Source organism: Microcebus murinus, chromosome 6 (assembly GCF_040939455.1).
Source record: "Microcebus murinus isolate Inina chromosome 6, M.murinus_Inina_mat1.0, whole genome shotgun sequence".
Lineage (NCBI taxonomy): Eukaryota > Metazoa > Chordata > Mammalia > Primates > Cheirogaleidae > Microcebus > Microcebus murinus.
In genome coordinates, this window is record NC_134109.1 from 87,954,042 (window position 1) to 88,241,934 (window position 287,893).

A 287,893-nucleotide genomic window follows, 5' to 3' on the forward strand; every position below is an offset into this window, starting at 1 on the left:
TTCTGAGGGGCAGAAAGTTCAGGGGTGTAAAGTAGCAAGGACAAACCTATAGAAAGAGGAACGTGCAGGGCATTTTTAGGAGTGTGTAGACCAGACAACACACACAAAGGGTTGTGTTTGGGTCCATTTTTAAATAATTAGTGCCTGATGATGTTCTGCTTATAATAGAAACTCAATAAATATTTGCTCATTGAGTGTAGTGAAAGTTTGAGTCAAATTCAGAAGAGTCCAGAAAATAAAGTTTGAATTTTATTTTCTGGACCAGAGAGCTTCTCAACAGATGTGCCAAGAATGAGCAGGCAATGTGTTAAGCTACTGATCACCCTCCAAGGGAGCCAGGCAGGAGCCAGGGCATCTGGTTAGCTCTAGGCCAGGTATATTCTAGTATGCTGTAGGAATATAATAATTGCTTATAGGTGCCATGGGTGTAAGAGGATGAGAAGCAATGGGGAGTCAGTCACTAAAGATAACTGAGCAGTGGAGACACAGATGATGGCAGTATTTCCAGGTAGACTATTGCTACGGTTTGAATGTTCATGTTCTCCTAAAATTCATATGTGGAAATCCTACCCCCCAAGGTGATAGTATTAAGAAGTGGGGGCTTTGAGAACGTGATTAGATCATAGGGCAGAGCCCTCATCAATGGGATTAGTGTCTTTATAAAGTATGCCCCAAGGAGGTCATTTGCCCTTTACACAGAGTAGGATACCATCTATGAAATAGTAGGCCCTCACCAGACACCATGTCTGCCAGCACCTTAATCTTGGACTTCCCAGCCTCCAGAACTGTGAGAAATAAATTTTTGTTGTTTCTAAGCTACCTGGTTCATGGTATTTTGTTATAGCCTTAACAGACTAACAGTACTATTTAACCTGGTGGTAGAGCAAAAGGTGGATCCAAACTCAAAGCTAGAATCATTAGGGCAAAGAGTTCCAAGGTATATATTACAGACATTTGCTAATTTTTTCTTCCCCAAATGTGTTTCTTCTCCCCTGCCCTCTCCCCAAACGCTGCTTTGTAAAAATGCCCTGAAATTTTTCACAAAATGGTCTTCTTTTATTTGCAACTGAAAGATGGCTGATACACAAGGTTAAGGTGATCCTGACAATAAGAGAGATGAAACAGGACCTTGTGGGAACCTCCCACTCTGGACAGAAAGCAGCTCTGTAAGGGGGGAAAAGTAGAGGAGTGTAGGAGGCTACACTGAAGTGACTAGCCGTCCATGGATGAGGGTGGCACTGGGATGGAAAACGAAGGGCTGGCTCTGAGCTTCAACATGAAAGTAATGTACACCAGAGTGGTTTCTGTTGTGCCCCCTACTTTGGTTAACACAGCTGCCTTCTCCTGTTAGGGGATGATGAAGGCCCCTAACCATCCCCAGGGAAATGATGCAACCAGTCACTAGTGGTAGTTGGATCAGCAATGAGAAAGTCAGGAAAAAAGAAAGGGCTGCATGAGCAATTACCAGGGACAAAAAGAGGGGGGCTAATAAAAGGGGTGGGTACCAGCTTCTATGGCAGTGAATAAAATTTAAATAAAAAAGAAGATAAATAATAAAAGTATGAAAAAAATTAAAAATAAATAAATAAAAAATAAAAGGGGTGGGGTCTGAGTTTTTTAAATTGCGGAAGAAAAAAGACACGTACAGAAACCTAGAGAACAGGAGGGCAGCTTAACAGAGTTGCTAAGACAGATGCTAAGAATAAGCTAAGAGTTGGGTCCCTGGGAGCAGACACCAGTTCCAAAACCAAAAGTAAATTCATTACTTACTATTAAGAGCTCTCTCGATTCGCCTCTCTAAGCTTCCCTTTCTTGTCTGTAAATGAGCATGAAAGTGCCACGTTTATAGAACAACTGAGGCCCCCAAAATATAATACAGGGATGCCCCCTGGCAGAGAATGTCTGGAAGGAGTGAGCCTTCATTATCTGTGGTTATAAGAATAAGAAGACGGATGAGCACGGGACAGGAGAGCAGGAAAGTAAAACGCTGCTTTACTGACATCCTGACCCTCCTCGGTGGCAAGCAGTGAGTGTTCACTTTGCACAGAAGGAGCGCTAAGGGAAATTAAAAGAAAGGATTACACTTCCTCTAGGAAAAAAAAAAATAAAATAAAATGGCTTTTGGGAAATGCCATTAACATTTACTTAATTTGCTCTGTGTTGTACCGCTCTCTGACAGGGCCACTTAGTCAATGTGTGCTGAGCTGTGCCCACAATACTAGCGAACTTTCAACACTTAACAGAATATTAAAACAAATCAGAATAACGCCAGAGCCTGATTTCCCGTGGCGATGCGTGGCAGTCCCTCCGGAGAAATCGGGGCTCACCAGGCCAGGCGGGGGCGACTAGACTGCCACCCACCCAGCAAGGGCCGGGACGAGCTGGACGTGACCGTCGCAGGCGCTCTCATTCCACCTTGAATCCTTCGCCACAGGAGACCGCCTGGCAGCCGCGCTGGGGTTGGGAATGGTAGCAAATCTGGGAAACAAAGAGAGACTGGGCGGAAAGCCCTTGGGACCAGAAAGGAGAAGTGGGACTTCTGGTTTGGCAGTGGCACCTGGTGCCCGCTATTAATAAATAAGAGGACTGTCTTAACGTGTGTAAGTCACGCTGTCGATAATAACAATAAGCCATGTCTATGAGCCACCCTGGCAGCGGTAACAACAAATAACAATAGCTCCACGTTGGCATGATCTCCTTTAATCTTCTCGACACCCGCGAAGTGCGTCTTAGCGTCGCCGTTTAAGGAAGCCGTGGCTCCGGGCGGTGAAGACGCCGCGCGCAACGCGGGGGAGTCCAGACGTGGCCCCAGACCTCCAGGCGCGGGCAGCAGGGCGGCGGGAGCCCGGGCGAGCTGCGGAGCCGCCCGCCGCGCGCGGGGGGGGGACGGGGGCGGTTGCAGGGCGGGCTGGGAGCGCAGGTAGCTGTGCCCCACGAGGGGGCGGGCTTAGCCGGCCAGTCCCTCCCAGAGCCTGCGGCAGCCACACGCAACTGCACCTGCCCGAGAGTTCCCTGCCTGAGGCTCCCAGTTGTGCACCGACCTCGCTGCGAACCCGGCGTCCCGCCGCCCTGCGCCCCTGCGCAGCCCGCCAGCCGTCCACGCGGAGCCCGCCCCGCCGCCACGCTGCACGCCCGAAGTGCGCCCTCTGCCCTCGCGGGGACGGAGGGCCCGGCCGCCGTCATGCTGCCCGCCATCTACGCCGCTTTGGCGGGGCTGCTGCTCCTGCCGTTGCTGGTGAACCTCTGCTGCCCCTACTTCTTCCAGGACCTGGGCTTCTTCCTGCAGGTGGCCGGCGTGGCCCGGCGGACGCGCGGACATGGGCATCGGCGGCCGGTGCGCACCATCCTGAGTGTCTTCCTGGAAAAAGCCCGCCAGACTCCACACAAGCCTTTCCTGCTCTTCCGCGACGAGACGCTCACCTACGTGCAGGTGGACCGGCGCAGCAACCAGGTGGCCCGGGCACTGCACGACCACCTCGGCCTGCGCCAGGGAGACTGCGTGGCGATCTTCATGGGTAATGAGCCGGCCTACGTGTGGCTGTGGCTGGGCCTGGCCAAGCTGGGCTGTGCCATGGCGTGCCTCAACTACAACATCCGTGCGAAGTCCCTGTTGCACTGCTTCCAATGCTGCGGAGCGAAGGTGCTGCTGGCCTCGCCAGGTGAGCCCCGGGGACCGCTTCGCCCTGGCACTGGGGCTTCTTCCCGCGTTGGCAAACCAGCAGCAGCGTGGGGGGTCGGGGCTGCAGAGGGAGGTTCGGATCGGAACTGGAGTTGTAGAGGGAGGGCTTGGCAATGTTTCCTTGCAACGCTAAACAACGATCATTTAGAAGCACATGTTGTGGAAGCTGATTACGCGCCAGGCGCTGCGTTAAGCACTATAGATATAGCGGTGTTTTCAGTCCTCACAGTTGGTAGGGTTTACTCTAACACTTGCATAGATGAGACCACTGAGGCCTGGAGAGGTGAAGCCTCATGCCCAGGTCGCAGAGCTGGTGGGTAACCAAGGGCTCTCTACCTCCAGAGCCCCAGCTCTTAACCAATACTTAACAACGTTGGTATGAAAATGCAGAGGGTCTTGAGTGTGAACTCCAATGGATCCAGAGAGACTGTTCCCACTTCTGCTGCCTGATTGGTCTCGTGATTATGGGGAAGTCACTTCCCCTCTCTGTCCCTTGGTTTCCTCCTCCGTAATGAGGCAGTCTTCAATGTTGCTTCCAAATCTCAAGTGCTGTTAGCATCTCTGGCTTCACACTGCAGGGAGAAGGTGACACCCCCCCCCCATCCCCAGAGAGAAGACTTTGGGGATATGCCGCAGGGCTCTGGTGTGCCCCTATTGCATCTATATCAACCGTGACCCCTTCAGTACTGTGGTTACCGCCTGCTACATTTCAACCAGACCTGAAATGCTATGCTAAAGTGGTGACCAGGCCAGGAAGAACCAGAGAATGTGTTACCTACAGGGCTCATGGTTTTCTCTTCCCACAGAGCTTATCTCTGCACTTGAATATGGACCAGCGGTTGCTTTTCTCAATAAGAGGAGGCCTAACCAGGTGTGGGCTGAAAGACCTACGTAACAGGGTAGGGACCTAGGGAGCCAAGAAGGCCCACCTTTCTGGAAGGCCTTTCTGTGCCAAGTCCCATGCTGAATGCTTTTATTGCCTTGAAAGATAACATATTACTCCCCTCCCTCCCCATTACACAGTTGAGAAAACTGAGGCTTAAAGTTCCAACCTAGGTCTGTTCAACTTCAAAGCTCTTTCCAACATCATGCTGTCTTCTCCCCCATGGATGTAAGGTGTTAGAGCTGGAAGAGATCAAGCATCCGTCTGCTCTCCCCCTTCATTTCTGAGCTGGGGAAACTGGGGCAAGCTAAGCTGGTTGCCTAGTGTCACAGAAAGATGAAATGTCGATTCTCTTGTGAGAAACCAGGCAGCTTACACTCCTGTTTTATGTGGCACAAAATAAATAATTCAAAAAATGTCCAAAAAAAAATAGGCTTTGTATAAAAAGTTTAAAAGCAGAAAGGCAAACTTACAGGCAGCTAAACTGTTTGGAGATGATCCTTTCAAGAAAGTTTTTAACAATTTCTAATTGCCTGAGAAAAGAGACAACTCCACTACTTAGTATTAATAACTGGGAGACTCTCTTAAGCCTACTATTTTATCAGTTTACTTAGATGGAAATTATTAACAGGGTAATCTTTGTACCACTTCAGGAAGCATTTAAATTCTGTTTATCTCTTTAGTATCCCAGGCCCCCTGCAAAGGAGGTCACAAGGCTTGCAGTTTTATTCACAAAAAAAGCTCAGGATTCAATTATAATAATAGAGTTTGGTTTTATAATAAAGTCAGAAATACAACCAGTTACTCTCTTCCCCACCTCAGATAACAGTCATCTGCATAAAAATGCAGAAAACATTGTTTTCATAGAAACATAGAAAACTGTGTTTACGTGGAGAACATAATGAAATTCCTGTATTCAAATCAAACTCAAACTAGGCATTCCAATGTACCTATGGCACTCTCTGGTCAGTAAACTGACCTCTGAATGACACCACACGTTTGAAAAACATTCAGTTTTTCTAAATCACTGAGATACAAGGCAGGATTGCACTCTGGTCTGAAATAATTACTACAAAAAAAGAAACACAGAGTCCAAAGTTGAATGTGTGCTAAATACGCTCATGTGGAAATGCGTGGAATGGACTGATTCTTAGAATTCTTTAGAGTTGGAAGGGATTTCAGGGATCCTATAATCCTCTAATTTTAATGAGTGTGTTATACTTTTTTAAAAATATTTCAAAAAGAAGTTTTTAATACGCATAAGAATCACCTGGGAAGCTTATTTTTAAAAATAGACTTCTGAGCTCCATGCCCTCAAACACTGGTTCAGTAGAACTAGTGATGCCTGGGAATGTGTGTTTTCATAAAAAGCCCCACCCCAACCCCAGATGATTTTGAACCAAATGGTCTAAGGATTAGACTTTGAGAAACAATCAGCCTAGTTTCCACTTGTTTTATAACTGAACAAACAAAGGCCCAAGGGAGGGTGATATGAATTGCCCAGGGTCTTATGGGTAGTTAGTAACAGAATGGTAGAGATAGAACCCAGATATTTTTCTCACTTCCAGGACACTTTTTATTCTGTCACACCATATGAACATGGTACATAAAGGTGAGTTTGATTCTGTACTTTTAATTTCAGCTGCAGGGTTTGTGGGCTAGCAAGAGTTCCTGAGCTTTAACTGTCTGTCAAATTCTGGAATATATGTAAAGGACCAGCACGGTGCCATTTATCATGAGGATTGATCCAGTTGTCATCCATTTTGGGGGTTGCTTCATAAGACTTAAGGCTTAATCCTATCAGGAATTTCAGTACCCAATTATTCCTTCTGAATTTACTATACTTGCAGAAAGTCGAGACTCACAACGACTTCCCTGAATCAAACAGAAGCACTGTCTCCCGGAGAATATGATTTTCTCTCTGTTGTACATTTCAGGATCATTGTCCATGACAGGGTATGATCTAAGTAATCCCATGGAAAAAAATGCCTTCAACCATATGAACCTGTATCAGTGCTGTAGTTATTTGAAGCCAAATGGCTGGGTTAGTAGTTTTCCACGCAACTTCCCAAACAAAGAATATGGGTAAAATAGGAAAGCATATTTAATTTCACACAACATGGAAAATATTTTATCCAAAAGAGACCTGAAATAGTAAATTTGCTGTTTTTTCCACTTATACTAGCATACAGATCATCATTAAACTAGCTCTTCTGCTGGAAAGATAACCCAGGTCTTCTGAGGTTTCTTTCATCAGCTCACTGGTCTATACTGCCTGACTCAACGTAACCATGCATGGTGCCCACAGTGTAGCTAATACCCTTGTATAAAGATGTTAATAGCCGTTAAAGATACTCTCTATTACAAGCCTGAGGCCCAGAGAGCATCTGTGTAAAAGGTAAAATATTCTAAATTAACTTTGACCTGGTTTTGCAAGGTTGCAAAAGAATGAAATTGGACCTCCTTTAAACAGTGTGATAAAGAAAAATGCTTTAGGTAGTTTTCAAAGATATTGCATCATTGAAAGCCCTAAAACAGGAGGACTTCACTGTAAAACTAGCGTTGGGACCACGGATAACTCTTGTCGTACAAACTTTTGAGGTTAGGAGTCCCATCAAGGCACAAGTTAGTTGCCATGATGGGATGGAGAGATAAGAAGATGAATTAGTTCAAGGATTTTACAGTCCAGTAAAAGAACCAAACCACACACACAAATGATTATGAAGCCCAGGAGAATGTGCTACGTATGTTTGGAGAGCTACAAATTACTGTGGGTAAAGCAAGCAGAGGGCAAAAGAAGGCTTCCTGGGGGCATTGACAATTGAATTGGACAAGTGTGGTTGGGGAGGGGCTGTTCCGGGCAAAAGGAACACCAGAGGCAGCTTTGATCAGGTTCCATGGCACAGTGAAATGCTTCATGAAAGAATTTTACCATGCAAGAACAACAGCAGGTGAGACTTAAATAAGGGCCATTTTAAAGCTGTTTCCTAGAGGGCCACTGATGTACAGACAGTAGGAAATGAGAGAATCCTAAGAATAGCCAACAGCACTGGCCTCACTTCCACGGAAGGAGATAATTTTCTAATGCCAAGTTGAATCAAGGCAGAGAGATAATCTAATTTCCACTCTTCTCACCTCTCTGGGCTGCCCAAGGAGTAACTTACATGAGTTGCTTCAGTGTACTTTGATTGTTTCAGAGGCTTAGAATTCCCTCATGTGTCTTTGAATAATGCTGTAGTAATACCTCGCAGATAGTAGGCATTCAATACGTATTTGAATTATTGTTGAGTTACATGTTGAATTAATGAATTCCACCATTCTGGTTGGTTGTAACAGGTTTTCTTCCCTGATGCTTAAGAACCACTGGGTTGGGCATGAGGGCCTGAAAAGTAATGTAGCAAAATCAAATATAGCCTGATGCGAGAAATTTTATTTAAACTGAATCTCCCCCAGGCCCAGCCTTACCTTGTCACAGATTTGCTTACCCCCCCAAAGGTCTGCCTACCCAATCTCTGTGTCCAGCCCTCTGGCAGTGGACTGTAGAAGAGACATGCTCTCTTTGGGTCTCAGTGCACAGAAGGAGTGGGTAATGAGCTCAGTATGGGCTGGAAAGGATCTATGGATAGGACAGTGGAGAACTTTCTACAAGGACGAAAACACAGACACTAAATGAGTAATATTTCCCAGGGCTGGGGTTCCTAGCCTAGCACCCCAAGATCCCAGTGGAGAGCTAGCTTAAAGATATTTTCTAAAATTTTTCTTCTTGCCGGCTTACCACTAAAGGTTTCCAGGGGACTGGTTGTGATTTCCATTCAAGAACAGACTGACACTTTGCTAGCATATGTGGAAATACAGTTCATTTTATTTAGAAACAAGAAGGGAACGAAGAGGTAAAAGCAAACCGTGAATCAGCTGTTAATGTCATTGAATCTGGAGGAGAAGTATAGAATTGAGATTATTCTGCATGGAGAGTGTAAGTGGCCAATATTTGGAAAGGATCTCCCCCCAGCCTCTGAGAAATACGGAAGTCGGCGGTTGGTAGACAGGTGACATGGTTGCTTTCGTACATCAAACAATAACAATTACGTAACGCCCTGTGTGACCTGGCAATCCCATAATAAGCGTGAACCTTTGATTCCAGCGCTATTTAGAAAGCAGCAGTTCACATAAGCAAGAACTTTGGCTAAAAGAAATGAAATGAAAAATAATATCAAGTAAACTATTACTTAATTACATATATGTAAGATGACGCTGTGTTTCCCTGTTTGATTTTTACTCATTCTTGGTGGGACTTAACTTTAGTTAAACGGCTTTATGACCTCAGGGTGATTTGTTTTGTGTGGGGAGGAAGGGGCACGTGTGCCTGTCTCTAATACACATCGTGTTGCTGTACAACCATTCCAAACTGCCAGTGACAGAGATGCAAAGTCACAGTAACAAATGGCATTTCAAGAACTATTTTCAGACTGTCCCCAGGGGCTGCGTTAGAACCAGTTTGTGTTTCAGTTGCTTCCCTGAATGAGGAAAAGAGATAAACCTTCAATCCTGACTTGTTCGTTAAGCAACCATTTCACATTCATCCTGAAATTTTGATCAGAGCACCTTTCACTGCCTCCCTTTCAGATCTTCCCTTATTGGAAAACATGTCTGGGATGTTTTGTTTAACTAACTCAGTCAGTTACCCACAGGGTAAGGCAATGTAGTAGCAGAACAAGCTCCTAGACTGAACGTTTTCCCTATTGGAAAGCAGCAGGTTTAGCCAGTAGCACTTCAACAGCTTTGTGATAAAGATTGACTCAGTTCACCACTCAAGCACCCTCTCTCTCTGCTTTCCAGGAATGGGCCTGTTTATTCAGAAATTTCTCTTCTTCCTTTTTTCAAAAAAAAAAAAAAAAAGTGTTGGGGAGGACTTGGTATGCTACCTTGACTTTTTTTTTTTTAATTTTATTTGAACAAGACAGACTTTAAGGTGGTTGTGGCGAGGGTGGTAATGTTGTAATCACTCGATTTTCCATCACCCAAGTGTGCACTGCTTTCTCTGAGGGTTTATTTCAATTCTCAATTTAAAACTAGACAAATGAGAAACTGATCAATCTGCTCTGCACCCTTCAGCCACCTTTACGTGACTACAATTTCTCCTACCCAAACTTTTAGTAAAGCTTCAGGTTATGCTCCTTATTGAGCAAATGAGCAAGAGGTCATCCATACCATTCTTTAAAGGCAGAGGCACATGCTTGAAAACACTGAGCAGAAGGCCAATAGCCAGCCTCTTCCAAAAAGCAAAACGCTTCACCAGAACTGACCCTGCATGGCTACCGTAGTACAGGGATGTGGGAATCGCGGGAGCCCAGTATAATTCTTTCCACGTTGTGTGTGACCTTTCGTACACTGGCTTGCTGAGCCTTTGTTCTCATGTGTAGAAACAGGGTTCCTGGTATCTACATCACAAGTTGCTGTGAAAATTATGTGAACGTAAAGCTACTATACAAACTGTTCTATACAAATGACAATTTTAAATCTTTGTTATTAGTAGGGAGAGAGGTGGGTGGGTGCTGTAATGTGCTGCCCAGATGCCCCACTTTAGGACAGAGGGACTCATCCTGCTCTCAACCAAGACCCTTTCCAGGACGTGACCTTGTTGGAAGACAGCTGCTTTGCCCAAGGTCAAGCACCGCCACCCCAGCCTGGGTCCATTGACTGGTTGAACACCCGGTGTAAAGGCACAGCCCATTTCCTTTAATTTGGATCAATCCTGAGGGCCATCCCAGGACATCCAGCATCCCCCTAGTATCAGAGGATCAGCACAAGGAGGACCCTGTTGTGACTGTATCGCAGTTCAACTTCTCCCCCTCCCAGTCTACTTCCCCTGCAGCCTTGCACGTTCTGTTCCCGAGAGCATCCCTGCCCCCACATCTCAGAGGCTCAGATAACCCAACCTTCTTTGCACTAAAGGGATTATTGGAGCTCTCATGTCCTGGTTGGCTGCCACTCAGGTGAGCAGGCTCTACAATGAGAATTACAAAAAGAAAAAATGATGCATAAAGGAGAAAATATGCAGGCCCATCATATCTATAAAAGACTCAAGAAAAGAAAGACAAGCCATTAAATATCAGCTGGATAATTGACAGGCAGCATTCACACCCAGAATTTCCTTTCAAATTTCAGTTTTTATATCCATTTCTTTTTTTTTTTTTTTTTTTTTTGAGACAGAATCTTGCTTTGTTGCCCAGGCTAGAGTGAGTGCCATGCTGTCAGCCTAGCTCACAGCAACCTCAAACTCCTGGGCTCAAGCAATCCTCCTGCCTCAGCCTCCCAAGTAGCTGGGACTACAGGCATGTGCCACCATGCCCGGCTAACTTTTTCTATATATATTAGTTGGCCAATTAATTTCTTTCTATTTATAGTAGAGACGGGGTCTCGCTGTTGCTCAGGCTGGTTTCGAACTCCTGACCTCGAACGATCCGCCTGCCTTGGCCTCTCAGAGTGCTAAGATTACAGGCGTGAGCCATTGCGCCCGGCCCCATTTCTTTAACTTAAGGGAAGAAAAGTCTGCCATAGTAGGTCCTAATGTGGTTGGCAACCACTGGAACCTCAAGTCTGCCCAAATAACAAATTCTACACCAACAGCCTAGAGGAAATGGAGGGAAACTGTGTTGGGCAGGGGCAATGGCCTTCCCTTCCGATGGGATGACATCTGTAAAAGATCAGGGATCACAAACTAAATGCCTGTAGAGGACCGACTAGAAACATGGACGAAATACACGAGATGCTAAGTTGCTTGAACCGTAATCAAGCATGATTTAATTATGTTTAACTATATTTCCTGTTTAATTGTATTTCCTTTTATTATTACCGTTATTAATTTTAAATACATAACAAATACCTGAGTACATTTTTCCTAAACAAAAAGTTCAGAAAAACTTAAAGTCCCTTTTGACCTACCATTTTCCTTTTGTTAAGAGACTGTTACCTACATGTTACTGCAGGTGAAAAAAAAAAAAAAAAAAAGACCGTTACCAAGTCCTATCTATTCTACCTCCCAAACATCTCTTAAGTGTATCCACTTCTCTCCACCCAGAGCTGCTACCGTAGTGTAGACAAGTATCATCCACCAGCTGGTCTCCCCACCTCTGGCCTTGCCCCCTGCAGTCCACTTGCTTTACTTAAGCCAGGCCCTCAGGGACTTTATCTCTACCTACTCTCCCAACATTATTCCCCTCCCACTCCTCCTTCCAGTCAGCTTGGCCTCTTTCAGTTACGTTGGCACCACACTATGTTGTATCCGGGCCTTTGCGTGAGCCATTCCCACTGCCAGACACAGGTTCAGTCCGTGTCGGTTGAGCTTCCTCTCACACCAAGTGCTGCTCATCTTTCAGGTCTCAGTTTAGACAGCGCTTCCTCTCGGTTGTCTTTGGGTACCCCCCCCAGGTGCTCCCAAAACATCTCCTCCTTCCCCTATTGTGACACTTTCATCACCATGTTTTAATTGATTTTTTGTTTGTTTGTTTGTTTGTTTCCTCCCCTAATAGGCCTAGGCTCTAGGAACATAGGGACAGTATCTGTTTTGCTCACTGTTGTTTCCAGTGTTTGGACCCTGACTGGCACATAGGAGCACTGTTTAAATAGATGTTGAATTAAGGTTGGGAGGGAAGAAGAATGAGTCCAGGTAACTTATGAACAGATTGTTTGACTCTATAGCCTAAGTCTTGGTGGGAGGAAGGAAGAGATTTCTTCATTCTTTAAGTAGCAGTAGTATTTTTTTTTTTTATGAAAACATATCTACTTTTTTTTTTAGCAATAGTTTTTTAATTTACCTCTGTGGGCCCTTAATTGTATGGAAGGCTCACCTGTATCACAGCAATTATTTTACTTTATATTTTTTAAAGGTTTATCAACTCACAGTATTGTAAGATCTGAATCCTTTAAATCAACAGCTTTAGCTTATTCCTCTCCACGCTCATATAATACTTCGTGCAGATTCTTTCAATTATAGGCACTTATTGAGCACTTTAGTATAGTGTTGGGAGTGCAAAGGTGATTCAGTTATGATCCCTTACTCTTGAAGATTCCACTGTCTAATAGAGGAGAAAAAGAACTGAACCATGTCATGCTGTGTACTGAATACCTCGATAGGACTATACAGGCTCCTGTGGGAGCCAGGGAAGGGAGCAGCTAACTTTGCAGAGGGAAGGAAGTTGAAGGAAGTGAAGTGTCCCCTAGGCTGGGTCTTGAAGGATAAGCAGAAGTTTTCCTAGTGACCAGGGGCTGGGAGGCTATTCCAAGCAGATGAGACCACCTGGACAAAGGTGATGAGGTGTGAGCATACAATTACATTCAGAGATTTCACATATTAATAGATCGGTGCGGTTAAAGGAAAAGGGGCAAGAGGTAGATAGTAGTAGGAGGCACATCAGAAAGCCCGGCAGGGGTAAGATGTGAAGACTCAGCACCTCCCAAATGAGGAGAGTGGATTCTATCTCAAGAGAAGAACACAGCCACTGAAGGATTTTAAATGGGGTGGCAACAAGAAGTGAGGCAGCAGCGAGGCTGATAAATTGGAAATGGAAGAGATTAGAGGCAAGGAGGTGGGTCAGGAAGCTAGAGCAATGATCTAGGTAGGAAATCATGAGGACCTGTCCTAAGCCAAAGGGCAAGGGAGTAGATACTATCACCCCAGTTTCTACAACAGTAATGTTTTACTGTTGCTGAAGGACTGGAGAGGGAACAGAAAAAAATAAAACAGTAGAGGAGGAGAATGAAGGTTGCTGGGGCCAAAAAATAAAAATAAAAATTAATCTGATAGGGTTGAAAAAAGAATTGCAGGCCAACAGCACATTAAAGAATAATAGCCAACCAGAAACTCCAAGAGATAACTGTTCAAAAAAGAAAACACAATTATACTGTGTTCCTTGGTTCTGCAGGAAACAGATTTGCAAAGCCTTAATCGTGTCAATTATGGTAATTGGTCTTCCAGAGCCAACCCATAGAGCAAGCTGGGAAGGCAGGATCATGTTCTCGGAATAGATGTAAATGCTATGACATTTACAGACAATATAAAGTGAAGATAAAAACTGTTGGGAGTGGACAGGGTAAAATGGGAATGGGGATTAAAATTCATAGGCCAAGAAGGAACAGGAAATGTACCCTTTTTTGGTGATGGAGAGGTGATTGCCAGAACAAACAGCTAAGACAACTGAAAGTGGCTGCCTGTAGGCAGTAGCTTCAGATGTGAGGAAGACTCTGGTAAGGGCTTGTTGATTTACATTATAAACCCTTTCGTACCATTTGATTTATTTTTACCAGGTGCATGAGTCTTTGGGTTAAAATGTTTTAACATTTTTAATGCATCTACTCCAGTGATATTTCTTATCTTGAAGGAGACATCATACACAAACCACCTGATAAACAAAGCATATGAGATGAATTGGATACAGCCTCCCCAGGGTAATTCCCTGGGATATTGAGTCACCTTCCTAATAAGAATGAGTATATTCACTTATCACACTTCAAGACAAGTAAGCTTAACAGCAGTCTCATTTTACGGCTTACGGGCACAAAAATCCAAGTAGCAAACATCAAATGCAGTTTACCTATTAAATAAAGTGCCTTTAAAATTTTGACCTATTCATCTGACATTTTTAATCTTAAAAAAACAAAATTTGTTTGACCTTATCCCAGTAAGAAATGCATTTGTGTGTGACTCGGTACCCACATAACTGAAACAAAATTTTTGAAAAACAATGCTTACCACTTACTGTGTGTGATCTGCTTGAAAATTTCTATTTCATTCCAGTTTAATTTTTTAAAATATTGCTCACTTTAAATGATTTTAACAGTCCACTACTGTATTGTGACCCACAGGTTAAAAAAAAAACAACACTGCTCTAAGTTAATCTTAATCATTCCTTTTATTCTCAGACCAGAGAATATGCTCATAAAATTTAGCTTATTTCTCAAATCAGCTAAACCTTCCTAGAAAACTACTTGATATTGAAGTTTAAAAAAAAATGTGTTATATAAAATAAAGTTGGATTCTATCATCTTTGTTAGTTAATATGGCTCCCTTCTTTTCATTTCTCTTTTCCTTCTTAAAATTTTCTTTCTTTTTTTTTTATCACTGGTCCTGTGGGGCACATATAAGCAATCCCTAAATTCATTTCTGGAGCATTTTTAGATATCTATCAGTTATACAGTTATATTTCTTTGTTTTTCCCTTATGTCTACCAGTTTGCACTTGCCATATGAAATACAGATTTTAACCAACCATCTCCTGTGCTTGTGAAGTTGGGTTTTGGCTTCATAAAACCCAACTTTCTCTCAAATATTGAAATCTTGTGATTTTTTTTTCAAATGTAGCAAATGTCACATTTAAAAATACATAACTATAAGCATCACTTGTCATGTCTACACATTTTAGCCAAAAAAAAATATGCTGAAAACAAAATTATGAATAAAGTTTATTGAAACACTAATAGAACTTTAATGGACTAATTTAGTTTGTTCAAATTTTTTCTCTTATTAAGAACTACAAGCAGCTATTGAAGAGGTATTGCCAAGCCTGAAAAAAGATGACGTGTCCATCTATTATGTGAGCAGAACTTCTAACACGGATGGGGTTGACTCTTTGCTGGACAAAATAGATGAAGTGTCAACTGAACCTGTCCCAGAGTCATGGAGGTCTGAAGTCACTTTTTCCACTCCTGCCTTATACATTTATACTTCTGGAACCACAGGTAAAACATAAAGAGAGGATCCACAAAGAAATGGACTTATGCTAGAGGAGTTAAATGTTGGCATACTTTTTCAAATCTTCTCTTTCTTTGGCAAAACTTATCAAGTAACTAATACCTCAGAGGATTTAGCTCCTTGCCTGTGGGAACTGATCGAATTTCATAGCATATGATCCCATTGGAGTTTCTCAAAGCTATTCCTATTTTCCCCCAGTTGGTATAGAACAGGTAAAGAGGTTAACCAAAAACTACAAAAATGGTTATGATGATGGCTGAGATTTGACACTAAATGGGTTGTTGGAATTTTTTTTTTAATGTTTGTTGTATTTTGATTATGTTATATACACAGTCCATATACTAACATAATATGTAATCAATTGTAAATGGAACACTGGAGAAGACCAGTGGACAACAATGGGGTTATGTTTATATAAATGTTTTCACTACTATCTTCCCATGCAACAACATGGCCTTGGTGCTGTTTGGTGCTATGGATGTAGGATGGTTCTAGCATAAGGCCTAAAATACTGTATTTCATCACATCTATAGCTTTCACCTGTAAGCTGCACCATTATATTATGAGCCTCTGAAAAAAACACTGTCAATTAACACTGGAACACCGCTAAATGGAACAAGCAATATTAAGGGTAGTACATGCTAGACATTCTTCAAAGAGACTTACACCATTTGTTTACACAATTCTCCCACCCCACCCTCCTTGAGACAGGTACTATTCTTACTCCCATTTTGCAGATTCAGAAAATGACATTTAGAAAGGTTAAGAATTTCCCAAGAGAATAAATAGAAGTGTCAGGTTTCACCTTGTAAGCTCAGATTCCATGGCTCAGATAATTGACAGGTCTGCCCCAATACCTCCTGGTTTATTCATGTAACAGATATTTAGTGTCTGGCTATTGTCGGCCAGAGAAAACCAAAATGTAGTGATATTAATATGCAACTGAGAGATATATTTAAAAAAGGGACAGGAAGTTAGCCCCAGCATGGTGATTATTCTATTTGGGCAATATCTGGCAAAGGGTACCATCAAGTATTGAAAAATGTGAGTCTACAGAGATCTGCCTTCCTCCTCACAAAGCCTACTTACCCACTCCGGTCTTAAACTCTTAGCTCCCCTTAGCGTGAATTCACGCCCTCCCCAACTGAACTGATCTTCCATGGAAAATAATGTAAGTATACACTTTCAGTAGAAAGTCTTATAAAAACTTATGTAAATTCTGGTTAAGAAAATGCAAATGCATAAAACTATACTGAGGTACCACTTTTCACCTTTTAAATTGGCAAAAATCCCAACATCTGAGAGCACATGTTGGCAAGGCTATGAGGAAGCAGGCAAACGTAACTATTGCTGACAGGAAAGTAAATGGAGACAGGTCTTATAACTGGCAATTTGGCAGTTATCCGTCTAAATTACAAAGACATATCTTTTGACCCACAATCTCACTTCAGTGAATTTATGCAAGAGATACAGAGGCATTCCTAGTGTGAACTGCTGTATGAGGTTATTCACCACAACATCATTTGTAATAGCAGATAGTGTAAATAAATTATAATACACTCTTACAAAGGACTCAGGCAGCTGAGAGAGAGAGAATAAATAAATGAGTAAGGGAGGAAAATCTCTATGTACAAACATGGACAGATCCCCAAGAAACATTGTTAAGTGTTAAGAGGAAAAAAACATGCAGAATAGTGTACATATTTTTTAATAGGAAAGGCAAGAGCATATGAGCAAATATTCACATTTGCTTGTATTTGTATAAAGACGCTCTAGAATAGTACATAAGAAATTAATAAAAGTGGTTATGAGGGAAGGTGATTGGATGGGTTTAATCTGTATGAATCTCAGCCTCCTCATCTGTGGATTGGAGAATATAATTATATATTTCATAAATGTATTATGCAAATTAAATGAAATTTTGAAAATGTCTTATAATATGGTAGACACAGAACAGAAATTCAAGTAGACGTTCATTCCTTTCTCTTCCTTTTCTCTTCAGATTACCACTGTAACAATTTCTAACTCACTAGTCAACAGACTAGATAGCCTGTGGGCCAAATACAGTCTCCTACCTGTTTTTATAAATAAAGCACAGCCACACTCCTTCCTTTATGTATATGTATGGCTGCTTTCGGCCACAAAGCAGACTTGAGTCATTGCAACAGAGACTGTAGGAACTACAGAGCCTAAAACATTTACCTTTTGATCTTTTATAGGAAAAACTTGCTGGTCTAACTGGTTAGACCAACTCCTGGTCTAACTGGTCATGGCCCTTCCCTGTGCAATTCTCTAAGCACAGGATGATGAAGCTTCCTGAGCCAGATTGCTCCCCCAAACTGTAAGTGGCCAGTCTTGGTTCACTCATGCCTTCTCTTGTATCTTTGCCCAGGTCTCCCAAAAGCTGCCATGATCAATCATCAGCGCATATGGTATGGAACCGGCATCTGTGCAACAAGCAGGTTGAAGACAGATGATGTCATGTATGTCACTCTGCCCATGTACCACAGTGCTGCACTTTTGCTTGGCTTACATGGATGTATCGTGACTGGTAAGCTTTTTCTCTCACCAAGGCATCAAAGGCTGATACTCATTCACGTCTTCTCACGAGGAAAAGTAATACAAAATTTAGCTACTTTCCTGTCTGCTAGGGGCAGGGTTTAATTTTGCATTAATAACAAAGCTATTTGGCTTACACGTTGCAAGCAAGTATGTAAAATAACTTATATTTTCTCACCCTGCTTATCTAATAATATAATGCCGTAATTGTTCAGTATCTCAAGAATGAAACTCCTTTAAAATATTTTAGGTCTTCATCTAGGTTAAGACACTTGATTCTTAGATTCCATACATAGTTCTCCCAGGTAATTTCCATCTTCAGAAACTTGCACGCCACTCTCCATTAACATCTGACTTAAACTTCTTCGGCTGCCCTCATTCTTCTGTCTTCTTCCCTATTGCCATGGCTCCCAGCTCTAGTCTGGATACTTGGCTTGCCATTGCTTACCTTTCCTTCTCAAACTTTGCTATATTCAAATTGGAGTTGCCATCCCCTCTCCTTCCAGCAGAATTTATGCCACTTTTAGACATTAAGGCAAAGTCCAATATCTACCTCTTCCAGGAAGCTATCTGTAACATCCTGACTGGGCTAAAAAAAACTTACCTTATTCTCCCATGTGGCATTTCATGTTAAATAATCATATATGTTCATATAGTAATATGTACATATACATATGTATGTATGTACATGTGTGTGTGTATGTATGTCATGGGCTGAATGTTTATGTCCTCCCAAATTCATATATTGAAATCCTAAACCCCAGTGTGATGGTATTAGCAGGTGGGGCTTTTGGGAGGTGATTAGGTCATGAGGGTGGAGCTCTTACCAATGGGATTAGTGCCCTTAGAAGAAGAGACGGTAGAGAGCTTCTCTCCCGTCTCTGTTCTCCTTCACGTGAGTACACAGGGAGATGACAGCCATCCCCAAACTGGAGAAAGCAGGCCCTCGCCAGTCACGGGATCTGCCAGCATCTTGCTCTGACACTTCCCAGCCTCCAGGACAGTGGGAAATAAATATTAGTTAAGCCACACAGTCTGTAATATTTTGTTATAGCATCTCAAACTAAGACTATATATATATATATATATATATATATATATATATATATATATACACACACACATATATATAATTATATATATTTTTTCCATATACATATATAATTACCACAAACTTAGTGGCTTAAAACAGCACAGATTTATCCTCTTACTGTTCTAGAGGTCAGAAGTCCTAAAATTAAGGTATCAACAGGGCTACATTCCTTCTGGAGGCCTCAGGGAACTTTTTTATATGTATATTTACATACATATATATACATATATATGCATATCTCCCTCATCTGAAAATTCAAAATCCAAAATGCTCCCAAATCCAAAACTGTTTGAACAACCAATAACGTGACACCACAAGTGGAAAATACCACACGTAAGTACTTAACACAAACTTTGTTTCATGCGCAAAAATATTATATAAAATTACCTTCAGGCCATGTGTATGAGGTGTATATGAAACACAAATGAGTTTCGTCCTTAGTCTTGGGTTCCATCCCCAAACTGTCTTATGTATATGCAGATATTCCAAGATCTGAAAAAAAATTGAAACATCTCTGGTCACAAGCATTTCAAATAGGTGATGCTCAAACTGTATCTGACTGCCTAAGCCTCCACTCCTGCCCCTCATCCACTGACTGATGAGCTATAAAGTACTCGGCCCAGCATCAGTACAGCCCCCATTCAGCAAGGAAAGCAGGGCCTGGGTCACATTGCTGGGCCCTTCTTCAATAGAGTGACTCTGAATCTCCCAAATGGACAGATCAATTGCTTAAGCACCGTAAGTTATGTGCTAAAAAAGAAAAATTAGTATTTAAAAGTTTCTCTGCTTCCAAAACACTGGACTTTGGTGTATTGAGGAGTAAAAACTAAACTAATATCATGGAAAAATATTGGTGAGATTTTTTTTATTTCACTTTTACTGCATTTCATGCCTATAATTAGATTGAATATGATAAATATTTTTACCCATTTTATTAGTTTTATTGCTGCTGTAACAAAACTACCACGAACTTAGTGGCTTAAAACAACACACTGTTACTGTTCTGGAGGTCAGAAGTCCTAAAACCAAGGTGTCAGCAGGGCTTTATTCTTTCTGGAGGCTTTAGGGGAGAACCCATTTTCTTGCCTTTTCTGCCTTCTGGAGGCTGCCTGTATTCCTCGGCTTATGGCCACCTTCCATCTTCAAAGCACATCACTCCAACCTTTCATTTCCTTCATCCCATCTCCTTCTTCTGCCTTTGACCTTGCCTCCCTCTTACAAAGACCTTTGTGATTACCTTGGGTACACCCAGATCGTTCAGGATGGTCTTTCCATCTCAAGATCGTTAACTTAATCACATCTACAAAGTCTCTTTTGCCATGTAAGGTAGCACATTCACAAATTCCAGGGATTGGGATGTGGACAGCTTTATGTATCGTTATTCTGTGTACCTCACCCATCACAGAAGAATATTGCCTCCTGCTTATTCAGGACCTTGACTCTCCATTACCTGCAAAGTAAAGTTTGGCTCCTGCCCTGGCACTTCCAAGCTCTCCATGATTGTATCTCTAGCTGCTTATCCACGTCTGTCCCACCCATCTTTCACCACCCCAGTCACAGGCCAGCTGCATCTTGGCCATCCTCCAACACCTTCTGGGCTGCCTGTCCTTTAGTTCAAGCTTTTTCCTCTAAAATTCTTTTATCTCTCTCCATATCCGTTCCTCAAGGCTGAACTCAAATCCTCCCTCTTCCAAAGTCTGCCTTTCTTAGCCCTTGCCTCCAAGCTGAATTAATCTCTCTCTTTCTCTTGCTCCCTCTCCTCCTCAGCGCCTCATTTGAACCTCTTACTGCAAGCTGACTTTTATTGGAATGACTTTTTTGTGTCTTCTCCATAGGTTGGAAGCCCCTGCAGGGCAAAACCATGCCTTATTCATTTTTTGCATTGAATATAATAGGTATTCAATACTTGGTTTGTGAATATAATTTATTTTTAAATTTGTACCCCTCAAAGATGAGAAATAATAATTGGCGGAATTTTTGTAGCTTTTTAAAAAACAACTTTATTGAGATATAATTCACTTAATTCATTTAGAGTGTACAATTAAATGGCTTTTGGTGTATTCACAGGACTGTGCAACCATCATAGTAATCAAATTTACAACAATTTTCATCAACCCAAAAGGCAACCTCACACTCCTTAAGCCATCACCCGCCAACTTCCCAACTGTTTCATTTCCTTATTGTCACTTTCTGTGCTTTCTCTGTAGGTGCTACTATTGCCTTGCGGGCTAAATTCTCAGCCAGCCAATTTTGGGATGACTGCAGAAAATATAATGCCACTGTCATTCAGTATATTGGTGAAATGCTCCGGTATTTATGCAACTCACCCGAGGTAACACTCTCCATGTTTTAATATCTTTCTGAAATGGATATGATGGAAATTCAAGCCACTTTGGATGATGCCAGCCTTCAGCAGATTCGTGTATATCAGCTCTGAGCTTAGATTACAATTCTTTATCATGATAGATAAAGTGCTTGGCACTACACCTGCTCCATAGGGGGTGCTTACTAGATGGCAGTTATTATTATAATTACTATTGTTATTATTGTTCCCTGCTTTCATACCTGTTTTTACATCTTACCTTCTACATAATATAACTTCCAATTCCCTCTGTTTACTAAAACCTACTGTCAAAGCCCACTATGCAAATGATACTGCATATGTTAAGTTTGTTTGGGTCACTCCAACAAAAGTCATTACCGCTTTCTGCCACATCATTTTATTTCTGCCCTCCTCCGGCCCTTGCCACATTGCAGGTGTTTGTCTTCATGCCTCACATACCCAGGCTGCAGCATCTTCGATGGCAGGGACCGCATCTTCTTGGCCTCTTTTATATTAAAAGCATGCAGGAAACTTACGTTCTTTAATGAATAAGTCCCCATGTGACTTTGAAAGCAACCAACCAAGTCTGTCACCGAGCTGGGAACAGACCCCCCCAAGGTGACTCCAAGGGCCGTGGATCTGCCCTGTTGGCAGATGTCCAGCTATCTTGATAGGGTTCTCAAGAGCTCATCAGAGATGTGGCGGCTGGCTTTGGCACCAGACCGGGATTTCTCAATAGTGGCACTGCTGGCATTTGGGGCTCGTTAATTCTTTGCTGTGTGGACTTATTCTGTGCATTGTAGGATGCTTGGCAGTATCTTTGGCCTTTACCCACAAGATGCCAGTAGTATAACCTTCCCCCTCCCCAGGTCATGATGACCCAAATGTCTCCAGACATTGCCAAAAGTCCCTAGTCAGGCACATTCTACCCTGGTTCAAAACCACTGGACTAGGTAATGTAGGCAACTCACCAGAGTCTAATTCCTTTAATCAATCAACACAAAACAAACTCAAAGGGTCACTAAATTGATCAATTGCTACTGATAAGCACCTGTTTTGTTCAGTTTATGCACTAGCTGCTGTGTGCCGCAGAAAGAAGTGTGAGGCACTTCAGAAAGAAGTGTGAGGACTCTGTCCCCTCATTTGACTCCGACTCTCTCCCCTCATTTCACTCCGTCTTAGCCCAGATGTCTCCTCGTTAGAGGCTCCTCCTGCTAATTATCAAACATGCCACCTGCTCTTTTCCATCCACCTTGTCACTCCTTTTCTTGGAACTTGTCGCTCCTGACACAAAACAGGTATCTGTGATTACGATCTGCCCCACCCCCTTAAACGAAAGTCTCATACAAACAGGGGCTCTGTCCACTGCCAGATCCGCAGCACCAAGACCCGTAACTGGCACCTCATGGGCATCCACAGATTTTGATGAATGAGCCTCTCATTTCTTGCCCCTGAAAAATGTGTAATTGAGTTGAGGGAGGTAATGTATTTCCCCCAAAATGTTCAGGCTTAGCATATATTATTCTGATTTTTTGGCAGATCCAACAGATTCATGAAGGACATAATTTTATGTGAGCTGGGTTAGGACCTTTTCCACAGCGATTTCTATTAATGTCATTATTGAATTTTTTTTTTTTCGTATTAGTATTCCACCTGGTCCTCAAGGTTGCATGCCACTGTATTAAAACCCAGAAATCCACATGGGGCCCTTCTGCTTGGCTTTTCTTCTCGACCTTAAGGGCACTCCCTTGTCAGTTAGAAGTCTCCTCAGGGAGTGCATGTTGTTTCTATTAGGTCTAAAGGGAGCCTCCTTTGGACTAGAGAAAAACAAGCGTGTTTGTGTGTAGCTGTCTTCAGGCTCATACAAACACACACACACGCACTGTCTTCCACCTTTTTTGTAATGTTATCTCAAATGCTGGAAAACAAAGACAGTTTGGGGTTCTACACCTTCAAAATATGTTCTGACTTGGTATACAGTCACAATGACCCCTAATCTAGACACAGATCTGGAGTTCCTGTTTGCCATTGCTTCCCCACCCCTGAGTTCTGTCTGGAAAATACTTATCAGAATTGTAATAAATGATCAAAGTTATCTCCAAAAAGCCTCCAGTTAGAGATTTTTTTTTTTTTAAATCATAGGTCATCGTAGGAAGCCCAGATTCTATGGAGCTTAAATAAAGATTATAGCAAAAGGACTTTTCAAACAAAAGTGGATAAAAACCAGAGTGAAGGGCGGAAGGCTCTGGATCAATGTACTCAGGAGCTTTCTCACCCTTAGAGCTGCCTAGAAGAATGGGCTGTCCCTGGAGGGGCAGACACCACCCACAGCCCCCATGCGCTGGATCTCAGGGAAGCGACTTCTGCCTTAGCCGAGCAGCTGAACCAGCTGTCACCCATCCATAGATGTGGCACAGCTCCTTGGGAGGACCTGGGGCCAGTGTTGGGAGGTGGAGGCCACTGGGCCTCCCTGTTCTCCTCCCTGTTCTCAACCCTGTTCAGCAGCTGCTTTGGTAGGGCAGAGGACAGTGAAGGAATGCTCCCAGCCCATGGTTCAGGTTTGGCTCCAGGTACTTAGAGCAGTGCTTAAGAGCAAGGACTCTGGGGTCAGTAGGCCTGAACCCTAACTCTGCCATCTGAGCAGAAGAGTTAACCTCTCTAAATCTTCTAAATCTCTCTAAATCTCAGCTTCCCATCAGTCAACAGGGGAAATAACAGATCTACCTCACAGGGGGTCTATGAAGACAATATGAGATGTTGTATTGTAAAGTACATAGCAGAATACCTGGCACTTAGTAAATGCTCAACAAATGGTAGCCACTATTATCATTATCGTTATTTTCTATGCCTAATAGTATGTTGCTCATAGTAGGTGCCCCATACATATTTATCAGATGAATCAATGAAAATTCTGCCCCCACCCCCATACACAAAGGAAGAAATAAGAGAAGATATTCAAATTAGGTAATCACTCTCATCTGAGGGTGAGTGGAGATTGGATAGCAAAGCTATTGACTTAGGTGCTTTTTACAGTATTATGGTGAATATTCTTTATCCATTTTGCCTTTGCTTTCAGAGTACCTGTTTATAGTGAAAGACCATTCTGGTTCATTTCTTGCAGTGTGCACTTGTCAGCTCCCATTTTGTCTGTGTAGTTGCCTAAAAAAACAATGTCATTTAGGAAAACTTACTTGTTGGAGCAAGATATTAATAAAGCTAAGTGTTTCTTTCCTATAGCACGGGGACCAAAGGAAGCTTTATGCTGCCTGCTGAGAGTGTGGCCAGAGTGGGAGGAGGAAGAGAAGGGAACTAGAGGAGAGTTCCAGGAGCCACACATAAAAGTCCTAGTATTTGCAAGGGGAAATGAGATAGACCAGAACCCTGCAAGGGCTGAATAGACTCCACTTACCTCCCTAGTGTTACCAATCTTCCCTCTGAAATTCAATAACCTCCATAGTCCCTTCCAGCCTAAAATTTCCATCTCTGCATCACTTTCATGCTGGTAGAAAAGAGAATGATGGGTGTGAAGCAGCATAGAGTAGAGAGTGACGAATTTGACTGGGGCCCGAGACAGGGGACAGGCCAGGAGAAAGAGGGAAGGAGTGTAGGATCAGGTAGGTTTGCCAAAGAAGGTGAGTTTTGAAGACTGCAGAGTTCTCCAGCCAGGCGAGGAAAGAAGGGCTTCTGGCTAGCTGGAACAACATGTGTGCACTGGAGCAAAGTCACCTGGCACACTGGGAGCCACAAACAGTGTGCCAGTAAGGCAAGACTTACTGGCAGGGCCACATGGCAAGGGCTTTATGCTGAGAATTAAGGGCGAACAGGACACATCATGACTAAAGAGCCTGATGGGTGAGAGTGATGTGGGAGATGGCGTTTTTAGACCGTCCTTTTGGCTGCAGTGGGGAACATACACTGGAAGGACAAAGGCCTCTTCTATAAAGCAGACAGGTGGGCCCTCATCCAAGCAGAAGTTATAACATAGCATGTTAGTTATTAATAACATGGACTCTAGAGTTTTTCTAAGGTGGTAAAGACCTCCTGCCCTTTCAGCTCTTGGAAGTCACCGAAAAACAAGGAAGACAAGGAAAGCTCCATCACCTAAGAAACTAAGAGACATTACAACCATGAACCACATAGTAAAGAAAGCTGAACGATGAAGGTGACCTACTGGGGCTAAGGGGAAGGTGAAACTTAAGAAGCAGGGCCAAGAAGAAGGAAGCCAGTTGACTTCCTGAATGCTGAGAAATTGAAGGCACTGAATACAACTAAAGGCAAGATGAGGTGTCAGGCTTGAAAACAGGATTATTTGAAAATCTGTGTAAGGAGTAGCTAGACCTGTTGTTCCTCTCCCCCATCCTGTAGGCAACAGGAGGTTTATTCGCTGGAGAAGATCTAAAGAAGCTTTGACCTCAAGGACCCCCAAGAATGGAGATAGGTGGGGGTAAGACACCAGAAACAGAGATTGAGTAAATATCTACATACTGGCCAGGGAGAACCCCAGCTCCTTTCCCCTGCACAGCTTTTCGGACTCCAGTACTGAGTTTATGCTTGCAGGCAGGAGAATGGAATAGGGTCATTCTTAGGAAGAACTCTTCCAGAAAAGCAATCAGACATTGGCTTCCTGCCTCATCACCCAACAGTCCAGCCCACCTGGCAGCAGCCCCTGCCACACACAGGGCTGCTCAGACACCTTTTTGTGGCCTTACTCTTGAATTGAACAAACATCAAGGATTGAACAAACATCAAGGATCACCAGGCACCTAAGGAAAGCCTCCAACAGGAGGGATCATCAAAAGAAAATAAGAAACATCAATTCAAAGAACAGGAGAAAAGCCTCCAAAAACCTATAATTAATATCCTTGGAAAGATTAAAGAAGATACTGTATTTATAAAATAAGAGAGGTGTTGTACAAAAAATGAAATGGATAAGACCTGAAAATTTTTAAAAATGATTTTTAAAAATCTTTAATTCATAGAAAGATTGAAAGATAAAACTGAGAAAGCTTATGGAAAGTTGAACAAAAAGACAGATTGATGGACATTGGGAGAAGCTAGATAAGAAAATTAGAGATCAATTAAAGAGGTCCAACATATGTTTAATAGGAAAAGAAAATGGAAAGGAGGAAATTATCGAAGAGATAATACAAGAAAACATCCCAGGACTGAAGGACAGATGGAAAGGGCCAATGGAGTTCCCAGTAAAATTAATGGAGGAAAAAAAAATTACTACCATGATGGAATTTAAGACTACCAAAAAAGAGAGAGAGACGATTCTATGAGAATGACATTTGTGTCAACAGCAACACTGCAAGCTGCAAAACACAGTGGTACTTTCAAAATTCTAAGTAAAAATTATTACCCATCTAGAATTATATATGCAACCAAATTATCAATCAGGTGTACAATAAGAATATTTTCAGACATTCAAAGTCTCAAAAATAAAAACTTAACCTTTTGCATATTCCCCTTTGGGAAGTTGCTAGAGAAAATGTTCCATCCAAAAGAGGAGAATGAAAAAAGAAAGGAAGACACAGGATCCAGGAAAGAGAGACAAAGGGAATCTTCAGGCCTAGCAAGCAAGTAGTCCGGGTTGGAGGAGAAAGAAAGAAACATAATGGAGAAAAAAGAATTTATATTATCTGATAGAGTTCACTATGAGGAAGATTTTATTCAGAGGCTGTTGGAGAGGAAGGAAAGACTTAACAAATAGACACAAAGAAAATAAAGCAAATGGTCAGGGAAGCAGTTAATTCCAGGAAAAAAAAAATGTGTTCATAGTATATTAGTTTGTGATACTGGAAAAATGAGAGAGAGCGCCATCCTCACCTAGCACAGTATGAAATCTAAAATTGTTGAATCAAGAGATAGCAGAATAAGCATTTCACTTAGAAACATGGGGATCAGAAGAAACAGCTACTAGAATTAAAAGTGTCTTCCTTTGTGTGGCAAGCCAGGGCAAAGGTGGGGACAGGTAAGTGGAATGAACACAGTATTTAAGAACATTTCAGTACTATTTGACTCTTAATCCTATGTGTGTATGTCAACTCTGCCTTTTTTGCTTTTTTTTTTTTTTAATTAAAAAAAAGAGCTCTGTGAAGTCACATAGATTTGTATTTGAATCTTGAAGCAACTATTATATTTGCTACGTTTGTGATCTTGGGCACATTATTTTAAGCTTCCCAAGGCTGCTCCATTTCCTTGATTGTAATATAAGGCAAATATTTTATTAGCTATCACATTTTGATAGGGTTCTTTAGAAACTTAAGATAGTACAGACCAAATGCCTGATGCATAGAAAAGTCCCCTGTGGAAGCTTTCTGCTTATTCTAACTGCCTGGCACCCCACATTCCTCCCTGGACACCCTGACCTCTCACTCTTCATCAGTCATTTAATCCTAGCGCGGATTTAAGTCCCCCCAGGTGTGTTTGCAGGTCACACCTTAGCTCGAATGTGAAGGAGAAGGTTATATCCTTGTTAAAGAAAATGAGCAGGTGACCCTTGACCTAAAAATCAGTTCCTCTGAGGATCGGCTTTGGTGATGGAGAAACACTGTTTTCCCTGTGGGAAAGGAAAAAGTCCAGTCATATTCTGCTTTCAGCCACGCGTGAACAAAAGCTGAGTTGGGAACCAGACATCTTAGAAGGCTCCAGGGTCTCCCATTTGTGTGCATAAACATTTCCAGCCCAGGGCTCTAATCCCTTTTGCTGGTGTAACAAGATCCCTCAGTGGTATGATGAAAACTGAGCCCACAGTGTTGTGATTAGGAGCCCAGCTACCTGCCACCCACAGGTGACAGCTGCACCTGTGAGGCTGGCCAGCTTCTCACGCACCCAGAGCACCTGAGGCCTCCAGCACCCTAAGCTCTGCCCTTGTGCTAATGTCCCTGCCACGAGCTGTTGAGCAGGAAAATTGAGGGTTTCTTGGTGGAGGTTATTTATTTTTCTGCGGGGGTTGTGCTCCGTGCAAAACATGGACCCAAGCCCTGGAGATGACATAGACATCTATTTGGCCTCAAAGGCCAAAGGTAAACTCCTCAAAGGAATCTACCATCTAATGAGGGGGACAGGTGTGTGAACATTAGGCAAGGAAATAAAGTAAATGGGCAGAAGGAGGGTTGATCGTGGGCTGCACGTGGGGTAAATAAGGTCTTGGGTTTACACATGGGGATGCTGCTTTGAAGCTTCTCGTGCAGGCCTGGGAGCAGGTCAGCACCCAGGTCAGATGATGACTTTTAAGCAAAATTAAGTATTCTTCATATAGTTGTATTATTGTATTATTCTTGGAGGGATGGGGGGGGCAGGGGTGGTCTCTGGAAACTGACAGTCCTTACTGAGGAGAACAGTGCCTCATGGACAGCATAACGCCACAACTCATTATCGAGATGGGGACACCTGAGAGTGAAAGGTAATGCGAGGTGACAAGCAGGCCAGGACAACAGACATAGCCAGGACTCACCCTGGCAAACTAGAATATGGTCTTCCTACTTGCAGGTACTTGGCAGTTCTAAAGGGGAATAGATTTGGTGACCTATGAACCAAGGGAGCTGATGAAGAGGGTAGATTCCTGCCCAGGGGAACTGTCTAGGGCTCATTCAGGTTCAAAAGGCTTCCCGGGTGACTCTTCCAGGCTCCCTGGTGAAGAGCCACTGGCATGGGGCCCCAGTTGCTTTACACGGTTCCTCCTCAGAAAGACTGCTCAAAGGTCCTGTTTGTACCAGTGGCCAGTATCTGCCCTCTGGTTAGGACTCCAAAAAGAGCTTCGTCACCTCGGTTTGGGCCAACAAGCTACTTAAAAATGAAATGTATATTTGCCGCCTCCCTGGCCCCTTATCTGCTCCTGCGTGGAAAGCAATTCAGAGTTTGTTTTGCTGTGGTTTTAAACTGCTATGCAAAGGCCCTCCCCGTTGTAGAGAACTTCCAGCTTCTCGCTTTAAACAGTTCTTTTCCAAGAGGAACTGTTGTTCCAAAATCACTCCACAGTGATTTCACGGTGTAGGAAATAATGTGGAAAATGCTGCTGTTCATCAAAGAAATTAACATGTGACGTGAGAGGAGGCTCGGGTGACCTTAGCACTTTCACCCCATTTCATTCTGTTCTCTGTTAGAATAAAGGCCACAGAGTAACAGGTCAAAGAGAATAAAGGTCACAGAGTAACAGAATTTGCCAGATAAAATTATACTTACTTATTTACCTGTCTCTCCTGCCAGGCTGGGACTTCCTAGGAGGACATAAATTGCCTTATTAATATAAAATATCATTGAAACCACCGTTGGTCTGGACACATCTGTGGGGGCCTTGTAAATGAGTTTGGTTGAATGGAAGGTAGCCTGGTCCAAGCCCCACCTCTCGTGCTGGCCCGCATTGTAACTTCAGATTGGATATCATTGGTTAGATGTTGGCATCACCTGGTTCTGTCAGATTGTCTCACCTTGCTCCTTAAAAATCAAAATGGGGAAATCCAAGTCTTTCGGTGATTAACTCAGAGTTCCAGCTGTCAGACCATACTCCTTGTGTTAGAGGGAGAGGGGACTATGTGTGCGGGTGGCAGGAAAGTCGTGCACTGAGGGGACTTTGTAACCAACATACGTATGTAGTAAAATAAAGGCAATTGTTAATATAAATTAAATATGTAAAAAAAATAAAGGCAAGTATTAATATATAAGTTCAGGCTCCAGAGATGTTTCAGGCTGGTCCCTTCTTCTCTCCCTACCACAGAAACCGAACGATCGTGACCATAAAGTGAGAATGGCGATAGGAAATGGCTTACGAGCAGATGTGTGGAGGGAATTCATCAGGAGGTTTGGGGATGTTCACATTTACGAGTTCTACGCTGCCACTGAAGGCAATGTTGGATTTGTGAATTACACAAGAAAAATAGGTGCTGTTGGAAGAGTAAACTACCTACAGAGCGTAAGTACGTTGAAAAATGAGAGCCTATGTAGCCGGTTTTCAGAATGCAGAGATTTCTCAAAAGGTATGTCATTATCAGAACTCAGGCACCCTCAGAGGTGTGTCCCATCCGTAGCACCAACAGGTTTTGCTCACTCTCTGTGACAGTGACCTCAAAAAATCAGGATCCTCCAATTAAAAACATCTCAGTTTCTACTAATAACAATGCATTGTGCTTTTGCCAGCTGCAATTTATATAAAGTCTTTCTGTTGTCATTTATACTTGTACATGATGAAACACCTGAAGGTTACAATTTCCGTAAGTTCATTGCACACTGCAAAAGCGTATTTCCCTTTAATTATGCCGTGCATCACAATCACTTGGAAAGCTTTTTATATGCACAGATGCAGGGCCCCAGGGGATTCAGTTGTTCTGAGGTTGGGCTCAGGCACCCCAGTTCTAGATCTGCTGAACATTTGTGTTCACCTAATGATTCCACCAGAAAGAGATTTCTTACATTTAAGCCAGCTCACATAGGAGTCTCTTCCCTATCAGTCATTATATTGCTTGACTGAGGTCTCTGGACAATCTTGTATTTTTGTGCTCAGGCAGTCAGTCTTCCAGATAACGAACTATTCTGCAAAATTCCAGGAATATTGTGCAAACGCTGAGCCTCCACTGACTTTGAGAAGTCACTGCGGTCTCTGGGCAGCTCATCGTGCCTGGTCACGGAACAGCCACACTGGAACTCCCCGGGCGACCCATGTCCTCGGGGACAGACCAGCGGAGTACAGGGGACAGAAATCAGTGTGCGCCAGAGCTCTGGCTCTGGAGAGCAAATCTCAGCACCTCCACATACTAGCTGAGTGACCTTGGGCAAATAACTTATGTTCCTTAGGCCTCAATTTCATCATCTGTAAAACAGACACAAAAAGAGAAGATACTGAGCCCAGTGTCTAGTCTGCACTAGATAAGAGAAAGGGATTGTCCAAAGGATTCATTTAAATAACTTTACGAAAAAGCCCATAGAGGATACAGCCCAGTGCCTATCATATAATAGCTTTGGATAATTGTTAGGTGTAATGATAATTGTCATTCTGTTTCTTATATATACTCTGGCCTGATCTCAAGACATTCCTCAGTCTAAGGAATTTCTCTGACAGTGACAGCCAAACCCACGCTACACAAGTCCCTCCGCTGCCCTCCAGACCCGCACTGTCCAAACAGTAGCTACTAGCTACATGTGGCTATTTTAAACTATGTGAATAAAAGCTTAAATTCAGTTCCTTAGTCACACTGGCCACATATGGTTAGTGATTAGCATGTTGAGCAGGGCAGGTGTAGAACATTTCCAGCGTCACAGAAAACTCTACCGGGCAGCAGACAGAATCCATTTCCTACTCCCCGCCAGAACCGCTGAAAGGGTCAGCTGGTGGTGTGTGTTCTCTGCTTTCTTATCCATTGACTGCCATGTTTTATTGTCAGGTTTTTTTTTGTTGTTTTTTTTTTTAAGCTAGTCAAGCGTGGTTGTGGGGGGATATTGTCAGTTTTTATACTTTAAGCAAAACCGCATTGAAAAAAAAAAAAAAAACTGATGTCCATAGAAGCACTAGTTACCGCCCAGAAATTTTTAACATTCTTGCAAATAAAGAAGATCTACATTTGTTGACCATAAATGCCACTTGCTTTTTAATAAGCTGCTGGTACTAAAGCATATGATTGGTTGCTTTATCACATAGACTTAAATATAAACTTACAACGGACACAGTAATCATGGCTAATAATTACATCTAAATACTGTCATGCTTGCATTTTCTGCCAATAGGGATAATAATATGCTTATTGCTCTTACTGAATTATCAGAATTTAAATCTTTACGCCATTGAATTATATTAAATATGACAGAATTTTAATAATTTTATAGTTTTGGGCATGAAATAATTATGCCTTTGATTCTTAAATATATTGGATAACATTTCCCTGGAAATGTGAAACATCTAATAGTGGCAAGGTTATATAAGATTTTAAAAACCCAGTTGTGATATATCCACCAAAAGACATGTACAAAAATGTTTATAACAGCATTATTTATAATAGTCCAAAACTAGAAACAATTCGAATACCCATTAACAGGGGAATAGATCAATAAGTCGTGGTATATTTATACAAGGGAAAACGGCATGGCAATAAAAAATAAACATTAATAGGAATACCCACATGGATGAATGACTATCACAGACATATTGAGTGAAAGAAACAGACACAAAGGCATGCATTTATTTCACATATTTGAGGTTTAAGATTAACCGATGGTGATAAAAGTCAGAATAGTAGTTAACTTCACAGAAAGGAGCAGGGGAAGACTTTAGGTGAAATGAAAATGTTATATATATTTTTTGTTGTTTGTTTTTTTTGAGACAGAGTCTTTCTCTGTTGCCCAGGCTAGAGTGCCGTGGTGTCAGCCTAGCTCACAGCAACCTCAAACTCCTGGGCTCAAGCAATTCTCCACCCCAGCCTCCGGAGTAGCTGGGACTATACAGGCATGCACCACTATACCTGGCTAATTGTTTCTATTTTAGTAGAGATGAGGTCTCGCTCTTGCTCAGGCTGGCCTCAAACTCCTGACCTCAAGCAATCCTCCCACCTCAGCCTCCCAGAGTGCTAGGATTACAGGTGTGAGCCACCACGCCCATGTTTTATATCTTGATCTGGTGGTAGTTACATGAGTGCATACAAATGCAAAATTTCACCAATTTGTACACTTAAGATATGTATTCTTTATGTACTGTATGTATGTTATACCACAATAAAAAATTGTAAAAGATGTGTATTCAAAATGATATATTTTAATTTTGCCAGAAATTCGTATCTTATGACCTGATTAAATATGATGTGGAGAAAGATGAACCTGTTCGTGATGGAAATGGATATTGCATTAGAGTTCCTAAAGGTACAGTGGACTTTTGTTCAGTTAACCTGTGCCCTTTCTTATCTTGACCAAGGGCCATTTGAGGACTAACATTATTGCCATATGGTAAAATTGATCAGAGTGGGGAAAGGGAGGGGCTTAAGTATCCTCAGAAATAACAGAAATTCCAAAAGGTGCTAATTTACCACTACCTGTAATACAATCATAGTTTTAAACCTAGCTTAACAACTTCTTGCTTATATAGCATTTTGTGGGAAGGGATAGATAAGTATGGTTGCAAAACTATACTTAGCTTTAGGTGGTCTTTACCTGTAAGCTTTAACTACTGTGCATTTGTCTACTTGTGTGTAAGTCATTATTTAGTAAAATATTAGCATTAAAAGAATTATAGATGTGTGGCCATATAGAATAATGTGTATAGGTGTGGTGTATATATGTGTGTATATGATGCATATATATTAATATATATAATTCATATGTACACGTGCATGGAAAATGATACTTTCTACAGCCAGCTTATTGCTAATGGGTTGTATGGCATCAGTTTTAAGAATAGGTTGATATCAGCCAGGCACGGTGTCTCACGCCTGTAATCCTAGCACTCTGGGAGGCCAAGGCGGGCCGATTGCTCGAGGTCAGGAGTTCAAAACCAGCCTGAGCAAGAGCGAGACCCTGTCTCTACTATAAATAGAAAGAAATTAATTGGCCAACTAATATATATAGAAAAAATGAGCCGGGCATGGTGGCGCATGCCTGTAGTCCCAGCTACTCGGGAGACTGAGGCAGAAGGATCGCTTGAGTCCAGGAGTTTGAGGTTGCTGTGAGCTAGGCTGACACCACGGCATTCACTCTAGCCTGAGCAACAAAGTGAGACTCTGTCTCAAAAAAAAAAAAAAGAATAGGTTTATATATAAATATGCTTACCTCTAGCTCAGAAAATAATAATTTACTTTCCTCTGTCTTAGGTGAAGTTGGACTCCTGGTTTGCAAAATCACACAACTTACACCATTCAGTGGCTATGCTAGAGAGAAGACTCAGACAGAGAAGAAAAAACTGAGAGATGTCTTTAAGAAAGGAGACCTGTATTTCAACAGTGGAGATCTCTTAATGATTGACCATGAAAATTTCATCTACTTCCATGACAGAGTTGGCGATACATTCCGGTTGGTTTCTCTAAATTATCTAGCCAACAGAAAACACACGTACAGTTCCTCCTAAGTTGGAATCGCATTCCACTTTGGTTATGGTGCTTCATTCCCTTCTGTCTCTTTAGCGTGCCGGCTCATCCTGTGTTCCCAGAGAACAAGGAGTGAGGTGTGTGCAGTGTCGCTCTGCAGTGCACGGTTAGCTCGGTTGAGCAACACCAGATGAGAATGAGGCAGGGAACCTGTGTCGGAATTCTGGAGACTGAAGTCCTTTTAACTCCTCATGTTTGTCCTGTGTTATTACTGGCCACTCTTAGGACAGCCAAGGATTTTCACACTGTTTCCACTCCTGGGGCTTTTCTTCAGATAAAATCCCATGCACCTTGATGTGGAGCTGATCTGGTTGAAGAGGAGGTGAGGGGTTCAGAGTCCCTCCTCTCCCTGCGTCCCCAGCCAGCTACTTTTCCATAGAACCCTCAGTCAGCACTAGGAAGTTTGAAAGTCCTTCTCATAGACCAGAAAATTAATTCTTTTTTTTTTTTTTTTTTTTTTGAGACTGAGTCTCACTCTGTTGCCCGGGCTAGAGTGCAGTGGCGTCAGCCTAGCTCACAGCAACCTCAAACTCCTGGGCTCAAGCGATATCCTCCTGCCTCAGCCTCACCGTAGGTGGGACTGCAGGCATGCGCCACCATGCCCAGCTAATTTTTTCTATGTATTTTTAGTTGGCCAATTAATTTCTTTCTGTTTATAGTAGAGAGGAGGTCTCGCTCTTGCTCAGGCTGGTTTCGAACTCCTGACCTTGAGTGATCCTTCCACCTCGGCCTCCCAGAGTGCTAGGATTGCAGGCGTGAGCCACTGCACCCAACCTAATTCTTAACAATAGCACAGTCCTCCAGCCTCCTGACACAGCTTCTATCATATATAAACCCCCTAAGGGAGCTTTGCCTGTTCACCCCCAGCGCCTAGCACAGTGCCTGACACACATAATTACTTTTTGCATGACTGAATGAGGAAGGGAAGGACAGAAGCTGTCTGACTGCAATAGGTAGATCTCTCGGGGTTGAATGAGGAGAACCAAACTCCCCTGTGGCTCCCCTGGGCCCCTAGCCAGCAAGGCAGGTATCTACTCTGGACCTAGTTCTTTCACCCTTGAAATGAGGGCCCCAGTGATCCTCAGGGTCCCTTCCATCTCTAATACTCCATGACTCAGGCTCCATGTGATTATTTTATGCCACCTTCATGTCATTAAGAAAATACTTCTGGGAGATCTAAAATATTTATGTAAAACAAAATTGAACTATTTATTAAGTGAAAAATAACACCTAGTTGGGCCTTAACAGTATAATCTCCCTGCAACTAATGTATTATTTTTTTTTTCCTTTTTAATCAAAAGCTTTCTTTTTGCCTTGAAACCCTGAAATACACATATGAAATTCTATTACACAGAACTTAACTAATTGAATTAAATAGCAACTTAAGTTAATCAATGAAAAAAGTGAGAGGTCTAAACACAGCAAAAAGTTGAGACTTACTTCTGATTTCCAGTGCCTTTCTTAGCCAAGGCTGTATTGTAACATGAGAACAGCATCCTTCTGTGTGTCGTGTTTCATGTGACAAGACTAAAATTCCACATTTTGGCTGGGTGCAGTAGCTCACACCTATAATCCCAGCACTTCAGGAGGCCAAGGCAGGAGGATCACTTGAGACCAGAAGTTCAAGACCAGCCTGGGCAATATAGCAAGACCCCCATCTCTAAAAAAATAAAATAAAATTTTTTAGTTAGCCTGGTGTGGTTGCGTGCACCTGTGGTCCCAGCTACTCAGGAGGCTGAGGTGGGAGGATCACTTGAGCCCAGGAGTTCACAGCTACAGCGAGCTGTGATCACACCACAGCACTCCAGCCCAGGAGTCAGAGCAAGAACCTATAAAAACAAAAATGTAAAATTCCCTATTTTATTATCTAGGTATATAACTTTGCCTTTTATGTCTCAAGCAGGATACCTCACCCATAACTAAGTTGGGAGTTTCGGGGGCCAAGATGGGGAAGACAAGGTCAGCTACCCTGCAGGGGTCTGAAGGAAACACCTGTTCTTTGTCATTGCCACCTGGGCCAGAAGCCACCAGTGACCTCTGCTTACCTTGCCTTTTCTTCCAGGTGGAAAGGGGAAAATGTGGCCACCACTGAAGTCGCTGACATAGTAGGACTGGTTGATTTTGTCCAAGAGGTGAATGTGTACGGAGTGCCTGTGCCAGGTATACACAAATAGAAATCTCTGCCTAAACCCACAGGGTAACTGAACAGAATTTTAACCCCAGGGCAAAGTTTGTCATTGTTTTCTCCTCCCAGCCAGAGAATTAAACAACTCTTTCAGCCACCAGGGAGTAAGGAGCTTATGCCTGACTTACGTTCCATTACAGTAGCCAACTCAATACGTGTGAATGTGGCTTCCCTCCGTGGTTCAGCTCCCAGCTGTTCTTGGGCTCTCAGGCAAACTAAGTCTCCGAAATACAGGGTCCCATGCTATGTTTGGCACACCTAAGAAAAGTTATGTCTTGCTTGAGAGGTGGGAAATAGTGTCTCGGCCTCTGAATTAGGAGGTATAAATAAGAGCAAGTGCAGTTGCTAGGAGAAAAAACTGGGAAGGGGCTGATTTTGTACAGCCTCTTTTTTTTTGTTTTGAGACAGAGTCTTACTCTGTTTCCCTGGGTAGAGTGCAGTAGTGTCAGCCTAGCTCACAGCAACCTCAAACTCCTGGCCTCAAGCAATCCTGCTTCCTAAGCCTCCTGAATAGCTGGGACTATAGGTGTACACCACCACACCTGGCTAATTTTTCTATTTTTAGTAGAGACAGGGTCTCACTCTTGCTCAGGCTGGTCTTGAACTCCTGAGCTCAAGTGATCCTCCCGCCTCAGCCTCCCAGAGTGCTAGGATTACAGGCATGAGCCACCATGCCCAGCCCAGCCTCTTCTTTTTAAGGTTTCTAACTCCAGTTCACCCCACTATAAGTTTCAAAATCATGACGAAGAGTGTTGTCACCACCATCTCATCTGCAGATGTGCTTCTGCCAGCAGAGTGAGGAGGGCCAAGATCTGACCTTGAGTCCAGGCTGTAACATCTGTAACATCTGCTGGCTATTTGACTACAGGCAAATCACTAAAATGAGAGATGATACTAGACCTGCAGTTAAAGTTGTCAGGAGAACGAATTCATTTTAATTACATCAATACTACACGTATATTTATCAAATATATACATGAAGGTTGCTGTGACAATACATTTTACTAATTATAAATGCCAGGCCAGGCTCAGTGGCTCATGCCTGTAATCCTAGCACCCAGGGAGGCTGAGGTGGGAGGATCCCTTGAGCCCAGGAGTTTGAGGTTGCCATGAGCTAGGCTGACGCCACAGCACTCTAGCCCAGGCAACAAAGCAAGACTCTGTCTAAAAAAAAAAAAAAAAAAAAGATACTGGTGATGATTGTACAACATCATGAGTATACTAAATGCCACTGAACTGTATACTTTAAAATGGGTAAAATGATGAATTTTGTGTTCTTTACCACAATTTAGAAAAACAACAACAACACTAAAGTCTGAGAAGGGCTCCAAAAAATTGGCCAATTAACAGAATCACCTGAGAAACTTTATAAAACCCAGATCTTATGGATCAAGACCCTCTAGGGTTTGATCTGCATGCACTCAGAATCTGCATGTCTTTTTTTAATTCCCAAGACAGTCTAATGACCGGTAAGGTTTGGGAGCCACTGATCTAGAACAAAGAAGAGGAGGCTAATGGTCTTCCAGTGGTTGGCAGACAGTCAGGTGGGATGAGGAGCAGGTGTGTTTTGTGCTGCTCCAGCAATCAGAACTAAAACCAGATTGAAATAACCAGGGAGCAGACTTTTAGTCTGAGAACTCCCCTGAAACCAGAGGGACCACCCATGGAACCGTCTGTCGTCTGGGGTAGGAAATGCCCTACCAACTGGGGTATGTAAAGAGAGGCTGGAAGTCCACCTGGGATCCTGGGAGATTTCTTGCAGCAGTGAAAGATTAGAGAGACATTCTAAACTTTCAGATTCTGTGACTCTCATTGCCACACTCGATGCTGTCTGGCCTCCCATCTCCCAGAGGCCAGCCCCATTCCAGCCTAGAAATGCAGTTGGCCTTTCTAAAATGAGACATCAGCCCACCCTGGGTGATTCTAAGCAAGGCCTTCCCAGCCCTTAGCTTTGGACCAAGAGGGAACTTCTAGGTTTGGACCTAGAGTGGAGCTGACTTTTTCTAAGTGTCCTACCAGAACTGCCCAGCTACTCTCTAAAACTTTTCATTCTCAGTAGAACTTTCTGCAATGATGAAAATGTTCTATATCTGCACTGTCCATTATGGTATCCAATAGCCACCATGTAGCTGTTGAGCACTTGGAATGTGGCTAGAGCAACTAAGGATTTTCATTTTATTATAATTAATTTCAGTTTTAATACCCACAAATAACCAGTGGCTGCCACATTGGACAGTGCAGCTCTAAAGAATCCCAAGCCAGAATGGATCTTTAGATTCAATCCAGAACTGCTGTAGGCTTGACCTTGACCCTTAGCCCGGGAGCTGAACTAGCCCTAAACTAACCTCAGACTCAGGCAGCAGCCAAGAACCAAAAGATCCGTTTGCCCCTAGGTCAGGCATTGCTGATGCCAGAGCAAGAAGCCAGGAGCCAGTCAGTGCGGAGAGATCTATTGCACGAGCCCCTGCCTTCTAAAAGGAGCCCCTTAATTCTAAAAGGAGCTTATTGGAGACATTTGAGATCCTGAGATAGGTGCCAGGGACCCCTGAAGAAAAGGGGCCCAGTGCCCTACCCCTCTCCTTCAGATAAGAGGAAAGCCAAATGAGGGGGCGTTTTTTCCCCCTTTTGTGTTTTGCCTTCCTTAGAGCCATAGATAAACACACAATCACCATGGGAGAGATTTCAAAAGCTGGGGCCCAGGTGACCAAGGGAGGCTCCTTCTCTCTCTCCAATTACAGCTAAGTAGATCAGGGAAGTAGACCTGGACTCCCGCTGGTTCTGCTGGATCAGGTAGAAGATATATTAACACCTAGCTACCCACCTAAGTGGGCATATAGAAGTAACATTTATCGGGTGTCGGGAGGGTGGGAGGGGATGGGCATATACAACCACAACGAGTAAGATGTGCAACGTTTGGGGGATGGACACGCTTGAAGCTCTTACTCGAGGAGGGAGGGGGGGCACGGGCAATATATGTAACCTTAACACTTGTACCCCCATAATACGCCAAAATAAATATACAAAAACAAAAAGAACACCTAGTTACCACTGTCCCCTCTCCGCTCACGGCCCTGCTGTCAGGATGTGTTTTCTTGGTGGAGAGCACATGCTCTCGGGACAGAGGGACATCCAGGGGAGAGCACAGAACAGGTGACCCCTGCACCTCCAGTCCCACAACCTCCCTGAAATGCAGACAGGCAAAGCTATTATGAAGCTTGATGAAATAAGTCAGTCTCAAAGGTGGTGTTTGTCCCTGGAGGCAGAACAGACCTGACATTGCCACCTAAAGAACGCCCTGTTCCATTATTCATGACAGTGAGACAAGGACTTTTCACTGTAGTGTAAAAAAGGAAAAAAAATCTTTAGCCACCAGTTCAACCTGTTTCCCACTCAGATGTTTTCATACAGGCTGCCGAGGAAAAGGATAATGATTGCCAGCACGGGGTCCGGAGCCAGCCTGCCTAGTATTTCTGACCCTGCCTAGTATTTGCCATGTGACCTTGAATAAGCCCCTCAATGTCTTTAAGCCTCAGTTTCTTCGTCTATAAAAGGGAGATAACATTTGTACCTCCTCCTGAGGTAGTTGTGAGGGTTAAATGAGATATGCCATAAAACACACATAGTCTAGAGCCTGGCATGTAATAAAGATTCAATCAGTGTATAGCTATTATTGTTACGATTAGTACATTCACTTTAGAATAACTTTAACATGCATTTGAAATAAAGATTTCAACTATGCTATAATGTCTTGATCCACAGTTCTTTGAACCAACAGAGCATCGTAAATAAATAGCTACAACACATGGAATTTTTGCTCACTTTATTTGTAGGTCATGAGGGCCGAATTGGCATGGCCTCCATCAAGATGAAAGAAAACCATGAATTTGATGGAAAGAAACTCTTCCAACACGTTGCTGATTATCTGCCTACCTACGCAAGGCCACGGTTTCTAAGAATACAGGTGAGATCTCTTGTTATGAAGTTCAATTATCTTCTCTCTTGGAACTCCCTGCCTCTTAGGAAACAACCCCTCTTCTCCCAGAGTGACCACGTTTGCCAAATTTTCACTACCCTTTCCAGGAAGCTCAGAAAGACATGTCGTGGATCAATAAGGAAGCATACATACCAGAAAATATAGCTAGCAGAAATCCAATCCTAATCCCTTTCTCCCTAAAATGACAGGCCAATTCATCCAGCAGCAGTCTTAACAAATAACTCACAATGTCCGTGTTCAATGAGGTGTGACAGATACATCCAACAGAGACGATCTGACCCTCCTATTTGACGTTTCCAGTTTTAAAGAATGGAAAAATCCACTGACATCCTGCACTTTTATATGATGTGAAATTTAATTGGGCATCATTAGCCAAGTGGAAGTACCCAAGGCTTAACTATCACCACTAGAGGGTTATTTTTTGTATCCTCGATTGTTAACCCTTTCATTAGTTTAACACTCTCACTTTTCAACTTTGAGCTCTGTGATTCTTTAGCTGAAGACTTGAGAAAAAAGTCTTAGGATTCTAGATATTGTTGTATGTATAGGGCTATTTCTGTTGATGTTCATAAAGTACTGAATTTGCTTTGCAACCAGATGGTAAAGAGATATGAAAATGAAGTATCCTCAGATATTTCAATTAACATATTCATTGGCTGGGCAAGGTAGCTCACGTCTATAATCCTAGCACTTTGGAGGCCGAGGCAGGAGGATCGCTTGAGGCCAGGAGTTCAAGACTAGCCTGAGCAAGAGTGAGACCCCACCCCCACCCCCGCCACCATCTCTACCCCATTTCTACAAAAAAATAGAAAAATTAGCTGGGTGTGGTGGCACGCCCCTCTAGTCCTAGCTACTTGAGAGGCTGAGGCAAGAAGATCACTTAAGCCTAGAAGCTTGAGGTTGCAGTGACCTATGAGGCCAGTGCCTCTAACCTGGACAATAGTGAGATGTCTCAAAAAATAATAATAATAATTAACACATTGACTGCTACACTAGAAAATAAAAATATTCCTTGGGGTCATGGTGTATTATGATGAAAATAGAATCGAAACTTCAAAAACAAAACAATCCTTTCTAATTTGATGAAAAACTTATTTTTTATTGTTTTCTGTGCATGAGTTATATGCAACTTGAAAAATAGTTCACACAGCTCCCAAGGTAAAGAGTTGCATGAGTTACATATGCTTCACGAGGCCCCAGGCTCAAAGCTAGCATGAGTTAAATACAACTCACAAGGCAGTTAATGCAAAACCTAGGCAAAACCCTGCACTTGGTTCGTGAAAATCTTCCTTGTTGATGTTCTTATTGTTACAATTAATATTGACAATTTAATTCTAAAAACATGGATTAAATGACTAGAAGTCAATAACAGATTTTTCACTATTGGCAGCTCCTCTGTCCCCAAAAAGTGATCCTGAAGCTTTAAGGGAATAAAAAAATACCTTGCAAAGGGCCCCTTAGTGGAGATTCTGAAAACAGTATTCATGGGTATCGTAGAAAATGTTCACTTCGCTGGAAAATGTAAAGAGAGTAGATGTTACGGGCTCCTACTACAAAAATGATAGGTACGTGAGGTAATCCATTTGTTAATTACCTAGATTTAGCCAGTCCACAAGGTATATGTACTTCAAAACATGTTATACACGATAAAAAACTGTTATCTGTCAATTTTAAAATAATTTTTATATCCAACTTATGTATGCAAAAAATTTTTAAATTCTTTACATGGAAAAGACTTTTTTTTAAATTTTTGTTTTTTATAGAGAGATGGAGGTCTTGCTCTTGCTTAGGCTGGTCTCAAGCTCCTGACCTCAAGTGATCCTCCTGCCTCAGCTTCCCAGAGTGCTAGGATTATAGGCCTGAGCCACTGCACCTGGCTGGAAAAAAAAATGTTTAAAAAGCCAACTTTTCACTTCACAATTCTCTCAGGAGCCAGGGACACCAATGAGTGGCCAAATCCCCACACCGAACCCCTGCCCTTTGCCCAGCTCCCTAATCTGTTGCAAAACACAACTGCAATGTGGATTATTTGATGTTTTTCAGGATACCATTGCGATTACTGGAACTTTTAAACACCGCAAAGTGACCCTGGTGGAGGAGGGCTTTAACCCCAATGTCATCAGAGATGCCTTATATTTCTTAGATGAAAGAGCAAAAATGTATGTGCCCATGACTGAGGACATTTATAATGCCATAAGTGCTAACACTTTGAAACTCTGAATATTCCCAGGAGGGTCACTCAATATTCCCAGAAAGAAAATGAATGGATCTAGTATAGCCATTTGATATAACTCAACTTTAATTTGATTGAAGATTGTAAGGTGTAAGTTTTGCTTAAGAAATTATGCACACCAATAAGGGGAGACTTTTTTTTTTAAATTACTCCTGAACCTTTGCACGTGAGAAGACTTAGAGATAATTATTTTTCAATGTGCACCTACTGTTTGCATTTGCAAACGGAGCTTGTTGGAGGGAGGGCATCATTTTTTAAAATACTTAATAAAATAGATGAACACCAACACGAGACGGCACTGTCTCTTGTGTTCTTTCCCGACTTTATTCTAAATGCAAAGCCTGTGTCAGTTACTCCGAAGCCTGGCGGCCTCATCGGTAACTTTTCACAGGGGTCTCATTCATAATGATCATGGCATTCTAGGTAAAAATGGTTGAGGGGGTGAAGGTGGGGTGAGGGGCGAATCAGCAATGGACAACCCAGTGGCAACCCAGCTCCACTGTAAGTCAACCTTCCCACCCACTGCGTACAGACAGCATCATCCGACAGGTGACAACGCCATCTGTAGTCCTCAGAAGCCTAAGTCTATGGCGTCAGAGTTCAATGAATTCTTCAATAAAGAAATTTATTTCAATACATTTTTTTAGCTACATCAAGGGCTGCAGACTCAAGCGTCCTCAGGATTTGCACAGGTATTGTGCCTAAGAGAAGCAGGTCACAAATGAATGTGGCAGCCTTGGGGAGGGACAGCCACCAAGCTTCCATCCGCCGAGTATTGTCATGTGGGAATACAGGTCAGGTACTGCTAGGATCTTCTGATTATTCGGAAAACAGAAACCCAGATATTTATGTCAATCTCCCAATTTTTAAAAATCTGAAGTCCCAACATTTTTGAAACGTCCATGCATCCCAGACAAAATGTTATCTATGGACCAGATAAGTCCCAGCTCTCCAATCGGCACCCCCGGTCCCACGCGGAAAATGCCCCACGCTCCTCAGACGGGAGCCGGGTTCACTCCACACAGCCTGTCCCCTGCCTGCAGAGCCTGGCCAAGGACCGGGGGGGCCTTTGGCATGGCACAGGAGGCTCTGGGAAATGCTGAGGAGCTTTCTCCTTATTTCAGCTGCCTCCCTTCCTGGGTGGAATTCCTTTGCCCCTGTGTGTATGGGCTGCAGCGGGGTTCCAGCAGCGTTTAAGACGACGTCTTCCTCACCTAGAGCTTGTCCTAGACCACGGGAGCATAGTGGTCACTGAGTCCACATCCAGAAAGGGCGACCCAAGTTCTCCACAGCCTCCCTAGAAGTTTCCCTAGTGCAGTGTTCTGCCCTAGGGGACATCCTCAGATAACAGGAGCTGGTAAGGAGCCCCATTTCCCCCCAAAGTAGTCCCCATGAGGCCCCAGGCAAACATCTAGGGAGTTTCAATGCTATACGAGAGGTATCACCACCCCCAGCCCCAAGACATGCTGGAAATTGTTTTTCTTTTATCCCACTGTACATTTGAAGATATAGCAATTTTTTTTAACCCTCTTCACTCTCTTAGGTGACATCTAAAAGGAATCATCGTGGGTAAACTCACACCTAACTGGTGCGGTTCGCGCCGTCTGGGGCCTGGGCACACCTGTAGCTCTGACTCAGGCGGTGCAAAGGCAATTTATGTAACCAGAGTATTTGTACCCTTGTAATATTCTGAAATAAAAAATAAAGGAATCATCACCAGACTCCCTGCCCCACTCATGCCTAACAAACATTTCCTGAGCACTTAATATGTGTAAAGGACTTGAGGACAGCCTAAAGAAAACTGGACATGCTGCGTCTTTGTGAATTTTGCCAATAATTTAGACTCGGTGGCTCACACCAATAATCTCAGCACTTTGGGAGGCCGAGGCAGGAGGATTGCTTGAGACCAGGAGTTCAAGACCAGCCTGGGCAACATAGCAAGACAAAAAAATTAAAAATTAGCTGGGCATGTGGCATGCACCTGTAGTCACAGCTACTCTGGAGGCCGAGGCAGGAGGATCACTTGAGCCCAGGAGTTCAAGGCTGCAGTGAGCTATGATCACACCTCTGCACTCCAGCCTGGGTGACAGAGCAAGACCTTGTCTCTAAAAAACAAACAAATAACAAAAAACAAAAACAAAAGTAATTTGGCCGGGCGCTGTGGCTCACGCCTGTAATCCTAGCTCTTGGGAGGCTGAGGCGGGCGGATTGCTCAAGGTCAGGAGTTCAAAACCAGCCTGAGCAAGAGCGAGACCCCGTCTCTACTATAAATAGAAAGAAATTAATTGGCCAACTGATATATATATAAAAAATTAGCCGGGCATGGTGGCTCATGCCTGTAGTCCCAGCTACTTGGGAGGCTGAGGCAGAAGGATCGCTCGAGCCCAGGAGTTTGAGGTTGCTGTGAGCTAGGCTGACGCCACGGCACCCACTCTAGCCTGGACAACAAAGGGAGACTCTGTCTCAAAAAAAAAAAAAAAAAAAAAAAAAAAGTAATTTATATTGATTATTGCTTGTGCGTCAGTACTGGGGAAATTTTGCAAAATTCTCTCTGCTTTTGCTTTATTGATCTCCCAGCGAGAATTTGAACCCAAGTAATGGGAGATAGCATAGCGTTTGTTTTTGGGTCTCACGTTGTACAATTGTGTTACATGGAATCTCGTCGAAGTAAATCAGGTCGTCAGCAGAGATTATGTTAAAGCAGCGTCATCATTCTGTGTAACATGCGGTATCTTTTTGGGTGAAAAGTCAGCACTTACACGGTCAACCAGAACACTAGTGTTCCATTAACCGGAGCCTGCTTGGCCCTGACAGCCTCTAACCCCTGTTTTCAGACTTTCCAGTTAGAAACCTTTGTCCTCACTCCCCTCCCTCCTTCCCAGCCTGATGGCTTCCTCAGCCCCCCTCTTCCCCACCCCTCCCTGATTCTGGCCAAGTGCTACAGCTCCACCGTGATGGACGGAGGCGGCAACATAGTATCTTCAAGAGGTTTGCATGCACGTAAACAAAATTAAGCCATCACCTGTGAGAGACAATCAACTTTAAAGACTGATTTTTCTCTTATAAAAGGGTAAGAAACTATGCCCATAGAAATATCTGCACATGTAAGTCATCTTCATTTGAAAGTATAAATGGATTAAAAAAACAACAACAACAAATTGATATCCTTGTAAATCATTCAATAGATCAACAGCTCTTTGATTTCAAATGTATTGTTTGGAAATTTGTAATCAGTGCTTAGCTAGGATGCTACAGGCACTCAAATAACTCGGGGACAAAACTAGGAAGTGTCGGCATCTGAAATGGAAGCTAAGGAAAATCAGTATTAAAATGGATAAGATTAGCCTGGCGTGGTGGTGCACACCTCTAGTCCCAGCTACTGGGGAGGCTGAGATGCAGGGGATCGCTTGAGCCCAGGAGTTCAAGTCTAGCTGCAGTGACCCACCCTCAGAGATCATTTGTTAAAAGTGTTGCTCAGGCAGGAGAGGTGGCTCACGCCTGTAATCCTAGCACTCTGGGAGGCTGAGGCGGGAGGATCGCTCAAGGTCAGGAGTTCGAGACCAGCCTGAGCAAGAGCAAGACCCCCGTCTCTACTATAAATAGAAAGAAATTAATTGGCCAAATAATATATATAGAAAAAAATTAGCCGGGCATGGTGGCGCATGCCTGTAGTCCTAGCTACTTGGGAGGCTGAGGCAGCAGGATCGCTTGAGCCCAAGAGTTTGAGGTTGCTGTGAGCTAGGCTCATGCCACAGCACTCACTTTTTTGGGGGCAACAAAGTGAGACTCTGTCTGAAAAAAGAAAAAAAAAGTGTTCCTCATCTATATACCTGATGCAGAAAATGCTGACGCTGAGGATGCGGCCGATTGCTGCCTCCCCATAGTTCCGCATTTCCGGGGGCCAGTGCTGTGCGTGGCCAGTTAGAGGCACGCTGCTGGGGCCGCCACCCCCCCCCCCAATGCCCCAGACCCATGTGCCTCGGCCTGTTTCCGGCCACACTGCTTGTGTGATCCTGATTGGGTAATTTTTGAATCCCACTGTGTTTGGTTGGATGTTAAAGCTTGTTGCTGATTGGATGTTAAAGCTTGTAGTTGATTGGATGCTTCTTGAGCCCTACCAAGGGTATAAAAGCAAGGGCAGAAGGGCGGGAAGGGGGAGAACATCAGAAGATATAAAGAGAGCTATAACATTAGGTATGCTGAGTCTGCTGTAGAAGAATAAAGGCTGTTCTCCGACTCTTCGTGTGCCGCTTGGTTCTTTCCCCGGTCAAATGAATAAGAGCTGTAACGCTTAACTGTACACACTGCCGCAACACACCCACTCTACAAGCATTTAGTGGATGCCTGCTAGGGACCAAGAGATGTGCTCAGCATGTAGTGCTGGGTACCACATCCAGAGTTGGAGCTGGAATTGGAGTTTGCATTTCTGACAAATTGCCAGCTGAGGCTGATGCTGTGGGTCAGGAGGCCACATTTTGGGAACCACTGACATAGGGGGAAAGCATCCTGAGTTACACGTCACGGGTGCTTAGTTAGTGTAACTCAGCTCCTCAGAGCTGGATTCTCTCTTAACTAACTGAGGCTCAGCTCTTAGATGTGGAGTGGTCCAAAGTGCAGTCCCCAGGAAAGGCCCAGCATCAAGAAGCCCTTTGTCATCTTCAGCCTTCCATTGTTCTTGGAAGTTCCCATCAATTAACAGCTTATGTCTATTTACTAGATACACACACGCGTATTGTCATTTGCTGTAGCAGAACTAAAAGCAGTCCTGGAGAGTGTGTAGTCAAACCTCTTTGATAAAAGAAAAAACTGAAGCCTGAGGTTAGGTGGCATGCCTGAGGTCACACAGCTCATTGGCTTCACGAAGCTCTGGCCCAGCACTTACAGGAAGGGAACATGTTCATACACCGGGAAGTTCAAAGTATGGTCCCTGGACCAGCAGCATCTGCCTCACCTGGGAACTTGTTAGACGTGCAAATTCTGGGGCCCCACCCCAGTCCTACTGACTGAGAAACTCTGGGGGTAGATCCAGAAATCTGAGTTTTAACAAGCCTTCCTGGTGATTCTGATGCAGGCTCAGTTTGGGGATCACTGGCTTACAGCAGCGCTTCTTGAGCTTGACTGCACGTGGGAATCACTGGGGGGTACCAGCACTTCTGGCCCCCACACACCTCTTTGAGCAGCAGGTGAATCTAAAACAGTGGTTACCAGACATTGCTGCACCTGGGAGCTGTCAAGAAGCCCACAGTCCAGACCCAACCCACTCCAATTAGAGCCAGATCTCAGGCCCATTACGGCGGCTCATGCCTGTAATCTCAGCACTTTGGGAGGCTGGGACAGGAGGATCACTTGAGGCCAGGAGTTTGAGACTAGCCTGAGCAACAGAGTGAGACCCCCATTTCTACAAAAAAAAAAATTTTTTTTTTGAGACAGAGATTTCATTCATTCTGTTGCCCTGAATAGAGTGCCATGGCATCAGCCTAGCTCACAGCAACCTCAAACTCCTGGGCTCAAGCCATCCTCCTGCCTCAGCCTCCCAAGTAGCTGGGACTACAGGTGCACACCATGATGCCTGGCTAATTTTTTTTATTATTGCTAGAGACAGGGGTCTCACTCTTGCTCAAGCTGGTCTCAAACTCCTGACCTCAAGGAATCCTCCCGCCTCGGCCTCCCAGAGTGCTAGGATTACAGGTGTGAGCCACTGTACCCGGCCTCTACAAAAAATTTTTTAAATTATTGGTATGGTGGTGTGCACCTGTAGTCTCAGCTACTTGGAAGGCTGAGGCAAGAGGATCACTTGAGTCCAGGAGTTTAAGGTTGCTATGAGCTAGGCTAACACCACTGTACTCCAGCCTGGACAACAAAGCAAGACCCTGTCTCAAAAAAAAAAAAGATCTCTGGGAGTGAAGGCCAGGCATCAGTATGTTTTGAAGACTTCCAGGTGATGCAAGTGTGCAGCAAATTCAGGGATCACTGGTAGAGAACAAGGGGAAAGTTTAGAGCTCTTGACAAAGATTCTCTCCTTGACAAAACTCTAACCAGGTTCCTCTGAGCTCTCTTCTCAAGTAGGCCTCAACCCTGGCCAATAAAGACTCGAACAAACACTAACACAGTTTCTAACAGCTCAAGGCCACATCCCTAAGATGACCCCAGCCCTGCTTAAAGTGGGGCCTTGAGAAAACTCAAGGCTGCCGAAAGAATTTACTACTTGTTCCAGCCAGCACTGAAGGTGGGGCCCCTGACTCCAATCTCTGTGGGAGAGCAGGAGGCTCACTTTGATAAGCACCCGTTAACAAACCCAGGGGGGTTCACAGGAACACTTTCTGCTTTTTGTCATTTTTCACATTCCTGACTCTGCCAAGTGCCTGCTGGCCCCCTCCCTATTCCCCCATTCTCCCTTTAAAACACCCGGTCACCTTTGCACAAATCCAAGTGGAGTTCAGTTCACACTGGACCCTTTTCCCTATTGCAATAGCATATCACTGATGAAAATCTATCCTTGCCACTTTAACTAGTGTCCAGCTTCGTTTATTTTTAATACTCGTCCTATCAACCAACTTCAGAGCCATTCCCTATTTTTTTTTTTTTTTTTTGAGACAGAGTCTCACTTTGTTGTCCAGGCTAGAGTGAGTGCCGTGGCGTCAGCCTAGCTCACAGCAACCTCAAACTCCTGGGCTCAAGCAATCCTCCTGCCTCAGCCTCCCGAGTAGCTGGGACTACAGGCATGTGCCACCATGCCCGGCTAATTTTTTATATATATATCAGTTGGCCAATTAATTTCTTTCTATTTATAGTAGAGACGGGGTCTCGCTCTTGCTCAGGCTGGTATTGAACTCCTGACCTTGAGCAATCCACCCGCCTCGGCCTCCCAAGAGCTAGGATTACAGGCGTGAGCCACAGCGCCCGGCCTCCATTCCCTATTTTAAAAGTGCCATCTGAAATGGGAAGAAAATGATTTTTTTTTTTTGGCCTCTGAACTAACCATGGGCAGGCTGCCTACAAGCAAACCTTCTGTTTGACTACAGGGTCCAGAAAAAAGGGGAAATGCACAAGTTCCAAACCTAGAGAGGAAACATTTCAATGTCCTGGAGGACCAGAGGGGCCTGCTGGGCCGTGAGCTCCTAACCAAGTCGTGCCTTGCACAGTGCTGGATGGTGGGAGCAGCGTGGGCGTCACTGGCGGCGGGGAGACCTGGGCCTGCCTGTCACAGCTGTGTGCCCTGGGCCTTGGTTTCCTCGTTTATAAACTGCGAGCCACAGTGCCTGACTCATCTCTGACACTTATAAATACAGGCTGCCTGCCATATCCACTACCAGGGGCACCTCCAAACGCATTTTCTCACAGCGAAGTGCAAATCTTCAGCATCCTGGAAAGCAGCATCTATACGGTGCATGAGCTTAGGCACCTGGATGGGTTAGTGAGTCCATGTCTCAGTGGCCAAGTAAGTGACACAGGACATGATTTGTTTCAGCAAGCACAATTTATTTTTACGTTACATTTCATGTCACAAGCTGAACCACAGAAGCTGCCTGTCAATACACTACCCTCAGCCCTTTCTCTCTGACCTGCCTGCTGGATGGAACCTTCTAGATCATGCAGGCTTCAACTCTCCGAATGTATCCAATTGTGGGTCAAGCCCGACAATGAGGACCTGACAAAAATTATGGACTCGCCCCCAAGAAAAATGCACACACACATAAGCACACAGACTCGGCACTCAATTTTGAGGGGTGCCCAGATTCCCCGGGGAGCACGACCTCGGGCTCTGGCTGAGGACGCCCTGGTCTACACCATGGCCTGCAGGGGGCAGCAGGGCAGCTGGAGCCCACACTGGGAGCTGCATTCAGGAAAGCTGGGGACGCTGTAGAACTTGATTAGTTTTTTGAAGGCACTTTTCTTCAGCAGCATCATCTCTTCTGGAAACCTGGAAAAGATTCTGACCCGGGAGGAGCCCCCACTCTTCCCAGAGCCCTCCGCGGGCAGTGGCTTCTGAGCACTCACAGGCACGCTGGTGCAGCTGAGAGAGCGCACCGTCTTCCTCTTGTTCTGCACAGACACGTAACTGAACAGGAAGGAGGACAGCTTGTGTTTCGTGGTGTCCGGGGCCTCTTCCGCAAAGCAGTCGTCAAGGGGGTCCAGCAGGGTTTCGAGATGGCAGCCGTTTTCCCTTCTCATGGGACCGGCTGCCGCACGCTGAGGCTGCTTGATGATCTTCCTGGCCTGGGCTGGGTCATCCCCTGCCTCGTTGACACACTGGAGGGACGACCCGCTGGCCACGGCTCTGCAGCCCCTGGCTTGGGAGATGAGCTTCCCGACCTGCGGGCTGGGCTGGGATGTGCAGTGCTGGCTCAGGACCAGAGTGGCAGCATCCCGAATGAGATTCCAGTCTCTCAGGATGTCATCCCTGGTGGTAAACTGGGACGTCACAGTGAAACGGATGATCAGCTTGTCCTGGACGGTGGCCGGGATGAGGAAGAGTTGGCCAGCTTTGGCTATTTCCTTTAACACACTTTCTGTGAGACAGTTAGGACCCTGTTTGGAGGATAAAGAGAAGTGAGGCCCACATCACAGCCCCTGTCGGCACCCCTAGAAGCCCCGCCTTTATGGTTCCAAGAGGCTCAACAACCGCCCATTCCGAAACACCAAATAACATCACTCTCAGGGGGCGGTGGAAGATGGCATTACCTTTAGACGAAAAACCACCAGGCCCAGGTGCCTCTTGGCAGGAATTTCAAAGAAAGGGTCATTTCTGACCAGAGATTCAAAATATTTAGCCATTTCAGTGCCCTGGGATTGTAAACAGAGAGAGAACTGAAGTCAATAATCAGGCAAGGGACAAACTATGCATAAACGTTCACACCGCCAAAAGGTTTCAAGCCAGCAACCCCTTTCAGTCCTAGAGACCTGAGTGGCTTCTGCCTCTTCTCCGTTTCATTTTGCCCATGTGTTCCAAGCCGGAAAACCTCCAAAGGCTCCCTGTTTCCTGTCAAATGAGACCGTCCTGGGGAACTTGTCCCAGGGTCTTCTTTCAACTCAGCCCCAGAACCCAGAAGGCATGTGTCTTGCAGTCCAGGAAACTGGGGCTCCCTGCCTGGCTAAGGGAACAAGGGACAGCCAAAACCCAGCCCTGCTCTGCAATCCCGGCCAGTGCCTCATTCAGGCTTCCTCTTCCCAGAGCAACCCTATGGGCCAGCGACAGTCCTGCCCCATCCTAAGAGGCATGTTTCACCTGCCTTTTAATCCACTTCTCACCCTGGACCTCAAATGCCCTTTTGCCCTCTTTTTTTTGGCATTCCACAGAAAACATACATTTACGTATCATCCCCACCCACCATGAGGAAACAGATTTGTACCTGCTTAATTAGTACAGAGTTTCTGCTTGGGATAATGAAAAGGTTTTAGAGATAGTGGCCATCACCATACACACAGCATTGTGAGTATACTTAATGCCACTGAACTGCACACTTGAAAATGATTAGAATGGTACATTTTTGTTATGCATATTTCACATAACATAAATATATGTATAAAACATGTATATTTTTATCATGATAAAAAAATTTTAAGGATTTGTATCATATTAATCTTTCCCTAAAGTTTTATATCATCTTTTAAAATTTCCTATGGTTTTTTGCTTTTTGTTTTTAACCTAGGATTATTAACTAAGCAAGGGCAGGACTTGTCTTTTCTTTCATTTTTTAAAATTTCTCCAAGCATCCAGAAGAATCTCAATAGAATAGTTGCTAAGTAATTCTATCAGCTAGTTCTCGTATTTGCTACTCTACTTCAAGAGAAAGCAAGGGATCTAGCTGACCTCAACTTTTGACCATGATGAAACAGGTTGCTACAAACCTCACTCAGAGCCCCCTTCTCTCTCCACTGCATGGTCAGTTTCAAATGGGCTCCACTCACTGGCCCAGGAAATTTTCATTTGCATGTCCTAAGGCTCTCTCCCAGGAAAAGCATCCTAGTTGTTTTCTAGTTACCTTATACTTTTGTCATTCATTTTCTAATTTTTTCATGATTCTCCCCTATATCTCCTTCCCTCCAGGCCTATTTCTACCACCTGTCCTGCAATCTATGATGTCTTTCTGAGTAGATTTTTCTTAAATCAACATGAGTACCGATTAAGACATCTCAAGTACAGACCTGGAATCGGGCTAGCTAAAGACCATGAAACTAATGCTCTTGGCCAGGTGCAGTGGCTCACACCTGTAATCCTAGCACTCTGGGAGGCCAAGGTGCAGGATCACTTGAGCTCAGGAGTTCGAGACCAGCCTGAGTAAGAACGAGACCATGTCTCTACTAAAAATTGAAAAATTGGCTGTAGTGGTTAATTTGGTGGTGGGTGCCTGTAGTCCCAGCTACTTGGGAGGCTGAGGCAGAGGGATCCTTTGAGCCCAGGAGTTTGAGGTTGCTGTGAGCTATGATGATGCCACTGCACTCTAGCACTGGCAACAGACTAAAACCCTATCTTTAAAAACACAAAAACAACAAAAATAATTTTGCTTCTATCTAAATTTATATAAATTTGTTGCTAGATAATTTAAATGTTTAGCTATCTGTAAATTTCTTTTTCCTGTCGTTATGAGAACTAGACATGATTTATAAGCTTTTTGTTTAAAACATGATTAATTCTTTAAAAGGACAACAAAAAAATTCTGATACAAAAGTCTCTGCATCCTTAGGCTCAAATGGTTATGTTTTAGGCCGGGCGCTGTGGCTCACGCCTGTAATCCTAGCTCTTGGGAGGCCGAGGCGGGCGGATTGCTCAAGGTCAGGAGTTCAAAACCAGCCTGAGCAAGAGCGAGACCCCGTCTCTACTATAAATAGAAAGAAATTAATTGGCCAACTGATATATATATAAAAAAATTAGCCGGGCATGGTGGCGCATGCCTGTAGTCCCAGCTACTCGGGAGGCTGAGGCAGGAGGATCGCTTGAGCCCAGGAGTTTGAGGTTGCTGTGAGCTAGGCTGACGCCACGGCACTCACTCTAGCCTGGACAACAAAGTGAGACTCTGTCTCAAAAAAAAAAAAAAAAAATGGTTATGTTTTATATAACAAAATTCCTACAAGTTTGCAACTAAAACCAAGATTCTCAATGCTTGTAGATAAGTTAATTTTGTAACCTTGCCTTCAGTGTTTTGAGTTTTGCTCTTACGTTGCCTAAAGAGTTTTAAAAAATTGATAGTGACCAAGGTTCTCATTTCACAGGACATGACATTCAAAAATGGACAACAGAATAAAACATAGACTAGAGATTTCACCTGCCATATAATTCAACAGGGGCGGGTCTAATTAAAAATTGGTCTGTTAAAAGGTCAACTCTGTGCACTGTCCAAGGACAGCTCCTTAAGGCCCTAAGGATCTCCGGGGGCTATACAAGTTTTCAGTGGGTCAGCCACTACCACACATGGCACCCCACTTAGAGTTGTTGGCAAGGATTATAAAACAGGCCCCACAAACTCTCCGAGTTATGTCTGAGACAACAAGCCATGCTCCTTAAACAGATGGCCAAGTCATGCTCCTGAGAACACCTCCAATAGACCTGATGAGCGGCAATGGCTACCTGAACCTAAAATTGAGATACAAGGGACCTCCATAATAGATTGGCTTTATGGTGCCTGAGGGTCAAATGACCCCAGCTATGCTCCTTGACAGAAGTCTGAGAGCCTTGTGATACCATCATACAAAGACGCCAATCCCAGCTAGAGCCATCGTAGTAGAAGTGGCATGGATAAGGCCAAAAACTTATCAATTGGCTATTACACCTGTTCCCAGGGAGGGAAGCCATGTGTGATATTGTAGGCCAGGCTCAGACCCTGTAACAGCCAGCCTACTAGGGCCTATAAGAGAAAATACATCAATAATAATGTTACAGGGAACAGATTAGCCCTTGAGAGTTCCTGCTAAACACCTGTGTGTACAACCATAGGCTATTGTTCCTACTCTCCATGGCAAATGACAGTGTCTTTTTAGACTGGGCCACAACAACAACAAAAGTCAACAGCCAGCCTGGCTGTTGGGTTTGCTGACATCTACCCTTCTCCAGTGAGAATGGGATGCCACAGAATGTGCCGCCCTAAATGAAATCAGAGTGACTAGATGAGCTCCCTGGAAAGTGACAACTCTATCCACATGGGTGACATCAACTCCACCAAGTCATCATTGGCAACTACCTACAGCTCAGAATACCTCCCACCTGCCGATTGTCAGAAAAACTAAAAGACATGTGTTTACAATGGTGAGACAACACGTAAACATGACACACAGCCGACACACATCGATTTGGGATGGATTAACATAGACAACGGCTAAACATGGACCGTTATATCAAAAGGCCCCCATATGTAATAAAAAGACATAATCATACTACAAATTACCCCGCACACTCCCAGCTGGTGGGACGGCTGTCCCCTTCCACATATGTCCACATTGTCAGAGTGTACACATCTGACTGGACAGAAAAATGAAACTGCTTCATGAGAGCTAGCGCCACCTTCGGGGACTGGGTGGCTGTGCAGCACACACCTGTGGCAACACCTCCCCACAGTTAGACTGAAAGATATACCACCAGGTGGCCCTCCCTGCCAGGAATTATACATAAAACTCTGCCCACTGTACCTAATAACATAAAGGCCTTAAGAGCTTGTTTCCCCAAGTTGCAAAAACGACCCTTAAATATTCTAGTCCCTGGGGCAGGAACATTAAATGCTCTCACCCAAATTACTGCTCTGGCCCAATTCACAGCTAAAAACACTAAACCACACAAAAGATACCATGTTCCTCTTAAGCCAAGAAATTACTCAACAAACAAACAAAAAAAAATAGTTACACAAAATAGAATGGCCCTAGATATACTCACCACAACACAGGGGGAGATCTGTAACACCTGTTACACATACATTTCAGATTGAAAAAATAATGTTACTGATGCTTTAAATAATTTAGGTGCCCAGATCAATAACATAAAAAGTTATGAGTCTTCGATTCTTTTTCTGAATGTTTGCATTCTTTGCCTACACATTAGAGCTATGTTTTGTTAATTGGCATAATGATTATATTTAACACTTAAACTTTTGTTACTGTTGCCTGTATTATATTTTTTATATATTGTTTTGTTTTGTTTTTGTTTACTCAGTCTGCATAGGGACCACCAAAAATTGCCACTGCTGGCTATATTGCAAGTCGTCATGGCAGGGTATTGGGAAAAGTTTTCAACTGGGAATAATCGTGCCTCGGATGAACCTCATTGGCTATGATACTGCCACTGCACAAAGCTTGCTGCCTATATTATAGATATGAGTTATGGACACAAGTGACTGCCATAAAATATAAGTCAATGTAAAAATCACATATATGGTCAACTACTGACAGAAATATGAGGAGATAAAAAAAAAATTAAAAAAAAAATCACATATATAATGTCTCCTCATTCCCTACTCAAAAAAAACATTGCAAAAGAGTGACCAAAAAGATTGTAGGAGCTATCTGCTGAAAAACTGTTAAAAAAAAAAAAAAAAAAAAAAAAAAAAAGATTGTAGGAGCTAAAAAAAAAAACAGGGTAGATCAAAGAAAAAATGCCAGTTCCCCACCACATAACAAGAACATAGTGCTAGCCTAGAGTGTTCAACATAATTGTAACAGAGCAGACTAGGCAGGTACTAAGATAATTACTGGGCTCGGGAAAAGCACCCAGTACTTTCTTGCCTTAAAATGTCAGGCTCAAAGCTGCCGTGCCTGCTTTAAAACTACTTTGGTTGCCCTTTAGTGCCCTTTAGCTAATTACAATACTAAAATCCCCATCTAATAAAAATTGTACTATCATTAACATAGCATGAGTTGCATGATAACACATGACACTACTTTACCTGCATGATTTGTTTCACTATAAACAAACAGAAATACCTCTCATTGGGAAGGCTCATTAGTCTTATTATGGCTGAGATAAGAGTCACTATTAGAATGGCACCCCTTAGAGAGGTTTTATTTATCATAAAGTCACCATAAGAAATTCGTCTACCCAACTAGAAATTCTGGCCCAGATTATTAGAGATGCTTTCACTAAGTTTAATAACTCCCTAGATTCTGTAGCCAATATAATAATACATAAACAAATAGCCTTAGATTACTTATTGGCTAAACAAGGCAGTGTTTGTACAATAATCAATAAAACTTACTGTATTTATGTCAATGCCAATGGACAAATAGAAAAAGATTTTTAAAATATATAAGCAGGCTAAATGGTTACACAGTTTTAGTCAAGGTACCACCTCGGTGGAAACTATCTGAGACTCAATACAAGGGTTTTTACCATCTGTTACTTAGTTTCTGCCCCTATTGGGGCCTTTAATGACAATTTGATTATTGGTCTTTGCTTGTTTAATCTTCTTATAAAGTTTATGTTTTCCAGGTTGCAACAACTATAATTTTTTTTTTCTTTCTTCTTACACTGTAACCAACAGTGGTAACCAACTACAATTTAGAATAAAGTTGAGAGAGGGCTTCCAACCCATCTCATCAGCTGATCCAGCACATGAAAAGCACCCTGCCTTTGGGTCCCTTGAACCAGACATGCAGAGATTTTTATTCCTCCAGTACGAGTCAGGGCCTATGCCCATAAAATCAATAGGAAATAGTTAGAGAAGACAGACCTCCCTCCTTCTGTAACCCCTTAAGATTAAAGAGGAGTAGATTCTCTGAGTGAGGAAGGAGACAGGGAACCGACAGACCTTGCTGAACATAATCATAAGCCTGAATCAAAGTCTCTGATAAAGCAAGAGATGGCAGAGAAACCGGCCAAAACCAACTGGAACCCAGATGGCCATGATAAACAACCTCCGGCTACCCTCGCTGTTCATGATACCCTGATTATAATGTATTAGCATACTACAGGAAACTCCCACCATCACCGTGGCAGTTTACAAATGCCATGGCAACTCCCAGAAGTTAACCCATATAGTTTAGACAGGGGAGGGACCCTCAGTTCCAGGAACTCCTCACCCCTCTCCCAAACTCTTGAATAATACTCCCTCCGCTTATCATAAAATTAAATAGAAGTTATAAAACAAGATCCCTGAAGCTCACAAGGTGCTCCTCTCTATTGCTCTGAGAGACAGCCACTGCCCTATGGATCAACCATTTCTCTCTCTCTCTCTCTTTTTTTTTTTGTCCCCCTTTCTATCACAGTAAAACTTGTTTTTGCTCTACTCTGTCAGCTGACTCTTAAATTCTTTCTTGTGCAAGGCCAAGAACCGGCATAGCCTTCAACCAGACCCCAGTTTTGGGGTCCACTTTCCTGTATCAATTTGACTCTCAAAAGGGAGCATTCAGAAAGGTTGGCCTGCTGCGTCGGCACACTGCCCATCCGGGCCTCAGTTGTAAGCAACAGGATCTTCCTTATTACTTGTAACCTGCACCACCCATTCCCTACCCACTGCCATGAGGATCTTGAAAGAGCATAAAGTGCCTGAAGTCCCTCACTACACTGGGTGACAGCTGCTTCTCGGGTAAACATCCACTGGTGGTTACAAACATAAAATCACCAACATCAAAATGAGTCATAGTTACTCCTTCAGCCACTTCATTGTCTTGCGTTTGTTTAATGAGGAAGGAATTTCCCTAAAGGGAAGGTGGAAGGGGGGAAAGCGACACACAGGGTAAGAAAGGACAGCCTGGGTTTGCCCTGCTGCTTTTATCAAGGGCTTTGTCTTCCAGGTCGGCTCTTATAGAAATGAGAGAAAACTGCTGCTGCACCAGCTTCTTAAATAAGCCCCACCTCCTCCATGAAGAGCACAGGAGAGGGGCTGTGCCTGTCTCATTTATCTCTGTGTCCCTTTCCACGCACAATACTTCGGTAGATGCTGAATTGAACTGAAAGCAATTGTACCAAATAGGCCTTCCACAAATACCTGTTGACACAATTCAGGGAGGTTTGTTCCAGACTTGGTAGGTCGGCCTGTCCAAGCCAGGGGAGCTATGTTTCAGGCATAACCATAGTCGTGACTCACATGTTCAGCCAGCTGTGACAATTGGGGTGATTCTTTAAAAGATATGATCCTACCCTGGCCACATACACTGCCCTTTTATTTATGTTCCCTTTCTCTCTCTCTGCAAACCAGGCTCTCGGGCCATGAGTCCCCAGTGCTCAATGACAGCCAGCAGAATAGTGAGATGCTCCGCAGAGGACAGACATCAGCCCTCAGGGCCAGACTGTGCTGAACGTCCCACCAGCCAGCGAAGAGGTGGCCACCCTGAATAATCAAGCCCCAGGAGCCCACGCACAGGCCCGGACACCTGAGCCAGACACCACAGGTCTCCTGGGCAGATTTGCAAATCAGGAACCAGCCTTCGTCCCCATGAGAAAACAAAGTAACACAGGTTCGGCTCCATGGTGTGCACCACTACATACATGTCTGACATGCGCTTGAAGATTCTTCACCCCGAAGGACCGAATCACGAACCAGAGTTTAATAGAGCGAAACCGCCGGCTCAGTGGGATCTGCCAGTGCTAGAAACAAACAAAAACAGTACCCACACGGTTAGAGACAAGGCGCCCCACTCCCTGGGCGCTCCTGGTCATTATCGGTCCGTCGCCTGCCCAGCCCTCCAGGGATAAACGGTGTTACCATGACTCCCGCAGCTGTTGCTAAGGAGCAAGCCAAGGCAAGTTACCCAAAGGCTGCCCCGTTGTGTGACCAAATCCCCGATGAAAGTGGCCACTAGTTCTTGGTCCAAAAGCAGGACAAGTGGAAACCAAGTCCGTTACCCTGAACCAATGAGAAGGGCACTTTGCTTTAAAAGCTGCTTTAAAGGTTACATCCCAGATCAGAAATTCAAGATAGGGACAATACATTTTTTTTCTCTAAAAGAACCCAAGTACCTTGAGTAGCAGAAAATAAAGTCCTATTTTGATTCACCCCAAAATGTAAAGTACGGTGGTTAGAGCTCAGGTGCTAGAGCCCCATAGACCTGGGTTTGTCCTCCAGCTCTGCCACTTACTAGCTGTGTGACCTTGGGCAGCGCCACTACACTGGCTCCTCAGTCCCCGAGGTGGAGAAACAGACAGCACCTCCCAAGGAAGTGGTGCAAGGACAATAAGATGAAAAGAGTCTCAGAAGAAGCTGTCAGTAACTGTGGGCTATTTAAATGATTTAAAAAACTACAGATCACAGTAGTATTTCTGTCTAGAACCAAGCTGATCCTTATTTCATTTCCCTGCCTTGTCCTTTTTCCTGTGAGATTCGTGTGACCTCAGAGGCATCAGTCCAGCTTTCAGATTTCAAATAAGCATCCGAATTTCTGCCTCTGTTAGACTAAAACTGACACTTTGTTCCTGGTGACCAAATTCAACAGAGCTTAAAGTTCGAGACTGCAGTCGCACACCATAGATCTGAAAATTTCCAAACCAATTTTAAACTGATTTTTCAGAACTGAAAATAGAGCAAAACATTTGGAAAACATTTGCAGTTATTCTAATGAGTGAGGTGGTTTCTAGTGACCCCTCTCTCAACTGTCAGAAAACTTCTACTGAAATTTCTGTTAACTAAAAATAAATATCTGTCCCATGGAGTACAAATATTTATCTGCCCATCCACAGGGTTGTCAAATCTTCACAAATGTCCTCACCTTAATCCCTCACCTGCCTCCTGAGCCAGGCACAGTTGGGACATTATCCCTTTGTTGATGGACATTCTCCTGCATAAAAGTACTAATAAGCCCTTGATTTCAGAGCAAAACTGCAGAGCCAAAGACCAGCATGAGGGCTTTCGCTCGCCAGCAGAGGGCATCAAAACCTAGAAATGGGGCTTGGTGCAGTGGCTCACACCTGTAATGCCAGCACAAGGCAGAGGAATGGCTTGAGGCCAGGCAACATAGCAAGACCCCATCTCTACAAAAAATTTTAAAAATTATCTGGGCGTGGTGGGGTATGCCTACAGTCCTAGCTACTCAGGAGGCTGAGGCAGGAGGATTGCTTGAGCCCAGGAGTTTGAGGCTACAATGAGCTATGATGACACCACTACATTCCAGCCTGGGTGACAGAACAAGACCCTGTCTCTTAAAAATAAAAATAAAAAACCTGGAAACAGCACAAAATCCCTATAACAGGGAAAGCGTCGACTCTACCTCTTGTCCAGTGGATGATAATGAATGGATGATAAGAGTTGTCTCTAAAAATGTTCCGGTTTTCAGATGGTTGTAGCCAATTGGTGACTTTATTTCACCAACAGATAAACAGGAAGAGGCAGAGATGATTTTATTTTTATTTCTTCACAATCTTATTCTCACTTGCTCCTTTTTCTTGTCACTAGTCCAAAACCAAACCATGCTGACTCAGCAGAGTGGCTCTAGCCAACATTTTCTGTTGGATCAGGAAATCTGGACTTATAGAAGCTGACAGGGGCTCTTTAACTTGAGACATCCTCAGACTCCTCTGTGTCCCCTCAAGGTTTTGCAGGGCTCCCCTGCCAAGGGCAAGGCATGGCCCCAGCCATTGATGCTCTCTGTGCCGGGAGAGGAGAAGGAGGGGAGCTTCTCTAGCGGCCGAGAATCTAGCCCTGACTTTCGGTAATTCCAGGGTCCCAGGGATTAAGCACATCCACCCAGGAGACGCTGCTCAATGTCTGGCTCATCTCAGAGGAGGGCGGAGCTTCTACTTAAAGCTGCAGCCACCTGGGTGAAAAAGAGAATTGGCATATCCCAGAGCAGCCTTGAGAACCCCAGGATCATGACAAAGACAGCAGCTTCAGTTTTCCAGGAGTTTCTTCAAAGACTTGAAAACTAAATGCATAAGATTAGAGATGGAGGAAGGATAAGCCTAAAGTAGCACCTTCTGGATGTAGAAGTAAAAACAGTAGGATTCCCCCAGACCAGTGCTGGGAAAAGTTTAATTTCATATTTTTGTAAGGAAAAGAGAGAGGGCACTATAAAAATCCCCAAACGAATGGGGATGAACCACAGGAAAATCTGATACACCATGATACATGAATAAAAAGGTAACATGAAATTCAAAATGGTCAAGGGTAAATAAAGAGGATGCTCTTAGCTTAAGATGATCCAAATACACTAATAATAGGAGAATGGGCATCACTTCTTGCTCAGGAAAGAAACCTACAGCTATCCCAAAAAATACCTGCCCTTTGGGCTGCTTGTGAAATTTTTTAAATTTTTAATTAAAAAAAAGTTCTGAAAGCCCACCAGAAAGGGCAGTGGAGATTAAAGAACCATTCTTCTTCTATCTTCATTTGCTTCCAGAGGGTCTTCCCCGACCACAGTGAGCCCTGAGGCTTGCTGTCTGCAAAGCCAATCAAAAAGCCTCAAAAATCTGAAGAGAAGGTGAGCTGGTCCAAGGGATAATGACCAACATAATCAAGTGATGATGGAACTATTATTTTAGGACTAAAAGGGCAAGACACTTCAGCTGTCCAAAGAGATAAGATGGAAACCATCTCTTCAAAAAGAACTCTCACAGGGGTCGGGCATTGCTCTCAGCCCTTCGCTATACTAATTTGTTTAATCCTCACAGCAAGCCTCAGAATCGAAAACTGTTGTTATCATCCTCATTTTGCAGATGAGGAAATCTAGACATGGAGTTTAACTTATTTGCCCAAGGCCACACAAGTCAGCAAATGGAGGAGCAAGGATTCAAAACAGGCCATCTGGCTCTAGCACCTACATGCTTAATCATTTTGTATAGCAAATCTCTGCAGCTTAAAATAAGAGCTTTTAGGAAAATATTCTGCCTACCATTTAGGGATCATTGGCCACACAGTTATCATGCCAAGGGATCTACATGTACATTCCCATTTAAGACTCACAATACCCTATGAATTTGTGCCACTATTCCCATTTTACGGATGATGAAACCAAGGCTCCGAGAAGTACAATAAGTTTCCTGAAGGGCTCCTGTTGGTATGGAATCCCAAACCACGCTCAGCTTACTCTGCCCCACTGCCTCCCATGGGCCGTGCTATATGTAATACATGTGTTTGCATCCTGCCTCCCCTGCAATTAAGGGGAGGGCTCGTCTTCAAACTGAGGCATAACTCTGAAGAACATGTTTCCCTGAGACACAGCACAGACTGGGAATGTGGGATCGAGAGAGTCAAGGTGCAGCCAGGTGGGAAGGCCAGCCATGCTTGGAGGTGTCCAGAACCTCCCACAGGGACCGGGGCCCATCACTACCACAGAGCTGCCCACGGTGCCTCTGTCGGGGACAAAAAGGCAGAAGCGATTTAAACAAGGAGCCTCTTTCCCACCCGGGAGATTCTCCACCCTCCCCTGTTGCTGGGTAGTAAGCACAAAAGATCATCCAAGTTGCAGGCAGAGGGAATTGGTCCACCTATGGTAGAGAGAACATTTCTGGGCATAAAAAAAAAAAAAAAAAAGCCACAGAATATTCAGGAAATGTGCACACTGCCTCAAAGGTTGGCCTCATTTTCTAGGGGTTTTATCTGTTTTCTGGGTTTCATTCTATATATTCAGACACAATATGAAATGGGATGTATGGGATGAGCTCAGGGTGTGCTGCCGTCTGAAGAGAGCCAGCAGACAGGAGGTCCCGGGGGCCAGATGCCACCAGGCGTCCTGTCACCCCTGGCCACTCACCATGAAGTCGGTGGCGGCACCCGAGTTGGCGTGCCTGAGGTAGACGGGGTCCACGCTGAAGGTCTGCTGCAGCTTGTACTTGTCCCGGACCCTGGAGGTTTCCAGACAGGCATTAGGGGCTGAGGGCTCTCCAGAGGAAGCAAGGCTTTCCTGCGAGCTCGGAGCGGGGCCGCCACACTCACCAGAACCCGGTGCAGTCAAAGTGCACCATCATCCACTTGGAAGGATTGAAGGTGAAGGAGTCGGCATACTCGATGCCCTTCAGAAAGCCCCGGAACTCGGGGCACAGGAAGGCAGTGCCTGCGTACGCAGCATCGATGTGGAGCCACAGCCCCTCGCGGGCACCTGAGGAGGCAAATGTCACCTGACTGGAAGGGAGGCACAAAGGGGGAAGCTGGGCCAAGCTGGCCAGCTGGCCAAGCTGGGTGGTGGGCTTCCCAAGGAATAGCTGGGGGGAGGACGACGTACTTTGGCTAAGTAGGCGTGGAGGGTGTGGGGACAGAAGAAGGGGCATCAGTGAGGAAGTGGGGCAGAATGAGGCACCCCTACCTGCTGACAGGAAAGCCTACAGGGTCTCCCCTGGCCTTTTCGTTTCCCTGGGCAGAGAGCCAACACCCTCTAGGCCTTAACCTAGAGCATCCTGGCATGGAAACCAACTTCCCACCAGCCCACAGAGCCATGTCAGTGCCTCTAATGCAAAAGGTGGAGGGAAGATGTTTCTCTTTCCCAGTGTTTCTTGCTTGGGGATTAAACAATCCCATTTGGGTTTCTTCTCTGCTTTTACCTTTCCCACAATTTCTCCTTTCCTGCCCTTTTTCCTTTTCTGAAGCTAAACTAGGAAATATTTCACGGTCCCTCATTCGCCCTGTGTTTTGGGAGATAGCCTGCTTTAAGTAGAGTTCAACATACAGGGGAGATGAGAAAGCTGAAGGCTCTCCCACAGTTGCGTCCTATGACAGGAGGCAAGGCAGGATGGCTCTACCCCGTGTGACACCACTGGGGAAAGCAATGTCCTGCAGTGACACCTGGGAATGGCCCCCCTGACCTCAGGTGGTTCTTCCCAGGTCTCCATATTGACCAAAGAGGAGTGAGAATAATTCTACAGGGCTGGTTTCAGGTTCTTGCTCTAGGAAACATTTGAAAATGTATCCGTTGCCTTCCCAGCCAGACAAGGCAGGTACTTACAGATGGGGCCCAGTTCGGACAGGCAGTCGAATGCACAGACCCCAGTGGTCCCTAGTGTTGCACAGACCTAGCGGAAAAGAAAGGCAAGTTAACGTGGGAGGGTGGGTTCATGTGACACATCTGGCCTAAGAAAAGGTCCCACCCATCCCACTAGAACAGTGTGCATTTTACACTGTATTTTACCATGACATGTAAGAAAGACATTTTATATAGCAACCTAGTAAATATACAGATGTATATATTTTTTTTAAAGTTTCATGAAACAATACATACTCTGGCTATATGAATGCACTGATATTTTCTATTCTATTTCTTTTTAATACTGGTTACGACCCATGAAATCTGTTTCATAACATACCAATGCATAGCAGCAACTCACAACTTGTACAACATTGTATCTGGGGAACCTTTCTGCTTTCGTTTGCAACACGTTACTCACCTGGATTCTGCCAAACTTCCTTCCTCACATCCAAGTCCTATCATCCTAAACTCAGGCACACATCCTGACTTACAAAGACAGGCACCAAGCCCTGCCGCTTGTCTTCCTCAATGGCTTTCTGAAGAGCTTCCCCTCGGAGTGAGAAGTCGTCGTCCACAGGCAGAAATCTCATCTTCACAAGGGAAATCAAACCAGCCTTCTCCACCGAGGAGTGGGCCTAGAAAGGTCGCAGACACGCGTTAGCACAGAGCCACCCTGGAAGGAACACTCACCCAGGAACTGCTTGAAGCAGGAGACTGCGGGAATCAAAGGCAAGCGTTGGGAGTTTGTCTTCCCCTGCAGCGCCTGGAGACCTGAAACCCGGCATAGTCGTGCCTGGTAGGACACACTGTTCAAGGACGGAGACTGCAGAAGCCAAGCGCCGACCTGAAGGTCTGCCCCGTGCCGGGCGACTCACCTGGTCAGAGGCGTAGGCGATGAGCCGGGCGTTCAGCGAGGACTCGTCAGCATCGGGCTCAGACCTCTTCATTTCCAGGATTTTGCTCTTCCTCGCTGCCAGCAGGGCAATCAAGGTGGATTCACTCACTGTGCTCTGCAGCGAGAAAGGATTACAAAGGGTTACCAATGGCAGCCTCTCTCTGGGTTCTCTTGCCAAATTTCCCCAGGTTCCATAGTTGTGTGTGTGTGTGTGTGTGTGTGTGTGTGTGTGTGAGAGAGAGAGAGAGAGAGAGAGAGAGAGAGAGCCATCTACCTAAGGCAGTACACAGCTCCTGCCTAAGGGGCCCTCCTTCCTCCCCAACTCGCATACTGCATTCTGAAAGCAAGTTTGCACCTAATACCAACATCTTTATTAGAGAGGCCACAGAAACCAAAAAGAGAATGTCCCTTGTGGATTTGAGTTTGCTCCCCTGTAAGCCTTATTTAAAAGAACTTTCAATTTATTAGGTATGGAAATGGACTTTGATTCCACAGGCATATCCCAGAGAGAAGGTCCTGGCCTATGTGAGAGGTTAGGGCAGGCGTCCTCAGACTACGGCCCTCCGGCCACATGTGGGCTGCCTAACACATTTATCCGGTCCTCTGGGTGTTTTTGCTGTGGCTGTCTGTCCTGCTTAGCAGCAGACTCGTCCCGGGCCCACAGTGCGCATTCTCCAATGGTCTGAGGGACAGTGAACTGGCCCCCTGTTTAAAAAGTTTGAGGACCCCTCGGTTAGGGACTTTGGCCTCCATTTTGCTGTCAATGACTTTTGTGACCTTGAGCTAATATTGCCCCTCGGGAAGGCCCTTTTCCATATAAAAAATAGAGAGAATCTCTTTAACTGCCTCCCGGGATGGGAGTATAGATTGTCCAAACAAGGAACGGATAGGATTTTGCTCTGGCCATGATTGTAGAAATCCTGCAGGCCACCCCAGCAGGTCACAGGAGTCTCCATGGTTTCTCATCATTGATTTACTCAGTCTCGGTGTCTTTGGTTCTTGAAATTTTCAGGTGACCTACAGCTGATAGAATCCTGCTCAAAAGCCTAGCAGACACGGTCATGGAGAGGTGTTTGGACCAGATCCGCAGATAGTCAGTGGCTTGAAATCACTTCATAATAAGGAAGCCAAGATGATAATAATAATAATAATAATACCACCATTCATCTTCATGGCATCATGGTTCACAAAACACTTTCTGTTATCCTGTTTGTTCTTCACGACACCTCTGAGAGTGTTGGGATTCTTGTCACACTAAGATGAAGATAGGGATGCTCAGAGAGGTTATGTGACTAACTCAAGTTCACATGGCTGTTGAATACAGGAGAAAGCATGGTGGTTTGGATTTAGACAGGCCTAGGTTTGAATCCTCATTCTTCCACTCACCTGCTGTGTGACCTCGGACAAGCTAGTTAATCTGTCTGAGCTTCAGTGCTCTTATCTCAAGCACGGGGGATGATACCATTTACCTACAGGGCTCTTCAGATAATCAGCAAGATCGTGCACAGTAGACATTCGAAGTGTTCTTCCTGATACAAGATCTGAACTATTGTAACTATTGTAACTATTTGCCAACAAGCCAGAAGGTCCCCAGCGTGCAGCAATTTGTCTTTCTGGTAAGGTTCAGATTTTAATCTTGCCGCAAGGCTGGAGTGAGAGAGGGAGTCATTCAGCCAGCAAGTGGGCCCAGCCTACTTCCCATTCTCATCTCAGAGCAGTGTGGCTATTTTTATCTAATAGAATAATTCATTGAATCCTCACATCCACTCTTTGAGGGAAATATTATTATTATCTCTATCTTACAGATTATAAAACCAGGAAAATCACATGTTACAGTGAAATTCAAGAATTTGAGGATCCTCAAAGGTCTCAGAACCAAACCCTCATGAATGTCAAGGGTTTATAGAGGCGAGGGCACCTAGAAACACGCATGGTCTTTGGGAGGCACCCAGAAAGCTCCACTCTGAGGCTTTACCCTTGAGAAAATGAAAGATTTTAAGAACCATCATTTGACAGGTATCCAAAAGCGAGGGCCGGAGGATACAATTGTTGGCTTTATCCTGTTAATTGCTCTCACTGCCAACGATCTCCTGGACTGACGGGGAGAGAGAGAGAAGTCCTCCCCTTGCCCCCTCTTTCCCGCTCTTACCATGTGGTATAAAATGGTACATGAGAGCAGTTGTCAGATTTTAAACTAATAAGCCTGAATCAGGTAATACTGGAAATGTGATCACGTGTCGATGCTTTAATCTTCTTTCGAGGAAAAGAGAAGTGGCAGCAGCAAGTGTAAATGAAGCGGAAGCCGAGGTGGGAGTAGTGGAAGCCCTGACGGTGGTGGTGTCAGTGCTGTGGAGTCCATCGTGGTAGTGATGACGGTGGCGTGGCTGCCCGTGGTGCGGGTAACACGGGAAACACCATGGAGAGCAGGAGAATTGCCAGGTTAGGGTTTGGTTTATCTTTCACTACTTAGCCCCGTGCGAGGTGGAGCTTTGCCAGGGGAGGTACCTGCAAGACGCCTCCCCCCTGGCTGCCGGGGTGGTGGTGCAGGAAGTGCTCTGGGAGTCCCAGCATTTTCGCCAGCCAGTCCATGACGTTCATCTCCAGCTCTGTGCACGCGGGGCTGGAAGCCTGAAAGAGGGAATGGAACTTCATCTGCACAGCCCCAGGGCACTGAAATGCCCCCAATCGCCCAAGAAACACACCTGTCTCTGCCCTGGCCCGGACGGTAACAACGGGCACCTCCCCGGGGAAGGGATCGGTGTCAGGCCCTGTGCCCCACGCCCACCTCACCCTCTGCCAAACCAGAAAGAGGAAAGATATGGGGTTTGGATTCATGCTGCCCTCAATGAGGCGAATCCTCCAAGGCTCTAGGGAGAAAGAACCCTGGAAATGAGGGGCTTGGATTTGGCTTCCCAAGTCCCTAAAATACCCATCTGAGAAACACTCTAAAGACCAGGCAGAGGTTTTAGGACTAAGAAAGAAAGTACTCCTTCCTGGAAAAGATAGTGATGCCACCCACACGCCCTCCCCCACCCACCGCCCCAACACACACACCCTGTGAGAGTTCAGGCTTAAAATATAAAGATGTTCTAGAAAGGTTTAGCTCCATTTAAAGCTGAGTGGTGCTTGAGGAGTTATTACGGGAATTCGTAGGACATATCTCTAGCTACTGGAAGACAAGTGCACAGGGGAAACGGTGACCCAACAGGCATCAAAGTGCTTAGTTAGCGTCCTGAACTGTGACGATAACCAGATCTGGGTCCAAATCCCATCTGTGTCTCTACAAGCTGTGTGATATTGGGGAGATAAGTTACTTCAGCCTCAATTTCCTCACCTACAATACGCGTGGTTCCATAATGTTAACGAATTAGATGAGATGACTAATGTAAGGCTTAAGCTTAAAGAACCCTGTTCAGAGACCAGGACAAAATATGTCTGTCCTAGGTTGTCACTTCCCTGCTACGTCCCCCATTGCCCGTAGTTACAGCCGTTGCTACTCACCCAGGTGAACCCCAAGCAGTTGATGGCATCAGCCAGCATGTCTCCCAGCAGGGATGGCCAAGAGGTGAGGGCCGGGTAGTAGGCGTGCATATGGGGGCTCTGCCAGTGTACCACCTGGAGGCAGAGCATGCACACAGCTGGCACCAGGAGGCACTTCCAGGAGGCCTTCCTCCCCCAGACACCCTCTCCGGCAAGGGGAAATGCCACTCTGGAGGTGGGGCGACACTTTTCAGACAGACAAATAAGTGACACAACTCCATGAAAATAAGAACATGTTCATTGGTGTTCTTGCCACCCACCTGCCTCCTATCCTAAGATGGTTCACCAGTGGAGCCTTTCCACGTATGCGAAGTCCAGAAGGAAATATGCAAAAAGACATTGCTGCAGTAATAAGCTCGTGGGATTCTGGGTGGTACTTGCATCAGTCCCCAATGCTTACCCCTCAGGACGCCCCTGCCCAGTAGTAAAAGGAAGGGCAGGAACCTTAATTGCTCCAGAAGAGCAGATTGCTTTTCCTGTCCAGTTTCTTGCAAGAAGCACATTTTGTTCGATGGAGCTCTGTGTTCTCTGGGCATGCAGCTCCTGCAGAAGTTCCATGTGGGCTTGGGCTCAAACTGTCCTCAGCTTCCCCAAGGGATGAATCGAGGAGAGGAGAGGCCAGGAGGAGGGGGCAGCCCACGCATGTGGGAGACCAACCTCTAGGCTAACTTCCGACCTCCAGGCTAACTTCCGACCTCCAGGCTAACTTCCGAGCCCACAATCAAAACCGGAAGTAAAGAGGAGCTGGGCAGACAGGGAGGGTCTGAAGCATCCCCAGTGGCTCATCTGCCTCATTGATTATCTAATCTTATCTCACTGCTCTGCAAGCATGTCCTGCTCATTTCTGCATTCATGTCTTTGAGCACTGCTGTGTCCCCTAACGGGAAGGCACTCCCTATAAAGACATGACCCTCCAAAACCTGTTGATTCTTAGAATGCTACTAAATATTCCTTTTCTCCATGAACCCTTCCCCAGCTCCTGCAGCTCCCTTTGATCCCTCCCTGAACCCATGGAACACTCTAATTCTGGATGTTTCAATAACATCTTTTTTTTTTTTTTTTTTTTTTTTTTTTTTTTTTTGAGACAGAGTCTCGCTTTGTCCAGGCTAGAGTGAGTGCCGTGGCGTCAGCCTAGCTCACAGCAACCTCAAACTCCTGGGCTCAAGCAATCCTGCTGCCTCAGCCTCCCAAGTAGCTGGGACTACAGGCATGTGCCACCATGCCCGGCTAATTTTTTATATATATATATCAGTTGGCCAATTAATTTCTTTCTATTTATAGTAGAGACAGGGTCTTGCTCTTGCTCAGGCTGGTTTTGAACTCCTGACCTTGAGCAATCCGCCCGCCTCGGCCTCCCAAGAGCTAGGATTACAGGCGTGAGCCACCGCGCCCGGCCTCAATAACATCTTAATGCGTCATCCTGTTATTCCGTGTGCACAAATGCACAGTCCTCCAAGAGCAAAGACCACGTCCTGGACAGCATGTATAATGGAAGGAGCATAAGATCTAAGTCCAAGGACACAGGTTCCAGCCCCACCTCTGCCCCCAATCAGCTATGTGACCTTGTAGATTGATTTACCATGAAGCTCATGACCTTAAGCTCTGAGGTGCCATGTTTGCATGGGTCTCTTTTGAGATTTATTCTTTTTTTATTATTATTATTTTTTCTTAAAGGAGGTTTCAAAGTGTGTGTACACTTCAGACCCCATAAAAGCAGGATCATCTCCTGCACCTCTCTCAACCCCAGTTTCTCATCATACAATAAATCCTGCCTCCTGGGGTTGTTGTGTGGGTGGGGTGTATGGGCAAAGAAATTTGCCAAATGTAAAGCACTAATGTTAACGATAAACTAATCACGTGGGGACAGACACATCGAATATCCTGACTTGACTCTGAGAGAATCAAATCTCTTCCTCCGATTTCCACCAAGCAGAAGACGTGGTAAGTAGTAATATCTTCCACTTTCCATGCTTTCTCTTATGTAATTCTCACAGCACCCTGTGAAGTAGGTTCTACTATCATCTCTGTTTTATCTGGGGCCTGGCAGAGCGAGGACTCATCCCTGTGGTCACACACACCTCATGGGGACAGATGACAGTGCCTAGACAGGAACCCAAACGCCCAAGCAGGACGGTGCCCTGCCTCCTCCCATTGGGCTGCTCTGTCTCCCTAAGGAAAAGTAACTGAGGATTATCTAACCAGGGTTGGAATTAAATGGGAAAGAGAAAGTTTTCCTCCTCCTAGTGTCTAGGAAGTAGCAGGAAGGGAAAAATGAATCCAAGTTTTCAATGAGGCACTGAGCAAAAAGGGAAAGCAAAGGACCAGCTGCTCTCAGGCCAGCTCTCAGAGGCTGGTTTGTCCCCTGTGAGATGAGATGGCAGATTGGGTCCTCGCTATCATTGTGTTTAGCGACAGTATTTTGGAAACCCCAGAAAAGGGCTTCCAACTCCTGGCCCTATCAGGAGGCAATTGTCTGTTCATGTAAGATAAATAATGCAAGATAAGCCGCAGGAAGGCCTTATCAAAAACAGACAGACCTCTCTGTCCAGAAACGAGCCTGTTGGACCACACCCCCTGCAACTGCTGGAATTCCACTCGTTCGAATGCATCAGCTCGTTTCCAGCTCTTCTGACAGTTGCTTCAGCCTCACTCCCAGATTACAGTTAGCCCCTCGGCAGATTACGTTTTACAGAATGGAATCCGCCAGATAATCTTATCAGGGATCTATCTAGCCTCCTTGGTAAAGCTTTACTGACATTGACATTTTCGAAAGATGCTTGTGAAACAGGCTGAGCGGTCAAAGAGAGACGAGTATTTGGCTTGGTACAAACTCGCCGCCACTTTCTGAGTTTGGACATTTGCTCACCCCTGCCTCCAGGCATATTTCTGTCACACGTAAGTCCAAAGCTCTTTGGGGATGACGGAGGCAGATCTCGAGTCAGCCTCAGGAAGAGGCCGTATACACACACGTGGTGCAGAACGCGAATGCCCCAGGGGGGAGAGCGAGGAGGCCGGTGTGGCAGGGCCCTGGGTGCAGCCAAGGCACACTTGGGCACTCGCCAGGAGAGGTGACCGAGTGCAGGAGGAACAGCAGAGAGAGCCTCAGGAGTAAGACTGGCCTGGACTGAAATCCTGGAACTGCCAGGTACTAGTTCTGTGACTTTGGACAAGACAACGAACCTCTCTGGGCCTCAGTTTCCCCATCTGTTAAGCACAGCCACTGTGAAGATAACACGAGTGGTGCTGTGGTGCAGCCAGTGCAGTGCCGGGCACACAGCAGGGAGCCCCTCCGTGGGAAGGGAATTGGCGCAAGCTTAGCTGGAGCGCCTTGGCGGAGTGGAGTGCCTCACCCTGGTGGCCAGGGATGTCAGCGCCAGCTAGCGAGGTGGCTTCCAGCTCAAGCCCCCGGCACCAGCCAGCTTGCTGCTGTCTCCTGGCCCCACCAGCTCTGTTCCCAGGCTGCACCCTCTGTCTCTGAGAGTACCCATAATTCAGGAAGAGTTGCTTCCTGCTCCTGAAACGCAGCTCAGTCACCAGACCTGCCGTTGGCAAGGACACCATGGTTCCCACCTCACAGAGGAGAAATGGGGGGGCTGACGAGGCCTAGGCAGCTTCCTGGGCCAACCCAACCTGACACCCAGGGTGCCCTCAAGGCTCGTGTGCGCCACTTCCTTCCTCCCCTTTGGCTCGGTCTGCGACACTGTGTAGGAGGGTCCCTGGCTCTGCCCATCAGGGTTCAGGCGCTATCTCCAGAGCTGCCCTTTCCCCTCAGAGAAAATGTTCATTTCTTGGCCCGTCCCATTAGATTTCCACACTTCTGCCAGAGTACACCCCGGGATGCAGGCGTTCTTCCCCCCAGCTCCCCACCGACCTCTACAGGCCGGCCCTGGCACCAGAGATCTACTTCCGGCCACAGCCCTGCCCTCCACACGCCCAGAACACGGGCTGGGTGTCGGTGGCCAAGTGGCAGAAGGACTCGTCATCACCCCAGCCGACCCAAAGCAGGCCTTCCGTCAGGACACACCCTCCCTTCTGCGCCCGAGATCCCACACCACCCTTGTGGGCCTCTGTGTCTCACCCCAGGCATGATGATCCGCTCAATGTCCCCGAAGATGCTGTCCCAGCTGTCGGGCTCCTCAGGTGCGCTGTCGGGCAGCCAGGCCCGCAAGTAGCCAGGCTGCACATCCGGAGTCACCCGTCGCTCCCGCACGGTGCTCAGGTACTGGCAGATGTAATCCACCATCTCTCGCCCTGGACGGGAGGCAGAGAAACCAGGCTCGTGTTCCCTGGCTGGGCCTGGCCAGTTTGTGCCCGTCCCTCTCAGGTCTAGGCCAAGAGCCTTGGTAAAGAAGGAGATGGATTCGTGGGCCCAGAGAAGATCTACCCTCGCACCACCTTGTCTTCAAAATAGAAAGAAAGAGTGAAGGAGTGAATGAATGGCCGGGGGAGTGTGTGAATGGGCAAATGAACAGGACGGACAATCTCCAAAGCACAAAAATCTAGCACCAAAGTAAAATATTTCTTTTTCTTCCTCCTTCCCTTATTCACATCAATCTCGATTCACATCAATCTCCTGCTTTCTTTTCTTCTCGGAAACAGAACATCTAGTATAGTAACTGGTTAATTTACAGGTTCAGTAGAAACTCCGTAGCCTTTATATCTAAAAATTGTCACATGTACCCTGTATCCATTAGCACAGGTGGCAAATTTCCATGACCACTTCTGATAAAGAACAAAAAATCTATTTGTTCACCATTTCCCTTGGATCAGTAATCCCTCAACTTTGTTGGACTCGTGGACTTCTTCAAGAATCTGATTAGAACCATAGGCTTACACACACACACACACTTTATGTTTAATTTCTGAGGCTCATAGAATCCATAAACACAACCATGGGTCCAGAACAAGCACCCCTGCCCTAGCCTGAAATCTCAGGGAAAGGCAGCATCACATCCTAATAACCTTCTCTCTCTCCCTGCTGCCCTCATCAACACCTCAGTGCTTAGAACAATTTTTAGATGCTCAAAAAATTTGATCAAGTGAATGAGCAAATGAATAAGGAGGGAAAATAGCCAAGTTGAATACCCTGAAGCCACTGCAAATTACTTATTCTTTCAGATCTCAATCTTCAATGCCTGTCTCTTGCTCTGAGTCCCTCTCTCACTGTTTCTCTCCCTTCCTGTGTGTGTGTGTGTGTATCTGTGTGTGTGTGTGTATCTGTGTGTGTGTGTGTATCTGTGTGTGTGTCTGTGTGTCTATGTGTCTCTCTGAATATCCATAATCATTCCTTAGTACTCCCTGGGCTCTTTTTCCCTAAGAGGAGAGGAAACCCAATTTCCTGCCTATGAATTAGTTCATGAATTAGTTCACATAAAGTTCTTACAAACAAGAACCAGCCCCGGACAAAGCTGAGGAGAGGAAGGCAGATTTCCAAACCCTTCTCTCTTCTGTCTGCTCCCCTCCAAACCCCCTCCAGCCCAGCGGCTCTCAGGACCCCAGCAGGGTCCACCAGACCCCTGAGAGCTCTGGACCCACCCCTTCCCTTGTCAGGGGCAGCACTAAACATGTCCGTGTTCCACTCAGAGGATCAATGGCCATGGGAACCTGCTCTCAGCTAACTGTGCCTTTGGAAAGCAATGGAATGAGCTAATGCACCCCAAAGTGTAAAGACTATAACTCACTTAGTGAGCTCTCTCTCCGTGGAGGAGAGAGAGGAAAAGTTGGATTTTAACTTTAGCACGATACCTTGCAGCAAAGGAATTTTAGGCACTGTCATCTACTAGTGGAGATGAAGATATAAAAAATTATAAAGATAAAGACATTCAAGTTTCTCTTTTAAGCAACTACCTAGTAAGGAGAGCAATGCCTAAAAACAAGAAAACCATTCTGGTTTAGCTTGGTACATAGGAGGCACTCACTAAACAGTTATGGAGTGAAAGACTCAGTGAAAGAACACTAGTGATAGATTCACACACAGAGAATGCTGAGAGAGAGAGAGAGAGAGAAGATTTTGCAGTGACGACAAAACACTTAGAACATTTTTTTTTCTATTTCTGAATAATATGAATAATCCCTTTCTTTCCACTTAGGGCTCAGGAATCCAAATCTTCTATTTTGTGGGAAAGTAGAGAGGAAAAGTGAGACGTGGCGGGTATGTGAGAGGGAGAGTGAAAGAAAGGTTGAGAGAAGTTTTACACTCTGATCCCACATTCCTTTCACAGAGAAAACGCTGCCGAAGCCCACTTTCAAAAGACAGTTCTGGCTCTCCAGTCAAATGACAGCCTGAAATCTAAGGGCCACCCACCAGCAGCTGTTCCTGCAGGTGGCAAAAGGGAAAAGGGTCAGGGATGCCCGTCGCTTACCCCTCCGTCTGTACTCCTCAGGCTGCATCATGTCCCCTGGGCTCAGGGTCCTTCTCAATGACAGTCTCGCGCTGCAGAAGGCTCAGAAGGCAGTGGGGCAGGTCCCCGCTTGCCAGTCCCGCTCGCTCCCTGGCAGCCGGTGTGGCCCTTTATTTAAAGGCTTCTTCTCCTCTGTGAACCTCAGCTCCGCCCTTCAGAGTCCCTTCCTCTAGGTTTAATTAATTCCACCCCCTTTTTCCCCCTAGTCATTGCTGAAAACAGTGACCACAACTTTGGCTGGTCAAGACAGCCAGGATAAAAGACGCTTCTGAATTAAATGATGCACTCAGCAACGCAAGCCTGCGGGCGGGCGGCCTCCAGGTAGATGCAGGGGGCAGCCCTCGGTTCTCTCTGCCCCAGGAATTCAGACAACAGAGCCCAGGCCTCGGACACAGCTCCCAGCTCAGGGGCCCAGAGCAAGGCCAAGGGTATGCAGAATAAGTAGCAGAAATTATTAGTGTTCTCCCTGCCACTGCTTCCTTTTCAGCAGCAGAAACAGGGGGGACAGGCACTGACAGTGATGCCCCCTTGCGCAGGAACGGGCAGATGTTATCATGGAACACGATGGATTCTTTTTATTACCACGTACTACCTATTGTTGTAGAGAAGGAGAAGATACAGATCAGCAAGAAAGAATAGAAATTAAAACATCGCCCAGAATTAATCACTTTTAGCACTTAAAGAAGTGGAGTAGGGGGCGTATAAAGGGACAGGCAGAAGCCAGCGCAGGGAGGGGAAGCGCCTCTCTTGGGGCTTCATTTCTCAATAAAAGGGGATCGAACACTTTCAAGCTGCCAAATACAATAGACTTTTTGTTTATTTGTTTCCAGTCACCTCTCTTGTCCGCTTCATGGCATTTGATCAGTTATGACTTCGTCCTTGAGACACAGCTTCTCTGGGCTTTCAGACGCCGCCTCTACCTCTCTGGCCGTTTGTCTCCCCCACCCAGCCCTTCATTGATGGCACTGCCCTCTTTTCCTCCTTCTTTCTGTGTGGCTTTAGCCATGTCTGTGGCTTTAAATGTTACCCATGTGATACCCATCTAGGTTTAAACCCCACGTCAAATTTATAGCATTAGGCCCTCCCTGTCTTCTGAGCTTCAAAATCTTATATCCAACTGCTTATCTGAAAAAAAAACCCTGTGTGGCTCTCAGGAGACCTCAAACTGAACATGTTGCAAAACAAAATTTATGTCTTTCCCCAAAAATCTGTTCCTCTTTTAGTCTTCCCCATCTCAGTTCATTATCCATCCAACCATCCGCCCATTCATCCATCCATCCAAATGCTCACGGCATAGACCTGGACTCTTCTTTCCCTTTCATTTCCCCCACTCCCTGCCTAATTCGATCTGTCCAGATCCAGTTCTATTTTCAACATAAATCTCTCAAGTTCTCCCCATTTCCATGGCTACCACCCTATTCTGGTCCAAGCCACCATTGCCATTCACCTAATGCAGGAGCCTTCTATTAATAACCGACCGCCCCACAGCCATGCCTGATCTCCTTCAATCTATTTTCTACATAATAATCAGAGTGATGTTTTCAAAAACACAAATCTGATCATGACATCCCCTAATTAAAAGCCTTTAAAATCTACGAAGCTAAGAAAATTTAACAAGGGAGTGTGGTTCAAAATTAAGTTTTTATATATACAACGATAAGTAACTGGAAGATAGCATTTTAAAAAGACCCTGATTAAAACAACAAGAAAAAATTCATGAAAAATAAGAAATGTGCAAAAATATATTTAGAAAAAAACCTAAATTGCTACTCACCAAAGAATATATACAAATGGCAAATAAGCTCATGAAAAGATATTCAACATTATTACCTATTAGGGAGATGCAAATTCAAATCATGATGAGATACTACCATGTCTATTAGAAGGGCTAAAATAAAAAATGATGGTAATACCCAATGCTGACAAAGATGTGGGGAAACTGGATCTCTCATACATTGTTGATGGGAATGTAAAATGGTACAACCACTCTAGAAAATAGTCAGTTTCTTAGAAGATTAAACATGTACTTACTATACAAACCAGCAATTAGACTCTTGAGTATTTATCCCAGAAAAACAAAAACTTATGTTCACACAAAAACCTGGACATAGGCCGGGCGGGGTGGCTCACGCCTGTAATCCTAGCACTCTGGGAGGCCAAGACTGGCGGATTGCTCGAGGTCAGGAGTTCAAAACCAGCCTGAGCAAGAGCAAGACCCCGTCTCTACTATAAATAGAAAGAAATTAATTGGCCAACTAATATACATAGAAAAAAAAATTAGCCGGGCATGGTGGCACATGCCTATAGTCCCAGCTACTCGGGAGGCTGAGGCAGGAGGATCACTTGAGCCCAGAAGATTGAGGTTGCTGTGAGCTAGGCTGACACCACGGCACTCACTCTAGCCTGGGCAACAAAGTGAGACTCTGTCTCAAAAAAAAAAAAAAATGTTCATCAACAGATGAATCAATAAATAAAATGTGGTATAGCCATATAACAGAATATTATTCCATTATAAAAAGGGATGAAGTGTGATACATGATAAAACATGGATGAACTTGAAAACATTATGCTAAGTGAAAGAAGCCAGTCACAAGGGACCATTGTATGATTCCATTTATATGAAATATCCAGAATAGTCAAATCTATAGAGACAGAAAGTAGATTAGTGGTTACTAGGGGTCAGGTGTCCGTAGGGAGTTGAAAGTTGATGGCTAAAGGGAAACAGGTTTTTCTTGAGGGGGAGGATGATGAAAATGTTCTAAAATTGATCATGGTGATAGTTCCACAAATCAGAATATACTAAAAGCCATTGAACTGTACACTTTGAACAGGGCAATTTTAAGAGTATGGAAATTATATCTCAATAAAGCTATTGATGTAAGAAAAAAAAGAATGCCCCTGGAATATAAGGTCTTTGATGAAAAAATAGCCTAGAGGATTTGAATTCCAGTGATATTGCCAACAAATCTTTATGTGAGCAAATGTGGCGAAAATAATAATATTGACAATGATATGGAAGATAAAAAATTTGATCTCATGGAGGTAGACAGTAGAATGCTAGTTACCAGAGGTTGGGAAGGGTGTGGTAGGGGAGGGAATGAAGAGAAGTAGCTTAATTGATACAAACATACAGTTAGATAGAAGGAGTAAGTTCTAGTATTCAGTAGCAACATAGAGTGACAAGTTAACAATATCATGTATTTCAAAATGGCTAGAAAAAATTTGATATGCTCCAAATACAAAGATAAATGTTTGGCCAGGTGTGGTGGCTCATGCCTGTAATCCTAGCATTCTGGGAGGCCAAGATGGGTGGATTGTTTGAGCTCGGGGGTTCGAGACCAGCCTGAGCAAGAGCAAGACCCCATCTCTACTACAAATAGAAAGAAATTATCTGGACAACTAAAAATATATAGAAAAAGTTAGCCGGGCATGGTGGCACATGCCTGTAGTCCCAGATACTCGGGAGGCTGAGGCAGTAGGATCGCTTGAGTCCAGGAGTTTGAGGTTGCTGTGAGCTAGGCTGACGCCACGGCACTCTAGCCCAGGCAAAAGAGTGAGACTCCATCTCAAAAAAAAAAAAAAGATAAATGTTTGAGATGATGGATATCCTAGATATCCTGATTTGATCATTATATATCATATGCAAATATCAATATCATATACACCTCATAATTATGTATCAATAAAAAAGGGCCAAGCACCAAGTCAGCCACTGTAAATGGAAAAGTATCAGTTATTTTCTCCTCAAGTGGTGCTTCTTCTATATTCTCTCTCTATTCTTTGCAAATATAGTTCTGTCTATACTAAATTTTTAAGTTTATTTTCTCTATATATATATTATATTATATTCTTTATTTTCCATCTTCTTGTTTCTCTAAGTTTGGAAATTTTGTTTCTGACCTATCTTTTAGTTATCTCTTCAAATGTATCTAATATAATAGAGTCTCACTCTGTTGCCCGGGCTAGAGTGCCGTGGCGTCAGCCTAGCTCACAGCAACCTCCAACTCCTGGGCTCAAGCAATCCTCCTGCCTCAGCCTTCCGAGTAGCTGGGACTACAGGCACGTGCCACCATGCCCAGCTAGTTTTTTTCTATATATTTTTAGTTGGCCAATTAATTTCTTTCCATTTGTTAATAGAGACGGGGGTCTCGCTCTTGCTCAGGCTGGTTTTGAACTCCTGACCTTGAGCAATCCGCCCGCCTCGGCTTCCCAGAGTGCTAGGATTACAGGCGTGAGCCACTGCGCCCAGGCAGAAATTTAATTTCTTAAGCTAAGTATTAAAGTATACATACATACATGCAATTTTTTACAAGAAAAAAATATTAATCTGGCTTGTTTGGTACCTGTAAGCTGGTACACCAGTCTGGCTATACCAAACGTATTATGTCTTATAAACCTGAAGTTTCGTTTCGAACAAAAGGTAAGTGAAGGAGAGTGTGAAAAGCTATTTGGAGGGAAGAGCTTGTGCCAAGGTAAGGCTGGAGCAGAGAGTAGCAGGGAGCCAGGTGACAGGTAAAACAGGAGAGGTAGGAGGGGACAAAACTTGAAGGCTGTTCAAAAGAGTTTAAACTTGTCCCAAAGGGCAATGGGAAATCATTGACATGTTTATGGTTTTAAGCAAGAGAATGACATGGGAACATTTGCGTTTTTACTTTTCTTTAGCTTCAGGGTGGAAAACTGAACTAGGGGAAGCTACAGGGGGAAGCCAGTTGGGGAGAAGGAATGAGCAGATGATTCCACAGCTGCCAATGAGTTTCCATCATTATATGCTTAAAATGCAACAGCATGGGAGGTCAAGGCGGGCGGATTGCTCGAGGTCAGGAGTTCAAAACCAGCCTTAGCGAGACCCCGTCTCTACTAAAAAGAGAAAGAAATTAATTGACCAACTAAAAATATATATACAAAAAATTAGCCGGGCATGGTAGCACATGCCTGTAGTCCCAGCTACTCGGGAGGCTGAGGCAGGAGGATCACTTGAGCCCAGGAGATTGAGGTTGCTGTGAGCTAGGCTGACGCCATGGCACTCACTCTAGCCTGGGCAACAAAGTGAGACTCTGTCTCAAAAAAAAAGATAAAAATAAAAAAATAAATAAAATGCGACAGCAAGTTGTCCTTCCTCCTAATTCCTTCCACTTACACATGATGACTAGAATGCTTATTCTCACTGTTTCACCATGTTGTCACTCTCTCACACAACTATCGCTACCTGGAAATACTGTTTATTGAACTGAAATCCTCCACCTGGGGATTTATGCATTCAATCAGCCCCAAACCCTGTCCCTAATCTCCCAGCGCTGCCCCTGTGCTCCGGCTGTTGAGTAGACAGTCCCATCCAGCTTCTCTATTCCTAGTTTGGGAACTGAGGACAGCAGACAGCAGCTGAAGGATGTTCCTGTAGATTTTGTTTTTATAACATTGTGATGTCAGGCTTCTTTCTTCCCTATGCAGAATTATCGCCGACTCACACACAACCTAACAGCCACATCTCTTCTGCCGGAGCGTGCGTCCCTAACCTGCGTGTTCCTGTGCTATAAGCCCTGGCGGAGGATGCCTCAGTTGGTCCACAGAGGCATGACGGTGCCACCAGGCACCAGGTCAGCTCTGTGGATGCCCCGTGGACTCCTTTTCCTGGGTAGATAAAGGATCCTGTTATTCATAACAAGACATTCCTTACCAGGTAGCTTGCTTAGGGGATGTTTGGCAAAATCTGGAGACACCTGTGGTTGTCACAGTGGTGGGGCAGGTACTCCTGGGATACGTGCAAAGTAAGAAGAGAAAAGGTGGGGGCGGGGGAGGGCAAAAGGGGGTATATCAGAAGAGACCTACCCTCAGAAAAGGTGACATCTGAGAAAAATTCTGAAGGAGCTGAGGGACAAAGCGTTAGGTGTCTCTGAGAAAGAGTGCTCGAGACAGGGGACGGGTCATGCAAAGCCACCACAACCAGAGAGGGCTTCTCGAGTTTGAGGGACAGCAAGGCAGTTCCTCCAGGCAGCTGCCGGGAGTTAAGCGACAGAACAGGAGAATAGGAGTGAGTGGGCCAGAACAGCAGTGGGACGGGTGGTCACGTCAGGTAGGGCCTTTCACGACTGTCATCGGCACTTTCACATTCTCTCTGGGTATCTGGGTAGGATAGGGAGCCAGGAAGGTTTTGGGCAGAGGAGCAACTCGCTCAGACTTCATGCTTTCGTGAAAGGGTCACTCTGGCTGACCTTTTCAGGAGCCAAGAGTGAGGAAGACCAGATGGGAAGCTACTGTGATTGTCTGGATAAGAGATGGCAATGGTACTAACGGACCAGGGGGAAGCGAGCAGATCCCAGACAGGAAAGTAAAACGAGCAAATTTGCAAATGGTTTGGATGGTTTGGGATGTGGGATATGAAAGAAAGAAAGAAAAAAGTCGAGAAGGCCTTTAAAGCTTGGGGTCTGAGTACCAGGAAGGATGGAGTTGCCAGTTGCCAAAAAGAGGGTGACTACAAGAAGAGGAGGTTTGGAGAGGAATATGAGTTCAGTTTTGAGCATGTGGAGTTCGAGATGTCGGTTAGACGTATAGGTGGAACTGCCGAGTAAGTAGCTGGATGCAGCTGGAAGTAGCTCAATGCATCTGGTTCATGGAAGGAAGCCTGGGCTGGGGATATAAGTTTGGCAGTCAGCAGTTTACAGATGATGTGTAAAGCCTTGAAACTGGGATCACCAAGCAAGTCAACACTGAGATAAAAGTGCAGGGCTGTTATGCCACGTGGCCTTCAAACAAGTTTCCATCTAGGGTTCTCACTCTTTATTCCCCACCCCCGTCCATGCTCACACTCCTCCTCCCCACCTCTTCCCACCTGGCGCGCTCAGACTCCCATCGTACCACCCCGCTCCAAACCCCGTCTCTGCACACACAGCAAACACAGGCCTCACGCTCATAAACTTCTTAAAAACTTAATCATCTTGTAATTTGGGAAAAGGACCCGTTTAACCGTTTTAATGGCTGCATAGTTTGTATCACATGGGTTATATTGTACTGCAGTTTCTTCAACCAACCCTTGTATTAGACATTTGTGGGGGTTTTTTGTTGTTGTTTAATTATTTTGCTATTCGTAAGAGATAGACCACTTTTGCATTCTTAGTTATTTCCTTAAAATAAATTCCTGAAAGCAGAATTGCTGGGTCAAAGAGTTTCAATCTGTTTTGCCAAATGCCATCAAGAAAGATTAAGCGTTTGTAGTAGTGTTTCCTCATCTCTCCATACGTGGGGACAGTGAGTTCTGTTCCTCCCTCTTTTAAGAGATGTGAAACAGACTTGAGTAAAATAATTAAAAATTCTAGTAACAATTTTTTACTTTTCTACAATTAGAGGTTTGGAATGTTTTATTGAGATGTGAAGTCTTCCACATCTGGCCCATCTACCAGCTTTTAATAGGATTAGGAAAAAAAGAAGTTAGTAAAGTTAGTGGGGTGTACCTTGAACCCAGACAATAATAGAAATAAAGACTGGAACTCTAACTTCCCTGATAGACTCTGCAAAGAAGTACTATGCTTGCCTGATAAATGAGGGACATGTAAACTAGAAATGAAGTGGTGTTATTATCACCAAGAAAACAAGAGCATACCACACAGTGGCTTATGCCTGTAATCCCAGCTACTTAAGAATCTGAGGCTGGGCCAGGCGTGGTGGCTCCCGCCTGTAATCCTACCACTCTGGGAGGCCAAGGCGGGAAGATCGCTCGAGGTCAGGAGCTCAAGCCTGAGCAAGAGCGAGACCCCGTCTCTACTAAAAATAGAAAGAAATTAATTGGCCAACTAAAAATATATAGAAAAAATTATTTGGGCCTGGTGGTGTATGCCTGTAGTCCCAGCTACTTGGGAGGCTGAGGTAGGAGGATTGCTTAAGCCCAGGAGTTGGAGGTTATTGTGAGCTAGGCTGATGCCACAGCACTCTACCCTGGGCAAGAAAGTGAGACTCTGTCTCAAAAAAAAAGAATCTGAGGCTGGCCGGGCGCGGTGGCTCACGCTTGTAATCCTAGCACTCTGGGAGGCCGAGGCGGGCAGATTGCTCAAGGTCAGGAGTTCAAAACCAGCCTGAGTGAGACCCCGTCTCTACTATAAAAAAATAGAAAGAAATTAATTGGCCAACTAATATATATATATATAAATTAGCCGGGCATAGTGGCACGTGCCTGTAGTCCCAGCTACTCGGGAGGCTGAGGCAGTAGGATTGCTTAAGCCCAGGAGTTTGAGGTTGCTATGAGCTAGGCTGATGCCACGGCACTCACTCTAGCCTGGGCAACAAGCGAGACTCTGTCTCAAAAAAAAAAAAAAAGAATCTGAGGCTGGAGGATCACTTGAGCCCACGAGTTTGAGATCAGCCTGGGCAACATAGTGAGATGCCTGTCTCAAAAAAGAGGTGGGCAGGAGACAGAAAACCAGAGGGATTTACAAGGGCTTAAGACAGAGAGTAGACCATCCAAGAAACTGCTTAGAACTGAGGAATTGGTTTCATTTTCAACCACGTATTGAAAAGGGGATGATTTTTTTTATACAGATGTGAGCTAGCTTCAGTCTGAGAGAGGCTACATGATACAACGGAAAAGGAAGTCCAGCATCCACCAGGAAGGAGCCAGCTGTACAAAGATTAATCAACCCTAAGAGCTCACTTGGGAAGGATAGCATACTAATAGAGTTAATGAACAGTGCCTTAGAACAGGAGAAAATGTACACATTTTTGGCAACACGAAGAGGTTGGGGCTTGGATGACTGCACTTTACATACCTTTAATAGAGTTCTGCCTCATGACATATTTCCTCAAAATATATTTAAGAACATTTGCTAAGGCCGGTGGCTCACACCTGTAATCCTAGCACTCTGGGAGGCCGAGGCGGGCAGCATTGCTCAAGGTCAGGAGTTCGAAACCAGCCTGAGCAAGAGCAAGACCCCGTCTCTACTATAAAAATAGAAAGAAATTAATTGGCCAACTAATATATATAGAAAAAAATTAGCCAGGCATGGTGGCGCATGCCTGTAGTTCCAGCTACTCGGGAGGCTGAGGCAGGAGGATCGCTTGAGCCCAGGAGTTTGAGGTTGCTGTGAGTTAGGCTGATGCCACGGCACTCACTCTAGCTTAGGCAACAAAGCGAGACTCTGTCTCAAAAAAAAAAAAGAAAAAGAACATTTGCTATGTACTGAGCACTGTGCCTAAAGCCATCTTCTACCTCACCCTGGAGAAACAGTTGGCTAAAATTACATAAATAAAAATCGAAGAGACCAGCATTTGAACCCAAGACCATCTGATCCAGTACTCATATTCCTTCCAACACAGCATGCTGCCTCTCTCAAATCTGCTATCTCAGACTCTTAAGATGCCAGATCTGTAGGACCCAGAGCTAGTGGAATTCTAATTTTTGAAGGCTCTACTAAATGCTCCCACTTTCTTAAACATCATGTGCCATAATATAATATTATTCAAATAAAATTATTCAAATATAATTCAAAGTACACAACAATAAAATATCAAAAAAAGAACAAGAATTAAAAACAAACTATATTATTAATAGGTAGTATTTATATCTTTTAAAAATGCTAACAGTGAAAATCAAATCTTCACTAATTATCTGGAAAAGCATACATTATAAAAAGGAGGTAGTATTGAATTAAAAAAAGGATCAACTTATAAATTAAAATGCCATTACACCTTTTATTGTAGATTCCTGGAATATTAGACTTGGAATTCTCCCTCAGCCTAGCATTGAGAGTTGCACACAGAGGCAGTCACTAAATAGGAACCGAGACAATATAAACAAAGTTTTTTTTTAAAAAAAATCAGACAGTGTAAGAAGAGCTCTACCAGGGGTAAACGAGAGAGAGAGTGAGAGAAATAAAAATAAAGCAAAAAAAAAAAGTTAAAAAAATCACACAGTGGGAGAAAATATTTATAAATCATGCAACCAACATAAGATTAGTTTCCAAAAAAAAAGTTAAGCTTCAACAAATCAGTAAGAAAAACTATCCAATAAAAAACCTGAGCCAAGAACTGGCAATTCACAGAAGAATAAACTCTAACGGATAAAAAAGAAGAGGGAGGAAATAAGAGGGAAAAAAATGTTTGACCTCACTAGTGATAAGTGAAATGCAAATAATGAGAAACAATTTCATACCAATGTGGGTTGGCAAAAATGTTAAAAGTGTGACAATATCAGGTGTTGGTAAAATATGGAGAAATGAAAATTCTCATCATTTTTTTCACTCTTCACAGACGAGAAAGCAATTTGACAGTATCTAGTAAAGCTGACTACCCTAGATCTAACGATTCCATTTCTAGGTACAAACTTTGGGGAAACCTAGTGTATATACATAAGCAGATAATACACAAGGATGCTCATTACAGTACTATTTAGAATAGCAAAAAATTGGAGTGATGTTTCTACACAGAGAAAAAATGATAAATTATGGAATATTCTTAATTTTATATAAACCAAAATGAATTAGATATTCAACTATAAATGTGCATGTCTAATATACTGTTTAACTGAAAAAATACAATATGAATACTTGTGTAGTATGATCACCTGAATAAAGCTTAAGAACCACATAAAACTCTACCATATATTTCTGAAATCCATTATATAGTAAAAGCATAAATTAAAAATGTAGATAGAAAGAAACACCTCCTACTCATGAAAGTGATTGATACTGGTTTCCTTTTAGGAGAGAGTTCAAGAAATGGGATCAGGGAAGAGAACAAAAGGACTTGAACTGCATCTGCAACATTCTACTTCTTAAAAGAATTGAAGCAAAGAAGGCAAACTTAAGATTTGTTAAATTTGGGTGGTAAGTACATGGATATTTGTTATATTATTCTCTATGATCTTCTTTATGTTTTCAAGTTTTCATTAAAGCAAAACAAAACAAAAAAAATGAGTATTAAATACTACCTAACAAGATAATAAACATACTTCATAATAAGTTTCTGTGTTTGATGCCAAGGGTCTCTGGGTAGACATGACACTGGGTAGAAATGTCTGGAAGTAGTGTCAGTTCTCTAGCAAACCAAGAATTTTTAAAAAGTGAGAGACTATAGTTTCACTCAAATATAGGCTTTCTTAACAGATGATACTTTCCTATAGCAAAATAACAAGTGAATACAATTTAAACTTAATTTTTGAGGTTATGATGAAGATGGTAAGTCTAGAATACTAATCACAAAAAAATAATAATACAAAAATGAATGCTTGGCTGGGCTCAGTGGCTCACGCCTCTAACTCTAGCACTTGAGAGGCCAAGGCAGGAGGATCACTTGAGTTCAGGAGTTCAAGACCAGCTTGAGCAAGAGTGAGACCCGATCTCTACAAAAAATAGAAAAATTAGCCAGGCGTGGTGGCGCATCCCTATAGTCCCAGGTACTTAGGAGACTGAGACAGGAGCATTGCTTGAGCCCAGGAGCTGGAGGTTGCAGTAAGCTATGATCAAACCACTGCATTCTAGTTGGGGCAACAAAGTGAGACTCTGTCTCAAAAACCCAAAAAGACTTTTAACTGGCACACAAAAATATACATAAGAAAATTATTTTCTTATGGAAAAACTAAGAAGAGATTTAAATAATCCATAAAATTCAAAGTTGTAATTCATCAACAGTAACATTGAAATTATATTAGGTAATAGTATATATATATGTAGAAAACATATTATATATGAACAATGCACATAAGACCAAAATTATTTAAATAAAAAACTGAGTAAGGCCGGGCACAGTGGCTCACGCCTGTAATCCTAGCACTCTGGGAGGCCGAGGCGGGCGATTGCTCAAGGTCAGCAGTTCGAAACCAGCCTGAGCAAGAGCGAGACCCCATCTCTACTATAAATAGAAAGAAATTAATTGGCCAACTAATATATATAGAAAAAATTAGCCGGGCATGGTGGTGCATGCCTGTAGTCCCAGCTACTCGGGAGGCTGAGGCAGCAGGATTGCTTGAGCCCAGGAGTTTGAGGTTGCTGTGAGCTAGGCTGATGCCAGGGCACTCACTCTAACCTGGGCAACAAAGCGAGACTCTGTCTCAAAAAAAAAACTGAGTAAATAATTCATAAAGCATGGTAGACAGAATCTCAGAAACTGGGTCAAAATTTTTCCAGAAAGCAAATGGTAGTGTTTTGGGGGAGTTATAATATTTATCTAGGCTGGGCATGGTGGCTCACGCCTGTAATCCTAACACTCTGGGAGGCCAAGGCGGGAGGATCGCTTGAGCTCAGGAGTTCAAGACAAGTCTCAGCAAGAGTGAGACCCCTTCTCTACTAAAAATAGAAAGAAATTAGCCAGGCAACTAAAAATGGGAAAAAATTAGCCAGGTGTGGTGGTGAGTGCCTGTAGTCCCAGCTACTCGGAGGCTGAAACAGGAGAATCGCTTGAGCCCAGGAGTTTGAGGTTGCTGTGAGTTAGGTTGACGCCACGGTACTCTAGCCTGGGCAACAAAGCGAGACTCTGTCTCAAAATAATAATAATGATATTTATCTAAGAAAAAGGAGTCCCTAGAAATTGTATCCAAATTAAATTCAATATTTGATTATCATCAGTGAAATTTTTAAAGGGGCTCAGGGTATCAAGATGGTCAGAGATGTAAAACTATCTACATATCTATATATTTGGAATATAGTTTTAGTAAGTCATAAAAATATTGATATAAAAATTTTGGCGTGGAACCATAAGTATATTTCCAGTGATGATACTATGTTTCCATAATAGCCTACACAGAATAATCTGAGAATGGATTTGGAGAACTTGCGTCAAACAATCCGTGTGCATCATCTAACAGAGAGAAAGCAAATAGCAAACATCATTCAAAACTACAGCAAACTAGTTATCTATAATGAAATCCAAGTACAGTAAATACTATTTAATGAAATAACAAATCTATTAGTTAGCCCATTCCTAAGTTGATCTGACATGATGGAGGAGTTATTTATTCAACAGAATCCAGATGAATGGAAAATATTTTTTTCCTATTTGCCATATAAACCTGAGTGCTAATGCCTTGGGAACAATCCATATGGACATACAGGTTCCTACAATTGTTTGTGATTTTATCTGAAAAGGCTTGCTGTATTTTATTTCAGTCAGCTCTCAAAGTTTTTCTGGTATTAAAGTGCAAATAAACTCTTTAGATTTTATTAGGAAAAAAGTATATAGAGTGTATAGAGTAATACAGAAAAAAATCACTGTGTATAGAGTAATACAGAAAAAATCAGTCACATCAGAGTAAAGCACCCATGAATATTTCTATCAGCTCATCAATTCCTCTTATGAGCAGGGGTTTCTTCTAACTTTTGATAAATAACATAAATGATCATGTTAAAAACACTGGCATAGATTTTCATTAGCAATATGTTTTGGATAAACATATTTGTACACAGGCCTTTTTATTATGAACACGTACAGATGCTCTTCAACTTATGATAGAGTTATGTCCTGATAAACCCATCCTAAGTAGAAAATACTGGAAGTGGAAAATGCATTTAATACACTCATAAATCCACTGTAAAGTTGAAAAATCATAAATCAAACCATCATAAATCAAGGACCATCTATTTAGTCTTCACTGCATGAAATTTTCCATTTATTCCCTTCTCTAATTTTTTCCTATTGAATGTCAGAGAAGAAAACTCTCCAACTCCTAACCCTCCACCACCATAAAGAAATAGAGAAATTGAGTAGCAGAGTAAAAAAGAATAACTACTCTGCCATTCATATCATGAAAGATTGACGTAAGGAAATAATTCCTAAAAGCCAAAATGACATCACAGGTCCCTTGGAGAAGTAATTAAGGTGAGATATAAATAAACAACAATGAATGAAAATTAGTTGAGAAGCACAGTCCCTGCAGATAATGCTACTCAGATGAGGCTCTCTGAAAGCATCACAGATTCAGCCTAGAATCTCTAATCCTAGAGGTCCAGCAACTGTACACAGGAAGTGTCAAACCTGAATCAAATAATTAGGCAATCAAGACGCCTGATGAGCTCAGTGCCTAGCTAGTACACAGAACCATTCTAGATGGATAGGAAAGAAATTAATTCATTAGGCCCTAACACTTAATGGCTTGATTCTCTCACAAAACCCTAGTTGAGAAAAGCTGCTCTAGAAGGTGTTTGTTCATGCACAAGTGGAAATAAGCAACCATCTATGTGGCAACCAGATGACTGCTAACCACAAATCCATCACTATGTAGTGGAAGCACATTAAGTGTGGATTTCTGAAAACTTGTATTTCATATTCTTCTTTGTCAGTTCTTTGAATCCTTTACTCAGAACATCATTGAGAATGACTAGAATGCAAAGCTTTTCCAGCCCACCTCAAAACAGTGTGAAAGAAGCTAAAGGAAAAAAAAAGAAATCCATTAAGTATTAATTATAAATTCTTACTTATTATTATTGAGACAGAATCTCAACTCTGTTGCCTGGGCTAGAGTGCCGTGGCATCAGCTTAGCTCACAGCAACCTCAAACTCCTGGGTTTAAGCGATCCTCCTGCCTCAGCCTCCCAAGTAGCTGAGACTACAGGCACGTGCCACCCTACTCAGCTAATTTTTTGTTTCTACTTTTAGTTGGCCAGCTAACGTTTTTTGTTTTTAGCAGAGACAGGGTCTCACTCTTGGTCAGGCTGGTCTTGAACTCCTGAGCTCAAGCGATCCTCCTGCGTCGGCCTCCCAGAGTGCTAGGATTACAGGCGTGAGCCACTGCACCCGGCCCTTACCTAAGTATTGATTTTACAGAACAGTGAATGAGGTATAAATGACTGAGAAATTATACAAGTCCAATATAACAATGACTCTGAAAAACGTTAACTTCCCCCAAAGATGCCTGAGTACCTAATGCTCTCATAAGACTTAATCCCTTTAAGTACCAATTATTTTCCCCCATCTATGCCAGCTGTTGTTATCAGAAATCTGATATTTTTTTTTTCTTATACTAGGCCAAGTCTCTAGCAGAACAGGAGACTGGAAGTCAAACTCAGAGAAGGCGTTAAATGAGCTGTCAGAAGTTGTTTCCAACACTGTCTCGAGGCTTTTCAAGGCCAGTCTGGTCTAGAAGCAAAACTCTACAATGGCTGCACTCTGGGATGAACACAATGGCTCTTATTCACTGCAACACCGATCGCTTCCACCAGCACCCTGCCTAAACCAGACATTCTCTTTTGACTTTTCAGGACTGCAGACAAAGTAGCTTCATGCTATTGCAAATATGGCCTGGAATTCTTTTTCTTTTGAGACAGGGTCTCACCCTGTTGCCTGGCCTACAGTGCAATGGCCTGACCATAGCTCACTGCAGCCTCAAACTCCCACGCTCAAGCCATCCTCTTGTCTCGGCCTCCACGTAGCTAGGACTACAGGCACACTCCACCAGGCCTGTCTAATTTTTCTATTTTTTTGTAGAGACGGGGGTGTAGCTATGTTGATCAGACTGGACTCAAAACTCCCAAACTCAAGCAATCCTCCTGCCTTGGCCTCCCAAAGTGATGGGAGTACAGGCATGAGCCACTACACCCAGACTTGGCCTGGCATTTTTAAAACCTAGTTTTAGATCACTGAAAATCTATGTCAAATTCAGTGGAAAATTGAAAAGATTTTTTTTTTTTCTCTTCCTTATAGAGGTCTTAAATTTGCCCCAAAACATTTTTAGGAGTTTCCAAATAACAACTATCAGGCCAATAATCCACATATCCCTTTCATTACAGTAGTTATACTGGTAATTCCAGTGAAAGAATTAACAGACTCCCAAGAAGTTACCTTGGGAATTTTAAAGTCACAGTGTGAAGAGTATAAAATATCTTCATATGGTAGAATTGGCTCAAATACACAGTAGTATAAAATTTTCAATGTATGAGTAACATGTAGTCAAAACATAAGTCTACACTGAACATATGTGGAAAAGATATTTAATTGTAAAATAGAAAAGTAGGCCAGAGTACAGTTTTAAGGGTAATTGCTTCTTTATACAGTATAGGTAATCTAGAGGGGTTTTAGGGTTAAACATTTTCATAAAGCAATAAAACATTAAAAAATAAAGCAAAAAAAAAAAGGGTTTGAAGTTATGTTTTACAAAAAAAAAAAAGAACAGTCTGTCAGAGTTTAATGTTCATACATTGTGGAATTCAACGATATTGTGATGAGAGCAAGTCACAGCACAGACATTGAGCTTTAACAGGGAAAAGTAAAAGTTATGTTAGACATATCTGTAGCATCACTGTAGTACAAAAAGTTCTTGTTCTACATACAAAAGCAATTTTTTTCCATAAGAATAATTTCCTGGGGGGAGGGGGGAAATAAGTCCATGAAATATTTCAGGAGCCCATATGGATTGAGTTTTCCAAAAACATTATCTTAAAATCCAGTGCCTTAAAGTGCTTTCATGTGGAAATCATGATGGAAGGCACAGAATACAGTTTCACGTCCCCACTATGAAATTTTCAAAAAAAGTGTAGATTTTGCAAATTCAAGTTATCTTGTAAGCTGCTCCTTCCAAGAACATTGTCATTCCAATAAAACCAGCTGCTAGCTTACTTAGTTTCAATGACCTATAGAATAATAAGAGGTTTTTTTTCTGGCAACTTTCATCATCTTTGTGGGAAAAATACCTATGCCAGTGATGCATTTTGAAATTATAAAACATGCAGAATATGTACAAACAGAAAGTTTAAAAAATATTTGCTTCATATACATGTAAATCTACTTGCATATAGCTGAAATTGAACAAATATAAAAATTTCGCTTTCTAAAAAATGTTTTCAGAGAATCTGAGACAACTTAAAGCTGTACAAAGATTTCCTGGGAGAAATCTCTTCATATAGAAGTTTATACCTACAAGAGTAATTCCAGCATCAGTCCACCATAATTATTATACAACATTTGGTCTAATCGACAACGATCACCCTTAAAACTGTTCTGTTTCTGAGAAATTAAGGTTCGTACTAAAATCAAAAAGAATTCACAAAAACAGTGGCTTTTGTGTTTTTGGATCTCTTCAACAATCTTTATCAACTCATTTTGAACTGTAAAAAAAACAAAAACTATTTACAGAATTCAGTTTTAAATACATTTCACAACTTCTATTATGTTACAAGAATTCAGAGCTCATGGCTTAAGTCCAATTATCATTCTGTAGTCTCTTCTATTATCCTGTATGCCCATGACTGTACCTTTATTGTGTACAGTTCAAGATTGTATTCTTTCTTGACCAAAAGTAAAATCAAACTACATGTTCATTTCAATTAAACAGCTTCTTTATTAGTCTGAAGGCGAGTCATAGCTTCTAATTTCTGTCTGTAGGCCTCTGCTTCCTGTTCTTTCTTTAGAAGCTGCTGTCGATACTTTTGTGCTTCTCGATTTGCTTCATCCAGCTGTTTCTGAAGAGCTTCTCTCTCCTAATTAAAAGAAAAGGGTTTTTCAATTTTTTCACAAATACATTATTAACACACATAAGCATGCATCCTTCAAATTAAAAAAAAAAAATGTAGTAGCTAAAAGTAGCCACACATTGAAATTTCCTAGACATCTTGCCTTTTCAACAAATTCACTAATAATTAAGCCCCTAATTTTGTGCTCCACACTAGGAAATACAGATTAGCTTCTGATTTCAAGAAAATTATTTTCCTAATTGTAAATAAGACTAATAGAATAAACCCAAATTAGGTACTTGTACTTTTATATGTACTACAAAAACTAGAGAAGAGTTTTAAGAGAGAAATATACAATCGCCTCTTCATATCTTAATTTGTGATTCTTCAACCTAAAGGCAATAATTATAAAACAATATTTACTGAGTACTCACTATATGATTAAACAAGGTGGTTTCCAACAATGAGCTTCTAAGATACATATTAAGCTCACGTCATAGATGAGAACAATGGTGCTGAGAGATAATGTAGCTTTCCCATTATTTTGGGTTTATAGGATCCTAATATTATTGCTTTTAAAACTATCTTCCTCTCTGATAGCAAGATACCTCACCTTTAAAATGAAGAGTGCTTAACTAGATTAGTATTTCCTAAATTAAACTATTTTACAAATCAATAAAACACTAAATTCTCTACTGTGATCCATTAAATTATAGACATAAAACATACATATTAAATTCCTCAATAAATCGAGAGCTGAAATACAAATCCAATCCAATGAAAATCTGCCTCCTCCTCTTCCTCACTCTGCTCCTATTTAGTTATCTCAGGAAAAACGACATGAGAAAATATTTCAAAGAATCCTTTCCCAACACCCACCTCTAAGTAAGCACACGGACAAAAAGCTCAATCTGCACAGACCCTCGCTCAGGCAAGATTCCACAGTTTCAGGAATGAAGCAACCTCATCACAGATGCCCAGAACCTCTTAGTGGGGTGGAGGCTGGGGGTGGGATTATAAATCACAAGGCCAGGTTTACACTGGGCAAGACACTTGGCCCCAAGGGAACTAACGGTGAGAGGTTGGCAGCCTGCTGGGGAAGAACAGTATGGGGGTCTCTCCCTATATATCCACTGGCTCCTTGACTCTTGTCCATTGTGAGCACCAGAAGATTTCCCCTCCTTCACTATTCACATGATCCATAAGGAGAAGCATATATAATCCCCCTGCCATCCTGTGATCCCACTCCCTCCCTCTCCATACTGGGAATGAAGCTAGATCCAACATTTATTTTTCCCTTGGGCCCACCAGATATGGGAGTGATTGATTATACAAGTGGGCTCCAAACCTTCCGATTACAAAAAATATAAAAGCAGAAGAAAGGATTGTCCCTTACCTTCAATTTCAGCAATGCCAAGATCCTACCCTGCTACCTCCCTACACCCCTGCTACCCTTTTCTCACACTCTTCTTACCCTACCTCCAGGCAAGCTGACAATGTAGGAACAAATCAGAAAGGACACCTAAGACGAGCCTCTGGTAAACAATCAATGCCAGTCCCCTGGTTGTGAACTATGCAAGACTTTGAAGACACCAAGGGAAGGGGTGGAGAGTGGAGGGTAGGGGCTGGAAGGAGCACTCACAGCCACTGATAAGTGTTTTAAAATTTTATACATGTGTGAGAAATAAGATACTTTAGTAGTCAAAGTTCTGAATATGAGCAAAAATTCACCTTGATTTGGTAGGAGATATTGGAACAGATTAATCCTAAAGTATCTTGTAGAATTAGCTATTTATCAACAGGATCTGCAAGGGACTCACAATTATTGCAGAAGACGAAAGCAAACTGAGTGAGGTAGTCTAACAGTGAAAACAGTGTAATCCTATTTTCCTTACTGCGTATTTTAATTTCAAGAAATGCAACATATCTTAATAGAAATGAAAAGACAGCTCCCTTCTGCCTACTGGGCCAAATAAAAGACTCATTCTACAATGCTTTTATTGCTAATTCTGAAAAATCTGATAGACAAAGATCATTAGCACTACTCTTTGAATCTTTTAATCTTCAATATTGAAAGCATGATTAACATTATAAATTTAAGTATTTTCATCTTTTACTTAATTCTCAGGAATACAGGTATTTGGGGAGACATCTTTTTGCCGTCTTAATTTTCAAAGCAAATAAAAATCTCTGAAAGGTGGAAAATATCACTTTTTGTTTTACTCATTGATCCTTTGTTTCCAAATTTATTTGTCAAATGTTTACTGAACATATATTACATGGAAGACACTTCCTTAATGCAAACAGTAATTTGGTTGTTTCACATATGAATAGCACAAAAGACCAACATTTGAGATCTATATGTATTTACATAGAAATGCCAATCCTATGGTTATGATCTTTTGCAATAAAATTATAATAAAAAAGGATTTTGACATTTTTAAGTAAACACAGTCTTTTTTTCCTACCAGTCTAATATTAAAGAATTCTAAGAAAAATAAATCCTGATGATAATCAAGATTTGGTAGCAATAAGGAAAATATTTATCTTGCCAGACAATTCTAAACCCAAGCAACATAATGCTATTACATTAATCAATGATATAATAGAGCCAGGAAAGATTTGAGTTTGCTTTTTAAATTTTAAATATGATTCTTGAATTTTGCTTCAGCTTACAGCAATGATCCCTAACAGTTTTATCATCTTACTATGTAGTTTTTTAATATTCATATTTTGCTTTACCTATTATAAATCACAAAACTGTTATAGTGAGTTATCTTCTACCCTACCTGAATATAAATTTTAGAGGAACAGTAATAGCAACCAACATTTACTGAGCATTTACTATATAATAGCCATTATACTAGTCCTTCACATGCATTCCCATTTAATCCTCACAACAATCTTACCATGTAGGTGTTATTATTATTTCCCCCCTTTGTACTGACAGGGAAGCCAACCCTTGAATGGTTAAATAACTTGACCAAAATTACAAAATCAGGAAATCAGAAAATAAAGTTCAAACTGAAATCTGATTCCAGACCCATATTCCTAACCACTAAATGTTTTTTAGAAAAAGAAAGTGGGTGGGGTGAACTGTTTGCTTGTGTGTAAACAGCAATTTTTCTAACTGCCCTGGGCCAAATATAACAAATATGATTTTGTTTTTACAAATAACAAAGTTATTTGTAAAATAACAAAGTTTTATTGAAATACAGCCACACCCACTCATTTCCAATATGCTGCTTTCCCACTGCAATGGCAGAACTGAGGAGTTGCAACAGAGACTACGGTTCCTAGAACCAAAAACATTTGCTATCTGGCCCTTCACAAAAAACTTTGCCTTCTCTTGACCTATAGAAAAGACTTATCAAGAAGAGATATGACTATAGGAAATTTTAAACTGTGGCAGATCAGGAAGAGTTATCCATTAACAAAGGGAAAACAGATTTAAAACATTTTATCAAATAAAACCTTGTACAAAGTTTACAGAAATCAATTTTTAAAAGAACACTAAGGATCTCAAATCTACCACTAAAGGACACAAATATTTCATTAACAATAAACAAAATTCACTAATAAACATATTTATCCTAACCTCCATGGCAAATAAAAAGTAAAGGTACTTCCTGAATTTATACAACCAAGTTACTGGTTGTTACTATTAATGCACTAATTATATTCCCCCCCCCTTCTCAACAAATACAAAGATTAATTTAAATTCAGAACATTCTAATGTTTATTTATGGAAGAAATCTATAAGTAGCACACTTCCTCCAAAAATACCTTCAATGTAATAATATCAAAGCAAGGGGTGGTAACAAAATTATATACATTATTGCAGTGTTACAGCTGTTTTAGAATTTGTCTAGCAGGTTTTATGGAAGATACCCATAAAAATAATTATATACATTACTGCAATGTGGTCTTATTCATAACTTCACCTCCAAAAAATAAATCTATTTCATTTTCCATATTGCTATAAATTTCCTACAATTTAAACTGATTTCTCCTAATATTATTGGTAAATCTCTCCATTGTTAGTTGGGAAACTCTATAAACATAAATTTAGTACCCTCTTTATAGACAGTCACTATGGTAATTGCAGACACACAGAGAAAACCCAAACATGTTATATTTTATATAAGTTAATTTTTAAATTTCTTTAGAGCGAGTTTCTATTTTTTGAGACAGAGTCTCACTCTGTTGCCTAAGCTAGAGTGCCGTGGCATCAGCCTAGCTCACAGCAACCTCAAACTCCTGGGCTCAGACGATCCTCCTGTCTCATCCTCCCAAGAAGCTGGGACTACAGGCATGCGCCACCACACCTGGATACTTTTTCTAATTTTAGTAGAGATGGGGGTCTTGCTCTTGCTGAGGCTGGTCTAGAACTCCTGACCTGGAACAATCCTCCTGCCTAGGCCTCCCAGAGTGCTAGTATTGCAGCTATGAGCCACCAAGCCCGGCCTAGAGCAAGTTTCTAAATCTCAGCATTATTGATATTTTTCAACCACATAGGTCTCTTGTGTGGGGCTGTCCTGTGCATTGTAGGATGTCTACCTGGCCTCTACCCATTAAATGCCAGTGGAATGCCACTAGTCATGACAACCAAAAATGTCTCCAGACATTGCCAAATGTACCCTAGGATTAAAATAGCCCCAGTTAAGACCCGCTGCTTTTAAGAAACTTTTTCAAGTTAATGGTCAACCTGTCACTTAGAAAGGAGTATAAAAATCTTCCCCCAACAGTACTAGTTACCTGAGAAAATAAAGTCAAAAGAATTATTTCATGTATTATAAGGAAATGATTACCTGGTTTGACGAAAACACTGGAGGTCATCTCTTCATCCTATATCTCCAGCCCACCTCTACCATCTGTACTCACTGTATGCGTCAAGGTTTCTCTGTAATAGCCCTAACAGGTCATGCAACCTTGGCTTGAACATTTCCAGTGATGGAGAATAAGATTTCCATTACCAGAACTCTAATTACTAAAAACAAAATAAAGCACACAAAAACTGCTATTCTTTATATCAAGCTAAAACTCGACCTCCCTGAAGTTCTATCTCCTCGGTCTTAGTTAATTTACATACCTCAAATTCATACTTTCCTTTATTTGCAATTATTCTCCCTAGTCTCTCAAAGACTGTAAAAGAGGAATTTGGAGTGAACTTTGAGGGGAACAGCAATGCCTACTGGTCATTAGGTAAATAAAGGTGCAGGCTGCACAGTCATAGGTTAAAAAACACAATTTGTTCAACTGAATAAGTTTATATTTAATAAAAATTCAAGTAATTTAAAAATGTTTTATTAAATAGTTAAAGCAAAGTATGTGCCAAAATTCTTTCACCTTACATCCGAAAAAGATCTGACATATCAGAAAAAGGCAATAAGGAGTATTAAATAATAAGTATACTGATTTTGTTCAATGAAATAAATTGTTAGTTTCTGAATAAGAACTTCAACATCCTGCGTATCACTTTAAATCTTAAAGAAATAAAGCAACCCACCATCAATAAAGTCATGATTTTACCAAACATTCTGGTTAAATCATGAATCAGATTCTTTTAAACTCAATGATGTATTAATTGTAATTGTGGCCAAAGATGTACTAGTCTTATATTTAAATTAATTTGGGAAGGGTATTTTCTAATTTTCTTTAGTTGGAATTATGTTGCCTTTTAGTGACTTTTTAAAAAATCTTCTCCTTTCTATGAGAATAAGAACCTTTACAAAGAACTATTAAATATTCACCAAATTTACTTAGATATCATAAATATTAAAAATGAATGTGCTGAGTTTTTCAATTCTCATAAAAACCCTAAAATGGAGATATTATTCTAAATTCCAATTTGAGACATAATAAAACTGAAACTCAAAAAGGTATTGTATCTTGCCTCAAAGCTAAAAGGGCAACAGGCAGGATTCAAACTCCTTCAAGTCCAATGCTCTTTCAAAGTTATTCAAGGATAACTTTTTTTTCATTTGATATATGTTAATATCAAATTCAGGGAATGCTTTGACTTGTCTGCTTTCAGCTAAAAAAAAAACCCCAAAATTCAGGAAACACAGTTTTATTTATAGTAAGATGAGAAAAAAACTGTGACACTACAAACTGGTTTACACTTACAACCTAGTTTGGGAGAGGGCAAAAAAAGTTGAATCCTATCAACAATCTAATTTACTTTCCTTAAAAGATTTAATAGTGAAATAAGCAGTTATCTACTGCTTTTTTACAAAATAACCCCTTTGACAAACATCAACCTTTTTTAAGAGAACCCCCTAACATAATTAGGCATTTGCATTTCATTTTTGAAAGAAAAAAAAAATTTTTAGCCAGTATATAGTGGTATTTTCCTTTAGTGACTTGTGAGAATGGTGTGTTTGTAAGTTTAATAGAAAATAAAGGATGGAGTGCAAGAACCAAAGACATCTCAATGTTATCAGATGACAGACTTTGTTACAAACGAATTCTTCACTCACTCATTCATTCATTCAATATTTATTTATTGAAGGCTTACTATATGTATAAGGCAAAAAAATAAACAAAATCATAATACTATGCACTTTCATTCTGTATTGAAACAACACTGTCCGTAATAAATATAAAAGACAAAAAAAAAGTAAATTGAATTTATTTTGGATGACTGCAGCAAAACACACCGGGTAAAAGACTCCTTACTTCTATTTCTGCAGATTCCACCCTGTTTTCAATTATTTCGATACATTGTCTCTTAGCTGGTGGTTCTTCACTTATAACAGTTTCTTCAGCAATGTCCGTTGCTGGTACTGTTAATACTAAAATAAAAAAAAGTGTATGCATTATTTCATTTTCAGACAAGTTTAGTAGAAATAAAACTAGTCTTCACATCATTGATGCTACTCATCTGAAATAAGAATATTCCAAAATAATAATTCCAAAACACTGATTTGCTTTTTATGAGGCTGTCCATATCTGTCTTTTTCACCTTGCTTTTTTTATTATAATCTACTTATTAAAGTACCTACTTATTTTTTAAAATTATATATAATATATTCATTCATATGACTCAAAAATCAAAATATTTAACAAGCATATTTTGGAGGCCTCATGCGTACCCTTCTAATGCAGATAATCATTTATTTCTTGTGCGTTTTTCTTGTATTAATTTATTTTAAAGCAAAAATGTACATTCTCATTTTTCTTTCTTACACAAAAGCTAGCATACACATACAATACACACATTGAAACATACATACAATACATAATATCATTTTGCATCTGTTGTTTTCACTCTAAATATTTACTGTTGTTTTCACTCTAAATATTTAGAGTATATTTTATATCAGTACATAGAGAGTTTCCTTTTATTTAAGTATATAATATTCCATTATATACATATACCATTATGAACGCTGTTCATAACCTTTGCTTGTTTCCCTATTGATAAAGTTCCCTATTAGACTTTATCTCAATTTTTAGTAGCTCTTTACATAAATATAAATATATAGAGAGGCTGTCTTTGCTTTGCACAGCAGTATAGGACCATAAATGTCACCGTGCAAGCTGAAACCACGCAAAGCAATCTTAACAATCAATGAGGAAAATTATAATTGTTCCACGGCCTTTAAAATTTTTTGTCATGAACCTTGAAAGCATTATGCTAAAAAAAATTTGTCAAAACATGAAAAACTCTTACTGTCAGTTATTAAATATAAATGTAAACAGAAATTTTAAAAAATTAAAACTAGTATTTATTTAGTACAATGTAATTTAACACATTAGAAATATTGAGAAGGAAAGTGTTTTCATTCATATCACATTCACAAATTTTTCCTTTTTTCTTTTTTTTTTTTTTTGAGACAGAGTCTCACTTTGTTGCCCAGGCTAGAGTGAGTGCCGTGGCGTCAGCCTGGCTCACAGCAACCTCAATCTCCGGGGCTCAGCGATCCTACTGCCTCAGCCTCCCAAGTAGCTGGGACTACAGGCATGCGCCACCATGCCCGGCTAACTTTTTGTATATATATTTTTAGTTGGTCAATTAATTTATTTCTATTTTTGGTAGAGACGGGGTCTCGCTCAGGCTGGTTTCGAACTCCTGACCTTGAGCAATCCGCCTGCCTCGGCCTCCCAAAGTGCTAGGATTACAGGCATGAGCCACCACGCCCAGCCTTTTTTTTCTGAGACAGAGTCACAGTCTGTTGCCCAGGATAGTAGAGTGTGGTGGTGCAATCATAGCTCACTGCAACCTCAAACTCCTGGGCTCAAGCAATTCTCTTACCTTAGTCTCCCAAGTAGCTGGGACTAAAAAGAACATGCCACCGTGCCTGGTATTTTTTTTTTTTTTTTTTTAATTTTTTGTAGAGATAGGGTTCTCACTATGATACCCAGGCTGGTCTTGAACTCCTGGCCTCAAGAGATCCTCCTATCTCAGCATCCGAAAGTGTTGGTACTATAGGCATTAGATACTGCACCCAGCCTTTAAGTTCCTTTTTCAACCAGAATACTTTTGGGCCAATTTCTCTTTCCACTTAGTGTGTACTCAGAGAAAGCAAGCTATTTGCAAAGGGTTACAAAAATATGATTCAAGGCAAAACTAAATGCTTTGGAAAACATCACAATTATCTGAGAATTAAAAATAAACACAAACTTTACACAAATGTCTACTACTAACCTTGTTGTCCATCTGGCATGGTCACAATGATGGGCTGACCTATTCCACTGGTGGGAATGGAGTGTAAATTTCCAAGCTGAATTCCATCTGTAACTATCGTGATGACTTGCTGCCCCCCAGAACTAACTACTTGCTGAATTGCACCATCTACAGATTCTGCTGTAACCACTTCCTCCGTGGCAACTACTGAAGAAAAAAAAAAAAAAAGTAAAAATCAGTGAACATATATGAGTATAAACAGAAATTTATTAATATTTTTACTTCGCTACTATTGCCTTTCCTGCTTCTTCCTCACACAGAAAACTTTTACATGGTCTTTAACTCACTCTCCAGTGGTGGAGTAGACAACTATATAAACAGTTGACTATAAATCTCATAATTTACAATAAGTGAGTTCTAACTATTTTTACATGTGAGTGATTAAATAAACAATTTCTCTTCATTTTATTATATGAGGTACAAAATTTGTAAGATCTCCTAAGATCATGACAAAGGTTATGTATGTTTCATAGAACTCCACAATTCAAAAGATAATTTTGAATGTAATTATATTTCATTTACATATGAACTGATATGCAGAATAAATAGTATTCCCTTTTTGGAGTGAGCGAGCAAGGATTGCCTTGATAATAAGCAGCATGCAGATCTGGTACTGTATGGTATTAAAAAGATAGTATTTTAACATTTACATAAATAAAATCCCCAAATATGCTCTTAATAGTTTGTGAGAGTCTCCGAGAGGATTCTAGCAGCTAAAACCACCACCTCTGGCCTTGCTAGGGTAAAGAAATCACAAGTTAATACTGCCAAAATCCTTTCCCACAGGTACTCCTATGCCCAAATACTGATCCCAAAAGATACGCACAGCAACATTCATCACAGCTTTACTTATAATAGTCAAAAACTAGAAACAGCCCAGATATTCACTGATAGCAAATAAACTATGACAGAGTCATATATTGGAATACCCCCCAGTAATTAAAGTGACTATATGCAAAACATGGATGAATCTGACAAAAAATACTGAGTAACGTCAATCACACGCAAAATAATATGTCTACCTTCCATTTATGAACTGAGCAATATTTACACAAGAGTGATTGCTTTGTGATGATTCCTCAAACTGTATAATTATCATCTATGAACTTTTCCACATGTATGTTAGACTTCGGTGAAAAGTATCAAAAGGAATAATGATAATAGTGAATTATAACATTGAATTTCTAAAAATATACCTATAATAATACCTCATAAAAGAAGAGAGATAGGGACAAAGGGAAAAGATCTTCTTTTTTTTTTTTTTTTTTTTTTTTTTTAAGACAGAGTCTCGCTTTGTTGCCCAGGCTAGAGTGAGTGCCGTGGCGTCAGCCTAGCTCACAGCAACCTCAAACTCCTAGGCTCGAGTGATCCTTCTGCCTCAGCCTCCCGGGTAGCTGGGACTACAGGCATGCGCCACCATGCCCGGCTAATTTTTTCTATATATATCAGTTGGCCAATTAATTTCTTTCTATTTATAGTAGAGACGGGGTCTCGCTCTTGCTCAGGCTGGTTTTGAACTCCTGACCTTGAGCAATCCGCCCGCCTCGGCCTCCCAAGAGCTAGGATTACAGGCGTGAGCCACAGCGCCCGGCCGGAAAAGATCTTCTTGATAGACAGTGACATCTAAATAAAAGGAATGACAAATTAAGAAATATTATCATTGTAACCCCTAATGTAATAATTTATTCAAGCGGGGATCACTAGTGGGTGCTAAAAGCATTGGTGAAAAGTTTTGAGGAAGCAGGATATTCAAATGTTCTCAAAATATCACACCAAAGATTACTGCCAGTTATGAAGGGGAAAATCTACCTTGTGAAGACCTGGCAGTCACCATTTCACCAAGTGGTCATTATCAGGACAGAACGACATTAATGTGCCTCCTGAGATGACGCAATGGGAAGTTATAAAATATCACTGGTGTTCTTCCTAGAAATGAATCTAACTATTAAAAAAACAAAGGAATCCAGAACGTAGGTGCTCCTGCAGACAACTGGCTTGGACCCTACAAATATTTCAATGTCACAAAGAACAAGGGAGGCAGTAGCAATATCCTAGATGAGAGGAGACTGAGAAGACACAATAATCAAATACAATGTGTGAACTCCAATTGGATCCTGGATGAAAAACAAATAGCTATAAAGGACATTTTGGGGACAACTGGGGAAATATGAATATGGACCATATGTCAGATAATGTTACTACAGTGATGTTGATGTTTTTATAAAATAAAATGGAGTTATGCATATGTAGAAGGCAGTCCTTGTTCTTGGAAGACGCATGCCAAAGTACTTAAAAGTATCAGGATGTCTGCAGCCTATTTTCAGATAACTTGGCAAAATAGACGTTCACGTGTGTGTTTATGTGTGTATGAGAACATATGAGTGTGGCAAGATGTTAACAGCTGGTGAATACAGGTGAAAGATGTATAAATTCATCCTCTAGTTCTTCTATGGGTCTGAAAACTGTCAACATAAACAAAATTTTGAAAATATGACTAACTCAGGCCAGGAGCAATGGCTCACACCTGTAAACCCAGCATGCTGGGAGGCCGAGGTGGGGGGATTGCTTGAGGCCAGGAGTTTGATACCAGCCTAGCCAATATAGCAAGACCCTGTCTCTACAAAAAAAATTAAAAATTAGCTAGGTGGGGTGGCACACACCTGTAGTCCCACCCAGCTATTTGGGAAGCTGAGACAGGAGGATCACTTGAGCCTAGGAATTCAAGGTTACAGTGAGGTATGATTGTGCCACTGCACTCCAGCCCAGGCAACAGAATGAGACCCTGTCTCTTATTTTAAAAAACTAGCTCAGAGGCCGGGCGTGGTGGCTCACGCCTGTAGTCCTAGCTCTCTGGGAGGCCGAGGCGGGCGGATTGCTCGAGTTCAGGAGTTCGAAACCAGCCTGAGCAAGAGCGAGACCCCGTCTCTACTATAAATGGAAAGAAATTAATTGGCCAACTAAAAATATATACAAAAAATTAGCCGGGCATGGTGGCGCATGCCTGTAGTCCCAGCTACTCGGGAGGCTGAGGCAGGAGGATCGCTTGAGCCCAGGAGTCTGAGGTTGCTGTGAGCTAGGCTGACGCCACGGCACTCACTCTAGCCTGGGCAACAAAGCAAGACTCTGTCTCAAAAAAAAAAAAAAAAACTAGTTCAGAAAAAAGAGGTAACATAAAAACTATTTCTGAAACTCCTGGGCTCAAGCGATCTTCCTGCCTCAGTCTCCCAAGTAGCTGGGACCACAGGCACATGCCACCATACCTGCCTAATTTTTCTATTTTTGTAGAGATGGAGTCTTGTTCTTGCTCAGGCTGGTCTCAAACTCCTGGCCTCAAGTGATCCTCCCACCTCAACCTCCCAAAATGCTAGGATTACAGGTGTGAGCTACCATACCCGGCCTTCTATATGACATGTTTTTTTAATGTGTTGAGGCAACACTTTACAAAAAGTATAATTAAATAAAACCATTCTCTATTGAAATCAAGCCGCCATTGAGATACACAGTTGCTGTGAAATATACTGAGTTGCCTCCAACTCACACAAAGGACATCATGGATATTGATGATCACAAGATTTGCTAAAGACAGGGAGGCCATAAATATACCAACTTCTTTTTTTAAGAAAAGACAAGATAAATCTTGGGATCCTACTTTTTAAAAAGTACTCATGGCAAGAGACCTGGCTTCAACTCTGCTCCTGTGCTATTTGGTAATCAAGAATCAGAATACAAACCCTACAGAATATTCAAAATCAAACAACCTTTATGTTTTGATTTCTCTCATTATATTTGTTTGCCTTAAACTATAATTAGTTTTTATCACCAAGCACTTAAAAAAATTTCAGGAAGATAATTACAAAATGAAATGTAGGGTATACAATAGTAATATATTTGATGGAACTACTAAGGTTTCAAAAACATTAAGTATTGCTTTGATTTTTTTTAAAAAAATCCATATGAAAAAGAAATGTTCATTCTGATTGAATACTAACTACAGGTGGTAAATGTTTTAAAGCATAATCATATGTAAGAAACTTCTGAGATCACACACAATCAAGGCACAACTCAAAAACTTTCATCTTTGCATTATTTGCAATGACTGTCATTAAAATAATAATCAGTTCTTGCCTTTCATCTAAAAAGCTTTCTTTTTAAGTTGTGCCATGGTAAGGTATTTAAGAAAAAATTAAAAGGAAACCAATTACGTAAGAAGACAAAGTGCTCCCCAGAAACCCTAAGAACAACCCAAGAGTAAAATGTTGAAACACAAAAGAATAAAAGAGAAAACCTAAAAACTCTAAAAAGATTGTTGATTAAAAAAAATAAGAATATATATATTCCAAATTGTAAAAACCCCTGGATAAAAAATAACTGTAATGTCATAAATATTCATTGACCTAATTCAAAAGTCAAAGAGGGTAGGTGGGGGGTGAGGGATCAAAAACTAACTAATGGGTAACAATCTATACTATTTCAGCAAGGGGTACACTAAAATCTCTGATTATACCACTATACAATAAAAAACATTTATACCCCCTAAATCTTTTTTGGGGGAAAAAAAGTCAAGTTGTAATATTTACAGAGAGCCTAAATAATCTGCAGTACCTTTGAAGATATGTGAAGTCTCTTGTTCAACATGACTTTTGAATTATAATGCCATAAAAATGAAACAAGATAGGGAAGAAGACTGACTTTGAAATGTTATAAAAGATTCAAAATTCTACGTAGAAATATTTAAACAACAAAATAGAAACTATGCTTATTGAAGAAAAGTAACATTTCAAAGGCACCATGCCTGTAATGGAACCTGAAATTAAAAACAAAAAAGCAAAAACAATCTCACAAAGCCCAGTTAAGTACCCCTTAAAGCCAATTCAGGGCCGGGCGCGGTGGCTCACGCCTGTAATCCTAGCTCTCTGGGAGGCCGAGGCGGGCGGATTGCTCGAGGTCAGGAGTTCGAAACCAGCCTGAGCAAGAGCGAGACCCCGTCTCTACTATAAATAGAAAGAAATTAATTGGCCAACTGATATGTATATAAAAAAAAAAAAAAAAAAAAAAAAAAAATTAGCCGGGCATGGTGGCGCATGCCTGTAGTCCCAGCTACTCGGGAGGCTGAGGCAGAAGGATCGCTCGAGCCCAGGAGTGTGAGGTTGCTGTGAGCTAGGCTGACGCCACGGCACTCACTCTAGCCTGGGCAACAAAGCGAGACTCTGTCTCAAAAAAAAAAAAAAAAAAAAAAGCCAATTCAGTTTTAATACCCTATTTTAGGAACAGACCAAAAAACAATGTGCAAAAGGGACCTGGTTCAAATTTTACTATTGGAGAGAAAGGAGGGAATTGTTAACAGCTACCAGATGCATTACACCTTTTGAAAAACCATCTTATTAGCAATTGGCAAAGGCTGCTCTAAAAAAAAAAAAAAAAAAAAGGTGGCATAGATGTCAAGCTAATCAAGGTATTATATAACTGGGCCACAAGGAAGAATAAAAAACTAAGCAAAGTTGACAGAGAACTAAAGGCTAAAGCTATAAAACAAAATTTTATGAAAGAGTATTTTGAAAGGACCAGATTAACTACACTATAGATGTAAGCCCACATCTTAACCAATCACAATCTCCAATTCTACATCCCAAATAACTCTCAAATCTATTCAGAAATAAATCTCTTTGCCAAATCATAATTTATGCTACCATTACAGTGTCTCTTCCCTGGTTTGATTACATTAAACTCCTAACTAAACTCCTTTCCAGAGCATTCTTCTAAGTTTGCCAATGTGACCATTTTAAGTCCTCCATAATCTTACCTTCAATCACTTTGGGCTATTCTCCCCCTAACTGGGTTTAGCCACACTGGCCTTTGCATTCCCTGAAAAGACAAGCTCTTTCCTGCCTCAAAAGCTTCACAATGCCCTCTTCCTAAAATGTTCTTACCCCAACTTTTATCTAATTCCTTCTTAATCTTTGGTTTAAATGTCTCTTCCTTTAGGAAGATTCCCTGACTTATCAGAGTGGCCTTAGAGGCTTTGGAAGAAAGAGATAAAAATATGATAGCCTCTGTTTATTAATAAAAAGCATACTACATAGTGATGGTTTTCCTCATGAGAAAAAATATAACTGCAATTTCCAAAAGGCAACTTTTACTTTTCTGTCTCTTCATTTTGGAATGACTTACAAAATGGAAATAACTTCCAACATGGAATGACTTGGAATGAGTTCCTATCTATCTAAATCTGACCCACTCTTTGGGGCACAATTCAACATGATCCTCTTCACTGTACCCACCCCCAACTCTAGCTAAAGTAATCTCTTTCCTCTGAACAACAACAGTAATTCAATGAGATATTTTAATCATCAAGCATTGACAACCTACATTTTATATTTGCTCGTAACATCAAGAAAGGTATTATCTGGTTCCTCAATGAAAGCATTATATTATAATAGACTTTATGAGGTTCCCATTAGACTAACATTAAAATTTGTTTTATATATGAAAGGTGGTCCTAATGTAATCCTGAAGATGCTATTTAAAGCCATAATTTCGAAGTGAAATGCCTTAGTACCCTAGACTATTACAAGTGCCTTCCCTTTATATATAGGACCATGCCCAACCAGCCAGCTTCCATTTAAAATACAGTCCATCTGCTGCTACATTCTGGTTATTTGGTATCTAGTAAAAATATTTCTTGTACTACTTAACTGGTAAAAGAAAAGAATATGAGCAGTAACAGGCAATGAACCGATGGTTCTTGTAGTATATTTCAGTCTCCAATCATTTAAACAGGGCAAGACAGTAGCAGAACACTCATTTCAATAGACTACTTATTACTAGAAAAAGCTACAGAAACAGATAACCCCAGAAGTAGAAGTAGCGATGCTTTGCTTGATATAAGATAAAATGATAATTACACAAATACTTCAATATTGTATAATTCCAATATCACAAACTAAATCATAAACATTCTAAAAGAGACCAGCCTACAAATCACCTAAAGAAATCGCATAGGAGACACAGTATATTATATTGGTCACCGACACACAACTTGGGAATCAGACTTTGAGCATAATTCTCCTTTTAACACTTAACAGCCATGTGACCTTGGATAAAATTATTCAACTTTCCCTAACCTGTTTCATCACATGTAAAATGGAGGTACTGCTACTGTATTTTTCAGATCCTAACAAGGCCTTGAAAAGATATATATAAACATTTCTAGAATCACAATGAATCTGACAACTGATGGTAAAAGAAACTGAACAGCCAAGAGTCAGAGAAATAATCTGTGTCAGATTTATCTTTGCCAGAGCCATGTGCAAATTGAGCTTTGAGAACATATTTATTTGATTACACACCTCAGTTCAGTTGTTTACATTGGTAGCAACATACTTACCTGAACTTTTACTTAATTCAAGCTCTTAAAATATCTGCAAAAAGATTCTACTATGATGTAGCATTAGAATGAAAAAGTATTATGCTCAAAGAAGGTTGTATGTCACATGCAACAAAAGTCAATTGAAGTTACTAATTCTCTCAGACTAGACCATAACATTTTCAAAAGAAGAAGTTAGAGAAGTTGGTGTGGCAAATTCATGGAGCCAAACGTCTAAATGTCAGAACTGCCGGTGACTGTCAAGAAAGGCTATTTAATTTTCAAGGATATGTGATTTAACTAAAGAAAAGAAATTTACAGATTTAACCAAAGAGAAACAACCAGTGAAAGCTGTTTTCTTTGATATGCTTCTGCAATTACAAAGGTGCTAAAGAGGGCAAGTATCTGAATCTGTGACTTTTAAGATACGTATTTGACTTGTTTTTCTAACCTGGAGTTTCTGAAGAATTGGACAATGGAGCAGACGCTTCAGCTAAGGCAGCTAATGTAGCTAATACTGACGTAGAGGAGTTTCCAAACTGAACAGCAGATACACCCGTTTCATCTATAAGAAAAAAGAAAACAGATTTCAATTTCCAAGGAGCTTAATCCAACGCGTATTTCTGATATTCTATTCTAATGAAGCCTGGATACCATTAGTTTTTGAAAGGTAATACTGCAATACATTTTGCAATATCACCTTTCCCTAGATTGTTCTGTCTCATAAAAAATTTATTTTTGCCAATTATACCAAAGAAAACCAAGGTAGCTGATATAATCTTACCCTTATTCTCCAACAGTCCTTTCTTAAAAGGATGAATACCTACTAAAGCATAAAATCCCAACAGCTATCCTATAGGCATCTCAATACCTGTTGCCTTGGATGAATTTTCTGAAGATACCAGACCTGTTAGGTTCACCACCCCTCCAGGTCCAATGATAAACTGTGGTGTTGCAGCATGTATCGTCACAGTGTCAGGACTCTCTGGGTTTGTGTTGATTTGGTTCTGCATAGCAATCTAGGGGATAAATTACCACAATGTCTTCAGAATTATAACCAGAACATATAGCACAAACACACGTATAAAGGAACATTCTCTAAGAAGAATCATATAATACAAATGGAAATATTTGTCTATGGTCTACTGAAAGTGTTGTGGTAAATCACAGGTATGAATTTACATCCTAAGCCCCCCTCTTAGGCAAAGCAGCAAAGCCCTTTGAGAGGAGAAATGGGTATCTGAAAAGCTTTTATAGAACACAGAATAATTAGACATTAAAAGATATTCTACTACCCTGTAGCTACAGAAATTAAATTATTTAAATTAAATTATTTACTCTACTGTATTCAGTAATATGTAACACTACATATATAAAGCGTTCTCAACTAGTTGTTCCCACCTTCAACCCCAACCCCAAAATTATACTCCTAGGAGTAAAAGAATGGAAAGAGGCATGGTAAAATTCATCTTCCTGAACATAAAACATTTTTAAGTAACTAGAGGAAGTTCAATGGAGTCAGATGGCTTTGGAGAATTCTATTGGAAAGGGAACGAGAAGATAGGCAAGAAGAGACAGTAAATAAAGATAATTTACATCATGTCATGTAGCTGAAGAAAAGAGAAGTAATGTTGGTTACTAGAAAAACCTGCCCCAAAGCCAGAAACAACTACGTCCACAAACAGATTTTTTGGAGGATGTTATAATATAAAAGAAACAAATCAGAATGATAAAAATTAACGCTCACTCAAATTGAGGGCATTATTGTGGTTCCTAAACATTATTTAAATTTTTATAAAGTAATTTATAATAGACTTTGAAAAACCACATAGTCCCCAAAAATGCAACAAAAATAATTAATAGAATAAAATGTCTAGAAGGGGAGTTCAGGAACTTAAAACACAGAAAGGAATCACCTTCTCTAATCTAATATTACATAAAAAGGCTGTGGTCTTACAATCAGGAAAATGAACAGTAATAAAGAAAAAGTGAAAGCAAAAAAGGCTTGTCTGAAATAACTAAGTCCAAAATGGAAAGCTACAAGCTCAATAGCTTAAATCATCCACAAGACAGAGATCCATCAACATACAAAGCTTCTTTTTGTTTTCTTAAATTAAAAGCCAAAAGTTACCTGTAATATCTCTGCTAAATCTTCATTTCCATTGTCTATTGAAATATCAAATGCAGTTTTACAAAATTTACTTTGTGTGTGTACATCAGCACCATATTTGATTAAAAGTTCCACCACCTCTTGATGATTATGTTCTGTGGCCCAATGCAGAGCTGTCATCTTTAACATGTCCTTTGCGTTGACATCAGCACCATGCTACAAAAATATTTCAAAATAAGAGATCACTAAAATATGAAATATGGTATATAAAGAATTCCAAATATGAAAATACTAGTCCCTATGCTTTAAAGCAAGAATAACATGATCAATCCTTTATTTTCGTGTATTAAATATATGTTCCAGCAACTCATCTGTTACTTGATCATTTGTCTATCATGTGACTTTCCTAACTGCTTTCCTTCTAATTTCTTAGGAATGAGGCGATTATTTTCTGTCACCCAGCTCTGAGCATGAAGGGCTAGAATGGCATAAGAAGTAAAGGAAACTATGAGCACTCCTCCAAAGTCCTCTTTAATGTTATATGGGAGCTGGCCCCTTAGTTCCTCGTTGACACAAAAATAGCCTTTGCTTTCAAAACCAGTGCAATATAAGAAATTAAAAGAGAGCGATCTAGAGGTACACTATCCAATATGATAGCTACTAGACACATGTAGCTATTAAGCACTTGAAATGTAGCTAGTCAAGATAGAGCTGTACTGTATGTGTAAATACACACTGGAATTCAAAGATTTTATACCAAAAAAATAGAATATAAAATATCTCATTAATAATTTTATATTGATTGCATGCTGAAATGATAATCTTTGTATATACTGGGTCAAAAAATATAATATTAAAATAACTTTTGACTTTCTTAATGCAGTTAATAGGATATCTAGAATTACAGCATATTTAATTATGTGATTGCATTTATGACTTGCATTGTATTTCTTTTAGATAGGTTGAACTAGAGGCTAGGATAAAAAGGATCAAGAATAATGTCCACCACTCTATGCTTCAGAATTTTCTATAACACTCTTGGCATTTAGATGATTAAAGAAAAATCCCCATTTATATTATTTGTTAATTTGTTTGTTAATCACTCTAGCCTAATGATCCCTTTCATGAACATTTTGACTGTATTAGGACAAAGGTGTAAGTCCCTCACCATAAGGTACAACAAGGTCTAAAAAATCAATTATTTGATTTAACTAAGAATGTATCTAAAGGAAGTCTTTTTCACCTCAGGAATGAAAACTTTAAGATAATTTTCATTTAATGGTCTGATATATACAAAAAATGAGATACCATAGGTAAAACACTAGGTGGGCATTCAATAAAACTAGTTCCCTTCTCTTTCTTATAAAACCATAAAGTCTTTGGGGCTTACTTTCAAAAGCAAACTGCAAAAAACCACCACATACCTTAAGTAAAACCTCTACTATGCTGGCATGGCCCTCAGAAGCTGCCATGTGCAACGGTGTTCGGTCCACTTTGGTTCTGGCATCCCTACTTACACCAGCTCGGAGTAGAACCTCTGTGGTGGAATAATGCCCGTACTGCGCTGCCAGATGAAGTGGAGAAGTTCCCAGCTATGACACGAGAAAAAAAACCCACATTTATTGTTATTTTTAATACACTTCTACTACTATGGACTATTTTATATTTTCTTTTTACATAGTAAATAGATTATGTTATCTGATTACACAGTAACTCAAAAGAAACGACCTGATTTATGCTTATCACAGCCTCTTCATAGAGGCCTTCAAGAATCCCCACTTTTCAGTGAAGAAGAAAAGCCAGTATTTCCTTAAATTCAAACTTATTTTCTTCATTATTTTTATCAGTTAAATTTATTTTATCAAATAAATAGCTGAAACAAAATTAATTTCTTTAGGGATTACAGATAATTAGGGTTTAAGATATGTTTGTGAGTTATTGGAATGTTTTCTTCATACTAATCACAGAAAACTTGCTAAATTAATTTCTTTTTTTTTTTTTTTTTTTTTTTTTTTTTTTTTTTTGAGACAGAGTCTCGCTTTGTTGTCCAGGCTAGAGTGAGTGCCGTGGCGTCAGCCTAGCTCACAGCAACCTCAAACTCCTGGGCTCCAGTGATCCTTCTGCCTCAGCCTCCCGAGTAGCTGGGACTACAGGCATGCGCCACCATGCCCGGCTAATTTTTTTTTATATATATATCAGTTGGCCAATTAATTTCTTTCTATTTATAGTAGAGACGGGGTCTCGCTCTTGCTCAGGCTGGTTTTGAACTCCTGACCTTGAGCAATCCGCCCGCCTCGGCCTCCCAAGAGCTAGGATTACAGGCGTGAGCCACAGCGCCCGGCCTAATTTCTTTTTATCTATAAAATTCCTAACAAATAAATGTAATAGTGTAAATTTTTATATTAATTGGATCAAAACTTTTGTACCATGTTTCCCCGAAAATAAGACCTACCCATAAAATAAGCCCTAGCAGGATTTCTAAGCATTTGCTCAATATAAGCCCTACCCCGAAAATAAGATCTAGTGATGGCCGTGGCTACGCAGCGTATCTGCACAACCCATGCATTTCGTCAGTTGCAGAGCGGTAAAGAAGAGGAGCAGCCCTTCTCATCTGCCCCATCGTGGCAGCTACTATTCCAGAGGAATAGGATGGAATTCGGAGTTTGGAGAGTTATGATGATGTTCCAGAAGAAGACAACTTAACTATATTTGAATAAATGTAGACTGTTGTATCGTACTTAAAAAAAAATAACACATCCGCTGAAAATAAGCCCTAGGGTGTCCTTTTGAGGAAAAATAAATATAAGGTCCTGTCTTATTTTCAGGGAAACACAGTAGGACTTTAAAAATTAATTAAAACACCTCAGTGGTTTTTTTTTTTTTTTGGAGATGGTCTTGCTCTGTCACCCAGGCTAAACTGCAGTGGTATCATTATAGCTCACTGCAAACTGAAACTTCTAGGCTCAAGCAATCCTCATGCCTCAGACTCCCTAGTAGCTGGGACTACAGACTCAAATCACCAGGCCTGGCTAATTTTTCTATTTCTTTGTAGAGAGGGGGTCTTACTCTTGCTAGACTGGTCTCAAACTCCTGGCCTCAAGCACTCCTCCCACCTTGGCCTTCCAAACTGCTAGGATTACAGGCATGAGCTACCAGGTCTGGCCCCTCAGTGATCTTTTAAAGGGGTTGATGTAGTCATTTTCAAAGGAAAAATCTGAGGTGTACTTGCCAAAGGCGAGTCAGGATAGAACCAAAACAGAACCCAATTCTGAAATTGGTTCCACGTGGTCTAGCCATTAAATTGACATCTACAACATACAGTAAAGGTATTAAAATGTGAGTGAAGGAAGAGTCTTATCAGAGGCATAAATAGCTGAAACTCAGAATTAAGTTACTTCACATGCATTTAGAGGCATAGAAAATCCCTATAACTCTGATTGACAAATCATTGATATTCCAAAGAACTAAGATATTTCACTAGAACATGAAATTTGCTAAGACCATCACTGTAATAACAGCAAGTTTTTAAAATGTTTTCCACAGAACACACTATGCTAAAACCCTAACAATTATTATCTCATTTAATCTCTTGAGAACATAGTTATTATTACTATCCTCACTTGGCAGTAAAAGAATTTAAGCACACAAAGGTTATTAGTTTGCGTGAAATAACACAAGTAAGAGTTATAACACAAAGCTAAGCATGTGCTCTTAATACATGGTAAAAACAGAAATCATTTACTTTGAGATTAAGTATTTTATTACAAAAATATATATATGTATGTATTTTTTAAATTAGAGATGGGGTCTCGCTATGTTGCCCAGGCTAGAGTGCAGGTGCGAACATGGTGCACTACAGCCTCAAATTCCTGGGCTCAAGCAATCTTCCTGCCTTGCCCCAGTTAAAACCTTATATTTGTAAGGAAAGGTCATTCCAACAGATCAAAGAATATTCTTAAATCCTTTCTTTCTCCATGCTTTGTCATATTTTTCTATAACTGGCCCTTTCGAAGTTATTAAATTCTAATATTTAATGAAAGTATCTCAATAGCCTGTTTAGCAACCAGGAGTTTTATTCAAAGTGACTTTGTATTCTTTTTCTTCTCACACTTCCACCATAACTATTTAAGAGCTCTCACTTCACCATCTCCTCACCAAGCCCTGGTACTGCCCAACATTTTTTTTGCTAATTTAGTGGATATGCAATAGTATTTCATGATTTTATTAGGCATTGCATTTGCCCAATTATTAATGCAGTTGACCAATTTCATGTTTATTGATCATTCAAACTTTTTCTTCAGTAAGTAGAATATCAAGTCATATGTCCAGTCCTCTCTTGCCTTGTCTGTCTTTTTATTGTCTATCCATGGAAACTCCTTATGTAAAGTAGATGGAGTGATAGAGGGAACAATTCACTATGATTTAATAATTCTTGAAGCTGTATAAAGGGTATTCAGGGATTTACATGTTTGAAATTTCCCATAATAAATTTGTTTTCATGAAAAATTAAAAATTAAAAAAAAAAAAGAGAGAGAGACAAGTAAGCCAAAACAACAAAATCAAAAATCTAGAATTTTTAAGCCAAGTGCAGTGGTGAGCATCTATAGTCCAATCTACTTGGGAGGCTGAGGCAGGAGGATTGCTTGAGCCCAGGAGTTCAAGACCAGCCTGGGCAACACAGCAAGACCCGAACACTTAAAAATAAATCCAGAATTTTTAGTTGTTATCAGTAGAAGGGTTAATTCAGATTCTTAGGCCTCCATTTTCCCAAGATCATACTTATTGAGTTACCCCCAGAATTAAACAGTTATGTTTTTTTTCCTTTCCTACAATTGCCTTCTATAGTTATCAGGAACTCATTCCCATTCCTTTATTCCTCTTTGGTCATGTTTGCAATTATTTTACAATTATTGATTGAAATATAAACTTCTTTTGTTTTTTTAGGAGCAGTTATAACACTAACTCCAATCCTTATCTGTAATTTCTGAATTATAAATTCTACCTGTGTAATTTATAAGATCTTTAAATTATATCCCAAGCAGCTATATTTTATATTCATCCCACATTAGTACATTCCAAAATTTAAAAGATAAACTCTTTTGTGGACAGAATATTTGGACGAGGTTGTTCACTATCAAAGAAAATATGACTTATTCCTTTTAAAAGATAGTTGTAATTCTACCATTATAAAGAAAATTTCAAAAAATAATAATTTTTAACTACTTATAAGCATAATACTGACTAAATTTTTATCTGGAAAAACAAAAATTAAAAGGAAAAAAAAACCCACAATATTAAAATCATTCTTTACCCAGTCTGTAGTAAAAGGAGCTCCATTTGCCATCAAAATACGAACTTCATCATCTTGACCTGCTCGTGCCGCTTCTAAAAGCTTCTTTCCCAAATCTACCAGGGACATCTAAATAAAACATAAATGAACTGAACATTAAAATCTCCACTTATATATTATGACATGACTTTTTTCCTCTCTGGTCTTTATTAATAAGTCAATTCTCAATTATCCCTTCAAAAGGTTGTGGCATGTTTAATCTAAAACCAAAGATCACACAAAAGCAATTTATATCTGGATTTTTGGAATAGATTTTCCTTTCTCATTAAGTTTTAACCTAGAAAAGAGTTAGTTTGAATTCTCCAAACATAGCTAGTAAAAGTTAGAAAAGGGAAGTAGCAGAGAAAAACTTATAAGATCTTAAACTGGCAACTAATTTGTTTTCACTGGAGGAGTTACAGCAGTAAAATTTTTCATAGAAGGAAATGAGGCACAAGATATTGTTCTCTGTTACTTGTGCAAATTAAACGAAATCTACCATAATTTTTTCTTTGCAATGGTGAACGTGCTCAGAATTTTAAAGTAAATATTTTCTACCCTTGTACATGCAATGCACATTTAAGTTCTTCCAGAAAAGGGCACAATTCACACTCTATGAAAATACTCAAAAGAGAATCTAACAGTATTATGAATAGATTATGTATCACAATAAGAAGCTAGAAAGAATGCTTTCAAAGATACTGGAAAAGGCTAATGCTGTAGCCTAAGATGGAGTGATGCGTGTGCGTGTGTATCTTTTTTGAATAATACTGAAACAGGTGTCAGAAAAAGATCATGACAGGAGAACTTAGGTAAAGAAAGATCTGAATAGTATCAAAGATGTTCAAATTCAAGGGATAACAGTTCTGAGGAGAGGTTTCCAAATCCGAAAAGACTATCCAGCTGGAAGACGACTCGATGTGATATAGTAACCAAGAAAAGGCAAACAGGTGGAATCTTTAGGCTTGTAGGGAAGAGAAGATACAGAACCCCTGAGATTTATATAAGAAAAATGTGCCTGGGGTAGGAATTTGTCTCAAAAAAAGTATATACTCTTTAAGGGTAGTCAAGGGAAAATAAGTTACAAAGAGAGGAATGACAGGCTGATTAGTATATTCATATCGTTTCTGAAGAGCTATTATAGGGTGAGTATCCCCAATCCAAAAATCCAAAATTTTTTGAGTACCTACCTGACGCTCAAAGGTAATGCTCATTGGAGCATTTCAGATTTTGGATTTTCAGATTAAGGATACTGAACCAGTAAGTATTAATGCAAATATTCCAAAATCTGAAAAAAATCTGAAACACTTCTGGCCCTAGGCACTTCAGATAAGGGAAACTCAACATACATTCAAGGAAGACAGAGGAATATATGTGTGAGAAGCAAATTGGCAAATGGAACTTGAAAAGGTTATTTCTGCCAGGAATAAACAAATTATACTACATAATTAGAAGGGATGTTAGGAAATCTAAAAGGGATAATTATAAGAAAAGATGTCCCTGAAAGTACATAGAATTAATTACACTAAAATTATTATATCTTTTAGTGGATTCTGTAAGATAAGAACAACCAAGCATAGAAGGAATAACCTGGAACAGACGCCAACCACTGAGAGGCTTGCACAATAATTAAATGAGATTGATGTACACATCCAAAACAGGCATTTATCACAAGGGAGGAAAGAATTTCTTAGAGTTGTTTCATTTGCAGTATAAAAACAATTCATATTATATCCTATGGTGAAGAATAAGAAAAATAACCACATGCATTTGTGGGTTTTACGTGGATTTTTTTAAATGTGCTTTTTTTTGGTGACACTTGCAACATTTCACCTTGAATTTCTGATATCCTTTCCTTTTTTCTCTCATTCTCTCAGACCTTGGTGGAATCACTGAAACCCAAGATACTACTTAAAGCACTAAGATCTAACAAATACAGTGTCTATACACTGGATGATCAAAATTTCATATATATCTGGCTTTACAATGAAATATATCTTTCCAAATACATACATTTTTAAGTGTGTTTTACACAGGTAATATAAAATTAGTTTGCATTCATTCAGCCTGCATACCACCAGATGGTTTAGATATCTGGGTATCTTTTATGAAGTGCCAGTTTGGGGCTTTTCCTCATATTTTGAATTTGGGTTGTCATGTCTTTTGCTTATTGATCTGTAAATGTTCTTATATATATTCTGGATGAGTCCTTTGTCAAATATAATAAATATTATAAATATCTCTTTCTAGAACCCTGATTTCTGGAATCCTTGTACTGTGTTCTTTAATATCACACACTATCTTCTATGGGTAGATAATTGTTCAGTCTCATAAAAATGTGCAATGTCTATACATTAAAAATAAATTAATTAAATAATGAAAATAAAATCAAAGACAACAAAAAAATAAGTTTACCACAAAATGACTGGAAGAAATATTAATGTTTTACTTATTTAAAAGGTCTAACCGAAAATGAAAAGGGAAAAAAATAAATATCAAGAATCTAAAATATCAATAGTCAAAAGACATGACTATATATTTCACAAAAGAGAAAGAGAAATAATTCACAAGGGCAAAAACATTCAGTGTCACTGATATTCAAATTAATGTCAAGTATATAATTTTAAAATAATTCCTGATGCAGTCAAGGATAAGGTGAAACTGATGCCGTTTTTTTTTTAATTGGGTCTAGGCAGAGGTAACTGATACTTTCTTATGTTAACATTTCATATATGCTGATAGCAATATAAACAGATCAGCTTTATTTTTTAAGTCAATTTGGCAAATTTAACAAAAGTTAAAAAAAATGTCCAAGCCTATTGATCACTAAATGATCCCACTTCTGAGAATCTAAAGGAAAAATATGTTGAAATAGATCTATCAATAAAGATATGTATATATACACATGTATATTACATATAATCATTTCTACAGAGAATAATCTAAAGGTAGGAGAACAGTTAAAATGTAATAATACAAGATGTAATTTAACATAATAGTTTTGAAGCTATACAATAACAAAAAGTTTATGCCATATAAGTGAAAAGATATAAAACTAATTTTGGAATGTCAAAGTATGCATATGAACAAAATACTGAAAAATATTAACAATAGTTAGGATGGTATGATTACGGAAAACTTTGCCTCCATTTTACAAAGTTTCTGTAATGTTATCATATTACCTTCCTAATTTAAAACATGTTTTTTAAAGGGACAAATTACATTCTGTGACTGTCAACTAAGTAAATGATAACATTAAGGAAAGTTAAATACTTCTGACTTACTAGACAGCAAGAGTAGGGGGGAATAAAGAAAATGTAGGATAGTAGAGACTTAAAATAGCAAATTATTGATCTATTTATAAGAATTGCAATAAAACAATGAAGCATAGTAATAAATCAACTTAGTCCACAATTCTCCAACTATATTAACTATTCAAAACATATCAGTTAAGAACCTAGGATACTTAAGTTACTCTGGTTTTAAAATTCATGAGCAATACAGCTGTGTAGTAGATTAATGTAAATGGATACTTGGAAATCAGTGATACTTGGCCAGGTGTGGCAGCTCATGCCCATAACCCCAGCACTTTGGGAAGTCAAGATGGAAGGATCGCTTGTGCCCAGGAATTGGAGACCAGTCTGGGAAACATTGTGAGACACAATCCCGACCAAAAAATTTTTTTTAGTTATCCTGGCATGATATCATGTGTGCCTGTAGTCCCCACTACTTGGGAAGCTGAGGCAGGAGGATTGCTTGAGCCCAGGAGTTGGAGGCTGCAGTGAGCTATGATCACATGATTGTGCCACTGCACTCCAGCCTAGAAAACAGAAATGAGATCTTGTCTCAAAACAAAACAAAAAAAATCAGTGGTTCTTAATGGTAGCAGCACTGCCCCCCAGAAGGCCTTTTGTATATTTGTGGAGGTATTTTGGGGATTGAAGGTGCTCTGCTAGCATTTAATAGGCAAGTAAGTGCCAGGGATAATAGAGGGCCAGACATGGAGGGAACAATCCCAAAGGGCAAAGAACTGTCACATGTTCTATATAATTTTCAATGGTTCCACTGAATATATCTAAGGATGGAACCTAACTAACATGTGAATAAAATGTATTTTTTCTACAGTCTTAATGTACCCCAAATACTCCAGAATGCAGCCATACTATGAGTCTATTTGTTTTATTCAATCGTATCACCAAAGTCAGTGCCACTTTGGTATCTGTATCACCAATATAACGCTGTGTCGGCCATCTTATTCAGCTATCACATTCACAGCAATTTTATGTGCAGGTACAAGCTTTTGGCTACCTCACTGTGTCATTTAATGTGGCCTGCTTGGGAACTAACATATTTTAATATATTTTATTATCAATTGTTTCCCTCCTATTTCTCCTTTATATTATAATCAAAACATTATGATCTTAGAAATTATGCAGATAGGTAATGTTAACTAAGATTTCATTTCAAGTTAGCAGAAGGGGCAATACATTTATTATAAAAAAGGCAGCAATGGACAGGGGTCCTCAAATTACGGCCACATGTGGCCTGCAGAGGACATGTTTTTGCCACCACTGCCTGTCCCTGCTTAGAAGCCAACTCATCCCGGGCCCACAGTGTGCATTGTAGAAGGTGTGCCACACTCTCCAATGGCCCTCCAACGATCTGAGGGACAGTGAACTGGCCCCCTGTTTAAAAAGTTTGAGGACCCCTGAATAAGATTGAAAATCAATGAAAGAAAATACACCAGATCAAGCATGACCAAAATCAAAGCTGCTCTAATTTTCTTGTCAAAACAATTAGCAAACTTTAAATAATGCAATTACCAAAATGTAGCAATTTCACTTCTGATTCTCACCTGTTAAGGACCACACACATTACAGTAGATTTTTGACTCATGGACACAGTTGCAATAAGAAAACAAGATTGGCTAAGGGGAACCATAACTCTAGGTAGAGTTCCTAATTTACTCTGCTCAGTACCTATATATTAAAGTACTAGATTTTAATAAAATTAGTATTTTAATTTAATCTAGCACCTTAATAAAGTACTAGATTTAATAAAATCATTTAAAGGTTTAACAATCAAAACATGCTGCTTTTTTGGTGTGTCCAATTTAGTTTTCCCCATTCAAATGAAGAGGCATAATTTAATTCAATAAATTTTAATGACTGTTAAAAATACTTACTGAAAATATATTGCATGCGGTACTAAATGTCATCTAGTTTAATACTCCTTTCTTCTTGAGAAGAAAACAAAAAAAAACTCACTACAATAAATTCCATCTCAATTTTCTTTACTATTTCTAAAAAGCTTATCACAATCTGATACAAACTATTTTTTTTTTTACTCCAAATACAATGAAATGTATTTTAATATCTACAGGGAAACTTCGAAATGTCTATAAACTAGCTACTTTTGCTCAAAAGTACATGCTCAGAGGGCCATCTGGTGGTAACAGGAATTACTAGCAATAATTACAATTTAAAGCTTAAAATCTATTTTGTTTTGAATTTCTATAATTTATAGCTCAGAGTTGTTGTGAAGATTACAGCATCTACTGGACATGAAAACTCTCTATAAAACTGTAAATTACTAGTTCCGTGTGAATGGTTTCTAGCACTCTTACAAAAGAATATGAAATTAAAATTTTTTTTCTCTGCACAGTGACTTACACCTGTAATCCCAGCAACTTGGAAGGCTAAGGCAAGAGGATCACTTGAGGCCAGGAGTTCAATACCAGCCTGGGCAACATAATGAGACTCCAGTCTTTAAACAAAAATTTAAAAATTAGCCAGGTAAGGTGGTAGGTACATATCCCAGCTACTTGGGAGATTGAGGCAGAAGGATCACTTGAGCCCCGGAGTTTAAGGCTGTGGTAAACTATGATTGTGCCACTGCACTACAGCCTGAGTGACGGAGACCTCTCATCTCTTTAAAAAAAAAAATGAAATAGTCCCTAACATCTTGCTAAGTATTTTTCTATATTGTCTCATTTTATCTGAAGGGCCTTACCGAGATTGCTATTGTCTGTCTCCACATTGCATGGGAAACAAGTGAAAAGAACACTAGTTTAATCTGAAGACAAGAGCCATATTCTAAAGCCTTCTTCTTGGGTTCTGAATTAGATAGCACTGGGAATGTGCTGGGAAATAAAGGAAAATGTCCTCCAAGGATTTAAGCTTAGTCTCTCCCTGTTTAATTCCTTTGAAAAGTTATCATATGAACTATGCTATATTTGGATTTCCCTCATTCCCCTTTTACCTGGTGGAGTTTTTTTTTTCCTCTTTTTTTTTTAAACTTAAAAATATGACATCTTCAAACATAATCTTAAAAAAAAAAGTATCTCCCATATGCCCTTTTTCAAAAAACCACTAAAAGATGTGCTCCACCAAAACCAGGAGTAAACAAGAAAGAGTAATCAAGGGCTTCAAGAAATAAAGAAACCAATATCAGTAGAACGGAAGGGGGTAGCCAAGATAAAACTGAAGGGAGACCCCAAGACAGCAGCTATGCCAAAGACCTAGAAAGCAAACCCAGATTGGAGCCAGAGAAGAGAGGTCCCAGGAAGGAAGTTTCCAAGGAAAAGAAAGGCTGATAAGTCTCCTAAGAAGAGAGTAAAACTTCCAGTGGAGAGTTTAGAAACTCTAAAGAGTTTAGGGTTATTGATGGATATAAGAAAACAAAACACTAGATAATTTATTTTTCAGAGGAAAAAAACTATACAACAAAGGAGATACAGGGATTACAGATATGGACTACATTTTCTTTGTGGTACAGATGTGGATTAAGAATAATAGTTTCAGGGTTGTGATGACCACTGAATAATAATCCAAACCAAATTTTCAGTGTAATTCTACTGAGAGGACAAAGGGCAAGGAAAAATATGCATGAAGTGGTTTAAGAGAGCTGAAGCTTCATCTTCTTAAATAGAGAGTCAAAAGATACCTAATATGGAAAAATAAAGGAACAGCATATGCTTGTTATTTAGAAATATGGAGGGAAATACTCAAGGAATAAAACAGCTAAAAGATTTATAAAATGCAGAGCTTTGGCAAAGAGTATTCTGGGGTGGGAAGGAATGATACAAGTGACTGTTGTGTTTTCATCATAAGCCTTATATTTTTCACTTTTTCATGGCAGGTATACTTTCATAAAAATAAGATTATAATAAACAAACACATGTTCACTGTACCTAAGAATTAAATCGTTCAAATTCATCCCACACCTTCTTGTATTCCTACTCTCCAGCAGTAACCACTATTTAAATGTTTGGCGTGCATCCTTTCAGATCTTGTCTATGCATATAGAAACACACATATACGCAATGCTTACTTCGTTTTAAACAAAAACACACTAAAAAGGGATCATATTATACTGTTCTGCAATTTGCTTTTTTAAAAAATTTAGGCCGGGCGCGGTGGCTCACGCCTGTAATCCTAGCTCTCTGTAATCCTAGCCTAAAAAAATTTAGGCCGAGGCGGGCGGATTGCTCGAGGTCAGGAGTTCGAAACCAGCCTGAGCAAGAGTGAGACCCCGTCTCTATTATAAATAGAAAGAAATTAATTGGCCAACTAATATGTATATACAAAAAATTAGCCGGGCATGGTGGCGAATGCCTGTAGTCCCAGCTACTTGGGAGGCTGAGACAGGAGGATTGCTTGAGCCCAGGAGTTTGAGGTTGCTGTGAGCTAGACTGACACCACGGCACTCACTCTAGCCTGGGCAATAAAGTGAGACTCTGTCTCAAAAAAAAAAAAAAAAAATTTAACAAGAATCCCCGTTTTATCAGTGACCTCTATGTCAGTACACACAGATCTAAAAATTCTTTTTACTAGTGGCACAGTATTATGGAGCGTGCTAAACTGAATGTTCCCCCAAAGATGTCTAGATCCTAATTCCCAGAACCTGTGAGTACGCTGCCTTACATGGCAAAAGGTAGATGTGATTTGTAGATGTGATCAAGTTAGGATTATACTGGATTACGCAGGTAGGCCCAATGTAATCACAAGAGTCCTTATAAGAGTTAGGCAGGGTGGTCGGAGCAGGAGACCTGACAACAGAAAAGGAAGGTCATAGTCAGGGAGAAGGAAGCAGAGATCAAAGACATTTGAAGACACTATGCTGCTGGCCTTGAAGATGGAGGAAGGGTCACAAGCCAGAAAATGCGGGCATTCTTTACAAACTAGAAAGGGGAAGAAAAAAGATTCTCCCCTAGAGCTTTCAGAAGGAACACAGCCCTGTCAAAATCTTAATTGTAGGTCTTTGGACTTCCAGAACTATAAAATAATAAATGTATGTTGTTTTAAGGCACTAAGTTTGTGGTAATTTGCTATAGTAAATAAGAGACTATTGTACTACAAGAATAGAAAACAAAATACATGGAGTACATTATTTACCTGATCTAGTTTTAATTTTTTCATTTTTACAAATACTGCTACAATATATACACATACAACTGTACTTTCTAGAAATTACTTTCAGAAATAGGATTGTTAGATTCATCTAGGGATTCCACTGCTATGTAGCTACCCTACTTTCTTATGTACTCTTAAACACATAAACAAGGAAAGTAACATGTATGAGATTATTTATAGAAACACTATTTGTAAAAGAAAAAAAAGAAACCACAAATAACCTAAGTGTCCATCAATAGAAAAAAATTTAAATTTTCAAATATAGAAAAGTATACATATGTATGTACTGTATATATGCTAAATTATAAAAGGCCAGGTGCAGTGGCTCACACCAGTAATCCCAGAGCTTTGGAAGACTTAGACAAAAGGATCACTTGAGGCCAGGAGTTTGAGATCAGTTTGAGCAACATATTGAGATCTCCATCTCTACAAAATGTAAAAAATTAAGCCTGAGCAACATAGCGAGACTCTGTCTCTACAAAACAAAACAAAACAAAACACAGAAAAATGAACCAAGCATGCATGGTGGTGCATGCCTATAGTTCCAGATTCTTGGGAGGCTGAGGCAGGAGGATCACTTGAGCCCTGGAGTCTGAGGTTGCAGTGAGCTATGATGATGTCACTGCACTCTAGCCCAGACAATAGGGCAAGACCCTGTATCAAAAAAAAAAAAAAAAAACAGCCAGGCATGATAGTGTGTGCCTATAGTCCTAGCTACTCAGGAGGCTGAGGTGGGAGGACTACTTGAGTTCAAGGCTGAAGTACATTATGATCACACCTGTGAATAGCCACTACACTCCAGCATGGGCAACATAGCAAGACCTCGTCTCTAAAAATCAATTTTAAAAAAAATAATTTCACCTGTTTTTAATTTTTTTTAATGTGTCTACTGGAAAATTTTCAATTAAATGTGTGGTTTACTTTGTATTTCTCTTGGAGAGAGTTGTTCTAGAGCCATTAGTCAAAACTTCTTAAAGTCACTAACTTCAGAACTCACAAGAAGCTGCAACATTTTAAAATAAGATTTAAGGTAAATCTTTTAGAAATACTGCATCCGATGAACTGTCCCTGTCATGACTCTGGATAGGCTTTCCCTCTAAAAATTAAAGGAGGCCAGGCTTTTATCCTTGTAAGACTTCACAAATTCATCTGGAAATCAAGGGACCCTTGGATTCTACTAAATTCTCTCATCTCTGTAACCTACTGTGCCTTTACCCCATTCAACTATTAGTTTGTTTTAAATCACACATACGTATCCCAGGAAGAGAATGAGGCTTGAAAAGAGTGCAGAGGATGAAGATAAGGCTTGAACTCTACTGGACCTAGCCAGTAGATGGCTTTGAATTAATCAGAGAAGTATAACTTACCTGCTTACTACAAAGTGAAGCCAAGAAACTGCTGGCTATTAAAGTCACAACAATGAACCATCAATATTCTGCCCAACAAAAAGAATGCACATATCCTCATCCTTTCTTCCCAAGATTTCTCACATTCATCCTTTACTCTCCACTACCACCAGTCTTACCTACTCATTGCCTCATACCTTAAACATCACAATGGCCTCTCAGCTGACCTAACTCTAGTTTCTCCATCCTGCTGCCAGGCAATCCCCCTAAAATACAATTTCACTCAATCAAACATTTCTATATGCGAGCCTCTACACAGTACCCGCCCTCAAAGAATTCACCATGTACTAGGAAAGATATACATCTCATGATTCCTTTGTTCAAAATCCCCATCAACGCAGCCATTATGATTAGCAATTTATCAATATTAGTAGAATTAAAGATGTGCCTACCCTTTGACCCAGGGATCCCATTGCTATGTAGCTACCCTATCTTCTTGTGTACTCTTAAACACATAAACAAGGAAAGTAACATGTATGAGATTGTTTATAGAAACACTATTTGTAAAAGAAAAAAAAAGAATCTACAAATAACCTAAGTGTCCATCAACACAAAAAAATTTAAATTTTCATTATAAAAATTTTCAAATATAAAAAGTATGTGTATGTATGTACTATATATATGTATGTGTGTATAGTCAAACACACACACACCCTATATACCCAACATCCGCATTCTATTTTTTTCTTTTTAAAGAGACAGGATCTTATTTGTGTTGCCTAAGTTGCCTCAAACTCCTGGGCTCAAGTGATCCTCCTGCCTCAGCCTTCCCAGTAGCTGGGACTACAAAAGTGCATGCCATTGCACCCATCTTCACTCACATTCTAAATTAAAATCTGGTCGTCTTGCTTTATCCTTTTCCTAAGAAAATGCACTTTACAGCTTATACACACTGCATCTGGTTATTTCTAAATCAATTTTATTCTAGGACAACTTCCTTTTCTCCCATCTACTCGACCCCTTTTTTCTCCCCCCATGACAGTGATTTCTTCAAGAAAGTATTTAACTTTCCTCTAACTCACCTATGACTTATAAAAAGTTAATCTTAAAAGTGTGATTAAATTCAGATTTAAAATTTTTGACAAAAAAATTTCAGTATTAATATACTTGATACTGAATCACATGAGGAAGAACATTTTTGTTTTATTTTTTTACTTTTTTTATTTTTTATTTTTTTAAAGTTTGACATCTGAGGAATCCATTCATTTTTAATCATATTAAGATTAATAACTAGGTGAGTGATAGCCTAACTATCCGCTGTAAAGTTACACTGTTCTTTACCTTGAGACTAACTAGTAATTTGTGGAGGCATACTTTGGTCTCGTGTGAATATTCAATTCTCAATCAAACTTTTTTTCCTAACAGTTTAGCGCCCATTAATGATGCTGGCCCAAATCAATTATCGTAACAAATTGTGATTTTCTAATTCTCTAATTCCTTCTACATGTATTATTTGGGATTCCTCATTAACTATATTTTCTACTGAAAAGGCAATTCAAATGTGTAATTCTTCTTAATTATCAATTTTCAGAGTAAATAATAGGTATAATAGCCAGATCTATTTGTTCTGTTTTATTTACTGAGTAATGTTATACACTCATTGTCTAAGCAAATTATTCTCTTTATTACTTTTGATGTTTAAATTGTCCCAATTTTGGCCAGAAAGAGCCTCTTCAATTTGGCTTTTGTGTCTTTGAAAGCTTTCCTGCTTCTGGCACAAGATGTTCCAGGTTCACTATGTACATCTCCTGTCCCAGACTGGGATCAGCCATTTCTTCGAGGAGCTCTGGGTTCTATTAAGTAGAAGAATTTAAAGACCAAAACTGGGGTATTAAAAGTACTCATATCTACCAAAGTGACCTATTGTTTCTAAGTCCTTTTGGTGAACAGAGCTAAGAAAGAAATATAAATTTAGATGGAATTAAGAAGTGTTTTAAATCATGAATTCATATTAACATTTACAATTCAAGTTCAACATTATCAGTTTTGCTTAGCATCTCTGATTTTATACTTATTACCTCTATTGTTTCCTAATACACGAGCATAAAGACTTACTGGTATTATCCTACTATATATCATGTGTTATCAAAATAAAAATGCCCATATTACAACAAGCAATAAAATCAATGAAGTTTAAGATTTCTTTGCAGTTTTTTTAGACCTTAGCATATAATATGCCATTTAGTATACTATCAAATCACTTGAAATAGTGTTTTCTCCACGTATTTAAGTAACTATTTTGATATGGATTCAATTGTTTAAGTTTGTTTTCAATTTTAAGGATTTTTAAAATTTTAACTTTATTGTTATTTTTGAATGTATAAAATACTGTACATAATTCAAAAGTCAAAGCTAAATTAAAAGCTATATTCAGAAATCTCATTCCATTCCTGTTTCCTTCATACCATTCCCAGTCACCCTCACTATCGGGTGACAATTTTACTAATTTCTAATTAATCTTTTCAGTTTTTCTCTTTGCAACATAAACAAATTATTAGATTATTAAGGATGAAATGTCCAATTTCCTTAAGTACTAAGTTTGACAGTTACTATCTATCTCTGACATTTCACTTTGACACTTCTTGTTTTATGTTTATTGTGAACATACATCCTCAGTCTTTCAAATGCAGAGTTTGGCTTGTGATTATCTTTTAAATTTTTTTAAAGCAATTTTTGCAAAAGCATGGATAAGTCAAAAATTCATGCTATTTTTGAATATGAGTTCCGCCGTGGAACCAATCTAGCACAGACAGCTCGATATATCAACGAAGTGTTTGGGAAGGATGTGACTAATTAACGCACAGTAGGCTGATGGTTTGAGAAGTTCCATTCTGGTGATTTTAATCTTGAAAATGAGCGACCTGGGTGACCTCAGACCAAGGTGAATAATGATGAGCTGAAATCTGTAGTGGAAGCCAATCTATCTCAATCTATGCGTGAATTAGCAGCAAGGTTTGATGTTACTATTTCAACAATATTAGACCCTTTGAAACAAATCGGCAAGGTAAAGAAACTGGATAGATGGGTTCTGCATGAATTAAACAAGCATCAGAAGAGAAATCGTCTTGAAATTTGTCTTCTTTGTTGTCACGACATAAAGGTGAACCACTTCTACATCATATTGTTACGTGTGGTGAAAACTGGATTCTTGTTGACAATCACAGGTGTTCATCACAATGGTTGAACAAAGACAAAGTGCTAAAACACAGTCCAAAACCGAGTATTCATCTAAAAAAGCTGAAGTTGTCTGTTTGGTGGTCCAGCGCTGGTATTATCCACTACAGCTTCATGAAACCTGGTCAATCCATTACAGCGGATGTCTACTGCAACCAACTGTATGAAATCATGAGGATGCTTGCAATTAAGCAGCTGAGATCGGTCAATAGAGACAGGCCAATCCTCTTGCAAGACAATGTTCAACCACATGTCTCACAAACAACGCTGCTCAAACTACAGAGGCTGGACTTGGAAACCCTCTGTCATCGCCATATTCACCAGACCTTGCACCAACTGACTATCACTTCTTCTAGGCTTTGTACCACTTCTTCCAAGGAAAAATATTCAATTCTCAACAAGCGATGGAAAACGCCTCTGGTGATTTCATTGTCACTCGCTCTCCATGCCTCTTGGAAACAAGCTACCATTAAGATGGCAAAACTGTGTCGACAGTTTAGGCGCTTACTTTGATTAATTGTATTGCTTCTTATTTCAGATATGACAACCTACACTTTTGATTCAAAAGTGGACATTTCATATTTAATGACCCATATTCTATACCCTTATCCCCTACTTCTTACACCATAAGATATTACACATACAGTTCTGTACTTTGCATTTTTCTCCCACTTTATATCCTGAAAAATACTACATAGAGATTTTTCTCATTCTGTTTTACAGGTGCATAGTACTCAGCTATGTGAAAATACCATAGCATATTTATTAATTTTTTGAAGCAGACTTTCACTATGTTTTCCAGGTTGGTCTCAAACTCCTGTCCTCAAGCAATCCTCCCACCTCAGCCTACCAAGTAGCCAGGACTACAGGTGTAAGCCACCATGCCTAATTTAAAAAAAAACAAACAAAACTAGTTATCTCTTACTCTCTAGTAATTAGGTCAAAAGCCATCATCTTACAATTCAAGTCCTATCAATTGCCCCAACCTCACATATTCACTTCATCGATTTTTCTCAACTTTTACTTACACAAGACCCTGACAGCTATCAAATTCTAAACTATTCTCCTTCCTTATCCTATATGTGCTCACTTTTTCCTAGACTCCAGGTCTCTCCTCACGCTTTTTTCCCAGTTTAGAATGGTTACATCCCTTCTCTCCAAATCCTATACTTCAATCAAAGCCCATTTCAAAAATATCTCTTCTCCAATAAGGCTTTCTTAATGAGCTAATTCAATAATCCTACCCTTTAAATTTTCTCAGCACTTTATAACATAACCTACATGTTTCTCCTTCACTCATTAAACAAGTGTTTACTGAGCATATGAATAGCCAGGAGCTTATGTGCTGGGAGGAGAACTTAGCAATAAAGTAAATAAATAAATAGTGGTGGTGGTGGTGGTGGTGGTGGTGGTGGTAACAAATGCTATGAAGTAAAAGTACGGCAGGGTAAGAAACAGAGTACTAGACGGGTAAGTGCCATTTTAGAGAGAGTGATTAGGAAAGGCCTCCTTGAGGCAATGACAGTTGAGTAGAAATAGGAATGAAAGAGGGAAGCAAAGCAAGAGAGGATCCAAAGGAAGAATCATGATGAACACGTCATTCTTTTGGTTGCTCAGCATCAGAACACCTTCACACACCTGGGGAATTCCCCTCCCTATGGGTCTTGAAAGAAGCAGAAACCTGAATATTTGCCTTACCAGCTTCCCATGCAGCTAGGGACAGTCATACAACCTCCACTTCAACAGAGAAGCATCTGTGCTGGACTTTAACTTATAAGACAGTGCACAAAAAAAAGCAAGTGTGTAGAGCCCATCGTGGAAGTTTCTTCCCTTGATAAACTCCTTTTCTGCTACATTAACGAGATGTGGTTTCAGTTGCTTAGAACTAAGAATTCTGATGGACGCAGGTGTGATCCAGAGGATGGAACAGCAAGTGTAAGGGCCCTGAGCTACAGTGAAGAAGTTTCACAGGAAATACAATCATGGAGATATAAACAGGCTGGATCATGTAGAACCTTACCCGCATTATAAGGTTTTTAATTTTATTTTATATTACATTATTTTGAGACAGGGTCTCACTCTGTTGCCCAGGCTGGAATGCAATGGCACAGTTATAGCTCATTGCAGCCTTGAATTCCTGGGCTCCCACCTCAGCCTCCTCATTACCTAGGATTATAGGTGCACGCCACTACACTCAGCTAACTTTTTATTTCTTGTAAAGACAGGGTCTCACTATGTTCCCTGGGCTGGTCTCAAACTCCTGGCCTCAAGTGATCATCCCACATCAGCCTCCCAAAGTGTTGAGATTACAGGCATGATCCACTACACCCAGACTCAGAATGTTTTAAACAGGAGATCGCTGTGATATGATTTATATTTTTAAAAGACCACTCTTGTTATTCTATGGTTAAAACATAGAGGGAAGCAAGAACTGAAACGAAGGCACTAATTAGAAAATTATTCCAGGCAAGAGCTGATGGTAGCTCGGGCTGGGATGACACTTATGTGGTCACTGAGATCTTTTATCTCTAATTACTACATATCTAGGTTTAAATCTAATACCATATTTTGTGCTTTCCATCTGTCCCCTGTTCAGTTTCTTTTCTCTCCTTTCTTGCAACCTTCTTTTAGATTGATTCTTTTTTTAACATTCTATTTATTTCCTCTACTGATTTGGAAGTTATACCCTCTGTTTCTGTTCTTTTATTGGTTCTCTATAAATTCTACCATGCAATAAAGTCTATTTTTTTTTTCTTTTTCTTTTCCTCTGACTTCTTTCTTGGAAAGTGAAGCCTAAAGTTAATCAAAATCTTTATTCTCCCTTTCCCCAAAGACCTATAGATTTTAAAAGAACTAAGCAATACATCAATCAAGTACAATATGTAGACTGTTTGGATTCCAATTTGAAGAATTATAGTTTAAATTCCTATCTTCTATGAGATAAAAACAATGTATTTATGGATTAAATAGATGGGTTGATTTTATAAAGTCCTATCTTTATTTTACAACAAGATAGGACTTGTTTTAAAATAACTGGGGGTATATATAAAAAACTATTCATAAACAGATAATTGTTGAAGCTGAGTAATGAAGACAAGAAGATTCATTATATTCTTTTCTATATTTAAATTTTTCCATAACAAAGATATTTTTAAAAATTACCCCCTTCTAGATAAAATAAAGACCTTAGAGCCTAGAACTTCACCTATCCCACTTCTGTTATTGCCTTGTTTTTACTCCTTAGACATTCTTACTATGTTTAATGTAATGTATACTCATTTTCCAAATATATACCACTTTCTTTACCTTTCATTTACACTTTATACATTTCATTCCTGCAATTTGGGATCAATTTCATTCTCCCCAAAGTATATCCTTTAGAAATGTACTGTCCCATATGTTGCATGTGGCTATTTAAATTAAGTAAAACTGAAAATTCAGTTCATCAGTCACACTAGCCACAATTCAAGTGCTCAATAGCTCTAGGTGGCTTGTGACTACAATATTAGCATAGATGAAGAACATTTCTATCATCACAGAAACTTCTATTGAACAATGCTGCTTTAAATTGTCTTACATGGGTGAGATATTGGTGACAAGCTGTTCTTATCTGAAAATACCTTTTTTGTTGTTGTTGTTTTGGTTTTTATTTTTTTATTTCAAAGTATTACTGGGTACAAATAATTTTGGGTACTTTCTTTTAGTTTATTATATTTGTTTGCTCCCAGTCTGGAAGGATCTTTTTTTTTTCTTTGTCTGAAAATATCTTTATTTCACCATCAATCTCTAAATACATTTTCACTGGGCATAAAATTCTAGGTTGGCAGGTAGCTTGCATTTTGCAGGCATCATTTCACTGTCAGATTCTGACTTTCACCATTGCTGTTGAGAAGTCATCTGTTAGTCTAATTTTTGCTTCTTTGATGGTTTTCTTTTTCTACAGCTACTTCTAAGATTTTTCTCTATCATGGTTTTCTACAACTTTATTATGATGTGCTTAGGTATGGACTTATTTTTATCCTATTTAGGCTTCATTGGGATTCTTGAATTTTGGTTGGTATCTTTCACTGGACCTGAAAAATAGCCATCATCTCTTCAAATGCCTCATTCTCTCTTCTTCTCTTTCTGGAATTCCAATTAAGACCTTCTCTATTTCCTTTAGAACCATTGGCCCCAATCTCTCATGTCGAGCATAGAGCTATCATAGGGCGGATGAGAAGGGCTGCTCGTCTTCTTTACCCCTCTACAACGAAATGCATGGGTTGTGCAGATATGCTGCACAGCCACGCCCATCACTAGGTAGGGCTTATATTGTGCAAATGCAAATATATGTATTTATATGCAAATATATGCACATATGCAAATATATGTGCAAATCCTGCTGGGGCTTATGTTATGGGTAGGTCTTATTATCAGGGAAACACAGTAGTAAATTCTAGGGGAGTTGAAAGTTATATGCAGCTTGTAGACTGCAAGGGAGGCAGTGCCCCAACCCCCATGTTGTCAAGAGTCAACTGTAGGCCGAGCTCAGTGGCTCACTCCTGTAATTCTAGCACTCTGGGAGGCCGAAGCTGGCGGATTGCTCGAGGTCAGGAGTTCGAAACCAGCCTGAGCAAGAGCGAGACCTGTCTCTATTAACAAATAGAAAGAAATTAATTGGCCAACTAATATATATAGAAAATATTAGCTGGGCATGGTGGCGCGTGACTGTAGTCCCAGCTACTCAGGAAGCTGAGGCAGTAGGATTGCTTGAGCCCAGGAGTTTGAGGTTCACTCACTCTAGCCTGGGCAACAAAGCGAGACTCTGTCTCAAAAAAAAAAAAAAAAGAGTCAACTGTAGGCTAGGCACGGTGGCCCATGCCTGTAATCCTAAATCCTAGCACTCTGGGAGGCTGAGGCAGGTGGATTGCTTGAGGTCAGGAGTTCGAAACCAGCCTGAGCAAGAGCGAGACCCCGTCTCCACTATAAATTTAAAAAAAAAAGAAAGAAATTGGCAACTAATATATAGAAAAAAATTAGCCGGGCATGGTGACACATGCCTGTAGTCTCAGCTACTCAGGAAGCTGAGGCAGAAGGATTGCTTGAGCCCAGGAGTTTGAGGTTGCTGTGAGCTAGGCTGATGCCACAGTACTCACTCTAGCCTGGGCAACAGAGTGAGACTCTGCCTCAAAAAAAAGAGTCAACTGTATTAGATATTGGTGTAAAGAAAAAGAGCAGTCAAAGATGACAACTAGGTTTTTGGCCTCAATAACTTAGTGAAAAGTGGGATTATTTACTGAGATAAAGATGGCAGAGTGAGATAGGGTAGGTCAAGTGTTAAAGAGTTTGGCCAGACTTGTTAAGTTCAAGATGCTTTGGCTAGGTTATAAGCTTCTTGTGAGAAGACCAAGACTTGCTTTTTAGTATCTTTTAATCCCAGAATTACTTTTTAACAGTGGTGCACACATACTTGGTAATCAACTAACCAAGGCTTTTTCCTCTCTCAGAACTACTGAAATTATGGGCCCAACAACTTGTTTACGTGAGCATTGCCCTGTGCATTATAAGACATTTAACAGCATCTCTCATAGCCTCTACTCATTAGATACCAGTAGCACACTGCTCCATTTTATGACACCCAAAAAAAGTCTCTTGATACTGCAAAATGTCCCCTGCGGGCAAAAATCATTCCTGATCAAAAACCACTGAACTAAATGCTTCTTGAATTAAAGTGAATTTCTATACAATGTGCTATTGACCAACTAATATAGAGAGAAAAAAATTAGCCGGGCATGGTGACACATGCCTGTAGTCACAGGTACTCGGGAGGCTGCAGCAGAAGGATTGCTTGAGCCCAGGAGTTTGAGGTTGCTGTGAGCTAGGCTGATGTCACGGTCCTCACTCTAGCCGGGGCTAGCCTCATATTTTCACTCAACTGGGACAGATCAAAGATATTTAAGAGGTCAGAGTCCATCCAAACCCAAACTCTAGCCCAGACCAATCCAGCATTTCTTAAATTGTGTTTCCCAATGCTCCAGAAGACGTCAGTACTGAGGAAAGTAGGTAAAGGGGTAAGCACAGGCTGGAGGAAACAGAACAGTAAGAGTTTCAGCCCCGTCCCCCGCCCTTTTTTTTTTGAGACAGAGTCTCACTCTGTTGCCAGGGCTAGAGTGCCCTGGCGTCAGCCTAGCCCACAGCAACCTCAATCTCCTGGGCTCAAGTGATCCTTCTGCCTCAGCCTTCCGGAGTAGCTGGTACTACAGGCATGTGCCACCATGCCCGGCTAATTTTTTCTGTATATTTTTAGTTGGCCAATTAATTTATTTCTATTTATAGTAGAGACAGGGTCTCGCTCTTGCTCAGGCTGGTTTTGAACTCCTGACCTTGAGCAATCCACCCGCCTCAGTCTCCCAGAGTGCTAGGATTACAGGCGTGAGCACCACGCCTGGCCTAAGCCCCTTTTTACTCTCTCTTAAACAAGATCATCTCCAACTATTATGAGATTCTATATATAACATAATTTGAATTTTTAAAGCATTTTAAATAGTAAAATTTGCCAAGAAAATATCTTCAGACCTAAAATGGTTAAAATTTTTAAATATCAAGCAAGAATTACTTATTTTTCTTTTTCATTACTATTCCATACCCAAATCCTTATTAACATAAACCCAGAAAAGAACTGCTAAATTTATATGCAAGTCCTACAAGTATGGGCTTTGTGTCTACGCTCCTCCTTTTATTTTTGACTCTAGCCAAATAAAAATCAGGTAAAAGTAGTATGAATAAATTAGGGCCTCAAAAATCAGATTCTGAAATATAACTCATTCAAAAAGAATTTTAATTTCACACATTGCAAGAGCTTGTTTTAAACAGCACCTAACAAAATGTTGTGATTCCTTGTCTCTATTAGGTTAAACTTCTTTGTCTTATATACAGTTACTCCCAAATGTACTACATTAAAAGTACTTTTATGTTCTATTTCTTTCATTTATTTTTTTGCCAAATCCTAACTACTAGACAACCAGGGATATGTTCTATTATAAACTTCCCTAAACCAGACTTTTAAATATTACAGTATAATCTCATCTACCCCAAACTAAAGATCACTTCCTCATTCAAAACTATTTTTGTTTCTTTGAATTTCAGTTACCAAAAGATGTCATTAAATTGGAACCAGTTTCTTGGTGGGTACAATGTGTGTTGCTTTGGTGATGTATGGTACTGAAGGCCCTGACTTCACCACAATGCAATATATCAACGTAGCAAAATTATAATTATACCTCATGAATATATACAAATAAAAAATAAATGGGAACATTGGAACCACGCTAATAAAGTTCCTACTTCCCACATAAGCTATGTATTTATCAGATATATAATATGTTCTCTATTTATCTACATCTATCATACATATCTATCTCTATTCTCTATTTACCTATGCTTACCAGTGGCCCTATTAGGACTGTAAAATTACAAATTACTGTTCTCCATAAAATCCAGAACATAAACATCTATAATTCTAAGGATAAAAAGTATTTATTGATGACTACTTGATATTCATGTTTAAGATAAGCTCAAGAATTCCATATCTAACATACATAAATTATACCAATACATACTACCAAGAGTAGGTTTGTTAATTAGCGTGTCCAGAATATCCCATGCACATGCCAAAACCTAATCTTCCTCCTGCATTCTTTGATAATGCTATCACCCTCTTAATCTCTAATTTTAGAAATGTGGACTCTATACTCAACCCCTCCCTCTCCCTTATCTTCTACATACATACAGTTAGTATAATGGTCTGATGCATGAAAATTCATGCACTGAAATTCATATACCACCTAACTCCAAGGTGATGGTATCTGGCAATGCAGCTGGCCTGACATGGTAACTCATGACTGTAATCTTAGCATTCTGGGAGGCCAAGGTAGGAGAATTGCTTGAGCTCAAGAGTTTGAGACTAGCCTGAGCAATACAGCAAGATCTCATATCTGTAAGTTTTTTAAAAATTAGCTGAACATGTTGGTGCATGCTTGTAGTCCTAGCTACTTGGGAGCTGAGGCAAGAGAACCACTTGAGTCCAGGAGTTGACGGTCACGGTGAGCTATGATGATGCCACTGCACTCTAGCCTGGGCAACAGGCAGGGTCTTTGGAAGGTGATTAGGTCATAAGGACAGACCTTACAGTTCCATTCATAATTCCATGAATGGAATTAGTGCCCTTATAAAAGATGCTTCAGAGAGCTGCTCTCACTAGACACAGAATCTGCCGGCATCTTGATTTTGAGCTTCCCAGCCTCCAGAACTGTAAGAAACAAATTCCTGTTGTTTATAAGTTCCCCAGTTTATGGTACTTTGTTATAGCATCCCAAATGGATTAAGACAGTTGGCTGTCAAGTCCTATGAGGTCTACTTCACATCTCTTTTCCTCTTCATTTCTTTTTTCAATAGGCAATGCTTGCATTATTGCTCAAAAATGCAAACAGAAATGTATACATTGAAAACCCCCAAGGGAAGCATTTGCACTACTCAGTGCCCCTTCCTCATACCCCACCCCCGCAAACACCCCAACCACAAGTAATCACCTTTATTAGTTTCATGGATGTCCTTCCAGTAAATCTATAATTACCAAAATATATCATTATTACATAAACACTGTTCTGCAGTTGGTTTTCTTACTCAACACACCCTGGAGATCTTTTCCTATTAGTTCATAAAGAGCTTCCTCATTTTTTTATACAACTGCATAAAAATACTATTGTGTAATTATGCCTTAGTTTATTATTGTCTCCTCTAGCTGAACAGTAGTGCTATTATAATATTAATACTGCAGTTAATAACTTTGTAGATGCATCATTTCATTTCATACATCTCTAGGATAAATCCGCTTAAGTAGAACTGCTGGGACAAAAGTAAATATAATTGTAATTTTGATAAATATTGCCAAGATGCCCTCACATCATTTTTAAATTAATCTTTTACTCACCATTCTCTTTGCCACTATAAAGACTGGTCTCCCCTTCCCCAAGCATTGTCCATCCTGTTGTCAAACTGATCATTATTATTTTTAATAAAATTGTAAAACAGGCCGGGCGCTGTGGCTCACGCCTGTAATCCTAGCTCTTGGGAGGCCGAGGCGGGCGGATTGCTCAAGGTCAGGAGTTCAAAACCAGCCTGAGCAAGAGCGAGACCCCGTCTCTACTATAAATAGAAAGAAATTAATTGGCCAACTGATATATATATAAAAAATTAGCCGGGCATGGTGGCGCATGCCTGTAGTCCCAGCTACTCGGGAGGCTGAGGCAGAAGGATCACTCAAGCCCAGGAGTTTGAGGTTGCTGTGAGCTAGGCTGACGCCATGGCACTCACTCTAGCCTGGACAACAAAGTGAGACTCTGTCTCAAAAAAAAATAAATAAAATAAAATAAAATTGTAAAACAATTATAATCTAAAATTTTTTTAAATTACTGAAAAGGCTAAAGTTTCCTCTAATCATCTCTCCCTATCTCTACTTACAAAACTCAACCCTTACCCACCACTCAAGAGTAAAGTACTACTATTAATTTAGTATTTATCCTACCAAACCACATTCTTTGCATTTACATGCATATATACATAACCCTTCCTCCAAAATACACTATTGTTCAGGGTGTTTTTCCTTATTTACATAAATGCTATCATACTGTATATACTCCTCTATAATTTATCACTCAATAGTATATGTAACTTATTTTCCTAATTGCTATATGATATTCCACAGTATGATTATACCAATTTATTTAGCCATTTCTCTATTTATGACCATTTATTTTTTCAGTTTTTTACTACTATAAACAATGCTACAATAAACATATTTGTGCATGCCTCCTTATGCACATATACAAGTCCTCTTCTAGTGCAGAAAACAGACAGACTTTAATAAACATTTTAAATTAATAGATACTACCAAATTGCTCACACCAACTATATCCCCTAATTGGCTATACCAACTTTTACTCCCAACAGTAGTGCATAATATTATTTCCTCACAATATAGCCAGTTTCAATATTACCAAGGTTTTACATTTTTTGCCTGAATTGTGGGTAGAAAATGTCACTTTTCTATTTTAATATGCTTCTCTTGGCCGGGTGCAGTGGCTCACAACTGTAATCCCAGCACCTTGGAAGGCCAAGGCAGGAGGCTCCCTTGAGCTCAGAAATTCAAGGCTACAGTGGCCTATGATCAAGCCGCTGCACTCCAGCCTGGGTGACAGAGTGAGACCCTGTCTCTAAAAACTAAAAAATGCTTCTCTCAAATTACTGAGATTGCATATCTTTATCAAATGTTTGTTGGCCACTTACAGAAGTTATCTCTTCTGAAACTCACTGTTGGTATTCTTTATCTATTTTTCCATTTCATTGTGTCTTTGTAGGAGTACATTATGTATATTTCTGGTTTGTTATATATGTTGCAAACATCCCCCCACTCTATTTTAAATTTGTATATGATAAACTCTGTCACAAAGTAAAAATCTTAAATTGTGATCTGGCCAAATTTATCAAATATCTAAAACATATACATAATCGTGTGTTCGAATCACCTATACAATACAGTAGAATTGAACCTTATTTATTCATTTATTTATTTTTACTTACTTTGAGACAGGGTTGTCTGGGCTCTCTCTATTGCCTGAGCTAGAGTGCTCACTGCAACCTCAAACTGGTGGGCTCAAGTGATCATCCTGCCTCAACCTCTTTAGGAGCTGGGACTATGGAAGTATGCCACCATGCCTGGCTAATTTTTTTTTATTTTTTGCAGAGACAGGGTCTTGCCATGTTGCCCAGGCTGGCCATATGTATATTTAACTTGAAGTGAAAAATGATTTATATGTTTGGCCACCCACCATTCTATTTCATAAATATAATTCCCAGCATTAGCCTGAAATGTGAATTTCCCATTTCCTCAGTAGGTCTCAATTCTCAAATGCTTCCTACAAAATGAACTTCTCATTGCAATGTATACAAGTTTAATGGTTTAAAAGGTTTTTTGGGTACAACATAATTCATAAACATAGACCATCTTCCTCTAGGGCATGACTGAGGAAACGATGATATATTTCATCACTTAGAGGAAAAACCTGGCTGCACTGGACTTACTAAAAGATGTTATCTTTATTTTCCATGTGGCAACCTCCTACAAGTAATTCTGACTATACATTATATTACTGTCACCTAATATACATAATCATTAAATAAGTGGCAACTCCAGTGCATTTCAGACCTTTAAGGATGTAACCTGTACCTCAATGCAGCCTCATCATCTCACCATTCTCTCACTTGGATTTATACTCTAACAAGAGAGAGTTATCTATAATTACCCTTATATGCTATTGTGTCTCACGATACCACTCCTTTGTAAATCACCCTAAGAAGTCTTCCTCTTCCTCTTAATTTACCTGATCAAATATTCTTATTCTACCTCCAAAACCCAATTCAGACAATACTTCCTTAAACAAACTTCCCTTGACCTTCTCAGCGAAAAAGAATTAATCATTTCTCTATTTTTTTCACTGTGCCTTGAACATACTTCCAATATTATATGGATTCCACATTACAAATGATTTGTTTACAAGCTCTCCTCTCTCATAAGCCTCAGGAAACCAAACAGGACTTATTTTATTCTTATCTGTATTTTAGTATCTAGCACTTTCTAGCCTACCAGTCAATAGATTTTTGGTAAGTTAAACAATTTCACTCTATTCAGCATTATCTGTTAATGGGGGCACAGCCCATTAACAGACTATGAAATCATTTCAGTGGGTTAAGGCCAATGTTTTTAAAAATATCTGCATATATCAAATGTGGCCTTCATATATACATATGCATGCATGTGTACACACATATACACAGCAACGTACATACATGATCACCAAGTACATTTCTTATTGTGAATCACAATAAAAAATAACTTGAAAGGTACTTCCATAATTGCTATATGGGTTCAGAGGTTTAAATTAACAAACAAGATGAAGTAGTCAAGGAAGGTTCTTCAATGAAGGACTTAACATTTGAAGCATAACCTGGCCCCCCCACTATCTCCATCAGGTCATCTATCATTCCCCCTCAGTCACTCTGCAATTCTTTGAACAACCCAAACACGTTCCCACCTTGGGGTCTTGCATATGCTGTCTCCTCTGCCTAGGAAGCTCTTCACTTAGACAACTGTATGGCTTACTCCACACTCCAAGATGCCCTAAGAGAACAGACCGTCTAAAATAGCGGCCACATCCCACCACTCTATTTCCTTGCCTAGTTTTATTCCCTTTCATTGTACTCATTACCACTTAGCATCATATGCTTGTTTTACTGTGTCCCTCCCCACAAATGTCAGTTCCGAGAAAACAGGGACTTTGTTTTCTGTGTTGTTCATTACTACAATGCCAGAATTAGAAATGTGCCTGGCACAGGGCAAACATTCCTTAACAGACTTTGACAGACCAAGGGAAAGGAAGATTACAAGGAGATTGTCCCTTTCAAAGAGTGACCAAGGTTTAAAAAAAAAAAAAAAAAAAAAAACAAGGAGATTGTCCCTGAGCATGGTATATTACAGAGAAAATACCAGCTTAATAATGTTAAGTAGTAAGAAATAAGACTGAAGAAGGAGAGGGTAATATGAAAAGGTTGGAAAGTCAGTAGAATTTGGACTTTATCCTGCAGACAACTGGGAGTCATTCAAAGTTTTTGAACAAACAGTGATCCACTCAAACATTTATTAAGCACAGGTTCAATTCACTTGGCTTGGCACAATGGAAAGGGCAAAGAGCAATAGTACATGTTCTCTCCTCAAGCTTATAGTTTAGTAGCAATGGGTTCAAAAGAGTTTTTATTCTGGCAGCCATAGGCAAAATGGATTCAGGGAAGAATCTAAAGCTAAAAAGGGCAAATAATAGGACATAATAAACAATGCAGAATCCCACAACAAACTAGTAAAGAACAAACAATTGTGCTTACTGATGGATATAAGAAACAAAGGCTTGGGAGGCTGAGTGAGGTGGGAGAACCACTTGAGCCCAGGAGTTCGAGACCAGCCTGGGCAACATAGCAAGATCCTGTCTCTTACAAAAAAATTTAGCTACTCATGGCGGTGCATGCCCGTAGGCCTAGCTACTCAAGAGCCTGAGGCAGGCAAATCACTTAAGCCTGGGAATTCAAGGCTGCAGTGAGCAATGTTTACACCACTGAATTCCAGCCTCAGGGACAGAGAAAGAGGGAGGGAAGGAGGAAGGAAGGAAAAACATGCATCAGACAACTTCAAGATTTAAGTATGATGATGATGAAACTAACAAAAATTAGGAGGTAGGAGGCTGGGTAATAAATCTAAAAGTGATAGAAATTCCTTGAGCCTCCCAATGGAAACATCCAGCAAACTGCTAGAGCTAGAAATCTGGAGAGTACACATTTAGGAGTCACCAAATATAAAACATTCTGGCCGGGCGTGGTGGCTCACGCCTGTAATCCCAGCTCTCTGGGAGGCCGAGGCGGGCAGATTGCTCAAGGTCAGGAGTTCCAAACCAGCCTGAGCAAGAGTGAGACCCCATCTCTACTATAAATAGAAAGAAATTAATTGGCCAACTGATATGTATATAAAAAATTAGCCGGGCATGGTGGCGCATGCCTGTAGTCCCAGCTACTCGGGAGGCTGAGGCAGAAGGATTGCTCGAGCCCAGGAGTTTGAGGTTGCTGTGAGCTAGCCTGACGCCACGGCACTCACTCTAGCCTGGACAACAAAGCGAGACTCCGTCTCAAAAAAAAAAAAAAAAAACATCATTCTGAGAGAAGACCAAGAGAGAGGAGCAGAGGGCCAAGTACTGATGAGAATAATGACAGTGCTAAGAGGATCACAAAACAAGAAAACAGAAAACTAGCAGTCAGAAATGGAAAACCAGAATGGCATGCTAAAATGAAGGGCAAGGAAAGAAAGAATGTTAAGAAACCTCAGTGGAAATTGGCTATAACACATATACTGGCTGAATAAAATCAGAATAAAGCCAATATTATTAACAAGAAGCATGTCCTTTGAAGTAACAATCTGAATATGATATTCCAAAATTGCAGTAAGTTAGGAAAGTAGTAGTAAAAGAGCTGAGGCCAGGCCGGGCATGGTGGCTCACGCCAGTAATCCTAGCACTCTGGGAGGCCGAGGTGGGCAGATTGCTCAAGATCAGGAGTTCAAAAACAACCTGAGCAAGAGCGAGACCCCGTCTCTACTATAAATAGAAAGAAATTAATTGGCCAACTAAAAATACATAGAAAAAATTAGCCAGGCATGGTGGTGCATGCCTATAGTCCCAGCTACTTGGGAGGCTGAGGCAGTAGGATTGCTTGAGCCCAGGAGTTTGAGGTTGCTGTGAGCTAGGCTTGACGCCAGGGCACTCACTCTAGCCTGGGCAATAAAGCGAGACTCTGTCCCAAAAAAAAAAAAAAAAGAAAAAGAAAAAAATAGAATGTGCAGCTCCTATTGGTGGGCAAGGGGAGAAGTGAAAGGATATTTATAAAAATAAATAAATAAATAAAAATTTTGAAATAAGGAAATGAGGTAGATAGCTAGAAAGAACAGTGGCAGCAGTTCATCAAAACTGATTGTTTTCCTTCCAAAACGTAATAATCTGTACATATTCAAAAGTAGGGAGGAAAAACCATTGCAGATAATGATCAATGTGACCAGACATGAAAAGTTACCTGTGGCAGCAAGATTCCCAAGCAAAAGATGATTGCACTCAATTTATAAAAAAAGATGAAATCACAGAGATTTGTCAAGTGACAATGAAAAAAAAAATGTACAAGCTCATACCCTATTTTTTTTTTCCATTTTGGTAGAAGTAAATGGCATCTACTATAAGTTAAAGAGGAAGAAGAATATGAAACAACAGAAAAGTGAGAATAAAATGATTGCCAAAAAGTAGCTAGGGCCATTTGAAATTGTTAAGCATAATTTTACAGTGTGCAAGAAATCTTCATAATTACTCACCTTCCTCCATAAATATGCTGTGACCTGTGAGGAAAAACAGAAGAAATCGATGGTAGAAAAATTTAACAATAAGAGACCAGTAAAATATGAAAGTGACAGATGTCAAAGTACAGGCTATATCTAATACACAAAGGAATAAGCTAAGTGTTTTTGTCCATTTGGGCTGTTACAACAAAATACCATAACCTGGGTGGCTTACAAACAACAGAAAATTATTTCTTACAGTTCTGGAAGCTGGGAAGTCCAAGATCAAGGTATTGGCAGTTAAGATGTCTGGTAAGGACCAGCTTCTACACAGCAGTCTTTTCACTGTAACTTCACACGACGGAAGGGCTAACAAGCTATCCGGCTTCTTTATTAAGAGCACTAATCCCATTCATATGGGCTCCACCCAAATAACCTAATCATCTCCCAAAGTCCCCTACCTCCTACTACCATCATTTTATTTTTTTTTTTTTTTTTTTATTTTTACACCTTTACATGCAGCAAAACCATCATTTTAGAAGTTAAGATTTCAACATATGGGGCCAAGCACTGTGACTCACTCCTGTAATCCTAGCACTCTTGGAGGCTAAAGCGGAAGGATCACTTGAGCTCAGGAGTTTGAGATCCAGCCTGAGTAAGAGGGAGACCCTATCTCTACTAAAAATAGAAAAAATAAACTGCGTGTGGTGGTTTGAACCTATAGTCCCTGCTACTTGGGAGGCTGTGGCAGGAGGATTGCTTGAGCACAGGAGTTTGAGGTTGCAGTGAACTACAATGATGCCACTGCTCTCTATTCACAGTGACAGTGAGACTGTCCCCCGCAAAAAAAAAAAAAAAAAAAAAAAAAAGGATGACTGGAGTCAGAGGGGCTACACATCCAACAGCTTTTATCATAAGCAAAATCAACTTAATCCCAAAGTCCAGTGCTATAATTAATTTTATGTCAACCTCAGTCTCCACATATACAGAATGAGAAGAGTGTGCTAAAAGAGGTATCGTAGTGGCCTCTACCTTCCTCCTTTTTAGAATCTTTACTGTAGTAAACTACCATACTAGAAGTATCTTATCCCTCAAAGGTAATGAGATATAAACAAGCTAATTGAGGTAGAGGAACTATCAAGTCTCGTCTAGAGGATTCTACATTATGTAAGAGAATCACAGTAACAATGGATTTAGCATATTTTGAAAAGAGAATTATAGTATCAGTGGGTTTAGTATATTTTTAACCAAAACAATGAAGTTGGACATTTTTCATTATTTTTATATTTTAATTTACTGTGCACTTTACATAAAGCTATGTAATACCATGAAAAGATGTATGTTTTATTAAAATAGGACTTAAAACTGAGTAAATGTTCTACAGGTTCCTTATCTATAATTCCAAAACCCAAAAGTTCTGAAACCCAAAATAACTCATTGTTGGTAGTAAAACCTTACCTGAACTGATATGAAGCGTTTATACTCTTTATCCTGTTCAATGTAAATGTTCATACATTTTGCTGCAGAAATAGTAACATTTGAAGAGAAGTACGGCATGGGATTCTGTTAGAAGGCTATATAATTATTACCTTGCCTATATCCTAAATATTTCAAAGCCTATTACCCCAAAGGTTTTAAATAGTGGACTGTGATCCTATAGTAATTGCTAACATGTATTGAGCTATTAACTTAAGTGTCAAGCACTGTTCTAATTAATTTCTATGTAGTAACTCATTCAATCCTCACAACCACCATAAGGTAGGCTTTATAATAATCCCCATTTTATAAAGGAGGAAACTGAGGCACAGAGGGATTAAATAAATTGCCTACAGTCACATAGCTAGATAGTGACTAACTTGGATGAACACAATATTTTAAAATATTACACATACAGCCAGGCATGGTGGCTCATGCCTATAATCCTAGCACTCTGGGAGGCCAACACAGGAGGATCACCTGAGACCGGAAGTTGAGACCAGCATAAGCAAGAGCCAAGCCAGAGCAAGACCTGCGTGGTAGCATGCATGCCTGTAAATCCAGCTACTCAGAAGGCTGAGGCAAAACTGTTTGAGCCCAGGCATTTGAGGGTACAGTGAACTGTAATGATACCACTACACTCTATCGGGCAACAGAGCTAGATTCACATAAGATGAATAAAACACAACAAAACAGAGAGCTGATTATGGTCAGGGGGTAGGAGTCACTGATATTGTCCTCCAAATTAACACATTACTTCTAAAATGGTAAGGAATCAAACTTAAAAAAAATACAACACACTTGATCCATTTACAAATTCTCATTTATGTGCAATTCCCAAATCAACTTGCATAAAATGCATAGTATAAAATCCAATTTTCTCGGCTTATGCTAATATCTATAATTTTTATTAAAAATAACATCTTAACATTTTAATTATAATACACAATAATTCATATTCAGTATAGAAGTTAGAAAATTTGGATAAGCAAAAAGAAAATAATCACCTATAAAACTCCACTCAGAATAAGCACTTAACAATTTGGCACATACCTTTCCAGACATCAATATATTTTTGGTTTTCCTTTTTTTACCAAAATAGAATCATGTGGTTTTCATCTGCTTTTTTATTTTTCTTCCTATCCTTGCTTTCCTCTCTGAAGAATCATGTTTTTAAATCTACTCTTTTCACTTAAACACACCAAGAAATCTCTTCATGTCTTTACATGCTTCTGATGCAATTATTCCAATGGCCTGGTAGTAATACACTGTAGAGATGTGCCATAACAATCACTGTGAAACATTTAGGTTGTTTACAATTTTCCAGCATAGTGATCAAGAATACTACTGGCTCTGGAGCCACACTGGCTGGATTCAAGTCCTAGTTCTACCACTAACTCAGCTACCTTGGGGAAGCAACCTCTTTTCTCTAATGCCTATTTTCTCTTCCAAAGAATGGAGATTAATACTACCCACTTCATATGATTACTGTGGGGGTTAAATACACACAACAATGCTGTAATTGGTATGCTCACAACTAAATCTTCACACACATCTCTATTACATCTAGATAATTTTCTTTAAATGGGAATTTCCATCTCAGAAGTTATGCCTATTTACAATGCTTCTGAGTCTGCAGAAGTACAGCTTGATGTAAAGCCTTTCATCAAATAGCCTTACTTAATGCTCATTTATCTTTATCTAAGAATGTGAAACCTTGATCCACATAAGCTAACCAGCTTGTTTCACTCAATTAGCTTTGCTCTTCCACCATGTGCCTGCAAACCTAAACATATTTCATAAAATCTCAGTTCGCAGGGAACTTGAAGACACCTAGCCCAGATCCTTCCTTGAGCACATAAATTCCTCTACTCTATCTCCAATATGGACACCATCAGCAAACAGAGACAGAATACCATCCAAAACAACCCATTCCATTTTTAGTTTTGAGGAAATTTCTCTCAGAAGATAGTTGAAATCTGCATCTAACTTCTACCCATAGAGCCTAATTCTTTTGGGTCAAATCAAACCTGATCCTTCTGTGTGACAGACCTCCAAATATTTAAAGGTGGCTACAATTTCTTAGAGAGGCTTCTCTTCTTTAGGTCAGACATCCCATTTTTTCAACATCCCTCATTTCCATTTCCCTTATGACCAAGGTCTCCGTATATGCTCTAACAGTACAGTGACTTCAAAACTTGGGTGTCTATCACTTTGGGAACTTGAGAAAAACAGAGGCCCAGCTCCTACTTAAGCTTGGGCATGCATGTGTGTGCCTTGTGTGTGTTCGTGTGTTTCATTTGATCTCCAAGTGGTTCTCATATAAAGTCTGAGAATGGATACAAGGTCTCCTGCTACCTAAAAAGCTGACATGATATCCCAAGTATATTACAACCAGTACAAAGTAAAGTGGTGCTAACACTTGCTCTTTCTATATGCTGTTCTACCAACTTAAATTTACTTTTTTAAAAAAAATTACACAATAGTGTTGATTCATATTAAATGTACAATTATGAAGTCTTTTCCACATTCCCTATTTGTGCATTAGGATTTGAGGCCCTGACAGTCTTTATAATTATTCCCATTAAACAGTAAGAGAACAAGGGCTAAGAGCTTTAAGATTTCTACTTCTAAATATGTCAATGGCTCTGCATATGGATTTATCTTTTTTTTTTGAGACAGACTCTCACTTTGTTGCCCAGGCTAGAGTGAGTGCCATGGCGTGAGCCTAGCTCACAGCAACCTCAAACTCCTGGGCTCAAGCGATCCTACTGCCTCAGCCTCCCGAGTAGCTGGGACTACAGGCATGCACCACCATGCCCGGCTAATTTTTTCTATATATATTAGCTGGCCAATTAATTTCTTTCTATTTATAGTAGAGACGGGGTCTTGCTCTTGCTCAGGCTGGTTTCAAACTCCTGACCTCAGCAATCCGCCCGCCTCGGCCTCCCAGAGTGCTAGGATTACAGGCGAGAGCCACCTCGTCCGGCCTGGATTTATCTTTAGTGGAGAAATCACTTCAAGGTTAAGCCTTTACTCTTAATACATGGACATACTAAATCCAAATAAAGGTACACTAGCCTGCGGACAACCGAACTGACAGCTGATCACACCAAAGTATATTCTCTGTGCAGAGCAGTGCTGTCAACACTATGAGAAAACACACAGTGCCTAATACTAATCTCATCTAGTACTAGATTTACCTTCTAGAGAGCATGATGGAGCAAACATCTTCAGAAAACCTAAGTACTAAATTATAGCTGTTCCAAAGTAGACATATTAGTGCTATAGAAACATTCTGATTACTACTTGGAAAGACTTGGGGTCAAAGAAATGATGTTCATTAGAAAACTAACTTGCCTTGAACATCAAGACTTCGCGATTGTTTTCTAATGTTTGCAAAATGAAACAGAAGAGATGGAGGCCATTGGTGAGTTCATTCGCACTCAGGTTTCATGATTCAACATTTCATGTAACGATTCTGAATTCCTTATGATATGTACGCTTTACCTGTTACTATTTCTAACTTACAAAGTACTTAAGAGGGAAAGAAAATCCATTCTACAAGAGTTGTGGCCCATTATAAAGAACTCTAAAAATGCTAGGGGGGAAAAACAAACTAAAATTAAGAAAATTAACCAAGATCCAGCCTATATTCATTTGAATAGCAAAATTAAAAATACACCTGGCATTTTCTAACAATTACATGAAGAACGACCAGATGCTTCCTGTTGATGGAACACTAGAGAACTACAGACTGACAGATACAGACTAGAGTTCACAGAAACAACTGGAAACAAATTTAGCTTCCTTTCAAAACCATTAAAGTATGGCCTTAAATTTTTACACATTACAGTATAACTGTCCCCCAACCTAGAAAACACAGATTGATTCAAAGAGTCAGAGGACTCTAATATGCAAACTATTCTTTGTTTCACCAAAGGTTTCATTGTAGGATTCCTTTTAAATCTGGAACTCTAAAAGTGTTTTCAAAGTGTTCTAGCTTCAAAGATAACATTTACACATAAATTTTCACAAGCCACATCTAATGTGGAACTGGCATTTTACTTGTGTACACCATTAAAATATGTACCTTCATAACACTCTAGATTTCTAAGGGAAAACAATTAAATAAATAAAAATATGTACTGGAATTAAAACTTGAGTTTACTCACTTAGAATATTTCCAAATGTTCCTGAGTCTCCAGGATCATATGCAGATTATGCAATCCTTATCTGTGATATTGTTTATGCACTTAAATCTCAATTTTTAAAAAAGTTAGCCCATGAAAAAAAGAATAGGAATCAATCTTATCCATATTTTTAAAATGTGTCTTGCATAATATCCTGATTTGACCTGTATGGTGAAAGCAGGACAGAAATAACACATTTCTTTTTAAAACAAAACAAACAAAACTATGAGTCCACAGTGGAGTTTTCCAGAGTTTACAAGGTATGATAACCACAACAGACTGAATGCAGAAGTAGACTTAAGAATCTAGCTGTCTTCTATTACACCAAACAGTAAAAAGATTTGCAAAAATGCAAGACAATGTCACTCCTATCTAACATGTCATTTGTGTTAACATATGTTAACATAGGGTTTTGTTCTAGAGAAATACTTAAAAAGAGAGAAAAATTAAGAAAATGAGATAACGTTGTCTTTAGTTTCCTTTAAACTCAAAGTCTGAGCCTGAAAATGGAAGTTCCAAAACTGATGACAGTTGCATGTCAACAAGAAAAAAAATTAAACCCAGTCAGTCGGTCCTTACGTGAGATAAACTATCTGCAAAAAAGAATTTCTGACCACTAACTTCTGCATAATAAATTAAGAGTGCATCTTTGGGATGGCAAATTACTTTACAAGAATCATTTATGGACTAATCCAAACCTTCTTGCAGATATAAACTGTACTTCAGAAAGTAACTTGCCTGAATGGAGACAGCAAACCAATCTGGACAGAGAACTTAAAATATTTCCACATTACCAAGCCCCCTTCTCAGAAGTACGGTAGTCTCTGCCCCTCCTTTGAACAGATGTCTGCTCGACACAGTCCAATGAGGTTTAAAGCAAGAGTATGTGTACTGAAAACAAGCTTAAAGTGGGAAAACACACAGAGCAGGCCTATATCGTTCCTTTGGTTTCCGTTTTCACGATGCACCCTTGAGGATAGGCACGCTGATTCAACACAGTCGGAGAGCTTCAACGAAACACACTAAATACACACTGATTGTGCCCAGGCAGAGATGACCTGGCAAAATTCTCAACTTCTTTTCCGAAGCCGTGCACCCGCGGATCTCGGCGGCGAAGTCTCTGGGGCAGAAGTCCCGAGCATTCAGAAAGGCAGGCTGCTCCCCCTCAGGACTCTAGTCCCCGCGGCTGAAGCTGTCGCGGTGGCGGCCCCGCGCGGGACGGGACGGGCTCTCCCGTCAACCCTATCCGGGCCAGCCGCTCCCGCCGCGGCCCGAGCGCCTCCCGGCCCCGCGGGCCCTGCAGCCCAGTGCGCCCAAGGCCGGCCGCCCTTCCCTGCTCTGGAGAGCCCGGCGGGGCCGTCAGGCCGCCCAGACAAAGGGGCCGGCGGCGCCGGAGGCCGCCGGGCCGCGCCTGCCTCTCTCCTTCTCCCACCCATCGCCCGCCTCCCGGCGATCACAGAGCCCCCTCCGCCCTGGTGCGACCCCATCGCCACCCAGAGCCGCGGCTCGGGCCTGGCCCGGCCGGGAGCAACCAGGAGGCCGCCGCATGCCGGGGCCGAGGAGGGGGCGGCGGCCGCCACCATGTCTGCCCGCCCCTCCCAGAAGCGGGGTGCCCAGCGGACAAAGCACGGCGGCGGCGCGGAGCGGACGCCCAGGCCGACCCCGCCGACCCCCGCGGAATAAGCGGGGCCAGGAGCCCCGGAAACCCGGCGCCTTAATGCAATAAACAGGAAATCGCGGGGATGATCTGGGTTCCGGGGGAAGTGGAATTATTTTTTACCAGCGAAGAGATCAACTTCCACATCCGGTGGTAACAGGGCCCTACACAGACCCGCACTGACCTGGAAAAGCTTCGGGAGCGGCAACGGGGAGGCAGCAGGAGGTGGTTCGGGAACCCGAGGCGCCTCGTACCCGGCCGGGCTGACGCGGCCCCGCTACACACAAAGCGCTTCAGCTGCACAGGGCGCTATTTTCCGAAAATGCCGCGTCTGGTCGGCGCCCAAAATCCCCACCGAAAAGTCCCCCGTGCTGCGCGCGGAAGGACACATGGTGTGCGAGTGAGTCAAAGCTCCCAGCATCCCTCCTCGACCCGGCCCTCGTCAGTCTCTTGCCCCAGGATTTTCCGCCTCTGCACTCGTCAGCGGAGCCCACTTCCCCTCACTTCCCGACCCCATTCCGGCGGGAGAAAGGGGCGAGAGGGTCTGATTTTTCTTTTTAACAGAGGGGAGGAAAATATGCCATTTCTAGTGCTTCAGCCACACAAAGAAAACGGCGGAATGATCCGCTCTCGGCGACCGCAAGTCCCGGCTCGCCCGGCGCCTGCGCGGCAGCGGGGGTGGGAGCTGCGGCCCGCCATGTGCGCGGCGGATCTGCCCGGCCGCGGCGGAACCTTCCCGCCTCTTTCCGTGGCGGTTAGGAGTTTGGAAAGTAATGTGCTTTTTGCTGAGCTTCGTATCTCTGTGACTGGGCCTTTAAAAGACAGAGACTGCGGAATCCTTGGAACTTAAGCTTGCCCACTGAGCCGCCTAGCAGAATCCTGGGAGACGGAAGGGCAGCCGGGAGGCTAGGACTTACCTTAAAGTGGCCCTAGATTCAACTAGGCAGACTGGACGGGAGACGCTGTTGAGGTACCAGGGGAGGAACGGAAAGATGTTCCATCTCCATTTAGCATAAGCGGGGTAGGTTTATGACGAATGTGTACATATTTCTGTAGCTTTTTTTTTTTTTTGAACATTCTAGTGGTGCTTCACACTTCATAGACCTTAACTACTCACTGAATTCCCTTGGATTTCTGTCACCTCAGGTAGAGATCTGTTGTCGGTGACTGGAATGTCAAAATTTTTGCGGTGTGCTTTATTAAGAAAGTAGCAAAAGGAAGTCAATACACTGATTTGTTTTTAACAGCAGAGCCTGGGAATGGCTTTCCCATCCAGCTTTCCCGAACCTACTAACCGTGCAACTTTGGCATCCTATAACTAGGAGTTGGGAATATCTGAGACAGCGCCAAGAGTTTCATCCAGGAGAGCTGACAAGCTTAATTGAAATCCATATTGCCCCCTGGTTTTGTGTGGCGTCAGATAAGTAATCTTTTTCTCTCCACTTACCTTTTGTAATAATTAATGTAGTAAAGATTTGTAGACTTTGTGTAACTTAATAAAGTGTTGTGCCTAAGATACAAAAATAAGTGGCATAGGAGCCACAGTCTTGTTTTCTTTTGATTTAATATTTTCATTGCTTCAGTTGATAAAAACTTGTCGAAGTTTTGATATCAAGTTTATTTGTAACATATTTACTTGAACATTCAGCTAAGGATTGCTACAGAATCCTTACCTACCCCCGACCCCTTTGGTCTTATGCTGTAGAATGTGGAATTAAATAGTCATCAGTAGAATGATGAGGGTAAACAACTGAATACTGCAGAATCTAATAAAGGAGGAACCCCTTACTAACCTAAGAGGAAGGAATGGAATGGGACTAGAGAAGCAATTAGCTTTAATAAGGGAATTAGGGAAGGCTTTCTAGAAAGAGGAAGCAGTAAGTGTGAAGGTTAGGAGGCAAACACTGCAGAGATTGTTGGGTGAAGAAGACAGTCCTGTTTTAGGATACCTAGAGATTTTCTTTAGAGGTCTAGTTATGAAGGTCTTGAATGTCATGTGCAGAAATTAGCTTCTGAGATCCAAAAAACTAATTGTTGAAGGATTTTCGGTAGAAGCTTTGTAGGATTGAATTTGCATTTTAGGTCGTTTACACAAAAATCCAAAGCAAGGAAAACAGTGGTCTGTGAGAGGTTAATGACTTGGACTAAGGTAGTGGCAAATAGAGAACAAAATTACCAATGTGGTTATTGAAAGCTTGGAGATTTTATTGGGTAGATAAGGAAATGATTCCCAAGTGTGTTAGTGGAGCATTTTGGAGGATGGTAATGTTTCAGTGAGATTAGAAACAAGGGAAGAGAATATACATTAGGGAAGGAAGAAGGTTCTGTTTTCATAATGTAGAATTTGAAGTGCCTGTGAGCCAACCAAGCAGCTATGTCTAGTCTGCAATTAAATGTTCATTTATTCAACACTTGTTGGATGAGCACTCATGCTATGCCTGGCACTTCTCTATACATTGAAATAGATAAAGTAGCAGCAAAACAAACAGCATTCCTGTTTCTAGAGGGAAACAGACTATAAACAAGTTTCAAAAACAAAGGATAATAGCCCATGGTAAGTTCATGAAGAAAATTAAAGTGTGATTGGATAAAGTGTTACTCTGAAGGAGAGAGTTTTGGTAATTGGTCAGAGATAGCATTACTGGCCATCTTACTGGGATTCTCTGAAGACCTGCCTAGGAAGGAATTAGGGAATAGCAGAGCTAAAACCTTAAGGTGAGGAGTTTGTTGTGTTTAGGAAACAAACAGCAAGGAGGCTAGCATGCCTCAAGTCTAGTGAGCAAAGAAAGTAACGGTAGATGAAGTCTGCAGCCTTGATAGGGTTAAGTGCACTGGAAGCCATTGAAGGATTTTAAGGAATGGAGTTACTACAAGGACTAGAACAGTAGCAGTAAAGATGGAAAAAGCTGGCCGGGCGTGGTGGCTACCGCCTATAATCCTAGCTCTCTGGGAGGCCAAGGCGGGGCGGATCATTTGAGCTCAGGAGTTCAAAACCAACCTGAGCAAGAGCTAGCCCCCGTCTCTACTAAAAATAGAAAGAAATTAATGGGCCAACTAATATATATATAGAAAAAATTAGCCAGGCATGGTGGCGCATACCTGTAATCCCAGCTACTCAGGAGGCTGAGGCAGGAGGATTGCTTGAGCCCAGGAGTTTGAGGTTGCTGTGAGCTAGTCTGTAGCCACAGCACTCACTCTATCTAGCCTGGGCAACAAAGTGAGAACTCTGTCTCAAAAAAAAAAAAAGATGGAGAAAGCAGATGGTTCCAAAATATATTTTATGATTAGAGTTACCCTCTCTTGCTTACGAATCAAATATGAAGAGTTAGGGGAAGGGAAGAGTCAACAGGGGTTCCTAGATTTTGTCCATGGTTGTCTAGGTAAAATTAATTTTAACTTCAATAATGTCTTTTATTTAACCCAGCATGTCCAAATATTAAAGTGTTTTTCTCATTACTGTTTGAAATCTGGTATGTATTTTATACTTAAACATATCTCAATACTTTGATTTCACAAAGTTTCCAGTTGGAAAAGTAGATTCACGGGGCCAAGTCATTAAAGTTAAGATTAAAAATTCAATTTCTAAATTATCTTCATTTTACTTGCCACATTTCAAGTGATGCTAATTGCTACCATGTTGGGCAGTGTAGTCTAGTAGACTAGAAAGTAATAGAAAGTCAGGCTTAAAAAGTTGTTTGGGACCAGCTCTGGCAGGTCTTGGATGGCAGGATAAAGTACTGGGAGCTTACTACTCTCAGACCCCCACAAGGGGAACAATGGATGGTTTTTGAGCTAGGGAGTGACACAACATTGTGCTCACAGCTAGAAGAGGCCACTAGGTGGCCAGCTGATGACTTAGAGCCAAGAGCCACCCTACAATTGCTTTGTTTTTTTTTTTTTTTCTTTTTCTTTTTTAAACAAGACTCTTGCTCTGTGGTCTGGACTAGAGAGCAGTGGCATCATCATCGCTCACTGCAACCTCAAATTCCTGGACTCGAGATCTTCCTGCCTCAACCTGAGTAGCTGGAACTACAGACATGTGCCACCATGCCCTGCTAATTTTTTCTGTTTTTAGCAGAGACAGGGCCTCACTCTTGCTCAGGCTGGTCTCAAGCTCCGGACCTCAAGCAATCCTCCTGCCTTGGCATCCCAGAGTGCTAGGATTACAGATGTGAGCCACCGCACCCAGCCCCTTCAATTGTTTGAACTCAGAAGTCTGATTTTTCAGTGCTCTTAGAGCAGTGCCACCAAAAATACAGTCCACAAGCCAGTGCCACTCTTCAAGCCCTTTGTTACTGGTCCATGAGAAGGCATTTACGGAAAGTAAAAGTAAGAAGTTACAGCAATTTACAGACTAATTTTATGTCTGTAGATCTTATAAAAATTTAACAGTTTGTATTATTGTATTTGTTTTCTTTACATCCCTTTTCTAGTTTTTATAATGTTTTAGAAAAGTATCTGATCTTTCACCACAGATAATTTTTGAAGTGTTGATGTAGAGGCATGCAGCTGAGACAGAAGAGGGAGACAGAAGAACCAAACTGCCAGGCTTACATAAATCCAAATTCCTTTTTTACTTTATAGTGAGAACTGTAATGGTTAAGAGAAAAATGGACATCTGCCCATTTTCTCCCTCCATATACACATAGAAGGCCACGTGGAAATCACCAAATTGATTAATAGCTACCATTTATTAAATGCTTCCTCTGTGTCAGCCACTGTGCAAAGCCTGGTATTTTTTGTTGATTTTGGTCTCGTTTAATCCTCGCAACTCTATAAAATAGGTTTGTTTGTTTGTTTGTATAGAGACAGGGTCTTGCTCTGTTGCCTAGGCTGGATTTAAAACTCCTGGCCTCAAGCAATCCTCCCAAGAAGCTGGGATTACAATTGGAAGCTACCATGCCCAGCTAAAATAGGTATTAGCTCCATTTTTCCGATGAGCAAGCTGAGGCTAAATTAGATTAAATAACTTGCATAAATTCATCAGGCTCATAATGGTAGAGGCAGGATTCCACTACAGGTGTCTCGTTCCAAAATGTTCGTAATTACTTTTTTTTTTTTTTTTTGACATTACATGCCCAGTATCAAGCAAATTCCCTGGCACAAAGACTCAGTACATTGTTTTAGATAGAATACATATAGTTGACTACATTACCTCCCAGAATGTTCATTTGTGAATTGGGGCCAGAGTAAGGGGAATTAGGGTTACTCTAACAACATCAGACAAATGCATTCACTTCTACAATAGAAATTTGTCTGCTTTGCTCCGATCTAGAATTTATAAAGACTACCACAAGTCAATAAGAAATAGCGCAGTAGAAAAATGGATAAGAAGCTTAAAACAGTCACTTCACAAAAGAGTGTCTAGATGGTCAGTAAAGGTATAAAGGTACTCAACTAATTTAATCATTAGGGAAATGCAAATTAAAACCTCAGTGAAATACTGCTGCATACCCAGCAGAATGGCTAAAATAGAAAATTCAAAAAATGTCAAATAGTCAAAAGTTGGAGTAGCTGACACTATACACTGTTGGCGGAAATGTGTATTGGTATGACCACTTTGGAAAAACGAAAGTTCAAAAAACAGGCAAAACCAAACTACATTTAGGGATATATGTTTAAGTAGTAAAACTATAAGGAAAAGAAATAGCTTTGAGTAGTGCTTGGAAGGGAACAAGAGGTGTTTGGCCCCAGTAAGTCTCATTGAAATTTGATCCCCAGTGTTGGAGGTAGGGGTCTGGTGTTTAGGTCATGGGTGCAAATCCCTCATTAATGGCTTGGTGCCATCCTCGGGAGTGAGTTTTCACTCTTAGTTTGTAAAAACTGGTTGTCGAAAAGAGCCTGACACCTCCTTTCTCTCTTGCCTCCTCTCACCGTGTGATCTCTGCATGTGCCAGTTCCCTTTCACCTTTTGCCATTAATGGAAGCAGCCTGCAGAACTGAAAGCCAAATAAACTTCTATTTTTTATAAATTACCCAGCCTCCAATATTTCTTTATAGCAACATGGACTAAGACCTGGAGGTTATATGGGTGTTCACTCTGACTTAGCTGTCGGTTTTTTGGTGGGGGATGTACTTTTCAATATATATATTACATATTTCATGGTTAAAATAATTTTTGCTGGAGTTTTTTTTTTCTAATAAGTTATTTTAAAAAACTCTCCTAGCAGCCAGGTGTGGCTGCTCACGCCTGTAACCCTAGCAGTCTGGAAGGCCTCAGTGGGTGGATCGCTCAAGGTCAGGAGTTCGAAACCTGCCTGAGCAAGAGCAAGACCCCTGTCTCTACTAAAAATAGAAAGAAATTAATTGGCCAACTAAAAATAGCCAGGCATGGTGGTGCATGCCTATAGTCCCAGCTACTTGGGAGGCTGAGGCAGAAGGATCACTTGAGCCCAGGTGTTAGAGGTTGCTGTGAGCTAGGCTGATGCCGCGGCAATCTAGCCAGGGCAACAGAGTGAGACTCCATCTCAAAAAAAAAAAAAAAAAAAAAAACTCCCCTAGCAACACTGGATACACACTATGAACTATTCCCTGACTGAGCCAATTTTTCTGTAAATGCATTACAAACATGAAAGATGAGGTAGGCCCAAATTCTGGGAATGACAAATGATGACAGAGAGGAGAGACAGATGCAAATGATATTGCATGAGCGATGTGGTAAGGTGAAAGAGCATAGCGGTTGGAGTGAAGAGCCACAAGTTCAATGTTAGCTGGTTTTTAGTTTGGGTTCTAACCACTAATCACCTGGGCATGTCTTCTAACTTCTCATCCTTGGGGAGGGGACTAGGGGGAGTGATAAAACAAACACTTTTTTGTTTATAACCCTTTGCAAGCTACTAAAATACCATATAAAATTTTTATTGCCAAGTCAGTGTGATGGGAAAGGAGTTAAGGATGATTGAGGTTTTGAGCCTGAATGATGGAGATAATAGCATGAAAGAAACAATAAAACCAAGAGGAGGAGGAATAGATTTAGAAAAAGATAAATTCTGTTTTATATTTGTTGAGTTTAAGAGGATACCAGAATATCAATGTAGAACTTTTAAACAGCCACAAAAGCCAAGGTTTGGTATCCTGATAAAAGGTCAGAATTGGTGATAGAAAATTAGAAGTTACACATGTAAAATGGAATGATTAAAGCCACGGGAGTGAAGGAGATCAGTAGAAGAGAATGTATTTAAAAAGTAAAGCACTGAAGGACAGAGAAGGAAAGATAAAGGAAGGAGAGGAAATCAGCATTTATTGAGCATCTGTTAAACATGTACCAGCTGCTCTACATTTGCTATCTCATTTATTCCTCTCAAATTCCAAAGTAGCCTATTTTAGCCTCACTTGGTAGACTGTGTAGACACACAGTAAGTTAAAGAACGAGCATTTAAAACCAGCTGGACTCCAATTTATTCTGTGCACTACACCATTCCTGGAGAGCCAAGTGTCTGTTACAGAAAGACATGGGGAGAATTTGAGTCAAGAAAAGATAAGCCCCGAGAAAAGACCATTGGATTTTTATGTTTTGTGACCAAGGGATTTCTGGAACATAGGCAGCAGCACCTGCACTCTTGTGCCTTGTGTTTCTGTGAGTGGGTAATTCAGACACAAATTTGTGTTGTAAACTTCTCGCAATAAGGGAAAAAAATCAAGATAGTAAATGTAAAAATTACTGCAATAAAAACAAAAGCAGTTACTAAATTCTAGCTAGATACTCTTCCCAGCCAAGTGCTTTGAATCTGAAGACTTGAAAAAGAAACGTGAATAACTTTCTCACTACATGATTCAGGGTTTACTGCTTTGGTTGTGTGCTACCTAAAACCAAATTGAGTATCACCAGTGAGTATACACCGGTCCTTCACATTGGGAAACACTGGAATGATATAATTTTGTTCACTGGGTTTACAGTGCAATTTTAGTCACCTGAAATTCTAAGGCGAAAATCAAGATGGTTAATTAATCCTTTGCACTCACTTGCTTTTTTCTCGATTCGTTTATTCTACTCGGGATTTAATTTTTTAAATACCCCAGAATAATAAACACTGGAGTTTCTTTTCATACAAACTTATTTATTTGGATTTTTTTATATTTCAAATTATTGATACATTCAAAGAGTAATTTTAATCTCTATAATTTTTCATGGTGTGAGCTGCTACTGATGCTAACTGTGTCGAGTCACACTCAACATCTGAGTGCAAAGGGTTAAGCCAATCAAGGTCATTAAAACTTAGAATGGGGGGAGAAAAAAAACTTAGTTGAAAGATAATTTCTGCTGGTGATGAATACATGCCTTTTGAAAAGGAACAGTAGCTCCTCAAAGTTTAGAATAATCCACTGTAATTGATGAGGAAAACTTTTCCCTACTAGGTTTATTGAAATCATTTATTTACTATTAAAACATCATCATGACATTAAAGAAAATAAAAATTCTCCACTATAGTTACTGATTTCTTTCTTCATGTTTTTCAATTTGCAGATAAATAAAGCATGGATTTTTGGCAGATACACTGCTGAAGAATTCTAAATTAGTTGGGTGAGCATGGTGTCTTCTATCTCTGCCTACCCATGCTGCCTGGGTTCTAGAGAAGACCACTAGTAAGCAGGTGAAATTCTTTGACCACATCAGTGATCTCAGAATTTCCCAAAGGCACCAAGAACTTTGATTTCCAGGAATTGGTTGGGCATAGCCATTTCATTCAACCTTAAATTTTGTACCCCATAGTTAAAATTGCATTTGGGCTATGTAACCCATATGTTACTCTGTTTTAAGACAGGAGGCATATAATAATTGTTGGTTGATTAGAGCTTCCAGCTAGTTTTTGAAAATTATTTGGATAGTTCATTCACTAATTCAAAAACATTTTTTTAAATCATCTTTGTCCCATCCATCCAATTACCACCCATGAGGTAACTTCTACTGTTTTTTTCTTGTATATTCTTCCAGATACATATTTTCTCATACTATACATATAAGAATAAATATTCTTATTTTTCTCCATTTTATTCAAAGGAGAGCATACCATCCATACCCTTCTGCACTTTGCACTTAAGATATCTTGCGCTTTTCTATATTGATGCTGAAAAGGCAACATTTTTTTCTAGTCTATTTAAATATATCTCATTGCATTTCCCGGAGGTGGAATTGCTCGGTAGAAAGGCATGTATATATTTTTAATTTGCCCTCCATGTACCAAATGCTTCACCACAGCATTGCTGATGGATTAGAGTGTTACCAAACTTTTGGATTTTTACCTATCAGCTTTTTTTTTTTTTTTTTTTTTTTAGACAGGGTCTCATCTGCTGCCTGGGCTAGAGTGCAGTGGTGTCCTTATAACTCACAGCAACCTCAAACTTCTACCTCAAGTGATCCTCCTGCCTCAGCCTCCCAAAGTGCTAGAATCACAGGGATGAGCCACTGTGCCTGGCCTTGCCAGGTTTTGAAGAGCAGACTATTTCAAGTCCTACTTAATATTTTTAGTACTAATAACAAAATAATTTCATTCAATTGAAAGGAGGTTCCGTTAACAGAATTTGTTCAAAATACAGAAATTCTTTGCTTCTACTCCTGCAGCTATACACCCACAACTAATAAAAATATGGTTCTTTTGCAGTCAAAGTGACCAGTAAACCTGGAAGAGAACAAGGGATGACTATAAATAGCTCCACCTACTCTTTTTATTTTATTTTATTTTTTTTTTTTTTTGGCAAATTTACAAGCTTAGCAGGGTCTAAAAAGATCCTTCAGCCTTTGAATTGCAGAGAATCAACCTCGTAAGGGGGAGGAAATTATTAATTTCGTGAAAAATTTTTCTACAATGGTAGGAACTAAAAAAGATAATTTATTTATCTTTGTTGTTGTTGTTGAGACAGAGTCTCGCTTTGTTGCCCAGGCTAGAGTGAGTGCCCTGACATCAGCCTAGCTCACAGCAACCTCAAACTCCTAGGCTCAAGCAATCCTACTGCCTCAACCTCCTGGTAGCTGGGACTACAGGCATGCACCACCATGCCTGGCTAATTTTTTCTATATATATTAGTTGGCCAATTAATTTCTTTCTATTTATAGTAGAGACAGGGTCTCACTCTTGCCTCAGGCTGGTTTCGAACTCCTGACCTCAAGCAATCTGCCCGCCTCGGCCTCCCAGAGTGCTAGGATTACAGGCGTGAGCCACTGTGCCGGTCTTAATTTATTTTTTTGATGGTAGTTTTCTCAGTTGTTTGTAGGCTGTAGCAGTGGTCCAGAAAATGATTTTTAATTCATCTTGCTTCATTCAGTGCTGAGGTGGCACAGAGAGGGAGAAAGTAGGGATATTGGGCTGTGGATTCCACCTAAACTGGGGATTATATCAGAGTGTGAAGAAACATTTCCAGAAATAATTATCTGAGTTACTTGGAGCAAAAGTAACTTAAGGGGAGCAAAGACTTAGATGTGGCATTCTAGCTCCCTGGCTTGCCAAACTTTTTACTCGTTTAATAAATCGTGGATCTGTTGAGCATCTTTTCTCACCCAGGCTGGAGTGCAGTGGTGAGGACGTAGCTCACTGCAGCCTCAAACACCTGGGCTGAAGCAATGCTCCTGCCTCAGGCTTCCAAGTAATTGGGACTACAGACACATGCCACCACACCCAACTAATTTTTAAATTTTGTAGAGAAGGCTCTCTCTATATTGCCTGGGCTGCTCTTGAACTCCTGACCTCAAGCAATCCTCCCACCTGAGCCTCCGAAAATGCTGGGATTACAGGTATGAGCTACCTCACCCAGCCTCCAATCTTTTAATGATTCTGATTCCCAGCTATGAATCGTGTAGCTTCTGTTCTCTTTTTTTTTTTTTTTTTTTGAGACAGAGTCTTGCTTTGTTGCCCAGGCTAGAGTGAGTGCCGTGGCATCAGCCTAGCTCACAGCAACCTCAAACTCCTGGGCTCAAGCAATCCTCCTGCCTCAGCCTCCCGAGTAGCTGGGACTACAGGCATGTGCCACCATGCCCAGCTAATTTTTTTTTCTATATATTAGTTGGCCAATTAATTTCTTTCTATTTATAGTAGAGACGGGGTCTCGATCTTGCTCAGGCTGGTTTCGAACTCCTGACCTCGAGCAATCCGCCCGCCTCAGCCTGCCAGAGTGCTAGGATTACAGGCGTGAGCCACTGCGCTCACTGGTCTAAGGATCTTCTTTAATAGTTAAAAAATCCTTTAATTCCTTCTCCTGCAATGCCCGGCTGCTTCTGTTCTCTTTCTTACAATCATAGCTACAATCTTTTCTCTATCCCTTCTGGAAACTTTCCTTGGTCCTAGCTTTATTGGGCAGCAGGTGTTTCCCTAGTGCTGAAGATAAAACTTGGCAAGTTGGTTTGTGTTCCTCAAGGATTGTCCCAATAAAAATTTGAGGCAAGAAGCCGGGCATGGTGGCTCACGCCTGTAATCCTAGCACTCTGGGAGGCCAAGGCGGGCGGATTGCTCAAGGTCAGGAGTTTGAAACCAACCTGAGCAAGAGCAAGACCCCGTCGAAATTAATTGGCCAACTAATATACACAGAAAAAATTAGCCAGGCATGGTGGTGCATGCCTGTATTCCCAGCTACTTGGGAGGCTGAGGCAGAGGGATTGCTTGAGCCCAGGAGTTTGAGGTTGCTGTGAGCTAGGCTGACGCCATGGGACTCACTGTAGACTGGGCAACAAAGCAAGACTCTGTCTCAAAAAAAAACAAATTTGAGGCAAGGACCCTTGGTCCTGGTAGGTTATGATGCAAGGGTTTCTCCAATTGCTTCTCAAGAAACCTGAGTATGTTGCATAATGAGATAGAAAAGAGCCTGTTTTTGAGAGTCACACATACCTGCTTTCAAGTCCTAATTCTATCACGCACTAGCTCCATGATACTGAAAAAGTCACTAAGGTACTCTGAGACTTAATTTCCTTATCTGCAAATTTTTTATTTTTATTTATTTATTGATTTATTTTTTTGAAACAGAGTCTCGCTCTTCTCCCCAGCCTAGAATGCTGTGGCGACCTAGCTCACAGCAACCTCAAACTCCTGGGCTCAAGTGATCCTCCTGTCTCAGCCTCCCAAGTGGCTGGGACTATAGGCATGCTCCACCATGCCCAGTTAATTTTTTTTTTTCTATTTTTAGTAAAGATGGGGTCTTGCTCTTGCTCAGGCTGCTCTCAAACTCCTGAGCTCAGGCAGTCCTCCCATCTTGGCCTCCCAGTGCTAGGAGTACAGGCCTGAGCCACCTCACCCAGCTTATCTATAAATTTATAATAGCATTCATCTCATAATGTAGGGATTTAGAAATGGTGCATATGAAAATCCCTGACATAAAGTAACTGCTCTAAACACACCCCTATTCTTTTTCACAAAGTGATTAATGAATTAATGAAGAAACAAACGAACAGCTTTCTCAAGCAACATTTACCTTGTTTGGAGAAGCTTGTACTACCAGTTTCTGAAGACAGGGACAAGCTAGGTCTCTTAGTAGCTTGGCTTGGCCTGTCTCTAGCACTTTCACTTTGGAACATGTGCTCCTGAGATACACACCAATGATGTAGGGAGCCTGTGTAAGGGCCTTGTAACTAGCCTCCATGAGGGACTCAGATGATGAGGCAAAGTCTCTGGTCTTTAGGTGCTAACCATCCATCAGAGTACATAAATAACAATAACACATGGTATAAAGTGATATGGCAATATAATAAAGAAAAATTGCTCCTAGCTAGAGAAGATCAAAAATGGATTCACTAGGCTGAGTGCGGTAGCTCATGCCTGTAATCTTAGCACTCCAGGAGGCCGAGGCAGGAGGATCACTTAAGATCAGGAGTTCGAGACCAGCCTCAGCAAGAGTGAGACCCCCCCCTTCTCTATTAAAAATAGAAAAAATTAGCCAGGCATGTTAACTCATGCCTGTATACCCAGCTACTCAGGAGGTTGAGGCAGGAGGATCCCTTGAACCCAGGAGTTTTGTGAGCTAAGCTGATACCACGGCACTCTAGCCAGGGTAACAGAGTGAGACTCTGTCTCAAAAAAAAAAAAAAATTTTAATCTAGTAGTTTTGTACAGGATAGACTGGTTAGGACACACTGGGAGCAAGGAGGACAATTAGAAGGCCATTAAAATAGCTAGGTAAGGCCCGGCATCGTGGCTCACGCCTGTAATCCTAGCACTCTAGGAGGCTGAGGTGGGAGGATTGCTTGAGCTCAAGAGTTTGAGACCAGCCTGAGCAAGAGTGAGGCCCCGTCTTTGCTAAAAAAGAAAAAATAGAAAGAAATTACCTGGACAATTAAAATATAGAGAAAAAATTAGCCGGGCATGGTGGTGCATGCCAGTAGTCCCAGCTACTCGGGAGGCTGAGGCAGAAGGATTACTTGAGCCCAGGAGTTTGAGGTTGCTGTGAGCTAGGTTGATGCCACAACACTCTAGCCCAGGCAACAGAGTGAGACTCTGTCTCAAAATAATAATAATAATAATAGCTAAAGAAGTCCAGGTGCAGTGGCTCACACCTGTAATGCCAGCACTTTGGGAGGCTGAGGTGGGAGGATCACCTGAGTCCAGGAATTCAAGACCGGCCTGGGCCACATAAGGACACTCCATCTCTACAAAATAAAAAAAATAAATAAAAATTAGCTGGACGTAGTGGTACATGCCTGTAGTCCTAGCTACTTGGGAGGCTGAGGCAGGAGGATCTCTTAAGCCCAGGAGTTTGAGAATGCAGTGAGCCATGATTGCACCACTGCACTCCAGCCTGGATGACAGAGCAAGACCCTGTCTCTTAAAAAAAAAAAAACAAAAAACAAAAAAACCAGGTAGATAAGAGATAATGAGGTTATATAAAAAATGGCAGGAGGAATGGTAGGGAGGGGCCAAATGGAAGGCATGAGTATATTGTTTTTGTCAATCTGAGTGTCTGAGTGGATGGTATACCATTAACCAAAGTAAAAAGCATAAGAAATAAGGCTTGGGAGAAGTGAATAAATTCAGTTTGGACGCAGTAATTTTGAGAATCTTCAAAACAGCAGTTTCGGTAGATTGGCAAAACTATAGACAAAATGGGTTAAGTGATTAAGGAGAAATGGAAGGCCTGGTGAGGTGGTTCATACCTGTAACCCTAGCACTCTGGAGGCCGAGGTGTGAGGATCGCTTGAGCTCAGTAGTTTGAGGTTGCTGTGACCTAGGTTGATGCCACGGCACTCTAGCTCAGGCAACAGAGTGAGACTCTGTCTCAAAAAAAAAAAAAAATAGAAAGAAAGAAATGGGAAGTGAGAAAGTAGAGGCAACAGATATAACTACTGTTTTTTGAACTTTGGCAATGAAAAAAAGAATATATGAGGAAAGTGGTTGAGGGTTTCCATTGTAGGATGAATTGGGAAGACTGAATTTGTTTGTAGGTTAAAAGGGAAATACAGTACAGACAAAAAACTGAAGGTGAAGGAAGAGGGGATAAATGATAGAGCAAGGTCATAGTATCAGAGGCATTGGTGAGCAGTTAGCTTGGAAACATATGAAATATTTCTATGACAAGAACTTCCAAGGCCAGGCACGGTGGCTTATGCCTGTAATCCTAGCACTCTGGGAGGCCGAGGTGGGAGGATGGCTCCAGGTCAGGAGTTCGAAACCAGCCTGAGCAAGAGCGAGACCCCGTCTCTACTAAAAATAGAAAGAAATTAATTGGCCAACTAACATATATAGAAAAAATTAGTCGGGCATGGTGGCGAATACCTGTAATCCCAGCTACTCAGGAGGCTGAGGCAGTAGGATTGCTTGAGCCCAGGAGTTTGAGGTTGCTGTGAGCTAGGCTGACGCCACAGCACTCACTCTAGTCTGGGCAATAAAGCGAGACTCTGTCTCAAAAAAAAAAAAAAAGAACTTCCAGGTATGTGAGGTCAAGAATCGCATATTCTGGCTGGGCACGGTGGCTCACACCTGTAATCCTATCACTCTGGTAGGTGGGAGGATTGCTTGAGCTGAGCTCAGGAGTTCAAGACCAGTCTGAGCAAGAGCAAGACCCCATCTCTACTAAAAATAGAAAAATTAGCTGGGCATGGTGGCACATGCCTGTAGTCCCAACTATTCAGGAGGCTGAGGCAAGAGGATCACTTGAGCCCAGAAGTCTGAGGTTGCAGTGAGCTACAATGACGCCTCTGCACTCTACCCGGGACAACAGCAAGACTCTGTCTCTAAAAAAAAAAAAAAAAAAATCATATTCATATGCTATTTCAGATAATTTCTTTATTTTTTCCCCTTGTGTGGAAAATCTCACCCTGTTTTATTTTTTTTTCAGTCCTATGGCAATTAAACCAATTTCAGACTAGCTTGCAACATGGCCTATTTAGTAAGGAACACTTTGCAGAAGTAGAGTGGGAGTTATGTAATTGCTTTCCTTAGTATTCCTGTTTTGGAGAGCTACTTCAGATTTAATAGCACAATACTCTGTGACCAGCTCTTCAAAAATAGCTCTTTAATTTGGGCCGATGTTGACTTTTACAACTCTTCCAACTCAGACATTTTAAAAGCAATGGGTAAAACAATAAATCCTGTAGAAGAAAACAAGAGAATAGCTTCATAATCTATTATAGAATATGCAAAGATTTCTTAAATAGGACACAGAAAAACACTAACCATAAAGGGGAAAAAATGTGATAAATTGTTAAACAAGTACAAATCCCAGCACTTTGGTAGGTTGAAGTGGGAAGATTGTTTAAGGCCAGGAGTTGGCCAGCAATGGTGGCTCATGCTTGTAATCCTAGCACTCTGGGAGGCCAAGGAGGGAGGATTGCTCAAGGTCAGGAGTTCGAAACCAGCCTGAGCAAGAGCAAGACCCCATCTCTACTAAAAATAGAAAGAAATTAATTGGCCAACTAATATATATAGAAAAAATTAGCCGGGCATGGTGGCACATGTCTGTAGTCCCAGCTACTCAGGAGACTGAGGCAGTAGGATTGATTGCTTAAGCCAAGGAGTTTGAGGTTGATGTGAGCTAGGCTGACGCCATGGCACTCACTCTAGCCTGGGCAACAAAGCGTTACTCTTGTCTCAGAAAAAAAAGAAAAAAAAAGCCAGGAGTTCAAAATCAGCCTGGGCAACATAGTGAGACCTTCCCCCCCCCCCCATTTCTACAAAAAAAAAAAAAAAATAGCTGGACATGGTGGTGTGTACCTGTAATCATAGCTACTCAGGACGCTTAGGCAAGAATATTGCTTGAGCCCAGGAGTGTCTGCAGTGAGCTGTGGTTGTGCTCCTGCACTCCAACCTGGGTGACAGAGCAAGCAAGATATAATAAATACATACATACACATACACACACACACACACCAGTAAGATAGTTAAAAGGCAAGCCACAGAGTGAAAGAAGACATTCTAGTATGTAAATAAAAAGACTCATACTAAGAATATGTAATTTCAACAAATCGATGAGAAAAAGCACAATCATAAAATGGGCAAATAACATGAATGGGCATTTCATAAAAGACTGTCCAAAGGACCAGTAAACATTTTTAAAGGTATTCAATTTCTTTAGTCATCAAAGAAATGTATGTTACAACCATAATGATATCACTACATACCAATCAAAATGGCTAAAATGAAAAGCACGGGAAATATAAAGTGTTAGAATTTGGAGCAACTGGAACTCTCATATACAGCTGGTGGGAGTATAAATTGGTACTACCACCTTGGAAAACTGTTTGGTAGTGTCTAATAAAGCTGAACAAATGCATATGACTCTGCAGTTCCAATCCTAGGTTTGTTTATACCCAGCATAAACAACTGGATTCTATCCAAATGTCCTGCAATAGAATGAATGAATATACTGTGGTATAATCATACAACGTAATACTACTACTCTACAATGAGAATGAATGAACCACAAATACGCACAACAATATAAATTATGCAGCATAATGATGAAGGAGCCAGAGACAAAAGAGTTAATACTTTATGATTCCACTTATATAAAGCTCAAAAACAAAGATCTATCGATTTTGTTAGAAAAGAGGATAGTGGTTATCGTTGGAAGGGGTAGGGGGAAGGAGGGTGCAGTGTAGCAACTGGAAGGGGACACAAGGGAGATTTCTGGTGTACAGGCAGTATCTGTCTTGATCTGATGGTAGTTACACGGGTGCATTCAATTTGTGAAACTTAGTTGAAATGTCTGAGTTGTGCGCTTTTCTGTATTCATGTTATACTAAAGGATTTTTTTTAAGTCAGAGATCTGTCAATCTTATAAGAGGTTTGAATCAAGATCAAAATTGTAATTTGTCATTTTTCCTCTGATTTATCTATTTATTAAAATTATATCCATGCTTCTCATTTGTTTCTTCTTCCAAAGCTCTAACTGCCCAGTTCTCTACATCTTGAAATATTTTAATGATTTCCACGCAACAGGATACTACCCTAAGTTCTGGGCTTTGTGGAACTTCCAGTTGTTATAGAACATAGCTTATCTCCCTTAAAATCCACAACACTAATGAAATTGCTCAAATAACCAGATGGACAATAACATCCATTCAGTTTAGAGTCCACATCATAAAGAAAGTCAAGCAGTACTCCATCTATGAACACCTTCAGTTTGGTCAATGCCTTAGTGACTCTTGTTGCCACATTCTGTTCTGGTCTCCTTGAGAACATTTTAGATGTTGACATGAATTTGAAGAGGAAATAATGTTAATGGAGGGGAGGGGAGGTACCAACTCCTTGATTTTGGCACCTTCCTTATTCATAAGTTATTCACTGTTTAGGAGCAACAACTATATAAAAGTACTTTCAATATGGGCATATAAATGCTAGAGGGAAAAAAGCAAATGAACTAAGTTTTAAAAAGTAAAAATAAGCTTATCATAGATTCCTGCTTTTTATAATACTATGTTGCTGGTTCAGGGAATGTTCAAATTTTGACTGGAATTGCATTTTACCCAAAATATGATCTGGAGGGAAATGACATTTTAAATAATATTCCATTTGTAATCCAAGAACATGGTGTGTCTTTCCATTTATTCTCTTGTTCTTTTTTTTTTTTTTTTTTTTTTTTGAGACAGCGTCTCGCTTTGTTGCCCAGGCTAGAGTGAGTGCCATGGCGTCAGCCTAGCTCACAGCAACCTCAAACTCCTGGGCTCAAGCAATCCTCCTGCCTCAGCCTCCCAAATAGCTGGGACTACAGGCATGTGCCACCATGCCCGGCTAATTTTTTGTATATATATTAGTTGGCCAATTAATTTGTTTCTATTTATAGTAGAGACAGGGTCTCGCTCTTGCTCAGGGCAGTTTTGAACTCCTGACCTTGAGCAATCCGCCCGCCTCGGCCTCCCAGAGTGCTAGGATTACAGGCGTGAGCCACCGCGCCCGGCTCTCCTGTTCTTTTTATGTGAAAATTTCTTTGGAGAAATCTTTGAAGATCTCTCCTTTAGCATCCTGCCCATCTCTTATTTGGTTAATTTTCTCAGTAAACACAAATGGAATTTGAGATTCCTGGGACTCAGTGCTCCCAAAGGAGCCCATGCGGGAGGAAAATGATCCCTTTACTTTTTAAAATTGTGTTTCTCTTAATACAATTCAGAAAGGAACAGATTCTTCCTATTCATATCACCTCAGATAAATCCTTTTTTTTTTCTTGACTGGGGCAAAGGGAATAAAAGGTATTTATGGTTGTGTTTCACCATTTTTGTTGTTGGAGTTAAAATCTTACTATGTATCACTAATCATCCAACTTTCTCTTTTTTATTGCTCTTCTACAGTACTGCCATTGGGCCCAGGAAACAGGAATCTTTCCCATGGGCTCTGTGCTATAGAAGGCCCCATATTATCACACACACAATTCTTAAAGAATTCAGGAGCACCCGTGACACTCATGATTCAGTGAAACTCTAAACAACCACGCCCATGATTAATTGCATTGAGTTCCCAGAAGCACTTCTCCTTCCACATCTCTTGCTCTGTCTTTGAAACAAAAGGCACATTTGTTCAACTGCCACAAAGCAGAGGTTCTCAAACTTTTCAATGTAAGACCCCTTTTCACTCTTAAAAATTGCGGGCCCTCAATAGAATGAAAAGACAAGTCACTGACTGGGAGAAAATATTTGCAAAAGACTTATCTGATAAAGGAGTGTTATCCAAAATATACAAAGAATTCTTAAAACTCAACAATGCAAAAAAAAATTATTAAAATTGAGCCAAAGATCTTAGCAGATACAGATGGCAAGTAAGCATGTAAAAAGTGTTCCACTTCATGTGTCATCAGGGAAATACAAATTAAAAACAATATTGGGCTACCACTACATGCCTATTAGAATAGCCAAAATCCAAAACACTGACAAACTAAATGCCAGCAAGGATATGGAGCAACAGGAACTCTCATTCGTTCGTTACTGGTAGGAATGCAAAATGGTACAGCCACTTGGAAGACAGTTTGGCAGTTTCTTATAAGACTAAAGATACTGGCACCATATGATTCATCAATCATGCTTCTTGGTATTTATCCGAAGAAGCTGAAGATATGTCCACACAAAAACCTGCACGTGGATGTTTATAGCGGCTTTATTCATAATTGCCAAAACTTGGAAGCAACCAACATGTCTTTCAGTAGGTGAATAGATAAATAAACTGTGGTACATCCAGGCAATGGAATATTATTCAGCACTAAAAAGAAATGAACTATCAAGCCATAAAAAGACATTGAGGAAACTTCAGTGCATATTACTAACTGTAAGCAGCCAATCTGAAAAAGCTATGTATTCTTTGATTCCAATTATATGACATTCTGGAAAAGGCAAAACTATGGAGACAGTGAAAAGATCAGTGATTCCCAGGAGTTAGGAAGGAGGGAGAGATGACTAAGAGCACATAGTAGTTTAGGGCAGTGAAAAAATTCTGTATGACACTACAATGGTAGATACATGTCATTATAATTTGTCCAAACCCATAAAACGTACAGCACGAGGAATGAGCCCTAATTAAACTGTGGACATGAGTTGATAATGATGTGTCAATGTAGGTTCATCAATTGTAACAAAGGTACCTCTCTGGTGAGGGATGTTGATAATGGAGGAGGCTATGTCTCGGGGACAGGAGGTGTAGGAGAAGTCTCTGTACCTTCCTCTGCATTTTGCTGTGAATCTAAAACTGCTCTAGAAAAATATTTTTTTTAAAAAAGGAAGGCCTTAAGAGATTTTGTTTGTGTAGATTATATCTATAGATACAGTTTTAGGTTCATGGCAAAATGGAGAGGAAGGTACAGATATCCCCTTGCTATGGTTCGAATATGTCCCCCAAAGTTCATGTGTTGGAAACTTAATGCAGCAGTGTTGCAAGATGGGACTTTTAAGAGATGATTAACAGATTAACATCAAGTTATCTTGGGAGTGGGTTATCACAAAAGTGAGCTATCATAAAAGCCAGTTTGGCACCCTCTTGCGCCTTCTCATGCTCTACTGTCTCTTCTGCCAGGGGATGACACAGCTCGAAGGCCCTTGCCGCATGTCGATGCCATGCTCTGGGACTTTCCAGCCTCCAGGACTGTATGAAATAAATCTCTGTTCTTTATAAATTATCCAGTCTGTGCTCACTTTGGCAGCACATATACTAAAGTAAATTACTCAGTCTGTGGTATGCTGTTACAGCAACACAAAATGACTAAGATACCTATATACCCCCTGCCCCATGCATCTCTTGATTAAATCATTTAGAAATAATAACAAGCCCATTACGTGTTGACTCAGTCCCACAAACTGCCCCTCCCCCACTTCAGGTGCCAGTTGCAAGTCCCAGGTTGCCACCTGTATTTCTAACCAAGTGGCTATAAATCAAGGATTCCCCAACCCCCTCTTCATGTTTGGTAATTTGCTGTAACAGCCCACAAAACTCAGGGAAACATTTACTCACATATTGCAAGGATATGGATAAACAGCCAGACGAAGAGGTACATAGAGTGAGGTTCCAGGTGTCCTATGGTGTTATATATATTGGTTTTCATTCACAGTTCCTACGGAGTTTCATAACACCCATAGTCCTTGTTATAATGTTAGGGCACTGCAGTCCTCAGGAGATAGACTTCCTCTCTCTGACCTTTTCCTGTCCTTTCACCTGCCCAAGGCAGGACTCTAATCTGATTGTGGCAGTGAAAATACCCTCATTCCAGAGGGTCACATACCCTGGAGGAAGGAATGCTAACACAGAGAGGCTAGGAAGAATCTGGACAGGGCTTGCTGGGTTCAGATCATGCACTTTTTGTCCAATCACATTTCTACATGGTGCCTATGTAATGAAGCCTCCATAAAAACCCAAGAGGGCTGGGTACAGAGAGTTTCTGGAGAGCTGAACACGTGGAGGCAGACAGGAAAGGTAATAAGAACTCATCTGCCTGCCAAGAGGGTGGTGCCCCCTCACTCCACAGGGACAGAAGCTCCCGCACTCAGCACCCTTCTGGACCTCACCCTATGTATCTCTTTATCTGGTTGTTTATTCGTATCCTTTAAGATATCCTTTTTAATAAGCCGGTAAACATGAGTAAATGTTTCCCTGAGTTCTGTGAGCCCCTACAGCAAATTAAACCCAAAGAGGGAGGGGGCCGTGGGAAACCCGAACTTGAAGCTGATCATTCAGAAGCTCCAGAGCTCTGGGCTTGCAGCTGGCATCTGGGGGCAAGGGGCTGTCTTGGGGACTGAGCCCTCATCTTGTAGGATCTAACACTATCTCTGGGTAGACAGTGTCAAAATTTAATTAAAGGACACTCAGCATGTGTTGATTGCTTGATGTGTGGGAAAGAACCCCACATTTGCTCACAGAAGTACTCTTCTGTGTTCATGGTTGTGGAGTTAAAGGAAAGCATGATTTGGGGAGTGTTTTTCCCAAAGTAGGTCCCAGGCACAGGAGCTTCTGTCCACATGGAGTTTGGGTGGGTCACCCTCAGCATATAATTGCAACAACCCAAAAAATCACTGAACCCCATAATTTAGGGATTTTTATGAAGGATTCATCATGCATGATCAATTATTAACTCCATCTCCAGCCCCATTTCCCTCCCTGGAAGTCAGAGAGGGTGGGGCTCAAATTTCCAACCCTCTATTTATGCCTTGGTCTTTTAGGTAACTAGCCCCAAACCTAAAGTTATCTAGGGACCCTAACTACCAGTCACCTCATACAAAAAGACACTCTTATCACACTGAGATTCCAAGGATCTTAGAAACTCTTGTGTCAGGAGCCAACTGAAGACTAAGACCAAATATTATAAGAAACAATGTTCCTAGTACCCCAATCACTCAGGTGGTTACAAGAGTTTTAGGAGAACCAGGAGTAGGCTGGGTGTGGTGGCTCTTGATGCCTGTAATCCTAGCACTCTGGAAGGCTGAGGCAGGTGGATCACTCAAGGTCAGGAGTTCAAAACCAGCCTGAGCAAGAGTGAGACCCTGTCTCTACTAAAAATAGAAAGAAATTAATTGGCCAACTAAAAAAATATATAGAAAAAATTAGCTGGGCATGGTGGCACATGCCTGTAGTCCCAGCTACTTGGGAGGCTGAGCAGGAGGATTGCTTGAGCCCAGGAGTTTGAGGTTGCTGTGAGCTAGGCAGATGCCATGGCACTCTAACCCTGGCAACAGAATCAGACTCTGACTTAAAAAAAGAAAAGAAAAAAAAAGAACCAGGAGCAAAGACCAAATATATATTTCTTATTATATATAATATAATAGTACATGTTAACATTAGTAATATATTTTTATAAAAAGTAACTTTATTTTCCATAACAAAAAAATTAGCAAGAAGAGTGACATTGTTTTACATTTCTGCAAATCTCTTCATTGTCTGGCTTAATAGAAGACAGATGGATCCTCATCTGCTTCTGCATTTAATTTTTAGACTATCACACATCATATAGCCTCTGGAAAATTCCACTGTACATTTGTAAGAGAATGAAAGGGAAAGGAAAAATTATGTCTTAGTACAGGTTGAGCATCTCAAATCTGAAAATCTGAAATCTGAAATGCTCAAGAATCTGAAACTTTTTGAACATCAACATGACTTTAAAAGCAAATGGTGGCCGGGCGTGGTGGCTCACACCTGTAATCCTACCACTCTGGGAGGCCGAGGCAGGCGGATTGCTCGAGATCAGGAGTTCCAAACCAGCCTGAGCAAGAGCAAGACCCTGTCTCTACTAAAAATAGAAAGAAATTAATTGGCCAACTAATATATAGAGAAAAAATCAGCAAGGCATGGTGGCGCATGCCTGTAGTCCCAGCTACTCGGGAGGCTGAGGCAGCAGGATCGCTTGAGCCCAGGAGTTTGAGGTTGCTATGAGCTAGGCTGACGCCATGGCACTCACTCTAGCCTGGGCAACAGAGTGAGACTCTGTCTCAAAAAAATAATAATAATAATAAAATAAAAGCAAATGGTTACCTGGTACAGTGGTGCACACCTGTAGTCCCTGCTACTGGGGAGGCTGAGGCAGGAGGATAGCCTGAACCCAAGACTTCAAGGCTGCAGTGAGCTGTGATCATGCCAGTGCATTCCAGCCTGAGTGAAAGAGACCTTGTCTCTTACAAAAAAAAAAAAAAAAAGCTATTGAATGAATCTAATTGTTTTGTAGATATTATGAGAATCCACACATTCCTATTTGTTTATTTAACTTAAAAGACTGAAAGTATAAATTAGTTGTGTATCAGTATTTATGCACAAAATGTAATTGATCTGCACTCACCAGACACCAAACCTGCTAGCACATTGATCTTGGACTTTCCAGCCTCCAGAACCATGAGAAATAAATTTCTATTGGTTATAAACTACCCAGTCTTAGGTATTTTGTCATAGCAGCACAAATGGACTAAGATACCTTGTATTTTTAAAAATGTTTGAGAGTAGTATGAAACATATATTTAATAACTTCAAAAAGATTTCTCAAATCAAAATATATCAGTAGAGAAATGCTAAAGGAATAATGATACATGTGGAAACTTTAGGAAGAAGAATGGCTAATTTTTCACTTTAATAGTACTCAAAAGAGGAAAAAAAAGCAACACTGGGTAGCATTTTTCTTTTTTCTTTTTTTTCCTTTTTTTCTTTTCTTTTTTTCCCCCAGAAACAGGGTCTCACTCTGTCAGCCAGGCTGGAGTGCAGTGACATGATCACAGCTCACTGTGAGTTTAAACTCCTGGGCTCAAGCAATCCTCCTGCCTCAGCCTCCCAAATAGCTAGGACTACAGGCTCATACCACCATAACTGGCTAATTTTTAATTTTTTTGTAGAGAGAGGGTCTTGGTACATTGCCCAGGCTGGTCTCAAACTACTAGTCTTAAGTGATCTTTCTGCCTCTGCTTCCCATAGTCCTGGGATTACAGGTGTGAGCCACTGCTCCCTGCCAATGTCATGTTTTTAATATGAATCTATATCATCATCTCATTTAATGTTATCAAACTTTTGAGAAAATGAGCAGTCTCCTGCAAAGGTGGCTAATAGGGTATGAGCTAGTTCAACCTCACTTAAAGGCAGTTTGGTAACAGCTATTAAAAAAAAAAAAAGTTTGGAGTTTGCTATGCCATTTGTCCCAGGAATTCCACTTCTAAAAATTTACCCTAAGGGGTTTATCACAGATGTGCATTAACATCTATGTTACAAATGCATAAAATATATATTACAGTGCTTTTATAATATTAGCAAACCAGAAATCTTAATGTCCAACAATAGAGTTAAATTAATTAGGGGCTTATAACAAATATTGCCATTAATTAAAATGATATTTTAGAATTCAATAATGACAAGGAAAAATGTTCATGAAACATTAACTAAAACAGGAGATTATAAAACTATGTATAGCATGATGCCAATTATGTAAATATGTGTGTACTTCTGCAGAGAAAGGAGACTAGAAGGCAGGGCTGCCATGTCCATTGGACATGTTGGGTTCTCAGAAGAGAGCTTAGCTAGGAGAAGTGAGAGCAGAGATCAAGTCCTCACCATGCACTCTGAGCACATGGCTGCATATCCCCAAGGGAAGGGGCATCTTTTTATGAATTGTTCGAAAGCACCAATTAGGCTACTGACAGCCCTGCTAGAAGGACTGGGATTATAACCAGTCTGTATTTCCCTCTTATTAATATGTCTTTTCTATATTTTCATCTATGAATAAGTATTACTTTTACAAAGGAAAAAATACAATCATTTTCAAAACATATCTTTTAACTAGCAGGCAATTGATGATGGTTGAAGCTATGAGGATTTAGGCTCATGCAACCATGACTGGCTAATTTTTGATTTTTTTGTAGAGCCAGGGTCTTGATACATTTCCCAGGCTGGTCTCAAGTGATCTTTCTGCCTCTGCTTCCCAAAGTGCTGGGATTACAGGTGTGAGCCACTGCTCCTTGCCAATGTTATGTTTTTAATATGAATCTGTATCTTCATATAGATGTTGTAGTAGGGGATTCATTGTACTATTCTATTTTTTTGTTTGTGATTTTCTGTAATAAAAGTATCTTTTCTGACACCCTTATGGACACAATATTTTATGTAGCCTGCTCTTTCTTGAAATATGAATCTATATCTTTCATCATAGCTGGAGATTTGTTCTCAAAATCTCTAAAAGATTTAGTCTGATTCCTGAAGAGTCTCTAAATGATTAACTTTAAAACCATGCAGCAAATACAAGCTTCTGCTAATTTAACCTGGAATGTTTAAACAAGTTTAATAGAGACCTTTCAGCCTCCAGAAAGCACTATATTTACCTAAAGTACCCACTTAAAATCCAAGCCTATGGGAGTCTTTCAGTTTGCAAGAGTAGCTGGTTTTGGTTGATAGTTCTTATCCACAGCAGAAAAGTGTTTCAAAACTAGACACAAACACTCTGCTTGCCTCCTTTTTCCCTTTCTTCAAGTACATAAAATATTTTTTAAATTGATGAGCTGTTTATTTCACAATTATCGAAGACTAAATTGTCACTTTCTGAAAAGCTTGTTTGAAATCAGTCCCCTCATGCTTCAATTAATAGCCATGGGAAAGTTTTTTCCCCTCTTAACCAAATGTAGACTTGTTTGTTGATTACTGTTCAATCACCAGCTAACTGAAGTTGTTTCTACTTTAACTTGAGTGAGAATTTCTCTTTTCACCTTGACTCTGTGAATTTAAGAACATCCAAGTCAAATTTTATCTCTAAGCCCATATCCAATTTTCTCTAGACATCTTCATTGGACAGTCTCCCAGCCACTTCAAATCCAACATGTTCAATACTGTGTTCTCTTCTCTTCCCCCTCAACCTGATCCTCTTCTGATCTTTTCCATGATAACAAATGGCTCCATCATCTACCCAGTGGCTCAGGTTACAGACTAGCGGCATCATTATGTTTTTTCCTCCCCCTCCATGTCACATTCTTCCCTTCCCCACCAGCATCCAATCTTGTTCTGACTCATAAATGGCCTTTGGCCTTGTCCATTTTTCTCTATCTCTACAACTGCCAACCTGGTCAAAGGCAATAAATTACCTTGACCTGACAACTGCGCCTACCTCCTCATTGATCTCCCTGCGTTTCCTCTTGCTTGCCTTCAAACTATTCTCTCCCACAGCAACAGGAATTATCTTTAAAGAAGCAAATCAAATTATGTCATCCCCATGCTTAAAACCCTTCAAAATAATTTTATGTTTTTTAGAATAAAAACAAAATCCTGGAGAAGCTAGAGAGATACCAAGACAGCACGAAGTCATAGAAATCAAGGAAGGAAAGAGCAACAACAAATACTAGAGAAAGGCCAAGAAAGATAAGGACTTAAATGTCTCCAGTAGATCTTGCATTTAGGAGGTCCCTGGTGGTGTCTGCAAGAACAATTACTCCTAAGACAGCCAAGGAAAGAGAGACCCTGAATTTAGGCATTCTTTTAAGAAACTTGGCTATAAAAGGAAGGGGACTAAGAGGTGATGGCCAAAAGGGGATATGGATGGGAAAAAAATTGTGTGTGTGTGTGTTTGAGATAGAAGAACACTTTCATATTCAGAGAGGAAAGGGCAATGAGATAGAGAGAGAGACAGAGATAGATGTTACAGGAAACAAGAGAGCTAATTGGTGAAGCAAAATTCTGGAGGAGGTGTGAGGAGATGCGATCCAGAACACAAGTAGCCTATGACTAAAAGAGAGATGGATAGTGATGGATAACATTTCTGAGAGGAAGTTAGGTTTTTATGAGTGTGGTTGAATAATAAATCTTACAGTTAGAATATATTTCAAAGTGTTTTTAGGGCTGGGTGCAGTGGCTCACACCTGTAACCTGTAATCCTAGCACTCTGGGAGGCAGAAGCAGGATGATCACTTGAGCTCAGGAGTTTTTTTTTTTTTTTTTTTTTTGGAGACAGAGTCTCGCTTTGTTGTCCAGGCTAGAGTGAGTGCCATGGCGTCAGCCTAGCTCACAGCAACCTCAAACTCCTGGGCTCCAGTGATCCTTCTGCCTCAGCCTCCCAGGTAGCTGGGACTACAGGCATGCCCACCATGCCCGGCTAATTTTTTATATATATATCAGTTGGCCAATTAATTTCTTTCTATTTATAGTAGAGACGGGGTCTCGCTCTTGCTCAGGCTGGTTTTGAACTCCTGACCTTGAGCAATCCGCCCGCCTAGGCCTCCCAAGAGCTAGGATTACAGGCGTGAGCCACAGCGCCCGGCCAGGAGTTTGAGACCAGCCTAACAAGAGTGAGACCCCATTTTGACTAAAAATAGAAAAAATAAGTTGGGTATAGTGGCATGCGCCTGTAGGCTCAGCTGCTCAAAGGGCTGAGGCAGGAGGATCCCTTGAGCCCAAGAGTTTCAGGTTGCAGTGAGCTATGATGAATGACACCATTGCACTCTAGATTGGGCAACAGAGTGAGACTCTGTCTTAAAAAAAAAAAAGGATAGACTCACATTGGGAAAAATATCACCAAGTGCATGGAGATGAAAGAAGAGATCTGAGACATATTAGTTCATAAACTAATAGAAGTCAAGTTAAAAATATTTCTTGACAGAATATAAATATTGCTATATAAAAAATCAGGGAGTTGATCAATTATTGTTATAAAGGTATTCGAATCAATGATTATTAAAGAATGAATACAGCTTCAGAACATGTAATGTTTAAGTCTGTAATAAAATAGTTTTAAATTTATGTTAAAATTCAATTTTGGAAAAAGAGTCTATTCATATCAGAGAAAATATGCTTAAAATAATTGTGTGTGAACATAGTTATTACTAGCAAAGTTAGAGTATGATTTGTTAGATCGGTGGGTGGAAAGTTTAAACTATGAATCATGTATATGTGATTTACAAAGTCCTTGTGGAGCTTGATTCTAGTCAAAATGAGGAAGCACATGTACCTTCTCTTTCGGACCCATGTGTTCTCTTTTGATTGTGAGGGGTTCATAAATCCCAATCCCTTTGTCAACTCTCAGCTGCCCAAGGCCTCTCTATGAAATTCTGGCTTCCACAATATTTCTGTCTTCCTTATCTTCACTTTCCAAATCCTTTCAAAATTTGACCTTTCAAAACACCTGTCATGTGTTTATTCCGTCTCATTAGTAATGGGCTGCCTGGTTTGGGGAAAGTAGTTAAATGCTCGGATAGAGGGTTGTCCCAGAGATGCTTTTTTTTTAAAGATAGGTTTTGCTATGTCACCCAGGCTGGTCTCAAGCAAAGACATTTTTTTTTTCTTTTTTTCTTCACATTTACTGCAAGAGAAATACATTTTAATATGAAGGAATGAATCTTTAATGTTGGCATTTCAGACATAAGTCAGAGGAAGAGATTTGGAGACATAAAGGTTAAAAATGGCCTTGTCTATCCATCTACCTGGTCTTGCTACAAAACAGAAGAACAAATTAATTGTGAAAAACAAATTAATCATGTAAAAAAAGTAAGATTATTTCAAAGACAACACATGTCCAGTGAGTCAGAGAGTCATAGGCAGTTCTGGAAGTTGTGCACGAGAAAAACATAGGAGGCCGGTAGCGGTGGCTCACGCCTGTAATCCTAGCACTCTGGGAGGCTGAGGCGGGTGGATTGCTCAAGGTCAGGAGTTCAAAACCAGCCTGAGCAAGAGCAAGACCCTGTCTCTACTATAAATAGAAAGAAATTAATTGGCTAACTAAACATATATATATGGAAAAAATTAGCCAGGCATGGTGGTGCATGCTTATAGTCCCAGCTACACGGGAGGCTGAGGCAGAAGGATTGCTTAAGCCCAGGAGTTTGAGGTTGCTGTGAGCTAAGCTGACGGCACAGCACTCTAGCCCAGGCAACAAAAAGTGAGACTCTGTCTCAAAAAAAAAAGAAGAAGAAGAACATAGGAGCCCAATCAGGTTGGTAGGGCAGGCTTGAATGTGCTTTTATGTAGCACTTTACCAAAAAATTGGTAAAAATGTTCACTGTCCCCATTAAAGAATGGGAGAGGGAATGTTGCTGATGGAGATTACTAAGGAATACTAAACTACTTCCCAATTTTCCCTCAGTGTCAGCCACATTTGCAGGCAGGTAACATATTTATTGAGCACCTGTTGTGTGACATTAATTAAATCTTCTGTAACATAAATATGAGATTTTTTAATATTTAAGATTATATGAAAATCTTGTGTTTATCCATAGTTAAACATAAGTTGGAACAACAGAAATCAACTATTTAATCTGCAAATAATATTTCACACATTTCTCTTAAACAGGAGAAAACATAAATAACTTGATCTTTTCCATATAGCCTGATCATGAAGCAGTGGAAAAGATTCTATTTATGAATTATTCCCATATCCTAAATCATCACACTCCTAGCCAGAGACATGTAAACAGGCTCATCCAGTCATCTCATTTTTCTCCATTTGTATATAACATACAGACACAGAGGTACTTTATTACATTCTGAATTATGCTCACCTATCTACAGAGGTACAATGTAATCAAAGAAATACCCAGGTCACATACTAGCATGACCCACTGAAAGGATATACATTTATACTCTTACTATATATTTATATACCTAGTGTACTCACACCTCTGTAACAAAACTATAACAGGTGTGTCATAGTTTGTTATATAAATGTGGGAAAAACATCAACCAGAATGGTACTTTTATATATTTCTAGCACAAAAAGAACCATTAAAAATGGCTTGCACATTATACCTCTGCACTTGGCAGATTACAGAATGACATACTGAGAGATTTAGAACTTAAAAATATTTCAGAGATAAGATTATAAACTCCCAGTAACTATATAAAGAATCTCATCATCTAGTTAAAATTTCAAAAATCTTCCGCAAGATTTCTCACAGACAGCTATTTAAAAAATCAATTGGGATTGTAGAGAACGTTCTCTCAGGACTGGGTGAAGTAGTGTTTCTTTCTTCAGGTGCAATCCGTGACCACTGGCATCAGAATCACCGTGAACACTATAAAGTGCAAATTCTTGGCTATCTCTCCTTACCTACCAAATGTAACTGCCTGGTTGGTTCTTATGCAGACTTGAAGACACACTAGTTTGTCTGCTAGATAACCCAGGCACTTTCATCAGGCAGTTTAACAAGCTGGCTCAGTAGGGAGGCAGTAGGGCCTCAGGCAGAAACCGGGGTTGATAAGGAAAATTCTCTAGGCGATTGGTGTCACAAAGCTGGCTTCTTTTTTTTTTTTTTTCCTCTTAATTTTTTTTTTCTTTTTCCTCCAGAAGCCTCTAAACATTTGGCATAAAAAAGCTGGCTTCTTAACCAACAAGATTTTAACCCCAGGTTGGGCACCTTACACCTGTAATCCTAACACTCTGGGAGGCCAAGGAGAGAGGATTGCTTGTGCTCAGGAGTTCAAGACCAGCCTGAGTAATAGCAAGACCCTGCCTCTACTAAAAACAGAAAAATTAGGCCGGGGGCGGTGACTCATGCCTATAATCCTAGCACTCTGGGAGGCTGAGATGGGAGCATCACTCAAGGTCAGGAGTTCAAAACCAGCCTGAGCAAGAGCAAGACCCTGTTTCTACTAAAAATAGAAAGAAATTAGCCAGACAACTAAAAATATATATGGAAAAAATTAGCTGGGCATGGTGGCGCATGCCTATAGTCCCGGCTACTCAGGAGGCTGAGGCAGTAGGATCGCTTGAGCCCAGGAGTTTGAGGTTGCTGTGAGCTAGGCTGATGCCATGGCACTCTAGCCCAGACAACAGAGTGACATTCTGTCTCAAAATAAAAACAACAACAAAAAAAAAAAAACCCCAAAAATTAGGCGGGTGTCATGGTGTACGCCTATAGTCCCAGTTACTTGGGAGGCTGAGGTTCGCTTGAACCCAAGAATTTGAGGTTGCTGTGAGCTAGGCTGACGCCCCGGCAATCTACTCAGGGCAACGGAGTGAGACTCTGTCTCAAAAAAAAAAAGAAAAGAAAAGAAAAGAAAAGAAAAGAAAAGAAAAGAAAAGAAAAGAAAAGAAAAGAAAAGAAAAGAAAAGAAAAGAAAAGAAAAGAAAAGAAAAGAAAAGAAAAGAAAAGAAAAGAAAAGGAAAGAAAAGAAAAGAAAAGAAAAGAAAAAGATTTTAATGCCAGTAGAAAAATTCAAAGTTTTCCAAATTGGCTGGGTGATCCCTGCTCCCTCCCAACTCCTTCATAAATATGTGATATGGAGGGAAGTCCAATTTTTCTTCTGGAACACTTCCCAAGGTGCATACAATGACATGACAGTGACAAACACAACTCTCCACAGGTGGGGAAAAGGCTGGTGGAACCCAGGCATTTGGTTAGCCCTGAGTCTGTAAGGTTTTGTTTTGGGCCTACACTAAGTGTTGTGATGTTTATTCAAGCCATGTATTGCCTGATAATACAAAAATTTGAAAACCACCAGGCATGTATTATTTAATATATTTACTAATGATTTGAAAGAAGTAAACACTCCATCAGAAATCACACTCTGGCCTGGCATGGTGGTTCATACCTATAATCCCAGCATTCTGGGAGGCTGAGGCAGGAAGGTCCCTTGAGCTCAAAAGTTCAAGGCCTATCTAGGCAACATAGAGAGACAGGCTCTACACAAAAAGTTTAAAAATTACCAGGGCATGGTGGCTGGCATGCGCCTGTTCAAGTAGCTACCCAGGAGGCTGAGGCAGGAGGATTGGTTGGGCCTAGGAGTTCAAGGCTGCAGTGAGCTATGATCATATGAGTGTGCCATTGCACTCCAGCCTGGGCAACAGAGGGAGACCCTGTCTCTAAAAGAAAAGAAAAAAATTGCATTCCTACTACCATAGATGACCTTGTATTACTTTAGTTAGTTGAGTCATATAAATGGGAATAAATTGCAGAGAGATTTTTAAGAATTTTGACTTGAAGAAGTATCTTCTTTAAATTACATGCTTCCCTAAAATGTCACTATAGCTGAAACTTAGCTGTCATTTTTTGTTGGGTAAATATATAGAAAAGGCTTGCATATATGTGTCAATTTTATTATCTCAATTCAATAGCCTTGTGGCTCAACAGTTCCTATGGCTGTTAAATGTCTTTTTGCCAGTTAATGTTAGTACAATGAAATTGCAGAGACGATTCTTAAGAAGTTTAAGTAATTCTTTGATAATCACTATCAAGTAGGTGGAAATTTTGTGTGATAGGGTCAAAAAACTGAAAACTTTCTCGTTAGGATAAAAACATGTGCACCTCCATTTGTAATATTGTATTCTGAGTATTACATCTGTCAGGAAAATCTAATAAAAGCAGGGACAGTCCAGAAGAAGATAAAGTAATAATTGGAATGGGGAACCACTGAGTAACATAATAAGCAGATTGGAACTCTAATTAGTTTATTTATTTATTTTTTGAGACAGAGTCTCACTCTGTTGCCTGGGCTAGAGTGTTGTGGTGTCAGCCTAGTTCACAGCAACCTCAAACTCCTGGGCTCAAGCAATCCTTCTGCCTCAGCCTCCTGAGTAGCTGGGACTACAGGCATGTGCCACTATGCCCGGCTAATTTTTTCTATATATTTTTAGTTGTCCAGCTAATTTCGTTCTATTTTTTAGTAGAGACAGGATCTCACCATTGCTCAGGCTGGTCTTAAACTCCTGACCTTGAGCCAACCTCCTGCCTCGGCCTCCCAGAGTGCTAGGATTACAGGCATGAGCCACTGCGCCCCACCTAATTAGTTTACATAAAACAAATAAAAGCAGAGAAGAGGGAAAGCCTTAAGTCTGTAACACCATGAAGGCATGAAAAAGGTAAACAGAGTTTTGTTCACTGACTCTGAAGATCAAAGAATAAGAGGGCATCTCTAAAACTTTATTGAGGCAAGTTTACACCAATTAGATGGAAGTATAACTTCACATAATAAATAGACCTCATACCATCCTAAGTGGTGATTTAGTAGATATTTTACAATTTAATAGAAGCCCATGAGGCCCAATGTGGTGGCTCACACCTATAATCCTAGCACTCTGGGAGGCTAAGGCAGGAAGATTGCTTGAGTTCAGGAGTTTGAGGTTGCAGTGAGCTATGATAATACCACTGCACTCTACCCAGGGTGACAGAGGGAGACTCTGTCTCAAAAACATAAACAAAGAAACAAAAAATGATAAGCCCATGACTGAAAGAGTCCTAGTGAAGTGCAAAGAGTGATACGTGCCTAACCTTTGAGATTAATATCATAGAAGGCCAGCCAGAACTTGTACCATTTTGTCTGGGGATGCTCTCCTAGAGATAAAATGTTTAATGGGCCACACAATTGGCCCAATATGGTGTCAAAGCAAAATAAGCAGAAAGCTATTAGGCTCAGATTGTTTTTATACCCAGAAACCTTATACAAATAAACCAAAACTTAACTTAGAGGCATTCCTTGTAACTAATTAAATTTATTTATGAATTTATTTTTCTATTTTTCTTGAGACAAGGTCTTCTCACTCTGTTGCCCAGACTAGAGTACAGTGGCTTCATCATAGCTCACTACAACCTCAAACTCCTGGGCTAAAGTGATCCTCCTGCCTCAGCCTCTCAACAGCTGGGACTACAGGTGCATGCCACCATGCCCACCTAATTTTTTTATTTTCAGTAGAGGCAGAGTCTCACTCTTGCTCAGGCTGGTCTTGAACTCGTATCTCAAGCAATCCTCCCATCTTGGCCTCCCAAAGTGCTAGGATTATATGACTAATTAAATTAAAAAAAAAAAAGAACTAAGCCAACCTTCAGTCAATCACAAAGAGCCAACAAGCAGCTGATCACAAACAGCCAGCTAGCTGTTAGTTATGTAACTAGGAACTTTCCACCAGGTTATACCCAAATAAGGCAAATGCTGTAGCCAATCAAGTAACTTCTTTTTTTTAATTAATTTTATTTATATTTTTATTTTATTATATTTCTTTAAATTTTAGCCACCATTAAGTGTGTCAAGGTCATTGCATAAGTAATTTCTTCACTTCTGTGTTCAGTCTATAAAAGCAAACTGCTCACTACTCAGGCTGTTAAAGTGGAGTTCTCTGAACTTCTTCCAATTTTGGGCCATAGTTATTAAAACTTTGAGGATTCGTCAATCCTTTAATGTTCAAATAAACTGTTAAATTTATTTTGTCTAAAATCTTTAACAGTGATGATGATAGTTTTAGGAAACAAACAGATGGATAGGAAAGACTAAGTGATTAGTAAAGAAAATACAGGATACTTGTGATTTACCTAAAAAAAAATTGGAATGAAAATTTAAATATGATGTAAGTGTATCACATGCATTAAAGCTAATTTTTTTCATAAATTATTAACGTGTGATTCACTTCTTGTATCATTGTTTATAAACATGGTTTAGTGCCCTTCAGGACCCTATGTAATCTGTGCACCATTCCCTTCTCACCCCTCTGAGATCAGCTCCTATCATGGTCCCATTCACTCAGTCTATGCCAGCCATATGGCCCCATTGCTATTTCTCCAGCACACCCACCTTTTCCTTCTTCACTGCCTTCACCTGTGCTGCTTCCACTACCTGGATTCTCTTCTCCCACATGTGTACGTGGCTTGTTCCCTCTCCTCACCATAGGCTCTATAGAAATGTCATGTTTACAGGGAGCCCTTCCTTGACAATCCCATTAAAAACATCACTGTCTACATATAAAAAATGGGATGAAGTGGGATAAAAAATAAAAAAAGATTAATTATTTTAATATTTAAAAAAACAAAACAAAAAACAAAAACATCACTGTCCTTGCTAGGCCTTTGCCCAGTTTTATGTGTCTTCTTAGCACTGAACACTTGACATAGCATATGTGTATTTGTTTATTATGTGCCCCCCCCTCCCCGAGTGTAAGTCAGCCCTGTGTTGAGCAGGAATTGTATATCTAAAACAATGCCTATCCTGGAACACACATTCAGTATGTACTTGCTAAGTGAATGGAGGTTGAATCAGATTTTGGACTACTGCTTACTCTGGATGGCATGTGAATTGAAGCTATGGTCAAATACATGCCATGCTTTCTAAACACTGAGATTCTAGGTACCATAGATACTGCTTCTTGGTTTGTTACAACATACATTTGAAAGAGAGCCAAAGTTTACAGTTCAATTCAATAAACACAGTTTCATCTAGGTAACCCTGCTTCTGCTCCTTAAGAACTCTCATTCCATGAGAATTGAAAAGTCCAAAGCCTGCCCGCAAGATTTCTATGAATTACCTGGGAACATTCCTGTTTTTTCTTTTACCACCTTAGCTTAGTTTTGAAATCATCTTGTTGTCTTGTGCCTAGTTTCTCTTCTGCACCTGTTGACCCACAGGTGGGACTTTTCCTTAGTTGTCACAAAAACTCATTTAAATAATTTGTGTTTCAGCAAACTTGACTGAAGTTCTAAGGATGTGGGGGGATTCCACTTATTGGGGGGAATTGTGGCACAGTTACATCAAAGGAACAAAAACAACTTTAGGTGATTATAGAGCACTAGTTATTAAAACTTTCCCAGGACCCTACCATCACACACTTTTTGTCATTGGTTAATTCAGTCCTATGGCTTCTCTTCCTCTTTCACCCCACACATTCCTATCCCTTTTCTCTGATTGTCGGAGCACTTCAAATTCTCCCTTTCTTTGGTTCCTATTTCCAAACTCAACACTAGATTTTTCTTTTTTTTTTTTTTTTGTTTTTGACTTGGCTTCTGTATTGCATAGATTTTTCTTTGCATACCCAAATTCATTAAGGTGCACCGCAGGAAAAAAAAAGTTCCTTTCCCAGAACCCACCCTCAAAAGATGGATACAATTATTTCCTTAGTTATGAAAAATTTACTAAGGCTTCCTATTTAATAGTTCCAGCTATTACACTATATTTATTATGTTCCATGCTTTGTGAAACAAACAGTGTGTAACTTAGGTATGAAAGCTACAGTATTTTTGTATGCATTTCAATGTATTGGAAAGGAAATGAACATTTATTGAAATAGGCACTGTTTGGCTAGGTGCTTTCATTTGGTCATTATACACTTATTGAAAATCTATCTGGCACGCACATTTAACGCGTTTATTGGACCCCACCGTCCAGATTTCTATCCAAGAGATACCTGGATTGTCCCTGAGGACTTAGTGACCATGGTCTCTATCTCCATTCAAAGCAACTTTGTTTACAGATAATTGGAGCATGTGATCACCTCTCTCTAGAAGAGTACATAGATCAGCTTGCGATAAATTTCAGACTTCTCATTTTTTTTTGTAAGATTTGGTCGATAAGTGACGTTAAAAGTTTACACAAAGTGCGTTTCAGGACCATGGCTGTTCTTCGATCAGAGGCTTGGCTTGGGAGAATGTTTAGCCGGAATTTGAGGGGATTCAATTCCCTTTTCTAGTTTTTCCTAATTATCGATCTGGGGAGGAAAATACGTAGTTCAGGGGGGCAAGAGCAGCCCTGCTTCCTCCGCAGCAAGGCCCAGAACGCGAAGTGACTCCAGTGGGACCCCGCTCCAACCCGGAAATGCGGGACGCAGGGGGTGGGACAAAGGGCGGGCGTACAAACTCGACTAGCTCAGGGTAGCCCGAGCCTCACCACCGCCGCCACCGCCCACCCAAAACGCCCTCCTCAGCCCTCCCTCGCCCTCCCGCGCGGTAGCAAGGGCAGCGCAGGATAGTAGAGAAGAGTCGCAGGCGCGCACGCGAAGCCCCGCCCCCGCCGTGACGTCAGGAGACGCGACGCGTCGCCACGCAATGCAAATCGGGAAAAGGGGCTGAAGTGGGCTGGCTTCCGTGGGGATAGCGAAGGCTAAATCTGCCTCGGGTTGTTGGGAGATGGATCTTTGGCGAGGAGGCCTGCGTTAATGAAGCGCGTTCGGCGCCACGGTGAGTGCGGGTCTGGGCCCTGGGCTCTGTTCCCTGGGAATTCGTCTGCTGTAAACCCCCTTTCCTTCTACCGGCTGCTGGTCACCCGGGAGACAAGCCAGTCCGCGGAGAGGGGTGGGACGAGCCCGAAACGTAGAGCCGGCTTGTGGAGGAGGGGCCCAACCTCGAGTCTTGGGTTGCCCAGCGAGTTTCGTGTGGTTTTTCGGTCTTACAGGATGGCCTTAAGCATTCTTCCTTTCTATTGGACACTCCGACCCAACTTTGACCTCCCTCCTTTTGCTTCCGTTTTCTGATTTTCTGCTATTTACCTACAATCCCAGGCCTTACTACAGCCCGTCAGAATGTTTCCCAGTTCCTCCTCTGCCACAGTGACACTTGCTTTTAGTGAAGTTCAAGTGTGAGTTTAAGAACCCTATAAGTTCATCATAGTTAAAAGTCTGACTTCCTCAAACAGAAGCTTTTTTTCCTCCCTAAAATGTGTCTTCTATCCTAGAGTTGTGAGACAAGTTAATTTCACCTCCACTCCACCTTGGACATTATCGGAACCCTGAATTGCAGTGATGTGCATTTATACATAAAGTTGAAGACCACACTCCTGGGTTTATTTCTTGCCTCCAGTTCATTCTGTGACCTTGACCACGTCACTTACTCACTAACGAAATATTTACCTGACTCACAGAGGTGTTGCAGAGCCTAAGGAATTTAATATTTGTGAAGATCTCTGAGGGTGTCAGATGAAAGGGATATCCAACTGAAGGATGTTACTTTTTCCGAATCTGTAGAGCATCCTCAGTTTTGCATATATCTTGCTGCGGCCATTAAAAATGCTAAGTGGTAATTATTAAGGAAGTGTTCCTGTTCTAGGCTTGCTCTGCGGCTTTGCTATGTAAGCAGATTTTGCATTCCAACCAATTCTGTTTAAGATTCATTGTTGAATGTCATTCATGGTGGATTTAGATAATTTCTCATGACAACACAGTACTGGGCCAGGAAGTATATGTGGAAGGTGATGTCAGTTGTCTCGTGTCTTTATCACGTTCTGACTTATAATGTGTATTCCTTTTCTTCTGACACATGTGCATCTTTACTATTTGATAGTAAGGATCCTACAATAGTGATAAAAAAAAAACCAGACACACCTTTCATTAATGAAATTTCACACATAGACATGTATTTTTGAGAAAACAGTGTATGAGAAAAACTAACAAAATAAAGTTCCCTTTTTAGCATTTAATTTTTAAATGTATTTACTTGAATTTTATTAATCATCATGGGCATTTGTTTATTAATGTGAACATAATGGGAAAGACCCAAAATGGCTTTCGTAAAGACAGTTGGAAAATAAAGCGAGCACATCAAATTTTTTCATAAAATGTCTAGCATTATATTATGAACTTTTCTACTTCATTTTTGTACAAGTGAAAGGGGAAAAAGTGTCCATTCAAATATAAGATGCTAATAAAATTAGATCTTGTTATTGTCCCAGTTACCTATTGCTGCATAACAAATCACTCTAAAACACAGTAGTTTAAAACTACAGTTTGGTATCTGTCATGTTTCTCTGGTCTAACTGAACTTAGCTAGGTCGTTCTCACCTAGGGTTTCGTGCATTTGTATAAGCAGCTGGGTTGGAGTCATCTGAGAGCTCATCTGGGTGAGACATCCAAGAAAGCTCATTCACGTGAATGGTAGTTGACATTGGCTGGGAGTTCAGCTGGGGATGTCAACCATAGTGCCCATGCATAGCCTTTTTGTGTGGCTTGGACTTCTCACAGCATGGTGACTGGATGCCAAGATACATGTTTGAAGAGACAGGAAGTGGAAACTGCCAGTTTCCTAAAAGCCTGGACCAAAATATTGGCACAAAATTGCTTCCAACATTCTTTATGGGTTAGAGCAGTCAAGGAGCCCTTTACCTTCTCCCTACCTTTGGAAGGGAAAAATGTCAGACTTTGTGGCCATCTTCCACCTACCATAATTTTGGTGACGAAATTGTATTGGAATCATGTTTGGATTTATATAGCAGATATGGAAAAAGGTATACTTTTAATTTCTTTAACCATATTTTCGTGGCATATTACAATTTTCAGAGCATTTTTCTGTCTGTATCTTTTCACTTGATATTGACGGTAACCCTGTAGAAGCAGATGGGTCATTCCTGTTTCACTTTGCAGATGAAAGTAAACTGAAGAGTGGCAGTGGTGGTATTGGGATGATTATGGAATTTGTTCAAAGTCAAATGATTAATAAATGGAAAATAAGACTAAGACCTACAGTACTTCCATAATATTAAATTTATTATTAGTAAATGATGAAGTGTTACATTAAACCTATTTGCAATTCCACATTTATAACCATCCTAATTCAAGTAAAACAGGGCTCATGTATAGTGAATAAAGTCACTAAGATATTTAAGCCTTTTCTCGTTTGACTAACATTACAATTTAGTTTTTCATAACATGGTAGCCCCACCTTATCCCTAGGGGATCTATTCCAAGACTACCAGTGGATGCCTGAAACCATGAACAGTACCAAATGCTATATGTGCTATGTTTTTTCTTATACATACACACCTATGATAAAGTTTAACTTATAAATTAGGCACAGTAAGAGATTAACAACCATAACTATTAATAAAATAGAACAATTATAGCAATGTACTATAATAAAAGTTATCATGCACTGTGACTATAAGTTTTGCAATTTGAGGTATGACAGCAAAGCTAGCTTATGAAGTTCTTTGTCCTTCACAGTTTCACAGATAGAAGATTTGTTCTTACCATAGATTTGAGCAATGTCAACATATGAATTTTTTCTTCTTTCTTTAAGAGAATTTTCACCATTTCACTTAAAAGAAGCAATTTACAGCTTCTCTTTGACATATCCAAATTGCTAGCATCATTGCTCTTGCAATTTGGGGCTATTATTAAGTAAAATAAGGGTTATTTGAACACAAGCACTGTGATGACGGGCAGGGTGTACACTGTGGATACTCTGGACAAAGAGATGATTCACACCCCAGGCTGGACAGAGTGAGACAACACGGCAACCTCCCACAACAAAGTTTTATCTGGTCCATTAGTGCCAGTGAGTAATGCCAGGGTTGATAAATGCTGCTGTAAACTGATCAGTTTTTAAGCTACACAATATTTATTTTTTGTTAATAATACTATATTCTTCACATTTTTCAGGATAGTCTTCACATTTAAGATAGACTGTGTGTGTGTGTGTGTGTGTGCAAGTGAGAGAGAATATTCTGATTCAATCTATTACCAAAGCATGTTTCTGCCATTTCGTGTTCTTTTCTGCAAAGACCTGCTAGTTACTCTTTCCTATGGTATCATCCCCTTGTAGTCATTTCCTTCCACTCCAACTTATATATCCCCAATTTGACCACCCTGAGATATTTTTCCCATCAAGAGCTGGCTTTTATTGGCTACTGAATCAAATATAAGATCTGGATGGCTTCAAAAGTCCTCTATAATGTGACTCCATCTCCTTGCCTAATTTAATTTAATTATTGTTAGCCAACAGTTCTTATGTGGTGACTGTATAAGGACTGCTGAGGTAGGTGACAGGGATACACAGACATGTCAGTGTTTTTCCTGTACTAATTTTTCATTTTGTATTTTTGTTCATGGTGTTTCCCTCTTTTGAAATGCCCTCCTTTCTCACCCTGTTCTTAGTTAAATCCTATCCTTAGGGCCAGTTTCTGTCTCTGTCTTTTCACATTATTGTGAGCATTCATGCTTATGAGATATTAGGATCTTAAAGCCTTGTCACAGTTATCTTTTGGTCCCAATACTGTATGAAAGATGTTCCTTTATGTAGATAACAAGCATTATAGGATTCAGTGCTATAGGAAATGAACTCCCAAAACTGAGACCATCAAGGATGGAAGAAGTGGAACTTAAGGTGGCCCATAAAGGAAGTAGGCTAGCACAAAAGAGGAGAGTATGCTCCGGGCTGGAGGAAGCTTTGTCTTTTCTAGGTACAGTGAATTTTTCCCTCCTTATGATTTCCCAGTGACTGGAGTCACGTTCATATGTAGTATAGCCACTAATTGATGGCTTGTTATTTAATGAGTATTAATTTGGTCTTGGTAACTAGACTAAGACGTTTGTGATCAGAAGCCCTGTTGTATTCTCTGTATTCCCTAGAGCAGTTCTACCTAAAGTAGCCAGTTTCTGGACTCTTTGTTAATGTCGTTGTTACCTTCAGTGATGAGGTAAGGGCCTGTGCTAGAATGCTAAATCAGTGTATTGCTTTCTGCATGGAGGAAGTTTTGCTACTGTAAAAAGATTAGTGTGCTTAATTGATTTACATTCTGTCACAAGCTCCTCATTTCATAACATATTGGTAATAAACAGTTCCCTAAACAGAACTGGCCTTTGGACCATGGTTGGAGAAGTATTACTGCAGTTATGAAACTTTCATACTTTTTTTTATTATAACCTATGTATGGTAAGAAATACATTTTACATTTCAGTCTAGTGTTACCTATATTCATACACATTTATATGTAACTGAAACAAAATTTTATGAAACAGTACTTTAGTATGTGTGACATGCTCTGATATTTTTTATTTTGTTTTTTAAATGCTGATCATGACCTTCATGACTGCCCTCAAGCATTTAGCATGGACAAGCTAGAGACATAGTAACATGCTCAGTAAATATCATAAGTTTTAGCAGTGATTAAATCTTGAGAGGGTTGAGCCTTCTTAATACCTTAGGATCACTTTAAAACATTATTTCATCAATATTTAGTTGTCTGTGGCATTTTACATAGAATGAATATAGAGCAAATTATATAGTATGAGGTTTAAGGCAGCCAGGTACAGTGGCTCATGCCTGTAATCTCAGCACTTTGGGAGGCTGAGAAGGGACGATCACTTGATGCCAGGAGTTCAAGACCAAGCTTGAGCAACCTAGCAAGACTCCGTTTCTACAAAAAATACAGAACTTAGCCAGATATGATGGTATACACCTCCAATCCCAGCTACTCAGGAGGTTGAAGCAGGAGGATCACTTGAACCCAGGAGGTCCAAGGTCAAGTGAGGTTGCGGTGAGCTATGATCATGCCACTGGACTGTAGCCCAGACAATAGGGTAAAACCCTGTCTCAAAAAAAACATTGATTTAACCACTTTAGTATGAGCGTCAACTATAGTCGGTAGCCGCGGATTAACACACACAGTGACTTTAGCCGACAGCCCTGATATGAAGGCACACAGCCCAGTGTCAACTTTTAGCCAACAGCCATGATATGACTTTTCTAATTTTTCATTTATCAAAATAAAATTGTGGGCCGGGCGCGGTGGCTCACGCCTGTAATCCTAGCTCTCTGGGAGGCCGAGGCGGGCGGATTGCTCGAGGTCAGGAGTTCGAAACCAGCCTGAGCAAGAGTGAGACCCCGTCTCTACTATAAATAGAAAGAAATTAATTGGCCAACTAATATATATAAAAAATTAGCCGGGCATGGTGGCGAATGCCTGTAGTCCCAGCTACTTGGGAGGCTGAGGCAGAAGGATTGCTTGAGCCAGGAGTTTGAGGTTGCTGTGAGCTAGGCTGACGCCATGGCACTCACTCTAGCCTGGGCAACAAAGCGAGACTCTGTCTCAAAAAAAAAAATAAATAAATAAAAAATAAAATTGTGAACATTTAAAAATAACGTAATGAAAACATATATGTATATGTTACCTATTCTGATTTACATTACAAGTAAAGCTGCCTGTAAAGTAAAAAAAGCTTTCAGTGCTTTAAAGCTTTCCTCATCACAAAAGAGCAAAAACGGATTCGTCGTCAATGTATAGCACACACTATTGTTCAGACTGTGAGTGCCGGCTGTGGGCAAGGTTTCGCGGCTGGTGAGCGCCACCCTGAAGTGGTTAAGACAGCCAGAAGATATAATGAGTGCTGTTGCTTCCCGAAGGGCAGAAATGAGGAGAGATGGTAGGTAGCCAACAAAGACAAACTTTGATTTCCTCTCAGTGTTGCCAAGGATCTTGGCACAGACTGTTGTGAAGCCCTACTTAAAATATCAGGACCACTTTGAATGCCTGCAAACCTCAATTTTCATGTTTTTACTTTTTACTCTTCTGTACCTTGTGGTTCAACTCATCTAATCCCTACTCATTTTCTTTAGAAGGATCAGAAGAATGTCAAAAGAAGAGAGAGGGATATATATGTTCCTTCCATTTTTTTCCTCATTGTTAACTCATTTTTAGCACTCTTTGGATTTTATTTCTGGAACATTGCTGTTTGATTAAAGCTTAAGTTCTTAATCTCTGTCAGGCTTGTATATCTTAAATTCTATTTTTTGTTCTTAGAAGAACTTTAATTTTTCTTATACATACTTAGTTATTATCTTTTTAATTTATGATCCTTTGTGAAGCATAACATAGTTTTAATGGGTTATGTGTTATATTTAGTTTGTCCTGGATCTAAACAAATACATTCTATAAATTATTTGACTTCTGTAGTTAATGAACATTTTTGAATAAGTATCAATGGGTTTGTTGTTGTTGCTCTGTTCTTTTCTTTGTTTTTAACTGTTGCAGCCAAAGTAAGGAAATTGTGAATTTGTTCAGTCATTCTGGCCTTAGTATACTTTAGGTCAGTCTCTTTTCAGACTTCTTCAATGGCAAAATGCAGCAGAATGACTTATCAAAAATTTAACATGTTAAACTTCACATAGATTTAGGTTAGATATACAGTTAGACCTCTGTATCTGTGGGTTCTGCATCCATGGATTCACCAACTGCAGATTGAAAATATTTGAAAAAAATAATTGTATTTGTACTGAACATGTACAGACTTTTTTCTTGTTATTATTCCCTAGGCAATATGGTATAAAAACTATTTACATAGCATTTGTATTAGGTATTATAAGTAATCCAGAGATGATTTAAAGTATACAGGAGGATGTACATAAGTTATATGCAAATACTATGCCATTTTATGCAGAGACTTGAGCATCCTTAGGTGTTGGTATCCGTGGGAAGTCTGGGAACCCACGTTGAGTACCAAGGGATAACTGTATGTGCTTTGCTTTCTCATTTGATTTGGGAAAACTACCCTTTACCTCCTGTTTGATTTCTGCAGAAATTTATGTGATTGTAAAGGCTGAAATTGCAATTAAAACAATGCTAAAAGTATTTTCAACACTAGGTTGACACCTATTAGACGGTATTTGATGGTATAACTTACATAATTTTGTTAATAAAAATGGAAACAACTGTGGTTCTTTGATATACTTTTAGACATTATCAAAGAATATTGTTACTTATTTGAATTGTTCTCAGAAATCAAATAAGGACAGAAAAAATACAATTTTTCTCCTAGAAACCCTTGCTGAAAACTTTGATGACATCATAATCTTACACTTTCCTTCCCTGTGTCTAATCATTTGCCAAATCCTGTCATTGTGCCTTTGCAGTGTCTCTTGTATCTGCCTCCTCCTTTCTGTCTCTACTGCCCTAGTTCTGATCTTCATTATCTTTCTGTAAGATCATTATAATAGATAACTAGTGTTTTCTCTATCTAGTCAGTCACTAAAAGCTTAACTTTGTATTCTTGTTAGTTTGGTTAGTTCTTCAGAACCCTGCTGTGGCTCTTCACTACCTTTAGAAAACAAAGTAAATGCTTTAGTGTGACATTCAAGGTCTTCCATTATCTGTTTCAAGACTATTTTTCAGGCTTCTAGATCCTTCATCCGCTATAGTGGCTGATTCCTAAAGATGTACTTTACATTCTTGACTTCTCATACTGTTCCTCTCTGTCAAAGGCCGTCTCCCACCAAGATTCACATCAAACCCCGTTTCTTTCATGATGACTTCCAAGATCCCTCTAATCATTCTTAATCTTCCCTCTTAATTTTTTTGTAGTGTGTTTACTTGAAACTGTATAGTTTAATAGTATGCTGTATTACTACTGCTTACAACTTTCTTTTTCGCTTTAGTTTTTTAAACTTTGTGAGGAAACAGATTGTACCTAATTTTTTTTTTTTTTTTTTCAAACAGAGTCTCACTCCCTTACCCAGGCTAGAGTGCTGGGGTGTGAGCCTAGCTCACAGCAATCTCCAACTCCTGGGCTCAAGCAATCCTTCTGCCTCAGCCTCCCGAGTAGCTGAGACTGCAGGCATGTGCCACCATGCCCGGCTGATTTTTTCTATATATTTTTTAGTTGGTCAATTAATTTCTTTCTATTTTTAGTAGAGATGGGGTGTCGCTCTTGCTCAGGCTGGTTTCGAGTGCTAGTATTACAGGTGTGAGCCACTGCACCTGGCCTGTACCTAATCTTTGAGTTCCTGAAAGTACAGTGCCTTCTATGCAGCAGGATATCTGTGAGTTTTTAAATTTAATTTAACTTTGAAATAGCTAATGATTTACTATTTTTAGTTGCCTAGGTACCATATATACTTTGTATATTCTTTGTTTTTTAAAGATCTAAGCTTTAAAGAAAATCATGAGAAACACATTCAACCGAGAACGTATTCTAACCTTCATTTTGGAATGTTCAGATTAAAAACTTTCTTTTTCTTGCCAGGAAACCTAATTAAAATGAATATCAATATAGACTCTACCCAACTTTTTGAACATTTATTCTGTGATTAGACCATGACTGATGGCCCGGATAGAACTGGAAAAAATTGTAAAAAAAAAAAAAACCACTACTACCAGATTGGTACTTATTCACTCTGTCCAACTCTGGCTTTAGTCTTTTTATTTTTTTTCTTTGTAGACATAGGGTCTTGCTATGTCGCCTCGGCTGATAGTGATCATAGTTCACTGTAGCCTTGAACTCCTGGGCTCAAGTGATCCTCCTGCCTCAGCCTCTGAAGTAGCTCGGACTGCATGTACACATCACAACGCCTGGCTAATTTTTCTATTTTTGTTTTTTAGAGACGAGGATCTCACTGTGTTGCCCTGGTCTCAAAACTCCTGGCCACAAGTGGTCCTCTTACCATGGCCTCCCAGAGTGCTGGCATTACAAGTGTGAGCCACCATACCTCATCTGGCTTTAGTTTTTAGTATGTGTAGTAGTATCATTACTAAAAAAGGTTAGGCTTTTTGGGAATTACACTTTAAGAGCTATTAGAGGAGCAGATGTTGGCTTTCTGTTAGTTAAGTAAGCTTAAGACACCAACTAAAATAGTTGGGGCCAGAAAAGTAAGGAATAACACTTGTTACTGTTATTTTACTGTCCTCTGGCCATTATTAATATTCAAGGATAACACACCCTGCCCTAGAGAGGTCTATTGTGGTGTTGCCAAGGAGTTGAGTTTCCTTAAGCACATCCTAAAAAGTTAGTTTCTTGACCTTAATATGCTTTCTGTTAGTCATAAGTGTTATCCCTCAACTGTGCTTCCTGTGTCTAGGTAGAAATCGGGTACTTGGAACACTATTCCACTTTATCCCATCTTTCTCCTTTTATTGCCAATTAAAGAAAAAATTTATCTACAATCTTCTTTTATTTTTTTATCTCTTAATTCTTGTAGTCTTGCTTCCATTGATACCACTGTATGGAAGCTGTACTTCCCAAGATTGTGTCAGGTTCTTCTAATATTCCAAATCCATTTTTTTAAAAATCAACATTAAAAAAATACATATATGGTTTGCTTTTTTAACCCATAACTTCCTTTTATATCTCTCTGGATACTTGCTTCATATTTATATATGATTGCATAGTTTTATTCATATTTGCATTGTCATGCTCATATAATTGAATTGCTTTCTTTAAAACTTTTCATGAAATAAAGCCGGGTGCGGTGGCTCATGCCTGTAATCCTAGCACTCTGGGAGGCCGAGGCGGGCAGATTGCTCGAGGTCAGGAGTTCGAAACCAGCCTGAGCAAGAGCAAGACCCCGTCTCCACCTTAAATGGAAAGAAATTAATTGGCCAACTAATATATAGAGAAAAAATTAGCCGGGCATGGTGGTGGATACCTATAGTCCCAGCTACTCGGGAGGCTGAGGCAGCAGGATTGCTTGAGCCCAGGAGTTTGAGGTTGCTGTGAGCGAGGCTGACGCCACGGCACTCACTCTAGCCTAGGCAACAAAGTGAGACTCTGTCTCAAAAAAAAAAAACCAAAAACTTTTCATGAAATATATCTTTAGTACATTACATACATTCTTTTATGTTGTAAATCATGATAATAAAATGATCACCTGTGAACATACTACCTAACTTGAGAAATAGAATCTTACTGGTACCCCTGAAGTTCTTTGTATATGTCTCCCTGATTACATTCTCTGCCACCCCCTGAAATAGAATTTTGTGTTTGTAATTTTCTGTCTTTATAGTTTTACCTCATTGTATCATTAAGCAATATATTGTTCGATTTAGTTTGATTTTAAACTTAATATAAACGGTGTCATGTTACATGTATTCCTGCTTTTTCACTCAAAATGGTGGAGGGTGCAGAAGGTGATGGAGTGGAATTGCAGGGGCTAGAGTATGCTTTCTGGTTAAACTGTTTATCTTGGAGACTAGAGACCTTTTAAAACCTATCTTTAATACAGAGCCTACCTGTGCAAGGTAAGTCTGCTGGTTGTCTCTGAGTGTGAGGAAATCCAAAGGATCCCTGTCAGATTCTTAATGGATGCTCTTAGCTGGTTTGATGATGAATTGTTATGAATTGGGTACTAGATTGGATATGAATTGGATCACTAGAAGGATATATTTAATATCAGTTGATGTATTTGGGAGTGATGGTGTTGTTCAGAGCCTTTTTCTTCCATCTCTACAGCTTTAGACACAGGACCCAGCCTGGAGGGCAAAGTGTAGAAAATGCATGTATATGAGATCATTGTTTCTAACTGCATAGATCTGAAATTATGAATTAGAGTGCTTGGTTCAACGTATATTTATAGATACATGGAGCAAGTATAGATAGAAAAAGTGAAAATGGAAAGTGATTTTCAGAGAAAAAAATGGTTTGGTGACTAAGACAGGGAATTAATGTGGCACAGGGTTAGAAAGGATGAGTACCAAGAAATCATAAAATATTAGTATTTAATATAAAATGGTGATAATTAGAATCTATTTAGAACTCCGGAAAATCAGCAAGAAAAAATCAAACAACCCTATCAAAAAGTGGGCAAAGGACATGAACAGAAAATTTTCAAAAGAAGACAGAATAAAGGCCAACAAACATATGAAAAAATGCTCAACATCTCTAATCATCAGGGAAATGCAAATCAAAACTGCAGTGAGATATCACTTATCTCTAGTAAGAATGGCCTTTATCAAAAAGTTCCCAAACAATAAATGCTGGCGTGGATGCAGAGAGAGAGGAACACACCTACACTGCTGGTAGGACTGCAGACTGGTTCAGCCTCTGTGGAAAACAATATGGAGATACCTTAAAGCGATACAAGTAGATCTACCATTTGATCCAGCAATTCCACTACTGGGCATCTACCCAAAAGATCAAATGACACTCTACAACTGGGACACCTGCACTCGAATGTTTATAGCAGCACAGTTCACAATAGCAAAGGTGTGGAAACAACCCAGGTGCCCATCAATACATGAGTGGATTAATAAAATGTGGTATATGTATACCATGGAGTACTACTCAGCTTTACGAAACAATGGTGATATAGCACCTCTTGTATATTCCTGGATAGAGCTGGAACCCATTCTACTAAGTGATGTATCTCAAGAATGGAAAAACAAGTACCACATGTACTCACCAGCAAATTGGTATTAACAGATCAACACCTAAGTGGACATATAGGAATAACATTTATCGGGTGTCAGGTGAGTGGGAGGTGAGGGTGGGGCACGGGCAATATAGGTAACATTTGTACCCCCATGATATGCTGAAATAAAAATATATATATGTAAAATGGGACTAGAATCAAAGCAAATGGGGGTGCTTTTGGAGTTTCTCACAGGTGAACAGACTTCTTACCACACACCCACTCTCCCATAAGTTGTACTTTACTCAACTTCAGGATTTTTAGGATTAGATGTTTGTTGATGTCCATTCATCTAACAATAATGAGCTGATAGACTGAAGATCATTAAGAGAGCAGAAAGAAGTGATAGAAAAAATTTAAAAGTTGTAACCTATTAAATGTATTAATGTATGTTTTTATTTAAATTGTAATTAGTTCTTTACAGCTGAAGACCTTGTATACGTTTAATTGGGTTCCTGAAGTTTTCATTTGGTAACACTTATGGTCTTGCCAAGACTATCCATTTGGTGTGCTCCCCTGATCTGCCCCATCTGCATACATCCTGGTACATGTATATACATACATACAACTTAATTTGTATGTACCTAACCATTTTCCTCCTTGTCTTCGTGTTGTTTACTTCTTGCTCCATCTTCCTACTCAGAATTTGCCAGAGCATACAAGAAAACAAATAATGCCATGACACATTGAAGACCTTTTCATAGTAAACCAAAATGCCTGGTATATTCTGCCAGAAACAAAACATGTTCATTTGTCTATAGCTCTGTTTAATGTGGTGCTGCCTGTTGCCTCCCCACCACTTGTTTCCTTTTATAAATTGATATCATCAATGAGAAGAAAGAAATATTTCTAGATGAAAATTCCTTCTACTTGTGATTAATACAGTTTTAACAGAAGAAAAATGTAAAAGGTTTTACTATTCTTTCTGCTAGTTCCTTTGACAGGTAAGATTCCTAATACTTAAGGCAAAATAATGTAAATATTTCATTTGGTTAGTGACAATTTTTTTCTTTTTCTTTTTGAGACAGGATCTTGCTATGTTGCCCAGGCTTGAGGGTAGTGGCATGATCATAGCTCACTACAACCTCAAATTCCTGGGCTCAAGTGATCCTCCTGCCTCAGACTCTGGAGTAGCTGGGACTACAGGCACATGACACCACTCCTGGCCAATTTTTCTATTGTTTGTAGAGATGTGGTCTCATTATGTTGCTCAGACTGGTCTTGAACTCCTGACCTGATCCTCCTGCCTCAGCCTCCTGAAGTGCTAGGATTACAGGCATGAGCCACGGTGCCCAACCTTGTTAGTGAAAATTTGAAAAAAATTACTAAATTGTTCATTTATACTCTATCTTGAACTCCCAAAATAGATATTCAGGATAATTTAAAATTAATCCTGTTAGCAAACTCCTAATCTAAAAAAATTAGGAGTTTTATTTTTTTAAACTTCTCACTTATTGTTAATGAGGAAAATTAGTGGAATTATTTGTATTTGTTTTGTTTCAGGAGAGAACTACATTTAATGAAATATACCATCCATGGTGAAAGTGGGAAAGTGAAGATTACTCATCATGCCTGCTGTGGCTTCAGTTCCTAAAGAACTCTACCTCAGTTCTTCGCTAAAAGACCTCAATAAAAAGACAGAAGTTAAACCAGAGAAAACAAGCACTAAGAAGTATGAATCCTTTGCTAGCTCGAGTGAATCATATATTAAGTTTTAGATTGTTTCCATATTATTCAGGTTAGAAGAATAGTCAATTTAAAGTTTATTTGAAAAATGATACCATCATATGAATAAAGTAAGACCTCCTTAGAGAAGGTCTTAAATTTATCTTAGTAGAATACATATATATTCTGCTGATATGCTTTTTTTTTTTTTTTTTTTTTTTGAGACAGAGTCTTGCTTTGTTGCCCAGGCTAGAGTGAGTGCCGTGGCATCATTCTAGCTCACAGCAACCTCAAACTCCTGGGCTCAAGCGATCCTTCTGTCTCAGCCTCCCAAGTAGCTGGGACTACAGGCATGTGCCACAATGCCCAGCTAATTTTTTCTATATATATTAGTTGGCCAATTAGTTTCTTTCTATTTTTATAGTAGAGACGGGGTCTCGCTCTTGCTCAGGCTGGTTTCGAACTCCCGACCTCGAGCAATCCGCCCGCCTCGGCCTCCCAGAGAGCTAGGATTACAGGCGTGAGCCACCGCACCCGGCTTATATTTTTATTTTTTAAGGGCATGTATACCATCTCTCTGCTGAGGTAGAAGCTAGAGATGATGCCTTCTTGGATAGAGATTGCAGAATCTATCCTGAGATAAAATATAATAGTGATGGAGAAGTCCAGTTGTTTGATATTTACTGGAAATATAATTTTGCTAAAAGTGGGTTATCACTAACATTGTTAACTTATTGGTAGTTTTATCTCTGTTAAGGGACAGAAGACAATAGGAGAACTTTGCCTCTGAATTTATTTTGACCAAGATAGGAGAAAATTTGAGATAAATAAATAACCATATTGTTATAGAGTTGGAAATAAAAGTTTCAGAAAGAAAGGTGGGCTTAGCAGCCTATACCTCAGACTTAGGGAAAGTAGATTTTAAAAATCAGGGAGTGTAGGGGGAATAGGTGTTTCATGATTGGAGATAAATGGGAGGCTTTAAAAAAATATGTGTGATCCCAAATGAACCAAAGAAGAAATATCTAAAGAAACCTATGATTGCACAGGGATATCTTCATGCGTCATATTACAAAGGAAATCAACAGAAGATGGGAAGAAAACAAAACATAAAGGATGAAGATGAGAGTGGTAGAAACTTTAAAGAAGGTCAGGAAGGAAAATCCCAGAATGAACTAATATTTCTAAACATTACTAAGGACAAAATGGGCTTTTAAAAAGGAGATCTTTTGAGGGACAAGAAGAGTGAAAGAAAGATTGGGCTACTTATTGGGCTAAATTGGTGATGTTGATAGGGTGACAGAGAAAACAGCTCAATTTACTCCTGTTAAGTGATTTTCAGTAGGAAACTATGGGAAAGATAAAGCCACTTTTAAGCATTCTCAAAACTTAAAGACAGGACAGTCATTAAAGTCAGACCTAAGGCTGGTCATTCCTTTCTAGCAATGTCTGGTTTATCTCTAGGACTATCCTCATCCCACAGGAAGTGGTATTTATAAGTTGGTTATATCTAAACTTATATCTAACAGTGTATCAATTGCATGTATCAGTTTTGAGGTAGTGCAACCTAAATGATGAAATTTACTTTATCAAGATTATCTGTGGACTTTATGACCTATATTTTCTTTCCAGATGTCAAGTGTTTTAATTATTTTTTCTCTAAATTTAAGTTATGTACACAGTGCCCTGAAGATCTTTAAGACAGCAGAAGAATGCAGATTAGATCGTGATGAGGAAAAGGCCTATGTGCTATATATGAAATATGTGACTGTTTATAATCTTATCAAAAAAAGACCTGATTTCAAGCAACAGCAGGTACCTTTTTTTTTCATTTTTATTTGCTAAGTTATTTTTGCCTAATGGAACTGTTGATTTTCTCTAAAAGTTTTAACTAACAGTGAAATGTAGGTCATATTAGGCAGATCAAGTTCAAACTCTTAGATAGAGACAAAAAGCATCTAAAGCTGTAATTTCGTTGTTTGCAAATGTGTGTGTGCTTGTACACTCACTCTTAATTTGCCTTGAGTTAGTACAAGTTTATAACAACATTTAGGCTCACAATTTGCTTTCTGTTGTAATCATTGCCAAGTCAAGCAGAAGGATTGAGTTTACTCATGCATTAAATAAGAAAAATATATGTTTTTGAGTGTACTTTGACAAAATTCAAGGTTTAATTACTTGTTTTTATGCGATACCTTTTTATATTTGACTGACATTAAGAGCCATATTAAAGACCTCAGTTTGCAAAATGAATACTGATTGTTTCCAAAATCTTTAAAATTTCTTGTTTTAATCCTTTGAGCAAGTGTTAGCTTCAACACTTTGCAATAGCCATAAATATGAGGGGAGGGCAAGGGCAGTGTAGATCAATAGAGAAAACATGACTAGGGTTAAGTATTGGTAGAGAAAATGATACATTACATTTTAATTGTACCAGATTTTATTTTGTTATCTGATGGCAGAATTGGCTTGCCTCATTTAAATTGACACAGAAATAACATTTTCTCTTGCTCTTTGAAATAATCTTTTTTTTTTTTTTTTAAGAGTCCTGTAACTTGTAGTGGTGCAGTCATAGCTCACTGTAACCTCGAACACTGGGGCTCAAGTGATCCTCCTCTTCAACCTCCTGAGTAGCTAGGACTATAGGCATGCACCACCATGCCTGGCTATTAAAAATTTTTTTTGTGGAGATGGAGTCTCATTTTGTTCAGGCTGGTCTTGAATTCCTGGCCTCAAGCAATCCTCTTACCTCAGCCTCCCAAAGTGCTGGGATTACAGGTGTCAGCCACCACACCTGGCCCAGTAGTGTGATTTTTGGTTGTTAGTTAAGGGATGACTTTAATGTTTCACTTAATAGTGACAAATCTTTGCTGGTGTTTTTTTCTCACCAGCAAAGTTGTGCTAATAATAGTTAATAGATTTTAGATACAGCTTTGGAGAAGTGGCCTCTTGCATTTGGATGTTCATCTACCTGGCCACAAATGATTGGATTTGTCCTGCCCTGGGAAAAACATATTTTAACATTCTTGGACATACTTATCTGTAGATAAGAGACAGAGGCCTGCTGAGATTCAAATTTATAATTTAGATAAAATTGGTTAATTTAGCAGGCTCTCAATAGCAGAGGACACAGTATATTTATTGCTTATTCATCAAAAAGTCAGTTTTTGGCCAGATGTGGTGGCTCATGCCTGTAATCCTAGCACTCTGGGAGGCTGAGGCGGGAGGATCGCTCAAGGTCAGGAGTTTGAGACCAGCCTGAGCAAGAGCGAGACCCCATCTCTACTAAAAATAGAAAAAAATTAATTGGCCAACTAAAGATATATAGAAGAAATTAGCCAGGCATGGTGGTGTATGCCTGTAGTCCCAGCTACTCAGGAGGCTGAGGCAGAAGGATTGCTTGAGCCCAAGAGTTAGAGGTTGCTGTGAACTAGGCTGATGCCATGGCATTCTAGCCTGGGCAAAAGAGTGAGACTCTGTCTCAAAAAAAAAAAAAAGAAAGAAAGAAAAGTAAGTTTTTGAATCATTTTTCAGGGTTATCTGAAGAAGGAGGGAGGAAAATATATTGAAAATATTAGCATAGCAAATTCTAGATAGAATTGTATTTTAATATCTTTATAGCATTCTTGCTAATCCTTAATATTTATTGGTAAATCTTTTGTTTGTTTTTGAAATCATGAGAGTTTGAATTTGGATGTTCAGGAATAGGAAACTTCTAGTTGGTTAACTTGAGAAGGAAACATTTTTAGTTGTATAATTATTGTATGTTATCTTTTTATTCTGCCAATTGTCATACTATTAAAAACATGAAAGTATTTGTACTTACTTTAACTGAGCTCTTTTAAGCATACAAAGAGAAATAAATGACAGGAAACCTCACTAATAATAAAGGAATGTCTGCTTGTAGTGTGTAACAGGCATACCTGAACAGTTTTTTCATCATTTAAATAGAGTTAAGCTGGCTGGCTTTTTTTTTTTTTTTTTTTTTTGTGACAAAGTCTCACTGTGTTGCCCGGGCTAGAGTGCCATGGCGTTAGCCTAGCTCACAGCAACCTCAAATTCCTGGGTTCAAGCAATCCTACTGCCTCAGCCTCCTGAGTACCTGGGACTACAGGCATGCACCACCATGCCCGGCTAATTTTTTTCTATATATTTTTAGTTGGCCAGTTAATTTCTTTCTATTTTTAGTAGAGATGGGGTCTTGCTTTTGCTCAGGCTGGTCTCAAATTCCTGACGTTGAGCGATCTACCTGTCTCGGCCTCTCAGAGTGCTAGGATTACAGGTGTGAGCCACCACGCCTGGCCCTGGCTGGCTTTTTAATGAGTTCATGTGTAAAATGAATAAAACAATTCATGGTGTTTGGGTATTTACTTAATATTTTGTTTTTATTAGAAATTAACAATAATGATTACATTATTTTGTGTTAGAAAAGTATTGCTTTAATAGTCAAGACATGTGGTAACTGAGATCACTGTGATTTTTGGTTGATACATTATTGAACAAACGGTATACTTTTATTGGGATTAGGTAATGAAGGGCCCTTCTATTAGTAATATATTTAGGCTTTAGAAAAATAAACTCAACCAAAGTATGGTCTACTTTTAGGCTAGAGATAACTATTATCAACAGATTTGCTCCACCAGTGTACATCTTCATGACTCCCTCTCAAAGAGCCAAAGATAGGTACTTCTGGCTTAGTGGCCCTTCTTTTTACAAATTTTGATTACTATAAACTTGTGATAAACCATATTAGTAGGCTCTAATTGCAAAATCATATTGATATGTTGTGGCAAATCAGACCTACTAATCATTTAGCTGACTTAACTGACTACTGTCATGTCAAACGAACCTTGATTTGAAAATATTTAATTGTAGTAGGATCTAATGAGCAACCTCTTGGAGTAGTGATTTTTTTAAAAGCTTCATTATGCTTGTTAGTAAATTATGTGTCAAACCTTTGCATTTTTTTAAAGGTATAGTATTGATGATTTATTTTCTATCATTTGGTTTTTGGTTACTCAGAGTTTCCTCAAGTTTTTTATGTGTCAGTAGTGTTTTGACTCTGGTTAGGATATGGGTAGCTATTGTAAAGTACAGGTGGAAACAAGAATATTTTAGTTTAAAACAAGTAAACAAAACAAATGTAATGTACATCTACACATGATTTGCTTTATTGCTTCTGAGACTAGAGAAAATAGGTACATATTTGTAATAAGAAAGTATATTTTTGGAACTGAGAGCAAGCATCTAAAAAGAAAAAAAAAAAAAAAAGAAAGTATATTTTACTCTTGAAAGCTTTGCTCTTTGGCACTTATAAACAATAAGAGTAGTATTTATACTTCTTAATGGTGCCTTACAAATAAGTAAAATATATTGACTAGAGGGCTTTTTTTTTTTTTTTTTTTTGAGACAGTCTCATTTTGTTGCCTAGGCTACAGTGAGTTCTATGGCGTCAACCTAGCTCACAGCAACCTCAAACTCCTGGGCTCAAGCAATCCTGCTGCCTCAGCCTCCCGAGTAGCTGGGACTATAGGCATGCGCCACCATGCCCGGCTAATTTTATATATATATATATTAGTTGGCCAATTAATTTCTTTTTATTTATAGTAGAGACGGGGTCTTGCTCAGGCTGGTTTCAAACTCCTGACCTCGAGCAATCCCCCCGCCTCGGCCTCTCAGAGTGCTAGGATTACAGGCATGAGCCACCACGCCCGGCCAGACTAGTGGACTTTTGAAAATATACTAATGCTCTGAAGAGATAACTTTTAAAATATTTGGAGAATAAATTGTCCATTTATGTAGGTTAAAAGTTTTAAAAAGTGATTCAGTCATAATCAAACCTTCCTTATATAAGCACCATGATTTTAATGTTTTTAGCATTAGTGCTATGTGCAATGCCCAGTACTAACAGTATGGGATGGTTTTCCTATAATTTTAGGACTACTTTCATTCAATACTTGGACCTGCAAACATCAAAAAAGCTATTGAAGAAGCCGAAAGACTCTCTGAAAGCCTTAAACTAAGGTATAGACATTATTATGAAATCTTTAAAAGAATATAACTTTAGAAGATAAAAATAATATTTAGAATTTATCCATCTATATCTAACCATGCATATAATATCTCAATTCCTGGAAATAAGTCTTATGATAACCGGGACACAAAAATTAAAATCTTTTGCCGTATCACATATATTATGTTCATGTGTTACTACTGATATTCTTTGTTGAAATTTAAAAAGTGGTTAGAATGATAGATTGTGAAGATAAGCACTAGTATATTAGATTAGAACTTAGGTCCAATTTTCCTAAATTACAATAGTTATAAGTTTTTGACAGTATTTTTTAGAAAAATTTAATTCTTCACATGCCCCATGTACTGTGGTACTAGATGCTGGTCTTATGAAGTATTTACTGTTAGTTTTGATTTGCCTAGTTACAGAAGTTATGTATGTTTAGAAAACATCTAATTCTGGTATTTGCCATGACTATCTTGCTAGGCTTATAAAATAGTTACAAATTAAAAGCAGTATGTTTCAGTTTTTAGTCATTAGTCATTCTTTAAATTTAAATTTGCACCATTACAAATAACGTAATGCTCTCATGTAGATCCTGGTAGATAAATTTCTGCCGATATCTATAGTATGAAAATTGTTGATGGGTGAATCCAAAAGCATTCCTAGTAATATGATATAGGAGGATGACAATGGAACTAGTTTAAAGTGATACAAGCTGCCAAAGCCTGGTTAGTGGACAAGGGCAAACTGAGAAATTTATGGTGCAGATAATAGGTAAAAGAGGGAAAACAGAAGATTTAACCAATCTGACATGTTTCAGTACTGGCTTGAATTTTTTCACTAAGAATGTATAATTTGTTACTTGTATTTAAAAATATTCTTTTTGAAATAAAAAGTTTGAAACTTATTTTTATTTTATTTTCTGAGACAAAGTCTTGCTTTGTTGCCTGGGCTAGAGTGAGTGCCATGGCATCAACCTAGCTCACAGCAACCTCATACTCCTGGGCTCAAGCAATCCTCCTGCCTCAGCCTCCCAGAGTACTAGGATTATAGGCATGAGTCCTTGCACTTGGCCTTAATCATACTTTTAAAAGACAAAGATAAAAATTAAAAATAAATAAAAGACAAAGATAAAAATTAAATAGTTGAGTTCAGGTAGTAGAATTATTGATGATTTTTTTCTGTTTTAAAAATGTTTTTATGTATATTTTATTTTTGCAATAAAGGGGAAAAGGAAATCTTGTGGTTGCCGAATTCTTTAGCAGGCAAATTAATTAATATGTAATGATTCGTGTATAAGTTATCTAGGTGAAAAATGTTTTTATATAACTATAAGTGGTTACTGGGCATGAGGGCCTTTGACTAGAAAGTTTTTGAAAACTTGTACAGTGGAGCTTAACTGTGAGATATATTTTATTGTACTTCTTTTAAACAAATGTGCAGTGTTCATTTGAAGAGAATTTTTTGGAGTGGATAGCATCTGAGCATTAAATACATACATATGACAATGACAAAGGCAGATGCTTCTTGAAGTGAATACAATTTTCTATAATATAGTGGTTTGACAGTTTCTCTTTAAGTAAATAACTCAATTTATAATGGAAGGCAATGAGAAAATGATTCATTACTTAGGTTCTTTTACACATTGATAGAATGTACTTTTTACACACTGATAGAATGGCCCATCTTTCAATGTAATGAGTTCCCTGTTACTGAATGACCTCTGGGGTCCTTTCTAATTCTAAGGTTTTTGAATGTACTCTGAATTTTTGCTGTGGTGTAGATTCCTTTGCAACTAAATGGGGAGAACCTTTTTGCTCTATGTTTCTCTCCCTGTATGCCCTCCCCCAATCCCCAGCCCCACATGTTTGGTGTCTTTAACTGACATTTAGAGCAGCTCTATATTAACATATCCCTATCTTCACATCTGTTTTGTGCTAATTCTCTAATAAGCCAACCACAGAGCTCTTCTCCTGTAAGTCTCTGAAATCTGTGCCTGGTTAGGATTTCTCTCTTGTCAGGCCAGCAGTCTGAGAAAGGGCATTAGGTATGTGCTATCTAGAGTTTGGAGGATCGACTGTAACTTTAAGGTGAAAGCCTGAATACCTTAGGGTAAATTTTCTGCTAAATTTTGCCTAGCCATCTGACATCATAGTACATGTCTCACCATTCCAAGGACAAACTTAGTTCTAGATTCTAAAACAACGCTTTAGCAAAAAGACTTAATAAATGGCTAGAAAACAGATTTTAGCATCACCTGCCATTAGGGAATACTTGTCAAACATTTACTTGCTTACCCATCTCCTTTACATTCGTGTTAAGGATGGTTTTAGTTGTAATTTGGACTAAGTGCAAAGGTATCAGAATCCTAGTAAAAGGGATTAGATAGGCAGGTAAATGAAGAAAAAGTCAGTGTCAGATGGAGAGCATGCCTTGATCTCATTTCAGCTTACCAACTGAAGCTCCAAAGTAGGAGAGGCATGAGCTCTTTTAACTGGATTTACAGAGATGGTAGAAATGGAACAAATAGCAAGGGAGAGGATAAGATGTGGATAAGAGAAGAAAACAAGAAGAAAGGAATCTTAAAGTTTCTTCATTTCTGTCCTTAAATTGGATTCAGGCTTACTGTGCTTACTTCTTAGGGCACACAGTTCACATACTGTTCCAGCATAGAACACTACTAGAGAAGCGATATAGAGCAGTGGGTAAGTGTGCGGAGCCAGACTCCCTGGGTTTGGATCCTAGTTTTTCCCTTACTAATTGTGTGATCTTGGGCAAATTACTTAGCCTCCCTCTGCCTCAGTTTCCTCGTCTGTAACTGATAATAAAACCTACCTCATGGTGCATTAAGCAAATTAACACATGTACAAACACTTAGATGGTGCTTAGCATGTAGTAAATATAAGTATTTGCCATTATTACTGTTGTTGTTGTTGTTAACAGTGTTGTTAACAGCATTGTTCTGCAACACCTTTCTCCCTGGCACTCTAGTGATTTGCTATGTAGGGGCTAGGTAAAGCAATTGCATAATTTTGCTACTGTTCCACATCTTTCATTTCTGTTTTGTAACAGTGAAATAGATGCTGGCATGTGAGAGGAAAATCTGGAGTTGATGTTTCCATAGAGATAACAGATAGTGATACATGCTTGCTATTCTTTCACCAAGTTCCTACACAGTTCTGTAGAGAAATAGGGGAAATGAATATACTAGTAAGCAAGGTCCTATTAGAGATTTGAGAATCTGTTTATCACTGGATACTGCCAAAGTAGGTATAATGTGGTGAAACATCTGTTTTTATAAAGTTCTATATGAAGTCATTCACTTACATCTCCATTTATTTTATGTTAACATACTGATTTTCTTAAATCTAAGAGCTATATTGTTTCCCCAGTAGAGCTTTATAATTTATTATGAAATATTTTCCAATTTCCTTTTCTATCTTGACCCATGGATCATTTAGAATTGTGAGCCTGGGCAGCATAGTGAGACCCCATCTTTATAAAAAATTAGAAAATTAGCTGGGCATGGTGGTGTATGCCTGTAGTCCCACCTACTCAGGAGGCTAACGTGGGAGGATCCCAGGAATTCAAAGTTGCAGTGAGCTATGATTGGGCCACTGAACTCTAGCTGGGGCAACAGAGGAAGATCCCATCTCCAAAAAAAATTAAATTAAAAATTGGAATTGTATTGTTTAATTTTCAAATATGTGGGATTTTTCTAGTATCTTACTGATTTCTAATTCAGTATTATGGCTAGAGATGTTTAGTCCTTTTACATGTACTAATTCTTGTTTTATGGCTTGGCATATGATCTGTCTTGGTGAATGTACGATGAGTAACTGAAAAGAAAGTATAGTTGTTGAGTATAGTGTTCTCTATGCGTTATTTAGGTCAAAGTGGTTGACAATGTTATTCAGTTCTTCTCTGTCTTTATTGATTTTGGGGCAGGCGTTAAATTGTAACAATTACTAAGAGAGGGATGTTAAAGTATTTAATTCTATTTGTCTATTTCTCCCTTTAATTTTTTCAACTTTTGTTTCATGTATTTTGAAATTCAGTTTTTAGCCATATAAATATTTATGGATGGTTATAGATTTTTTTTGTTTTTTTGAAACAGAGTCTTACTATGTTGCCTGGGCTAGAGTGCTGTGGTGTCAGCTTAGCTCACAGCAACCTCAAACTCCTGGGCTCAAGTGATCCTCCTGCCTCAACCTCCCGAGTAGCTGGGACTATAGGCATGTACCACCATTCCTGGCCAATTTTTTCTATATATTTTTAGTTGGCCAATTAATTTCTTTCTATTTTTAGTAGAGATGGGGTCTTACTCTTGCTCAGGCTGGTTTCCAACTCCTGACCTTGAGCGATCCTCCTGCCTTGGCCTCCCAGAGTGCTAGGATTACAAGCATGAGCCACTGCGCCCGGCTGGTTATAGATTTTTGATGAATTAACCTTTTTATCATTATGTCCCTCTTTACCTCTGGTTTCGAACTCCTGACTTTAAGCAATCCGCCCGCCTCAGGCTCCCAGATTGCTAGGATTACAGGGGTGAGCCACCTCACCCAGCTGACTGACCTCTGGGAATATTTATATTCTAAAGGTCTATTTCAAGGCTACTCTAGACGTCTTATGCTTACTGTTTGCATCTTTTTTATCTACTTTCAGCCTGTCTCTATCTGTAGGTAAAGTGTGTCTCATGTAGATATCATGAAATTGGATCTTACTCTTTCATCCATTCTGACAATCTCCGCTTCATTATTAGTGTGTTTCATCTATTCACATTTAATGTAACTATTAATATGGTTGGACTTAGGTCTGTCATTTTGCTGTTTGCTTTCTTTTGTGTCATCTCCTCTGAATTTTTTTTTTTTTTTTTTTTTTTTTTGAGACAGAGTCTCACTTTGTTGTCCAGGCTAGAGTGAGTGCCGTGGCGTCAGCCTAGCTCACAGCAACCTCAAACTCCTGGGCTCAAGTGATCCTCCTGCCTCAGCCTCCCGAGTAGCTGGGACTACAGGCATGCGCCACCATGCCCGGCTAATTTTTTTTTTTATATATATATCAGTTGGCCAATTAATTTCTTTCTATTTATAGTAGAGACGGGGTCTTGCTCTTGCTCAGGCTGGTTTTGAACTCCTGACCTTGAGCAATCCGCCCGCCTCGGCCTCCCAAGAGCTAGGATTACAGGCGTGAGCCACAGCGCCCGGCCCTCTGAATTTTTAAGAAGTAGATTCTCTAGGGATTTCTGTCTCCTCTGTGTATATACATGGATTATGTATGTGTGTGTATAATATATATCCTTAACTATTAAGATTATATCTCCTCATATAAAACAAAAACCTTACAACCATATAATTCTATTTACCACCCTTTATGCTTTATGCATTTGGTGTCACATATATTACATCTGCATACATTAGAACCTTCCCCCAATACAGGGTTATAATTTTTTGCTTTAAACAGATATATGTGTTTTAAAGAAATTGAAAGGAAAAAAAATAGTCTTTTATAGTCACCCTTATATTTACCATTTCTGGCACTCTTCATTTCTTCTTGAAGATACAGGTTTTCATCTAGAACTGAAGAACTTCCTTTAGCATTTCTGGTGGGAGGTCTTTGGGGAACAAATTTTTGGTATTCATCCAAAAATTCTTTATTTTATCTTCATTATTCTTATAGGATATTTTCGCTAGATACAGGATTCTGGGGTGAGGTTTTTTTTTTTTCCTTTCAGCACTTTTAAAGATAGTATTCCATTGTCTTCTGGCCTCCATTGTTTCTAATATTTCTGATGTGGAAATTCATATAAGTCATTCATATCATTGACACCTTGTATGTACTATGTCATTTTTCTTTGACTCAAAATTGTATTTTAATCTTTGGTTTGACTGTTGGCTAGGGATGGTTTGCTTTGTATTTTTCTTGTTTGGGATACTTTCAGAATTAGCTGGGTTCCTTAGTGTCTGCCCCATGTGTGCTTAATTCAGGTATCAGCTAGTGATTTGGGCAAGTTTATGCAAAGAATTTGGAACTCTGCCTCTGTGCAGTTAGGGTTTTTATTAGAATTTTTAGCTGCTTCCAGCACCAAAGCCTGCCTAAGGTGTAAAACCAAAAAAAAAGGGGGAAACTTACTAGATGCCCTTCCTTTCTCCCAGTTGTCAACCTCCATCCATTTTTTGCCTAATTGTGGTTGCTTTCAGGTAGTTATATGTCATCCAGAGTTTATAGTTGTCTGTGAGAGGTTCAGCACAATAGAAATTACTAAGGCATTACCAAAATTAGAACCCCCTCCCCATCTTTATTTTTTAAGGAGAAAGAATAGCATTTTCAAAATTGTGTGTGATAATTATAATCATCATGTTCATAGCAATCATTTCAAGCAATTGAATAAATAATTCAGAAGGAATTGCTAAGCATAAGGATAGAAATTAACTGCTTAAGTATTTAGAGGAGAAACACTGTTTTCCTTGTATTGCTTCCACTTGGGGAGTAGCTCAGCTTTGAGTGACATGCTAATTTTCTTTTCCAAGAGCCACAAATATAATTTCTTGTTAAGTGGATGCTTACCAAGTTAGAATTATCTTATGGCATTTTGAGTCTAGAAGTCATTCTTAAATTAGGCTTAAAATTTTAATATGTGAAACTGGCACAATTCTTTGAGTTGTCACTGTTTCCATCTTATTTGTTCATTCAGAAATTTTTTATTGTGGAATTTTCATTCAAAAGAGTCTATAAAATAAAAAGATATAACAAAGAATAATGAAATGAAAATTATTCATTTTTTACTAATTATTGACCTTAATCAATTATTCATTTTCCCCCTCCCTCATCTTCTCTCTCTTTTAGTTGAAACTCACAGGCAATGAGTTGCCTGTGATACTTAGTGCAAACAAGGTTGCAGGTCCTTGATAACATATGTTCTCTCCTGGAAATAATAGTAAACATTGCATGTAATTTAATAAGGAATAGTTCTAAATTCCTTGGATGTCTGCTAACTATAGTTAGCATAGCTGTTTAACTTCCAATAAATTGGAAATTTCAGTGAAGTCATCATTTTAGAAAAAAGTAACCTGGTGACCTAAGTTATATCATCCTCCCACCCCCAAGTGCTTTTTCAAGCTCCCCAAATAGCTTTTTCAATGCTCACTTTAACATTTTTAACTCTAAATCATAAACACAAGTGTGACATTTAGGTATTTTTGCAGAGAGAATTAGGAACTTACAAGTCCTTTAAAAAGGAAATTGCAGAAGATTTAAATCATTAAAAGGTTGAAATCAGTGGGAGAGACAGATCATTAAATAACTGCAACTTGAGAACATATAGTTTCTTTTCAAAATTTTTGGGAAGTTTGAAGTAAATCTACAGATGGCTTCAGAGGGCAAATGTATGAGTTGTAGTTTGTAATGGAGCACTAGCAGAGTTAGATTTCAGTTGGAAGGAGAAAGTATGTAGTCAAAGCAGGATACTAATTTTACTTTCCACAATTATGCCAGTAAAAGACATCCTGACTTCTTTGTTTCATCTAGATATGAAGAAGCTGAAGTTCGGAAGAAACTTGAGGAAAAGGACAGACAGGAGGAAGAGCAGCTCCAACAACAGAAAAGGCAGGAAACAGGAAGAGAGGATGGTGGCACTTCGGCTAAAGGTTCTTTAGAGAATGTATTGGATTCCAAAGACAAAACCCAAAAGGTATTTCAAATTTATTGTGTGAGTTGAAAGACTGGTTCTGTTTGTCTGATGATTTGCTTAAAAAGAGTTGAGATGTGAAGTTCTTTAAAGGGTAAAATTTAATGTGTTTTAATTAGAAATTGAATTAAATGTTCTAGCTTTAGTTGATCCTAGGTTTTTCTGCGAGTTTCCAGAGCAATATGTTCCTTTTTTTTTTTTTTTTTTTTTTGAGACAATGTCTCATTCCATTGCCCTGAATAGAGTGCTGTCACATCAGCCTACCTCACAGCAACCTCAAACTCCTGGGCCCAAGCCATCCTCTTGCCTCAGCCTCTGAAGTAGCTGGGTCTACAGGCACACACTATGCTGCCCAGCTAATTTTTCTATTTTTAGTAGAGATGGGGTCTTGCTCTTGCTCAGGCTGGTCTTGAACTCCAGAGCTCAAGCAATCCTCCTGCCTCGGCCTGCCAGAGTGCTAGGATTACACAGAGCAATATGTTTTGTACATGAATTATTTTTTAAGTAGTCCCTATAAACTTAATTAGAGCAGTAGAAAGAACGTTTGAGCTGTGATTCAATACATCTGAGTTCTGGTCCTACTCCCTAACTCAGTTTCCTCATTTGCCAAATGAAAGTCTTGAAATAGATAATCTTTAAGCTTTCTTATTTCTAATAATGTTATTTACATTAAAAGAAAGATTTGGTGTGCTACTTTATTTGGCTTTTATGTGTTTCTGAGATCTCATTCTGTTTCCTTTGCTTCTTCCTCCCTCCCCCCATTTGCCCTTCCTTTTTCTCTCCCTCTCTTTCAGTTCTGTTCAGCTTTCACTCTTTTCAGCTGAATCATCTGTTTTCCAAAAGCTGTCAGTGCCTCAGTCTTTACCTGCCAGCTGTCACTGTATCTCCCTTCCTTCACCTACTGAGAAACTATTCTTCCTAAAATTTAATTTCTTCTGTGCTGCTGAAATCCATGGAAAGATTTCTGCTTTGATTTTTTTCTTTTTTCTTTTTTTTTTTTTTATGGAACATCACAGAACTGAATGATTTTTTTCTTAAGCATTTTGTAGCTTTCACCTATCATTTGTGTGGATCATCTGTTTCATTAAGAAGTAGCTGTTGAATTTTTATGACATTGGGCTAGGCACTACATAAAAAGTGAAGACATTTGGTCTTAATTTTAGGAACTCATATTATAAGATAAATAATACTGCCTTAGGGAGATGTTCATTTATAGAACAAATGGCTGAAATAAAAAAAATAAGACTTGAAAGAACTGTATGAAGGGAATTTTTAATCTCTTCATTTTATTGCCTTTCCAATAGGGCCAACCACTTTTTGTTACTTTTATTTTTGTGTAGCCTTTTTATTTTGAAAAGAGAATATAATTAACCCCTGTCACCAGCTTCAATAATCAGTTAACAATTTGACTTATTTCTTTGACTTATTTCTTTTATCTGTTTCCTTCTCCTTTTCTTTTGTTGGAGTATTTCAAAGCAAATTCCACCTTATGTACCATTTTACTCCTAAATATGTCAGTATACATCTCAAAAAGTCATTTTCCTAAAAACAACAATGTTATTTTCCCATCTCACAAAATTAACAATAATTCCTTTAGATAACCTGAATTCAGATTTTTCCACTTAAAATGATTTTTTAGAGTTGATTTGTTTGACTCAGGATCCAAACAAGTTAGACTCAGTGTCTTTTGATTGCTATGTCCCTAAAGTCTCTAAAATAATCTCTGCTTGAATATTTCCTCTCATTTTTTGTTTAATGCATTTGATTTTCTTATGCTAGAAAATGAGCCACATTCTGTATTTATCCAATTGCTTCCCTCTTTTTGTCATTTTACTTGTTTTTCTATTTCTCATATTTTCTGAAGGCTGAAACTTTGACCTAAAAGCTTAATTAGATTCAGATTCCATTTTTGATTTTTGGCAAGAATGCTTCTTCATAAATGATACTGTGTACTTCATATTGTATCAAATACACATAATGTATTTCTTTTCTTTTTTCATTTTTGGTGATGCTAAAATTGATTAATAGGTTCAAGTGGTTCCTTGGTTTACCCATCTATAAAATGAGTTAATACCTTACAGCAGCCTTCCCCAACCTTTTTGGCACCAGGGACCCATTTCATGGAAAACAATTTTTTCCATGGACAGGGGTCAGCGGGGGAAGTGCTCAGGTGATGATGCCAGCCATTGGGTATGGCTGTAAATACAGATGAAGCCTCTGCTAGCCCTCCTGCTGTGCCATCAGGGCACGGACCTGTACTGGTCCAGGGCCAGGGGTTGGAGACCACAGAACAGGATCATCCCATACTGTCTTGGTTAGAAAATGTAAGCTACGTAAGTAGCATTTTGTATTACTTCATATTCCTTTAGTTATGTAATGGAGGACACTGAATGGGATAGTCAGAATTTTTGTTTCATTTTAAGAAGTACTTTCTAGCCGGGCGTGGTGGCTCATGCCTGTAATCCTAGCTCTCTGGGAGGCTGAGGCGGGCGGATTGCTCGAGGCCAGAAGTTCGAAACCAGCCTGAGCAAGAGGGAGACCCCGTCTCTACTATAAATAGAAAGAAATTAATTGGCCAGCTAATATATATAGAAAAAATTAGCCGGGCATGGTGGCGCATGCCTGTAGTCCCAGCTACTTGGGAGGCTGAGGCAGAAGGATTGCTTGAGCCCAGGAGTTTGAGGTTGTGAGCTAGGCTGACGCCAGGGCACTCACTCTAACCTGGGCAACAAAGCAAGATTCTGTCTGAAAAAAAAAAAAAGTACTTTCTAGGCCAGGCGCAATGGCTCACGCCTATAATCCTAGCACTCTGGGAGGTAGAGGCAGGCAGATCGCTTGAGGTTGGGAGTTTGAGACCAGCCTGAGCAAGAGCAAGACCCCATCTCTACTAAAAATAGAAACAAATTAATTGGCCAACTAAAAATATGTAGAAAAAATTAGCCGGGCATGGTGGCGCATGCCTGTAATCTCAGCTACTCAGGAGGCTGAGGCAGAAGGATCGTTTGAGCCCAAGAGTTTGAGGTTGCTGTGAGCTAGACTGACGCCACGGCACTATAGCTGGGGGCAACAGAGTGAGACTCTGTCTCCAAAAAAAAAAAAGTATTTTGTAATTAAATTAAATTTCTGTGTAGTTTGTGCTTCTAAATGATATTTGACCTTTAATTGAAGAAAATTTTGAGGAAATGCCCTTTGATTCTGATATGTTGCTATTTATTTTAGCTGTTGTCTACTGCCAAAGTAACCTGATAATGCCATTATTATTCATCTAATTTTATAGAATGCCTGCATACCTCATGTCTTAGGGTTTCCATTTTAATGAAGTATTAAAGTTAAACTTTTTGTTTCTATCAAAATTAAATTTTTTTTTCCTGTGCAATAGATCGATGGTGAAAAGACTGAAAAAAATGAGACCAAAGAGAAAGGTAAGTGTGTGCAGAATGAGGAAGTTCTTTTAGGTTCTTATTGAGATCTTTTAATCAAACTAAACTTCTGATTTTATATGATGAGATTCTTTTTTGTTGCCCATGCCAGAGTGAGTGCCGTGGCGTCAGCCTAGCTCACAGCAACCTCAAACTCCTGGGCTCAAGCGATCCTTCTGTCTCAGCCTCCCAAGTAGCTGGGACTACAGGCATGAGCCACCATGCCCGCCTAATTTTTTCTATATATATTAGTTGGCCAATTAGTTTCTTTCTATTTATAGTAGAGACGGGGTCTTGCTCTTGCTCAGGCTGGTTTCGAACTCCCGACCTCAAGCAATCCGCCCGCCTCGGCCTCCCAGACAGCTAGGATTACAGGCGTGAGCCACCGCGCCTGGCCTATATGATGAGATTCTTAGCATTGTTGTCTAATCCTTATGTAAGCTTTGTTGTTTTTCATAGCCTATATAATTATATTGAGAATGTCTTAGGTTCTTTATCATGGGGAATATTTTATAAATAATGATAGCCTGACATGATAAAATATGGTAATATGCAGTTGAAAATGTTAAAACCACAGCTTGTACTTGTTTTCTTTTCAAGATAGAGTTTAGCAATAATGGTTAAGAATACGGACTTTTAGAAGTCAGACTGCCTGGGCTTTTGAATACTGGCTCCTCCTCTGAATTTCCATGTGATCTTGAGCATATTACTTAAACTCTCTACTTTAGTTTCTGTGTGTAAAGTGGAGATAATACTATAATAGTACCTAATTCATAGAATTATTGTGAGGATTGAATGAGTTAATATATGTAAAACTCTTAGAACACATAGTAAACATTAACTAACTATTATCATTTATGACCCTAGGCTGTAAACTTAATTATTTAAGAGGCCTCTTACCCTCCAGAAAAAAAAAATCCAAATTAGTAATTTGGAAGTTATCCATAGGTGGCGTTGATGTTCTAGTCACAAATACGTGACCTAAACAACAAGACTTAGGAAATTGCCTTCATCTACTAGAGAAGTTTTTCCTGTCTCAGAAAAGATTAATTTATACATAATTATATGTAACACTAAAATAAATTCTCGACTTAAGATACTGCCATACAACAATTTTAAAAATAAACTGAATACTATAAGGTACCTTCCTAAAACCTGTTATCAGTTCATTCCAAAATTAGTTTTTATCCATTTGTTCCTTTATATCTCATCATGCCTACATGTTATCCTTTTCAGTAGTTTGTTCTCAACTTGTTTAGTCTGTTTTGTTGTCAAAATGATCTTGATGGTCAGAGAGGGAAGTAGGATGGTTGTTAGAAGCTGTAGGTATTTTATCCTAGGAGCTAGAGACTACCTTCTTTTCACAGCTCACTACTGAAATAGTTCTTTATATATCTAAACTCTTATAGTGTCTTTTAATCTTTCACTTCAGGCTGTACAGCTGAGGAAAAATAGCAACATAGGAAATATTTATTTTGGAAGATTGTATCCCCTCCAAAAAAATAAATTAAAAATTACATTAGCTTTACTTAGTTTTCTTTTTATTAGCCTTCTTAAAAAATAAAATAGCCTGTTTTCTTTGTGGCTTGGAGCTAACAAATGAATGTCAAGTAGAATGAGGATTGGCAAAGTTTTTCTTAAAGGGGTGGATAGTAAATATTTTAGGCTTAGGGTGCCCTGTGGTCTTGGAAGCAACTATTGGACTTTGCTGCTGCAACATGAAAGCAACCACAGATGATATGTAAACAGGGGAGTGTGGCTGTGTCCCAGTAGAAACAGGTCACAGTTTGTCAACCCCTGATGTGGAACATAAAATAACAAGCTTTTGGCTTGTTACTCTAGGAATACTTGGAAATGAAAAAGTTTTTCAAATAGCTTCCAGAAGCCCCCATCAAAGACTTTTAAAAGAGAATTTAGAACCTTTTGAGAATTTGTGAACCATAATGTTTCTTCCAGTTAACATTTTTCTGATGTCTTAATTTAAAAAAACAGAAAACAGACTATTCACATAACATACACATATTGATTTCCTTTATTTTATACCAGCAACAGAGCCAACACCAGATAGAGTTGTAACCTCAACAGCAAAGTTTGATATTTAAGTCTTTATTTTATTTATTTATTTACTTACTTACTTACTTTGAGACATGGTCTTGCTCTGTCACCCAGGCCGAAGTGCAGTGGTGGGATTATAGCTCACTGCAGCCTTGAACTCCTGGGCTCAAGCCGCGTCAGCCATCCGAGTAGCTGGGACTACAGGCGTGTGTCACCATGCCTGGCTAAGTTTTTCTCTATATTTTTAGTTGTCCAGCTAATTTCTTTCTAATTTTTTTTAGTAGAGACGGGGGTCTCACTCTTGCTCAGGCTGGTTTCGAACTCCTGACCTTGACCTCCCAGAGTGTTAGGATTACAGGCGTGAGCCACCACGCGCAGCCTAAAATTTTTTTGTAGAAACAGAGTTCCCCTATGTTGCCCATGCTTGTCTCAAACTCCTGGCCTCAAGTGATCCTCCCGCCTGGGTCTCCCAAAGTTCTGGGATTACAGGTGTGAGCCACCACACTGGCCCCCAATATTTTAGTCTTTCTAAACAGAACACAACTGTTTTCTTGATAAATGTTTAAAAAACAAATTATATGGCCGGGCGCGGTGGCTCAAGCCTGTAATCCTAGCTCTCTGGGAGGCCGAGGCGGGCGGATTGCTCGAGGTCAGGAGTTCGAAACCAGCCTGAGCAAGACCCCGTCTCTACTATAAATAGAAAGAAATTAATTGGCCAACTAATATATATATATAAAATTAGCCGGGCGTGGTGGTACATGCCTGTAGTCCCAGCTACTCGGGAGGCTGAGGCAGAAGGATTGCTTGAGCCCAGGAGTTTGAGGTTGCTGTGAGCTAGGCTGATGCCACGGCACTCACTCTAGCCTGTGCAACAAAGCGAGACTCTGTCTCAAAAAAAAAAAAAAAAAAAAAACAAATTATATTTAATATTAGTTTAAAAGATAAATTGTATGATGGAATAGCAGATATATGACACTCAGTATACTTTGCTCTTTTAGAAAAAGCTATGTTTATACTGTGTTTAGTGATATGTCAGCACATGCAACTTGGTGTTTCTTGTCACTTATACTCTCTCTCTCAATTCCAAGGAGCAATCACAGCAAAGCAACTATACACAATGATGATGGATAAAAACGTCAGCTTGATTATAATGGATGCTCGAAGAATGAAGGATTATCAGGATTCCTGTATCTTACAATCTCTCAGTGTTCCTGAAGAAGCCATCAGTCCAGGGTAGGTCATTGTGTATTAAGATAAAACAGTCAACTGTGGACCCTCATAAATGTTGATATTTAGCAGCCAAGCTAATTTTGATAAAGTAGTATTCTCTTTTCCTATTGACCATTTTATTCTTTGCTTCTGAAAGACCCACCTTACCCTTTTTGAAGGATAAAGTCAGGTACATTGCAGTTCCTCTTATCTGTGGCATTTGGAATCTTATTAAAAGAGAAATGAAGCAGCCTTTGTGTGCTGTCTTTCCCCAGGTGTTTGTTGACTGAGTTCTTTCATTTTCTGTTTATAAGCTTGTGAATCAGATGTACCAAATCACTAAAATCATGAACTAGTTGAATTATTTTACACATCAAAATTCCCCATGCTATTATCTGTGGTAAAAGAGTATACAGATACTTTTTTAAACAGAAGAGTGTAGCCGGGCGCGGTGGCTCACGCCTGTAATCCTAGCTCTCTGGGAGGCCGAGGCGGGCGGATTGCTCGAGGTCAGGAGTTCGAAACCAGCCTGAGCAAGAGCGAGACCTCGTCTCTACTATAAATACAAAGAAATTAATTGGCCAACTAATATATATACAAAAAATTAGCCGGGCATGGTGGCGAATGCCTGTAGTCCCAGCTACTTGGGAGGCTGAGGCAAGAGGATTGCTTGAGCCAGGAGTTTGAGGTTGCTGTGAGCTAGGCTGATGCCACGGCACTCACTCTAGCCTGGGCAACAAAGCGAGACTCTGTCTCAAAAAAAAAAAAAAAAAAAAAGAAGAGTGTAGTTAAGTGCTTAAGAAAAAGTATAGGTTCTGAAATTAGACTGTTTTCAAATAACTCTGTCACTTATTAGCTGCATTATTTCTAGCTAGTGACTTCATTCTCTAAGCCCATGTTTCCATCCATAATATAATAGTACCTATCTCATAGAGGTTTCAGGTTTTATTTTTATTTATTTATTTATTTATTTATTTATTTATTTTTTTTTTTGAGGCAGAGTTTCACTTTGTTGCCCAGGCTAGAGCGAGTGCCGTGGCATCAGCCTAGCTCACAGAAACCTCAATCAAACTCCTGGGCTCAAGCAATCCTTCTGCCTCAGCCTCCCAAGTAGCTGGGACTACAGGCATGTGCCACCATGCCTAGCTAATTTTTTCTATATATATATTAGTTGGCCAATTAATTTCTTTCTATTTATAGTAGAGACTGGGTCTCGCTGTTGCTCAGGCTGGTTTCGAACTCTTGACCTCAAGCAATCTGCCTGCCTCGGCCTCCCAGAGTGCTAGGATTACAGGCGTGAGCCACCGTGCCTGGCCTCAGGAGGTTTTAAATGAGAATTGTTATACACACATACTTTACCAAAAGGCCTGGCACTAGTAAGGACTTAAAAAAAAGGTTTTCTTTCTTTTTTGGTAAGAAGGCTTTTAACTTATAAAGCAATTTAAATTTACTTGCATGAGTATTTTGTACATTAGAAATCATCCTGACGTAGTGGCAGAGCTAAACCTCCAGATCTAGGGCTATTTTCACTATTTTTATATAAACCATATAACTTCTCTGAGTCTTAGTTTATGGAATTGGGATTAGTTAAAATCTATGGTCCATTCTAGGGCTAACTTAAATACTTTTAAAAGAGAGAGAGTGTGTGTGTGTATATAAAAAAATTTTTGTTTGGGAGATTAGAGACAGGGTCTTTGCTGGGGCTAGAGTGTGGTGGCATAATTATAGCTCACTGTAACCTCAAATTCCTGGCCTGTAGTGATCCTCCTGCCTTAGCCTCCCAAGTTGCTGGACTATAGGCTCACACTGCCATGTCTGGCTAATTTTTCTATTTTTTTGTAGAGACTAAGTCTTGCTGTGTTGTTCAGGCTGGTCTGGAATTCCTGGCCTCCAGTGTTTCTTCCATCTTGGCTTCCCAAAGTGCTGGGATTACAGGCATGAGCCATCATGCCCAGACTAAAGTATATACTTTTAAAATTAGGTAATAAAATCTACATAGTTCTTGGTATATTGCAGATGCTCAATAAATGTTTGAAGACTAGAGTGCTTTGTAAATATGCTGTTTAAAAATTAGAGTGCTTCATATCTGAAGCAGATATGAATATATTTTCAGCATTTGAAAAGACAAAGTTATGCTAGTTTTTGGATGGTCTATGTACTAAGAGAAAGCTTGTGGTCTTTATTGCGTTTACATTGGGGTTTCCCAAAATGTGAGATTCGGACAACTGTGAAACTTCTGGTGATTTTAGGTTGAAGATTAAAGAATATTGAATTGCATGCTGAGAAAATTATTCCCTTTTGAGTTAGTTAAAAAGAGGTTTAGTTTGGTGCCAGTAAAGCATTTTAATATCTACTAATCTCTCTTTCTTAACTAAAAAGAGCAGCTCTCAGAGCTTTCTGTAAGCAGTAGTATCTATAGCTAGTTGATAGTGTTTACTGTATTTTTTATTGTCTATTTAAAAATTTTAAATGTTATAGGGCATATACAGAAATATTTCTATCCTAAGTGTTTAGTCCAGTGAGTTTTCATAAACTGAGGGCACTGACTCAACTAACATTGAGACCAAGAAGCAGAACATTATCATTACTCCAGAATCCCTGATATGCCCTCTGTAAGTTACTACCCATATCCCCATCCACCCAAGGAAACCACCAACTTCTAACAATATATTTTTTTCGTGTACTTATATAATTAAAGCATACAATATGTAGTCTTTTTTATCTGGCTTTTGTACTCATCCTGTTTGTGAGAGTCATCTCCATTATTGTGTGTAGTTGCAATTTGTTTATTCTTATTGCTATATGGTGTTCTGTTGTGTATAGCAGAATTTATTTATTTTATTTTTATTTTTTTTTAATTTTTTAAATTTTATTTTTAGACTTACCTTTTATTTATTAGATTGGATGCTGTTTCTCCATGTATATAGGGATATACAATTTCCTATTAAATTTATTTAAGTAAAAAATTATAAATGCATTAATAATTAAATTTAAATGTTATATAATACGGCAGGTAGAGCAAAGTTAGAGCAAATTGTGAAGATGATACACGAAAGACTGACGTTTGGGAAACACTGGTTGATAACCAGTGTTTCCCAAAGTGTTTACTGTAGAATACTAACCAAGAACAATATTTAGGCAAATATATTCCTAGAGTTGGAAATGGTCCTTCAGAATGTCACATTTCATTTTTTCTCATTCTTTGTTGACTAAGCATTTTCTGATCATTATTTACCAGGAGAGGATATTATGAGACAATATTTTATATTTCTTCTCTTTTCTTCCTAGATGATACAGTAACCAACATTATTTATTTATTTATTTATTTTGAGACAGAGTCTCACTTTGTTGCCCAGGCTAGAGTGAGTGCCGTGGCATCAGCCTAGCTCACAGCAACCTCAAACTCCTGGGCTCAAGCAATCCTCCTGCCTCAGCCTCCCAAGTAGCTGGGACTATAGGCATGCGCCACCATGCCCAGCTAATTTTTTTGTGTATATATATATTAGTTTATATATAAAAATTATATATAATATTATATATTATATAAAAATATATATTATATAAAAATATATATTTTTTATGTGTATATATATATTAGTTGGCCAATTAATTTATTTCTATTTATAGTAGAGACGGGGTCTCGCTCTTGCTCAGGCTGGTTTCGAACTCCTGACCTCGAGCAATCCTTCTGCCTCGGCCTCCCAGAGTGCTAGGATTACAGGCGTGAGCCACCGCGCCCGGCCAGTAACCAACATTATTATATAGAATTTCTTAGAAAGTTTTTAAATAATCCAAACCATTTAGTTTTACTTGTGACTAAAAGTTTTACTGAAAGTCCTGCCCAGCTTGCCAGTTGAATATTGAAATTCCTACTATATACGAAGGGCTTGGCAAGGAATAATATGGAACTCCTTACCTATCGGAGCGAATCTGTGTTATTCATTCATTCAACAAACATTTTCTGAGCACTTACTATGGGCTGGGTTTCTGTGGTTCTAAGTGTTGAGGTTAAGCTATTGAACAGACAAAAATTGCCTTGGTGGAGCTTTTATATTAACAGGGAGGTGGTATAGGAAAGACCAGACAGTAAAACTTAAAATGCATATCATGTCTGATGTTGGTGAGTGCTGTGAGGTGGGACTGTCAAGTATGTGTGTGTTTGGGATAGTCTTAAAACTTTAATCCAGAAAGGTCTCATAGAGAAGTTACTAGCAATAGTATCCCTTGAAGGGATAAGGGAAATGAATGATGCAGATATCTGGGGGAAGAGGGTTCCAGACAGAGGCCCTTAGGGGAAAGCATATCTGCTTGAACCAGGAATAACAAGGAAGGCAATAACTAGAGTGAATGAGTAAAGGGGGCAAGTAGTTGGAGATTGGGGCATTGAGATAATAGCATTGGGAGTATACCATGTTTCTCCGAAAATAAGACCTACCCACAAAATAAGCCTAGCAGGATTTCTAAGACTTTGCGCAATATAAGCCCTACCCCGAAAATAAGACCTAGTGATGGGTGTGACTACACAGCGTATCTGCACAACCCATGCATTTCGTCACGGAGCAGTAAAGAAGACGAGCAGCCCTTCTCATCTGCCCCATCGTGACAGCTACTATCCCAGAGGTGACTAGAAAGGTGTGGGCAGCCCCACCAACAAGGTCGGCTCCCTCTGTCAGGTCCGGGCCATCCTGTGCGTGCTGCAAGCTGAGGCTTTGAGGGGAAAATAACACATCCCCTGAAAATAAGCCCTAGGGTGTCTTCTTGAGGAAAACTATATAAGATACTGTCTTATTTTCGGGGAAACATGGTATATACGTGTGTGGCAGGCCATTATAAGGAATTTAGCTTTATTTTTATTTTTTGAGACATTGAGACAGGGTCTTGCTCTGTTGCCCAGGCTAGAGTGCAATGGTGCAGTCATAGCTCACAGCAACTTCAAACTCCTGGGCTCAAGTGATCCTTCTGGCTCAGCTTCCTGAATAGACTTTAGTTTTTATGTGAGCAAAAGATGATGTGAACAGCGTGTTTTAATGTGGAGTTGATATTTGTAGTTGATGATATAAGGGGCAGCGTAGCAAAGTAACTATGAGCTAGATTGCTTGAGCTTTAATTCTGGCTCTACTTATCAGCTGTAACCTTGGGCAAGTTACTTAACTTCCTTGTGCCTCAGTTTCCTCATGTATAAAATGAGGGTAATAATAATGTCTAACTTACTGGCTTATAGTGAGGATTCAATGGGAGTAAAGCATTTAGAACAGTATCTGGCACATAGTAAATGCTGTGTTTGTTAAATAAACATTTTGGTATTTGGTTAACTCTTCATCTGTGTAAGTATAAGAGAACTGAAATACGAATAATGTTACCTCTGATACCCCAGTTTATATTTGGCGGAGAGAGATGTTCAGACGACTTCCTCTGTTTTCAGTTGAGGTCATTTTAAATTGCTTTTTAATTTTTATTTTTTTTTAGAGACAAAGTCTCTATATTGCCTAGACTGGCCTCAAACTCCTGAGCTCAGTAGATCCTCCCTCCTTAGCCTCCCAAGTAGCTGGGATTACCGGCACGTGCTACCACACCCAATGGCTGTTTTTTAAAAAAAGGATCAGAATTGAGTCTACTTCTTTTAGTCTAATAATTACTAAAATCATATTCCAACATTATGCAAGAGTGAAGGGGTTAAACATTTTAGGCTGTTTAACATCTTCATATGCTGTCCGACCTTAGAAAGGAATCTACTTGAAGTTTGTAATGATGTGGTACAGACTGTAGAACAAAACCCAGTGTCTTATGTTAGTATATTGGGACCTCTCATCGACTTTTGCCCCAATACAAATGTTAATACATTTCAGAGTCACTGCTAGTTGGATTGAAGCAAACCTCCCAGATGATTCTAAAGTCACATGGAAGAAGAGGGGGAATGTGGATTATGTGGTACTTCTTGACTGGTTTAGTTCTGCCAAAGATTTACAGCTTGGAACAACTCTACGGAGTCTGAAAGATGCACTTTTCAAGGTTAGCAAGTTTCCTCGTTTACTGTAATTGCAAGTCTTCTCTGGTTATTAGAAAGGCACGTTGACTGGTTTATCTTGAGTACTAAAAGAGCCTTCATGCTTTGATTGTAGAATTTTTTTAAAATTCAGTTTTAAAAGATTGTTTTGATGGGCTTTCCTTGAAGTCTTTCCAAAAAAAGAAAAGAGAATAGAGAAAAATAATGTAAAAAGAAAAAAGGGGAAAAAAAGATTGTTTTGAATCACCAGATAATAACTGATGTATATAAAATATATTAGATTTTCAGAAATATAAATTATCTGTAAAATGTTACTTTTTGTTTTAAAAGTTAGATTATAAAACATAAAAGCAGAGGAAGAAATCAAGGAAAAAGGTAGATAGATTTTACTTCATAAAATAAAAACTTAGGTATGAAAAAACATCGTAAGATTTGAAGGCAGAAGGCAAACAAGAAATATTTGCAACAAATATGGCAGTGGTTTAAAACACCTAAAATCTGAAGAGCTTTTACAAATAAGAACAATATGTAAAGTAAGATAAAGTAGTAAAATAAGTAGTGGAGACCAACAAACATGAACAGAAGATGAAATCCAAGTGGGCATAACCATAAAATTGGTCAGCTTTACTGGTTTCAGATAAAGCAGATTAAAACATTGAGTGCTATTTTCGCTGATCAAATTAATAAAGATTTAAAAATAATACGTTCATCCGTCAGTATCTGTGTGGGATTGGTGCTAGGACCCCCCCAGATACCAAAATTCAGGGTTGCCCAAGTCCCTAATATAAAAGATTGTAGTATTTGCATATAATCTATACACATCCTCTCATGTACTTTAAATCATCTCTGGATTGCTTATAATACCTAATGCAATGTAAATGCTATGTAAATAGTTGTTATACTATATTGTTTAGGGAATAATGACAATAAAAAAAGTCCATACATGTTAAGTTCAGACACAACCATCATAGACCTAACTGCATTTTCAGTCTATGGTTGGTTGAATATCACAGATACAGAGGGCTGACTACTCAGTTTAACTTGTTAAATTATTAAACAGTGATAGCACCGAATGCTGGTGAGCACTTGGTGAGAATAAAACTCATTCTGCTAGTAAGAGTATCAATTGATGGAACATTGCTCTTCAGTAAGGCAGTCTTAAAAGTCTTAAAACCGCTCATGCTTTAAAATAGGAAATTCAGAAACTCACCCAAATATAGGCCATTTATTTGAAACTGCCAGTATTCAGTTGGCTCTGACCTACAAAAATGGCAATTTTATAAAGTTCAACCTAAAATATGTGAAAAGTTTAGTGTATGATAAGGGTACATAACAATTCTGTGAGGAAAAGATGGACTGAAATGAAAGGTTAAGAGACAACTGGCTAGCCAGTAAGTAAATGAAAATGGATCCCTGCCTTGTTTCTTAGACCAAGCTACATCCCAAATGGATCAAGATAAATGTGTAGATTGAAACATTGAACTACTAGGAGAAATTGTTGGTATTTTTATTATATTGCTCTCAACCTAAGATTCCATAAAGGAAGATCAGTACATTTAACTGTAAAGAAACCGCACCATAAATAAAGTAAAAATTAATCAGGAAAAATATTTGTAACAAAGACCTATTTTCCCTAATATTCTGAGTACATGCACTGTTTACTAAGAAAATAGCAAGTAACTATAGAAAAATGGGCAAAGGATGAGATTAAGTCATAGAACAATATAAGTGATTAATAAATATTAAAAAAATGTTCAACGTCACTAATAAATGCTTATTAAAACAAGATACCATTTTATATCCACCAGTTTGGTAAAAATTGTAAAAATTTATAATGGTCATTCCCATATCTTGGTGGTTAGGTGTATAAATTCGTATAGCCTTTTTGAAGGGCAATTTGGCATTACCAGTCAAACTTTTAAACCTGCAATTCTACTCCTAGGTAATTATCCTAAAGAAATATACAAATATATATTTTTAAGCAATCGTTTCTCAGATTAGCAGTATAAATTGAAAACCTTAAAATGTTCATGTGCCTTGGCCCAGCAACTCCACTTCTAGGAATTGTTCTTAAAGGAGTTGTTGGGATATGTGCATGTGTAAGGATATTTGGTGTTTATCTTAGCATTGCTTATAATTAAATGGGAAAAAGTGTTCAAATGATTGATTCAGTTTTTTTTTGTTTTTTTTTTTTTTTTTTTGAGACAGAGTCTCGCTTTCTTGCCTAGGCTAGAGTGAGTGCCGTGGCATCAGCCTAGCTCACAGCAACCTCAAACTCCTGGGCTCAAGCGATCCTCCTGCCTCAGCCTCCCGAGTAGCTGGGACTACAGGCACAAGCCACCATGCCCGGCTGATTTTTATATTATATATATTAGTTGGCCAATTAATTTCTTTCTATTTTTATGGTAGAGACGGGGTCTCGCTCAGGCTGGTTTTGAACTCCTGACCTTGAGCAATCCGCCCGCCTCGGCCTCCCAGAGTGCTAGGATTACAGGCGTGAGCCACCGCGCCCGGCCTGATTCAGTTTTGATATGTGTGTGTATAAAATAGAATACTTTACCTAGTCATTACAAATGATGATATAGCTCTTTATTAATGAAAAATGTTCATATAAAAGCAGCATCCTAAAAGTTTCATTGTTTTGTAAAATTGACATAAAAAAGTAATATTTACGTCAAAAAATGTCGATAAGAATGAACTCCAAAGTGATGTAAAGTGGTATTTCTGGGTGGTAAGCTTATGGGTAATTTTTATTTTATATTAATATATTTATTTTCTAATTTTTCTTCTAAGATCATGGATTACTTGTGTGGTTTTTTTAAGCCTGATTTATGTATCTATTTAAAATTTTGAATTCAGTTCTCATTTTTCATCATTTAGAAGATAAATCTTATCTTTAAGGGAACAACTTTAAAATTCAAGTCTGTTGTGCTTTTAGCTGTTGAGAGATTAAAATTACTGTTTCCTGATTTTTATAGTGGGAAAGTAAAACTGTCCTGCGCAATGAGCCTTTGGTTTTAGAGGGAGGCTATGAAAACTGGCTCCTTTGCTATCCTCAGTATACAACAAATGCTAAAGTCACTCTACCCCCACGAGGCAAGAATGAAGAGGTGTCTATCTCATGTATGTATGTGAAAATTTTTGTTTAAAATCGCTTGAGTAAAATATACGTTAAGATAGATTATGTTTTCAGGGTAACATTTTTGATGTGTTTTGTGTGCATTTGTCCTGTTAGATAGCAGTTTGTTTTCAGGCATAAAAATAAAAGTCTGGATGGAAGTCAATATTTTCTTTAAGACTGTTGGGATTGTCTTTTCATTTAGTTTATATTTAACTATCACATATAACATGCATGAGAAATAGAAGTACTGTTTATGGGGTTTTCTCTTCTTTAAAAAAGTTATTTTTCTTTTGGGGATTTTAGTGGATTTTACTTATCCTTCGCTGGAAGAATCAGTTCATTCTAAACCTGCTGCCCAGATGCCACCTCTTCCCATAGAAGTAGATGAAAATATAGAATTGATAAATGATCAAGATGAGAGAATGGGACCACTGAAAATATCAGCTCCAGCTGAACCAATTGCTGCTTCTAAATCTAATGTTTTACCCATAATTCAGCCAGTGCCTATTATAAAGAATGTTCCACAGGTATGTTCTTGATTTTCTTTTAACTTTATTCGCTTTTGTTGAATATTATTGTAAATATATAGTATAGAAATGGAGTTTAATATATAACCTTTGTCCTCTTAAAAAATACATCAATTAGAAGAATCTATATGTTTTGGTACCTTTTTTATAAAATTTTTTTGTTATAATTCAGTCCTTTTACCACAACTATAATTTAAAGGATTTCAAATCCATCTGACAGTCCATTTGCCACAAGCAGTACCAATAAAAGATTACATTACCACAGTGATCTATAACAGCCCTTTCTGGATTTTAGTATTGTAATTTGACCCATAGTATTTTCCCAAAGTTTGGCTTATATATGAAAGATGTGTGATATCAATAATTTGGTTTTAAACAATACCTTATTCCATTTCCTTAGAATTTGACACATAAATAACAGGCATGTTTAACAATAATCATTTAAAAGTTATTAAATAATCAGGATGTTACAATAAAAAAATTATAGTTTTTTTTCATTAGGTTTTATTTGAAGATTTACTAATAATTCCCTATGTATTCCCCAATAAGATTTTTTAGCATTCATTTTTAATTTTTTCCCCAGAGATGTTTAAAACAGTATTTCACATTTGAGTGGATGACATTTGATTTGTGGAGCAGCCTCTGAATAGAAAATTTGGTAATTTTTTTGTTATAAAATGAGGTGGTTCATTTCTTCATTTTTTTTTTAAGGTCTTTTAATATTGCAGCTTAAATCTTAAGACTAAATAGAATTCGCTTAACCTTTTCTTAAAATGTAAATTTAAGAAATTCTAAAAAAGAGCTTATGTTATTGCATGTCCTTTTAATTTAACACATTTCAACCCCAATCCTTTTCTGTCTCAACATAACTTTCTGAGGTATGTACAATTTATCCAACATATTTTGAAGATCTTTGATATGAAAGACAGAATGAAAGTTTACAAATATAAGATATGGATTCTTCTTATATTTAGAAGGAGAGCCGTGTACAAAATCAGCAACAGCATGAGGCAGAATATCATAATTGCTCACTAGTCACTGGAACACAGAGCAAGGAGAAAAATTCTAGCTGAGAGGATCAGGGAGGTCTTCATGGTGGAGAGGTAGTATTTTATCTTGTCTTTAAGAGTAGGATTTGTGCATGGAAGAAACAAGTAGAAAATTGTATGACTAAAGGCATAAGGCTTACATTGGGACCAGTGACCAGTTTGGGCGCGTGCAGGCAGGCACTGGTCTCTGTTGGTGAGAGGAGAGTATGATAGTGGATAAGATTGGAGGGATGGACAAGAGTCTTCAAGAGAGACTTGGATCAAATTTGAATTTTATCCTGTAGGCACAGGAAGCCACTGAAGAGTTTTAATCTTAAAAGTACCATGATCAGGCTGGGCGCGGTGGCTCACGCCTGTAATCCTAGCTCTTGGGAGGCCGAGGCGGGCGGATTGCTCGAGGTCAGGAGTTCAAAACCAGCCTGAGCAAGAGCAAGACCCCATCTCTACTATAAATAGAAAGAAATTAATTGGCCAACTGATATATATATATATAAAATTAGCTGGGCATGGTGGCTCATGCCTGTAGTCCCAGCTACTCGGGAGGCTGAGGCAGAAGGATCGCTCGAGCCCAGGAGTTTGAGGTTGCTGTGAGCTAGGCTGACGCCACGGCACTCACTCTAGCCTGGATAACAAAGCGAGACTCTGTCTCAAAAAAAAAAAAAAAAGGTACCATGATCATAGCTGTGCTTTTAAGATTAGGGAAAAATGGATAGCTCTACCAAAATGTGAATGGAAACATTTATTTTGGCTCCTATTCCACCTTTTATTGTTAATGTCATTCCAATAGTGGTGATTTTTCCTCTTTCATTCTCAAATACATGTAGAGAAGAAGAAGAGGACAAAGACTTTTGTTTTAAAAGAGACAGTGTCTCACTTTGTCACCCATAGGATCTATAAAAGTGTAGAGACTGTGCCTGACACACAGTCAGTAAACATGGTGCTGAGGGAACAAATGAAACATTCCCTGCTAACTTCATAAGGGATAAGATACTAATTTGTTTCCTTCAAATTGAAGGAACTACCTAAATTCCTGCTTTAATGAGTTAAAAGTTTAGTACCATAATTTAACAGCATATTAATCCAACACTGTTAGAGTGTAGGCTACAGCGCAATGGCGCAGTCATAGTTCACTGTATCCTTGAACTCCTTGGCTCAAATGATCCTCCAGCCTCAGCCTTCCAAGTAACTAGGACGATGGGCATGGGCTACTACATACACATAGCCAAGTTTTAAACATTTTTTGTAGAGACTGAGTCTCACTATATTGTCCAGGATGGTCCTGAACTCCTGGCCTCAAGTGATGCTTCCCCCTCAGTCTCCCAAAGTACTATTATTGCAGGCATGAGCCACTGCACTTGGCCAGATTTTTTTTTTTTTAAGTGAAAAGACAAAAGAAGTGAAGAGGAGGCTGGGCGCGGTGGCTCACGCCTGTAATCCTAGCACTCTGGGAGGCCGAGGCGGGCGGATTGCTCGAGGTCAGGAGTTCGAAATCAGCCTGAGCAAGAGCAAGACCCCGTCTCTACTATAAATAGAAAGAAATTGGCCAACTAATATATATTAAAAAAAAAAAACTAGCCGGGCATGGTGGCGCATGCCTGTTGTCCCAGCTACTCGGGAGGCTGAGGCAGGAGGATTGCTTGAGCCCAGGAGTTTGAGGTTGCTGTGAGCTAGGCTGACGCCACGGCACTCACTCTAGCCTAGGCAACAAAGTGAGACTCTGTCTCAAAAAAAAAAAAAAAGAAGTGAAGTGGAAAGAAATGATTTTTTTTTATACATTAAATTCTTCCTACTTTGTTTTCTAGTGGAAAAATATAAAATTTACTTTGTAAGAAGATTATGTAGATTGTTACTGGCAGATGTTCTTATAAGTTCTTACTTTTGTTTCAGTACACAGTATTCTGAAGAAATGATATTACAGTTACTTCTCACAATGATACAGAGTTAATCTCCTGTTAAGGTGATAAACTATCTCAACTTGAAGGAAACCAGTTAGTATCGTATCTCCTATGAGGTTGTTGGGGAATACCATATTTGTTCTCTTAGGAACATATTTATTGACTATGTGTTTGTTAGGCACGGTCTCTAGCCTTTTAGAGCTTATATTCTAGGAAGGAAGAAAGATTTTAAATCTAATTATTTAATTAGAAGCCCAGTGCTGTGAGCCTAGGAAAAGAATAAGGTATTATGAGAGCATGTGTCAGGGGACTTGGCTAGTTCTAGGAATCAGGGAAGTATTTTCTGAGGGAGAGATATTTAAGCCAAGACCTAATGTTGTGGGCATTATCCAGATGAACAGCTGATGTAAAGGCCTGAGTTGGGAGGGAGCATGGCATCTTTGAAGAATTTTTTTTTTTGTTAATGGCAAGCAAGTATGGCTGGTATATGGAGTAATAAGATTAGAGAAATAAGACCACGCACTCAGATTAGATGTAATCTGAGTACAGAAGATGGCAATTAAAATAGGATTTTTTTCTTTTCTTTTCTTTCTTTTTTTAGAGATGGGTTCTCACTAAGTTGCTCAGGCTGGTCTCAAACTCCTGGTCCTCAAGTAATCCTCCTGCATTGGCTTCCCACAGTGCTAGGGTTATAGACATGAGCCACTATGCCTGGCCTAAAATAGGGTTTTAAGCAGGGAAGGAACATGATCAGATTTGTTTTAAAATGAATACTCTAACTATAATATGGAGAAATAGATTAGAAAGGAGGTTAAAAAAAAAAGAGAGAGAGAGAGATGAGCAACTAGTTGAAGGTATGCTATTGTGCTGGTAAGAGCGGATGTTGACATGGACTTGGCTGGTGGTAGCGGAGATGGATGGACAGATATTGGAGGAAATTCATCAAATTGCAGAAGGGATGGGAAGAACATATCATGGACCACCCTGGGTTGTGGCTTGTGTAGCTATTTAGAGAGTGGTTACATCCATGAGATAAGTACCATGTTTGTGGAGGGAAATACTGAATTCAATTTTGGCCATATTGAGTTTGAGGTATATGTGTTGACACTCACTTGGAAATACTGAGTAGGTAGTTGGATACATGGAAGTGGAACGTAAGTCTAGGTATGCCCAGGTCTAGGTTTCATGTTTTAGAATGAAGACTGTAGTAACTCTGTCGTATATAGAACACATCAGGTTGAATTAAAGTGTTGAATCAAGAGGAAGTGCCATTGGAAGTGCCTTCTCCCATTTAAGTGCTACCTTGTGAGAAATTGTGACATTGAATAAATTACAAATAGCTGTTCTAGCAGATGTTGTCTCCACGAAGTGATAGTTCTTGTATTATGTTTACTTTGGTTTTGTTGCTCTAGATTGATCGTACTAAAAAACCGGCAGTCAAATTGCCTGACGATCAAAGACTAAAATCTGAAAGTACAGATCATGAGCAACAGTCTCCTCAGAATGGAAAAGTTGTTCCTGATCGTTCCACCAAGCCTCTAGTTCCCTCTTCCACTGTCATGTTAACAGATGAAGAAAAAGCTCGTATTCACGCAGAAACGGTTCTTCTAATGGAGAAAAACAAACAAGAAAAAGAACTTCGGGAAAGGCAGCAAGAGGAACAGAAAGAGAAACTGAGGAAGGAAGAACAAGAACAACAAGCCAGAAAGAAACAAGAAGCTGAAGAAAATGAAATCGCAGAGAAGGCACAAAAAGCAAAGGAAGAAATGGAAAAGAAAGAAGGTGACCAGGCTAAGAAAGAAGATAAAGAAACCTCAGCAAAGAGGGGCAAAGAAATAACAGGAGTAAAAAGACAAAGTAAAAGTGAACATGAAACTTCTGATGCCAAGAAATCTGTGGACGATAGGGGGAAAAGGTGTCCAACTCCAGAAGTGCAAAAAAGGTCAACAGGAGATGTGCCCCATACATCTGGGACAGGGGATTCAAGTGCAGGCAAGGTAAGCAGAAACAAACAGTATAAATTGCCAGTGAAGTGAAATCAAATGTATATAAAAAGATGATACTACCAGTGGCATTCCATAAACAGGGCAGACACTTTGAATAGGTTTCTCGGGTGATAAAGTATACTGTTCCATCCACCTTTGCTCACCTACTCTCCTTTGAGGCAATGACATTTATGAAATGATTGGTTGGCAATAGAATTGCTTTTTGTGTCTATGAGATAAATAGCTACATTCTCCCACATCAACCTTCCAAAGTCCTGGGATTGCGGACTTGAGCCATTGCACCCAGCCTACATTCTTCATTTTTATGTTTGATGTATGATCTTCAAAAAACTATAGTGAAATATAATCTTTCTCTTTTTTTTTGAGACAGAGTCTCACTTTGTTGCCCAGGCTAGAGTGAATGCTGTGGCATCAGCCTAGCTCACAGCAACCTCAATCTCCTGGGCTCAAGTGATCCTACTGCCTCAGCCTCCCAAGTAGCTGGGACTACAGGCATGCACCACCATGCCCGGCTAATTTTTTTGTATATATATTTTTAGTTGATCAATTAATTTCTTTCTATTTTTAGTAGAGACGGGGTCTTGCTCAGGCTGTATTTGAACTCCTGACCTTGAGCAATCCACCCACCTCGGCCTCCCAGAGGGCTAGGATTACAGGCGTGAACCACCACGCCCAGCCTAATCTTTCTCTTAGTATGGAGGAGTTAGGTGCCAATATTTATATGATAGAGTTCTGTCTGGTTAGAATATGTCCAAAATCAGTGACATCTAGATGGCCCAACATTTATCTTTGCATATACTGATTTTTTTTTTGGTCAGATCTATGTCATTTCGTTTCTTGCTTTTATCTATTCAGATAATATTAGCAATATCTCAATTCATGTTGCCTTTTTCTGCCTTTGGCCACACACCCAAAATTGATTCCCATAATTTTGGAGGACATTTCTCCTTGCTATTCTTTTTCAATTTAATAATATCATGCTTTTCTTTTTTTCTCCATTATGTAGTTGACAATGCCCTTTCCTTTTGAACACTAAAGTTTTTATAATAGCGGGAAGAGTTATAGTCCTTTTTACATATATGGAAATGGAAAAACAGTTTTTGGTAGTATGAAAATGACTTTGAAACACTGTCTCTACAGGAATGTCAGTTTGTATATTTCTCAAGCAGCAGTTCCTGCATGTTACCAAAATGAACAATCCATATTAAAGCCACACTTATCCAGGGAACACTTATCTGGTAACTTCTATCAAAAATACAGCTCTGGCCGGGCGTGGTGGCTCACGCCTATAATCCTAGCACTCTGGGAGGCCAAGGCGGGCGGATTGCTCAAGGTCAGGAGTTCAAAACCAGCCTGAGGGAGACCCCGTCTCTACCATAAAAATAGAAAGAAATTAATTGGCCAACTAATATATATAATATAAAAATCAGCCGGGCATGGTGGCTTGTGCCTGTAGTCCCAGCTACTCGGGAGGCTGAGGCAGGAGGATCGCTTGAGCCCAGGAGTTTGAGGTTGCTGTGAACTAGGCTGACGCCACGGCACTCACTCTAGCCTAGGCAAGAAAGCGAGACACTGTCTCAAAAAAAAAAAAAAAAAAAAAATACAGCTCTGGCCGGGCGCGGTGGCTCACGCCTGTAATCCTAGCACTCTGGGAGGCCAAGGCGGGCGGATTGCTCGAGGTCAGGAGTTCGAAACCAGCCTGAGCAAGAGTGAGACCCGTCTCTACTATAAATAGAAATAAATTAATTGGCCAACTAATATATATATAGAAAAAATTAGCCGGGCATGGTGGTGGCGCATGCCTGTAGTCCCAGCTACTTGGGAGGCTGAGGCAGGAGGATTGCTTGAGCCCAGGAGTTTGAGGTTGCTGTGAGCTAGGCTGATGCCACGGCACTCACTCTAGCCTGGGCAACAAAGTGAGACACTGTCTCAAAAAAAAAATACAGCTTTGATGCAAAAACCTTCTAAACACTCAAAATTGAGGAAATGGAGCCCACATACTAAAACTCTCTAACTTTATTCATAGGAGAATCAGAGCTTGTGAGCTCTTATTTAAGATATAGTTTATATATTATTCATTGAATAGCTACCATGTGCTATTTTACTGTTAATGGTAACCCCATAAGGTATTTAATTTACAAGTGAAACTGAAGTTTAATGGTTAAGTATTTGCCTAAGATCATGTAGTGAGACTCCAATGCCACTTCCTATCCATCTTGCTATGGATAGGAAGGAGGTATGTTGGAGGCATGCAGTCTTTAGCATTCATTCATATTTGTAGGGTCATTTAGTGTAGGTACCAATATCCCTGCACATCTAAGTAAAATTAAGATTGCATTCCCTGTATACTCCTTTAAAAAGTTTAGAAATGTGTAATTTATTCTAGAATACATTTTATTAAAATTATCACTAAGTTTTTACTAAAGTCATTTTTAATAAGATATAAAATTAAAATGATTTTTATAAGAATGTATGATATTAGAAGATATAAAAATAGATTTTGCATTTTTGAATATTGGTCTATATACAATTCTGTAATCTCTTCATCATTGTAATACTTTAAATTTTTTTGAATCAAAACCCCTTTCAACATAATGAAAATCATACAGTATTTAAATAAAAGAATAGTGTTAAAATGGGGCTATGGGTCATGGTGAATATACACTGATGATTAGCATTTTACACTTGGCCCCATATTGAGAACTGGTGCTTCACAATCTACTTTGTTTTTTGTTTGTTTGTTTGTGTTTGAGACAGAGTCTCACTCTGTTGCCAAGGCTAGAGTGCTGTGGTGCCAGTCTAGCTCACAGCAACCTTAAACTCCTGGGCTGAAGCAATCACTCCTGCCTTAGGTTCCTGAGTAGATGGGACTACAGGCGCTCACCACCATGCCCGGCTAATTTTTTGTGTTTCTAGTAGAGACAGTGTCTCACTCTTGCTCAGGTTGGTCTCAATCTCCTGACCTAAGGGGATCCTCCTACCTCTGGGAAGAGTGCTAGGATTACAGGTGTGAGCCACTGCGCAGAGCCTGATTTTTATCTTTTTTTTTTTTTTTTTCATTGATAAATCAAAGTTTTTAGTTCTTTATCTTTAGTGTTAGGAAATTTGAGATGGACTCAGAGGTATTTTGAATTTGACAATAAAATAGAATAAACTTTTCAGAGGTCTCATTTTTTTCCCTTTTACATTTTTAGTCTCATGAATTTGGTTGTATTTAGCTAGCGACAGATAGGTTTATGTTGGGGAAAAGTTAAAGTTTTTTTTCACTTCTGTAATTTTAACAATTTTACAGCCTAAGATTAAGGATCAACCAGAAAGTAAAATTCTAAAGATGGGAACTTTTAGAGATAATACAGAGGATACCAAAAGAAATAAATTAAGTACTTCATTGGAGGGCAAAAACTTAGAAAAAACATTATAACCATGTGGTTATCTTTATACCACATCATGATGCTCCATTCTGAGATCAACTGTCTAATGGGATCTTTGCCATCTTTGGTAGCTGGTTTTTGTTTATTTTTATATGATTAATCCATTTGTATATACCAAAGGGAATAGAGTTTGTCTTCCTAAAGTTTGACAGTATATTCTGTTCATTTTATGAGATTAAAAAATGCTTAGGATTTTTCCCTCAAAAAAAAAAAAAAGTGCTTAGGCCTTACCATATGATCTAGCAGTTCTGCCTACCATATGATCCATTGGTTGCCAGGGGCTGGGGAAAGGGGGAAATGGGACTTATTGTTTAATGCAGGCGTCCTCAAACTACTGCCCGCAGGACACATGTGGGTGTTTTTGCCCATTTGTTTTTTTACTTCAAAATAAGATATGTGCAGTGCGCATAGGAATTTGTTCATAGTTTTTTTTAAAACTATAGTCCGGCCCTCCAACGGTCTGAGAGACAGTGAACTAGCCCCCTGTTTAAAAAGTTTGAGGACCCCTGGTTTAATGGGTACAGAGTTTCAGTTCTGCAAGATGAAAGGAGTTCTGGGGATTGATTGCACAACAATGTCAATTACTTAATGCTACTAACCAGCACACCTAAAAATGGTTAAGATAGTAAATTTTATGTGTATTTCGTCATAATTTTAAAAATACACTTTTTATAACACATCTTTGCCTTTTTTTATTTAAGAGCTTAATTGAGGTATAATTTGTATACCATAAAATTCACTTTTTTTGTGTACAGTGATTTTTAGTAATTTACAGAGTTGTGAAATCATTAACACAAATCCAATTTTAGAACATTTCCATCACACCCTGTGCCCAATTTAGTTCCTATTCCCACCCTGAAGCCCTGAGGCAATATTGAATCTACTCTCTGTCTTCCTAGATCTGCCTTCTCTGGGATATATATATAGTCATCCCTCAGTCTTTTGGGGGGTTGGTTCTGGAACCTCTCACAGATACCAAAATCTGAGGATGCTCATGTTCCTTATATACAATAGTGTAGTATTTGCATATAACCTACACGTGCTTCTGTATACTTTAAATCATCTCTAGATTATTTGTAATACCTAATAGAATGTAAATGCTATATGACAAGAAAAAAAGTCTATACATGTTAAGTACAGATGCACTTTTTTTCCCCAAATATTTTTGTTTGGTTGAATCTATGGATGCAGAACCCACAGATATGGAGGGGTGACTGTACAGTCTTTTGCATCTGTTTTCTTTCACTTAACATAAGTTTTTGGCCGGGCGTGGTGGCTCAGGCCTGCAATCCTAGCACTCTGGGAGGCCGAGGCAGGCGGATCGCTCAAGGTCAGAAGTTTGAAACCAGCCTGAGCGAGACCCCATCTCTACTAAAAATAGAAAGAAATTAATTGACCAACTAAAAATATATATACAAAAAATTAGCTGAGCATGGTGGCGCATGCCTGTAGTCCCAGCTACTTGGGAGGCTGAGGCGGGAAGATTGCTTGAGCCCAGGAGTTTGAGGTTGCTGTGAGCTAGGCTGATGCCATGGCACTCACTCTAGCCTGGGCAAGAAAGTGAGACTCTGTCTCAAAAAACAAAAATAAACAAACCATAAGTTTTTGAGATTTATCTATGTTGTAGCATATATCCGTAGTTCATTCCTTTGTATTGCTGAGTGGTATTGCATTGTGTGGACATACTGCATTTTATTCATTCATCAGTTGATGAACTTTTGGATTGTTTCTACTTTGGGGCTATTAAAAATAATGCTACTATGAATGAACATTCAAATATAAGTCTTTCTGTGGAAATTTCTCATTTCTTTTGGGTAAATACCTAGCAGTGGAATTCTCTGTGTTTTGTTTTCAAGAAACTTTTTTAAAAACCTGCCAACTGTTTTCTAAAGTGGCTACCCCATCTTACATTCCCTCCAGCAACATGTGGTTCTCATTACTCTACATCTTGCCAATACTTGTTGTGTCTTTTTGATTGTAACCATCCTAATGCCTATGAAATAGTATCTCATAATTTTAATTTACATTTCCCTAATGAGTAATGATATTGAGCATCCTTTCATATGCTTATAGGCCATGTGTTTACCTTTGGTAAAACACGTATTCAGATCTTATGCTCATTTTTAAATTGGATTATTGCCATGTTATTACTGAGTTATATGAGTTTATAATATTCTAGATAAAAATCTTTTATCAGAAATATGACTTACAAATACTTTCTCCCACTCTGTGGCTAATCTTTTCATTTTCTTAATAGAGTCTTTTGAAGCACAAAAGTTTCTGTGGAAGTCCTGTCGATTTTTTTCTTATGTGGATCATGGTTTTGGTGTTGTTATCTTAGGAACTTCTTTGTAACCTAAATTCTTAAAGTAATTAGGATTTTCTCCTGTGTTTTCTTCTTAAAGTTTTACAGCTCTAATTCTTACAAGTAGATCTATAACCTATTTTAATTTTTGTTATTACAGTGTGAGGTAAGTCTCTAAATTCATCTTTTTGCATGTGGATATTTGTCCCATTTGCCTTTGACAGAATTTTCTTTTTTTTTTTTTTTTTTTTTTTTTTGAGACAGAGTCTCGCTTTGTTGTCCAGGCTAGAGTGAGTGCCATGGCGTCAGCCTAGCTCACAGCAACCTCAAACTCCTGGGCTCGAGCAATCCTTCTGCCTCAGCCTCCCGAGTAGCTGGGACTACAGGCATGCGCCACCATGCCCGGCTAATTTTTTTTCTATATATATCAGTTGGCCAATTAATTTCTTTCTATTTATAGTAGAGACGGGGTCTCGCTCTTGCTCAGGCTGGTTTTGAACTCCTGACCTTGAGCAATCCGCCTGCCTCGGCCTCCCAAGAGCTAGGATTACAGGCGTGAGCCACCGCGCCCGGCCTGACAGAATTTTCTGATAGCATACAGATTCTATTTATTACATGTTTCCGTTCAACAGAGTGTGTATATTTTAAGACAGAATATAAAGATAGAAATGGGTGGTTTCTCATCAGGCCTTTTTGGTATTATTATTAATTTTTTACTAAAGAGGTAAATATATCCAGTCATACTGAGGTTGATGCCTTAATATTTTGGTCTGAGCTGGGCACAGTGGCGCATGCCTATAATCCCAGCCAGCTACAGAGGAGGCTGAGGTGGGAGGATCACTTAAGGTCAGGAGTTCAAGATCAGCATAGGCAACATAGCAAGACCTTGTCTCTTTAACAAGAAAATACATATTATATACACACACGTATGTATGTATGTATGTGTCCATATTTACGTATATAACATTTCATCAGTATTTTTTGGAATGAATAAATATACAAGAAACATTAGGAGTACAAGAAGACTTAAGATAGATTTAGAATAGGCCATAATACGAAATTTTCTAGCCTTTCTTGTTTGCTTAGATCCATTGTCCTCCTCTCCATGAACTACCACAGAGGCCAGCCAGCCATTCTCCACCCCACCATCATTACAGGCTTGTGCACACATTCTTCTTTCCTTTAGTGTAGTATAATATTTGGATTTTGAGGGAAGAAAATAGATGTTTTCTTTATTTTTGAACCTGTTTTTAAAAATATGAAGTTCAGCCAAGGCAGAGTTTTTTGGTTTTTTTTTTGAGACAGAGTCTCACTTTGTTGCCCAGCCTAGAGTGAGCGCCATGGCATCAGCCTAGCTCACAGCAACCTCAAACTCCTGGACTCAAGCAATCCTCCTGCCTCAGCCTCCCAAGTAGCTGGGACTACAGGCATGCGCCACCATGCCCGGCTAATTTTTTGTTCTATATATATTAATTGGCCAATTAATTTCTATTTATAATAGAGACGGTGTCTTGCTCTTGCTCAGGCTGGTTTCGAACTCCTGACCTCGAGCAATCCGCCCGCCTCAGCCTCCCAGAGTGCTAGGATTACAGGCGTGAGCCACCTCGCCCGGCCAAGGCAGAGTTTTTTGATTCTTTGGACAAATAGCTTAAGTTTGTATATGACAAATTTAATTGAAAAATCAGATTTATTTGTTTGTTTTTATGCTAGTCTCAACGAGAGCCTTTGACAAGAGCACGAAGTGAAGAAATGGGCAGGATCGTACCAGGACTGCCTTCAGGCTGGGCCAAGGTAAAAGTCAAATATAGCACTGGAATAAATAATGTAGTCACTATATTCTTTTAAAAAATACTTTTTATTTGCTTATTTTACATCTTCTCTAGTATAAAGTCAATTTTGTTTCTTTAGTGGACATAGCCTTTTCCCCTAATTATAGCAGGGTTAAATTTCTCAACACCCAGCCTGGGTTACTGTCTACAATATATGAACATCCTGGCATTTGTCATTTACAAACAGTATATTACTTAAAATCGAAATTTCTCTGAAGTTTAATTATAGAAGTGATGATCACCATTTTATTCAAATGATTTTTTTTTTTCCAAAAATAAGTTCAGCAGTAGAATACTTTGGAGTGATTTGTTTATATAGTTGTCATTTTGGGGTTTTGACCTGTTTTTTTTTTTTTCTTTTCCATCTAAGTTTCTTGACCCAATCACCGGAACCTTTCGTTATTATCATTCACCCACCAACACTGTTCATATGTATCCACCGGAAATGGCTCCTTCATCTGCACCTCCTTCTACCCCTCCAACTCATAAAGCCAAGCCACAGATTCCTGCTGAACGAGACAGAGAACCGTCCAAACTCAAGCGCTCCTACTCCTCCCCAGATATAACCCAGGCCATTCAAGAGGAAGAGAAGAGGAAGGCAACAGTAACTCCAACAGTTAATCGAGAAAACAAGTAAGTTTATCCTAACTACTAGGACTGTTAAAAATGTGCTATATTTGAAAACTTTTGCTATAAATATATCAGCATTTTAATGTCAGGGAATCAGAAATTTTTATGGATGGCTGTACCAGCCATTGTTATTTATTATGGAGAAAAAAGCAAATGAATAGAGAAAATATCCTTGGTTTTTCTTCCAAGTGCTAATTTAATATCATACCAGAGAGGAATTATCATAAGTGTTAATGTAGATAATATCAAAGTACATATGTTGTTGTATTTTATGGCAGCATGCCACACAACGCCCATAAGTTTTTCATAGACGTCCTATGGTCCCTAAATCTCCCTTTGAGGACCCTAGGATTGTTCAGTTTGCCTTGTTGTAGCATTCAAGTTCCAAACTTTTTTTTTTCCTTAGCCAATAATGTGAGAGTGAAGTTTTTCTGTAGTATTAAAGTAACAAGTTTTGTAGTGTATCAGCCTCTAATTCTTGTTCCTTTTTTCTTCATTGTATTTTTGCTATTCTGGTGACCAGTAGATTCATCAAGTTTCCCCAAATAATATCGCATTTAGATATATTCCTGGCTTCATTGCTTTTACAGTCCTCTAATGCTCCTGGTTTGTGACTGATAGGGCTATGAGGAGATGATTTTCAAGTCTATGTATGACTTCTAATCTTGACTTTGGGAGGAGGAGAGGGGGGAATACATAAAAGCATAAATAAATGGGTTTGTTTTCCATTTATTATACACATTCTCTTAATTACTAAGGGATTACAATTAGGCTATCTTAAAGACATGCAGTTCATGTATATTTTTCTATGTACTGAACAGAGAACACATGAGTGTGTGCACCTGTTCTCAGTATTCCTTTTAGGGGTTGAAGAATGCTGGTGATCAATAAAATAAAAGAAAAAAGACCTACCAGATTTTCCTTAATGCTACAGCAGCTCTAGTAGTTCCACATATAAATAAAATACACTACATAATAAAAGTCTTAAGAGGCATTCTCTAGCCCAGTGCTGTCCAATAGCTGTTTCTGTGGCTATGAGAATGTTTTGTATCCGTGCTAGCAAATACAGTTTTTGGCCAATTTGAAACGTGGCTAGTGCAGCTGAGGAACTGAAGTTTTATTTAAATTTGACTAGATACCAGTGGCTAGTCAGCATACCTCTAGACCTTAGGTAACAATAGCCAAATAACCTCTGCCTCCTTTAATATCTATTCCATAGTAATATATATATTTTTTATTCCTTGTTTGGCATTCTTGTTGAGTTCAGACATTTGATAGTGCCAGACTTTCTGGGATCATTTAAAAGAGTTTAAAAGAGCCTTCTCTACTGGAGCTCCTAGTTCATGAGAAGCTAGAGAATCTATCCAGGGCGTCTCTAAGAACCATGGACCCACATAAGTTAAAGGTATATGTTTCATGGGAGAGTGTCAGAATACAACCAGTGTTAACCTAGATACTAAATGTCCCATAAAACCCAGCACCTTATGAGTTAACATATTAACTGTTTATAAGATTTCTTGTGGTACAGGTGTTAGAGTTTGTTGCTATTTGTAGAATGAACCTTAATTTCAGGTGCTCTACATTTTAAGACATCTTGTATACTTTTTCTTTCTCAGGCCAACATGCTACCCTAAAGCTGAGATCTCAAGGCTTTCTGCTTCTCAGATTCGGAACCTGAATCCTGTTTTTGGAGGATCTGGACCAGCTCTCACCGGACTTCGTAATTTAGGAAATACTTGTTATATGAACTCAATATTGCAGTGCCTATGTAATGCTCCACATTTAGCTGATTATTTTAACCGAAACTGTTACCAGGATGATATTAATAGGTAAATGTCTTACTTTTTGCATCATAATGTTTAAAGGATGATCTAACCACATTTATTATGTTAGTCCATTTTATGCTGCTGTAACAAAATATCTGGGCAATTTAGAAGGAACAGAAATTTATTTTCTCATAGTTCTGGAGGCAGGGAAGGCCAAGATCAAGGTACTGGATCTGGAGCGCCTTCCTGCTATAACCTCCCATAGCAGAAACGTGGACTGACAGAAAAACAAACTTTTTATGTGAGGGTGCCTAATCCCATTGTCATGGCCTAATTACTCCCTAAAGGCCCCATTTCTTAATACCATCTCATGGGTAACACCTGAATTTTGGAAAGGATGCATTCTAGACATAGGGCTTACCACCCAGCTCCAGAGAAGTCAAATTAGGAAAGGGGAAAATATCTTTATTTGTAAGAATAATGTAGAGAAAAGCCTTCTCTGATTACTAAAGGACAGACAGGAAAAGAGCAGTGCAGGAAGACAGAACCTCACTGTCATCTGGAGCCTGTTGATGAGGAGACCCTGCAGAGTTTGCAGCCAAAAGGAAAGAGTAAAGTTGGAGGGGCGTAAGCAAAGTAAAATTCAGGCGAGTGTTTGGTAATAAACCTGTGAATAAATGTTTTCAGTGGAGGGCTATAGTATATGAATAGTTCAATGTTGACATCAAGAGTCCACTGTACCTTTAAAATTTTTCCTTTATTGCCTTTTTTGTAATGTTAATTCTTTTACATAGGTCAAATTTGTTGGGGCATAAAGGTGAAGTGGCAGAAGAATTTGGTATAATCATGAAAGCCCTGTGGACAGGACAGTATAGGTATATCAGTCCAAAAGACTTTAAAATCACCATTGGGAAGATCAATGACCAGTTTGCAGGGTACAGCCAGCAAGATTCACAAGAACTGCTTCTGTTCCTAATGGATGGTCTCCATGAAGATCTAAATAAAGTAAGAAATTTTGATTTTTCTATGTTGCAAAGGCTTTTTAGGGTTGGTTAGTAGCACTGTAGTCATTTTCATAGCAATTTAAAATTCTAGTTGTCATTATTCAGTGCTAGTTTATGTGAATATTGTGCTTTATCTAAGACAGAGCTATAAAATATATGTGATAAGTGTAATATTTGAAATGAAATATATACAATTGGTATTTACTTAAATGGTAACAGGTAACATTGCTGAGAAATTTGCAAGTGTTAAAATAGTTGGAGGTGTTTGTGAACTTTTGTGAAAGTAAGATCATAAACATAATTTTATAAGATTAGCTATACAGAGTTTGAGCATTTTTATTATAGATTATATTTATAATATAATATTTATATTATGCTATATCCTTATTCTTTTCTCCCAGTCCTTTGCTGAAGGTGGAATATGTCCTTATTTTCTCTAAAATAAGAATTACTCCATGTAACAACCAATGACTCATATGAATAGTTATTGAGACATACCTATACGTAAATGACTACCCTCCATTTGTATACTACTGCTTCTTTTTATCAACAGGCTGTCATCTTTCAGATAGCTTTGGGGTCACCATTTTTACTACTGACCATATTTACACACATACACATGAATTTTTATATACATATGTGTGTGTATATTTGTTCTTGAGGCTAGGGCAGCAAAATTACATCTGTCTAGTTGGGGCCCTAATTGGCAGCTATCTGTGGGATATCTTCTTTTCAAAACTCAACATTTGTTTTTAAAATAAAAATTTATTATGAAATTCCAACAAGTTGCACTCTTGATAAAATGGGTTTTGGCCAGAATTGGTTTTTTTGCAGCCCTCAGTGAGATGAGAACTGCTTTATGAGAACTACAAGTGTTTCTCAGTCTACAAAGTGTGTGTATTTAATGTTATTCTTTTAATTTATATTTAAATGTTATTAATATAGAGTTTAAACAATCTTACTTCCAGGCTGATAATCGGAAGAGACATAAAGAAGAAAATAACGATCATCTCGATGACTTTAAAGCTGCAGAACATGCTTGGCAGAAACACAAGCAGCTCAATGAATCTATTATTGTCGCACTTTTCCAGGGTCAGTTCAAATCCACAGTACAGTGCCTCACCTGTCACAAAAAGTCTAGGACATTTGAGGCCTTCATGTATTTGTCTCTACCACTAGCATCCACAAGTAAATGTTCATTACAGGTAAGTTTAAGATAGAAAATGATTTGTTGGATAAAAATGCAGTGTATATGGATACAGAGAGTTACTTTATTCAGGAATTTCTGGTCTTTACCCCTATAAACATTTTGTAAAACTGACACATAAATTATTTTAAAGCTGGGTGTGGTGGCTCACGCCTATAATCCTAGTACTCTGGGAGGATTGCTCAAGGTCAGGAGTTTGAGACCAGCCTGAGCAAGAGGGAGACCCCCCTCTCTACATAAATTATTTTAAAGCTGGGTGTGGTGGCTCACGCCTATAATCCTAGTACTCTGGGTGGATTGCTCAAGGTCAGGAGTTTGAGACCAGCCTGAGCAAGAGCGAGACCCCCCTCTCTACTATAAATAGAAATTAATTGGCTTCCTGTGGGTTTTTGCGAAAAAGAAAAAATATAAATAAAAATTAAATTGTCTAAAAAATAAAATATATATATATATAAAAATTAGCTGGGCATGGTGGCACATGCCTGTAGTCCCAGCTACTCAGGAGGGTGAGACAGGAGGATCACTTGAGCCCAGGAGTTTAAGGTTGCTGTGAGCTAAGCTGACTTTGTCACACATACACACACACAAAAAAATTATTTTAATCAGGCCTTTATAGATTAGAATTAGAAGTTTTTCTTTTATTTATTTTTTTTTACAGCTGTCTAATGTTTTTAAGTTTTTTTTATATATTTTCTTTTTCTTTCCTTTTTTGTTTTTTTTGACAACCTTGGGAGTGAGAAGAAAGTTTATATTTTTAAGAAGACTTAAAAGTTAATTTGGAAAGTTCTATGTAGACTTAATCTTAGGTCTGCTTTTTATAAGCATTTGCTTTACATGGAGATATCAAGTAAATATCCTGTTTGTCACACATCAACAATGTGATTTTTATACTAGCTTGTCGATACCTTTAGTCTTAGCTTCCTGCAGAATGTCATTCCTCCAGCAAGTCTTCCCTGATCCACCAGGGCCAGGTTAGGGGTCTTTCCTGTGTGCTATCATGAGACACAGAACCTCTTCCCTACACCATGGCTAGTACTCACTCACCACACTCTGTATTATAATTGTGCATTTGTCTACGTCCTCAGTGGATCATAAACTTTGTGAGGGCAGGAACTCTTGTTCTAGTTTACTTTTGTATCCCTAGTGTCTGCAGTGACTTGTTGAATAGGTTCTCTCTGATACTGTGTTGAATAAATGAATTTCTGAGTATCTGCTACTTTTTTTTTTTTTGCCAGGATTGCCTTAGATTATTTTCCAAAGAAGAAAAACTCACAGATAACAACAGATTTTACTGCAGTCATTGCAAAGCTCGACGGGATTCTCTAAAAAAGATAGAAATCTGGAAGTTGCCACCTGTGCTTTTAGTGCATCTGAAACGGTAAAGGGGAACATTTTTCTTCCTATTCAGCAAAATTTAGATCAAGGAATTCTAAGTCTTGTGTAATTTATACTTATTGTACTACCTGCTAAGGGTATGTAACACAGGAAGATTATCTGGTTAGTGTAGCTTTGGGGAAATAAGACAGAAATGATAAGACTATTAGTTCACCTTAGTGTCTTCGATACAAGAGCAAAATAATACCACTACTACTTGTAATTTCTTATGATTCAGTTTCTTAAAAAAAAAAGTAAAACTAAATTATTACATTTCAGATATAAGAATCATAAATCATTACAAATCAAGTTAATACCTATAAAATGTCTTACAGTATAATTCTAACAAATGTAACATGCAGAACAGCAAACTAAGCAAACAGATTTATGTGTTAAAAATGAAATTTATGATTTTTTTGAAGTATAATTTTAACGATAAAATATGTTAATGGTGCCATTGTTAAGTGTAGGCATAGTTTTGTCCAGATTTTTCCAATTGATGAAAAAGATCTGGTCTTGTAGGTAGAAGGAATAATGGCAAGAGTTATAAAATACCAGATCTTTTGCTATGATTTGTCTTTAATCTTTTTGTGTACTGATGACTCCGCATTGATTTTTTGAAAAACTTTTTTAAAGGAAGTTTCACCTTTTTATTGAACTATAATTTTGTTTCAAAGAAAGCATTCCTGTTTTACTTGAAATTTGTTTGATCTTGTATTATTGCAGATTCTTAGTTACATTAATTTCAACATTGATATGTTCAGATTTCTCATGTAAATTTTTTTTACATTCTATTGTCCTTTTGTTACTCTCGAGGATGGTAGAGGTATAAACATTCTATAAACATTTGTACTGTTAAATTTTTAATGGTGAATATTATTCTTGGAGGATATCCAAAAATATATATAGTTCAGAATTCAGATTTTTAAAAATAATTCTGATATAACCATTTTATGCTAACCAAAATACTATTATTTTGGTGCAAGGAGCAGTCTATGACAGAATGGAATACTATTGTTTCAGTCATTAGTCTGCCTACTGACAATTTCTGGCTCTTGTTTCCCAGAAAATCTAGAGCAGCTCTCCTTAGTCTTTCCTCTGTGCTTCTGCAGCGCCTAACACTATAAATGTGGGTTCTCCGTCTATAGAAGACTCATCTAACAGTTGTAGTTGGCCGAGGGATCAGGGGACCAGAGCGTGGTCGCTGCCATCCTGTTTGACCATGGGCTTGTCATTTAATGTGTCTGTACCTCAGTTTCCTCATTTGTAAAATGAAAATGAAACTAAATGTACTTAACAGGTTCCTCCAAATGGATTTTATCGTCCAGGCTAAAAATCTGGATGTTAATGAACAAATGAGGGGGGTTCATTTGGATGTCTTTCTCCATCAGAATAATCGTTGTAATATTTTCTTCTGCAGTTTTTCCTATGACGGCAGGTGGAAGCAAAAATTACAGACATCTGTGGATTTTCCATTAGAAAATCTTGACTTGTCACAATATGTTATTGGTCCAAAGAACAATTTGAAGAAATATAACTTGTTTTCTGTTTCAGTAAGTATCTCCTTGAACTAAAGACTTCTTGTTTCAAAGCAAACTAACAAAACCACCAGGAGTTTTCCCAGAGTAAGAACAACATAAGTTATGTAAAATATATCAATTTCAAAGCATTAAGTTGAATTGATTTCTGTCTTGTTTGGCACAGAATCACTACGGCGGGCTGGACGGAGGCCACTACACTGCCTACTGTAAAAATGCAGCGAGACAGCGGTGGTTTAAGTTTGATGATCATGAAGTTTCTGATATCTCTGTTTCGTCTGTGAAATCTTCAGCTGCTTATATCCTCTTTTATACTTCATTGGGACCACGAGCAACTGATGTAGCCACATAAAGAGACATAGGTTATAAGCTAGTTATCTTTTAAAAGTCTCAGCAACACAACTCTTGAAATGCTTATAAAGACAATGGATAGCTGTAGCCGGCCACTTAGAGGAACCCTAGGGCAGCGGGAGCTGTGTTACTAGTACCATATACTTCAGGTCAGTGCTATTATCAAAAACTGACAAATAACATTTAACAAGTATTGCAGTAAGCATCCCTTACAGGTACCATTTATTTCAAAAGAACTTTTTTAGTCTGCTCCAAAGTTAAAATAATAACTAGCTAAGCATTATTATTCTACTAATCTCAAAACCATTGTATCCCTTTTTTTTCCCTTTTCACTGTTAAAGCCTTTTTACATTTCTAAATCCCAGCTTGATGTACTATGAATACTCCAGACTGATGTAAAGCAGATAGGCATGTATGTGTACATATTTATTGCACACTTGCACATCAAATCGATGTACATGGTTTAACATGTGGTCCTTTCGTGAAGCCTAGAACTCAGAGGATTGCTTTTTTTTTTTTTTTTTTTTTTTTTTTGGGCCTATTCTGAGTAACTGCAGTGCTTTCTTAGGGAAATGACAGGGCAAAGCTATTTTTCTGTTGGCTTTGGGCTGTATTTGTGCACTAAATCTTTATTCTAAAAAAAAAATAAATGGAAACTTTCTTTAATTCTTTTAAAATGAGAATTTCATTTACACCTACATTAAAATCTTTATGAGAAAAATAATTTAATGTTGTATTATGAAACATAGGACAATAGAACCATAGATTTTATACAGACACACACTATATACCACACTTTATCCCACCAGATTGTTTTTAAATTTAGTGCACTTATCCTGTTGAATCAGGACTCAATTCCATTGTTCTTTCAACTTGACACCAGAACTCTGTATAGCACTTCTGATTCTCAGAGTTGGAAGTCAAAGATATAACTTAATACCCAGACTCATTCTCTTCAGAGTAGCAGAGTCCTCAAAAATTCTTTAGGATAAGAACATTAATTCTTACTATTAAGGCAAAAAGGGATAGCAAAGTGAATTATTCATTATGTACAACATGAACCACATCTTTACAGAGTGATATATTAAAAGAGAGAAAGGAGCTTGGAATTTATCATTTACCTCAGGGACTCAGCTGCTGTATACAATGTCAGTAAACACTCCATATAAAAATACGATGCTAAAATGCTTCTAAAAGATGTCACCATTAGCAGGTTCTCAGGGAGAAGATTAAAGGAGGAGTTCTGAATTGTGAAGTTGTCTTGTCAATTTTTCATGTTTTACAATTAGTTTAAGACAGCATCTTGACTAAATTACTGTATCAATTAAATATTTTCAGATCACATTCTTAAGTTCACAGAGCCATTTGAACAAAAATTATTTTTGTTTAACTCCATGAAGTATCTTTGGAAAATAATTTGTTGAATATATACAATTATGAGATATTTTATGATAGAAATCCACACTAATAAACATTGAATTTTGAAACTTGAACTCAACATGTAATCTACAGTGCTTTGAAGGCCTTTATCCATTAGTATTGCACTATCTTCACACTGCCTTTTTCAATCTTCTTTGCTATAGACTAACCTTATAAAAGGTTGCACTATATGTTAGAAAGACTTAAAAATGTTAGTGATGCAAGTAAGTTGTAAGAGTTTAATGACAACGCAAAACTTTACCACCAGTTTCTGATTGCTTGTTTTGCAGTGTTGAGGAAACACCATTTTCCTAGCTCTTGCATTTTTGTATAGGTATAGAAAAGGGCTGGCAGCTATAGAACAGGAGATACGCTGTAGCGGTTTGTACTGAAGTATCTGGAATCTCACTGACTCGTGTGTCATCAAAGCTATACCAGGCCTGGGTGACAGAGTTCTTGCAGAAAGCAGTGTAGTGGCCGCCATCCAGATCACCAAAGTGGTTCTGGGGAAGGAAGGAAGGTCAGACTTAGTAATCACATGCAAATGCTCTAATTACTGGAAGAAAAAAGGGCCAAAAAATACTTTTTAGAATTGTCCCTTTTATTAAACTTAAAAAAGAAGATAATTTTGTTAAATTATATATACAGCCTATTGTTTTTCATTTCATTGGAATTGCTTATATGTTGTGCCCACTATTTAATATCTGTGAATGGAGGAGGACAGTATTTGGCAGCATCTGATAAATATTTATCAGTTAATATTTACTCAACACTTACTGTACATCAATTATTAAAGATTAAAGGAAAATTTTTAAAAGTCATCTTTCCTAAACTTACAATTTAATTTTAAGGATAGACTAAGACACAAAAAGACATTTACCATTGGAATAAGACATTTAAATAACTGCATATTGCTATAGCACAAATTGAGGGGCTGTGTAGTAACAACTCTCAATCATCTAGGGTCCAAAAAAAAGAGTATGTCCCATTCTCTTTTTCCATGTGTTTTCCTAACCTAGTAAAGGATTGTTTGAAACAGACATTGGAGAAGCTTTCTTAAGAGGTGGTATGGCATACTACAGGGGTCAGCAAACCATGGCTCATGAGTAAAATCCAGCCTATTTTTGCATGGCTCTTGAGTTAAGAATGAGTTTTATATTTTTTTTCCCTCTACTTGTGATTTTTCCAAGCAGGGTTTTATATTTTTATACGGTTAAAAAAAATCCAAGTAAGGCCAGGCATGGTGGCTCACAGTTGTAATCCTACACTCTGGGAGGCCGAGACGGGAGGATCGCTCAAGGTCAGGAGTTCAAAACCAGCCTGAGCAAGAGTGAGACCCCGTCTCTGCTAAAAATAGAAAGAAATTAATTGGCCAACTGAAAATATATAGAAAAAATTAGCTGGGCATGGTGGCACATGCCTGTAGTCCCAGCTATTTGGGAGGCTGTGGCAGAAGGATTGCATGAACCCAGGAGTTTGAGGTTGCTATGAACTAGGCTGATGCCATGGGACTCTAGCCCTGGCCACAGAGTGAGACTCTGTCTCAAAAAAAAAAATCCAAATAAAAGTTTGTTACATATAAAAATTAAATGAAAGTCAAATGTCAATGTCCTTAAAGTTTTATGAGAACACAGCCATGCTCATTTGTTTATATTTTTCAGTGGCTGCTTTAATACTACAACAGTAAAATTAAATAGTTACAACAGAGATCATATGGCCTACAAGTCCTAAATTATTTGCTCTCTGGCCTTTTATAGAATAAGTTTGCTATCCCTTGATGTAGATGGAAGAAAAAACGGTTTATTCATATATTTAGTGGCGAGGTCTTGGCTATGCTGCCCAGGCTGGACATGAACTCCTTGGGCACAAGCAGTCCTCCCTTCCTAGCCTCCCAAGTAGCTGGGACTATTGGCATGTGCCAGTGCACCTGGCTTGAAAATGGATTTTTATAGTGAATTTCACCTTTGAATTCAGGTATAATTCTACCCAATGGCCTCGGTGAAATCAACCTTTCTGAGCTTTAATTTCCCATCTGTGAACATGGGAATAAGACTTGTCTTATACAGCTATTATTAGATATCTCATGTATTATAGAACTAGCACACAATAGCTACTTATTAAATGTTCCCTTAGACCTTCATCTATCCCACTGCTCCCCTTTACATATAATAAAAATATCCCCAAACAGACATTTAAAAGATCCAGGTTCTGGTCCTGGTCCTTGCCTTGTGACCTTAAACTAACATCAGCTTCCTTAAGTAAAAAATGGTACCCATAATAGTGTGATATAATTCAACTGAGGAAAAAACATCTGGCGGATATGTAGTACCCAGATGAAGTCATGTTCTGAAATATTTAGACCACAGCCAGAGTATTCAGTTTTGATGAATTAATGTTAAAAATATTTTGACATAATGAAAAAGCAAAACACCTTTCTGGACTTCCATTTCCAGCAATTATGGCAAAGGTTTTCCTAGCCTGGAAGATTTAAAAAACTGTAAGGGATGCTGGATAAAACACAGTAAACACCCTTTGAAATGTATAGCTGACTTTGAAGATAGTATAGTAAGGGTTATCCCTACGGGCTAAAACAGGAAATTTAAGAATAACACTGTGTGTGGTTGATGCCCTGTGACTGCCAAGGAGTAAAGAAAGACAGGCCTGGTCTTTGTAACCAGGATGCTTGGGTTTTAAAGGTCACACAGGTCTTGGGCCCCTGCAAGATGAGAAGGTGGATTGAGAGCCACATTTGAAGGTAGGACCTTTAAAGAGATTCACTCTCAATGAAAGGATAAACTAAAGGAAACAAATGGACCCTCTAGTGCAGGGGTCCTCAAACTTTTTAAACAGGGGGCTAGTTCACTGTCCCTCAGACCATTTTGGAGGGCCATTGGAGAGTGCGGGCACATTCCACACATGCGCACTGCAGGCCCCGGACGAGTCGGCTGCTAAGCAGGACAGGCAGCGGTGGCAAAAAACACCTGGCGGGCCGGATAAATGTCCTTGGCAGGTCACATGTAGTTTGAGAACCCCTGCTCTAGTGATTGTGTTAGCTTGGACTCTGGATACAGAGAATAAAAGTTATTCCTGAGAATTGCTTACCACAGACCTGCCTTCTCACCACTTTGGGAATCAAATTTACTCTACCTGTGTGGGCTGGGAATCCTAGGAATATGAAAAATATTTCTGGGGTTTTGGCAGAAAGCAATCTCTTTCTGAATTGATACACCTTAACTCAGGCTGGATGGGATATCCACATATAAAACCCCAATGAAGTTGAGCTCACAACTCAAAATAACAACAATATACAAGGAAACAATTCACTGTAAGTAAAAGTCAGAAGGCAATAAATAGCAACATTAAACCCCCCAATGACTTTAGATAACAGAATTATCAAATAAAGAGACTACAAACAAAGTATATTTAAAGACATTTAACAGAAAAAAATGCCTCCAGAACTGCAAGAAATTTCTCCTGTTTGTAAACTACCCAACTATATGGTATTTTTTTATAGCAGCCTGAAAGGACTAAGACAACATCCACATATCCTATATATGTTTTTATATTTATCATCAAATATCACATAATGACATTTATGAGAAAAAGAAAAGGGTAGAAAAAGAATATAATTCAAAAGAATGGTCAACCTATGGTGAGTTGTATAAAAAAGAATGCTGACATAGTTTTATCGAGGTTAGATTAGAAAGACTAACTGAAAAACGCATGATCAAGGATAAAAGGCTCTCCATAATGAGAATGGAACACTTTACTAGAAAGATATAAAATTGCAATGCACATTTGAATTATATAAATTAAAATTACTGAAATATTGACAAAAATCACAATATTTTAACATATCTTTCAGTTATTAATTTTTTAAAAGCAAGCAAAAGCTTAATAGTATATAATATTTGAATAACACAGTAGGTTATATTTAATGTCATATGGAGCCCTAAACCTAAAAGTTATTTTCAGGAACATATAGAACTAGGTCAAAAATTAAGTACTAAAGAATGAACAGCATATTAACCATATTTTCTGACAAGAATGCAATGAGGTTCTAAATGAGTAATAATGAATAACAAAAAGATCATGTTCGGAATTTTTTAAATGCACCTCTAAGTAACAAGTAGATCAAAACACAATTCAAAGAAAGGAAATAAAGAGCAAAAATTAATAAACAAGAACATAATGAAATTATAGAATCAAAACCACAGCTGGTTCTTTCACATGACTAATAAAATAGATAAACCTTTGGGATCAAGAAAAAGAGATTAGACACAGATAATATTAAGAATGACTGGAACTAACCAATGAGCACACGTGCACAGAGGAATATTAAAACATAGTGGAATTGAAGCATGAGAGATGTAGAGAGGGGGGCAAAAATCTCCCTAATGGGTACAAGGAACACTACTAAGGTGATGGGCACACCTACAGCCGTGGCTCAAGCATTACAAAGTGATCCATATAACCAAAAACATTTGTACCCCCTTAATACTTTAAAATTTTTAAAAAATGAACAAAGGGAGAATAGAGATTTTTAAATACCAAGGGAATAACACGAGCAACTTTATGCCAATAAATTTGAAAATATGAAAAATGGACAATTTCAGGGAAAACAATTTAAAAACCATGTTAGAGTAAAACAAAGTTTTTCCAAGATAATATAAGTGAATGTCTTAATGATCTTCAGGGTAGACAAATGTCTCTTAAAAAGAACATGCCAGCCGGGCACAGTGGCTCACGCCTGTAATCCTAGCTCTCTGGGAGGCCGAGGCGGGCGGATCGTTTGAGCTCAGGAGTTCGAAACCAGCCTGAGCAGGAGCGAGACCCTATCTCTACTATAAATAGAAAGAAATTAATTGGCCAACTAATATATATAGAAAAAATTAGCCGGGCATGGTGGCATATGCCTGTAGTCCCAGATACTCGGGAGGCTGAGGCAGGAGGATCGCTTGAGCCCAGGAGATTGAGGTTGCTGTGAGCTAGGCTGACGCCATGGCACTCACTCTAGCCTGGGCAACAAAGTGAGACTTTGTCTCAAAAAAAAAAAAAAAAAAAAACGTGCCACATATGTTGGCACAAGCCCATAGTCCCAGCTACTTGGGAGGTTGTGCAACATAGAAATCCCCATCTCTTTTTTTTTTTTTTTTTTGAGACAGAGTCTCACTTTGTTGCCCAGGCTAGAGTGAGTGCCGTGGCGTCAGCCTAGCTCACAGCAACCTCAAACTCCTGGCTCAAGCAATCCTCCTGCCTCAGCCTCCCAAGTAGCTGGGACTACAGGCATGTGCCACCATGCCCGGCTTTTTTTTTTTTCTATATGTATTAGTTGGCCAATTAATTTCTTTCTATTTATAGTAGAGACGGGGTCTCGCTCTTGCTCAGGCTGGTTTCGAACTCCTGACCTCTAGCAATCCACCCGCCTCGGCCTCCCAGAGAGCTAGGATTACAGGCGTGAGCCACCGCGCCCAGCCGAAATCCCCATCTCTTTAAAAAACAAACAAAAAAACCAGAACACAAAAGCCCTCACAGACAATAAAGAAAAATAAATTGATCAAAAAGGACCTTAAAATTAAAATTGTTCACTAAAATTCACCATTAAGAGAGGGAAAAAAAATCAAACCATAGAGAGAAGATAATTTAAAAATATATATCCAACATTTATAAAGAATTACAATAAGAGAAAGACAGGCAAAATACGAAAATGGGCAAGATTTGTTTAGCCATTTCACAAAAGAAAATATTCCAATTTAAGTAGATATTTAAACCACAAGGCCATGCTACCATGTAGGCAACCAGAACGGCCAAATCAAAAGACTACCTACCAAGTGTTAACAAGGATTTAAGGCAACTGAAACTTTGAATCACTGCTGATGGGGTATGAATTAGTACAATCACTGTGGAAAACCATCTGAGTAGGAGTTACTAAAGCTAGACATATGCATACTCTTGAACTAGTAGTTCACTCTTAGGTATATACCCAAAAGAACTGTGCACACATGTTCACCATCAAAGAATGTTCATAGCAACACTCTTTGTAATAATCAAGAGCTAACCCAAAAGCCCCTGAGCAGAATGAATTACTAAATTATGGTATTTTTCACACAATGGAATACTATACAGCAAAAACATGGGTGAATATTGCATAATTTTGAGTGAGGAAAGCCAGACACAAAAGAGTACATAATATGATTCCATTTATATAAAGCACAAGCAGGCAAAAAAAGTCTATCCTATTAAAAGTCAGTGGTTTATAGGACTCAAAGGGTGTACAAGGGTTGTTAGGGTGCTGGTAGTATTATTCCATTCAAACTGTGTTCTAGTTACATGGGTATGTTCACTCAAAAAGTCAGTAAGTTTTAGACTCATGGTTTGTGCACTTTTCTCTATGTATGTTTTAATTTCAATAAAAATTTTATTTTTTAGAAAATGAAGAAACAGAAATCCTTAATTAAAAGACCCAAATGGCAAAAGCAATTGAGTCAATATTTTAAAATCTACCAAGAAAAAAAAAATTCTAGTACCAGATGGTTTCCTGTTTAATTCTACTAGATTTTTAAGAGATTGATTATTTTCATCTTACACAAATTGTGCCAGAGAATAGAAAAGGGTGACAAATTCATTTTATGAGGCTAGATAGAATAAGGCTGTTCTGTTTCCCCAAAACAGAAAAGGACAGTATGACAAAAGAAAATTATAGATTAATCTCTTAATTGTAATAATAAATATAAAAAACTTTAAAACATCTTTTGTCAAAAAAAAAATTGAGTAGTAAGTCAATTGATATAGTTTGCTACATTAATAAAAAAGAGATTTAGGCCGGGCGCTGTGGCTCACGCCTGTAATCCTAGCTCTTGGGAGGCCGAGGCGGGCGGATTGCTCAAGGTCAGGAGTTCAAAACCAGCCTGAGCAAGAGCGAGACCCCGTCTCTACTATAAATAGAAAGAAATTAATTGGCCAACTGATATATATATAAAAAATTAGCCGGGCATGGTGGCACATGCCTGTAGTCCCAGCTACTCGGGAGGCTGAGGCAGGAGGATCCCTTGAGCCCAGGAGTTTGAGGTTGCTGTGAGCTAGGCTGACGCCACGGCACTCACTCTAGCCTGGACAACAAAGTGAGACTCTGTCTCAAAAAAAAAAAAAAAAAAAAAGAGATTTAGGACTAATTCTCTAAGTGTGGTCTGGAAAAGCACACACATACACAAAAACAAGTTTCATGTGTTAGCACATTACAATGCATTCTACAAAACTGTTTCTAAAAGCAAAATATTACCAAGAAGAGGCCCTAAAAAAATAAACAAAATAAATAAATAAATAAAAAATAAAAGCAAAATATTTTAAACAACTGCCCAGCAACAGAAGTGATATTTATATAATTGATTAAAAGCAGCTAAAATGAATGTACTAAAGTTAACGTATCTACTAAATTACAGAAAGATGTAAATTTTGACATCAAAATCATAAAATGGGGTGGGGGGAGAAAAAGTGTAGTTTTTGTATACAATTAAAGTTAAGGCTGGGCACGGTGGCTCACACCTGTAATCCTAACACTCTTGGAGGCCGAGGCGGGAGGATTGCTCGAAGTCAGGAGTTCGAAACCAGCCTGAGCAAAAGCTGACCCCGAGCAAGAGACTATTTTTAGTGTCTACTAAAATTAGAAAAATTAGCCAGGCATGGTGGTGCAAGCCGGTAGTCCCAGCTACTCAGGAGGCTGAGGCAGGAGGAGCACTTGAGCCCAGGAGTTTGAGGGAGCTAAGCTGACGCCACGGCACTCTAGCCTGGGCAACAGAAGTGAGACTCTGTCTCAAAAAAAAAAAAATCAACTCAATGAATTAGAGACAAATATAAGACATGAAACTGTAAAACTACTAGGAGAAAACAGTAAGAGAAAATCTCTACAACATTAATCTGGGCAATGAATTTTTGGATATGGTAACAAAAGAACAGGCAACAAAAGCAAAAATAGAAAAGATTGCCTCAAGATAAAAGCTTCTGTACAGCATATGAAACAAAACAAAGAGATAACCCACAGAATGGGATAATATATTTACAAACAATACATGTGATAAAGGGTTTATATCCAAAAACTATAAGGAACTCAAACAATCCAATAGCAAGAAAACAAATAACCAGATTAAAAAAATAGGCAAAGAACCTGAACAGACATTTCTTAAAAGAAGACATACAAATGGCCAAGAGGTTCATGAAAAAATGCTCAACACCATTTAATATTAGGGAAATGTAAATTCAAACCACAATGGGATATCACCTCATACCTGCAAGAATGGCAATTATCAAAAAGATGAAAGATAAGTGTTGGCCAGGATGTGGAGAAAAGGAACCCTTGTACGCTGTTGGTGGGAATGTAAATTAGTATAGCCATTAAGGAAAATGGCATGGAGTTTCCTCAAAAATCTAAAAATAGAGCTCCATATGATCCAGCAATCCTACTTCTGTGTATATATCCAAAGGAATTGAAATAAATATGTTGAAGAGGTATCCACACTCCCATGTTCACTGTAGCATTAGACACAATAGCCAAGATAGGGAATCAACCTAAGTGTCCATCAGTGGATAAAAGGATAAAGAAAATGTGGTATATATACACAATGGAATACCATTCAGTCTTTAAAAAGAAGGAAATTCTGTCATTTGTGACCACATAGATGAACCTGGAGGATAGTATGCTAAGTGAAATAAACCAGGCACAGAAAGACAAATACTCTGTGATCTCACTTATATGTGGAATCTAAAAAAGTCGACCTCCTTGAAGAAGAGAGTAGAATAGTGGTTACCAGAGGCTGGGGGGGGAGGGGGGAGCGAGGAATGAAGAGTTGTTGGTCAGGCCCAGCGCGGTGGCTCACACCTGTAATCCTAGCACTCTGGGAGGCCGAGGCAGATTGCTCGAGGTCAGGAGTTCAAAACCAGCCTGAGCAAGAGCCAGACCCCATCTCTACTATAAATAGAAAGAAATTAATTGGCCAACTAATATATATAGAAAATATTAGCCAGGCATGGTGGTTCATGCCTGTAGTCCCAGCTACTCGGGAGGCTGAGGCAGGAGGATTGCTTGAGCCCAGGAGTTTGAGGTTGCTGTGAGCTAGGCTGACGCCACGGCACTCACTCTAGCCTGGGCAACAAAGTGAGACTCTGTCTCAAAAAACAAAAAAAAAAAGGAGTTGTTGGTCAAAGGGTACAAAGATTCAATTAGACAGGAGGAATAAGTTTTTGAAATGTATTGCACAGGAGAGTGACTATAAAACTAGTCAATTATTTTATAGTCAATAAAGCATATTACGTATTTCAAAATAGCTAGGAATAAATTTCAAATCTCTTACCATGAAAAATGATTAGTAGAGTTAATGGATATGTTAACTTGATTTAATCATCCCACATTGTATACATGTAGCAAAACATCACATTGTATCTCATTAATGTAGACAGTTATAATTTGTCAATTAAAAATAATATTAGGCCGGGCGCGGTGGTTCACGCCTGTAATCCTAGCTCTCTGGGAGGCCGAGGCGGGCGGATTGCTAGAGGTCAGGAGTTCAAAACCAGCCTGAGCAAGAGCGAGACCCATCTCTACTATAAATAGAAAGAAATTAATTGGCCAACTGATATATATATAAAAAATTAGCCGGGCATGGTGGTGCATGCCTGTAGTCCCAGCTACTCGGGAGGCTGAGGCAGAAGGATCACTCAAGCCCAGGAGTTTGAGGTTGCTGTGAGCTAGGCTGACGCCACGGCACTCACTCTAGCCTGGACAACAAAGCGAGACTCTGTCTCAAAAAAAATAATAATAATAATAATATTAAAATATTAAAAAGCTAATATATCAACATAGATTAATATCATTAACATTGAGGGGAAAAAAGCATTTTCTTTTTTTTTTTTTTTTGAGAAAGAGTCTCGCTTTGTTACCCAGGCTAGAGTGAGTACCAGGGCGTCAGCCTAGCTCACAGCAACCTCAAACTCCTGGGCTCAAGCGATCCTCCTGCCTCAGCCTCCTGTGGAGCTGGGACTACAGGCATGTGCCACCATACCCGGTTAAGTTTTTCTATATATATTAGTTGGCCAATTAATTTCTTTCTATTTATAGTAGAGACGGGGGTCTCGCTCTTGCTCAGGCTGGTTTTGAATTCCTGACCTCGAGCAATCCGCCCGCCTCGGCCTCCCAGAGTGCTAGGATTACAGGCGTGAGCCACTGCACCCGGCTAGAAAAAAGCATTTAAAGGAGGACATGATACCAGATATATGAGACATGTAAAATAACACTGCCTAGTGGGTATAGATGCATACACTGTGGAAAAGAATATACAGGAATAATACACACCTAATTCTGGGTAATGGTTACACCAGGGAATGGAGGAGAGAAGCAGGATCATTAAAGATACACAGGGGGCTTTGATTTTATCTGCAATATTTTATTTCTTAACATAGGTTAAGAGCAATGTGAATACTTACTCTATTCAATTTTCTGTGCCTGGAATATTTATAATGTTTAAACAGTCTTTCTAGAAACCAATAATTTGAGGAAGGTTGAAGCAACTAAATATTGTTAGTGTGATTGCTATTTTCAAATATTTGAAGGAACATCATGTATAAGAAAAAAAGGGTGTACTGCTTGGCTAATATATATGCACAAGCATTTAGCTAGAAGCCACACATATATTAATATTACTGCTTCTGAGGACAGAACTGGGACAAACAGGAAGAAATTACAAGAAGGAAGGTAGATTTGGGTTCAGTATTACAGAGATGTGCTTAGCAGTCCGAGGCAGAATGAATGTAGTAATTGTAAGCAGGACGGTTTGGAGCTTGTCTGCCTGGGTCTACATCTTGGCTTTGCTCTTCGTTGGCAGTATAATTTGGGGCAAATTATTCAACTTCCCTGTGTCTGTTTCCATTCTATAAAATGGGGACAATAATAGTGCCTGCCTCATGGGGCTATAATAAGGATTAAATTGTTGATTTTTGTAAAGTGCTTAGAACATTGCCTGTTACATACCAAGCACTATATAAGTGTGTGTAAAATAAATCAAACTCTCTGGCAGATAGAGGGACTGCCTTGAAAAGCAGTAAACTCTTGAAGGGCTCACGCAAAGGCTGGATAAATCTCTTTTTTCATTTTCTTTTTTTTCCGAGACAGAGTCTCACTTTGTTGCCCGAGCTAGAGTGACATGGCAGCACCCTAGCTCACAGCAACCTCAAACTCCTGGGCTCGAGCGATCCTCCTGCCTCAGCCTCCCAAGTAGCTGGGACTACAGGCATGTGCCACCATGCCCGGCTAATTTTGTCTATATATTTTTAGTTGGCCAATTAATTTCTTTCTATTTTTAGTAGAGATGGGGTCTTGCTCTTGCTCAGGCTGGTTTTAACTCCTGACCTTGAGTGTTCGGCCGGCCTTGGCCTCCCAAAGTGCTAGGATTACAGGCGTGAGCCACCGCGCCCGGCCTGGATAAATCTCTCAAGGACAATGCAGAGGTATCCTTCCCTTCTAGTCTAGATGTACACTTCTCAAACTTCAGTATGCACACAAATCACACAGGGCTCTAGCTAAAACGCACACTCTAAGTCAGCAAGCCTGGGTCTGGGTCTGAGAGTCTTTATTTTTTTTTTATTTTATTTTTTTTTTTTTTGAGACAGAGTCTCGCTTTGTTGTCCAGGCTAGAGTGAGTGCCGTGGCGTCAGCCTAGCTCACAGCAACCTCAAACTCCTGGGCTTGAGTGATCCTTCTGCCTCAGCCTCCCGAGTAGCTGGGACTACAGGCATGCACCACCATGCCCGGCTAATTTTTTATATATATATCAGTTGGCCAATTAATTTCTTTCTATTTATAGTAGAGATGGGTCTCGCTCTTGCTCAGGCTGGTTTTGAACTCCTGACCTTGAGCAATCCACCCGCCTCAGCCTCCCAAGAGCTAGGATTACAGGCGTGAGCCACAGCGCCCGGCCTGAGAGTCTTTATTTTTAACACATGGTACCAATGCTACAGCTCTCCTCGGACTGTACCTTGAGTAGCAAAGCTCTAGCATGGTTGTTTCCCTACTGTCATATGCCACAATTTCAAAGATGCTTAGTTCTTATCTCTGATGAATCATCAATTTGCAGTAAATTCTACATATATTTCTCTCTCTGGTCCCTCAATTAACTCATAATTATTTAGTTACTAAAAGGACTAATAATTTATAGGAGGCTTGGGTGACTCTTTTTTTTTTTTTTTTTTGAGACAGAGTCTCACTTTTGTTACCCAGGCTAGAGTGAGTGCCGTGGCGTCAGCCTAGCTCACAGCAACCTCAAACTCCTGGGCTCAAGCGATCTTTCTACCTCAGCCTCCCGAGTAGCTGGGACTACAGGTATGCGCCACCATGCCCGGCTAATTTTTTTTTTATATATATATGTTTAGTTGGCCAATTAATTTCTTTCTATTTATAGTAGAGATGGGGTCTCGCTCTTGCTCAGGCTGGTTTTGGACTCCTGACCTTGAGCAATCCACCTGCCTCGGCCTCCCAGAGTGCTAGGATTACAGGCGTGAGCCACCGATCCAGGCGTTGAGTGACTGTTTTTACATAAATATATATCTTTTCCTAATGCAAATAATTACAGTTTTTTCATATAAATTTAGCTTTCTATTATTTGGATTTTCTAAAAGCAGAAACACCTATAATGAGAAATTAAAAGAGTAAAATATAGGGGAGGCAGTTCTTGTCCTATTTTGGAATTCATTTAAGAGGTATATTTGAAATGACAAGAGAAGAGAATGCCACTGTAGATTCCCAAGCAGGGGAGTGAGAAAACAAAAATCATATTTTGGAGCAGGGTGAGTTGGAAAGGAGGTAGCTTGAAGTGAAAAGAAAAATTAGAGGCTGGGCATGGTGGCTCATATCTGTAATACTAGCACTTTGGGAGGCCGAGGAGGGCGGATTGCTTGAGGTCAGGAGTTCGAAACCAACCTGAACAAGAGCGAGACCCTGTCTCTACTATAAATAGAAAGAAATTAATTGGCCAACTAATACATACAGAAAAAAAAAAATTAGCCGGGCATAGTGGTGCATGCCTATAGTCCCAGCTACTGGGGAGGCTGAGGCAGCAGGATTGCTTGAGCCCAGGAGTCTGAGGTTGCTGTGAGCTAGGCTGACACCACAGCACTCACTCTAGCCTGGGCAATAAAGTGAGACTCTGTCTCAAAAAAAAAAGAAAAAGAAAAAGAAAAATTAGAAAAGTGATCATTTTTAAATGTGTGGAGGTATAGTTCTGAGAGATGCTAATGAGGAAGACCATTGGGAATATTAGCATATTAGAATATATTCATTCAACAATAAGCTGAATAGGCAAATTAGACTCGTGTATCAGAGGGCTCTGGCGGGAGCCTCATGCTTCTGACATAGCACAACTGGACCTCCAGGTACAACCTGAAACCTGAGTGCATTATGAAACAGATCTTTAACACCATGATCCAGAGCAGAAACCTAGAGAATGCCTTGCTTCTGGGGGGTGGTTGATATGAGAAGTTCTGGTGATTGGGTTTGAATTATACTCCACACTTTCTTCCTTCAGGGAGTCCTCATGGATCACAGCTGACTTAGAGCCAAAGGGACCTCCAGAGTTTTTCTAGGGCTAGCTGCACACATGCATTGAATCTTGCAACGGTGACCACGTATTTAACTAGTGATTTGGGGCTTTGGCCACAGAGTGGTTCATGATTATTCAACATAAAGCTACTGGAACCAACTTCTGTTGCTGCCTCTAGAAGCACAACTTGCAAATGTCCCTAGATCTGAAATAGCCACTGAGGGGGGGGGGAAGGGAGGAAGCAGTGACCAGGACATTTTATTTTTTTGCTGCTCTACTGTTCTAGGTCAAAGCAGGGCTTTTCCCGGCTCTATATTCTGTTTTTTAAAGTAAGGTACAGAAGTCAGGGAGAGATAGAAGGAGTAGGAATTCAAGCACATAATTCTAGAGTTTTCTTTAGAATTGTGTTCCTTTAAATAGTATTTTAGTATTTTACTCACCACCACTGCACATAGGTTGTATTTAGGATGTTTCCGGAAAATTGGACAAATGTAAGGAGTGAGGTCCAAGTTAGTGAGTGGGTAATGAATATCTGTTCTCAGCTTCCTTTTCATCGTACCCTGAATGTCGAACCTGGGGAAATAATAAATGTGTGAAATACGAAGTAAGCTTGTGAACCCACTTATGAATGAAGTCTACGTACTTTGGTAAATTCCAAGTACAGTTAAAAGTAATTTCTTGGAAATATTATTTGGCACAGACCTGTAGATAAATTACTTTTTTCATATCTAAATATATTTAGAAACACCACATTCATAAGCCTCACCAAAACCGAGGGTGGAGCGGGCCAGGAATTTGAGTCAGGGAGTGAGATGGTGTAGATTCAAGCTAAATCAAATCTAATGGGGGGAAAAAAAGAACGGGATGAGCAAGCTCGGATAGGGGGCAGTGGAAACCCTATTGCTAACTTCCTGAGGACTGTGCTCCAACTGAGACTTCTCCTTCTAATCAAGCTGGCCTGGCTTTTCCTTCTGTCTTGATTTTAGCACATGGTGTCTTGACAATGTCCTGTTTTCAAGGTCTGAGGTTTTAAGATAAAGTTTTAATAAGAAAATTTTGTGAAAATCTTTCATGTTCTGTATTGTCATATTAATCAGAAGTTCCCAAATCCAGGCTCATATCAGAATCAAGAGCTTTTTAAATTATGTTTGTTTTGGGAAAATGGTTGATTTAGGTATGAGACAGGGAATTAGTAGGTGAGCCTGAGATATTCTTGTGCCAGAAAACAAGAAACCTTGCTCACAAAACCTAAGGGACTAACATAAATAAAAAGGAAAGAACTGGCCAAGCGGCGTCTCACGCCTGTAATCCTAGCTCTCTGGGAGGCTGAGGCGGGTGGATTGCTCGAGGTTGGGAGTTTGAAACCATCCTGAGCGAGACCCCGTCTCTACTAAAAATAGAAAGAAATTAATTGACCAACTAAAAAATATATATATACAAAAAATTAGCTGGGCATGGTGGCGCATGCCTGTAGTCCCAGCTACTTGGAAGGCTGAGGCAGGAGGATCACTTGAGCCCAGAAGATTGAGGTTGCTGTGAGCTAGGCTGACGCCACGGCACTCACTCTAGCCAGGGCAACAAAAGTGAGACTCTGTCTCAAAAAAAAAAAAAAAAAAAAAAAAAGGAAAGAACTAATACATGCAACAACATGGGTTAATCTCAAAAGCTGTGTGCTAGGGCCGGGCGCTGTGGCTCACGCCTGTAATCCTAGCTCTTGGGAGGCCGAGGCGGGCGGATTGCTCAAGGTCAGGAGTTCAAAACCAGCCTGAGCAAGAGCGAGACCCCGTCTCTACTATGCGAGACCCCGTCTCTACTATAAATAGAAAGAAATTAATTGGCCAACTGATATATATAGAAAAAATTAGCCGGGCATGGTGGCGCATGCCTGTAGTCCCAGCTACCCGGGAGGCTGAGGCAGAAGGATCACTCGAGCCCAGGAGTTTGAGGTTGCTGTGAGCTAGGCTGATGCCACGGCACTCACTCTAGCCTGGGCAACAAAGCGAGACTCTGTCTCAAAAAAAAAAAAAAAAAAGCTGTGTGCTAAGTGAAAGAAGCCAAACCCAAAAGGTTCTATGTAGTATCACATAGGGCATTCTGGAAAAGACAAAACTATGAGGATGAAAATCAGATCAGCAATTTCCAGAGGCTTAGTATGACAGAGGGGAATGATTATAAAGGAGCATGAGAGAACTTTCTGGGGTGATGAAAACAGCCTACATGCTGGTTGTAGTGGGTACATGACTGCATGCATTTATCAAAATTAATAAAACTATACACCTAAAAAGGATAAATTTTATGTAAATATACTTTAATAAATTCATGAGGTCACAGGAGCTGGTTTGAAGGAGCTCCCAACTGGCCAATTTTGAACAATTTGAACACCAAAAACAATGAGAGACTTCTGGCTTCCACTTCCACATGTAAGGAATTTGGAAGTCGCTGTTCTGTCCTAACCACAAGTCACAAGTAAAAAGCTGAACTGAAAAATCAACAGCCCTTGGATGTGGAAGAGAAGTGAGGTCACAGGACAAACCATGGTCTCCCAAATTAGACAGACAAATATATAGAGAATCACAACTTACCAGAACAAGAACTACTGAGCAGAAACCTCTACAGAAACCACTGTGTGTAGGTAGGAAAACCAGAACTGTAACTGATGAATCACTGGAGGCTCAGTGTGGACAAGCCTGAGAGTTAAAAACTGCAGAGGACCTAGTCACAGAGGACCCACACACTTTTGTATGTTTTGCCTCCAGGAGCCTAATCAGTTATCACAGTAAATGTCAGAAAAAAAATGCCCTCATCTTTCTGGTAGAAGGAAGGGGAAAGGAGCCATTTTGAAATATGCCAGAGCACTCTGCTCTCCTTAACGAGGTTTGCCCTCAGGAGAAACTAGTCAACCACAGCCCAACCTGCCGGGGTTTTATCAGAGCCCAGCTGACCTGGGGGAAGGGAAACACCCAACTTCAGCCCACTCTAATCATCATGTCTCCCCTAAGTGGGGTGGAAGGATTGAGAAGCACTTGTGAAGTTCACAGTCTGGATGCATTGGCTCATTAGAAGATTGAGCCCTAATCACAGGACTACAGAATGTGCTTCCCCTCCCCCCTCACCTTACCACCACATTAAGGCCTATTTGCAGCAGTTCCTTTTACCCAGTACATCATATCTGGCTACCAAGAAAAAAAAATCACAAGGCATACTAAAGGCAAAAAACACAGTTTGAAGAGACAGAGTAAGTATCAGAACCAGATGGCGCAGGGACGTGATAATTTACAACTGATTAACATGCTAAGGACTCTAATGGATAAAGTAGACAGCATGTAAGAACAGCTGGCCATTGTAAGCAGAGACATGGAAATCATAACAATGAACCAAAAAGAAATGCTAGAGATCAAAAACACTATAACAGAAATGAAGAATGCCTTTGATGGGCTCATTAGCAGACTGGATACAGCTGAAGAAAGACTCTTTGAGCTTGAGGAATCTCAATAGAAACCTTCAAAGCTGGAAAGCAAAGATAAAAAAGACCGAAAAAAGCAGAACAATATCCAAGTACTGTAGGGCAACTACAAAGGAGTAATATAGGTGTAATGGGAATAACAAGAGGAGAGAAAGGAGAAAAGAAATACTTGAAGCAATAATGACTGAGAATTTCCCCAAATTAATGCCAGACACCAAACCACATTCAAGGAGCTCAGAGAACACCAAGCAAGATAAATGCCAGGAAAGTACACCTAGGCATACCATTTTCAAACTGCAGAATATCAAAGATAAAGAAAAAAATCCTAAAAGAAGCTGGTGGGGAGTAGGGAAACTTACCTATAGAGGAGCAAAGATAAGAATTACATTCAACTCCTCCTCAGAAATCATGCAAACAAAGAGTGGAGTGAAATTCTTAAAGTGCTGAGAGGGGGAAAAGCCACAAACCTAGAATTCTGTACCCTGTGGAATTATCCTTCAAAACTTAAGGAGATATAAAGACTTTCTCAGACAAATAAAAACTGAGGGAATTTGTCAGTAGACCTGCCTTGTAAAAAAATGTTAAAAGAAGTTCTTTAGAGAGAAGTAAAAGGATATAGGTCAAATGCTCACGTCTAATAAAGAAAGGCAGAGTATTGAAGAAGGAATAAGTAAAGGTAAATTAAAACTTTTATTTTTCTTATTAATTGATCTAACAAGACTTTGTTCAAAATAATAGCAACAATGTATTCAATTATGTATATTTATGTATATATTATATATATTCTTATGCATCCTTACACATAAATGAAATGAATAACAGTGATATAAGGGATGGGGAGAGGAATTAGGATTATTTTGTTATTATAATATACTCTTACTACCCATGAAGCAGTATAATGTTATTTGAAAGTAGACCTGGGTTCATCAAACATACATTGCAAACTCTAGGGCAACCACTAAAAATAGTTTAAAAAGTATAATAGACATACTAGAGAAGGAGAGAAAATGGAATCATCTAAAATGTTCAAATAAAAGCACAAAAGGCAGAAAAAGAGAAGACAGAAATAGGAACAAAGAACAAGGACAACAAATAGAAATCAGTAACAGATAATGGTAGATATTAACCTAACTATATCAACAATCACTTGGAATGTCAATGGTCTAAATGTACCATGTCACAGTGAATCAAAAACATGACTCAACTATATGTTCTGTATAAGAAACTTACTTTATTTTTTTCTTTCTTTATATTGGTGACTGTGACATGATTCAGGAAGGGAAACTTACTTTAAATATAAAGAAACATTGAGACTAAAAGTGAATGGATGGAGGAAAATACACCATGCTAATGTCACGGCAAGGTGTTACAGCTAGTGTTACAGCTCTTGACCGGGGATAGAACCGAGTGGCACACGAAGAGTAGGAGAACAGTCTCTACTCGTCCACAGCAGGCTCAACCCAGCAAGTGTTACAGATGTCTTCCGATCTTCAGACCCCTCTTCCTTGTTCTCCTCCTGCTTTTATACCTTTGGCAGGGCTCAAAAAGTGTCCAATGAACTACAAGCTTTAACATCCAATCAGCATCAAGCTTTAACATCCAATCAGCAACAAGCTTTAACATCCAATCAACAACAGTGGGATTCAAAAATTATCCAATCAGGATCACGCAAGCAATGCTGCTGCTGGAAACAGGCTGCGGCTGGCGGCCCCAGGGCACTCCAGCACTGCAGGGCCCCTGGCGGCTCCACCCTGTGGCCCGGCCCCAGCAGCGTGCCCTCCACCTGGCCAGGCACAGTGCTGGCCCTCGGAGATGTGGAGCGACAGGAAGGCGGCTGCTTGTCCCGGCGCCGACATTTTCCGTGCCACTAACACTAAGAAAGTGGGAGCAGCTGTAACAATTTCAGACAGAACAGTCTTCAAAACAAGGAAAGTTATCCAGGACAAAGAGGACCATTACATGATGACAAAGGACTCAATTTTCTAAAACGACATAGCAATCCTTAACATGTATGCGCCTCCTCTAAAGCCCGGGCAAACAAAAACAAAAACAAAAAAAACAAAAAGAAAACATGTATGCGCCCAATAACAGACCATCAAAATACATGAGGAAAAACTAATAGAACTGTGAGGAGGAATAGATGAATCTACTATTATAGTTGGAGGCATCAATACCTCTCTGACAGAAATGGACAGATCCAGCAGGCAATAAAATGAGTAAGGACATAACTGAACTCAACACCACCATTAGTCTATATTCGGTTGACATCTGTAGACTATTTCATCTGACAACAGCAGAATACACATTCTTCTCAAGCTCACATGGAACATTCACCAAGATACACCACATTCTAGGTGATAAAACACACTTTAACAAATTTAAAAGAATAGAAAATGTACAATCTCTGTTCTTAGCACACAATAGAATTAAACTAAAAATCAATAACAGAAAGATAACTAGAAAATCCCCAACATGGCGATTAAATAACACACTTCTAAGTAACATGTGACTGAAGGAAGAAATCTCAAGAGGAATTTTAAAATATTTTGAACTAAGTGAAAATGAAAATATAACTTACCGAAACTTGTGGAGTGCAGTGAAAGCAATACTTAGAGGGAAATTTACAGCATTGAATGCATATATTAGAAAAGAATAAAGATCTAAAATCAATAATCTACGTTTCCACTTTAGGAAACTAGAAAAAGAAAATCAAATTAAATCCAAAGTAATCTGGAGAAAATAAATATAAATTAGAGCAGATGAGTGTGAAAAACAGGAAATCAATAGAGAAAAATCAACAAAACCAAAAGCTGGTTCTTTAAAAAGATAAATAAAATCAGTAAGCATCTAGCGAGGACTAAGAAAAAAGAGCAGACACAAATCACTGATATCAGAAATGAAAGAAGGCACATAGCTACAAACCTCATGGACATTAAAAGGAATACCATGAATAACTCTATGCCCACAAATTTAATAACCTAGATGAAGCAGACTAAATCCTTGAAAGACACAGTCTGCCAAAACACACAAGAAGAAATAGACAATTTGAATAGACCTATGTCTATTAAAGAAATTGAATTAATAATTAATAATCTTCCAAAACAGAAAACACCAGGCCCAAATGGGTTCACTGGTGAATTCTACCACACATTTAAGGAAGAAATTATACCAATTTTCTACAATCTCTTTCAAAAGCTAGAAGTGCAAGGAATACTTCCTAACTCATTCTAAAGGGTCATTACTCTAATACTAAAACCAGACAAAGACATTACAAGAAAAGAAAACTATAGACCAATATCTCTCATAAGCATAGATGCAAAAATTCTTAACAAAATACTAGCAAATTGAATCCAACAATGTGTAAAAGAATTATATACTGTGACCAAGTGGGATTTATCCCAGGTATGCAAGCCTGGTTCAACATATAAAAACTCAATTCATGAAATCCATCACATCATTAGGCTAAAGAAAACAAAAATCGCACAATTATATCAGTAGTTATAGAAAAGGAATTTGGCAAAATCAAACACCCTTAATGATAAAAAAAAAAAACCTCTCAATAGACTAGGGATATAGGGGAACTTCTTCAACTTAATAAAGAATATCTACAAATAATCTACAGCTAAGCATCATACTTAATGATGAATAATTAGAAGCTTTCCTACTAAGATCAGGAACAAGGCAAGGATGTCCACTCTCACTACTACTCTTCAACATCATACTTGAAGTCCTAGCTAATGCAATAAAACAAGAAAAGGAAATAAAATGTATACAGATTAGGAAGGAAGAAATAAAACTGTCTTTGCTTGCAGATGACACGATCACCTATGTGGAAAATCTAAATGAATTAACCAAAAGACTCCTGGAACCAATAAACAAACAATCATAGCAAGATTGTATTAATAGGATACGATTAATATACAAAAAGTATATTATATGCCAGCATCAAACAAGTGGAATTTGATGCTCAACATCATTAGTCATTAAGTAAATATGCAAATTGAAACCTCAATGACATACCACTGAAGTCCTTTTAGAGTGGCTATTATTAAAAAACAACAATAAAATGGAAAATATCAAGTGTTGGTGAAGATGCAGAGAAACTGGAACCTTCGTACATTACCAACGGGAATGTGAAATGTTGCAGCCGCTATGGAAAAGTTTGGCAGCTCCTCAAAATCCTACACATACGGCTGGGCGTGGTGGCTCACGCCTGTAATTTTAGCACTCTGGAAGGCTGAGGTGGGAGGATCGCTTGAGCCCAGGAGTTTGAGGTTGCTGTGGGCTAGGCTGATGCCACAGAACCCTAGCCACGGGTGACAGAGTGAGACTCTGTCTCAAAAAAAAAGGTAGAATTACCATATGACTCATCAATTTTACTTCTAGATTTATACTCAGAGGAATTGCAAGCAGGACTCAGATACTTTTATACCAAGGGCCATTGAAGCCTTACACCCAATAGCCAAAAGGTAGAAAATGCAAATGTCCATAAATAAATGAGTAGATAAATAAAGTGTGGCATATACACACAATGTGGTATATTCAGCCAGCAAAACAAAGGAAATTCTGGTACATGCTACAACATAGATGAACCTTGAAAACATTATGCTAAATGAAATAGGCCAGATAAAAAGGACAAACACTGTATGATTACACTTCTATGAGGTACCTAGAATAAGCAAATTTATAGAGACAGTAGATTAGAGGTTGCCAGGGACTCGAAAGAGAAGGCATGTGAAGTTATTAATGGTTACAGAGTTTCTGTCTGGGGTGACAAAAAAGTTTTGTAAATAGTGGTGATTATTGAAGAACATTGTGCATAACTGATGCCAATGAATTTTATACTCATAATTGCTAAAATGGTAGGTTTTTATGTTATACAGTGTACTTTTATCACAATTTGAAAACATTAATAATGTATCACACCAAATACCATTGACTTGTACATGTTAAATGGGTGAATTCTTAGCATGTGAATTATATCTCAATAAAGCTGTTCAGAAATATCCACAAAATGTCAAAATCCTTACCTTTTTAAATGAAAAATAATTATTTTTGGTGCTTTGGAAATACTGGCCCTCACAGCTGTTTCTTGCTTGGTTTCACAAAAGGAGCAATGAATCTGGTTGTTCCAGGTCAGTGTGTCTTGTTGAAAAAAACACTGGAGACAGTCCTGCAGAGGGAAAAAAGCATTTGGTGACCAAACTGGATCAACTGCAACCTGGGGTCTCTTTATGTTAGAACTTTGAAAAGAGTTATGGAAATGTCATCCTGGTGCTTTTCTCAAAGTCAACAAGTCCAGGAAACACAAACTTTGTATCCAGGAGATACAGAAGTTGCAAACTGCAGCCTGGATAGGTATGAAATCTACCAATAAAGGAGGTGCTTCTTTTTCACCTAGTTACTGAAATGCGTCTGAGTGCCTACTGACTGCTCACTGATAATTCATGAATCAGCATTTCAACATTTCTGGTTTATTTCAATATAGTATTGGCTTTGCAATTTTCACTAATGAAGTCAGGCAGCTGCTCTATGTTATTCGTCTCATCACTGAAGTGATCTGGTGACTGAAAAAATAACCATCTCAGGGTTCTGGGGTAGACCATAATAAAGACAGCAGAACAGAAATAAATTAGACCTCGGATCCGCAGGAGATATTCTCAGTGTGGCCAGGCCACACTGGTTTTTGCAAAGCATTAACCTAAAGAGGAAGGTAAGTGCAGATTTTGTTATCAGTAGACCTGCCTGCAGCTCACTTTTTAAAGAGTGGGATTCCTTAGGTTTAAGTCTTTTATCCATTGTAAAAAATAAATAAACACAAAGAATGGGATTCCTTTTCTAGCAATTTTTGGCAGTATGATCCGAGAACAAAGACCGATGCTGAATAGGTAGTAGGGGTCTGTTATCCAGTTCTTGTATATACAAATTTTAAGCAATAGATCTGCTTTCATACTTTAGGAAGAAAAATATAAATGTGTATGATTCTACAAGAAAACTTATTGCCACCTGCCTTCCAGTGCCACCCGCCCCATACCCACACCCCCTGTTACAGATTCACTTCTGGCATTGTGATAAAGAAAATTAGAGAGTAAACTAAGGCACTAGATTCCATTTTCTTCCCAATACATTTCACAGTTTGAGTCTAAAATATAAGAGCTCAAGACTAAGAGTCAGGCTGGGCGTGGTGGCTCACGCCTGTAATCCTAGCACTCTGGGAGGCCGAGGCGGGTGGATTGCTCAAGGTCAGGAGTTCGAAACCAGCCTGAGCAAGAGTGAAACCCCCGTCTCTATTAAAAATAGAAAGAAATTAATTGGCCAACCAAAAATATCTGGAAAAAATTAGCCGAGCATGGTGGCGCAGGCCTGTAGTCCCAGCTACTCAGGAGGCTGAGGCAGGAGGATCGCTTGAGCCCAGGAGTTTGAGGTTGCTGTGAGCTAGGTTGATGCCACGTCACTCTCACTAGCCCAGGCAACAGAGTGAGACTCTGTCTCAAAAAAAAAAAAAAAAAAAAAAGACTGAGTCAGAATCTTTTATATCTAATTCCGGTCTAAGCCTACAGACCTTTGGGGTGAGGAAGGGCCATGAAGTTTTTGCAAGAAATTATAAATTCCTTACATGCACCAATAGACTCAATAAACCCCACACATATTTCTAATTTTACAGAAAGGCTGCTTTGTTGGGTCCATTTAGAAATACAACTGAACTCACAGTAATTTTTGACTAGTATGTTGCTTTTTAAAAAAATGCTGTCATCATGGGCTTCCTTTTTTTTTTTTTTTTTTTTTAAGTTGTAAAGCACTTGGGTGAGTCCTCTCATACTAAAAGTAATGTAGAACACAACCCTGAGAAAATCCCGGGCTGAGAGTAGAGCAGGACAAACATATCCAGGCACAGAGAGAGAATCCCTACCTGAAGGGAACACTCATATTCGGATGGAATGGGGAGCGACAGGACGGTGAAGACTTCATTCTTGTAGGTGCAGTTCTCACACTTTAGACATACGATGCTGTAGTTGAGCTGCCCTTCAAACAGCCGGGTGATGATGGACGACTCATTGGTGATCACCTTCCTGCAACATCTCTGGGTAGATCTTTTTTCATACGATCTTCTTCGGTGGTACTGAATCGAAGAACAAATTCCCCCCAAATCAACTACTGGTTACCAGAAAAAAATTTTTTAATAGAATAACTGAATTTTTTTTCCATTGGAATGATACATTGCTACCAGAAACCACTTGGTTTTGAATTCAGACAATAAATACAGTAGGAACTTCTCAAGAGTATATATCATGTGTGATTTCTTATAATTCAGATATTTCCATTTTTTTTTTTTTTTTTTTTAGACAGAGTCTCGATTTGTTGCCCAAACTCCCGGGCTCAAGCAATCCTCCTGCCTCCGCCTCCCAAGTAGCTTGGACTACAGGCATGCGCCACCATGCCCGGCTGATTTTTTCTATATATGTTAGTTGGCCAATTAATTTCTTTCCATTTATAGTAGAGACGGGGTCTCGCTCTTGCTCAGGCTGGTTTCGAACTCCTGACCTCGAGCAATCCTCCCGCCTCAGCCTCCCAGAGAGCTAGGATTACAGGCGTGAGCCACCGCGCCCGGCCAGATATTTCCCTTTTTAAGTGAAGCTGAGAAATGATAACACCCTAACTTTGGTAAAACACATGTCCACGGCCCCATAAGCTGACAGCCCGTGACCAATGTGATATAGGTTCCTGGAGCCAGTTTTTCCTGGAAAGAGGGTCAGTAAGCAGTTGAGCTAGCTAGCTTGGGGTCTTGCAAACAGGTCTAAAGGGAAAACAAAGGAACCCCATCTTTCCTCCCTCCAGTCCTTTCAGGTTACATTCCCTACCCTTTTCTCCTTCTGTTTATAGAAAATACTTCTTAAAAACAGCAAATCTTAAATTTCCAAGGCAGCCTGATTTCACTGGCCTTGTGGCCTGGTTTGAATCCAGCTCATACTGGGGAACAGCATTTCCGGAGCACGCCCTGACTTTTCAGTGATTTCAGAGTCTCAGGAGGAGACACACATTTGGAAGCTGTATGAGCTCCCCGGCCGGCTCTCATTTGGAGCTGTGCCCACCGTTCCACCTCGCTCACTTCTTTCATCACACTCTTTGTGGCCAAGGTCTTCCACCCTGACAGTAATTTAATGCCCCTCATTCCTAGTTTGGTCTTGGGAACCAGAGTGCCATTTATTTGGGGTTGGCCGCAGATAAGGACATAAGTGATTTTTACTGACCACCACAGTTTTCTCTGGCTAAAAAAAGTATTGCCATGAATATCTTGTTATTACTAACAATGAAAATGGAACTGAAGACTGAAAATGATTAATGGCTACAGCTTGTGATCTTCATGCTAACCATGTCCTGGAAATTAGGTACGCAGTAAGGTCACATTAACGCGAGGATATTTGCCTAAAAGCCAAGGACGTATCTTCAGGGACTGTGGGTCTCAGACCAAAGCTAAGGGCAGTGAGTTTCATAAATAAACCTCTAGAGTAACTGGTAATGTCTTTTTTTTTTTTTTTTTTTGAGACAGAGTCACACTCTGTTGCCTGGGCTAGAGTGCCATGGCATCAGCCTAGCTCACAGCAACCTCAAGCTCCTAGGCTCGAGCGATCCTTCTGCCTCAGCCTTCCAAGTAGCTGGGACTACAGGCATGCGCCACCATGCCCGGCTAATTTTTTCTATATATATTTTTAGTTCGCCAATTAATTTTTTTCTATTTATAGTAGAGACGGGGTCTCATTCTTGCTCAGGCTGGTTTTGAACTCCTGACCTTGAGCGATCCGCCTGCCTCGGCCTCCCAGAGTGCTAGGATTACAGGCAAGAGCTATTGCGACCGGGCGTATGGTGATGTCTTGTTTAATAAAACATATGTCCTAATCCAATGAAGACCTTAGGTTAGGCATGTCTGATATCAAGATGAAACTTCACAGTGCATATAGCTCTGTCTCTTAATCTAATACCGAGATTAACATTTTCATGGATTTGTAGGTGCCAAGAAAAATTTTTTTTTTTTTTTGATAAGTCTAAGTTTTGCTATGCCAAGAAAATTTAAGTGGTAAATTTCTACATGTTATTTCTCATGAGAAATATATTTTTATTTGAAAAAAGTGATTTCCACTTTTACAAAGTAGTCCATGCAGATTTTATTTGTAAAGGGAACTAGGTGAGTGGTTCCCACACCTGGCTGACCACTGGAAATGCCAAGTGAGCTTTCTAGAAGACAGCCCCCAGACAGTCTGTAATAATTCATAATACTGGAGTAAGTGCCTTAGAATCTATGTTGCAAAATCTTCCCAGGTGTCTCTGATGATAAGTAAGTTTGGTAAATACAACTATACATTTAGATACTAACTTGAATCTTCTCATTGTAACTCCAACACTTAGCCCAGCACTTGGCAAAGGGTGGGCTATTTATTGACTGAATGAACAAAGAACGAAACGTGGAAGTTTCTTCTAAAGCTGTAGGCTTGATTTTAAGGTCATTAACTCAACTTACCTTTTTCAGAGCCTCATGTAGTTCATTTAGGACATAAATCAAGAATTCCTGAGCATCTTGTTGTGTCTTTTTCATAAACGCTGGGTAGAGGTTGCCAAGAGCTGACCGAAATATCTCTGGTGAGACGCAGTCTGAGTCTCCAAGCCACATGTCTGTCATCAGGTAGGCGAAAGCAGTGGCAACCTCGCTGCAATCCCTTGGAAGAAGGAAGGGGCATGTTTCTGGCTGATTTAATGAAAAGAAGGCACCTAAAAATGAGGAGCCAGGCACAGTGGCTCAAATCTGTAATCCTAGCACTCTGGGAGGCCGAGGCGGGTGGATCATTTGAGCTCACGAGTTCGAGACCAAGCTGAACAAGAGTGAGACCCCTCGTCTCTACTAAAAATAGAAATAAATTATCTGGACAACTAAAAATATATATAGAAAAAAATAGCCGGGGATGGTGGCGCGTGCCTATAGTCCCAGCTGCTCGGGAGGCTGAGGCAGGGGGATCGCTTGAGCCCAGGAGTTTGAGGTTGCTGTGAGCTAGGCTGACGCCATGACACTCTAGCCAGGACAACATAGTGAGACTCTGTCTCACACACACACACACACGCACACAAAAAAGAAGGCACCTAATCACTCGAGCATGGGGAATTAGTCCAAAAATGGAGCTTCGTTCATTTCTTGGTCGTCCTTCCCACTTTATTTGCCCTAGATACGTGATCTGGGGAGCTAGGCCATTGTCAACTTGTTGGGTCCTTGACAGGGACCCCGGAGGGTCCCTCCCCTAACCTCGCTGCTGCTGGTGGGGAACTGGGGGTGGGGGCGGGGCGGCAGGGACTGGACGTGGCCTTACTTTTGAAGAGCGGTTATGTACTTTCCCGAGAGGAAGTACTCCACCAGCGGCGAGATGCTGCAGAGGCACTGTAAGATGGCGTTCATGTAGCACGTGTTGCCCAAGTTCCGCAGGCCGGTCACACCCTGGAAGTGGGGCTGGTTTTCATTGGACTCGTTAGCTGGAAGGCTGTCATAGTAATCTGTGCACTCTGCGCTGTGTTGGTGCCACAGAGAGAGAAAGAGAGAGAGTTTTGAGGGAACAAGATATGTGCAGATGACAATAAGGCCCTCTCGGTCTCATGAAATAAAGAAAAGTTTTTAAATTTTTATTTGTTTCTTTTTTATTTATTTATTAATATTTTAATATAAATATTTTTCTTTTCTTTTTTTCAAAAAAGATTGGCTAGTTCTGTGGAATTATTTTTTAATTTAAAAAATAGTTTTCTTCTTTAATTTTTTTTTAATCTATTTTCAGTAAAGAAGAGTTTTTAATAAGACTTCCCTCAGATACGTTCCATACCAAGAACAGAAGTATTGGAACTGGGAGTCTAAAAGCCATCCAGAACGCTGAACAAAGCCAAATAAGACACATAAAGTGTCTTCCCAAAACCAAAGCAAAACAACCGAAAATACCAGCTTTTCAGAGTCCTAGAATTGCTTTGCTAAAAATGTAAACTTTCCCACTAAATACCAAAGCTTTTCCTTTTTTTGTGGGGCAATTAAATTATTATCAGTAGTAATGATAATGACAATAGATGATAGTTAATAACAACAATAGCTATCATGTACTGAGCCTGGTACTATGTTAAGTACTTAACATGCATTTTCCCATTACATTCTTTCAACAATTTTAATGGGGAAGGAACACTTATTTTTTAAATCCCATTTTACAAATGAAATATCAGGTTTAAGTGGTTTAGTCATTTGCCCCTGGTAATATACTATGGGCAAATACAGTGGGAGGATCCCTTGAGGTCAGGAGTTTAAACACCAGCCTGAGCAAGAGTGAGATCCCATCTCTACAAAAAAAAATACAAAAATTAGCCAGGCGTGGTGGCGAGCACCAGTAGTCCCAGCCACTCAGGAGGCTGAGGCAGGAGGATGGCTTGAGCCTCGGAGTTTGAGGTTGCTGTGAGCCATGCTGATGCCACGGCACTCTAACCCAGGCAGTACAGTGAGACCCTATCTCAAAACAAACACACAAAAACCCTCAAATTTAAAGTGACTAATCTAGCATGTCCTTCATAGTAAGCTACAGAATTAGTGTTCATGAGAATTGGCTAGACCTGCACAGAGAACACGGAGAACTCCCTAGGAGTCCCTCCTCTCCCCATGTAAAGCTTCCTTCTGTAATTTTTCATGCTGTGCCAGGCAGCCCAGTATCTTTGTCCTTTATGATTTTTTTCTTTCCTTGTACTACATCTAAAATTGAGACTCCATTAAACATGAAATGTCTGATTTCGAATCTATAGTTTACTATAGGCCGGGCGCGGTGGCTCACGCCAAGGGAGGCCAAGGTGGGCGGATAGCTGCTGCTATCCGGGGTTCGACACCAGCCTGAGCTCAGTGAGACCCCGTCTCAAAAAAAAAAAAAAGTTTATTATATCTCAAACAAGAGGCAGTACAATTAATCAAAGTATCAACAAAGCCACTTAAAGTATCAACATAGTTTTGACATCTTAATGGTGGCTTGTTTATGCCAGCCACAAAGAAGCCTGCAGAGCGAGTAGTGATGAAATTACGAAAGGCATTTTCCATGGCTTGTTGAGAACTGGGTACTTTTCCTTGCAAGAAGTGGTCCAACACCTGGAAGAAGTGGTCGTCAATTGGTGCAAGGCCTGGTGAAAATGGTGGATGACAGCGAGCTTCCAAGTCCAGCTCCTGTAGTTTGAGCAGTGTTGTTTGTGCGACCTGTGGTCGAATGTTGTCTTGCAAGAGGATCGGCCTGTCTCTATGACCAACGTCAGCTGCTTAATCACAAGCGTCCTCATCATTTCATCCAGTTGGTTGCAGGAGACATCGGCTGTGATCGACTGACCAGGTTTCGTGCAGCCGTAGTGGATAATATCAGTGCTGGACCACCAAGCAGACGCCATTAGCTTTATTTGATGAATATTCGGTTTTGGACTGTGTTTCCGCACTTCATCTTTTTTTTTTTTTTGAGACAGAGTCTCGCTTTGTTGCCCAGGCTAGAGTGAGTGCCGTGGCGTCAGCCTAGCTCACAGCAACCTCAAACTCCTGGGCTCGAGCGATCCTTCTGCCTCAGCCTCCCGAGTAGCTGGAACTACAGGCATGCGCCACCATGCCCGGCTAATTTTATATATATATATATATCAGTTGGCCAATTAATTTCTTTTTATTTATAGTAGAGACGGGGTCTCGCTCTTGCTCAGGCTGGTTTTGAACTCCTGACCTCTAGCAATCCGCCTGCCTCGGCCTCCCAGAGAGCTAGGATTACAGGCGTGAGCCATCACGCCCGGCCCGCACTTCATCTTTATCCAACCATTGTGCCAAACGCTTGCGATTGTCGAAAATAATCCATTTTTCACCACATGTAACAATATGTGGTTCACGTTTATGTCGTGACAGCAAGGAAAGGCAAGCTTTGAGTTGATTTCTCTTCTGACACTCATTTAGTTCATGCTGAACCCATCTATCCAGCTTCTTCACCTTGCCCATCTGCTTCAAATGGTCCAATGTTGTTGGAATAGTAACGTCAAACCTTGCTGCTCATTCACGCGTAGGTTGAGATGGATTCGCTTCCACCACAGCTTTCAGCTCATCAATATCCATCTTGGTCTGAGGTCACCCACGTGGCTCATTTTCAAGATTAAAATCACCAGAACTGAACTTCTCGAAGCATCGATGTACTGCGTGTGTTCGTTAGCTACAACCTTCCCAAACACTTCATTGATATTTTGAGCTGTCTGTGCTGCCTTGGTTCCTCAACAGAACTCATATTAGAAAATAACTCGAATTTGTGATTTATCCATGGTTTCACAAAAACTGCTCTAAAAAAGTTTTTGAAAGATAATCACAAGCCAAATCATGTGCGTGAAAGTATTAGATGTACCTTCACAATAAAAGTAAAACAAGAATTGTCAAAGTGAAATGTCAGAGATATCAACTGTCTTAGTACTTAAGGACATCAAACATTTCATACTTACTAATCTAAGCTTGCCTCAGTACATCTACTTACAGTTATGCCAGTTTGAAAAGTGTTCCCTGTTACATCAATGGCCATTTTCACTTTTACTTACTGATGTCATGGGAGGCTCTGGACTGTCACTCTTTAGGAAGTACATGTGTCTATTGCCTAGATATTAGATAATATCTTCCCTTCCTGGCCGGGCATGGTGGCTCACGCCTGTAATCCTAGCACTCTGGGAGGCAGAGGCATGGCAGATTGCTTGAGGTCAGGAGTTCAAAACCAGCCTGAACAAGAGCAAGACCCCATCTCTACTATAAATAGAAAGAAATTAACTGGCCAACTAATATATATATAGAAAAAATTAGCCAGGCATGGTGGCGCATGCCTGTAGTCCTAATTACTCGGGAGGCTGAGGCAGGAGGATTGCTTGAGCCCAGGAGTTTGAGGTTGCTGTGAGCTAGGCTGACGCCACGGCACTCACTCTAGCCTGGACAACAAAGAGAGACTCTGTCTCAAAAAAAAAATATATATATATATATATATATTTTTTTTTTTCCCTTCCTTTTGCAAACCTCCCATGGGTCAAACCTGGAAGAGCCCTTCCAAATGCAGCGTGTATCCCCTGAACCCTTTTTTTTTTTTTTTTTTTTTGAGACAGAGTCTTACTTTGTTGCTGCCCAGGCTAGAGTGAGTGCCGTGGCGTCAGCCTAGCTCACAGCAATCTCAAACTCCTGGGCTCAAGCGATCCTTCTGCCTCAGCCTCCCGAGTAGCTGGGACTACAGGCATGCGCCACCATGCCCAGCTAATTTTTTCTCTATATATTAATTGGCCAATTAATTTCTTTCTATTTATAGTAGAGACGGGGGTCGCTCTTGCTCAGGCTGGTTTCGAACTCCTGACCTCGAGCAATCTGCCCACCTCAGCCTCCCAGAGTGCTAGGATTACAGTTGTGAGCCACTGTGCCCGGCCCCCCTGAACCCTTTGAGCACCCGCCGCTGATCTTATCTAGAAAGCTGTAGTAGGTAAAGGCTCACAGGACATAGTAGATACCGAAGTCGTCTGCAGGGAAAGACCGCTGAGAAGTCATTTTAATGGAACCACGTTGGACTTTTACTTCTATTCAGGAGCAACATCTAATCTTTTTAACTTCATTTCTCCAAGCCTGTTCACGCTGGCTTTTTGTTTTAAACGAATGTATATGCTCCTCCCCACTTCCAGTAGCTGCAAACTGATTTTCACGTGTATCAGGCACCATTCCAACTTGGATTTTTTCATGCATCATAATCCTTTCCGTTTGCCCTCAAGATTCCAGCATGTTGCCATTAGATACGGCTACTTGGTGGTTGGAAATGCTTTAAAAAGATTAGGTTTTCAGAGAATGAACTGCACACATAAACTCTCTTCCTGCATGACCCTATATCTCTCTTGTGTATGTATACATTACACACATGCACACGTGTGCACAAAAGATTTACCTCCACTGAGTTGGTGGACACTATGGCAACCCTGCTTGCTCTGGGCACTCATCACCCCTCCCAGTGACTGCATGACTCTGAGGACCTGGGAGAGAATGTTCCTTGCCTGGGGAGGGAGGCAGATGGATTTTGCTGCTTCCAAAATGCAGTGCATTGGGAAATACTGCTGTATTTCCTTTTGCGGTCATCAGCAATCGTGCAGGGGGTTGGGGACGGAGACACAGACACTACGAGTGCCATGAAGGGTTTATCACAGAAAAACGTACAAGCAGAGCACATACGAAGATTCTTCACAGAGACCTGCGCCTAAGAAACCACTTCGGTAGAAAGGGAACCCCACCCTCAACTATTTAGGTGAAAATAAAGTATAACCATGTAACCGGAGAAGCAGCCTGGCTGAGGAAATGGCTGTGTTAGATAGAAATGGGAGCCTCTGGAGCACAGCCGATGCCAGCCTGTTCTTCCTTCGAGCTAACTCAGATCCGTAGAGCCGGCTAAGCCACTCGAGGGAGTAGGGGAAGCGCTTTAGGGCCTATTCCAATTGCCTTTTCTCAGCTCTGCAGCATGCAAAATGAAGGAAGTAATAAAAGACTAAACTCTTCAAAAATGTCAGTGTCAGGGAATGATAAAGAAGGCTGAGAATTATTCTGGATTATAAAGAAACTAGAGAAACAATACAATTAAATGCATTGCCTAAGCATTGATTGGATCAGAAAAAATGGCTATAGAGAACATTATTAGAATAATTGATGAAATATGTATATGAATTATATTTATATGTATCAATATATATACATATCAATGTTGAATCTTCTGAATTTGATAAAATTGTACAAGAGAATGCCCTTGTTCTTAGGAAATACACACTGAAGATTTTAGGGGTAAGAGGGGAATGATACAGGCCCCTCGTTTTCAAAAGGTTCAGGAAACACATAGAGATACAGGGAAGGACGGGAAGGGGGAGTGAGAAAACAAGTATTATAAAGCAAATGCAGCTAAATGTCAGCAATTGGTGAATCTGAGTGAAGGTATACCAGAGTTCTTTGGTTTTTTTTTTTTTTTTTTTGTACCATCCTGAATTGTTTATTAGGTATGAATTTTATAACCATTACTTATATTAGCGGTAACGGTGGAGCTGGAGAGTATTGTGCCTTCTCCAAGCTGCACGGCGAGAACCACCAACAGTGTGGTGGAACTGATGGCCCTTTCCAAGGTCATTTCCAACGCCACGGCTCTTGTGGCCTGCAGATGTCAGCCCACGCATCTCCCTGTGCTTGTGGACCAGTTTGGTGACCCACTGGGCATCAGGATTTCTTCTGATAGCTTTATGGAATGGATCGATGAGGATAATCTCAAAAAATCTGCACATGGAATATTCACCAACCCAGTAAGAACTCAGGACTCTTAGAGCCCCACAGTGGCGTCCAGCTCAATCCTGGGCAACAGACTGAAGGCTTCCAGCAAGCTTTAGCTGGTTAACACCATGATGGACAGGCTTGCCACAGGTTGCACCGTTTGAGATGTCTTCTGTATTCGTTTGACATGTCCCCATCATTCTTTGAGCACTTCCTTACTTTTTGGCACAGCAGTTCAATACCTTCCAGACTTTCCTGGTACCATTCCTGCCCCAATCCCAAAGTCAGCTGTTTCTCCAAGAGCCCTGGTTCCTTTGGTAGAGAATGGTATTTGGAAACCAATTATCTGGGAGCTAGTTTGGTATACTCATGTTATTATAGCATGGCTGCTTCCAGGCCAGGTCCTCTCAGTAGAAAAAGCCAGAGCATAGGGCAGGAAGGGGTAACAATAAAAGAAAATAAAAATAGCTAGGGAATGAATGCATCCATCCATATGTATATTTCTATAGTTTGAGAACCATGGCTTCACACCAGTAATTCTAATTCCAAACCTACCTTTCAGGGTTTATTCGGTTTTCTCCCTTTCTGTATTTACAATGCC

The 287,893-nt window shown here is 39.9% G+C and overlaps 5 protein-coding genes, 1 non-coding gene and 1 pseudogene across 20 annotated transcripts; 3 read left to right on the plus strand and 4 right to left on the minus strand.

The window, feature by feature from the left end:
* The first annotated feature begins 2,958 nt into the window (after positions 1-2,958).
* Positions 2,959-43,047, plus strand: SLC27A2 (solute carrier family 27 member 2). Its single transcript, XM_012763508.3, has 10 exons — positions 2,959-3,659; positions 15,086-15,295; positions 17,701-17,859; positions 21,168-21,292; positions 30,003-30,197; positions 33,037-33,127; positions 34,072-34,270; positions 36,407-36,504; positions 40,360-40,490; positions 42,567-43,047. The coding sequence occupies exons 1-10, from the start codon at positions 3,182-3,184 to the stop codon at positions 42,741-42,743; spliced, it is 1,863 nt and encodes a 620-aa protein (XP_012618962.2). The 5' UTR covers positions 2,959-3,181; the 3' UTR covers positions 42,744-43,047.
* A 7,167-nt stretch (positions 43,048-50,214) lies between these two features.
* HDC (histidine decarboxylase) lies at positions 50,215-75,394 on the minus strand. 2 transcript variants are annotated; one of them, XM_012763507.3, is made up of 12 exons: positions 75,364-75,394; positions 73,080-73,252; positions 68,963-69,076; positions 67,967-68,089; positions 65,442-65,576; positions 65,058-65,201; positions 64,546-64,612; positions 63,543-63,705; positions 63,361-63,451; positions 59,165-59,263; positions 51,439-51,540; positions 50,215-51,285 (listed from the first exon to the last, which is right to left on the minus strand). In XM_012763507.3, exons 1-12 carry the CDS (start codon positions 75,392-75,394, stop codon positions 50,539-50,541), a joined length of 1,989 nt encoding a protein of 662 aa, XP_012618961.2. In that variant the 3' UTR covers positions 50,215-50,538. The 2 variants fall into 2 exon arrangements, with proteins under 2 accessions (XP_012618961.2, XP_075859751.1); XM_076003636.1 differs by lacking the exon at positions 59,165-59,263.
* Positions 55,895-56,035, minus strand: LOC142871598 (U4 spliceosomal RNA). The gene has a single exon (XR_012919838.1). It is a non-coding gene; the product is annotated as a U4 spliceosomal RNA (small nuclear RNA).
* A 15,896-nt stretch (positions 75,395-91,290) lies between the features above and the next one.
* On the minus strand, positions 91,291-151,928 carry GABPB1 (GA binding protein transcription factor subunit beta 1). 11 transcript variants are annotated; one of them, XM_012763500.3, is made up of 10 exons: positions 151,714-151,916; positions 144,240-144,263; positions 116,239-116,346; positions 112,352-112,519; positions 110,949-111,143; positions 109,689-109,836; positions 109,269-109,382; positions 101,416-101,601; positions 99,444-99,559; positions 91,291-92,789 (listed from the first exon to the last, which is right to left on the minus strand). In XM_012763500.3, exons 3-10 carry the CDS (start codon positions 116,344-116,346, stop codon positions 92,637-92,639), a joined length of 1,188 nt encoding a protein of 395 aa, XP_012618954.1. In that variant the 5' UTR covers positions 144,240-144,263; positions 151,714-151,916; the 3' UTR covers positions 91,291-92,636. The 11 variants fall into 11 exon arrangements, with proteins under 11 accessions (XP_012618954.1, XP_012618947.1, XP_012618949.1 ...); XM_012763493.3 differs by lacking the exon at positions 151,714-151,916 and adding an exon at positions 145,662-151,145 and having other exon boundaries at positions 101,416-101,598; XM_012763495.3 differs by lacking the exon at positions 151,714-151,916 and adding an exon at positions 145,662-151,143 and having other exon boundaries at positions 101,416-101,598; positions 109,725-109,836.
* On the plus strand, positions 96,604-96,657 carry LOC142871703 (uncharacterized; annotated as a pseudogene).
* Positions 151,929-188,565: 36,637 nt separating the features above from the next.
* On the plus strand, positions 188,566-253,181 carry USP8 (ubiquitin specific peptidase 8). Of its 4 annotated transcripts, XM_020285926.2 has the most exons (20): positions 188,566-188,724; positions 201,937-202,105; positions 203,769-203,913; positions 208,037-208,122; positions 215,636-215,798; positions 219,175-219,217; positions 222,358-222,502; positions 228,325-228,487; positions 231,461-231,605; positions 231,907-232,130; positions 236,487-237,071; positions 240,373-240,454; positions 244,525-244,607; positions 245,016-245,278; positions 246,892-247,104; positions 247,836-248,046; positions 249,014-249,250; positions 250,488-250,630; positions 252,047-252,179; positions 252,331-253,181. In XM_020285926.2, the coding sequence occupies exons 2-20, from the start codon at positions 202,002-202,004 to the stop codon at positions 252,514-252,516; spliced, it is 3,354 nt and encodes a 1,117-aa protein (XP_020141515.2). In that variant the 5' UTR covers positions 188,566-188,724; positions 201,937-202,001; the 3' UTR covers positions 252,517-253,181. The 4 variants fall into 4 exon arrangements, with proteins under 4 accessions (XP_020141515.2, XP_020141512.2, XP_020141514.2 ...); XM_020285923.2 differs by lacking the exon at positions 240,373-240,454 and having other exon boundaries at positions 244,527-244,607; XM_020285925.2 differs by lacking the exons at positions 236,487-237,071; positions 240,373-240,454 and having other exon boundaries at positions 244,527-244,607.
* Positions 253,182-254,159: 978 nt separating this feature from the next.
* Positions 254,160-285,746, minus strand: USP50 (ubiquitin specific peptidase 50). The gene is made up of 7 exons (XM_076004360.1): positions 285,497-285,746; positions 281,330-281,524; positions 280,492-280,687; positions 277,888-278,097; positions 276,008-276,150; positions 267,955-268,087; positions 254,160-254,437 (listed from the first exon to the last, which is right to left on the minus strand). The coding sequence occupies exons 1-7, from the start codon at positions 285,547-285,549 to the stop codon at positions 254,246-254,248; spliced, it is 1,122 nt and encodes a 373-aa protein (XP_075860475.1). The 5' UTR covers positions 285,550-285,746; the 3' UTR covers positions 254,160-254,245.
* Between the last annotated feature and the right edge of the window lie 2,147 nt (positions 285,747-287,893).

What these genes read in the sequence shown, in the direction of transcription:
- USP50 (XM_076004360.1), bottom strand. Translation starts at nt 285,549, where the DNA reads ATGACTTCTCAGCGGTCTTTCCCTGCAGACGACTTCGGTATCTACTAT. An exon ending in TACATAACCGCTCTTCAAAA is followed by an intron (nt 280,688 to 281,329) that starts GTAAGGCCACGT and finishes CCTTCTTCCAAG; the next exon opens with GGATTGCAGCGAGGTTGCCA. An exon ending in ACAACCTATGTGCAGTGGTG is followed by an intron (nt 254,438 to 267,954) that starts GTGAGTAAAATA and finishes TTCCTTCCCCAG; the next exon opens with AACCACTTTGGTGATCTGGA.
- GABPB1 (XM_012763492.3), bottom strand. Translation starts at nt 145,760, where the DNA reads ATGCCGTACTTCTCTTCAAATGTTACTATTTCTGCAGCAAAATGTATG. An exon ending in AACGCTTCATATCAGTTCAG is followed by an intron (nt 144,264 to 145,661) that starts GTAAGGTTTTAC and finishes TTTTCCTCACAG; the next exon opens with GTCACAGCATATTTATGGAG. An exon ending in ATTTAGCAGAGATATTACAG is followed by an intron (nt 109,837 to 110,948) that starts GTAACTTTTGGC and finishes TTTATCCCCTAG; the next exon opens with ATTGCTATGCAGAACCAAAT.
- SLC27A2 (XM_012763508.3), top strand. Translation starts at nt 3,182, where the DNA reads ATGCTGCCCGCCATCTACGCCGCTTTGGCGGGGCTGCTGCTCCTGCCG. An exon ending in TTATACTTCTGGAACCACAG is followed by an intron (nt 15,296 to 17,700) that starts GTAAAACATAAA and finishes ATCTTTGCCCAG; the next exon opens with GTCTCCCAAAAGCTGCCATG. An exon ending in GAGTAAACTACCTACAGAGC is followed by an intron (nt 30,198 to 33,036) that starts GTAAGTACGTTG and finishes TAATTTTGCCAG; the next exon opens with AAATTCGTATCTTATGACCT.
- HDC (XM_012763507.3), bottom strand. Translation starts at nt 75,394, where the DNA reads ATGATGCAGCCTGAGGAGTACAGACGGAGGG. An exon ending in GTCCGAACTGGGCCCCATCT is followed by an intron (nt 63,706 to 64,545) that starts GTAAGTACCTGC and finishes TTGCCTCCTCAG; the next exon opens with GTGCCCGCGAGGGGCTGTGG. An exon ending in TTTGACTGCACCGGGTTCTG is followed by an intron (nt 63,452 to 63,542) that starts GTGAGTGTGGCG and finishes GGAAACCTCCAG; the next exon opens with GGTCCGGGACAAGTACAAGC.
- USP8 (XM_020285926.2), top strand. Translation starts at nt 202,002, where the DNA reads ATGCCTGCTGTGGCTTCAGTTCCTAAAGAACTCTACCTCAGTTCTTCG. An exon ending in TCTGAAAGCCTTAAACTAAG is followed by an intron (nt 208,123 to 215,635) that starts GTATAGACATTA and finishes TGTTTCATCTAG; the next exon opens with ATATGAAGAAGCTGAAGTTC. An exon ending in ATAACTTGTTTTCTGTTTCA is followed by an intron (nt 252,180 to 252,330) that starts GTAAGTATCTCC and finishes TGTTTGGCACAG; the next exon opens with AATCACTACGGCGGGCTGGA.